The sequence below is a fragment of the Pongo abelii genome, chromosome 6 (genome assembly GCF_028885655.2).
Source record: "Pongo abelii isolate AG06213 chromosome 6, NHGRI_mPonAbe1-v2.0_pri, whole genome shotgun sequence".
Classification (NCBI taxonomy): domain Eukaryota; kingdom Metazoa; phylum Chordata; class Mammalia; order Primates; family Hominidae; genus Pongo; species Pongo abelii.
This window is the reverse complement of record NC_071991.2, coordinates 6,304,239-6,548,031: the sequence shown is the minus strand read 5'-3', so window position 1 is coordinate 6,548,031 and position 243,793 is coordinate 6,304,239. Positions and strand designations below refer to the sequence as shown.

Here is a 243,793-nt window from a genome sequence, read left to right as displayed (position 1 = left end):
GTTGGTCAGGCTGGTCTGGAACTCATGACCTCAGGTGATCCACCCGCCTTGGCCTCCCAAAGTGCTGGGATTACAGGCATAAGCCACCACGCCTGGCCATAACATTTCATATCTATGTAACAAGGAGTTAAAAGATACTACGTTAATTGGATGAATCAACAAACAGGTTTTTTTTGGTTGTTGTTTTTTGTTTTGTTTTGTTTTTTTGAGACGGAGTTTTGCTCTTGTTGCCCCGGTTAGAGTACAATGGCGCTATCTCAGCTCACTGCAACCTCCGCCTCCCAGTTTTAAGCGATTCTTCTGTCTCAGCCTCCTGAGTAGCTGGGATTACAGGCCTGCGCCACCATGCTTGGCTAATTTTTTGTATTTTTAGTAGAGAAGGGGTTTCTCCACGTTGGTCAGCTGGTCTGGAACTCCCGACTTCAGGTGATCCGCCTGCCTCAGCCTCCCAAAGTGGTGGAATTACAGGCGTGAGCCACCGCGCCCAGCCACAAAAAGGTATTTATGGAAATTATAGGCCATAGGGAAGGAGTTTGTACTTTGCTGTAAGTGCGTTTGAAAGACTGACTCACTGCAAGGCTGATCTTCCTGCTTCTACTCCTGCCTTCTTTTTTTTTTTCAGGATGAAGTCTTGCTCTATTTCTCAGGCTGGAGTGCAGTGGCGTAATCTCAGCTCACTGCAAGCTCTGCCTCCTGTGTTCCTGCCATTCTCCTGCCTCAGCCTCCTGAATAGCAGGGACTACAGGCATCCACCACCACGCCAGGCTAATTTTTTGTATTTTTTTTTTAGTAGAGACGGGGTTTCACTGTGTTAGCCAGGATGGTCTCGATCTCCTGACCTGGTGATCCGCCTGCCTCGGCCTCCCAAAGTGCTGGGATTACAGGTGTGAGCCACTGTGCCCCGCCTACTCCTGCCTTCTTTATTCACTCTTGTCCTCTTTCTTTGAAACACGCTAAGCTCATTTCTACCCCAGGGCCCTTGCACTTTCTTTCTGCATGGGTCCAGGAATCAAGTGTTAGAAATGAGAATGGCACTGCTTAGTATTACCCCTAGTGACCCACTGGCCAAATCTTTTTTTTTTTTTTTTTTTTTTTGAGACGGAGTCTCACTCTGTTGCCCAGGCTGGAGTATAGTGGCGAGGTCTCAGCTCACTGCAACCTCCGCCTTCCGGGTTCAAGCTATTCTCCTGCCTCAGCCTCTCTAGCAGCTGGGACTATAGGCGTGTGCCACCACACCCGGTTACTTTTTGTATTTTTAGTAGAGATGGGGTTTCACCATGCTGGCCAGGCTGGTCTCAAACTCCTGACCTCAAGTGATCTGTCCACCTTAGCCTCTCAAAGTGCTGGGATTACAGGCGTGAACAACTGCGCGCAGCTCACTAGTTAAATCTTTCCTTCCTGTTCCCATAACCTTATGCTCTGCTAGCCTAGAGGTCTTAGTTCCAAAGAGAGCAATGCCTCCACCAGGAGACATGCTATGGTTTGACTATTTGTCCCCTCCAAAACACATGTTGAAATTTAATCCCCAATGTGGCAATATTGAGAGGTGGGGCCTTTAAGAGTCGAAAGAGTCATGGCCGGGTGTGGTGGCTCACGCCTGTAGTCCCAGCACTTTGGGAGGCTGAGGCAGGTGGATCACGAGGTCAGGAGATCGAGACCATCCTGGCTAACACGGTGAAACCCCATCTCTACTAAAAATACAAAAAATTAGCTGGGCGTAGTGATAGGCGCCTGTAGTCCCAGCTACTTGGGAGGCTGAGGCAGGAGAATGGCGTGAACCCTGGAGGCGGAGCTTGCAGTGAGCTGAGATCACGCCACTGCACTCCAGCCTGGGCGACAGAGCAAGACTCTGTCTCAAAAAAAAAAAAAAAAAAAAAAAAGAAGGTGATTCAGTCATGAGGGCTCTGCCCTTATGAATGAATTAATCCATCCTTGGATTAATAAATTAATGGGTTAGGGCCGGGCGCAGTGACTTATGTCTGTAATCCCAGCACTTTGGGAGGCCAAGGTGGGCGGATCTCCTGAGGTTGGGAGTTCAGGAGGAGCCTGACCAACATGGAGAAACCCCGTCTCTACTAAAAATACAAAATTAGCCGGGCTTGGTGGCACATGCCTGTAATCCCAGCTACTTGGGAGGCTGAGGCAGGAGAATCACTTGAACTGGGGAGGCAGAGATTGCCGTGAGCCGAGATCGTGCCATTGCACTCTGGTCTGGCAACAAGAGTGAAACTCCGTCTCAAAATAATAATAATAATAATTAATTAATGGGTTAATGGATTAATGAGTTATCATGGGAATGGGATTGGTGGCTATCAAGCTGTATAAGTAAAAGGAGGAGAGATGTGAGCTAGCATGCTGAGCCCCCTGGCCATGCGATGTCCTACACCACCTCGGGACTTTGCAGAGTCCTATCAGCAAGAAGGGCCTCACCAGATGCAGCCCCTTGACCTTGGACTTTTCAGCCCCCATAACTGCAAGAAATAATTTCTTTCTTTATAAATTACCCAGTTTCGGGTGTTCTGTCATAAGCAACAGAAAATGGACTGACAACAGTGATTTCATTTAACTGACTTTTTGGTGCCACCTGGCCACTTTCAGTTCATCTTGCCTCTGAATCAACAGGCAAAGAAAGGCGTTACTGGGCTGACTTGGGTGATGAATCCTGACTACCAAAGAGAAATTGGACCGCTACTCCACAATGGAGCTAGGAAAGGGTATGTCTGAAATACAGGAGAGCGCTTAGGGTATCTCTTAGTATCGGAATGCCCTATGATTAGAGTCAATGGAAAACCACAACAACGCAATCTTGGCAGGACTATGAATGGCCCAGGAAAGAAGGTTTGGGTCGCCACAGCAGGTGACCCATGGCCAGCTGAGGTGTTTGTTGAGGAGAACGGGAATACGGAATGTGTGGTGGCAGAAGATGGTTATAAACACCAGCTACGACCCCATCACCAGTTGCAGAACCGAGGGCTGCAATTGCCATTGATGTTTCTTTTTGTTTTGTGATGGATGTGTGTGTGTGTGTGTGTGTGTGTGTGTATCACAAATGTCTTTGTTTTCATTCCCCACTTATCCTCTTATGTAACAAAAGATATATTGACTTTATATCATAGTATTTCAATATTGTTAACCTTACAGCATACTATTTAAGTTATGAGATATCAAGGAGAAGCATAAACATCACCCAAGAAACTTACATCCTCTTCTGGGAAAGAGATTAGTGCGGTTTTCATTGTATACGAGATAGTTGTATCACATCAAGTGGATAGTTGTATCATGGTTGAAAAAGATGCGTATAGTCTGGGCACAGTGGCTCACACCTATAATCCCAGCACTTTGGGAGGCCGAGACAGGCGGATCACCTGAGGTCAGGAGTTCCAGACCAGCCTGGCCAAAATGGTGAAACCCCATTTCTACTAAAAATACAAAAATTATCTGGGCTTGGTGGTGCACAACTGTAGTCCCAGCTACTTGGGAGGCTGAAGCAGGAGAATCGGTTGAGCTGGGAGGTAGGTGCAGGTTACAGTGAGCCGAGATTTCACCACTGCACTCCAGCCTGGCCAACAGAGCAAGACTCTGTCTCAAAAAACAAACAAACAAAATAAATAAATAAAAATTAAAAGATGCACATGGATACTGTTGACAAGGGGTGAACTTACCAAGGTTATTTTTTTTTTTCTTTTGAGACGGAGTTTCACTCTTGTTGCCTAGGCTGGAGTGCAAAGGCATGATCTCGGCTCACCGCAACCTCCGCCTCCTGGGTTCAAGTGATTCTCCTGCCTCAGCCTCCCAAGTAGCTGGGATTACAGGCATGTGCCACCATGCTCAGCTAATTTTGTATTTTCAGTAGAGACAGGGTTTCTCCATGTTGGTCAGGCTGATCTCAAACTCCCGACCTCAGGTGATCCGCCTGCCTTGGCCTCCCAAAGTGCTGGGATTACAGGTGTGAGCCACCACACCCGGCCTGTGATGGTTAGTTTTATGTGTGAACTTGGGTGGGCCACAATGCCCACATATTTGGTCAAAGATTATTCTGGGAGGGCCATGGTGGCTCATGCTTGTAATCCCAACACTTTGGGAGGCCAAGGTGGACGGATGGCTTAAGCCCAGGAGTTCAAGACGGGCCTGGGCCACATAATGACACCCTGTCTCTATGAAAACTAAAAAAATTAACCAGATGTGGGCCAGGCGCAGTGGCCACATTAACATTAAATTGGTGGACTTGATTTCTTTTTTCTTTTTCTTTCTTTTTGTTTTTTTTTTTTTTAGACGGAGTCTCGCTCTGTTGCCAGGCTAGAGTGCTGTGGAGTGATCTCGGCTCATTGCAACCTCTGACTCCCTGGTTCAAATGATTCTCCTGCCTCAGCCTCCTAAGTAGCTGGGATTACAGGCAAGCGCCACCATGCCTGGCTAATTTTTTTTTTTTTTTTTTGAGACAGAGTCTTGCTCTGTCGCCCAGGCTGGAGTTCAGTGGCGTGATCTCAGCTCACTGCAAGCTCCGCCTCCTGGGTTCACGCCATTCTCCTGCCTCAGCCTCCCGAGTAGCTGGGACTACAGGCACCTGCCCCCGGCTAATTTTTTTGTGTTTTTAGTAGAGACGGGGTTTCACTGTGTTAGCCAGGATGGTCTCGATCTCCTGACCTCGTGATCCACCCGCCTCGGCCTCCCAAAGTGCTGGGATTAGAGGCGTGAGCCACCCTGCCCGGCCTAGCCCGGCTAATTTTTGTATTTTCAGTAGAGACGGAGTTTCACTATGTTGGCCAGGATGGTCTCAGTCTGCTGACCTCGTGATCCACCCGCCTTGGACTCCCGAAGTGCTGGGATTACAGGCATGAGCCACTGCACCCAGCCTGTTTTTTTTGTTTGTTGTTTGTTTTTTGAGACGGAGTCTCCCTCTTGTTGCCCGAGCTGGAGTGCAGTGGCGTGATCTTGGCTCACTGCAAGGGTCCAAGTGATTCTCCGGCCTCAGCCTCCCAAGTAGCTGGGATTACACCATACCTGGCTAATTTTTGTATTTTCAGTAGTGACAAGGTTTCACCATGTTGGCCAGCCTGTTCTAGAACCCCCGACCTCAGGTAATCTGCCCACCTTGGCCTCCCAAAGTGCTGGGATTACAGGCATGAGACACCATGCCTGACCTAAGACTTTGAGTAAAGCAGATTGTCTTTATAATGTGGAGTATTGGAGGCTTCATTCAATCAGTTGAAAACTCAGATATGGCAAAAGGACTGACCTGCCCTGAGCAAGAAAGAATGTTGCCGGCAGACAAGTTTCTGACTTAAACTGTAACATTGACTCTTCCTTCTCTGGGTCTCTAGTCTGCCAGTCCACCCTGTAGATTTTGGATTTAGCCTCCATGATCCTATGAGCCAATTTCTTTTCTTTTTCTTTTTTTTTTTTTTTGAGATGGAGTTTTGCTCATGTTGCCCAGGCTGGAGTGCAATGGTGCCATCTCGGCTCACCACAACCTCCTTCTCCCGGGTTCCAGTGATTCTCCTGCCTCAGTCTCCCAGGTAGCTGGGATTACAGGCATGCGCCACCATGCCCAGCTAATTTTGTGTTTTTAGTAGAGACGGGGTTTCTCCGTGTTGGTCAGGCTGGTCTTGAACTCCTAGCCTCGGGTGATCTGCCTGCCTTGGCCTCCCAAAGTGCTGGGATTACAGGCATGAGCCACCATGCCCGGCCGAGCTAATTTCTTAAAATAAATTTCTGTCTCCCTCTCTGGTTTTTTTTTTTTTTTTGAGACAGGGTCTTGCTCTGTCACCCACGCTGGAGTGCAGTGGCACAATCTCGGCTTACTGCAACCTTCAGCTTCTGGATTCAAGCAATTCTCGTGCCTTAGCCTCCCAAGTAGCCTGAGTAGCTGGGATTACAGGCGTGCACCACCATGCCCAGCTAATTTTTTGTATTTTTAGTAGAGATGGGGTTTCACCGTGTTAGCCAGGATGGTCTCGATCTCCTGACCTCGTGATCCACCCGCCTCGGCCTCCCAAAGTGCTGGGATCACAGGCGTGAGCCACCACGCCCGGCCGAGTTAACACTTTTAGAAATACTTAAAGGCTGGGCGCGGTGGCTTATGCCTGTAATCCCAGCACTTTGGGAGGCCGAGGTGGGTGGATCACGAGGTCAGGAGGTCAAGACCATCCTGGCTAACACGGTGAAACCCCATCTCTACCAAAAATACAAAAATTAGCAGAGCATGGTGCTGCGCACCTGTAGTCCTAGCTACTCGAGAGGCTGAGGCAGGAGAATCGCTTGAACCCAAGAGGTGGAGGTTGCAGTGAGCTGAGATTGCGCCATTACACTCCATCCTGGCGACACAGCGAGATTCTGTCTAAAAAAAAAAAAAAAAAAAAAAAGAAACACTTAGAACAGGGTGGGGGAATGAGGATGACACAGTGCTCAGTAAACATTAGCAATTATGGGCCGGGCCAGGTGCAGTGGCTCACGCCTGTAATCCCAGCACTTTGGGAGGGCGAGGTGGGTGGATCACGAGGTCAGGAGATCGAGACCAGACTGGCTGACATGGCGAAACCCCGTCTCTACTAAACAAAATACAAAAATTATCCAGGTGTGGTGGCGGGTGCGTGTAGCAGCTATTTGGGAGGCTGAGGCAGGAGAATGGCTTGAGCCCGGGAGGCGGAGCTTGCAGTGACCTAAGATCGCGCCACTGCACTCCAGCCTGGGCGACAGAGCAAGACTCCATCTCAAACAAACTAACAAACAAACAAAAAAGTTAGCAGTTATGACTATTATTATTGCCTTCTGTTATTTAGGGGTTTTGTTGTGTTGATTTCAATGTTCTCGATTATATATGTGTGCTAGTTGATTCTGTCCATAATTTTTATACCTTTTTTTTTTTTCTTGAGACAGGGTCTTGCTCTCTCAAGGAGGCTGGAGTGCAGTGGCATGATCTCGGCTCACTGCAACTTCTTCCTTTCAGGTTCAGGCGATTCTTGTGCCCAGCCTCCCGAGTAGCTCGAGTACCTGGGATTATAGGCTCCTGCCACCATGGCAAGCTTATTTTTGTATTTTTATTTGTAGAGATTGTGTCTCACTGTGTTGCCCAGGCTGGTCTTGAAATCTTGGCCTCAAGCAATCTTCCCAACCTCAGTCTCCTAAAGTGCTGGGATTACAGGTGTGAGCCACCTTGCTGACTTAATATTTGTTTTCATATGTAATACATATCTCTATTTCCCTATTAATGAGTATTAGGTTTTTTTTTAATCTTTTATTTATTTATTTATTTTTTTGAGGCAGAGTCTCACTCTGTCGCCCAGGCTGGAGTGCAGTGGCGTGATCTCCACTCACTGCAACCTCCGCCTCCCTGCAACCTCTGCCTCCCAGGTTCACGCCATTCTCCTGCCTCAGCCTCTCGAGTAGCTGGGACTACAGGCGCCCGCCACCACGCCCAGCTAATTTTTTGTATTTTTAGTAGAGACGGGGTTTCACCGTGTTAGCCAGGATGGTCTCGATCTCCTGACCTTGTCATCCACCCGCCTCGGCCTCCCAAAGTGCTGGGATTATAGGCGTGAGCCACCGCGCCTGGCGGGTTTTTTTCCAATTTGCTGTTAAAAACAACGTTGCAATAAACAGGCTTATATAATATCCATGGACATACATAAGAGTGTCCAAAGGGGACCTAGAGGGGACTTACTGGATCACGGGTATGCAACATGTTAATATAAAAAATTATTAATTGGGCAGGTGCAGTGGCTCATGCCTTAATCCAAGCACTTTGGGAGGCCAAGGAGGGCAGATCCCTTGAGCTCTGGAGTTTGAGACCAGCCTGGGCAAGATGGCAAAACCTGTCTCTACCAAAAATACAAAAAACTGGCTGGGCATAGTGGCACATGCTAGTGGTCCTAGCTACCTGGAAGGCTGAAGTGGGAGGATCACCTGAGCTTGGGAAGTTGAGGCTGCAGTGAGCCAAGATGTCGCTACTGCACTCCACCTGGGTGACAAAATGAGACCCCCATCTCAAAAAAAAAAAAAAAAAATTCCGCCAGATGTGGTGGCTCACACCTGTAACCCCAGCAGTTTGGGAGGCTGAGATGGGTGGATCACCTGAGGTCAGGAGTTTGAGACTGGCCTGGCCAACATGGTGAAACCCCATCTCTACTAAAATTACAGAAATTAGCCGGGCATGGTGGCAGGCGCCTGTGATCTCAGCTACTGGGGAGGTGGAGGCAGGAGAATTGCTTGAACCCAGGAGGTGGAGGTTTCAGTGAGCTGAGATCATGTCATTGCACTCCAGCCTGGGCGACAACAGTGAGACTCTGTTTAAAAAAAAAATTATTCATAACACTTGTAACACTTGTTAAACATGGTAGGACTGACCTTATTTAAGGCAGGATGTGTTAGTCTGTTCATGTGGCTATAAAGATACCTGAGGCGGCCGGGCATGGTGGCTCACGCCTGTAATCCCAGCACTTTGGCAGGCCAAGGTGGGTGGATCACCTGAGGTCAGGAGTTCAAGACCAGACTGGCCAACATGGTGAAACCCTGTCTCTACTAAAACTACAAAACCTAGCCGGGCATGGTGTTGTGTGCCTGTAGTCCCAGCTACTTGGGAGGCTGAGGCAGGAGAATCGCTTGAACCCGGTAGGCAGAGGTTGCAGTGAGCTGATATTGTGCCATTGCACTCCAGCCTGGGTGACAGAGTGAGACTCCATCTTAAACAAACAAACAAACAAAAAACCAAAAACCTGAGACTGGGTATCTTATAAAGAGAAGAGATTTATTTGGCTCGTAGTTCTGCAGGCTGTACAAAAACATGGTGCCAGCATCTGCTTCTGGTGAGACCTCAGGAAGCTCCCACTCATGGCTGAAGGCAAAGTTGGAGCAGGTGTGTCACACGGCCAGAGAAGAAGCAAGGGAGAGAGAAGGGAGGCACCCTTTTTATTTTATTTATTTTTAAATTTTATTTATTTATTTATTTATTTTGAGACAGATCTCCCTCTGTAGCCCAGGCTGGAGTGCAGTGGTGTGATCTCGGCTTACTGCAACCTCTGCCTCCCAGTTTCAAGCGATTCTCCTGCCTCAGCCTCCCAAGTAGCTGGGATTACAGGCAGGTGCCATCACACCCAGCTCATTTTTGTATTTTTAGTTGAGACGGGGTTTCACCATGTTGGCCAGGCTGGTCTTGAACTCCTGACCTCAGGTGATTCACCCGCCTTGGCCTCCCAAAGTGCTGGGATTATAGTCGTGAGCCATGGTGCCCAGACTATTTTATTTTTTTTGAGATGGGGTCTCCCTCTGTCACCCAGGCTGAAGTGCAGTGGCACGATCTCTGCTCTCTGGAACCTCCACCTCCTGTGTTCAAGCATTATCCTGACTCCGCCTCCAGATTAGCTGGGTCTACAGGTGCACACCCAGCTAACTTTTGTATTTTTAGTAGAGACTGGGTTTCTCCATGTTGGCCAGGCTGGTCTCAAACTCCTTACCTCAAATGATCTGCCTGCCTCGGCCTCCCAAAGTGCTGGGATTACAGGCATGAGCCGCCATGTCTGGCCTCAGACTTCTTTTTAAACAACTGACATGAACTCACAGAGTGAGAACTCACTCATCACCAAGAGGATGCTGCTAAGTCATTCATGAGGGATCCGCCCCCATGTCCAACATCTCCCACTAGGCCCCACCTCCAATATTGGGGTTCACAGTTCTTTTTTTTTTTTTTGAGATGGAGTTTCGCCCATGTTGCCCAGGCTGGAGTGCAGTGGTGCGATCTCGGCTCACTGCAACCTCCGCCACCCGGGTTCAAGCGATTGTCCTGCCTCAGCCTCCCGAGTAGCTGGGATTACAGGCGCCCACTACCATGCCCAGCTAATTTTTGTATTTTTGGTAGAAATGGGGTTTCACCGTGTTAGCCAGGATGGTCTCGATCTCCTGACCTTGTGATCCTCCCGCCTCAGCCTCCCAAAATGCTGGGATTACAGGTGTGAGCCACCACGCCCGGCCTCTGTTTTTTTCATTGTAGCATACAGGTGTTAGATATTCACTTGTTTACAATGCCCACCTCCCAATGGTCTGCTCAACTGGAAACAAAGGTATCTATGGGTTCACATTTCAACATGAGACTTGAAGGAGACACACAGGCAAACTATATCAGAGGGGTACTACAATGACATTTTGTAGTTGGGGAGATGTCAGATTCAACTCCAAATACAACAAGGAAATGTGAGAATCTATAGCCAAAGATGAGTGTGTGCGTTGGCGGGGGTGGTCACTGCATGGAAAATTACCACGAGGAAATATCAGGGGCTAAGGGGGGATTTCTGGCTAAATCCATCTAATAGGATTCTTGCTGAAAGCAGGCCAGGGTGATGAGACATCACCTGGGGGATGTTAGGCGAGGAGGAACCCAACCAGTTATAGAGGATGATCAGATATTGAGAATGAGGGATTCAGGCTAAAGCGACTTACTAGGTAGGATTCTTGTGAGAACTGGACAATATAGAGATGCACATGTGAGCTCTAAAATCAGGGCCTAGTTGAGAAATCAGAGGGGCCTGACTAGAGTTAAGTCAAGGAGAGAATCTTAATTAACCATTTGACTTTATTCAACATTGCTAAATTGCTCGTTAGCAAGGTACGATAGTTTCTCTTTCTTCGTATCCTCACCAACACTTGGTATGAGAAAGTTTAAATTTGCAAACATATTTTGAAATGATATTTCATCATTTAACTTGCATTTACTTGTAGCTAATGAAACTTGTGCAGCTTTTCTATCTTACTGGTCGTTTGGGGTTCTTTTTGGTTAACTGTATGTTTAATATTGCAAGCTGATATGTGATATTGTATTTCTTAAAAAAAATTAATTTCAGCCAGGTGCGGTGGCTCATGCCTGTAATCCCAGCACTCTGGGAGGCTGAGGTGGGCGGATCATGAGGTCAGGGGTTCGAGAGCAGCTGTATAGAGTGTGTTGCTTTTTTTCTCTATGCCTTCAGTAACAATGGGCATTTCCAGTGATGGTGGAAAATGGTGAGAACCAGATTAGCATATCAATGTTATTATTATTTGTTTTAAATTATAGAGAGGAGGGCTCACTAAATTGCCCAGGCTGGTCTCAAACTCCTGGCCTCAAGCAATCCTCCTGCATCAGCCTCTCAAAGTGCTGGAATTATAGGTGTGAGCCACCGTGCCTGGCCCATGCTAACATTTTTAATGCAAGTAAGTGTGCCATTGTATGAATGTTCGTCGTTAATTTAGCCAATTATCTTCTCTTCCAGTTTTGGCATTATAAGCATTGTTTCAATCATTAGATTTTTTTTTTTTTTTTTTTTTTTTTTTTTTTTTTTTTTTTGAGCCAGAGTCTCACTCTGTCGCCCAGGCTGGAGTGCAGTGGCGCGATCTCGGCTCACTGCAGGCTCCGCCCCCTGGGGTTCACGCCATTCTCCTGCCTCAGCCTCCGGAGTAGCTGGGACTACAGGCACCTGCCACCACGCCCGGCTCATTTTTTGTATTTTTAGTAGAGATGGAGGTTTCACCGCGTCAGCCAGGATGGTCTCGATCTCCTGACCTCGTGATCCGCTCGCCTCGGCCTCCCAAAGTGCTGGGATTACAGGCATGAGCCACCGCGCCCGGCTGGTATTTGTATTTGTATTTTTTTTTTTTTTTTTTTACAGTATTTGTGTTTTTAAAGCTGCGAATACATATAGACAAAACACTCCTCAGAAGGGGCGTGCTCTTCTAGAACATCAGCAAGGCACAGGAAGGAACATCTCTAATCTCTTTTTTTTTTGAGACGGAGTCTTGCTTTGTTGCCCAGGCTGGAGTGCAGTGGCTCAATCTCAGCTCACTGCAAGCTCCGCCTCCTGGGTTCAAGCGATTCTCCTGCTAATTTTTTGTGTTTTTAGTAGAGACGGGGGTTTCACCATGTTGGCCAGGCTGGTTTTGAACTCCTGACCTCAGATGATCCACCTGCCGCGGCCTCCAAAGGTGCTAGGATTACAGAGGTGAGCCATCGCGCCTGGCCCATCTCTAATGTTTGGAATCTAATCTATCTGGAGAACTATACCTTTATTTTTTATTTTTCTTTATTTTCTTTATCTATCTTTACAGTACTTTGAGTTGCTGTTTAAGAGAACTACACCTTTAATTGCCTCTACCAAGCTGAATGCATCCAAGTATGACTGTCTATGGAAAACAAGTTCAAATAGAATTCTTAAACAATATCACTTTTACACATCGTGCTGTGGGTGAGGTCCAAAATCTGAAAGATTTTTATTCCAGCTGTAGCTGATCCATGAAAATTAAGGATAATTTTTTCTTTTTCTTTTTTTGAGATGGAGTCTTGCTCTGTCACTCAGGCTGGAGTGCAGTGTGCAGAGACCCGATCTCTGCTCACTGCAGCCTCCGTCTCCCGGGTTCTCACTGCAACCTCCGTCTCCCGGGTTCAAGCGATTCTCCTGCTTCAGCCTCCCGAGTAGCTGGGATTACAGGAGCGCGCCACCACATCCAGCTAATTTTTGTATTTTTAATAGAGACAGGGATTTCACCATATTGGCCAGGCTGATCTCAAACTCCTGACCTCAGGTGATCCGCCCACCTTGGTCTCCGGAAGTGTTGGGATTACAGGTGTGAGCCACAACGCCCGGCTTAGGGTGGATTTTTGAATCTGAGGGTTTCAAACCATAGTGGATGGAGTGTGGCCAGGGCGGGGCGTTTTAGTTTGGAAAACGAACCTACACCTGTATCCCTGAAGCTAAAAGTTTTTTGTTTTTTTTTTTTAAGGAAAACATTTCCGTTGTAAATTCTAAGAGGAATTTCTGTTAGGCTGGATTCACTTCACATTTTGGAATGTAGTTGGCATCTCCCGTTTTTTTTTTTTTTGAGACGGAGTCTTGCTCTGTCGCCCAGGCTGGAGTGCAGTGGCGCGATCTCGGCTTACTGCAAGCTCCACCTCCCGGGTTCACTACATTCTCCTGCCTCAGCCTCCCGAGTAGCTAGAACTACAGGCGCCCGCCACCACGCCCAGCTAATTTTTTGTATTTTTAGTAGAGACGGGGTTTCACCGTGTTAGCCAGGATGGTCTCGATCTCCTGACCTCGTGATCCGCCCACCTCGGCCTCCCAAAGTGCTGGGATTACAGGCGTGAGCCACCGCGCCCGGCGGCATCTCCCGCTTTTTTGTGGCATAACAGTTGACCAAAATATGTTCAGGTCTCCTTGAGACAGGTTTTGAAAATGCTTTTTTAAATTTTTTTCCTGGAAAACAAATGACCAAAGTCATTGCTGTACCCACAAAAGGTAAATATTTTTCGATTAGTCTCTGCAGACACCTGATTCTTACACTGACACTCGAGTCTGGGCGTGAGACGTGAGCGCTAAAACCCTTCTGGGGTAGCTGGGAAGTAGGCCAGGGTTCACCTGGGCGCCTCTGAAACCCAGCCGCCGGTAGACGAGCCCACCAGAGCGCATGCGCCGGGGGTGCTTCGGCGCCGGACACGCCCAGGTCTTCTTGTCTGATAAAGGGCGGAGTCTGCTACAGCCCCGCCCCCCAGTTAAGGTGCGCGCGTGGCGGAGGCTGGTTTTCCGTCTGGTGAGGGGTTACTTCCGGGTCGGAAGGCGCTAGCTGCGGCATCGGAGTGTGGCAGTGCTGGGCGGGCCGGCGGGCTGGGCTGCGGCCCGCGCGCGGCCGGCAATGCAGGGGGGCAACTCCGTGGTCCGCAAGCGCGAAGAGGAGGGCGACGGGGCTGGGGTTGGGGCTGCGCCGCCGGCCATCGACTTTCCCGCCGAGGGCCCGGACCCCAAATATGACGGTGAGGGATCGGATCGCGGCGTCGCCGCTCTGCGCTGTCTGTCCACCTGCGTTTCTGGGCGGCATAGGCAGCCCTGAGGTTTGCCTGAAGACCGGGGCAAATTTGGCTGCCTGCAGGGTTGAACCGGGGGCCCAGCCGCGCAGTGCGAGGGGGCGGCGGGCGGGCCGTCGGGGTAAGGTAAATATTTATTGAAAAGAACGTCTGCTTCTCGCTCCTTTGTTTACATTTCTGTTCCTTGGTTTCCTCTCTGGGGACTGAGGCCTTCGGATGGCTGGGAACATCCCCGAGGCCACTGTCTTGCCCCCACGCCCTGGGTTTTGTCAATGGTTGAGAACGATCTTCTTTCATTACTGCAACGAGACTTTGCAAACTATACGCTGAATAGTTTGGGTTAAGAGTTGAAATTTGTAGCTTTTCTTGTCTTTTGCTTCATTGGAGCTTTTCTTGTCTTTTGCTTCATTGGAAGGAGAACTAAAGATTTCTCATAGTGAGGCAGCGCGGAAATAAATAAACGTCTTTGGTTTAATAAAAAGGCCCAAGTTTTTTTTTTGGAGACCGTCTTGCTCTGTCACCCAGGCTGGAGTGCAGTGGCACAATCATAGCTCATTGCAGCCTCCAACTCCTGGGCTCAAGTGATCCTCCAGCCTTAGCCTCCCAAGTAGCTGGGACCACAGGTGCACATCACTATGCCCGGCTAATTTTTTAATTTTTTTTGCAGAGATGGGGTCTTGCTATGTTCCCCAGGCTGGTCTCGAACACCTGGCCTCAAGCGATTCTCCCGCCTCGGCCTTCCAAAGTGCTGGGATTATAGATGTGAGCCACCACTCTCAGCCCCCAAGTTTTCTTGAGGCTTTTGGTTACTAGGAGATACGGGGTAGCTAAGTTACTTAGCATAGAGTAAGAGATGCTTAAAACATTGACTCTAATTAGGTGAAAGAGTCCACAATTTTGATGAAAGTGAAATAGAGTCTTTAGTTGCTGCCAGGTGTTTTAGCAATATTAAAAATTAAATTGTGCTATTAAGAATGAATACATTGGCCGAGTGGGGTCACGCCTGTAATCCAGCACTTTGGAAGGCTGAGGTGGGCGGATCACCTGAGGTCAGGAGTTCAACACCAGCCTGGTCAACATGGTGAAACCCCCTCTCTACTAAAAATACAAAAATTAGCTGGCCGTGGTGGCGGGCGCCTGTAATCCCAGCTACTTTCGAGGCTGAGGCAGGAGAATCGCTTGCTTGAACCCAGGAGGCGGAGGTTGTAGTAAGCTGAGATCGCACCACTGCACTCCAGCCTGGGAGACAGAGGAAACTCCCTCTCAAAAACAAACAAACAAACAACAACATTGATTCAGGTTTTTTTTTCTTTTTTTTTTTTTATGGAATGCTTCAGGAATTTGTGTTTCATTCTTGTGCCGGAGCTGTGCTAATCGCTGTGTCGTTCCAGTTTTTAGTATATGTGCTGCTGAAGTGAGCACGATTCAGGGAGGTTTTAACTATATGGTAATTCCAATAGAATGACTGCAGAGAATACACTTTGATTTGAAGCATGAAACAAACAAAAAAATGTGTTGCAATTGATTTAAAGGTACAAATTATTCCTGTAAGAGAAAGCATATGGGAAAAAATAAAGGTGCAAACCGAGTTGAAATGGTTTTGATTGATTCAAATGGAATTAATACATGGAAATGTTGTTGCATTTTTATCCCTAATACTACCTATAATTTTTTTTTTTGTTTTCTTAAAGAGATGGGGTCGTCCAGGAGGCAGAGGTTGCAGTGAGCCGAGATCGTGCCACTGCACTCCAGCCTGGGAGGCAGAGTGAGACTCTGTCTCAAAAAAAAAAAAAAAAGAGATGGGGTCTCCTTTTGTTGCCCAGTCTGGTCTCAAACTCCTGGGCTCAACGGATCCTCCTGCCTCAGCCTCCCAAAGTGCTACGATTGTAGGCATGAGCCACTGTGCCCAGCCAAGCCTATGATTTTTGACCAGAAAGAGAAACAAAAGCAGACTGTGGTAGTAATTCCAGTAGGCTGTTAACAGAAGAAAATTTTAAAAAACTATTTTTTAATGGACAAATAACTTTTTCCCCACATATAAGGTAGTATATTATAGCTCAGTAATATAGAAAGTGTTATGTCATAGGAAAAGTCCCAGCTATAAACATGCAAGTGTGTCTTTTCTGTAACATTGTGATAAGGGTTTCTGCAAACTAAAGATTATTCTTGAAGGGAGTGATCTTAGATAAGCTTTTAAAATTTTTCTTTTCCTGGGTTACCGATAATACTGTTGTGCTGACATATGGCCTTTTCTTCCAAAGAGGCCCAGAATGTCCAGACAGAGTTTATGTATTTTTTTTTTTTCTTGAGACGGAGTCTCCCTCTGTTGCCCAGGCTGGAGTGCAGTTGCGCTATCTTGGCTCACTGCAACCTTTGCCCCTTCAGGTTTAAGCAGTTCTCTGCCTCAGCCTCCGGAGTAGCTGGGATTACAGGCGTCTGCCATCACACCCAGCTAATTTCTTGTATTTTTGGTAGAGACAGGGTTTCACCATCTTGGCCAGGCCGGTCTTGAACTCCTGACCTTGTGATCCACCTGCCTTGGCCTCCCAAAGTGCTGGGATTACAGGCGTGAGCCACCGCACCCGGCCTTTTTTTTTTTTTGAGACTGAGTCTCACACCGTTGCCCGGGCTGGAGTGCAATGGCTCGATCTTGGCTCACTGCAACCTCCACCTCCTGGGTTCAACCCACTCTCCTGTCTCAGCCTCCTGAGTAGCTGGGATTACAGGTGCCCGCCACCACACCCGGCTAATTTTTTGTATTTTTTAGTAGAGATGGGGTTTCACTATGTTGGCCAGGCTGGTGTTGGACCACTATGTTGGTTGAACTCCTGACCTCGTGATCCGCCTGCCTCGGCCTCCCAAATTGCTGGGATTACAGGTGTGAGCCACTGCGTCCAGCCCACAGTTTATGTTTTTAAACTTTTTTTAGAGACAGAATCTTGCTCTGTCACCCAGTGCAGTGGTATAATCACAGCTCAATGCACCCCTGTTTTCTCAGGCTCAAGCTATCTTCCTGCCTCAGCCTCCTGAGTAACTGGGTCTACAGGTGCGCGCTACCATGCCCAGTGAATTTTTCACAGTTTTTCTTTGTAGGGACAGGGTCTTAGTATGTTATCCACGCTGGTTTTGAACTCCTAGGCTCAAGCAGTCCTCATGCCTTGCCCTCTCAAAGTGCTGGGATTACAGGAGTGAGCCACCACGCCCGGCCCATTTCATTTTTTTCCTTTTTATTTTTGCATTTATTTATTTATTTTTAATTTTAGAACACTATAATTCACCTGATCATTTTCACTAGATGTAAAGATGAATAGCTAAATAATTTCTGGCAGGTGGTCTGTATGATTTGAAGAAGTCACTCTGCTGGCTAATGGCAGAGTCAGAAAATTCAAAACCTAAATGTAACTTCAACGTTTTTGGCAATTTTTAAATTTATTTATTGAATGAAATGGAGTTTGGCTCTGCCATCCAGGTTGGAGTGCAGTGGCGCGATCGATCCCAGCTCACTGCAACCTCTGCCTCCTGGGTTCAAGCGATTCTCCTGCCTCAGCCTCCTGAGTAGCTGGGATCACAGGTGCATACCACCACGCTCACCTAATTTTTGTATTTTTAGTAGAAACGAGGTTTCACCATGTTGGCCGGGCTGGTCCCGAGCTCCTGACCTTAGGTGATCCGCTTGCCTCGGCCTCTCTAAGTGCTGGAATTACAGATGTGAGCCACCACACCCGGCTAGTTTTTTTTTTTTTTTTGAGACAGAGTTTCACTTTGTTGCCCAGGCTGGAGTGCAATGGCAAGATCTCAGCTCACCGCAACCTCTGCCTCCTGGGTTTAAGGGATTCTCCTGCCTCAGCCTCCTGAGTGGCTAGGATTGATTACAGGCATGCACCACTACGCCTGGCTAATTTTGTTTTTTCGTAGAGACGGGGTTTCTCCATGTTGGCCAGGCTGGTCTCGAACTCCTGACCTTAGGTGATCTGCCTGCCTCGGCCTCTCAAAGTGCTGGGATTACAGGCATGAGCCACTGTGCCCAGCTAGTTTTTTTTTTTTTTTTTTTTTTTTTTTTTTTACCTGTTTAGTAATGTCTTAAATAAACAGTGAGAACTTACAACCTTTAGCCTTAGTGCCAACTCGTCTGTCTGCATGGTCTCATACAGTGCAAAGAGGATGGGGTTTGGGAGTCAGTCTGATCTGCCTTGTTCACTGTTTCCTCAGCCTCTCTGAGATCAGTGTTTTCATCTGTAAAATGGGGATGAACACTTACCTTATATTATTTTTTGAGCATTGAAGGAGATTGTACATGTAGATAAGTAGCACACGCTCATCAAGAAAAGTTTCCATTTTTCCAGCTTTCCCTCTGTCATCAGCCCAACTTCTTTTTTTTTTTTTTTTTTTTTTTGAGACAGAGTTTCGCTCTTGTTGCCCAGGCTGGAATGCAATGGCTTGATCTCGGCTCACCGCAACCTCTGCCTCCCAGGTTCAAGCAATTTTCCTGCCTCAGCCTCCCGAGTAGCTGGGATTACAGGCACCTGCCACCACGCCTGGCTAATTTTGTATTTTTAGTAGAGATGGGGTTGCTCCATGTTGGTCAGGCAGGTCTCAAACTCCTGACCTCAGATGATCCGCCGGCCTCAGCCTCCCAAAGTGCTGGGATTACAGGCATGAACCACCGCGCCCGGCCATCCTCTGCCTAACTTCTTTCTTTATGCCTGGGTCTTGGCTGTCTTCTCAAAGGAAGGAAGCCATCCTAGTCCCACTTCCTTGCGTATTGATTTATTTGTACTGTTGGACACATCAGAAAACTGTTTCTCCTCTGTCTCATGGCATCTTTCTGCTGATCCTCCAGCTTCCAGGATTCAGCTCCAAACTCACTTCCAGAAAGCCTTTCTTGATTAACCCAACTCAGTATAACTATTCTTTTGGTTTTTATCTGCTTACATTTAAATATTTCGTGTTTCATTAATTAGAATATACTGTTTTGTCATTATGAGACAGGTTTACCATTAATTTAAAAATATTTTCCTTTTTAATTTTTAGAATCTGATGTTCCAGCAGAACTCCAGGTGTTAAAAGAACCCCTACAACAGCCAACCTTCCCTTTTGCAGTTGCAAACCAACTCTTGCTGGTTTCTTTGCTGGAGCACTTGAGCCATGTGCATGAACCAAACCCACTTCGTTCAAGACAGGTGTTTAAGTGTAAGTAAGAATAAATGAATCTTGCTAAATAAAGCTTGTAAAGGCTGGGCTCCGTGGTTCACGCCTGTATCTCAGCACTTTGGGAGGCTGAGGTGGGCGGATCACCCGAGGTCAGGAGATCGAGATCGGCCTGGCTAACATGGCGAAACCCCCTCTCTACTCAAAATATGGAAATTAGCCAGGTGTTGTGGCAGGTGCTTGTAACCCCAGCTATTCGGGAGGCTGAGGCAGAGAATCAGTTGAACTGGGGAGGTGGAGGTTGCAGTGAGCCGAGATAGCGCCAGTGCACTCCAGCCTGGGTGAAAGAGTGAGACTGTCTCAAAAATAAATAAATAAATAAATAAATAAATAAATAAATAAATAAAGCTTGTAAAAATACTGTGTTGCTGGTCTCACTTATTCATGGGAGGTAAAAATTAAAACAATTGAACTAATGGAGATAGAATAGAATGATGGTTCCCAGAGGCTGGGAGGATAGTGGAGGATGGTTAATGGGTACAAAAATATAGTTAGAATAAATTGGCTCTAGTATTTGATAGCACAGCAGGGTGACTACAGTCAACAATAATTTATTGTACATTTAAAAAATAACAAAAAGACGGCCAGGCGCAGTGGCTCATGCCTGTAATCCCAGCACTTTGGGAGGCCAAGGTGGGTGGATCACTTGAGGTCAGGAGTTTGAGACCAGCCTGACCAACATGGTGAAACCCCATCTCTATTAAAAAAAAAAATGCAAAACTACCCAGGCGTGATGGCACATGGCTGTAATCTCAGCTACTTGGGAGGCTAAGGTAGGAGAATTGCTTGAACTTGGGTGGTGGAGGTTGCAGTGAGCCGAGATCACGCCACTGCACTCCAGCCTGGGCAACAAGAGCAAAACTCCATCTCAAAAAAAAAAAAAAAAAAAAAGAATGGGCTGGGTGCAGTGGCTCACGCCTGTCATCCCAGCACTTTGGGAGACTGAGGCGGGTGGATCATGAGGTCAAGAGATTGAGACCATCCTGGCCAACATAGTGAAACCCTGTCTTTACTAAAAATACAAAAATTAGCTGGGCATGGTGGCGGGCACCTGTAATCCCAGCTATTTGGGAGGCTGAGGCTGGAAAATCACTTGAACCTGGGAGGCAGAGGTTGCAGTGAGCCGAGATGGTGCCATTGTACGCCAGCCTGGCGACAGAGCAAGACTCGGTCTCAAAAAAATAAAAATAATGAAAAGAGTATAATTGGATTGTTTGTAAAACAAAGAAGGGATAAATGCTTTAGATGATGGATACCCCGTTTATCCTGATGTGATTATTACACATCACATGTCTGTATCAAAATATCTCATGTACCCCCATAAATATATACATCTACCATGTACTCACAAAAATTAAAAATACAAAATAAAAATATGTTGTTTAATGCTGTGAGTCTGGAAAGCAGCTGGTATACAAAAATTGGAGTGAAATAAATATTAATGATTCCCCTACTTCAATTCAGCTTACATTTTTCTTTGAGTAATTCCTTATGAATATAACTGTGGATCCCGTAATTGCATAAAATTGAATAAATGAAATATAGTTCTTTTGCATCTATCTATGATAATGCTCACAATTTTTTTTTTTTCCTCGAGATGGAGTCTCACTCTGTTTCCCAGGCTGGAGTGCATTGGCGCGATTTCCGCTCACTGCAATCTCCGCCCCCTGCAATCTCCGCCCCCCGGGTTCAAGTGATTCTCCTGCCTCACCCTCCTGAGTAGCTAGGGTAGGCACGTGCCACCATACCCGGGTAATTTTTGTATTTTTAATAGAGACGGGGTTTCACCATGTTGTTCAGGCTGGTCTTGAATTCCTGACCTGGTGATCCACCCGCCTCGGCCTTCAGTGTGCTTTGATCACTCCTGTGAGTAACCAGTGTGCTCTAGTCTGGGTGACATAGTAAGACTCCACCTCTAGAGAAAAAAATAAAAAGAATAGTTCCAGCCAGAGATTCTGAGGTTCTCTTTTTTTTTTTTTTTTTTTTTTACCAAAACAGTCTCAAACTTACAGATACTTTTATGTGGTCTTAAAACTGAATGCGTTTTTAGTTAAAGATACATTATCATTTTGATAAATTTGACGGGACATGAAAAATGGTACCAATATCTGTACATTGTACACCTACTGCTTCTTGAATAAAGCAAATAATACACTCTGCATTCCAAGCAGTGGCATATGTGGTGGGAGGTGGGGTGAACAGAAGGAAGTGTATTCCTTAGGTTCCGAAGCGTTGGTGCCTGGGAATTATTGTATTAGTCTCATCAAATAGAGAAGCAGATTAGAAAAATACAGTAATCTTGTACATAATTAAAGCAATCCTGTGAATTTTACTGATTTTAAGATAATTTTGAATTCCTTATATACAGCCTCTTTAGATGATTTTCTTTTTTTTTTTTGATAAGGAGTCTTGCTGTGTCGCCCAGGCTGGAGTGCAGTAGTGCGATCTCAGCTCACTGCAACCTCCACCTTCCGGGTTCAAGTGATTCTCTTGCCTCAGCCTCCCAAGTAGCTGGGACTACAGGCACGCACCACCATGCCCGGCTAATTTTTTGTATTTTTAGTAGAGATGGAGTTTCACTGCGTTAGCCAGGATGTTCTTGATCTCGTGACCTCGTGATCTGCCGGCCTTGGCCTCCCAAAGTGTTGGGATTACAGGTGTGAGCCACCGCGCCCAGTCTAGATGACTGAATTTTAAAACAAGGTTATTTAAATAAATGTTTTTGATGTGATCAGTGAGTTGATAATCTAAATGGAGAGTTTTCTTTTTCTTTTTTCTTTTTTTTCGCAAGAAATTTGGCTTTCATAACTGTAGAGTTTTTGATGCAGAAAGAATATCCTTGGTGGGGCATGGTGGCTCATGCCTGTAATCCTAGCACTTTGGGAGGCCGAGGTGGGTGGGTCATGAGGTCAGATGTTCGAGACCAGCCTGGCCAACATGGTGAAACCCCATCTCTACTAAAAATACAAAAATTAGCCAGGTTTGGTGGCGCATGCCTGTAATCAATCCTAGCCACTCAGGAGGCTGAGGCAGGAGAATCCCTAGAATCCAGGAGGCGGAGGTTGCAGTGATCTGAGATCGCTCCACTGCACTCCAATTTGGGCAATAGGGTGAGACTCTGTCTCAAAAAAAAAAAAAAAAAATTAGCCAGGCGTGGTGGTGTGCACCTGTAATCCCAGCTACTCAGGCGACTGAGGAAGGAAAATCGCATGAACCCTGGAGGCGGAGGTTGCAGTGAGCTGAGATCGTGCCATTGCACTCCAGCCTGGGCGACAGAGCGAGACTCTGTCTCAAAAAAAAAAATGTCTTCGTTGGTATCTGTATTTGTTGAATGAGTAGGAGCCAAGGCACCTTTGTGGAAACTTACTTTTTCTAAGGAGCTTGGTATTTGGTTTACACACGTGTACCATAGGCTCTTTGTATGTTGGTTAAAGGTATTTCATGACGATGAATAGTCACTTTTGTTGTAAGTTCTCATCATATGTTTGCCCTCCTGCTCTTATTCTTCTCTTACTGCCTAACAGCAAAGGGTAATGTGTGGAATGTCAAAAGAGTTTGTTTACTCTTTTTTTGTTTGCCCTTTTTTTTAGAAACAGCTTAGTACTTTACTGACTAGTCTTGGTAAACAAGTGACTGTACAGGGTAAGAGAAGTAATTATAGGCCGGGCGCGGTGGCTCACGCCTGTAATCCCAGCACTTTGGGAGGCCGAGGCGGGTGGATCACGAGGTCAGGAGGTAGAGACCATCCTGGCTAACACAGTGAAACCCCGTCTCTACTAAAAATACAAAAAAATTAGCCAGGCGTGGTGGCGGGCACCTGTAGTACCAGCTACTCAGGAGGCTGAGGCAAGAGAATGGCATGAACCCGGGAGGCAGAGCTTGCAGTGAGCCGAGATCGCGCCACTGCACTCTAGCCTGGGTGACAAAGTGAGACTCCATCTAAAAAAAAAAAAAAATAGAGAAGTAATTATAGTTGTGCTTTTCATGAATGAGTGTACTAGTTGGTCCTTCTCTTTTAGAGAATCATTCCCCAAGTTTCTTCGGTTTTTAAAAAAATTTATCTAAGGGCTGGGCCTGGTGGCTCATGCCTGTAATCCCAGCACTTTGGGAGGTGGAGTTGGGCAGATCACTTGAGGCCAGGAGTTCGAGACCAGCCTGGCCAATGTGGCAAAACCTCGTCTTTACTAAAAATAGAAAAATTAGCTGGGCATGGTGGCACATGCCTGTAATCCCAGCTACTTGGGAGGTTGAGGCAGAAGGATCACTTGAACCCAGGAGGTGGAGGTTACAGTGAGCCAAGATAGTTGTCACTGCACTCTCGGTCTCAAAAAAAAATTTAAGTTATTCTAGAGAATATTCTCCGAGTTTAACGTGTTTATAAATACAGTATTTTTCCTATTGAGGTTTTTATATATATTGCTATTATTACACATTATTCTCTGTGTACACTTTAAAATTGCCATTTTATTAAAGACGTTTCTAATAATAGTTTTTCATATTCTTTTTATAGTACTTTGCCAGACCTTTATCAAAATGAGGCTGCTGTCTTCTTTCACTTGTAGTGACGAGTTTAGCTCATTGAGACTACATCACAACAGAGCTATTACTCACTTAATGAGGTCCGCTAAAGAGAGAGTTCGTCAGGTAAGCCCTAAAAACTGTACTTTGGGTGTGACAAAAATATACTTTAAGATAATTATATTTTAAAGCACTGTGAAATTCTGATTATAAAACAAGTTTTTAAAAGTATAAGCTCTAGGCCAGGCATGGTGGGGTGGCTCATGCCTTAATCCCAGCACTTTGGGAAACTGAGATGGATCATTTGAGGCCAGGAGTTCAAGGCTGCAGTGAGCCATGGTTGTGCCACTGCACTCCAGCCTGAGCAACAGAGTGAGAACCTGCCTGAAAAAAAAAAAAAAAAAAAAAAGAGAGGAGAGGCAAAGGAGAGGCCACAGATGGACTGGGATCTTGAGACAATTTCAATTTATTTTTGTTTTGTTTTGTTTCGTTTCGTTTTGAGACAGAGTCTCGCACTGTCATCTGGGCTGGAGTGCAGTGGCACAATCTTGGCTCATTGCAACCTCTGCCTCCCAGGTTTAAGGGATTCTCCTGCCTTAGCCTCCCAAGTAGCTGGGACTACAGGCACCTGCCACCACGCCCAACTAATTTTTTGTATTTTTAGTAGAGACAAGGTTTCTTCATGTTGGCCAGGCTGTTCTCGAACTCCTGACCTCGTGATGTGCCTGCCTTGGCCTCCCAAGTGCTGGGATTGCAGGCGTGAGCCACCGTGCCCTACCTAATTTATGGTTTTTACTTAGTAAGATGGGAGGTGGTACAGGATTTTGATTAGAGGAGTGACACAATCTGACTTACATTTTAGCGGGGTCACACTGGCTGCTGTGTTGCAAATGGACTGAGGGGGCATGGGCAGAAGCAGGGTGCCAGGTGCCACCATACACGCGAGAGAGGTGGGCAGACAGGATGGGTGGGGAGCTCCTGCATGGATTTTGAAGGTGACGTCAGTCTTGTCTGCTTGCTGGTCAATTCTCAGCTTTGAAATATTTTCAGTTGTAAACTCTTAAGGAATACTGAAAAAGCCAATGGTTTTTAAAATATTGTTTATGTATTTGGGGTTGTTAATGTGATATTGAATTTTGATAGATTCTTTATTCCATGCAAGTTTTCAAAATGCTTTTTAAAAACAATTTTTTAATTTTAGGATCCTTGTGAAGATATTTCTCATATCCAGAAAATCAGGTATGTGTGAAAAACTTTCTTGATTATGCAGACTATTGAAAAGAAATCAAAATTAAGAAAATACTGATTTGAGGTTAAAACATAATATCGTTAGTATTGTTTCTGAACATTAAAAACTTTGTTCTCAGCAATTAAGTACTGCTCTGGGACTTGCTTTGCTTCTTATTCCCTCCTGTTTGATCCTCTGCCTCCCACCACTGAGTGTGGATTCCATGGTCACACTGTTAATTCAGATTCCTGATACCCAGGCTCTGTTAGGGGGACCATTGAATTTTGGCTAGTTAAATACTAGTTTAAAATCTAACTGGTCTGACCTAAATATTCATCAGCTCATGAATAGATAAGCATGTGGTCTATCCCTGCAATAAAGTGTTATTCAGCTATTAAAAGGAATGAAGTACTGATTCATGCTACAATATGGATGAATCTTGAAAACATCCTAAGTAAAAACAGCCAGTCATAAAAGGCCACATATTGTGTGATTTCATTTCTATGAAATATCCAGAGTAGGTGAATCCATAGAGACGTAAATAGTGGTTTTCAGGGAGTGGGGTAAGGGAAGGATGGGGAGTGAAAGCTAATGGATATAGGGTTTATTTTGGGGGTGATGAAAATATTCTGAAATTAGGTAGCGGTGATGGTTGCACAACTTTATGTACTAGAAACCACTGAATTGTACATTTGAGAGAGGTGAATTTGACAGTATGTGAATTATATCTTGATAAAGCACTCTACATTAAAAAAAAAAAAATCTAATTGGTCTACATCATTAAGAAATTTAAGTAGCTGCATATGGTGGCACATACCCAGTCCCAGCTACTTGGGAGGCTGAGGCAAGAGGATTGCTTGAGCCAGGAGTCCTGGGCTGTAGTGCACTATGCCAGTCTGGTGTCCACATTAAGTCTGGCATCAGTATGGTGACCTTGATCTCCCAGGAGCAAGGGACCACCAGGTTGCCTAAGGAGGAGTGAACTAGCCCAGGTTGGAAACAGAGCAGGTCAGTACTCTGGTGCTGCTCAGTAGCAGGATCATACCTGTGAATAGCCACTGCAGTCTAGCCTGGGCAACATAGTAAGACCCTGTCTTAGAAGAAAAATAAAAAAGAAATTTCAGTAATTTTTTTTTTTGTTTTTGAGATGGAGTCTTGCTCTGTCACCCAGGCTGGAGTGCAGTGGCACAATCTTGGCTCACTGCAACCTCCGCCTCCTGGGTTCAAGCAATTCTTCTGCGTCAGCCTCCCAAGTAGCTGGGATTACAGGCACCTGCCACCACACCTGGCTAATTTTTGAATTATTGCTAGAGACGAGGTTTTACCATGTTGGCCAGGCTGGTCTTGAACTCCTGACCTCATGATCTGCCGTCCTCGGCCTCCCAAAGTGCTGGGATTATAGGCGTGAGCCACCACACCCAGCTGAAATTTCAGTAAATTTATTTCTGAGCTTAGCTAACCAACTGCTGGCTGTTAGCGATTCTTAGGATTTCTGCTGTACAACATTGGTAATAATTTCTACTTGGAATACCAGTTACTGGTAAAACACTTGATTTTGTTTTCTTCATAGGGATGAAAAATTTCATTTTAGCCCATCCTTTCCAAATCAGCACAGCTTAGTGATACATGAGGTTTGTGAGGTTAGTAATCCTGTGAGCATGAAGTATCCTAGAACGTTTTGATTCTCTCATGTTTTAATATTGATTGTTTATATTTAACTTTCAGATCAAGGGAAGTAGCCTTGGAAGCACAAACTTCACGTTACTTAAATGAATTTGAAGAACTTGCCATCTTAGGAAAAGGTGGATATGGAAGAGTATACAAGGTTGTCTTCCACATACTTGCTTTGACCTACTACCCTAAATAATTGTATTTTCAGATATTGTTTTCATTATTCTTTTATTTATTTATTTTTTTGAGATGGAGTCTCGCTCTGTCGCCAGGCTGGAGTGTGCGGCGCAATCTCAGCTCACTGCCACCTCTGACTCCCTGGTTCGAGTGATTCTTCTGCCTCAGCCTCCCAAGTAGCTGGGATTACAGGCATGTGCCACTACACCCAGCTAATTTTTGTATTTTTAGTAGAGACGGGGTTTCACCGTCTCTACTGGCCGGGATGGTCTTGATCTCCTGACCTTGTGATCCACCCACCTCGGCCTTCCAAAGTGCTGGCATTACAGGCCTAAGCCACCGTGCTCGGCCTGTTTTCGTTATTATTATATAAAGTACTCAAAGGAAAATTCCAAGAAATCATGTATATTTACTTTTCTTTAACATTTGTCATTTACAGGGAAGTGGTCAGGTTGTAATGTTTTTCTAACCGTGTTGATTGTTTACATGGATTTTGGAAACTTTGAATTTTTGACCTATAGTTAATTTTAATAAAAAATGTGTTACTAAAAAAAGTTGTGCTACTGTGTTTTGAGCTAACATACACCTTTTGCTAACATTCCCGTTCTTCAGCCTAGAGCTTCTTAGGAGCTAAACTCCCAACACTATCTGAAAAGCTCTTAGTCTGGCTGACTTCCCTGAACATAGTAAGGAGACATGTCTTTAGCTATATTTTACCTCTTTGGCTAGTTTGGATTGTCTAAGCTCAGATTGAAAGAACTTCTTTATTCAGTTAATGACACAATATACTTTGTCTTTTCTTCTACTTTTCAGGTCAGGAATAAATTAGATGGTCAGTATTATGCAATAAAAAAAATCCTGATTAAGGGTGCAACTAAAACAGTTTGCATGAAGGTATGATTTTTAAAAATTACTTATTTTGAATAATTGTGTATTTAGTTCTTTTTGAAAGAGTTATACATGTATATGTGTATATTTGGCAAAAGTAGGCGGTGTGGATTTCCAGTTTACTAGGAATGGGGTTACAGTAAAGTACCAAAATTAAATTATTATTATTATTATTATTTTTTTGAGATGGAGTTTCACTCTTTTGCCCAGGTTGGAGTAAAGTGGCATGATCTCGGCTCGCTGCAACCTCCGCCCCCCCGGGTTCAAGGATTCTCCTTCCTCCCAAGTAGCTGGGATTATAGGCGCCTGCCAACACGCCTGGCTAATTTATATATATATATAATGTTTAAAATATATTAATTTCTTAAAATAAATGATCGATATATAATATAGCTAGTTATGAAAAAACAGGAGCCCAGTTCCAGGTCAGTCTTCTCCCTGACATGCTGTGTGGTTCTGGACGAGTTGCCCAGTCCTCTGAGCCACTTCTGTCACCTGCCCTGAAATAGTAGTGACAGTAGTGATTTTACTTACCTTGGAGGACTGGGGTAGGAATCAAAAGAGAGAATGGTGATAAGTGTGCTATAAAAAGTATAAAGTGCCCTATAAATATGTTATTTAGTTGCTATAACAATTGCCATTTGTCTCTCAAAAATATTTCCATTATATTGACCGGGTGCAGTGGCTCACGCCTGTAATCCCAGCACTTGTGGAAGGCCGAGGCAGGCAGATCACTTGAGGCCAGGAGTGTGAGACCAGCCTGGCCAACATGGCACAACCCTGTCTCTGCTAAAAACACAAAAATTAGCTGGGTGTGGTAGTGCATGCTTGTAATCCCAGCTACTCGGGAGGCTGAGGCACGGGAATGACTTGAACCCAGCAGGCAGAGGTTGCAGTGAGCCAAGATGGCGCCACTTCACTCCAGCCTGGGCAACAGAGTAAGACTGTGTCTCAAAAAAAAAAAAAAAAAAATTTCCATTATTTTAACATAGTGTAGATGCCTTGTACAGAGGAGTTTTCATTACAGATGCTCCTCCATCTTATGCTGGGATTATGTCCTGATAAACCCATCATAAATTGAAAATATTGTAAATTGGAGATGCATTTTAATATGCATAACCTACTGAACATTATAGCTTACCCTGCCTGCCTTAAATGTGCTCTGAACACTTACATTACTCAATAGTTGGACAGGATCATCTAGCACAAAGCATATTTTATAATAAAATACCATATATCTCATGCACCGCATACTGCAAGCTGGGGAAAAGATCAAAATTCAAAGTATGTCAAAAATTGTGATGTCTTCATACCATTGTAAGTCAGGGGCCATCTGTATTTTGCTCTGGAACAAGAAGTATTGCATAAACATTTAACAAGTTATCAGCAAAAGGCAGATCTAATTCCATTTCTTTTCTAGGTCCTACGGGAAGTGAAGGTGCTGGCGGGTCTTCAGCACCCTAATATTGTTGGCTATCACACTGCGTGGATAGAACATGTTCACGTGATTCAGCCACGAGGTAAGCCGTTTTTGATGATATGGTATTTGAAGCGTTGGCAAACTTTAACCCGTGGACCAAATCTGGCCTGCTCTTGTTTTTGTACATACGACAAGCTGAGAATGGTTTTTACTTTTTTTTTTTTTTTTTTTTGAGATGGACTCTCACTCTGTCGCCCAGGCTGCTCCGCCTCCTGGGTTCACGCCATTCTCCTGCCTCAGCCTCCCGAGTAGCTAGGGCTACAGGTACCCGCCACCACGGCCGGCTAACTTTTTTTTTGGTATTTTTTAGTAGAGACAGGGTTTCACCGTGTTAGCCAGGATGGTCTCGCTCTCCTGACCTCGTGATCCGCCCACCTCGGCCTCCCAAAGTGCTGAGATTACAGGCGTGAGCCACCGCGCCCGGTTGGTTTTTACGTTTTTAAATAGTTAAACAAAATCAAAAAATTTTGTGAAAATTATGTGAAATTATTTTTTTCTTTTCTTTTTTTTGAGACAGAGTCTCGCTCTGTCACCCAGGCTGGAGTGTAGTGCCACGATCTTTGCTCACTGCAACCTCCGCCTCCTGGTCTTAAGTGATTCTTCTGCCTCAGCCTCTCGAGTAGCTGGGATTACAGGTGTGCGCAACCACGCCTGGCTAATTTTTGTATTTTTAGTACAGACGGGGTTTCACCATGTTGCCCAAGCTCATCTTGAACTCCTGACCTCAAGTGATCCACCTGCCTCAGCCTCCCAGAGTGCTGGGACTATAGGCATGAGCCTCTGTGCCTGGCCCAAAATTTAAATATCAATAAATGAAATTTATTAGAACACAGGCTCTTCATTTATATATTGTCTATGGCTGCTTTTTAAATTTAAATTTAGCTGGGGGTGGTGGCTCATGGCTGTAATCCCAACACTTTGGGAGGCCGAGGCAGGAGGATCAGAAGGTCAGGAGTTCCAGACCAGCCTGGACAATATGGTGAAACCCTATCTCTAATAAAAATACAAAAATGAGCTGGGCATGGTGGTGAGCATCTGTAGTCCCTGCTACTCAGGAGGCTGAGGCAGGAGAATAACTTGAACCCAGGAGGTGGAGGTTGCAGTGAGCCGAGATCGTGCCACTGCATTCCACCCTGGGCAACAGAGCGAGACTGTCTCAAAAAAAAAAAAATTAAATTAAATTTTGTTTTAAAAATAGAGATGAGGAATCTCACTGTATTGTGCATGCTGTTCTTAAACACCTGAGCTCAAGTGATCCTCGAGCCTCGGCCTCCCAAAGAGTTGGGATTACAGGCATGAGCCACTGGGCCTATGGCTGCTTTTATACCATAACAGAATTGTTCAGTTACAGCAGGGTCCCAGAGGGCCCTAAAACCTAAAATATTTACTGTCAAGTCCTCTGTGCTATTTGCCAACCCCTAGTATGGTTGCATGGCTTTGTTTTTATGGTTCCTAACACGTGCCATTTGAATAAACTTTTTGTATTTTGCCAGAAGGTCATGACATTTTTAGACTTGTAGTCTCATTTGATACTATTTGTATATTTTAACTCTGTCTTTGACTATAATTTGAAAAACTGGGCTGTTTGAAGATGATTGTTGTTTGTTTTTGTTCAGCAGACAGAGCTGCCATTGAGTTGCCATCTCTGGAAGTGCTCTCCGACCAGGAAGATGACAGGTATGTTCTTTTACATATTAGGACATTACCTCTTGTCACCTGCATTGGGCTTTTGTTCTTTTTTTTGGCGACAGAGTCTCGCTCTGTCACCCAGACTAGAGTGCAGTGGCACAATCTTGGGTCACTGCAACCTCCGCCTCCTGTGTTCCAGCGATTCTCCTGCCTCAGCCTCCCGAGTAGCAGGGACTATAGGCGCCTGCCACCACACCCAGCTAGTTTTTTGTATTTTTAGTAGAGACGGGGTTTCACCGTGTTAGCCAGGGTGATCTCCATCTCCTGACCTCGTGATGTGCCCACCTTGGCCTCCCAAAGTGCTGGGATTACAGGCGTGAGCCACCGCACCTGGCCTGCATTGGGCTATCTTTGTCTTTTGCTACAAGGAGCTCCGGAGGAGTGTTTTAGACTTTGCTTATTTTCATTACAAAATGTTAAATTATTTCTTCCTTTCAGATATTTCCTGTCGGTATTTTTTTTTTTTTTTTTTTGAGATGGAGTCTCACTCTGTCGCCCAGGTTGGAGTGCAGTGATGTGATCTCAGCTCTCTGCAACCTCTGCCTCCCAGGTTCAAGCGATCCTCCTGACTTAGCCTCCCTAGTAGCTGGGATTATAGGCCTGCACCACCATGCCTGGCTAATTTTTGTATTTTTAGTATTTTTTTATTTTGTATTTTTGTATTTTAGAGACGGGGTTTTGCCGTGTTGGCCAGGCTGGTCTCAAACTCCTGAGCTCAGGTGATCTGCCTGCCTTGGCCTCCCAAAGTGCTGGGATTACAGGTGTGAGCCACTGCACCTGGCCTATTTTTTATTATTTTTGTTGAGACAGGGTCTCACTCTTTTGTCCAGGCTGGAGTGCAGTGGTATGATCACAGCTCATTGCAGCCTCCAACTCCTGGACTCAGGCAATCCTCCCACCTTAGCTGCCTGAGTAGCTGGGACTACAAGCTTGTGCCACCATGTCTGGCTAATTTTTGTATTTTCTGTAGAGATGGGGTTTTGCCATGTTGCTCAGGCTAGTGTCGAACTCCTGGGCTCAAGCAATCCTCCCGCCTTGGTTTACCAAAGTGTTGGGATTATAGGCATGAGCCACTGTGCCAGACCTGTACATTGGCTTTTTTTATTTTTATTTTTTAGATGGAGTCTCTGTTGGCCAGGCTGGAGTGCAGTGGCGCAATCTTGGCTCACTGTAACCTCTGCCTCCCGGGTTCAAGCGATTCTCCTGCCTCAGCCTGCTAAGTAGCTAGGACTGTAGGCGCATGCCACCACGCCAAGCCAATTTTTGTATTTTTTAGTAGAGATGGCGTTTCACCATATTGGCCAGGCTGGTCTGGAACTTCTGACCTCGTGATCTGCCTGCCTTGGCCTCCCAAAGTGCTGGGATTACAGGCATGAGCCACTGCACACGGCCGACTTTTTTTTTTTCTTGGAGACGGAGTCTCACTCACTTTGTCGCCCAGGCTGGAGTACAGTGGCACGATCTCAGCTCACTATAACCTCCACCTCCTGGGTTCAAGTCATTTTCCTGCCTTATCCTCCCCAGTAGCTGCGATTACAGGTGTATGCCACCATACCCATCTAATTTTTGTATTTTTAGTTGAGATGGGGTTTTACCATGTTGGGTGGGCTGGTCTCCAACTCCTGACCTTAAGTGATCTGCCCACCACAGCCTCCCAAAGTGCTGGGATTACAGGCATGAGCCACTGCGCTTGGCCCATTGACTTTTATGTTTACTATTTTTTTTTTTCAGAGACCAATATGGTGTTAAAAATGATGAAAGTAGCAGCTCATCCATTATCTTTGCTGAGCCCACCCCAGAAAAAGAAAAATGCTTTGGAGAATCTGACACCGAAAATCAGAATAACAAATCGGTGAAGTACACCACCAATTTAGTCATAAGAGACTCTGGTGAACTTGAGTCGACCCTGGAGCTCCAGGAAAATGGCTTGGCTGGTTTGTCTACCAGTTCAATTGTGGAACAGCAGCTGCCACTCAGGCGTAATTCTCACCTAGAGGAGAGTTTCACATCCACCGAAGAATCTCCCGAAGAAAATGCCAACTTTTTGGGTCAGACAGAGGTAGATTACTTTCCCACACCCTCCTAATTTGGCCAGTAGTGATTGTATTGAGGTCTGTGCAGGTGTGTGGCCTTCTCTCACCCTCTCTCAGCTCCGGCTCTTCTGCCTTGCGTTCAGTCTCTTGTATTGGCCATGTTCCCCTTGCCATGTGGCCTTTGTGTTCGGTTCTCCCTTCTTCACTTAGTTAACTCCTCCACGTCCTTTTCTTGCCTCCCCCACCTGGCCATTTACAGCTCCAGATCATCTGGAGTGTGTACCCTAGAGTTGGCGGCCTCACTCACACTCTGTTTCTGTTGTACGTTAGCATCATGCTATAAAGATATATTTATGCAAAAAGATTTTGCAGCATGACTTTAGGTGAGTCCCAGTAGGATTACCAGCTCAGTATTCAGGATACTCTTTTTAATTTTAAAATTGATGTTATGTTAGTTGTAGTTTTCAGGAGGCTCTTGTTGAGGGTCATACTGATACAACCCTCCTTCCGTGGTCATGCTGCCACCATGCTTTCACCAGTATTTTAAGTAGTAATATTAAAAACATGAACATGAGGCCGGGTGTGGTGGCTTACGCCCGTAATCCCAGCAGTTTGGGAGGCTGAGGAGGGCAGATCACTTGAGATGAGGAGTTCGAGACCAGCCTGGCCAACATGGTGAAAGCTCGTCTCTACTAAAAATACAAAAATTAGCCAGGCGTGATGCTGTGCGCCTGTAATCCCAGCTACTCAGGAGGCTGAGGCAGGAGAATCGCTTGAACCCGGGAGGCAGAGGTTGCAGTGAGCCAAGATTGCGCCACTGTACTCTAGCCTGGGCAACTAGAGCGAGACTCTGTTTCAAAAAAAATAAAAAAATAAAACTAAAAACATGAAAATTAACAGGGTCTACACATAATCTGTCTTCTTAAGATTATAAAACTGTGTATACCATATACATAGACAGTGCAGAATTAATTCTTGTCACGAAATATGTGTTTCTGAGCCTGTGTTTTTTTTCTTGAGACAAAGTTTTGCTCTTGTCACCCAGGCTGGAGTACAGTGGCATGATCTTGGCTCACTGAAACCTCTGCCTCCTGGGTTCAAGTGATTCTCCTGCCTCAGCCTCCCAAGTAGCTGGGATTACAGGCGCCCACCACCACGCCCAGCTAATTTTTTTGTATTTTTAGTAGAGACAGGGCTTCACCATGTTGGCCAGGCTGGTATCGAAGTCCTGACCTCAGGTGATCCGCCTGCCTCGGCCTCCCAAAGTGCTGGGATTACAGGCATGAGCCACGGTATCCGACCAAGCCTGTGCTTTTTTTTTTTTTTTTCTTTTGGAGACGGAATCTCACTCTGTCACCCAGGCTGGAGTGCAATGGTGCAATCTCAGCTCACTGCAACCTCCGCCTGCCAGGTTCAAGCGATTCTCCTGCCTCAGCCTCCTGAGTAGTGGGATTACAGGCACGCACCACCATGCCTGGCTGATTTTTTTTGTATTTTTAGTAGAGACGTGGTTTCACCATGTTGTTCAGGCTGGTCTTGAACTCCTGACCTTGTGATCCACCTGCCTTGGCCTTCCAAGATGCTGGGATTACAAGTGTGAGCCATCACACCTGGCTGAGCCTGTGCTTTTTTATGAAACTTAGAACTTTGAACACTTTCGCCTGAATCTGGATGACTTGAGTTTGGGGGACTTTTAATCAGAATTGTTTCATTTCTCTGTATTTTATTTGGAAAATTTTCTTAGATGCCTAAATCAGATGGTATATACAGTGGGCTACAGTAAGCTTGGTGTTTGCTTACCTTTTTATTGAATAAGTTATTAGTTATGTACAACGTGAAGCCAGACAAAGTATATATACTTTGTAGAAATATATAGAGTAGTAGAATATCATACAGCCATTCTTTGATGCTTTCTCTTAGCTTTAAAAACTGTTTAGGTAGCGAGCAGACGAGTTTCAGGACCAGTTTCTCCGGGTCACAGTTGAGAGCTTCTGCCATTGGACCCCTGCCTGACTTCAGCCTGGCCCCCTTTCTGCTGGTATTACAACACCCTGTTTTAATTATCGCTCTCCTTATCTGTTGCTTTCATTAGACTTTGGGCTTCTTGGGTGGGCCTGTGTCCTCAGCACTTCTGTCTTGCAAAGGGAAGTCCACACAGGTTAAATGACTTCCCTAGAGGCTTACTCTTTTGGCCCAGAATAGGCAGATGAATATTTGTTGGCTAAATGAATAATGCGAGTGAATCGTGCAAAGATGGGAGCCATCACTGTGTCCTCTCCTAGGCACAGTACCACCTGATGCTGCACATCCAGATGCAGCTGTGTGAGCTCTCGCTGTGGGATTGGATAGCCGATAGAAACAAGCGGGGCCGGGAGTATGTGGATGAGTCTGCCTGTGAGTACCATCTGGGTCCGCTGGGCCGGGAAATAGACACAGTCACACCTTCCCCATCTCAAGTAGGAGTTTCCTCCAGATGCTTTGTTTTCATTTTTATTTGTTATTTATTTTATTTTATTTTTTTGAGACAGAGCTTTGCTCTGTTTGTTGCTCAGGCAGGAGTGCAGTCGTGCACCCACTGCTCACTATAGCCTTGGCCTCCCTGGCTCAAGCGATCCTCCCACCTCAGCCTCCTGAGTAGCTGGGACTACAGGTGCATGCCACTATGTCTGGCTGATTTTGAAAAACAAAATTTTGTAGAGACAAGGTCTCATTATCCTGCCCAGGCTGGTCTCCAACTCCTGATCTCAAGCAATCCTCCTGTCCCCTCCTCCCAAAGTGCTGAGATTATAGGCGTGAGCGTCTGCGCCTGGCCAGAATTTTTTATCAATTTTTGTGTTAGTCCTGTAAAACCTCTCCATCCTCTAAATGTATGTCATCATATTAATAGATGAATTAATTTACTTACTTTTTTTGGGCCATATGCTGTGTCATTTTTGGAAAGTGAGGTATTCCAGATGATTGAATCATACTCCTGGAGCTAACACATTTTATCTTTTTTCTTATTCCATTATTTGTAATAATATCTTTAATCCACTATGGGCTAGGATACCAGATTTATTAGCATTAAATCCCAGAATGTCAGGGGTTCAAGGGAACTTCAACTTTATCAAATCCAGTTGCCTGATACCCGAGAATTATTTAAAAAGTCATTAATACAGGGGAGGGCTCTGATTGAAGTTAGAGGTACTTTCTTTCCGGTTGACAAAGTCCATCAACTGTTGGGTGCTGGTTTGTGATGGTTTCTGTGAACGCTTCCTGCTTATTTCTAGGTTTTAGACCATTCTGCAGCATTGACTTTGTTGAAAATCTGATTGTTCTTAAGTGTCAGATGTTAATGTATTTAGAACGACATTAATATTTAGATGCCAATGTAATGAGTAAAAAAATTAGAGAAATAAAACTATTTTTTTTACTTCAAGGTCCTTATCTTATGGCCAATGTTGCAACAAAAATTTTTCAAGAATTAGTAGAAGGTGTGTTTTACATACATAACATGGGAATTGTGCACCGAGATCTGAAGGTAAGTGGGGGCGATGAAATCATTGAAAGCAGTGGGAGCTTTGTATCAGGGACGACTTGATGTTGGTTCATTAAACTAAATAAGATTACGTGTCCTAGTTCATTTGCTTAGGAGGTTATAATTACTGTCAGATAAGTCATTGTTAGATAGATCCAGAGTATGGAAACATTAGGTTGAATTTTTTTTTTTTTTTTGAGACAGCGTCTCACTCTGTCACCCATGCTGGAGCGCAGTAGCATGATTACAGCTTACTGCAGCCTCCAACTCCCAGGCTCAAGCGATCCTCCCACCTCAGCCTCCCTAGTAGCTGAGACTACAGGCATGTGCTACTATGCCCAGCTAATTTTTAAATTTTTTTTGTAGAGATGGAGTTTTGCTATGTTGCCCAGGTTGATCTTGAACTCCTGGGCTCAAGTGATCCTCCCATCTTGACCTCCCAAAGCGCTGGGGTTACAGGTGTGAGCCACTGCACTTGGTTGTAAGTTGAATTTTAAAGTAGTAATTTTGGGGCATTTGAAAATCCTCTGTGGAGTATGAGTACTTTTTTTCAGGTGCTCTGAGTATTGATATAATCAGGGGTGCTTAAATGTATTTAGTGCTGACAGAAATGCGCATATATATTATTGCAGACTTAGAGATAAACTATATTTCTATAATTATTCATCTTAAAGTTTAACAAAATCGGAAGTTTTTTTGTTTTTTTGCTGTTTTAAAAAAGTCTATAATGACTATTTGATTTTTATCCACAAAAGGCTATCAAGAAAGAGAGAAAATATATTTGTGTCTTTGGCTGAAGAGATTTAAATTAATTTGCTTACTTTTCAGCCCAAAGTTAAATCATGGAAAGGGCATGAAAAAAAAAACCTAGGAACAAAAATGTTAATAGGCAAATCACTTTATATTTTGGAACATGTTCAAGAACCAGTAGTTTGTACATTTGGGATGTCATAGGTGACAGGTGAAGCATTTTCTGGGACATGTCTAGCCAGAAAATGCAGTTTGAGTGGCTGAAAGTCCCTCTGCTGTGAAACTGGGAGGTCTTATTTCAAGAGGTATATGCCAAGTCATAACAGCAGTAGACAGAATTCCATATCGTCACTGGGAGGAATTGTTTCAAGTGCCGTTTGTATTTCTCACCATAAATATTCCTGATGTTTCTTTTGCAGATACCCTGTAGGGATAAAGGTTTTCGCGATTGCTTTATTAGGGTGTCCCTTAAGAAGTGGAATTCTGGTAGCATGATTCCTGCAGGTAGAATTCCTTGGTTATTGGTCATTCTCAGAGGATAAGTGTGATAAAGTAGCCTGGCCAGAAGTGCCGTATCTCTTACATTGAAACTGCGCTGAAGGTACATATAAATTGGAGATTCCCCGTTTCTTGTTAAAATGTTAACGTTTGCTTCAAATTCAAGCAGGAGATTGATGATTGCCTCTCTGCCTCCAAAGCATGCCTCGTGGATGGCTGTTTGGCCCTTGTAGTCCTGGGCGTTGACTTTGGCTCCGTGAGTGAGCAGCAGACGGATGCAGCTGACCCCCGCCCCGAGGAGTCGGCCTGCTTTGCTTGACGCAGTGCACACTGCAAGCTTCAGGGGCGTGTTCCCCGTGGAAGAGACAGCACAGTTGACGTTTGCTCCATAGGCAATGAGTGTTTCCATCATCTCCTTATTCAGCATGTTTGCGGCCATGTGAAGGGGTGTCATGCTGGCTTCATTAATAGCATTGACATCGGCACCATTTTGGGCCAAAATGGAGAGAACTGGATAGCAACCATATGCTATGGCCAGGTGGAGTGGTGAACGTTTGTTGCTGATTTCCCCTTGAGCGTTAACTTGAGCTCCGTGCGCACACAAGATGCGGAGACATGTGATGGTGCTATTCTGAATGTCTGTCAGGAGCCTGTGCGTTCTGTTGCCTGGTTTTGCCAACGTGGTGGAAGTGACCGGCCAGTGCAGTAGCATTAAGTTGAGTGTGGTGAGGCCTGTCGTGTCCCTAGAATGGGTATTGATTACACGTTACACTGAATTCACAGTGGGAATGGCTCTACGTGAACAGTTAATGTTTAAGAAGCCAGTATTTATTTAAAGTAAGACCCTTTAATTAACTTAAGGATGTGTTTGAAAATCGGTATTGCTGGGTAGTTTCTCAGGCTACCCCAGGGTTTTTCGGGGGATGTGGCGGGATGCGTCACTACATGATGGGGCCTAGCTTCATTTTTTATATATATATATATATATATATATATAAAAAATTCTTTTTTTGAAAAATTCTTTTCACTTTTATACAATGTTGTGAAGGAGGCCCAGCTTCTTGGAGCAGCCTATTTTACCTGTGCCACCCCCGCTAGGGCCGTGTCCCTTCAAGGCCTACCTTAGTGATTTCTGCAGCCTGGCACCTCACACAGTGCTGGACTGGGTTACTGGCTTTCTGTGGAATTGTGTGGACTTGAGTGTGATCTGTTATTGCCACAGAAGTGAGCCGTGAAGGCCCGAACTCCCGTTGACTCCTTTCTTAGAGGCTCTGTCTCTGCTCTCCTACCCAACATTTTTCTGCGTGAGTGTGTAGGGAGCAGAAGAAGTGACAGGGGTTGAATCTGAAGACCTGTGGTCATTCCGAAGTTCATTCCCTGCTCCAGGCCAGGTGGAATGAGCATTTTACAACTTGGCCCTTACCTCAGAAGCACTTCCAAAAATTCCTTTGTTTTGGCAGAGCAAAAGGAAGGTTTATTATGTAAATCTAACTGCTCTGCTGAAATTAGAAAATGATTTTAGTTCACATAGATTTGTTCAGCGTGAGGCCCTAGGCTATGGATATGGTGAAACAGCAGGTGGCCCCTACCTTTGTAGGGCTTACAGTCTAGCAGGGAAGATAGACGTGAAACAGTGAAACAGCTCAGTAAATAGTGCAAGCTGGCAGAGTTCTAGAGAGGTGCAGAAGCCTCACATAGTGCATGCAGTACACAGGGTAGGAAAGGGTCCCCTGAGGAGAATGGGGCGAGTCTGTGATGGTTGAGATGTGGAAGGGACTTCGAGAGGACTTGCAGAGCTGGGGTGGGGTGCTCAGGGAGAGGCTGGGAGCAAGACAGGTCAGGTGGGTTCTTCTGGAGCATGGTAAGGATTTGGGGCAAGAAGTTCTATTATTATTATTATTTTGAGATGGAGTCTCGCTCTGTCGCCCAGGCTGGAGTGTGGTGGCGTGATTTCGGCTCACTGCAACTGCCGCCTCACGGGTTCAAGCGATTCTCCTGCCTCAGCCTCCCGAGTAGCTGGGACTACAGGTGCCCGCCACCACGCCTGGCTAGTTTTTGTATTTTTAGTAGAGATGAGGTTTCACCAGGCTGGTCTCAAACTCCTGACCTCATGATCCACTCACCTCAGCCTCCCATGGTGCTGGGATTACAGGCGTGAGCCACCGCGCCCGGCCTATACTACTTAATTCTTTCATTCACTCAGTATTACTGGGCACTTGCTAAGTGTCAGGCATTGATTTGGTTGAGGTGCTGGAGATACAGTGGTGCACAAGGTCAACTTCTCTTTCATGCGGCTTACCTTCTAGGGGAGAGTAATAAACAAGAAAATCCATTGTCGGCTGGGCGCGGCGGCTCACGCCTGTAATCCCAGCACTTTGGGAGGCCGAGGCAGACAGATCACGAGGTCAGATCGAGACTATCCTGGCTAACACGGTGAAACCCCATCTCTACTAAAAACACAAAAAATTAGCCGGGCGTGGTGGCAGGCGCCTGTAGTCCCAGCTACTCGGGAGGCTGAGGCAGGAGAATGGCGTGAACCCAGGAGGTGCAGCTTGCAGTGAGCCAAGATCGCGCCACTGCACTCCAGCCTGGGCGACAGAGCGAGACTGTCTCAAAAAACAAAAACAAAAACAAAAGAAAATCCATTGTCTACCTATATTTTATTTTTCACACCTGACTTTGGTGGTTAAACTTATTGAAGGCCATGGCAAGGACTTTACTGCATTCCTCACAACACCACCATTGAGCACTTAATCCTCAGAATGTGCATTAATTTGGCAAAATCTTTATGATGTTGCATTTTTCTCAGTTTTTCAGAGTATCTCATCTACTCAGTAAAGACATTGGTTCATTCATAAGAACGAACAAGTCCAAACATAAGTGGAAAAAATGTATGAACTGAAAAAAATCTGTATCAGGTATATCCTCACTTAGAAATGATTGTCAGTGAAGCTGGGTGCTGTGGCTGAGGGCTGTAATTCCAGCACTTTGGAAGGCCGAGGCAGGTGGATCACTTGAGGCCAGGAGTTCAAGACCAGCCTGGCCAACATGGTGAAACCCTGTCTCTACTAAAAATACAAATGTTAGCTGGGCATGGTGACGCACACCTGTAATCCCAGCTACTCGGGAGGCTGAGGTGGGAGAAGCTCTTGAACCCAGGAAGTAGAGGTTGCAGTGAGGCAAGATTGTGCCATTGCACTCCAGCCTGGGCAACAGAGCGAGACCCCTGCCTCAAAACAAAAAAGAAAAAAAAAAACGATTTTCGTTGGAGTTAACTTACCTGACTTCTGGGTCAGCACCATGCCGTAACAGGCAGAGCAGACTCTGGGCCTTGTGGTACTTGGCAGCCAGATGGATGGGGATGATAGACTCTGTCGGCTTTGGAGGGAAAACAAAACACATTACAAGTGGCCCTGTGTAGTTAAAAATACTGTTTGTGTTAGCTTGCCATTTCAAAGGCAATATGTTTATTGAGTGTCTCATTGGCTCACTCTTTTTCTGGTATGTGCATTGAAAGTTTCCTTTTCTACTACCTGTTTCAAATGATCAAAATTCAGTGAATTCCATACTATAAAATCTGTGTTTTACAGAAATGCACATTTACTGAGGCAACAGAAATAACACTCAAAAGCTTTGGAAATTTTTGAAAGTTGATTCTTCAGAAGAGCCTGTGGTGTGATATTAATGGTACTTGCTATGAAGTCACTTAGTCCTTAAATTAACCCACAGGGTGATGGACAAGTAGGTGGTGTGTCGTTGCCAAAGTCGTATTATCAGCAGTAAAACCTGAATCTTCAGGGTTTTCAAATATAACGCAGCATATGTTCTGTCTGATTAGCAGAGCTGTTTGTGCCAGCTCTTAAAATACACACATGTAAGTAGTGGTTTTACACCGTGGTTGCAAGATAAGACAGTAGGGTACAAGAGAGGGTGATTTCCTTTTTGAATTTAATTGTAAAGGTAATAATCATTGTATAAAAATTTAGAAAATGAAAATGTATATATTAAAAAGGGAAAAACTATTTTTTGTTTGTTTGTTTGAGATGGAGTCTTGCTCTGTTGTCCAGGCTGGAGTGCAGTAGTACCATCTCGGCTCACTGCAACCTCTGCCTCCTGGGTTCAAGCAATTCTCCTGCCTCAGCCGTCCGAGTAGCTGAGATTACAGGCTCCTGCCACCATGGCCAGCTAATTTTTGTATTTTTAGTAGAGACGGGGTTTTGCCATGCTGGCCAGGCTGGTCTCGAACTCCTGACCTCAGGTGATCCACCCACCTCGGCCTTCCAAAGTGCTGGGATTACAGGCATGAGCTACTGCGTCTGGCCAAAAAAGGGAAAAACTAATTTGACCACATGGAGATCATCACCGTGGGTATGTTTGAGAGATGACATGAATGGTCTTCCGGCCACACAGGATCTGGTGTTTTCTCATGTTGGTTTGTGTGTGACATGTGTAGGGGAGGCTTTGCGGGCTTTAGGGAGCACTGCAGTGTGTGTGGAGTGAGCTGGAGTCATGTCTTGTAAGGGCTGTGAGCTTAGCGAGTTCACCAGCTTTAGATCATGCTCCTTTCTAAGCAGCCTGACTTTTTTCCAGAAGTGACTAAGCAGAAAAGAGGGTACCTGGGTCAGAAGTAATCTGTTGCTGGTGGAGTTGGGCAGAATGGTGATGGGCTGGTTGACAGGGTGATTTCTCAGGAGTACCTCGATCGTAGTGCAGTCTTCTCTCATGATCGCTTCATAGAGTTTCGAGTGAAGTGCTGCGGATGGGCCATCTTCCAGGGACTTGGCACTGTCAACCACCAGGTCTCTGCTTCCTTTCCTGGGTATGTTCCCCATGAGAAAAACTTAAGACTTCAGGGGAAAATGTTGTTATGGAATTGGTCAGTTTCAGTCTCTTTATGATGATTCTTTCAGTTCAGTTCTAGAACCGTTCTAGAATTTGTCGAGAATTGGATCTGTGAAGGCAATCCATCAAAGTTTGGAACCAAGCGTCCAGACTTTGTTCCTTGATCATAGAATGTCAAATGTCAGCAGTTTTTAGGGTTTTCTACTCTATCATAAAAACATATTCAAGCTATCATCTTACACCTTTATTTTTGATTTCTCTCCAGTTCAAGTGTAGCTGAAACAATGATCAAAGCTAAAACAGAGGAATTTATGCATTAAAATACAAAGTTAAAATTATTACTTTTAAAGTAAGAAAACTTTTAACCTAAGTTATTTTTTAGTTTTTATTATAATAGAATCTTCCCTCTCCCCATTATGGGTTCAGTTTTTCTCCGGCATAGGAATAGTTTGGGAGATGTTTTGGGTCTGTACTCTTTGCTTAAATAAAGCCATTTAGTGTGATCTGTTAGTTCCCAACCCTGGCTAATCATATGAGTTATCTGGGAGCTTTTAAAAAATATCCAAGTTGGCTTGGTGCGGTGGCTCGTGCCTGTAATCCCAGCACTTCGAGAGGCAGAACATGAGGTCAAGAGATCAAGACCATACTGGCGTTCACCATACTGGTGAAACCCCGTCTCTATTAAAAATACAAAAATTAGCTGGCTGTGGTGGTGTGCGCCTGTAGTCCCAGCTACTCGGGAGGTTGAGGCAGGAGAATTGCTTGAACCTCAGAGGTGGCAGTTACAGTGAGCCGAGATGGCGCCACTGCACTCCAGCCTGGCGACACAGCGAGACTCTGTCTTAAAAAAAAAAAAAATCAAAGTTTTTTCATAGTGTGAGAAACATGCTCACCCGTCCAAACCCAAAAAATGAACTTAGAGGCACAAAGAACAGTGAAAGTGAGACTTTTAATAGCAGTCTTGCAAGGTTGCGTGTCTGGTAGGCAGGTACACCCAGGGCAATTACAACAGGTAATTTATCTCCTAGCATGCAAGACCTACCTCGGTTCCTCACTGGTCAAGGACTACAGGGTTACGATCTTCCCGGACGTCGCCTAAGTTGCATTATCCCCTTAGAGGGTTACACCCTGGTCCCTTCCCTGCTTAAGTTTGGATTTCCCAATAACGAAACTTTCTTCCCTTTCATGGGCTGACTCCTCTACATCCTATTCGCTTATTGTGATCTTCCAGGTGGATGAGCCATGCGGTTTGTTACATTCGCAGGCCGGCTGCCGGTGCTTAGATTTATCATGCCTTGAAAAAGCCATTGAAAATGTTTTCTCACACATGGAAAATCACGTCTCTGGACTCGACAGGACAGTCGTTTCTTTTCTTTTCTTTTTTTTGAGACAGAGTCTCACTCTGTTTCCCAGGCTGGAGTGCAGTGGTGCGATCTCGTCTCACTGCAACCTCTGCCTCCCAGGCTCAAGCAATTCTGCCTCAGCCTCCCAAGTAGCTGGGATTACAGGCATGCACCACCACACCTGACTAATTTTGTATTTTTTAGAGATGGGTTTTCACCATGTTGGCCATGCTTGTCTCGAACTCCTGACCTCAGGTGATCTGCCTGCCTCAGCCTCCCAAAGTGATGGGATTACAGGTGTGAGCCACCGCGCCCGGCCAGATGTTGAGATTTTTAAAACTCCTGGATGATTCTGACCTGCAGGCAGATTTGGGAACTATTCCTCAAATATTTAACTTTTGAGGGGCTGCTTGCTCCTGAGTTCCAAACACTTAGAAACATTTACAAGTTTTTACTATTTGTTTTAAGAAAGCCAAGGAGTTGACTTGTTTTGTTTGTTGATAGCCAAGAAATATTTTTCTTCATGGGCCTGATCAGCAAGTAAAAATAGGAGACTTTGGTCTGGCCTGCACAGACATCCTACAGAAGAACACAGACTGGAACAACAGAAACGGGAAGAGTAAGTTTTTGGTTTTGTTTTGTTTTCTTTGCATAAGCAAAAGACATGGTTGCACATGTTAGTATTTAAAGAGAATCATAAAGATTTAATAGCAAAGATAAGATAAAGATAAAAAGCAACTGTTGTTCTCTTAGGAGCTACACTGCTTGCTCATAGTAAATGTTCTTTAATGTTGACAGTGCTAACTGCAATGTTTAATATGTGGCTTTTGAAATGATAGGAACACCAACACATACGTCCAGAGTGGGTACTTGTCTGTACGCTTCACCCGAACAGTTGGAAGGATCTGAGTATGATGCCAAGGTAGTATTTGTTGCTTTCTGCCCTTTCATTCAACTTATTCTGAAGTCTTAAATAACAGTACAGGGCCGGGTGCAGTGGCTCACGCCTGTAATCCCAGCACTTTGGGAGGCCGAGGTGGATGGATCACTGGAGGTCAGGAGTTCAAGACCAGCCTGGTCAACATGGTGAAACCTGGTCTCTACTCAAAATACAAAAATTATCTGGGTGTGATGGTGCATGCCTGTAATCCCAGCTACTCTGGAGGCTGAGGCATGAGAATCATTTGAATCCGGGAGGCAGAGGTTGCAGTGAGCTGAGGTTGTACCATTGCACTCCAGCCTGGATGACAAGAGCAAAACTCCGTCTCAAAAAAAGAAAAAAAAAAACAAAAACAAATAGTACAATGAAATGCAGAAGCTCTGTCATAGAGATGTTTTTGGAGATAACTGAGTACTGTAGATAATTAACTGGATCAAACTGTCCTAAGAAGAAACCTCACTCTTAGTAGAATCTATGTTGCCTACTTTACCATTTCAAAATCCTCAGATGTCACAGTTTTTGTGTTTGTTCATTTGTTGTTTTTGAGACAGGGTCTTGCTCTGTTGCCCAGGTTGGATTGCAGTGGTGTCATCATAACTCATGGCAGCCTCCACCTCCTGGGCTCAAGTGATCCTGCCACCTCAGCCTCCCATGTAACTGTAACTTCGGGAGTTGTGCTGCCACACCCAGCTAATTAAAAACAAATCATTTCTAGAGATGGGGTCTTGCTTTGTCTAGGTTGGTCTCAAACTCCTGGCCTCCAATGACTCTCCTCCCTTGGCCTCCCAAAGTGCTGGGAGTAAGGCATGAACCACTGCGCCTGGCCTAAATCGATTTTGAAATGAGCTTTCTCTTTAAAACATCACTGTTCACCTCAGGAAGCTAGAATTCATGGAAGCCTGTTTTCAGCCTTTCTTCTAATTGGTTTTTTTCAAGCTTCGGTAAATAAACACCAAGGGGAAGCCTGCCCCTGTCGACTCCCCTTGAAATAGAATGAACATGCTGTAAAGTTTGAATCTCCATTGTTCCTGGAAGAAATGCTAAAATCCATTTTTCAAAACAACAGGCTAGTAAAATTTTCTTCCTTTTGATGGCGCATTGAGCTTTTTAGTGATTAGGAAAGAGCTGTCAGAAAAAATGATGGCTGCCCCTAAAATCTTGTCTAGTGAAGACCTTCCTAAAAAATCTGTTTTTGGGAGTAGTATCGCAGATTTTACGCAGTTTGTTAAATGTCACCAAGGACACTTGGTAAGTATGAGTGGAGGCAGAGGTGAGACTGGAGGAGAACCCACGACCCTCTGTGTCTTCCCCGCAGCTGACACTAGCAGGCGTGAGCTCACGTCACTGCCTGGGTCAGGCCTGGATTGTTAAGGGGTGCTGAAGACAGTTGTATGATCGTGACTGCTGTGGGTGGGGATTATCCCTGCCCTCCACCTAACCATCCATTCTCCGTGCCCACGGATGCCCCTTTTTGAGGTTGTGAAAGTCCCTGTCACTGATGAGCCATCCTGCTCTGTTCCCTTCCTTGTGGGTGACCGTATATCCTCATTCTTAGAAACCCTCTCCTGTTTGGAGGGTGGAACACGGAAATGGAAACGTTCTTCTAACTCTGTGTTTCACTACTGAGTTCCCCCTTTTTTTCTTTTTCCAGTCAGATATGTACAGCTTGGGTGTGATCCTGCTAGAGCTCTTTCAGCCGTTTGGAACAGAAATGGAGCGAGCAGAAGTTCTAACAGGTTTAAGAACTGGTCAGTTGCCGGAATCCCTCCGTAAAAGGTGTCCAGTGCAAGCCAAGTATATCCAGCACTTAACGAGAAGGAACTCATCACAGAGACCATCTGCCATTCAGCTGCTGCAGAGTGAACTTTTCCAAAATTCTGGAAATGTATGTGCTTTTCTTTCTCTTGGTCCTGGAGTGAAGGTGGTTTTTATTGCCTCTCTTGGGGAAGGAAGCGATTGGGTGGTGCCCCCGGAGGCTGGGGCTGGAAGAGCCAGATGGTTCTGGAGGCGGGGCCTGTTTGTTCTCATCCACTTCCTGGTACTCAGCTGCAGGGTGTGCTGGCAGGACTCACTCCCCTTGGGGTAGCAGCTGTGGCCTCAGCAGGCACAGGAGGTATCTGCTGGTGTTTACAAAGAGGAGCGGAGGGCTGGGGGCCAACCCCACAGCGAAGGCCGGGTAGGAAAGCTTCCTGGGGCCTGGTGGGTGTGACTCCTCCCTGGAAAGGCCGGAGGGGCCCGCAGGGTTTGCTCCTTCTCGTGGCTGGGCCTTTCAATGTCCATGTCAAACTCTGACCGTTCACCACCTGCCTGCTGTTCTGGGCTATCAGGGTGTCTGTCGGGGGCTCATCACTGGCAGGGCTGGTGACCCCACAAGTGGTGGGTGGGTCCCTCGAAGGTGTTTTGGTCACTGGTGAGTTCAGCACTCTATCGGGAATTTCGAGTTGTACATGATCCTGGCACCTCCCCGGATAGTGCTGAAGAGTGTGCCCAATGGGGGCTGCTGCATTCCCTGCGCAGTACAAAGCCACTGTGGACCACTGGGGAGAGGCAGGGGTGGCCTGGTGTGGGGGTCTGGCTACAGCTGCTGCCCTGGACATGGTCTCTGTACATGTTTTTTTTTTTTTAAATGCTGAGGAAAATATGAAACTTAAAATAGAATTTGTTTAAATTGTGAATCCTGGCCAGGCGGGGTGGCTCATGCCTGTAATCCCAGGCATGGGATTTTGGGAGGCAGAGGTGGGAGGATTGCCTGATGTCAGGAGTTTAAGACCAGCCTGGCCAACATGGTGAAACCCCATCTACTAAAAGTACAAAAATTAGCCAGGCGTGGTGCTGCACACCTGTAATCCCACCTCCTTGGGAGGCTGAGGCAGGACAGTCACTTGAACCCGGGAGGCGGAAGTTGCAGTGAGCTGAGATCACACCACTGTACTCCAGCCTGGGCGAAAGAGCAAGACTCTGTCTCAGTATAAATAGTGAACCCTGTTTCAGTGAATACTCAAGCTTAGACTCATATTTGTGCAAACAAAATATTTAAACCCATTCTCAGAGTTCCCTGACTGTATCAAGCACTAGGTTGAATACCAGTAGCATGCTTGTACTCATTGTCCACGTAAGCAGGTTGACTTCCTACCACCTGTCTAAGAGTTATAAGCACTGGGCGCGGTGGCTCACGCCTGTAATCCCAGCACTTTGGGAGGCTGAGGCAGGCGGATCATGAGGTCAGGAGTTCAAGACCAGCCTGACCAACATGGTGAAACCCGATCTCTACTAAAAATACAAAAATTAGCCGGTGTGAGCCACCATGCCAAGCCACAGATGTGGTTCTTGAAACCAAGTATAAACATTTATCTTCACATATGAAGGAGATTTTCTAATGCTCAGTTAAGATAGCTATTAGAGACCATAGTTATTTAGTATTTATGATAAGGATTTCTACTATCTTGCAAAAGTTTTTTGTATAAAATGAAACCTTGGCTGGGTGTGGTGGCTCACGCCTGTAATCCCAGCACTTTGGGAGGTCGAGGCGGGTGGGTCACTTGAGGTAAGGAGTTTGAGACCGGCCTGGCCAACATGGCGAAACCTCATCTCTACTAAAAATACAGAAACTAGCTGGGCTTGTACGAGAGAGCCTGTAATCCCAGCTACTTGGGTGGCTGAGGCACGAGAATAGCCTGAACTGGGGAGGCACAGGTTGCAGTGAGCCAATATCATGCCACTGCACTCCAGCCTGGGCGACAGAGCGAGACTCTGTCTCAAAAAAAAAAAAAAAAGTTATTTTAATGGAGTCTAAAATATTTTCTCCTTACAGGTTAACCTCACCCTACAGATGAAGATAATAGAGCAAGAAAAAGAAATTGCAGAACTAAAGAAGCAGCTAAACCTCCTTTCTCAAGACAAAGGGGTGAGGGATGACGGAAAGGATGGGGGCGTAGGATGAAAGTGGACTTAACTTTTAAGGTAGTTAACTGGAATGTAAATTTTTAATCTTTATTAGGGTATAGTTGGTATAATTCTTAGTTGTATTTAGTAAGCCTTTACAAGACTTCTTAAAGATGTCAGAGTGCCCCAAGCTGCCGTTCCTTCCTTTCCTGCCCCACAAGCTCCTTTTCCTGAATTTCCTAAATATTACCATATGCCCAGTCTCTGAAGCTAAAAACTTGGACCTCATCCTCAATTATTTTCTCCTTTCAACTCTGTTGACCCTCTGTCTGGTCTTCCTCTAGAAGGTTCTACCGCAGAAACTGATGTGTGCTCCCTGCCCTCATCACTGCCCAAGGCCAGGCCTGCACATACTCACTGGACTGTTCCAGTTTTGACAGCTGCCAGTCTTCCTCCCCCTTTCACACTGCAGCTGAAGTTCATTACCTGGACGCCTGATTGTTTCATTCCTTGGCTCCAAACCTTCTGCTGCCTCTAAGACAAAAGCTCAACTTCTTAACAGTGTACAGTGTACAACTTCCAACCTTTTTATCTGTTCTCTCCACCTTCAATTTAGCGTCATTCCAAAACCACACCCTTGCAAAGCTTTGTACTCTGCACCCCAGATGATCTCCAGGCAGCTCAGATCTCTTTCCCGCCTTTGCCCTGCACTGTTCCCCGGTACTTCCTCCTTTATTGTAGCACTCAGCTCCCCAGCCAATCTGTACATCCCTCAGAGGCAGCGATCTGATGAATTGGTTTTTGAATCCCAGAAAGGGTCTGCCACGGAGTTGGCAGTCATCACGGTAGATGGTGTATGATTTTGCTGAATTTTAAATAAAATGAAAACCACAAATTACATGATGCTTTTATTGACACTTGACAACTGGCCTAAATAAAAAGACTCTGACGCTAATACAAGTCCCCTTACTGATAATAGGCATGAAAGAGCACCATTCTTAAAATCTAAACCCTTTAAAATCAGTTACCGAAATTCACTTAAGGAGCTTGAGGGCCGTGTTAAAAGGAGCCAGGTTTTCACAAGACCTCATCCACCTCTGCACATTGGCTGGCACTGTCACACTGCAGCCTCCGGTCTGCTGGAGTACAGACCACAGCACCACGTCTGCTACGGTGAGTTCATTCCCAGCGAGCCAAGGGCTCTTCCCAAGAGCAGAGTTCATGGAGCGGAAAACAGCGGCTTTTTCTTTACTGCTTCCCTCTTTTAACTGAAAAATCGCAATATCTACCCAGCTATCTATAAGGGTTGCGTTGACAGCATTATGCTTCTGGCCAAACAGAGAGAACAAGAAACGTGCAATATTCCCTTCTCCTTCGATGGGGCACATCGTCTGGACGCTGAATTTCATCTGCGTCTTCGGCACTGAAAAGAAAAAACACACGCCAGGTAGCATCACCAGAGCAGCCCTGAGGGAAGTACTCGCACAGTGGGGAAGGGGACAGTCACCAAACACCACAGACTGATGACACGGGAAAGGGTGTTTTCAAGAAGAACATCACATTTTCAGTCTGTCTCTAAGATGCTTACTACTGAAAAGGGTTTAAGTGCAAACTATGTTAAAAAAGTAACCAAAGAGCCATTCCTGGTATTTGATTATGACAGTTCTGAAGCTAAAATGGACCTCAGACCACTTGCTCCAATCCCTGCTGCCTAAGGTTTTGGGGGCTGAGGGCTGGAAACCCAGAAGCTGCATCTCCCAGGCTCTTGGCCTCATAATCGCTTTCTGTGAGACTGAGGGCAATTAAGGTATGAATGACATGCACTTGCTTCTCTCCATATCAACATAAACCGGAAGAGGCATACATCCGTGGGATAGTCAATACATGACATCCTATCTTTATATGGCCATATGAGAAGATAACTTCAGTGTCCCTATGATGGTAAGTTCTCGAATATGAGGGCAAGATGGCTGTGATAGCCATGACTCCCCTGCTTTTTGGCTGGTTGGACAGAACCCCCTTCCCCCAATGCTCACAGTCCCCCCTTGAGCTATGTCTCACTCAAAGACCCTAAATTTTGCAGAGGAACAAGGGCATCTTTGCATTGCTTCATCTCTGCTCCTCCTCTAGAACTACCCCCACAGGCTTTCTAGACTTACAATATCTGACCTGATGCAAATCGCTGTATGGCCGGTATGCCACAGAGTGTCCTAACCCCTTGCTGCCTCTTATCAAAACCATGTTGCACATCTCATCATATAGTACAGCTAACCCTTGGACAGTGGTGGGGTTAGGGACACTGACCCCCGACTGCTGTGCAGTAGAAAATCCACATAAAACTTTTGACTCCTTCAAAACTTAAGCACTAATAGCCTACTATTCATAGGAAGCCTTACCCATGACAGTTGATTAACACGTTTTGTATGGTCTATATATTATATGCTATATTCTTAAAATAAACTTGAGAAAATGTTAAGAAAATGATGCTGGGCATGGTGGCTCACACCTGTAGTCCCTGCTGCTTGGGAGGCTGAGGTGGGAGGATCACTTGAGCCCAGAAGGTTGAGGCTGTGGTGAGCTATGATTGCACCACTGCACTCCAGCCTGGGTGACACAGCAAGACCCTGCCTCTTTAAAAGAAAATGATAATGAATTTACTATTAATCATTAAGTTGAAGTGGATCATCATAAAGGTCTTCATCCCATTGTCCTCATGTCGCTGAGGAAGAGGGGTTTGGTCTTGCTGTTGTGGGTGGAAGAGGTGGAGGAGGTAGAAAGGGAGGCAGGAAAGGAGGAGAGGCAAGCACGGTGTAACGTTAGGGAAATACATCATAATTTGTCTGACTTTTCGCCTTTTGATTTCTCTAAAAATAGTTCTATGCAGCATCAACCCTTCCACTGCTTGCTTTAGTTTTCAGTGCTTGTATCATAGAAGACTCCAGGTCATAAAAGAAGTCAAAAGCAGCCTTGAATAATCAGAAGCCTTCTCCCAGACTGTCTAATGGAAATCTGTTTTCCAGCCCGGCTTCTCCTAGGTCTTCTTCCTCAACGTCTGGCACTGGTTTGGAAGCACTTCTCTCCATTAAGCTGTCTTATGTTAATTCTTCTGTGCGGTCTCTGTCAGCCCTTGAATTTCTCCAAGATCTATATATATCCTGAAACTCTTCACCACCTACTTTTGCCCCATCTATGATCTATTTCATGGTTTCCTTGTCATAAATCCTATGAAGTCACGCACATCTGGACACAGGTTTCTCCAGGAGGAATGTACTGTTTCACCATGATGGCTTTCACAGCTTTTTATACAACGATGGCCTCTTCAATGATGTAATCCTTCCAGACTCTTCAATATGTTCTATCAGGGTTCTCTCTCTTTTGCTTTTTTTTTTTTTTCTGAGATGGGAGTCTCGCTCTGTCACCCAGGCTGGAGTGCAGTGGCGCGATCTCACTACAGCCTCCACCTCCTGGGTTCAAGCAATTGTCCTGCCTCAGCCTCCCAAGTAGCTGGAATTATAGGCATGTGCCACCATGCCCAGCCAGGGTTCTCTTTCACAGCACTGACAATTCTTTCATAGAGTACTGTGTGTGATGAGCCTGGGGGCAAGTAGACGACTTTGACACCCTTGGTGTTAACTCATGGGGCTCTGAGTGTCTGGAGCATTGAAGAACTTTAAAAAGGTGTCCCTTACTGGCAAGGCACATCCTGACTTCAGGGACAAGGCATCAATGGAATTAATCCAGAAAAAGGGTTCTTGTCCAGACGTACAACCAAAAGATCAGCAGCTGTGTTTATCTTTCCCGTTAAGTCTCAGGTGTTAGCAGTTTTATAGGTAAGAGCTCGCCTGATCATAAACACAGCTGCACCTGCACAAAACAGGATGGTTAGCCTAGCCCTGCCTGCCTTCAATCCTGGGGCTCACTTCTTTACTAATAAATGTCCTTTGTGGTTCCCCCACACCGCCCCAGATTAGGGCAGTTTTGTCTGCATTAAAAACCTGTTGACACAGGTATCCCATCTCCTCCATGATTTTCTTAATGGCATCTGGGAACTTGTCTGCTGCCTCTTGGTTGGCGGAAGCTGCTTCTCCTGTTATCTTGACATTTTTAAAAGCCAAACCTCTTCCTAAAATTATCAAACCATCATTTGCTGGCATTAAACTCTCCAGCTTTAGATCTTTCACCGTCCTTTGGCTTCAAGTTGTCATATAATGACTTTGTTTTTTCTCACATCTTATGAGAGTCTATAGGTATGCCTAACAGTAATCCTGCACCCCACATAAAAGCTGCATTTTCTTTTCTTTTTTTTTTGAGATGGAGTCTCGCTCTGTAGCTCAGGCTGGAGTGTAGTGGCGCGATCTCGGCTCACTGCAACCTCCACCTCCTGGGTTCAAGTGATTCTCCTGTCTCAGCCTCCCGAGTAGCTGGGACTACAGGTGAAGGTCACCATGCCGAGCTCATTTTTGTGCCTTTAGTAGAGATGGGGTTTCGCCATATTGGTCAGGCTGGTCTCGAACTCCTGATCTCAGGTGATCCACCCACCTCAGCCTCCCAAAGTGCTGGGATTACAGGCATGAACCACCACACTCGGCCAAAATCTGTATTTTCAATGTGAGATGAATAGGTATTCTGCAAAAAGTGCAAGGTTATTATACTTCCTGGTGCAGCTATAGTGATGCCTTCATGAATTTCCCTTTTTTTTTTTTTGAGATGGAGTCTTGCTGTCGCCAGGCTGGAGTGCAGTGGTGCGACTTCGGCTCACTGCAACCTCCACCTCCAAGCTTGAAGCGATTTTCCTGCCTCAGCCTTCTGAGTAGCTGGGACTACAGGCACGCACCACCACACCCAGCTAATTTTTGTATTTTTAGTAGAGATGGGGTTTCACCATGTTGGCCAGGTTAATCTCTTGACCTCGTGATCTGCCGGCCTTGGCCTCCCAAAGTGCTGGGATTACAGGCGTGAGCCACTGTGCCCGACCAAATTTCCCCTTTTTTAAACAATGGTTCTTACACTGAATTCATTTATCTTGAAATGGCAGCTGCAGACCTCTGGTACATATCAAGCAATTCACCTTTCTCATGTAATCTCATGACTTTTCTCTGCTTCTTGGGAGCATTTTCAGTATCACAAGAGACACTTTGTAAGTGCCCCACAGTGTTAGTCAAGGTTTATGGCAATGCACGATGGAAAAATAGCCAAGAACCTCAAGAGATCACTTTTTTTTTTTTGAGACGGAGTCTTCCTCTGTCGCCCAGGCTGGAGTGCACTGGCGTGATCTGGGATCACTGCATCCTCTGCCTCCTGGGTTCACGCCATTCTCCGGCCTCAGTCTCCCAAGTAGCTGGGACTACAGGCGCCCGCCACCACGCCTGGCTAATTTTTTTTTTTGTATTTTTTAGTAGAGATGGGGTTTCACTGTGTTAGCCAGGGTGGTCTCGATCTCCTGACCTCGTGATCTGCCCGCCTCGGCCTCCCAAGAGGTCACTTTTGACTGCAACATGCAATTTCCTGGAGAGATGAATTAGCTGCTCACACCGAGATGATTAGCGTCACAGGGTGTCTGAAGCAGATTGAAGCAGACACTCCCCACGCTGGAGGTGTGTGTAAGTTTTGATACATTTTAACTTTTAAAAATAGATTTGTGTATATTTTATGTATGTAAATAATAGACTAGTATGTAAATATTTTATGCCTCATAGCTTTTTCTTACTTGTTTTGATATTTTTCTTTTTTCTTTCTTTTTTGAGATGGAGTCTCGTTCTGTTGCCCAGGCTGGAATACAATGGCATGATCTTGGCTCACTGCAACCTCCACCTCCTGGGTTCAAGTGATTCTCCTGCCTCCGCCTCCTGAGTAGCTGGGATTACAGGCGCCTGCTACCACACCCGGCTAAGTTTTGTATTTTTAGTAGAGATGGGGTTTCACCATGTTGGTCAGGCTGGTCTTGAACTCCTGACCTCGTGATCTGCCTGCCTTGGCCTCACAAAGTGCTGGGATTACAGGTGTGAGCCTCCGCGCGTGGCCTTGTTTTGATATTTCTAGGCTATGTGGTTTGCCTGCCAGTTTTTTCAAATTGCTGCAAATCTCCAAAAAATTTTCCAAGATAGTTATTGAAAAAAATCCACATGAGGCCCAGGCCCGGTGGCTGACGCCTGTAATCCCAGCACTTTGGGAGGCCGAGGAGGGTGGATCATGAGGTCAGAAGTTCGAGACCAGCCTGACCAACATGGTGAAACCCCATCTCTACTAAAAATATAAAAAAAATTAGCTGGGCCTGGTGGTGGCGCATGCCTGTAATCCCAGCTACTCAGGAGGCTGAGGCAGGAGAATCTCTTGAACCCAGGAGGTGGAGGTTGCAGTGAGCCAAGACTGTGCCACTGCACTCCAGCCTGGGTGACAAAGTGAGACTCTGTCTCAAAAAAAAAAAAAAAAAAAAAAGAAAAGAAAAAAATCCACATGTAAATGGACTCATGCAGGTGAAACTCGTGGTGTTCAAGGGGCAGCTGTGTGTAAGTTGAACTCAGTCCTGTCTACTTACCATTCTTCCAAATTAAAGTGAATCCCAGCTGATAGTCTTGGCGGGGCTGTTTTTTATTCTGTTCTCCAAAGCACTTGAGAAGGTTTTCAGGCACGCTCTTGACCGAGGAGTGCGTGTGCGCCGTGGACAGGACCCTGAAGTGCTCACAGAGCAGCCTGTGCAGCACGAGCAGGGAGAGGGGAGGGGAGGCCGGGTTCACGTGGATCACGATGTCTTTCAGCGCCCCGTAATCCTGGGGAAAGACCAAGACAATGTACGAATAACAGTCATCGGAGAGTGCCACTGTGCCAGGCGCGAGTCTAAGAACCTAACCAGGGTTATCTAATTGACCCCGCCACTTCCATGAAGAAGGCACTAGCATCATCTCCACGTTGCAGCCAGTAACTTATCCAAGGTCACTTGCTCAGGAAGGAGTGGAGCTGGGATATGAGCTGACTCCACCCCCTTACCCCCAACAAATAAAAAGTTGACTGTACTGTCAAATAAAACAACATATGGCTCTCCCTCTCCCCTCTCCCCTCTCCCCTCTCCCCTCTCCCCTCTCCCCTCTTTTTTCGGTCTCCCTCTCCTTCTTTTTTCGGTCTCCCTCTGTTGCCGAAGCTGGACTGTACTGCCGGGATCTCGGCTTGCTGCAACCTCCCTGCCTCGGGCTCCTGTGACTCTCCTACCTTGGCCTGCCGAGTGCCTGGGATTGCAGGCGCGCGCCGCCACGCCTGAATGGTTTTTGTATTTTTGGTGGAGACGGGGTTTCGCCGTGTTGACCCGGCTGGTCTCCAGCTCCTGGCCTCGAGTGATCTGCCTGCCTCGGCCTCCCGAGGTGCTGGGATTGCAGACGGAGTCTCGCTAACTCAATGCTCAATGGTGCTCAGGCTGGAGTGCAGTGGTGTGATCTCGGCTCTCTGCAACCTCCACCTACCAGCCTCCTGCCTTGGCCTCTTAAAGTGCTAAGATTACAGCCTCTGCCCCACCGCCACCCCGTCTAGGAAGTGAGGAGCGTCTCTGCCTGGCCGCCCATCGTCTGGGATGTGAGGAGCCCCTCTGCCCGGCCGCCCTATCTGGGAAGTGAGGAGCGCCTCTGCCCGGCCGCCCATCATCTGGGATGTGAGGAGCGCCTCTGCCCGGCTGCCACCCCGTCTGGGAGGAAGTGAGGAGCGCCTCTGCCCGGCTGCCCCGTCTGGGAGATGAGGAGCACCTCTGCCCGGCCGCCCCGTCTGGGAGGAAGTGAGGAGCGCCTCTGCCCTGTTGCCCTATCTGGGAAGTGAGGAGCGCCTCTGCCTGGCCGCCACCCCGTCTGGGAAGTGAGGAGCGCCTCTGCCCGGCTGCCACCCCATATGGGAAGTGAGGAGCGCCTCTGCCCATCCGCCCCTTCTGGGAGGTGAGGAGCGCCTCTGCCCAGCCGCCCCGTCTGGGAGGTGAGGAGTGCCTCTGCCCGGCCGCCCCGTCTGGGAGGTGAGGAGCGCCTCTGCCTGGCCGCCACCCCGTCTGGGAGGAAGTGAGGAGCACCTCTGCCCAGCTGCCCCATCTGGGAAGTGAGGAGCGCCTCTGCCCGGCTGCCACCCCCTATGGGAAGTGAGGAGCGCCTCTGCCCGGCCGCCCACTCTGGGAAGTGAGGAGCGCCTCTGCCCGGCCGCCCACTCTGGGAAGTGAGGAGCGCCTCTGCCCGGCCGCCCACTCTGGGAGGTGAGGAGTGCCTCTGCCCGGCCGCCCCGTCTGGGAGGTGAGGAGCGCCTCTGCCTGGCCGCCACCCCGTCTGGGAGGAAGTGAGGAGCACCTCTGCCCGGCCGCCCACTCTGGGAGGTGAGGAGCGCCTCTGCCTGGCCACTCCGTCTGGGAAGGGAGGAGCGCCTCTGCCCGGCCACCCCGTCTGGGAGGTGAGGAGCGCCTCTGCCCGGCTGCCACCCCGTCTGGGAGGAAGTGAGGAGCACCTCTGCCCGGCTGCCCCATCTGGGAAGTGAGGAGCGCCTCTGCCCGGCCGCCACCCCATATGGGAAGTGAGGAGCGCCTCTGCCTGACCACTCCGTCTGGGAGGTGAGGAGCGCCTCTGCCCGGCCGCCCCGTCTGGGAGGTGAGGAGTGCCTCTGCCCGGCCGTCACCCCGTCTGGGAGGAAGTGAGGAGCACCTCTGCCCGGCTGCCCCGTCTGGGAGATGAGGAGCACCTCTGCCCGGCCGCCCCGTCTGGGAGATGAGGAGCACCTCTGCCCGGCCGCCCCGTCTGGGAGGTGAGGAGTGCCTCTGCCCGGCTGCCACCCCGTCTGGGAGGAAGTGAGGAGCACCTCTGCCCGGCCGCCCCCTCTGGGAAGTGAGGAGCGCCTCTGCCTGGCCGCCACCCCGTCTGGGAGGAAGTGAGGAGCGCCTCTGCCTGGCTGCCCCATCTGGGAAGGGAGGAGCACCTCTGCCCGGCCGCCACACCGTCTGGGAAGTGAGGAGCGCCTCTGCCTGGCTGCCCCATCTGGGAAGGGAGGAGCACCTCTGCCCGGCCGCCACACCGTCTGGGAAGTGAGGAGCGCCTCTGCCTGGCTGCCCCATCTGGGAAGGGAGGAGCACCTCTGCCCGGCCGCCACACCGTCTGGGAAGTGAGGAGCGCCTCTGCCTGGTCGCCCCGTCTAGGAGGTGAGGAGCGCCTCTGCCCGGCCGCCCAGTCTGGGAAGTGAGGAGCGCCTCTGCCCGGCCGCCCTGTCTGGGAGGTGAGGAGCGCCTCTGCCTGGCCGCCACCCCATCTGGGAGGAAGTGAGGAGCGTCTCTGCCCGGCCGCCCCGTCTGGGAAGTGAGGAGCGCCTCTGCCCGGCCGCCCCCTCTGGGAAGTGAGGAGCGCCTCTGCTCGGCCGCCCCCTCTGGGAAGTGAGGAGCGCCTCTGCTCGGCCGCCCCGTCGGGGAAGTGAGGAGTGCCTCTGCCCGGCCGCCCCGTCTGGGAGGTGAGGAGCGCCTCTGCCCGGCTGCCACCCGGTCTGGGAGGAACTGAGGAGCGCCTCTGCCCGGGCGGCCCCGTCTGGGAAGCGAGGAGTGCCTCTGCCCGGGCGGCCCCGTCGGGGAAGTGAGGAGCGCCTCTGCCCGGCCGCCCCGTCTGGGAGGAGAGGAGCGCCTCTGCCCGGGCGGCCCCGTCTGGGAAGCGAGGGGCGCCTCTGCCCAGCCGCCCTGTCTGGGAGGTGAGGAGCGCCTCTGCCCGGCTGCCCTGTCTGGGAGGTGTACCCAACAGCTCCGAAGAGACAGCGACCATCGGGAGCGGGCCATGAGGACGATGGCGGTTTTGTTGAAGAGAAGGGGAGGAAGTGTGGGGAAAGGAAGGAAAGATCAGATTGTTGCTGTGTCTGTGTAGAAAGGGGTGGGCATAGGAGACTCCATTTTGTTCTGACTAGGAGAAATTCTTCTGCCTTGGGATGCTGTTGATCTATGGCCTTTCCCCCAGCCCCCTGCTCTCTGAAACATGTGCTGTGTCAACTCAGGGTTAAATGGATTAAGGGTGGTGCAAGATGTGCTTTGTTAAACAGATGCTTGAAGGCAGCATGCTCTTTAAGAGTCATCACCACTCCCTAATCTCAAGTACTCAGGGGCACAAACACTGCAGAAGGCCGCAGGGTCCTCTGCCTAGGAAAACCAGAGACCTTTGTTCATGTGTTTATCTCCTGACCTTCTCTCCACTATTATCCTATGACCCTGCCATATCCCCCTCTCCGAGAAACACCCAAGAATGATCAATAAATACTTCAGAAATTAAAACAAAAAAAAAAAAAAAAAAAAAAAGAAAAACAAAACAAAACAAAACAAAAAAAAAAAAAAAAAAAACAACATATGAGGAATGACACTTTTTTTTTTTTTTTTGAGACAGAGTCTCACTCTGTCACACAGGCTGGAGTACAGTGGATGATCTCTGCTCACTGCAACCTCTGCCTCCACAAGTTCAAGCGATTCTCCTGCCTCAGCTTCCTGAGTGGCTGGGACTACAGGTGCCTGCCACCATGCACAGCTAATTTTTTTTTTTTTAAATTTTTAGTAGAGATGGGGTTTTGCCATGTTGCCCAGGCTGTTCTCCAACTCCTGACCTCAAATGACCTGTCCGTCTTGGCCTCCCAAAGTGCTGGGATTACATATGGGAGCCATGGTGCCTGGCCTAGGAATGACACTTCTATTTGTCCCTTTTAACCTGCAGTTATTCCAGCTACCGATTCTGTCCAACAGCTGACCATGGCCAATTTGTGTTCATTAAGATGTTTCCATGAAGAACGCCTTAAGAAGGGGTGTTGGCTCAAGATATCATTGGTGATGAGGGCTGGGGAGATTCTAAAATACTAGGCATTAACTGAAGTGCTCAGACTGACAGCCTTGTTTTTTCCCACTGTGTAACCCTCTTCAGTGCCAGTGGCCCACGGGAACAGAAGCCAGGCAATGGTTCGGGGCCAGTTTGCTCTGGCATGGGGCACTATGAGAGGTCCGGGGGATGGGCCTGTCATAAATCCAAACCCATGCATGACAGCCTTTTTAGATGAAGACTTTCTTATTTCTTCCACGCTTTCACTCCTAATAATGAATGCACTGATGTGAACACTCACGGCCAAACTCCTTGGCTTTCTGTGCCCTGCCTGCCACTCCTGACCAATGTCCCATACGTCAGCCTACGCGGAATGCCTTGCAGTTCCCTGAACATATTGTATGACTTGACGCTGGGTCTTCTGAGGTATCAAAATTCATCTTCAGTACCACATGCTCTGAGATACCTCCCCAGCACCCTGAGAAATGACTCAGGGTCTTTTCTCAGTCATTTCGGCCGCGCATGCTCGAAAACTCATCTGCTAGGTTCTGGCTCCCTGAGGGCCTGGTTGCGCCTCATCTGAGTCCTCAGTGCATGCCACAAGTACTGGATGAATGAGGGAGCAGGGGAAGGAATACATGAATGCAGAGGTACTGAGGTTACCATATATCCCAGCCCTGGGTGAGACACCACAATGCTTGCATTTTTTAGGGCTTTAAGTAGTGCTATTCTATCACCCATTCTAGAGGAGGCTATTGGTAGGGATTCTTGGGACAAACCCTTTTGCATCCTCAAATAAATATCACATTGTTGTAACAAACGAGGTGGTCTTTCTTTGCATATCAGATTCTCCCCTAAATCAGCTGAAGCCTGTAAACTTCAATCACGAGAGCTGGCTGATGCAACTTACTTGTAATACAGCAAACTGAATTCAAGCAAAACGCATTTGAAATATGAGACTGTGCTGGCCTGAGCAGTACATTTCAAAAGGATGGGTAGGATTTTTGTGCTTGGGCAGTCACAGTTCTGAAAGTTGGCCTATGATCAAAGAGAGTCTGGGCTGCCTCTGCTGAACCTCTGGGGAACACTGAGCAAGCAAGCTGAGATCTGTTCTTCCAGGGCTTGGAGGCTGCTGGACCTATGCCCAGACTGGCAGAGGCTGTAACTCTCTTCCACTCCTTCTCTGCCTACAGATCCTCCCTGTCCTCTACTTGCTCTGAGAAGTCAAGAGGAGGCTTTAGAACTTGTTTTGACTTCACTCCTGCCCTGGGAATCTGTTCTGTGCAAAGGCAAAGGCACACTCATTTAGAGGAGAAAAAAATATGAACATGCTCTTGGCTCTGCCTTTGAAAACTAGAAAGCTAGTTTGTTTTTGTTTTTTTTTTTTTGACACAGAGTCTCGCTCTGTCGCCCAGGCTAGAGTAGAGTGGTGCGATCTCCACTCACTGCAAGCTCCGCCACCCGGGTTCATGCCATTCTCTTGCCTCAGCCTCCTGAGTAGCTGGGACTACAGGCACCCATCACCACGCCTGGCTAATTTTTTGTATTTTTAGTAGAAACGGGGTGTCACTGTGTTAGCCAGGATGGTCTCGATCTCCTGACCTCGTGATCCGCCTGCCTTGGCTTCCCAAAGTGCTGAGATTATAGGCGTGAGCCACCGTGCCCGGCCTGAAAGCTAAGGCTTTAATCACAGCAGCACAATTTCCCTGCACTAACCACTCAGCACCTACTAACGTTTCAGCTTTCAAAATGAACTTACCTTCCCAAGCACTGAATTCAAGTCCAGTGCATTGGTGGTTAAAGTCGTGGGCTCATCCGCTTGGATTATGTTGGTTACATCCAAGTCTGCATCTGGTGTTTGAATCATCTTGGAGAGGCCATCAACTGCAGCTTTCAACTCATACAGACGTTTTAAAATATCATCTTGGCGGGACTCAAGAGCTTGCAGAGACGGGTTAGACTCTTCCTAAACAAACCAACAGCCAAATGTTCATTTCCTCTCCCATCAGACCAGTGTTATTTAAATTTGATCACTTGTCTTACTTTGCCATGCACTCACCAAACCTCCCACCCTTTGAAAGAAGACATTATGGGCTGGGTGTGGTGGCTCACGCCTGTAATCCCAGCACTTCGGGAGGTCCAGGTAGGCAGATCATCTGACGTCAGGAGTTCAAGACCAGCCTGGCCAACACAGTGAAACCCCGTCTCTACTAGAAATACAAAAATTAGCCCGGCATGGTGGCACACACCTGTAATCCCAGCTACTAGGGAGGGTGAGGCAGGAGAACCACTTGAACCCGGGAGGCGGAGGTTGCAGTGAGCCGAGATGGCGCCACCGTATCCAGCCTGGGTGACAGAGTGAGACTCTGTCTCAAAAAATAAAAATAAAAAAAAATAAAAGAAGACATTACGGGATGCAAGTCTGCAAAGCCTTAATTACAAAGTAAAGAAACAAAAAGGAAAAAGACATTAAAATACAGGAGCAGAACCATCTCATTTTCCCCATAGTCCAACAGGTCCCTGCAAATTGATCCCCAAATGCTTAAAACAAGGCCAGGCGCGGTGGCTCACACCTGTAATCCCAGCACTTTGGGAGGCCGAGGCAGGTGGATCACCTGATGTCAAGAGTTTGAGACCAGCCTGGCCAACATGGTGAAACCCCGTTTCTACTAAAAATACAAAAATTAGCCGGGCATCGTAGTGCATGCCTGTAGTCCCAGCTACTCAGGAGGCTGAGGCAGGAGAATCGCTTGAACCCGGGAGGCGGGGGTTGCAGTGAGCCGAGATCGCACCACTGCACTCCAGCCTGGGCGACAGAGCAAGACTCCGTCTCAAAAAAAAAAAAAAAAAAAAAAAGCTTAAACAAATAAAAGTTGTGGCTAAAAGCCACTCTGAAATTGTATGGTTCCTATTTCAGGTAATTTAGTCTAACATCAGGGAAGGATAAAAAATGAACACAATTTGTAGTTCTTTGTTCTTAACAAACTAAGAATACTTTGCTTAAATAAATAGCAATGAGAATGTAACTGAGTAATTTATACAAATAGGGAAAAGGGAACACAGGTTAAAACAGTTTATTTTAGCTTGGAAGCATGTCCATGGGGCCAAGTAATCAATTCCCCAAATCATTTTCTTGTCTTTTTTTTTTGTCCTGGAGACAGGGTCTCACTCTGTTGCCCAGGCTGGAGTGCAGTGGTGTGATCATGGCCCACTGCAGCCTTGACTTCCTGGCCTCAAGTGATCCTCCTGCCTTAGTCCTGAGTGCCTGGGATGACAGGTGTGCGTCACCAAGCCTGGCTAATTTTAAAAATTTTTTGTAGAGACAAAGAACTGCGCTATGTTGCTCAAGCTGGTCTCAAACTCCTGTCCTCAAGCCATCCTCCCACCTCAGGTCCCAAAGTGCTGGGAAGACAGACGTGAGCCACCACGTCTGGTGGCCAGGCCACCATTTTTCACTTAGCCTATTCCACCTTGCACCCATTCTAGTCCAGCCCTGCAAACCATCCTTTAAGATGGCAGCTGGAAAGATTTAAAAAGAAACTCAGGGCTGGGCGCAGTGACTCATGCCTGTAATTCTAGCACTTTGGGAGGCCGAGGCGGGCAGCTCACCTGAGGTCAGGAGTTCGAGACCAGCCTGGCCAACATGGTGAAACCCCGTCTCTACTAAAAGTACAAAAATTAGCCAGGTGTGGTGTGGGTGCCTGTAATCCCAGCTATTCAGGAGGCTGAGGCAGGAGAATCACTTGAACCCGGGAGGCGGAGGTTGCAGTGAGCAGAGATCGCACCACTGCACTCCAGCCTGGTGACAGAGTGAGACTCTGTTTCAAAAAAAATAAAAAATAAAATCAGATATTGTCAACGTCTCCCCCTTGCTAACCTCCTAGGTGCTTAGGATAAAATGTCAAACATTTAACATGGCTTCACAGACATCTTGTATCATTTGGCCTCTGGCTACCTTACCTCACCCAATTTCCTCCTTTGCTCTGTGCTCTAGCTACACTGTCCTAGGAGTTCCTAAACCACCATCCTGGCTCCGACCACAGATCTTCACATTTGCTGTTCCCTCCATCTGCATCACTCTTCCTTCTTCTCTTGTTTGCTTAACTCCTATTTACCCTCGGACTTAATCAGCACTTTCTCACCTCTCCTAGTCTGCTGCTCTTATTTAAGATCAAACATCAGAGAAATGTGAAGTCCACTGACTTCCGGGTGGAACAGAGTTCAGTATGCCAATTAAATTATTGAGTGCTGGCTAGGCACGGTGGCTGATACCTATAATCTCAGCACTTTGGAAGGGTGAGGCGGGTGGATCACTTCAGGTCAGGAGTTTGAGAGGACAACATGATGAAACTCCATTTCTACTGAAACACAAAAATTAGCTGGGCTTGGTGGGGGGCACCTGTAATCCCAGCTACTGGGGAGGCTAAGGCAGGAGAAAATTGCTTGAACCCGGGAGACAGTGGCTGCAGTGAGCCGAGATTGCGACACTGCACTCCAGACTGGGTGACAGAGTGAGACTCTGTCTCAAAAACAAAAAAAAACTCAGTCAGGAATGAAGAATGTCTGAAGTACTGTATGTGTAACGTGGCTTGTGATTTTTAAGCCCTGAGTGCAGCGTGATTTAGTCCTTCGTGATCTGAGTAATACCAAAATGTTCACGATCTGTTTTATGTCATCGGTGTCTTCTAATGTTGGCCTGTTGTTTTCCTTGCTGAGATTAGATTGTGATGTGGTATACTGTTTTTCTCAATTTGTTTTAATTTATATGTATTTATAAACAGCTTATTCTTCATGTTGCTTTTATTTACCCTGGAGATACTTGATTGCTTTTTTTCTTTTTTTTTTTGAGACAGGGTTTCACTCTGTTGCCCATGCTGGAGTCCAGTGGCACAATCACAGCTCAATGCAGCCCTGACCTCCTGGGCTCAAGTGATCCTCCCACCTCAGCCTGCTGAGTAGCTGGAACTACAGGCACATGCTACCACACCTGGCTAAGTTTTGTACGTTTTGTAAAAATGGGGTTTCACCATGTTGCCCAGATTGGTTTTGAACTCCTAGGTTCAAGTGATCCTCCTGCCTTGGTCTCCCAAAGTGCTGGGATTACAGACGTGGGCCACCGCGCCTGGCCAAGATGTTTTATTGCTAATTATTTGTCCACATTGTTATCATCTCCTAGATAAATTGCTAGAAGAGTGAGATTATGTGTCCTCTAAGTTATAAGTTCACAAATAAAAGCCCAAAGGAAGTCAGGCAGCAGACTTAAAAACAAATAAAACAGACTCTGCAAAACTTGGCCTTAAATGAAAGGTGACATTCTCCAACCTGGATTGTCTTTTTGGCTTCATGGGACTGTGCAGTTGGAGGGTGACTGGGCCCTGTTTCCACGGCACTCTCTAGGTGTAGGGACCATTGAACCATGTCTGCTATTTCTGTCTTAGCTCTGTACTGAAATAACAGTTGTGTTACTGGGTTTCAAAAGAAAGTCTGTCCCTCCTGATCTAGGCAGAAAGCCATTAAAGAAAACAGAAGCATAACAAGCAGTGGGAAAACAGAGCAGAAAAGTTACCAATTCACCCATCTTGTGTCAGAAATGGACAGGCCTGTTTCTCCTGCTGGAAACCTAGGATGTACGTTTGCAATGAGAAAAGAGTGAAAGACTTGAGCAGGTACATTACAAAAGCGCAATCACAGCGGCCAGTGAATATGAAAAAGTCCTCAAGTTAGAGGAGTCTACAGAAATCCAAACTAAAACTACCTTAGCATACCACGCTACACCCACCAGCTTTGGGCAGGGTGCAAACATCAGGAATTCTTCTGCCCTGCCAGTGAGCGGTGAGTGAGCGCATAAACCAGTAGAACTTTGGAAAACAATTTAATAGAGTGGAAAGCCAGGCGGGCCACTGAGCCAGCAGTCCCATTCATTAGTACATACCTCATGCCTGCTCCTCTGTATAAGAATATTCACTGCAGAATTGTTCATAGCAAGTTAAAGTGGAAAACAATCCAGTGTCCCTGAGCAAGCAGGATGGGTAAGTATATGGTGGAGAGTCATGCAATAGAATGGTATACTACAGAGAAGATGAATACTTCTGATATTACAATAAAATGACTCCTAAAATAATATCTACGAAAAAGAAGCCAGGGCTGGGCACCAGTGGCTCATGTTCGTAATCCCAGCACTTTGGGAGGCTGGGGTTAGAGGATCGCTTGTGGCCAGGAGATTGAGACCACCTTCGGTCTCGATAACCACCTTTTACGTAGAGATGTGGTGAGTACCTCATCTCTACATTAAAAAAACAAAAAACCCAGACACATCAGACTATATGTTGTATGCTTACCTGTATCAAGACTATTGTTTAGGGGCCGGGCACGGTGGCTCACGCCTGTAATCCCAACACTTTGGGAGGTCGAGGTGGGTGGATTGCTTGAGGTCAGGAGTTCGAGACCAGCCTGGCCACCATGGTGAAACCCTGTCTCTACTAAAAATACAAAAATTAGCCGGGTCCAGTGGACCGGTCCAGTGGACAGCGCCTGTAATCTCAGCTACTCAGGAGGCTGAGGCAGAGAACTGCTTGAACCTGGGAGGCAGAGGTTGCAGTGAGCTAAGATCACACCACTGCACTCCAGCCTGGGTGACAGAGTGAGACTCCATCTGAAAAAAACAAAAAAACAAAAAACCAGACTATATTGTTTAGGGATAAATACTTAGTTGACAAAATAATAGAGAGAAGCAGGACATAATTACCATAAAAATCAGGACCTGGGGTTGGGGGTGGAGAGGGAAGGTTTAAGTGGAAAGAATGGAGCGGTGACAATGTGTGTCAACCTGGTCCATGGTGACCCTGGGGTTCGCTTTGTAATTCCTCAAAATGAGCATTTATGTGATATTCACTTTTCAGAGAGTAGAATCTCTCAACTAAAATGTTTAAGCAACCACATATTAAAAAAAGAAAAAATATGGACAGATTTGTATTTTAATTAAAACATTTAAAAAATAGAGACAAGGGTCTCGCTATGTTGCCCAGGCTGGTCTCAAACTCTTGGGGTTCAAGCGATCCTCCCGCCTCGGTCTCCCAAAGCGCTGAGATTCCAGGCGTGAACCACCGCGCCCGACCTGGAAAGATATATATATATATATATATATATATATATATTTTTTTTTTTTTTTTTGAGATACAGTTTCGCTCTTGTTGCCCAGGCTCCAGTGCAATGGTTCGATCTCAGCTCACTGCAAACTCCGCCTCCAGGGTTCAAACAATTCTCCTGCCTCAGCCTCCCAAGTAGCTGGGATTACAGGCGCCTCACCACGCCCAGCTAATTTTTGTATTTTTAGTAGAGACGAGGTTTCACCATGTTGGCTAGGCTAGTCTGGAACTCCTGACCTCAGATGATCCGCCCGCCTCGGCCTCCCAAAGTGCTGGGCTTACAGGCGTGAGCCACGGTGCCCGGCCTGGATAAATCTTTTAAAAGATAAAAGTTTGAGTGAGTCCCTGGCCGGCCGGCACAGATGCCGGGGTGGGGCCGTGAACCGGTTGGAACGTACCCGCTCCGGCCTGGGGGAACCCGGGCCAGCAGCCGGCCGCCGCGCGTCCGCACTGAGCGGGGGGCCCCGCGCTCCTACCTGCACGTGGCCAGCGCCGGGCGCTGGGCCGCAGCTCCTGCCGTGCACGTTGGGGAGCCGGTACATGCAGGTGGGAAGCTCCACACGGAGAGGCGCGCCGCCCCCGTGATAGGGCTTTACCTGGTACATCGGCATGGCGGAACCAAAGCAAAAGAGGGTAGCGCGTGCCAGACGCCAACGCTCAGAAACCGTCAGAGGCCACGACGGAGAGCAGCCACCTCCCTTCTGACCCTGCTACGGGCATTCGGGAAAACGCAGTCCGGTCTGCTCTGATTGGCCCAGGATCTTTGACGTCACGAACTCGACCTTTGACAGAGCCAATAGGCGAAAAGGAGAGACGGGAAGTATTTTTGCCGCCCCGCCCGGAAAGGGTGGAGCACAACGTCGAAAGCAGCCAATGGGAGTTCAGGAGGCGGAGCGCCTGTGGGAGCCTTGGAGGGAACTTTCCCAGTCCCCGAGGCGGATCGGGTGTTGCATCCATGGAGCGAGCTGAGAGCTCGAGGTGAGCGGGGCTCGCGGTCTCCCCTCTCGCGCGCCCTCTTTGAGACCCACGGCATTCCAGCCTCCCTGGAAATGGGGGGAACATGGCCGAGGCGCGTGGCGAGGCAGCCGCCTGGAGGCCCCGGAGCGGCGACCTCAGTGCGCCAGCGATCTCGTGCCCCTTGGGTGCTCCTTGAGGCCGAGGCAAGCTCCTTCGGGGTCCTGGGCTGCGGGCAAAGGATTCGGCCCTGTGAGGCGTTGGGTTCGGCCTGTCCCAGACAGGCCTTGCCCACATCCCATCACAGGGCCGTAGACTTGAAGCCGCAGCGTGAAATCCCCGTAGACTGAATGCATTTCCTTTCTACCTGTTCTCTCTCCCCTTTTATTTTTATTTTTATATTATTTTATTTTTAATTTTTTTTTGTAGAGACGGGGATTTCGCTACGTTGCCCAGGCTGGTCTCGAACGCCTGAGCTCAAGCAATCCGCCCGCCTCGGCCCCTCAAAGTGCTGGAATTACAGGCATGATGCACCGTGCCTGGCCTTTTTAAAAAATTAAGGTTATTTTGGGGACGGTAGAGCGTCCAGACACATCCTTATTTGCATAGCTGCGCAGTTTTAAAAAATGCAATACATTTCTACCTGTTAGGGTATGTGATTTCTGGCTGGTAAGCTACACCGAATCTTGGCTAGCACAGTTGCATTCCATGTCAGATTTGTAAAGGCAAATTTGCTCTCTGCATTTAAATATATTAGATATATTTAGGTAACTACATTTAAATGTATTGAGACATTTAAATAAATTTGGGGTCTGTGTCTAAATGTGCTCCCTCCTCAAAATAAGTATCTGAAGTGGGCCGAGAGCGGTGGCTCACGCCTATAATCCCAGCACTTTGGGAAGCCAAGGCTGGTGGATCATGAAGTCAGGAGTTCATGACCAGCCTGGCCAATATGGCGAAATCCCGTTTCTACTAAAAATACAAAAATTAACTGGGCATGATGGCGGGAGCCTGTAATCCTAGCTACTTTGGAGTCTGAGGCAGGAGAATCGCTGGAACCCAGGAGGCGGAGGTTGCAGTGAGCTGAGATCGCGCCACTGCTGTCCGGCCTGGGCAACACAGCAAGACTTGGTCTCAAAAAAAAAAAAAAAAAAAAAAAAAAAATCAGAAGTGGACCTGTAGCCTGTAGTGTGCTGCCAAATAAACTTATTTTTAGAGATACTTCTTTCCGTTTTCTGTGAGGTCATCTGAGTTTCACATGGTAGACAGACTTCGGTGAGATTCTTAGCAAGGTAGAATGAAGAGTAAAGAGGTTTGTTTATTTCACAAGGGTTTATTAAAGGCCTACGATGTGCTAAATGCTGTAGGAAATACCCAATGATTTCTCTTTCATGGAGGTTTCCTGCCTTCTCTTAACAAGTTATCAATTAAACTGTTTACTGGAAATTGCTAAGTTAATGAACACACGGGATACATTCTTTGAATGAGCAGACATTCGGGCAGAGGAGGAAGAGGAGAGCAGTTTAGACAGAGACCTGTTTATACACTGTAGTATCTAAAAGAGCTTGTGATATTCAGGAAATAATTGTTCACTGTGCTACAATATAGGGGACGGCTGGTTGCAGTGGCTCACGCCTGTAATCCTAGCAGTTTGGGAGGCCGAGGCAGGCGGATCACCTGAGGTCAGGAGTTCAAGACCAGCCTGGCCAACATGGTGAAACCCTGTCTCTTCTAAAAACACAAAAATTAGCTGGGTGTGATGGTGGGCGCCTGTAATCCTAGCTACTTGGGAGGCTGAGACAGGAGAATCGCTTGAACCTGGGAGGCGGAGGTTGCAGTGAGCCGAGATCATGCCATTGCACTCTAGCCTGGGCGACAGAGTGAGACTCTGTCTCTAATAATAATAATAATAATAATAATAATAAATAATAATAATGATGATGATGATGTAGGGGACTTGATGAAGGGAAAGGATTAGAGAGATTCTGAAAAGAAGGTAGTTTTGGGCCCAATGATGACTAAATTTTAAATTTCATATAGTAGGAAATGGGGCACTAGTAAATTTTTAAGCAGAAAAATTATTTGACCAGATTTGTGATTTGAAAAATAGCTCTGGTGATAGAGTGGAGGATGGATTAGAGCAGGGAATAAGGGGAGATAAAACCGTTATAAAACTCTTAAAGCTAATACAGCAAGAACTTTGAGGGTCTTTGCTAAGACAGCAGCTGGCAGCTTCAATTTGGAGTGGGGTATGAAAGGCAACTGTGTATAACGAATAGTTATATAACTGGTACCCAATTTCTCAGATGATTTTGACTTAAACATTGTGTATTTCCCAGCATACTGTTGGTTTTTCTAATTATGTTGGGAAATTATGTTGCTTTCACTTTTCTTTTTGCTCGTTGCCCAGGCTGGAGTGCAGTGCTGCAATCTCAGCTCACTGCAACCTCTGCCTCCTGGGTTTAAGCGATTCTCCTGCCTCAGCCTCCTGAGTAGCTGGGATTACAGGCGCCCACCACCATGCCTGGCTAATTTTTTGTATTTTTAGTAGAGATGGGGTTTCACCATGTTGGCCAGGCTGGTCTCGAACTCCTGACCTCAAGTTATCCACCCACCTCTGCCTCCCAAAGTGCTGGGATTACAGGCATGAGCCACTGCAGCCAGCCATGCTTTCACTTTTCAAGAAAGAAGACACCATTGTTGCCAAAGATTTTGGTAATTTGAGAGATACAATGTATGTTTTCTCCATGTGGATCTTAGTATAATTAGTAAGGATCTGTTGAATTTGAAGTATCTATCCAGAAGTATTTTGGGTACATGTTTAAGGACTGTAAAACAATGTTTCTATTTCTGGATATAATAAATGTATTTGCTAATATAATAAATGAATAGATTAGACCCATAAATTATTTACAGTGTTGAGTCATTTCCCACAGTTAAAATCAGGATGAAAATATATAGCTGAATACTTGATTTGTTTCTTGTAACTGATTTCTCTAGTACAGAACCTGCTAAGGCCATCAAACCTATTGATCGGAAGTCAGTCCATCAGATTTGCTCTGGGCAGGTGGTACTGAGTCTAAGCACTGCGGTAAAGGAGTTAGTAGAAAACAGTCTGGATGCTGGTGCCACTAATATTGGTAAGTTTGGGAGAGTTTTAAGCCACAACAAATGATCAGTGAATGTTGTTGTAGTTAAGAAACATTTCTTATTGAAATAAGATTATCAAGTGTTGATGTAGTAATAAATTATTATTTTTAAGTTAAAGTTAGCACCTATTATGTGCCTAGTACTTAGCTAGGTAGTAATAATAATAACAGCTTTTATTGTGTTCTTATGGTGTGCCAGGCAGGTGTTATGCTAAGAATTACACAGAAATATTTAATTTGCAGAACAGCTGGGCGTGGTGTCTCACGCCTATAATCCTAGCCCTTTGAGAGGCCGAGGTGGGGGGAATTGCTTGAGGCCAAGAGTTCAAGACCAACCTGGCCAACATGGTGAGACCTCGTCTCTATTAAAGAATAAAGTAGGCCGGGCATAGTGGCTCACGCCTGTAATCCCAGCACTTTGGGAGGCCAAGGCGGGTGGATACCTGAGGTCAGGAGTTCGAGACCAGCCTGTCCAAAGTGGTGAAACTGTCTCTACTAAAAATACAAAAATTCGCTGGACCTGGTGGCAGAAGCCTGTAATCCCAGCTACTTGGGACACTGAGGCACAAGAATTGCTTGAAGCCGAGAGACGGAGGTTGCAGGAAGCCGAGATCGTGCCACTGCATGCCAGCCTGGGGACAGAGCAAGACTCCATCTCAAAACATAAAACAAAATAGGCCTGGAGTAGTGGCTCACATCTGTAATCCCAGCACTTTGGGAGGCTGAGGGGGGCTGATCATTTGAGGTCAGGAGTTCTAGACCAGCCTAACCAACATGATGAAACCCTGTCTCTACTAAAAATACAAAAATCAGCCAGATGTGGTGGTGCATGGCTGTAATCTCAGCTCCTCAGGATGCTGAGGGAGGAGAATTGCTTGAACTTGGGAGGTGGAGGCTGCAGTGAGCCAAGATCGCACCACTGCACTCCAGCCTGGGTGACGAGCAAAACTCCATCTCAAAAGAAAAGAAAAGAAAAGAATAAGAAAATTAAAAAAAAAACAAAAAATTATTAATCTGCAGAATAACTTTATGAGATAGAACTTATTATCTCTGTTTTACAAATGAGGAAATTAGGGGACAGGAAATTTCCTTTTTTTGAGATTATAAAGCTAATAAAATAGGATCCAGGAAGTCTGATTCCAGAACCCATTCTCTTTTTTTTTTTTTTTTTTTTTGAGATGGAGTTTTGCTCTTGTTGCCCAGGCTATATAGTGCAATGGCATGATCTCGGCTCACCGCAACCTCCGCCTCCTGGGTTCAAGTGATTCTCCTGCCTCAGCTTCCTGAGTAGCTGGGATTACAGGCATGCGCCACCAAGCCTGGCTAATTTTGTATTTTTAGTAGAGACAGGGTTTCTCCATGTTGGTCAGGCTGGTCTCGAACTCCTGACCTCAGGTGATCTGCTCACTTTGGCCTCCCAAAGTGCTGGAATTACAGGCATGAACCACCACGCCTAGTCCCCGTTCTCTTTACTGGGTATGTTAAAATTATTTCTTTCAAAAGAAAAGGCTGGTCAAAGTGCAACGCAGTTTACAGCTAATTGATCACCACCAGTTACAGATTTTTTTTGTTCCTTCTCCACTCCAACTGCTTCACTTCACTAGCCTAGGGAAAAAAAAAAGAGGAAAGAAAGAAAAAGCTAAACTATTTAGTCTGGGCTAGTAAATAGCCAGAAAGGACTTTATAACAACGAAATATACAAAATGACACTAGTATGTTTAACTAAAGGTATAGTTATGACTCTTAAATTTGCATATGTTATAAATAATGTCAATATAAAAAACTTATAGCATGGGTCCATTTTTAATAAATATGTAAATATTTTAAACTTTCTAGATCTAAAGCTTAAGGACTATGGAGTGGATCTTATTGAAGTTTCAGACAATGGATGTGGGGTAGAAGAAGAAAACTTCGAAGGCTTAAGTAAGTTGACTTTTTCTAATCTTATTATAAAATAATTGGGCCACATGTCTCAGAATTTTGAGTAACACTGTCTTGGGAAATGCAAAAACAGTTTTTTAAAGCCAGTTACTAGATATCATGTATATTTTGTTGTTATAGCACTTGAGATATCTTAGTCCTTACTTTACACTCTCTTTCAGCTCTGAAACATCACACATCTAAGATTCAAGAGTTTGCCGACCTAACTCAGGTTGAAACTTTTGGCTTTCGGGGGGAAGCTCTGAGCTCACTTTGTGCACTGAGGTGATACAATATTTTTATCCATTCACTTGACCCCTTAGAAAAACCTCTCTGAAAATTAATTGGAATCGTTATTATTTACAGTTTTCTATCTCAACATCTCAACTTCTAGGTTCTGAATTCTGTTTTGTCTCACTGCCAATCTAAGTCCTAGTACTTCTGAAATGTGAGCAATAAATGAATGAAATGAAGCAAATAGTATTGTTAAAAAAAATGGTTACCCTTATTAAAACAAGAATTCTCAATTTTAACATAACATATAGATAATAAATGATAGTTACCATTGGTTTTCATTATCAATTTTTAGGGAAATATTTCACCAAAGCACTATTTAATTATAGCACAGATACGAAATTTTAATAAATAATTATATACATATATATATATATTTTTTTTTAGACAGAGTCTCTCTTTGTCACCCAGGCTGGAGTGCAGTGGCACAGTCTCGACTCACTGCAATCTCTGCCTCCCAAGTTCAAGTGATTCTTGTGCCTGAGCCTCCTGAGGAGCTGGTACTATAGGCATGCACCACCACTCCTGGCTAATTTTTGTATTTTTAGTAGAGATGGGGTTTTGCCATGTTGCCCAGGCTGGTCTCAAACTCCTGGCCCCAAGTGATCTGCCTGCCTCGGCCTCCCAAAGTGCTGGAATAACAGGCATGAGCCACCGCGCTCTGCCCTACGTATACGTTTTAATTATAATATTTGTTAGATTCTTTAAAAAAAATTGTTCGAAGAGTAATAACAAAACAAATCTGTATTTGCGAATAAATAAATCTTAAGATCATTTGTGGTTTTGCAGTTCAACCTGAAAAATGAAATCAAAGCTTTTATCAAAACAAAGCATGTTTAGTGCTCTCTATCTCACTGTCTTTTATATGCCAAACCTTAGATTTTATGATGACTCCTCAACCGTTTAGATCTTGATTATCTCAGAGGGATCGTCAGCTTTTTAAGAAAGTTTTGAGGGAAAAGCAAGCGAAGAAAAGAGTAGTCAGTGCCCAACATCATGGGTCTCTCACTGAACACACCATGCCTGGTGTTCTCTCACAGTGATGTCACCATTTCTACCTGCCATGCATCGGCGAAGGTTGGGACTCGACTGATGTTTGATCACAATGGGAAAATTATCCAGAAAACCCCCTACCCCCGCCCCAGAGGGACCACAGTCAGTGTGCAGCAGTTATTTTCTACACTACCTGTGCGCCATAAGGAATTTCAAAGAAATATTAAGAAGGTACAGTAAATTAATCCTGGTTTTCAAGAGTATTGGTTAATGCACATGAGCAAAAGATTTACTAAAGATGTTTATTCTTCAGTTGATTCTCTTCCCGTAAATTATTGAGAAATGCTTTATTTGCATTTCTCATTAAAGATTTAACATTAAAGACTTAACTTTAGGATGATTTACTTTTTTCTTTTCATCACGTAGTGTTTATTAGGACTGGGCAACATAGTGAGACCCTGTCTCTATGAAAAATTAAAAAAAAAAATTTACTGGGCATGGTGGCATGCACCTGTAGTTCCAGCTACTTGGGAGGCTGAAGTGGGAGGATCACTTGAGCCCAGGAACTTGAGGCTGCAGTGAGCTATGATTGCGCCACTGCACTTAAGACTGGGAGACAGAGTAAGATCCTGTCTGGAAAAATATATATACATATATATATTTTTTATTTTTTATTTTTATCTTTTTTTGAGATGGAGTTTCACTTTGGTGCCCTGGCTGGAGTGTGGTGGCGCGATCTCGGTTCACTGCAACCTCCACCTCCCGAGTTCAAGCGATTCTCCTGCCTCAGCCTTCTGAGTAGCTGGGATTACAGGCATACACCACCACGGCTGGCTAATTTTTGTATTTTTAGTAGAGACGGGGTTTCACCATGTTGTCCAGGCTGGCCAAGCTGGTCTCGAATTCCTGCCTCAGGTGACCTGCCCACCTTGGCCTCTCAAGGTGCTGGGATTACAGGCGTGAGCCACCGTGCCTGGCCTTATGTACTTATATTTTAATAACAGTATTTCTTGGCCAGGCACAGTGGCTCACACCTGTAATCCCAGCACTTTGGGAGGCTGAGGCAGGCGGATCATGAGGTCAAGAGATCGAAGCCATCCTGGCCAAAATGGTGAAACCCCATCTCTACTAAAAATACAAAAATTAGCTTGGCATGGTGGCGCGCAGCTGTAGTCCCAGCTCCTCAGGAGGCTGAGGCAGGAGAATCGCTGGAACCCGGGAGGCTGAGGTTGCAGTGAGCCGAGATCGAGCTATTGCACTCCGGCCTGGGCACAGAGCCAGACTCAATCTCAAAAAAAAAAAAAAAAGAATATTTCTCTTGGTTTTCTGAGAAATGAGTTATTAGAACCCTTATGAATTTGAATGCAAATGAAAACAGCTAAATGTTATATAATTGTTGTGTTTAAAAAGCAGATTATAGAACTGTCTGTACTATATGATTACGGTTTTATGAAAACAAAACAACAGGCCTAAATGTGTATAGTATAAAGGCTGGAAGACTCAGCACTTTCATGTTCTCAGCGGTTATCCTTGGATGTGAGATCTCATGCAGTTTTTGCTGTCTTCTTTGTGCCTTTCCATTTGTATGTGTGTTTTTCATAATCTAAAAAGTTACTTAAACATATGCAGCTAAAAACTTTTTTTACTTGTAAAGCATTTCGTGCTAATTTTAACTTTTTTTTTTTTTTTAGACTGAGTATTCTCACTCTGTCGCCGAGGCTGGAGTGCAGTGGTGCGATCTCGGCTCGCTGCAACCTCCGCCTCCTGGGTTCAAGTGATTCTCCTGCCTCAGCCTCTCGAGTAGCTGGGATTATAGGTGTGCGCCACCACGCCCAGCTAATTTTTGTATTTTTAGTAGAGATGAAGTTTCACCGTGTTGGCCAGGCTGGTCTTGCACCCCTGACCTCAAGTGATCCACCTGCCTCAGCCTCCCAAAGTGCTGGGATTACAGGCGTGAGCCACTGCACTCGGCTGCTAATTTTAACTTTGTTACATTTTTTCAAAAATTTAAATTTTTTAAAGTAGAGAAAACTTACTCTTTTTTTGTATCTTATGGTAAAAAAATTAGTGCCTTAGCAAAATACAGGAATGTAGAACTTCTATTTGTCAGAGATAACTGTTATTTACAGTTTGTATATTTTTTCAGACTCCTTTTAATTTCATGTGTTTATAACTGTTGGAATAATTTTCAAGATAAATTCATAAATTAATATAATGAAAGCAAGTAATATAGAATGTACAACATGCGAGTAATACAGAATTGTATGTGGTTGAAAGTTGTTTTTTTTTTTCTTTAATTGAGACAGGGTCTTGCTCTCTCACCCAGGCTGGGGTGTAGTGGCACAATCTCAGCTTACCACAGCCTTGATCTCCCAGGCTCAATGGATCTTCCCACTTCAGCCTTCCAAGTAGCTGGAACTCCAGGCCTGTGCTACCATGCCTGGCTAATTTTTGTATTTTTTGTAAGAGATGGGTCCTTCTGTGTTGCCCAGGCAGGTCTCGAACTCATGGGCTCAAGCGATCCTCACGCCTCAGCCTCCCAAAGTGCTGGGATTACAGTCGTGAACCATCTTGCCTGGCCCTATAACTGACTTTTCACTTAGCATATTGTGATTGTCTTTTTTAGTCAGTGCACACTGCCTTATTCGTTGTCCTTCTGCTGCGATATGGCTATACCATAATTAATTAACTCCTTGATGATGCTTGCTTAGGTTGTTTCTGTTTTTTCATAGAGATTGTTTCAGTGAACATTTTTGTATATCTCTTTGCATACCAAAATGCTTGTGCCGGCCTTTCTATTATACAAAGATACATTTCAAAAGGAGAGATTATAAAGTCAAACACAATGTACATTTCAGTTTTTTAATTTTCATTTTTAGAGATAGGGCCTCACTCTGTCACCCAGGCTGGAGTGCAGTGGTGCAATCATGGCTCACTGCAGCCTCGAACTCCTGGGCTCAAGTGATCCTCCCACCTCAGCCTCCTGAGTAGCTGTGACTACAGGCACATGCCATGATGCCCGGCTAATTTTTTTTTTTTTAATTTTTTGTAGAGACAGAGTCTTGCTGTTTTGCCCAGGCTGGTCTTGAACTCCTGGTCTCAAGTGATCCTCCTGCCCTCAGCCTCCTGAGTAGCTGGGATTACAGGCTGTACTTTTTAGTTGTTTTACCAGGATGCTTGGCACATTGGGAACAGAGGACTGTGACCAGGAGCCAAAAGCTCTGTGTTCCTTTCTGTAGAATACAGGAAGATAAGTCTTTACAGATCATTCTGTCAACAGTGCTTCCCTTGATTTGTGTGATGATGTGAGAACCTTGCGTTGGATGTTATAACTTGAGCTGTGTAATTCCTATAATATTAAAGTAATGTAGAATATTGTGTTTGTGTTTTTTAAACAGGAGTATGCCAAAATGGTCCAGGTCTTACATGCATACTGTATCATTTCAGCAGGCATCCGTGTAAGTTGCACCAATCAGCTTGGACAAGGAAAACGACAGCCTGTGGTATGCACAGGTGGAAGCCCCAGCATAAAGGAAAATATCGGCTCTGTGTTTGGGCAGAAGCAGGTAGTGATGGCCGGTTACTTCAGCGCCTCTTATTGCTCTAGTGATTATAGCGGGTTTCCATTGTCCCTTCCAGTAGAATGGAGAATAAAATCTAAGAATTGATTTTTTTTTTTTTTTTTTTTTTGAGACGGAGTCCCGCCGTGTCGCCCAGGCTGGAATGCAGTGGTGCTGTCTTGGCTTACTGCAACCTCCACCTCCCAGGTTCAAGCAATTCTCCTGCCTCAGCCTCCCGAGTAGCTGGGGTTACAGGTGCATGCCACCATGCCAGGCTAATTCTTTGTATCTTTAGTATGGGGTTTCACCGTGTTGGCCAGGCTGGTCTCTATTTCCTGACCTCTAGTGATCCGCCTGCCTCGGCTTCCCAAAGTGCTGGGATTACAGACGTGAGCCACTGCGCCCAGACTAAGAATCGATTTTTAAAGTGCCTATCACAAGGCCCGGCGCAGTGGCTCACGTCTATAATCCCAGCACTTTAGGAGGCTGAGGTGGGCAGATCACGAGGTCAGGAGTTTGAGACCAGCCTGACCAATATGGTGAAACCCTGTCTCTACTAAAAATACAAAAATTATCTGGTCGTGGTGGCAGGCACCTGTAGTCCCAGCTACTCGGGAGGCTGAGGCAGGAGAATCGCTGGAACCCAGGAGATGGAGGTTGCAGTGAGCTGCGATTGTACCACTGCACTGCAGCCTGGGCAAGAGAGCAACACACCATCCCAGAAAAAAAAAAAAAAAAAAGTACCTATCACAAAAATTGATGTTCAAGAGCTGAATGTGTTTCATTTTATTCTTCCAGAGACACTCATATACTGCATCTTTTCACTCTTTCTCTGAAAAAAATATAAATTACTGTGGGCAATGTGTGGGTTCTGAATAAGTAGGCACTTGTTTCATCTTTCTCGTATCATAAAATCAAAATTGTTGTCCCCATGGCTCACACATGTAATCCCAGCACTCTGGGAGAAGAAACTGTTGGGATTATGTGTTTGAACCACCCGGCCAACAATTTTGAGGTGGGACAATCGCTTGAGCCCAGGAATTTAAGACCAGCCTGGATAACACGGTAAGATCCCATCTCTACAAAAAAATAAAAAAATAGCCAGGTGTGGTGGTGTGCACCTGTAGTCCCAGCTGCTTACTCGGCAGGCTGAGGCAGGAGGATTGCTTGAACCCACGATTTTGACGCTGCAGTGAGGTATGATTGAGCCATTGTACTCCAGCCTGGGCAATAGAGGGAGACCCTGTCTCAAAAAACAAAACAAAACAAAAGATTCTTTTAATTTTTTTGTGCTTGTAATGTTTATAGCTTGACTAAGAAAGAAGATAGATAAGTCCACTCTATCTTTATTAGGAAGTAACTGTAGTAACTGTGAATTTTTTTTTTTTTTTCAGTTGCAAAGCCTCATTCCTTTTGTTCAGCTGCCCCCTAGTGACTCCGTGTGTGAAGAGTATGGTTTGAGCTGTTCGGATGCTCTGCATAATCTTTTTTAGTAAGTAGATTGCTGGCAAGAGAACTACAATGGAACATTTTATCCTGAGAGTTTTTTTTTTTTTTTTTCTAAAGATAGTGATTTTAGGGCTAATAGTTTCATGGGTTTTTTTTTTTGTTTTTTTTTTTTTGAGGCGGAGTCTTGCTTTGTTGCCCAAGCTGGAGTGCAATGGTGCTCTCTTGGCTCACTGCAACCTCTGCCTCCTGAGCAAGCAATTCTCCTGCCTCAGGCTCCTGAGTAGCTGGGATTACAGGCACGTGCCACCACGCCTGGCTAATTTTGTGTTTTTAGTAGAGACGGGGTTCCAGTGTGTTGGCCAGGCTGGTCTTGAACTCCTGACCTCAGATGATCCGCCCACCTTGGCGTCCCAAAGTGCTGGGATTACAGGCGTGAGCCACCATGCCTGGCTAGGGATAATAGTTTTTTATGTCCTTTATAAAACTGTGAGCAATGCTATTGCTAAGAAAGATGATTTACCCAAAGGACTCAGTTACTTAATTCAAACCATGTTCTGAGTAACTGGTATATGTCAGGTGGTTTTCTATTGAGTTAGTCTTCTTTAAGCCTCTGTTTGGTTAGACTAACTTTTAAATTATTTTATCATTTTAAATGGGTTTGACTTTTCTGGCATCTGATGAAGGCAGTTCAGTGTCATTACTTTTAGTATGAGAAAATAGACACTTCCATAAATAGGATCGGTCCTGTAAATCTCTCTATATCTATCTGTCTATCTATCTATATGTGTGTGTGTGTATATATATATATATATATTTTTTTTTTTTTTTTTTTTTTTTGAGATGGAGTCTTGCTTTGTTGCCTAGGCTGGAGTGCAGTGCCGTGATCTTGGCTAACCGTAACCTCCACCTCCTGGGTTCAAGTGATACTCCTGCCTCAGCCTCCCGAAAAGCTGGGACTACAGGTGTGCACCACCATGCCTGGCTGATTTTTTTGTATTTTTAGTGGAGGCGGGGTTTTACCATGTTGCCCAGGCTAGTCTTGAACTCCTGACCTCAGGTGATCCACCCACCTTGGCCTCCCAAGGATCTGGGATTATAGGCATGAGCCACCGCACCCAGCCTAAGATCTATATTTCTTTTTGTTTGTTTGTTTGTTGCTTTTAGATCTATATTTCTTACTCTTCCTCCACTTGCTTTTGGCTTATGCCTAAAATTGCAAACATGGAGCTTTATGTCTTTGTATGAAGGTGATGTTCTTCTGGAAATGCCGGTATCCCTGGGGTGCTTTTGGCTTATGCCTGAAATGGTAAACATGGAGCTTTATGTCTTTATGTGAAGGTGGTGTTCTTCTGGAAATGCCGGTATCCCTGGGGTGCTTTTGGCTTATGCCTGAAATTGTAAACATGGAGCTTTATGTCTTTATGTGAAGGTGGTGTTCTTCTGGAAATGCCAGTATCCCTGGGGTGCTTTTGGCTTATGCCTGAAATTGTAAACGTGGAGCTTTATGTCTTTATGTGAAGGTGGTGTTCTTCTGGAAATGCCGGTATCCCTGGGGTGGGTCTCATGTGAAGCAAGCGCTTTATCAAGACATGAGATATAAACTTCCTACCTGGGAGATTTTGAAAGGGGAGGGAATGTGGGCAAAATCCTGAGCACAAGTGGTTAGACTTCATTGACAAACCAGGGGCGGCAGCACGGAGGTTCTGAGAATGCATTTGAAGTGAGACCCACTGCTCTTACGGAGGCCGAGGATTTATCAGGAAGGATAAGGAGAGCTGCAGTACATCAGTTTTGGACCCACTGCATCACCTGTGGTGCATTGGTTGACTGTAGGAGCTTTAGAGCATTCCAGAAGGTCTGGTTCTTTGATGACTCATCAAGATTTGGAGCACAGATACCCGTGAACTGCAATAGTGATCCTTATCAGCATGTCACCTGGTGTTTTGTTTTCATTTCACTTTAAGAATGTGCCATGTGATCGTATTTCTAATCCCTTTCACTCTGGAATCCTGCCCTTACCATATTAATGTTGAATAGCATCTCAGGTTTCATTTCACAATGCACGCATGGAGTTGGAAGGAGTTCAACAGACAGACAGTTTTTCTTTATCAACCGGCGGCCTTGTGACCCAGCAAAGGTATTTAACATTTTTTTGTATTAGTTTGTTCTTTATGCCTTTGACTTTTAATCGATAACTTTTTTTCTGCTAATAGGCAGTTTACATGGAACTCGGGACTTTGAGAAACATGGCTTTAACATTATCTTATTTTGGGCATTTACAGAAGTCTATTGCAGATGGCCCCCAGCTTAACATGTTTCGACTGAAGACTCCTCTGGCTGGGTGCAGTGGCTCATGCCTGTAATCCCAGCACTTTGGGAGGCCGAGGCGGGTGGATTGCCTGAGGCCAGGAGTTTGAGACCAGCCTGGCCAACATGACAAAACCCCGTCTCTACTAAAATACAAAAAATAGCCAGGCGTGGTGGCCTATGCCTGTAATCCCAGCTACATGAGAGCTGAGGCAGGAGGATCGCTTGAACCTGGGAGACGGAGCTTGCAGTAAGCCGAGATTATGCCACTGCACTCCAGCCTGGGTGACAGAGCGAGACTGTGTCTCAAAAAAAAAAAAAATATATATATTTTTCTACTACTTAACCTTGTTGCGGAAGTTATTTTTTGCAGTAGATACCATACTTCAAGTACCTATTGAACCATTGTTTTTCGGTATAGTATTCAATAAATTACAGAAGATATTCAACATTTTATTATAAAATAAGTTATTTTGCCTATAGACTATGTAGGTATTCTGAGGCAAGGCTGAGATAGGACATTCAGTAGGTTAGGTTATCACAAAGGCATTTTTGACATACAATGTTTTCTTTTTTTTCTTTTTCTTTTTTTTTTGAGACGGAGTCTTGTTCATCGCCCAGGCTGGAGTGCAGTGGCGCGGTCTCAGCTCACTGCAAGCTCTGCCTCCCAGGTTCACACCATTCTCCTGCCTCAGCCTCCCGAGTAGCTGGAACTACAGGTGCCCGCCACCACGCCCGGCTAATTTTTTTTGTATTTTTAGTAGAGACGGGGTTTCACCGTGTTAGTCAGGATGGTTTTGATCTCCTGACCTCGTGATCCGCCCACCTCGGCCTCCCAAAGTGCTGGAATTACAGGTGTGAGCCACCGCGCCTGGCAGATACAATATTTTTAACTTACGGTTTTATCAGGACATAACCCTATCATAAGTTAAGGAGCGCATCTATCTGTGTACAGTTTTTTTGTTGTTGTTGTTTTTTGGGTTTTTTTTTTGAGACAGAGTCTCACCCTGTTGCCCAGGCTGGAGTGCAATGGTGCGATCTTGGCTCACTGCAACCTCCACCTCCCGGGTTCAAGCGATTCTCCTGCCTCAGCCTCCCAAGTAGCTGCGATTACAGGTGCGCGCCACCACGCCCGGCTAATTTTTTGTATCTTTAGTAGAGACGGAATTTCACCACGTGGCCAGGATGGTCTTGAAATCCTGACCTCGTGATCTGCCTGCCTTGGCCTCCTGAAGTGCTGGGATTACAGGCGTGAACCACTGTGCCTGGCCTCTGTGTATAGTTTTTTAAATTGCATATATGTGAGTGTGTTTGTATCTGTATATATACATTATATGTGTTGTGTGTATAGATACATTAATATATAAACACATATTACCAGTATATTTATATTTATTATTGTAAAAACTAAAACTATTTGAAGAAACTAAACATTTTATAACATTCTGTGTCACCTTTCAGTATAGACTGATTACATGGTTTCTATATTTCCTTTTTTTTTTTGAGACAGAGTCTCGCTCTGTCACCCCCAGGCTGGAGTGCAATGGCGTGATCTCCGCTCGCTGCAAGCACCGCCTCCCAGGTTCACGCCATTCTCCTGCCCCAGCCTCTCTAGTAGCTAGGACTACAGGCACGCGTCACCACACCCGGCTAATTTTTGTATTTTTAGTAGATATGGGGTTTCACCACATTGGCCAGGCTGCTCTCAAACTCCTGACCTCGTGATCCACCTGCCTCTGTCTCCCAAAGTGCTGGGATTACAGGCGTGAGCCACCACGCCCAGCCCATGGTTTCTATATTTTCTATAGATTTCTATATTTTCTGTTCCTGCTTTCTATTTTCCTAGGAAAATAAGGGCTCAGATTACTTCTGCCTCAGATTTAAACCGATCATCTTGATATGATTACATGGGTTTTTTGAGTTTGTATCTTAGCAACACAACATTGTACCTCAGTAATATTTTCTGGTTTTCTTTCTTTCTTTTTTTTTTTTTTTTTTTTTTTGAGACAGAGTCTCGCTCTGTCGCCCAAGTTAGAGTGCAGTGATGTGATCTTGGCTCACTGCAAGCTCCGCCTCCCAGGTTCAAGCAATTCTCCTGCCTCAGCCTCCCGAGTAGCTGGGATTACAGGTGCATGCTGCCATGCCTGGCTAATTTTTTGTATTTGAGTAGGGATGGGGTTTCACTGTGTTGCCCGGGCTGGTCGAGAACTCCTGAGCTCAGGCAATCCACCTGCCTCGGCCTCCCAAAGTGCTGGGATTTCAGGCGTGAGCCACTGCTCCCAGCCCCTGTTTTTCAATGATGCTTTAGAGTTTGCTTGTAATCTGCCAGATGTGGTTGAACTTCTAAATTTTTTAACCTATAGTGTGATGGATTCATAATTATTAATTATAACTATTAATAATGTGATATTTTGGTTTATTTCTAATGACATTTTAATGTCATAAATATGTTTTTATGTACATTGAATGTGTTTTATGAACATTTAAGCTGCACCTGCATTTCACTAGAATTTCTCATAGAGCAACTTTAGGTTGGAAAAAGATTCAGTTTTAGGAACCTATGATTAGAGAAATATTACTTTGAGAGTTGTGAGGAAATGTTTGGTGATGGATGTATTCATTATCTTGATTGTGGGGATAGTTTCACAGGTGTTTGTGTATATGTCAAAACTTATGAAATTGCACACTTTAAATATGTGTAGTTTATTCCATGTTAGTCATATCTCAGTAAAGCTGTTAAAAAATGTATCCTTAGGCCAGGTGTAGTGGCTCACGCCTGTAATCCCAGCACTTTGGGAGGTCGAGGCGGGCGGATCAACTGAGGTCAGGAGTTCGAGACCAGCCTGGCCAACATGGTGAAACCCCATCTCTACTAAAAATACAAAAATTATCTGGTCATGGTGGCGTGTGCCTGTAATCCCAGCTACTCTGGAGGCTGAGTCAGGATAATCACTTGAGCCCCGGAGGCAGAGGTTGCAGTGAGCCAAGATCGCGCCATTATACTCCAGTCTTGGTAACAAGAGCGAGACTCCGTCTCAAAAAAAAAAAAAAGAAAAGAAAAAAAATATCCTGCCTGTAGTCCAAGCTACATGGCAGGCTGAGGCAGGAGGATCACTTGAGCCTGGGAGGTTGAGGCTGCAGTGAGCCATGATTGCTCCACTACACTCCAGCCTGTGACAAGGCGAGACCTTGTCTCAAACAAAACAAGTATCCCCTTCTAAGAACATGCTGGTTGGTTAGAACAGTATGTTGTTAGAATGTGGGGGGCCGGGAACATTTGTCATTTATTGTTTTCTACTCCTTGTATTTTGTGCAGGTCTCCAGACTTGTGAATGAGGTCTACCACGTATATAATCGACAGCAGTATCCATTTGTTGCTCTTAACATTTCTGTTGATTCAGGTAAGTTCCATTGGCATTTCAGTACAACTAGTGACCAGTGCCTGAAAGAATAAAATAAATTATACAGCTCTGCTATGACTGGAATGAGACAACAATTTATGGTCATGTAAGTTTTTTTTTTTTTTTTTTTTTTTTTTGAGACGGGGTCTTGCTCTGTCGCCCAGGCTGGAGTGCAGTGGTGCGATCTTGGCTCACTGCAACCTCTGCCTCCTAGGTTCAAGCGATTCTCCTGACTCAGCCCCCCAAGTAGCTGGGACTACAGGTGCGTGCCACCACACCTGGCTAATTTTTTGTATTTTTAGTAGAGACAGGGTTTCACCGTGTTAGCCAGGATGGTCTCGATCTCCTGACCTCGTGATCTGCCCGTCTTGGCCTCCCAAAGTGCTGGGATTACAGGCATGAGCCACCGTGCCTGGCCCCATAATTTTGTTTTTTTTAAACAGAGTTCCCACTTTCTACTTGAGACTATGTTAATTGTATTGTTAGGAAAATGTAGTTTTTTTTATGTCAACCTAGGGAGAAAGTAGACTAAATGTTCTTCCTAATTTGATAAATAATTCATTTCATATAGTTTTTTTCTGATTGTTAGCATTTTGGCTTATTGTCATTGAGTATTTTTTCTAGATACTTAGAAATACATATGTACATACCTTAAAAAATATCTTCTCTCCTCTCTGTCTTTCTCTATCTCTCCCCTACTCTCATATTCTTTGGGATGAGAAAATAATTTTGTATACTGCTCTTTATCCTTAGATGTGAATGTTTTCTTTTCCATGTTATTACAAATTGATCAGAAATGTGATTTTAATAGGTGAATTATATTCCAATGCATGGTTATAGTTTGGTATAAACTATTAAATTATTTGGTATAAACTATTAAATTATAAAAAAAAATTAATTTTTAAATTTTTCAAAATTTAAGTTGTTTTTAGTTTTTGGAAATTATAAATACTTTCCTTATAATTAAATGATTATCTGCATCTTTATTATTATATATTTTTTGAGACAGAGTCTTGCTGTCTCCCAGGCTGGAGTGCAGTGGTGTAATCTCAGCTCACTGCAACCTCCGCTTCCTGAGTTCAAGTGATTCTGCCACCTCAGCCTCCTGAGTAGCAGGGATTACACGCACCTGCCACCATGCCTGACTAATTTTTTGTATTTTTAGTAGAGACGGGGTTTCGCCATGTTGGCCAGGCTGGTCTTGAACTCCTGACCTTAACTTATCTGTTCGTCTCAGCCTCCCAAAGTGCTGGGATTACAGGGTGTGAGCCACCGCGCTCAGCCTACATCTTTAATAATTCTTAATATAAATTGCCAGGAGTAGAATTACTGGGTCCGTGAATATGATCATTTTAAGGCTTTTTCTATATTGCGTTCTAGATGTACCAATTTACACACCTACCTATAATGTACTAGGTATTATAATTGTTAAGCTAAATTCAGTAGGGGATTAAAATATCTTATTTTAGTTTGCATATTTAAAATTATTCTTATGTGTTTATTTGCTTTTCCTTTAACAATTTACCTAATCAAGCCCTTCCATATTTTGTCTATTCAAAAATTGTCTTTTGCTCGTTTATTTGAAAAAGCTGATTTCATAACTTATGAATATTAACCTGGACACTGTAATGTTTTTAATAGCACTTGCGATAAATACAAGTGAATGAAATAATAGATGGGGAAATTTCTATTGTTAAAAGTGAATTTGGCTGGGCGTGGTGGCTCATGCCTGTAATCCCAGAACTTTGGGAGGCCAAGGCGGGTGGATCACTTGAGGTCGGGAGTTCGAGACCAGCCTGGTCAACATGGTGAAACCCCGTCTCTACTAAAAATACAAAAATTAGCCGGTGTGGTGGCACTCGCCTGTAATCCTAGCTACTTCGGAGTCTGAGGCAGGGAGAATCACTTGAACCCAGAAGGCGGAGGTTGCAGTGAGCTGAGATCGCGCCACTGCACTCCAGCCTAGGCGACAGAGTGAGACCCTGTCTGAAAATAATAATAATTAATAAAATAAAAGTGAATTTAAACATAATAAATATGTTTTCTTTTTTTCCTTAGAATGTGTTGATATCAATGTTACTCCAGATAAAAGGCAAATTTTGCTACAAGAGGAAAAGCTTTTGTTGGCAGTTTTAAAGACCTCTTTGATAGGAATGTTTGATAGTGATGTCAACAAGCTAAATGTCAGTCAGCAGCCACTGCTGGATATTGAAGGTAAGAAAAATACTGTGTACAAACAGCTTCTAAAGCTTTTAGCTAATGTGATTCCTTATTTTTTCCAAGTAAACTTTTTTTTGACATGAAACTAAGTCTCTTATATTATTTTATCATTTTTAATTTTTTTTTGAGATAGGGACTTGTTCTGTCACCCAGGTTGGACTGCAGTGGTGGCATTGTAGCTCACTACAGCATCAAACCCCTGGGCTCAAGCCATCTTCCTGCCTCAGCCTCCCAAGTAGCTGCCTCCAAGTAACTCTAGTTTTTTGTAAATTGTAAATGGATGACGTCATATAAGATATATGATTAGAAGAAGTCTGCAGTGACTGCATTTTTAACTCCCTTGTCATGTCTGTGTTTTTGAGATGGAGTTTCGCTCTTGTCACCCAGGCTGGAGTGCAGTGGCGCGATCTCGGCTCACTGCAACCTTGAAGCCTCCCGCATTCAAGAGATTCTCCTGCCTCAGCCTCCTGAGTAGCTGGGAATACAGGCGCCTGCCACCACACCTGGCTAATGTTAGTATTGTCATTAGAGATGGGGTTTCTCCATGTTGCCCAGGCTGGTCTCGAACTCTTGAGCTCAAGCAATCCTCTAGCCTTGGCCTCTGAAAATGCTGGTATTTCCCGACTTCTAACAGTAGAATTTAGGCCGGGCGCATTGGCTCACGCCCTGTAATCCCAGTACTTTGGGAGGCCAAGGCGGGCAGATCACGAGGTCAGGAGATCGAGACTGTTTAACACAGTGAAACTCCGTCTCTACTAAAAATACAAAAAATTAGCTGGGTGTGGTGGCTGGCGCCTGTAGTCCCAGCTACTCAGGAGGCTGACTCAGGAGAATGGCCTGAACCCGGGAGGCGGGGCTTGCAGTGAGCCAAGACTGCACCACTGTACTCCAGCCTGGGCAACAGAGCGAGACTCCGTCTCGAAAAAACAGACAAACAAACAAACAAAAAAAACCCAAAACAGTATAGTTTAATTTGAAGTTATTCAGTCTGTCCTTTTCTGTGATTTGTTTCTTTCTGTCATTATTTTGTTTGTGAGATTCACCCAAGTCATGTGGCAAAATTCATTTATTTGTTCGCTATACAGTGTTCCATTGTAGTCAGATATCATAATTTGTGAATATTTGAATTGTTTCGAGTTTGGGGCTATAATGAAGAATGCTGTCATGAACATCCTCATCCATGTCTTTTTGATGAGCATAGATAGGCACTTCTTCTTTTTTCTTTTTTTTTTGAGAGGGAGTCTCACTCTGTCGCCCAGGCTGGAGTGCAGTGGAGTGATCTTGGCTCGCTGCAACCCCACCTTCCAGGTTCAAGTGATTCTCCTGCCTCATTCTCGTTCTCCCCAGTAGCTGGGATTATAAGTGCATTTCACTATGCCCTGCTGATTTTTTTTTGTATTTTTAGTAGAGATGAGGTTTCACCATGTTGGTCAGGCTGGTCTTGAACTCGTGACCTGAAAGGGCTAGGATTACAGGCATGAGCCACTGTGCTGGCCGATAGGCACTTCTGATAGGAGTAGCTATGCTGGGTTGCAGGTGTGCATACATTCAGATTTAGGAGGTATTCCCAGATAACTTTTCAAACCGGCTGTACCAGGTTCATTCCTACAAGAAAAATTCAAGCATTCCACTTGATCCTGACCTTTGTGAGCATTTATTGTTTTTTTAATTTTGCCCATTCTGGTGAGTATATGGCCATATCGCATTGTGTTGTGTGTGTGTGTGTGTGTTTTTTTTTTTTTGAGACAGAGTCTCGCTCTGTAACCCAGGCTGGAGAACAGTGGTGGCATCTTGGCTCACTGCAACCTCTGCCTCCCGGGCTAAAGGGATTCTTGTGCCTCAGCTTCCCAAGTAGCTGGGATTACAGATGTGCCCCACCACACCCGGCTAATTTTTGTATTTTTGGTAGAAACAGGGTTTTGCCATGTTGTCCAGACTGGTCCTGAACTCCTAGCCTCATGTGATCCACCTGCCTTGGCCTCCTAAAGTGCTGGGATAACAGGTGTGAGCCACCACACCTGGCCCATACTATAGTTTTATTTTGAACATTGAACCGTGTTCATCTGTGTAATTAGCATGTGGATCTCCTCTTTTGTGAAGTATCTGTTCACATAAGCACGTCCTCTCACCATTTCAGGATAGTCCCTGACCCTCTTCTCCGTCCACGTTTGCTTAGGTAACTTAATAAAAATGCATGCAGCGGATTTGGAAAAGCCTGTGGTAGAAAAGCAGGATCATTCCCCTTCATTAAGCACTCAAGAAGAAAAAAGGGACGTGTCCATTTCCAGACTGCGAGAGGCCTTTTCTCTTCGTCACGCAACAGAGAACAAGCCTCACAGCCCAAAGACTCCAGAACCAAGAAGGAGCCCTCTAGGACAGAAAAGGGGTATGCCATCTTCTTGCACTTCAGATGCCATCTCTGACAGAGGTGTCCTGAGACCTCAGAAAGAGGCAGCGAGTTCCAGTCAGGGACCCAGTGATCCTACGGACAGATCGGAGGTGGAGAAGGACTCGGGGCACGGCAGCACTTCCGTGGATTCTGAGGGGTTCAGCATCCCAGACACGGGCAGTCACTGCAGCAGCGAGTGTGCGGCCAGCTCCCCAGGGGACAGGGGCTCGCAGGAACATGGGGACTCTCAGGAGAAAGCGCCTGAAACTGACGACTCTTTTTCAGATGTGGACTGCCATTCAAACCCGGAAGATACCAGATGTAAATTTCGAGTTTTGCCTCAGCCAACTAATCTTGCATCCCCAAACACAAAGCGTTTTAAAAAAGAAGAAATTCTTTCCAATTCTGACATTCGTCAAAAGTTAGTAAATACTCAGAACGTGTCAGCCTCTCAGGTTGACGTAGCTGTTAAAATTAATAAGAAAGTTGTTTCCCTGGACTTTTCTATGAGTTCTTTAGCTAAACGAATAAAGCAGTTACATCATGAAGCACAGCAAAGTGAAAGTGACCAGAATTACAGGAAGTTTAGGGCAAAGATTTGTCCTGGAGAAAATCAAGCAGCCGAAGATGAACTAAGAAAAGAGATAAGGTAAAGTTTTAATTTTTTACTTTTTATTTTAAATTTTTATTTTTATTTTTTATTTTTTTGAGACAGAATCTCACTCTGTTGTGTGGGCTGGAATGCAGTGGCACGATCTTGGCTCACTGCAGCCTCCACCTCCCGGGTTCAAGAGTTTCTCCTGCCTCAGCCTCCTGAGTAGCTGGGATTACAGGTGCACGCCACCATGCCTGGCTAATTTTTGTATTTTTGGTGGAAACAGGGTTTCACCATGTTGGCCAGACTAGTCTCGAACTCCTGACTTCAGGTGATCCAGCCACCTTGGCCTCCCAAAGTGCTGGTATTACAGGTGTGAGCCACCGCACCCGGCCAGGTAAAGTTTTTACTTAAGAGTATTTTGAGGCTGGGTGTGGTGGCTCATCACGCCTGTAATCCCAGCACTTTGGGAGGCCAAGCCAAGGAGGGAGGATCACTTGAGCCCAGGAGTTCAAGACCAGCCTGCACAACATAGGGAGACCTCGTCTCTACAGTAAAATTGGCCTGGCACGGTAGTGCACAGTTGTAATTCCAGCATCTGCGCCTGGCCAGATCCTGTTCTCTGTGGCAGGACATAGACTCCAAACACATGGAAGACTTGGGTCTCTTAGGCCAGTACCAGCTTTTGAGCAGATTATCTATGTACTGGGAACCTGGTCATATTCAGACAATTCCCGGGAGAACCTGGGATCGGCACCAGGGGAGGTGGTATTTGTGCTGGTGTCTGGGATGCTTCTGGGATGTTCTCTTCCTTCCCTCCTGCGGTGCAGGAGTTCCTGCGTCATCACTCACTCCGGCAGCTTCTCTCCATCCAGCAGGCTGCGGCCACTCCTGCTCCAAGGAGGTCTGAAACTCAGCCTGAGTGGGTAGGGGCCTCTTACAAGAGTTCCTTTTCTGCTGGGCATGGTGGCTTATGCCTGTAATCCCAGCACTTTGGGAGGCCGAGGTGGGTGGATCACCTGAGGTCGGGAGTTCGAGACCAGCCTGACCACATGGAGAAATCTTTTCTCTACTAAAAATGCAAAATTAGTGGGATATGGTGGTGCATCCCTGTAATCCCAGCTACTTGGGAGGCTGAGGCAGGAGAATCGCTTGAACCTGGGAGGCAGAGGTTGTGGTGAGCCGAGATTGCACCATTGCACTCCAGCCTGGGCAACAAGAGCGAACTCCATCTCAAAAAAAAAAGAAAAAGAAAAAAAAAAAAGAGTTCCTTTTCTGAGGACTCTCCCCCTTTCCTAGAGGTAGTAGCATTTTCCATTGCTGTATTTCTTAGCATAGTAGTTAACCACCTTTTACTAGTTTGTGTAATGCTTTATTATACATTTTTCCTCCTCAGGCGTAGCATGGTGGTGCACACCTTGTAATTCCAGCACTTTGGGAGGCTGAGGCAGGAGAATCACTTGAAGCTAGGAGTTTGAGACCAGCCTGGGCAATATAATGAGACCCCATCTCTAAAAAAGAAAAAAAAAAAAATTAGCTAAGTACACTGCTGCACGCCTGTAGTCCCAGGTACTCAGGAGGCTGAGGCAGAAGGCTCACTTGAGCCCAGGAGTTTGAGGCTGCAGTGAGCTATGATCATGCCATTGCACTCCAGCCTGGGTGACAGAGCAAGACCCTGTCTTAAAAAAAAAAAAATCCCTGTTAAAATCACTGGTGTGGTTTTTGTCTCTTGATTGATTGCACTCTGCCTGATATGGAATCGGTACCAGGAAACAGACCCTCAAAGATAGGATTTGGGGATTGGTTTGGTTATGACTTGGATTTGAGCTCTGTGTGGAGCCCCTCACCATAGGAAATGTGGGCTTAGTAATCCATGTCATGTGGAGGTCTCACAGTTCACCAAACTGTCCCCTGTGGTTGATTGTGATGGTGACAAGCATGGTGGCATGGGACTGGGTCTTCCTGGAGCACTTATAGAAAGAAACAACAATATCAGCTCCTTTCTTTTTTTTTTGAGACAGAGTCTTACTCTTTCACCCAGGCTGGAGTGCACTGGCACGATCTCAGCTCACTGCAACCTCTGCCTCCTGGGTTCAAACGATTCTTCTGCCTTCGTTTCCCAAGTAGCTGGGAGTACAGGTGTCCACCGCCACGCCTGGCTGATTTTTTTATTTTTAGTAGAGATGGGGTTTCACCATGTTGGCCAGGCTGGTCTTCAACTCCCAACCTCAAATGATCCGCCCACCTTGTCCTCCCAAAGTGCTGGGATTACATTACAGCTCCTTTCATCCTCAGCTCAGGCCACCAGCTGAGAACCAGAAAACATCCATGGCTGCTTTAACAGAGCCATTTCTTGTAGTCACCGCGCTGATACTGCGGAAAATCCATTTTCACTGGGTTTAATTGTGTGGGACTGAGAATGAGTGTCAGTTTCTCGTGTGAAGGTTGGGGTGGTGTCTGTCTTTTGTCCAGATTGACTAAGTTAGTATTTAATGACATTAGATGTTGAAGCCACCCAGCAAAGGACCCAGTGGTGGGCCTGGCAAAGATGAGAAGGATTGATATCCAGCATTGGCAAAAAGGTGCTCTTAGACACCATTGGTGGGAGTGTGACTTTTCACAGATTTCCCATCAAAAAGTACATATGTAGTTCTACCTCTAGCGTCTATTTCACAGAAATACACCCACAGATGAGTAGGTTTATGCACAGAAGTATTTGTTGCAGCTTTGAGTGCACTATTGAAATTGGAAACAACTGAAATGTCCTTTAATAGGGGATTTGTCAGACAAATTATGGTACATCCATGCAATGAATTCCTATGTGGCCATTAAAAAGAATGAAGTAGGCTGGGCACGGTGGCTCACGCCTGTAATCCCAGCACTTTGGGAGGCCGAGGCAGGTGGATCACTTGAGGTCGGGAGTTTGAGACCAGCCTAGCTAACATGGTGAAACCTCGTCTCTACTAAAAATAAAAAAATTAGCTGGGCTTGGCGATGCATGCCTGTAGTCCCAGCTACTCAGGAGGCTGAGGCAGGAGAATCGCTCGAACCTGGGAGGTGCAGGTTGCAGTGAGCCAAGGTCACGCCACTGCAGTCCAGCCTGGGCAACAGAGAGTGAGACTCCGTCTTAAAAGAAAAAAAAAGAAAAAATAATGAAGTAGATCTATGTGTACAGGTCTGAAAACGTCTTTCAGATGCATTAAGTGATGACAGAATGGAGAATTAAGATTCCATTTTTGTTTTTTAAAATTAAAATTATATGTACAGACAAGGGTCTAGAAGGATATATTCCATTTAAGTCGTTAATAGTAGCAACTGATGTCTTCTGTGGAGAGTTGGATGAATGAATAATTAATGTTATCTTTAGAAAGTGGGATGGTTAAACCGAGCGCAGTGGCTCACGCCTGTAATCCCAGCACTTTGGGAGGCCAAGGTGGGCAGATCATGAGGTCAGGAGTTCGAGACCATCCTGACCAACATGGTGAAACTCTGTCTCTACTAAAAATACAAAAATTAGCTGGGCATGGTGGCGCACCTGTAATCTCAGCTACTCAGAAGGCTGAGGCAGAAGAATCACTTGAACCCGGGAGGTGGAGGTTGCAGTGAGCCAAGATTGTGCCATTGCACTGTAGCCTGGGTGACAGAACGAGACTCTGTTTCAAAAAAAAAAAAGAAAGCGGGATGGCTAGGGACTTTATTTTGTTTTTGTATTGTTTGACTTTTTTTTTTATTACAGTGTTCTATAACATAATCAGAAAAATAATCTTGTAAAATGTCTCATAATTAACATTTTCTACCTGCAGTAAAACGATGTTTGCAGAAATGGAAATCATTGGTCAGTTTAACCTGGGATTTATAATAACCAAACTGAATGAGGATATCTTCATAGTGGACCAGCATGCCACGGATGAGAAGTATAACTTCGAGATGCTGCAGCAGCACACCGTGCTCCAGGGGCAGAGGCTCATAGCGTGAGTGTGTTTAGTGTTCATTCCCAGATTCCCCCTCAAATTTAAGATCTAATAGAGGCCGAGGCAGGAGGATTGCAAGAGGCCAGGAGTTTGAGACCAGCCTGGGCAACACAGCAAGACCTTGTATCTACTTTAAAAAAGAAGATGTCTAGGAAGGAGGGGTGTAAAAAATAAAAAAGATCTAATTGGCCAGGCGCGGTGCCTCACACCTGTAATCCTAGTACTTTGGGAGGCCGAGGCGGGCAGATCACTTCAGGTCGGGAGTTCGAGACCAGCCTGAACAACAGGGTGAGACCTGTCTCTACTAAAAATACAAAATTAGCCAGGCATGGTGGTGGGCGCCTGTAGTCCCAGCTACTTGGGAGGCTGAGGCAGGAGAATCGCTTGAACCCGGGAGGCGGAGGTTGCAGTGAGCCAAGATCGTGCCATTGCACTCCATCCTGGGCAATAAGAGTGAAACTCCAACTCAAAAAATAATAATAATGATAAAAAATAAAAATACAAAAAATTAGCTGGGCATGGCAGTGCACGCCTGTAATTCCAGCTACTCAGGAAACTGAGGTAGGATAATCGCTTGAACCTGGGAGACAGAGGTTGCAGTGAGCCGAGATTGCACCACTGCACTCCAGCCTGGGCAACACAGCGAGATTCTATCTCAAAACAAAAAGAGACCTAATAGTTTATATGCGTGTCTATATGTATATATATTTTTTTCCATAAGTATTCATATAGCAGATTTTTATACTTTTTACATAATAATAGTGATAGTTACCATTTAGTGAATGCCTAGAATCTGCCAGGCACTGTTGAAATAATGTATGTGTATTAGTTCCTTTAATCCTCAAAAACCTATGAGGTTGTTATTGTTACCATCACCATTCCACAAGTGATAAAACTGAGGCACACACAGAGAGGTTGAGTAACCTGCCCAAGTTCACATGGTTAACATGTTCTCTAAGTATCAGACCTTTTCAGCTATTAAAAATGTTGATCACTGGCTAGCCAGAAGATCCTTCTGATGAGGGCAATTGATAGTATGGAGTATTAGTATGGGTAGTGTATGGAATGTGTGTGTTCAGAAAGACGGACAGCCTGTGCACCAGCGTTGATTGACAGTAGAGTAATCAGAAGTCAGATAGTCACTGCAGGTTGGATGCAGGCACATGCCTGTAATCCCAGAGCTTTGGGAGGCTGAGGCAGGCAGATCCCTCGAGCTTAGGAGTTTGAGACCAGCCTGGGCATCATGGTGAAACCTTGTCTCTACAACAAATGTAAAAAATTAGCCAGACTTGACGGTGTATGCCTGTGGTCCCAGCTATTCAGGAGGCTGAGGCGGGAGGATCGTTTGAGCCCAGGAGATTGAGGCTGCCATGATCGTGCCACTGCACAGCACTCCAGCCTGGGTGACAGAGTGAGACAGTGAGACTCTGTCTCACAAATAAATAAATAAATAAAATATAAAAATTATTTTAAGATAGTCACTGCAGAATTTGGTATTTCTCTCCCCTTGGCGAAACTGGAATGTTTCACCCTGACTACTTCACAAAGGTCAGGTGTGATAGTATCAGGTAAAACCAAAGTCTTATCTTCAGCAAAGTTATAAGAAGAGGTCATGGATTTTCATGTGGGAAATTAAACCACATAGAGAAGTAAACTCAGATCCCAACAAGTAGATCCCACATGGAGAAATGTACCACTGAACCTGTGTAGTTTACTGAGTACTCTCCTGTGTAGTTTGCTGAGTACTCTCCTGTGTAGTTTGCTGAGTACTCTCCTGTGTAGTTTACTGAGTACTCTCCTGTGTAGTTTGCTGAGTACTCTCCTGTGTAGTTTACTGAGGACCCTCCTGTGTAGTTTACTGAGTACTCTCCTGTGTAGTTTACTGAGTACTCTCCTGTGGAATACATGAATTGTTTTTATTCTCAGTAGGAGGCAATGGTCATAGTAAACATTTAGTAACCTACTTTATATCCCTTCCCTGTTCTTCTTAATAGAGGTTTTTTGTTTTTGTGTTTTTGAGACAGAGTTTCACTCTTTCGCCCAGGCTGGAGTGCAGTGGCATGATCTTGGCTCACTGCAACCTCTGCCTCTCGGGTTCAAGCGATTCTCCTGCCTCAGCTTCCCGAGTAGCTGGGATTACAGGCGCCCGCCACCACACCTGGCTAATTTTTGTATTTTTGATAGAGAGGGAGTTTTGCCATGTTGGTCAGGCTGGTCTCAAATACCTGACCTCAGGTGATCCACCAACCTCAGCCTCCCAAAGTTCTGGGATTACAGGCATGAGCCACCATGCCCAGCTGAGGTCTTGTATTTTTTAGCCATTCAGCAAAGATAACCTCTCGTCTGTGACATTTCAAGTTGGCCCAGGTAATCACAGATCACTTAGGGTCCCAGATGGACCACAATTCAAGATTAAAGGATAAAGACCCAGTTCCACCCTGCCCTGCCAGCCCCTGCGTAGGGTGGCCCTGTTGACCTCTGTAGCTTTTCCTGTTCCCCTTGTTCCCTGTACTCAAGCCTCTCTGGCCGTCTTTCTTTTTCCCTTGGCAGGCCTGCTGAATCCCTATGTGGCCGCTAAGCAGAATGAAGGATATCTTTATGTGTGGCTCTGCAAACATCAGCGGTCCATCCTGGGGCTTGGCACAGATTGTTGTTTCTGTCTAGAATACTCGTCCTGCCCCCTGCACCAACTTCTCCCCCATTACCTGATTAACTCTCTTGTCTCCAGACTCAGCTCAAAGGTCACTTCCTGACCCCAGGGTGAAGTCTGTCTTATGACATTGGGTGCTTTTTCCTGACCTTCCTGTCATTTGTCATCATAATTGACTTGCCTGAGTATTTGCTCAACGTCTTTCTTCCCCAGTAATCTGTTGGCTCCAGGACCAAGCCTGTATTTGCTCACCAGCTGTCTCCTGCCTTTAGCAGTGTTTGTCTTATCCAGCACTCAGGACTGGATGCAGTGGCTCACACTTGTAATCCCAGCACTTTGGGAGGCCGAGGTGGGAGGATCGCTTGAGCCCAGGAGTTTGAGACCAGCCTGGGCAACATAGTGAGACCCTGTCTCTATCTTTGAAAAAATAACAAAAAGTAAAAAAAAAAAAGCACTCAGTAAATCCAGGAGGAGAGAGAAGGATGGAGATATAATGCAGGCAGAGGAAGGAACAGGATAGCAAAATAAATGCTGTCTGTTCATTCTGTTTATAAATGCCGGCAATGACCTAACCCAGTGTTTGAAATTCTCTATTAGAAGGAGGAAAAATAGCATTTTTGTGATATTGTTATCCTTAAGGAAAGGATTCAGAAAAAGTGGGAGTCATTGGGGTGGCAGGCTGAGGAAAAAGCAAACTACTTTTGTAGCTACTTAAACTTTTTTTTTTTTTTTTTTTTGAGACAGAGTCTTACCCTGTTGCTCAGGCTGGAGTGCAGTGGTATGATCACGGCTCACTACAACCTCTGCCTCCTGGGTTCAAGCAATTCTAGTGCCTCAGCCTCCCGAGTAGCTGGGATTACAGGCATGAGCCACCACTTCCAGCTAATTTTTGTTTTTGTGGGTTTTTTTTTTTTTTTTTTTTGAGACAGAGTCTTGTTGTGTCGCCCAGGCTGTAGTATAGTGGCGTGATCTTGGCTCACCGCAACCTCTGCCTCCCTCCTGGGTTCAAACGAATCTCTTGCCTAAGCCTCCCAAGTAGCTGGGACTACAGGCGTGCGCCACCATGCCTGGCCTAATTTTTATATTTTTAGTAGAGAGAGGGTTTCGCCGTGTTGACCAGGCTGGTCTCAAACTCCTGGCCTCAAGAGATCTGCCTGCCTCGGCCTCCTAAAGTACTGAGATTACAGGCGTGAGCCACCGCACCTGGCCTGTAGCTACTTTAACTTCTAAAAAGAACTTTAAGAAAGAGAAACTTAAAAGGAACTTCTCAGGAAGTTTTGTGACACTTAGCTGAGTAGTGTTGTTATTCATGTTGTTATTTTGACATGAATTCAAAATACAGTATTGTTTTAATTTCATTTCTGTTGTAAAGCTACATGTTTGACTTCAGGATATGGTTTGAATCATATTTGTGTTTTTCAGGCCTCAGACTCTCAACTTAACTGCTGTTAATGAAGCTGTTCTGATAGAAAATCTGGAAATATTTAGAAAGAATGGCTTTGATTTTGTTATCGATGAAAATGGTAAGTTATTAATTAGAACTATAGCGGCTGGGTGTGGTGGTTCACGTCTGTAATCCCAGCACCCTGGGAGGCCAAGGCGGGCAGATCGCCTGAGGTCAGGAGTTTGAGACCAGCCTGGCTAACATGGTGAAATCCCATCTCTACTGAAAATACAAAAAGTAGCCGGGCATGGTGGTGGGTGCCTGTAATCCCAGCTACTCAGGAGGCTGAGGTGGGAGAGTCGCTTGAACCAGGGAGGCAGAGATTGCAGTGAGCCGAGATCATGTCACTGCACTCCAGCCTGGGCAACAAGAGTGAAACTCTGTCTCAAAAAAAAAAAAAAATTAGAACTATAGATTCCTGTCTTTTTGGAGCTCGGAATAATCTTTCAGGTCATATAGACCAGTTTTTTTTTATTTTATAAAAGATTAAAAAGTTTCCCCCAAAAAGCATTTTGTGACTTTCCTCTCTTTCAGATGTTCACTGCTTTTTTTTTTTTTTTTTTGAGATGGAGTCTCACTCTGTTGCCCAGGCTGGAGTGCAGTGGCGCGAATCTCGGCTCACTGCAAGCTCCGCCTCCCAGGTTCACACCATTCTCCTGCCTCAGCCTCCCGAGTAGCTGGGACTACTGGAGCCCACCACCACGCCCAGCTAATTTTTTCTATTTTTTAGTAGAGACGGGGTTTCACCATGTTAGCCAGGATGGTCTCTATCTCCTGACCTCGTGATCTGCCCGCCTTGGCCTCCCAAAGTGCTGGGATTACAGGCGTGAGCCATCACGCCCAGCCTCAGATGTTCATCCTAAGTAGCTTTCAAGTGAAACATGTTTGTCAAGTCATGGATTTTTCTCAAAATTGTATTCTTTTAGCTCCAGTCACTGAAAGGGCTAAACTGATTTCCTTGCCAACTAGTAAAAACTGGACCTTTGGACCCCAGGACATTGATGAACTGATCTTTATGCTGAGCGACAGCCCTGGGGTCATGTGCCGGCCTTCCCGAGTCAAGCAGATGTTTGCCTCCAGAGCCTGTCGGAAGTCGGTAAGTAAAGAAAGCCCAGCTGTCAGCTCAGCTGCTCAAGCTTGCAGTGTGAGGAGGGTCTCAGCTCAGCTCCTGATTTGCTCAAGGTAGTTAAACGCCTTTGTGATTGCCAGGGGTCATTTTACACAGAGAGCTACGTGCAACATTGTAGCTGAGCATCTATGTCGTCTGCATTCTCTGTGACCTTCAACTCATAATTATTGCTCTTTTGTTACCTCTGTTAAGCGTATTCTTGGCCGGGCGCGGTGGCTCAAGCCTCTAATCCCAGCACTTTGGGAAGCTGAGGCGGGCAGATCACGAGTTCAGGAGATCGAGACCATCCTGGCTAACACGGTGAAACCCCGTCTCTGCTAAAAATACAAAAAAATTAGCTGGGCGTGGTGGGGGGCGCCTATAGTCCCAGCTACTCGGGAGGCTGAGGCAGGAGGATGGTGTGAACCCAGAAGGCGGAGCTTGCAGTGAGCCAAGTTTACACCACTGCACTCCAGCCTGGGCGACAGAGCGAGACTCCATCTCAAAAAAAAACCAAAACAGAATACTTTTTTTTTGTTTTTAAGACAGGGTCTCCCTCTGTCCCCCAGGCTGGAGTGCAGTGGCGCAATCACAGCTCACTGCAGCCTTGACCTCCCAGGCTGAAGCGATCCTCCTGCCTCTGTCTCCCAAGTAGTTGTGACCACAGGCATGCACCACCATGCCCAGCTAATTTTACATTTTTTGTAGAAATGTGGTCTCCTTTTGCCCCTTGCCTCAGCCTCACAAAGTGCTGGAATTACAGGCATGAGCCGCTGTGCCCGGCCAGTATTCTATCTCAGAGCTTTGTCTGACTCCAACGCAGTCAGCGTTTGAGGCACCTTGTTCGTCTATGGACCTGATGGGTCATAACAACATTGGTAGATAAAGATTTGCTGCTGCCAGGACTCGGCGACATTGGACAAGATTCTGCAGAGTCATCGAGGCAGCAGGTGCTTCACAGGGTGCTGTGGTTGTCATTGCACGTGGCGTCACTGCCGCTGCTCTGGTTGGTGTGGGAAGGTGGTAGCAGTGGTTACGCCTGCAGTGGGGATTAGCCTGATGTCCAAGAAACGTGACTCTGTATCAGCTGGCCACTGGGAAAGGCCAGGACGCCATTCCTTTATTTATTCAGCAGACGCTCTTTGAGCCCCTGCTGTGGGGCCCGCCCTGCTCCAGGTGCTGGGGACACAGAGGTAACAAGGCAGCTGCAGCCCCTGCCCCTGTGGAGCTGACAGTGGGGAGAAATAGGCATCACCACAAATAAACGACACCTATTAGATGCCAGTAAGCACAGTCAAGAGATTCAAACAGCGTTTTTCTTTGTCTGTTTTTGAGACGGAGTCTCACTCTGTTACTAGGCTGGAGTGCGGTGGCGTGATCTCAGCTCACTGCAATCTCCGCCTCCCGGGTTCAAGCGATTCTCCTGCCTCAGCCTCCCAAGTAGCTGGGTCTACAGGCACATGCCACCACACCTGGCTAATTTTTATATTTTTAATAGAGACGGGGTTTCACCATGTTGGTCAGGCTGGTATCCCTCTCCTGACCTCGTGATCCACCTGCCTTGGCCTCCCAAAGTGCTGGGATTACAGGCATGAGCCACCGCGCCTGGCCTAAAACAGCGTTTTGGGACAGGAAATGACAAGAGAAAAACATGGTGACCAGGTGAGATGGTGGTCAGGGAATGGCATCTGGGCAGGTGGCATCTCAGCTGCCATCTAAAAGGTGGGATGGAAGCCAGGCATGGTGGCTCACACCTGTAATCCCAGCATTTTGGGAGGCCAAGGCGGGAGGATTGCTTGAGGCCAGGAGTTAAGAGACCAGCCTGGGCAACACAGGCAGACCCCATGTCTACAAAAAATTAAAAGATTAGCCAGGTGTGGTGGCATGTGCCTGTAGTCACAGCTACTCAGGAGGCTGAGGTGGGAGGATCACTTGAGCCAGGGAGGTCGAGGTTGCAGTGAGCCAAGATCACGCAACTGCACTCCAGCCTGGGTGACAGAGTAAGACCTTGTCTCAAAAAAAAAAAAAAAAAAAAAAAGGTAGAATGGAGCCCTCTTGGGTAAGAACTTTCCAAACGGAGGAAGTAGCAAGACTGAAGCCAGAGGCTGATTGTGTCCCTGGAGAGGGGAAGGGAGTGAGCAGAGCGGCGTCCAGAGGACAGCCACCTAGAGTGTTGCCGGTCATGCCTAGACCCTGGGGGTCTGTGCTGTGTGTGGCTCGAGCCACTGGAGAGAACAGACTGGAAGGAGCCCCATGATTGCAGTTGCTGGAGAGAGAACAGACTGGAAGGGGTGCCATGACTGCGGCAGCCGGGGAGAGCAGCAGCTGGGGACCACGTGGGGAGTGGGTGGGATGGAGCCTGCTGTGTGAGCTTCAGGTGTAATTTACAGCCATGAGATTAGATGAAATGACTCAAGGGCAGAGTTTAATTAGAAGAGGGCCCACAGTCTGACTTCTAGCCACAGTGTTTCTTGGATAAAGACCTAATATGGGCTGGGCGTGGTGGCTCACACCTGTAATCCCAGCACTTTGGAAGGCGGAGGTGGGTTGATCACCTGAGGTCAGTAATTTGAGACCAGCCTGACCAACATGGTGAAACCCCATCCCTACTAAAAGTACGAAAATTAGCTGGGCATGGTGGTGGGCGCCCGTAATCCCAGCTACTCAGGAGGCTGAAGCGGGAGAATTGCTTGAATCTGGGAGGCGGAGTTGCAGTGAGCCGAGATCGCACCATTGCATTCCAGCCTGGGAGACAGAGTCTCCCCACCACCCCCGACCTCGCCAAAATAAAAGGCATAATATGGACCTTCCAGTCTTGGAGTCTGTGAGTGAGAGTGTGGAGCTGAGCTCATAGCCGGGCAGTTTTGATGTCCTGAGTTTAGTGTGACTCAGTGGCCCGGGGAACCACAGGCTGCTCCTTCCCTCCCCGCCCTGGCCTACCCGTCCACCTCCGGTGTTGTCACTGCCTGCCCAGGAGGCCCCTGCTCTGAGCCCTGCTCACCCTTCCAGCCCCACCTCCCCACCACGCTTCCAGCCATGGAGCTGCCTTCCAGTTCCACGCTCGCCTCAGTCTCCTCCCCGCCTTACACCCTTTCTCCCTACTCTCCTCTACCTGGGTTTGCCACCGTCACCCTTCACCCCCTCCCCACACCTGAGCAGGCCGCCTCGCCTGGGCGCCACCTATCTTGGTTCTCTGTTGACTTGTTGATTGTCTGTCCTCCTCCAACCTGCTGTCACCCCGGCCTTCTGACTGTGTTTGGCACATGGCGAGCCCTCAGGGTGCTGCAGGAAGAAGGGAGGTGACAGAGGGCTTTAGTCTTGTCTCCTCTCCTGTCAGAGGACCCATGGCAGGGAGGCAGCAGGGCCAGGGCTGGAGTGCTATGGGCAGCAGGCCGGAGCTCGACAGAGGGGGAGTGACGCCTGCACCCATTGGGGGAGAGGGTCCCGGGAGTGCTGCAGTCCCGAGGCAGGTGTTTACGTGATGGGCCTGTGCAAGAGGAAGGGAGTAGCAGTGCAGCTGGGGTGAGGAAGGGAGGCATTCGTGCTTGGAGGTGGGGGTGCAGGCACAGCCCAGCGAGGGCCAAGTCAGGGGACAGATGGGGGCTTTTATTCAGGTGAGGGGGAGAGCTGTGAAGTGGAATGGATAACCTGACAGCCCTTTAAAAGTAATCACTGGCTGCTGAGTGGAGAGCGGCTCGGAGAGGTCGCAGTGGGGTAGGGAGGCCTGCCGGGAGGCTGCTGCACCTGCCAGGGTGAGAGGGCAGGGTGGCTGCTGAGACAGGTGTGGTCGTGTCTCTGGAGTGGAGGTGGTGCCACCTTGAAGGAGCCACAAGGGGCCTGATTTCACAGAAGGGTGGAGGGCTGAGATCTAGAACCTAGGCTTCTCTGGGGGAAGGTTTTTCAGGGATTTTTCAGGGAAGGTGGTTTTTGAGCTGTAATCTTGTCCAGCCTTATTTTAGAGAAGAATGCTTCTGAAGAGCTGCCATTCTGACCTCAAAAAACTACTAAAACATTGAACCATTGTGTCTCACACTCAGGTGATGATTGGGACTGCTCTTAACACAAGCGAGATGAAGAAACTGATCACCCACATGGGGGAGATGGACCACCCCTGGAACTGTCCCCATGGAAGGCCAACCATGAGACACATTGCCAACCTGGGTGTCATTTCTCAGAACTGACCGTAGTCACTGTATGGAATGATCGGTTGTATTGCAGACTTCTATGTTTTGAAAGACAGGGTCTTCACTAACCTTTTTTGTTTTAAAATGAACCTGCTACTTAAAAAAAATACACATCAGACCCATTTAAAAGTGATCTTGAGAACCTTTTCAAACCAGATGGAGCATTGCTTGCAAATTTTTTTTTCTCTGTGTTTGCATGCGCTCGTGTGTGTGTGTCCAGGCAAGAACACGTTTTATAAAAATAAGAACACCTGGCTGGGCATGGTGGCTCATGCCTGTGATCGCAGCACTTTGGGAGGCTGAGACAGGTGGATCACCTGAGATCAGAAGTTCGAGACCAGCCTGACCAACATGGAGAAACCCTGCCTCTACTAAAAATACAAAATTAGCTAGGTGTGCTGGTGCATGCCTGTAATCCCAGCTACTCGGGCAGCTGAGGCAGGAGAATCGCTTGAACCCAGGAGACGGAGGTTGCAGTGAACCGAGATTGCACCACTGCACTCCAGCCTGGGTGATAGAGCAAGACTCTGTCTCAAAAAAAAAAAAAAAAAAACCACTTTGGAAGTTACTCAGGCCTCTGCTCTGGCTGGACATAGTTTAGTCTATAACTTTCAACCCTTAACAATAATCAAATTCATCTTTGTTTAATTTCATAAATTTAAAATTAGGGTCCTTTTCAGTTAGTGATTCTCAGCCCTGATTCACATTAAATTTTTAAACAAGGGGGATTCTCTGCCCGGCTGGAAGAAAATGACTGGATGGGACAGGGGTCACTATTTGAAACATTCCTCTGTGCGGCCAAGGTCGCAAAGTGCTGTCCTCGCAGGGGAACAAAAAGAGTTTGATTTCTCATAATTTGTTGCTGTGATTTGGTTTCCTCAGGGTGTGAACTGTAGAACATTCCAGTTACTGGCCTTGAATGGTTCTGGGAATATAAGAATCCCTGTCTGTCTTTTCAAATAGTTTTCATGGAACCTTGTCCTGTTTGAACTGGGCTGAAAATGGAAGTAAAGATGCCCTCTTGGGGGCCCAGAGATGACAGATGTGGCTCCCCCTGCTGCCCCCACCCCTTCCCCAGACTGTGGGCGGCTCCCCCTCCTGCTTTAGAATCCCTTAGATGGAGGAGGCAGTACAGTAGTAACTGTGCCATCGTGTCTGGCACTGTGCTGGCGTGGTCTGCAGGATCCCACTTATGAACTCTGCAGATTGGGAGATGTGGCAGGATAACAGCCCCCAAGACAGCTGTGTCCTAATCCCCAGAACCTGTGACCACACTGCCTCACGTGGCAGAAGGGACTCGGCAGGTGTGATTGAGTGAAGGATTTTTTTTTTTTTCTTTGAGATGAAGTTTCGCTCTTGTTGCCCAGTCTGGAGTTCAATAGCATGATCTCAGCTCACTACAGCCTCTGCCTCCCGAGTAGCTGGGATTACAGGTGCCCAGAACCATACCGGCTAATTTTTGTATTTTTAGTAGAGACAGGGTTTCACCATGTTGACCAGGCTGGTCTCGAACTCCTGACCTCAGGTGATCCAACCGCCTCAGCCTCCCAAAGTGCTGGGATTACGGATGTGAGCCATCATGCCTGGCTGAGTTAAGGATCTTGCAACAGAGAGATTATCCTGGATTGTCTGGGTGGGTCCAGTCCATTGGATGAGTCCTTCAAAGGTGGAGACCTTTCCCTGCTGACCAGAGAGAGGCTGCCTTGCTGGTTTTGGAGATGGAAGGAGGTAGTCAAGGATTGGAAGCAGCGTCTAGAACAGGGATTCCAACACTCCGGCCACAGACCAGTAGTGGTCCATGGCCTATTAGGAAGCAGGGTGCGCAGCAGGTTAGGGGCCGGCAAGCCAGCGAAGCTTCATTTGTATTTATAGCCACTCCCCGTCGCTGGCGTTACCACCTGAGCTCCGCCTCCTGTCAGATCAGCGGTGGGCATTAGATTCTCATAGGAGCAGGAACCCTATTGTGAACTGCACACACGAGGGATGTAGGTTGCACGCTCCTTGTGAGAATCTGATGCCTGATGATGTCACTATCTCCCGTCACCCCCAGATGGGACTGTCCAGTTGCAGGAAACAAGCTCAGGGCTCCCACTGAGTCTCTATGATGGTGAGTTGTAGAATTCTTTAATTATATGTTACAATGTAATAATAGAAATAAAGTGCACAATAAATGCAATGCGCTTGAATCATCCTGAAACCATCCCTCCCCGACCCCCGTCCATGGATAAATTGTGTTCCGCGAAACCGGTCTCTGGTGCCAAAAAGGTTGGGGACCGCTTCTGGAAAAGCTGGAAAAGGCAAGAAAACACATTCTCCCCCGGAGCCTCTGGAAGGAACCAGCACTGTGGGACTAATTTACATACTGTAGGGTAATAAATTTGTGTTGCTTCAAGCCACTAAGTTTATGGTAATTTGCGGCAGCAATGGAAAACTAATGCCTGCGTTATTCCTATTTTATGATGAAGCAGTTAGCAGAGCTGGGAAAACCCTGGCCTGCGGCCTCCAGCGCCCAGCCTTTCCCCCGGCCTTCAGGACCAGCAAGGGCGGGACACCTGCTTGGCGCTGGCGCGCGGCCCCTTTAAGAGAACAGGGTGGGCCTGGTGGCGTCCGCGGTTGCCTGGAGACCGGAGCCGGGTCTGGGACGCGGAGAGCCCGGCAACACCTCAGCCCGAGCGCGGCGAGATCTCTGGGCTCCTGGAGCGAGGTGAGCGCCCCAGGCCGCGGTCCTGCGTACGCCGGGACAGCCGTGGCGACCGGGTCCTGCTCCTTCCCGGCCGGACTGACGCGGCCTCCCAGGACCCGAGCACGTGCGTGATGGGCGAGGAGGGCCTAGGCCGGGCAGACCAGTGCAGGGAGCCGATTCTTCCCGGCTCACCGTAGACACAGGAGAGAGACGGCCTCTCCTTAAGCCCAGGAGAACAGAAGAAACATTAGGAAACACACTGAGAAACGAAATTGGCTTGATTTGTAGTTCACTTATTTGTAGGTCACTGAGAGAGGACCGAAAAGCTCGTAGTAAAGGCCCCTCTAAATTTAGAGGTGAGAGCACCTTGGGTGGGCTAGGGCACCCAGGGGCGGCTTCACTGAGACAGTAGTCGGGGAGGGGCGGGAAGGAGCAAGGCGGTGTTGGAAGGAAGAGAGAAGGCTTGGCCGGGCGCGGTGGCTCACGCCTGTAATCCCAGCACTTTTGGGAGGCCGAGGCGGGCGGATCACCTGAGGTTAGGAGTTTGAGACCAGCCTGGGCAACATGGTGAAACCCTGGCTCTACTAAAAATACAAAAATTAGCCGGGAGTGGTGGCGGGCACCTGTAACCCCAAACACTTGGGAGGCTAGGGCAGAAGAATCACTTAAACCCGGAAGGTTGCAGTGAGCCAAGACTGTGCCACTGAACTCCAGCCTGGGTGACAGAGCGAGACCCTGTCTCAATAAATAAATAATGGAGGAAGAGAGAAGGCTGGAGATGGGTTCAGCTGGAGGGTGGGGTGTCCAGAGGATGGCATCCAGGAAGAAGAGGGCAAGAAGTGCCCACTGCACCCGTCGGGGCCTACGAAAAGGGACCAGACCTGGCCTTCACCACAGGGCTCACCTATGCATCCTGCCTGATGGACCAGGGTGCTTTCAGCGGGGCCAGATTAAGAAAGCCATGAAAACTATGGCTGTGAAACCCTGCACCGCAGCTCGTATGCCAGACAAGCAAAGATATGCGCTGGAAACGGAGCTCGAGCAACGATGCGCTGGAAATACAGCTCAAGCAACAATGCGCTGGAAACGCAACTCCACCACACCGGTCCTTGCTTGTCTGGAATATGAGAGGCACTCAATCGATGGCAGTGCTAGAGGGAGCAGGAAACCAACGATTTCAAGTTTGAAAACAGGAAAGGGACGAGATAATCACTCAATTTATTGACTTTGCTCTGTATCCTGTACTTAGGGATTTTTCTGTGTGTCATCGATTTAATTTTTATGAGACAAGTTACTGTTATTTCTGTTTGTGAGGCAGAGGAGATCAAGCAACTTGCTTCAGAACACAGCACTTGGCCGAGCTCAGTGGCTCATGCCTGCAAAGCTAGCACTTTGGGAGGAGAAGGTGGGAAGATTGCTTGAGGCCAGGAGTTTGAAACCAGCCTGGGCAAAATGTACAACACCCCTGTCTCAAAAAAAAAAAAAAAAAAAAAAAAAAGGGAAACCAGCCAGGCGCAGTGCTCACATTTGTAATCCCAGCACTTTGGGAGGCCAAGGCAGGCAGATCACAAGGTCAGGAGTTCAACACCAGGCTGGCCAACACAGTGAAACCCCATCTCTACTAAAAATACAAAAATTAGCTGAGTGTGGAGGCAGGTGCCTGTAATCCCAGCTACTCGAGAGGCTGAGGCAGGAGAATCACTTGAACCTGCAGTGAGGTTGCAGTTAGCCAGTGAGCCAAGATCCTGCCACTGCACTCCAGCCTGCACGACAGGGCTAGACTCTGTCTAAAAAAAAAAACAAACCCCAAAAAACACAGAACTGGGCTGGGCACCCACACCTGGTGGCTCACGCCTGTAATCCCAGCACTTTGGAGGCCGAGGCAGGCAGATCATGAGGTCAGGAGATCGAGACCATCCTGGCTAACACGGTGAAACCCTGTCTCTACTAAAAATACAAAAAAAATTAGCCAGGTGTGATGGCGGGTGCCTGTAGTCCCAGCTACTCAGGAGGCTGAGGCAGGAGAATGGCATGAACCCGGGAGGTGGAGCTTGCAGTGAGCCAAGATCGCACCACCGCACTCCAGCCTGGGCAAGAGAGTGAGACCCCGTCTCAAAAATAAATAAATACATAAGTAAATAAATAAATAAATAAACCCATAGAACTGGTAATGGGCAATGCAGGACCCCAAATCCAGCTCTTGCACACTTTACAGTGCTGACCTATAAGGAGAGGGGCTTTTTTTTTTTTTTTTGGAGACAGAATCTCGCTCTGTTGCCCAGGCTAGAGTGCAGTGGTGTGATCTCGGCTCACTGCAACCTCCACCTCCTGGGTTCAAGTGATTCTCCTGCCTCAGCCTCCTGAGTAGCTGGGATTACAGGCATGTGCCACCATGCCTGGCTAATTTTTTGTATTTTTAGTAGAGACGGGGTTTCACAGTGTTAGCCAGGGTGGTCTCAATCTCCTGACCTCGTGATCCACCCGCCTTGGCCTCCCAAAGTGTTGGAATTACAGGCATGAGCCACCACACCTGGCTGGAGAGGGGCTTTTAAAGTGTGAATTGGCTGCATGCAAGACCTGAGAGGTGAAGTAGCTTTTTTCATGTGTAGGGTTACCTTTCAAAAAACAATGCTAGACAATGGTTCCAACTTAATTTAATTTTTAGGGCCAGGTGCAGTGGCTCATACCTATAATCCCAGCACTTTGGGAGGCTGAGACAGGCAGATTGCTTGAGCTCAGGAGTTCCAGACCAGCCAGGGCAACATAGCAAGACCCTGTCTCTACAAAAAATTAGCCAGGTGTGGTGATGCATGCCTGTGGTCTCAGCTACTTGGGAGGCTGAGGTGGAAGGATCGCCTGAGCCTGGGAGGTTGAGGCTGCAGTGAGCCGTGATTGTGCCACTGCACTCCAGCATGGGTGACGAGTGAGACTCTGTCTCAAAAATTAAAAATAAAAAAATTTTAGGAACAACCAATGCGATGTTGAGGTTGTATTTTTCTAAACTGATGGTACTTGAAACTTGTAATTATTATTGTTTTTGAGACAGAGTCTTGCTGTGTTACCCGGACTGGAGTGCAGTGGTGTGATCACCACTCACTGCAGCCTCGACCTCCCAGGCTCAAGCAGTCCTCCCACCTGAGCCTCCCTAGTAGCTGGGACTACAGGCATGTGCCACCACGCCTGGCTAATTTATTTTTATTTTTTGTAAAGAGGGGGCGTCTCACTACATTGCCTAGGCTCATCTCAACCTCCTGGACTCACATGATCCTCCCACCTCGGCCACCCAAAGTGCTGAGATCGCAGGTGTGAGCCACCACACGCGGCCCTGGTAACTAATTTTTCAGACTTTGGCAGGAGAATGATAATGACATTGTGTTGCAAAACTAAAATTTTAACTACAAATGAAAACCCCAAGTGTTTGGAGATGTAATTTTTATTTTTCAGATAAAACTCATCAGTGCTTTGAAACAAGCAGCTGTGAACCAAAGGAATCATTTGATTCAAGTAACCATTGGATCTTCCCAAGGCAATGGTGAAAGAAAAGAAAAAAGCAGACAAAAAAGGGGAGAAGTCTGCCCGCTCTCCCTCATCTCTCTCTGATAACCTAGACTTTTCCAAACAAGATGGCAACACCACTAGGCAAGAGATGTCCCCAGCTGGTGTCCCATTGCTGGGAATGCAGCTCAATGAAATGAAACCCAAAAAAGACCCCCGAAACGTTCAGCAGAACGAAGATGCCACCCAATACGAAGAGTCCATTCTGACCAAACTCATAGTGGAAAGGTGATTTTAATGGGGGTGCCATCGGGTATAACACTGCCAGTCAGGCAGTTTATCTTATTTTATTTTGAGAAGGAGTTTCACTCTGTCATTCAGGCTGGAGTGCAGTGGCGTGATCTTGGCTAACTGCACCCTCCGCCTCCCGCGTTCAAGCAATTCTCCTGCCTCAGCCTCCTGAGTAGCTGGGATTACAGGTGCCCGCCACCATGCCTGGCTAATTTTTGTACTTTTAGTAGAGACGGGGTTTCACCATGTTGGCCAGGCTGGTCTCGAACTCCTGACCTCTGGTGAGACACCTGCCTCAGCCTCCCAAAGTGCTGGGATTACAGGCGTAAGCCACTGTGCCTGGCCTGAAGGTAATTTTATGTATTTTAAAATTTTATTTTATTTTAGATTTAGGGGGTTACATGTGCAGGTTTGTTACATGGGCATGTTGTGTGATGCTGAGGTTTGGGCTTCTAGTAAGCCCATCACCCAAATAGCAAACATAGAGTCCCATGGCGCGTGTATATATAGTTTATTGTGGTGAAACATATAACAAAATGTACTATCTTAAGTGTACAATTCAATGGCATTAAGTACGTTCATAGTGTTGTACGACCATCTATTAAATAGTAACTCTTGGCCAGGTGCGGTGGTTCAAGCCTGTAATCCCAGCACTTTGGGAGTCTGAGGCGGGCAGATCACTCGAGGCCAGGAGTTTGAGACCAGCCTGGCCAATATGGTGAAACTCCGTCTTTACTAAAAACACAATAATTAGCTGGGCGTGGTGACATGTGCCTGTAATCCCAGCTACTCAGGAGGCTGAGGCGGGAGAATCACTTGAACCCGGGAGGCGGAGGTTGCAGTGAGCTGAGATCACGCCATTGCACTCCATCGAGCCTGGGCGACAGAGTGAGACTCCATCGCAAAAAAAATCCCCAAAAAACAAACAAAAAACCCCGAAATGCCTTCATTCCTCACCCCACCTTCAAACCCCTGGTAACCTCTTCTACTTTCTAGCTCTGTGTGTATATATATATATATATATTTTTTTTTTCTGACTTCATTCTTCCCATTACATAGTTATATAGTTTAACCCACTGTCACTTGGGTTTATTCACATTGTTCATTACCTTGAATTACCTTTATTTCTTTGTAGCTATGAAGGGGAAAAAGTTCGTGGGCTGTATGAGGGAGAAGGCTTCGCAGCCTTTCAAGGCGGTTGTACCTATCATGTAAGTTGCCCATTTGAGCACCTGCAGGAAGGGAAGGTGTGGGGTGATGGTCGTAGATTGGTAAATCTTCAGTAAAATCCACTGATGCTTCAAAAGAAATCGGAAGCTCTTCATGCTGATTTTCTTCTGAAACCTGATTACCTATTTAAGGTAAAAATAATGCTCAGTATAACAAAAGTTATTTTAGATTTGTTTCTTTTCCTGATTATTTTATATTTTTTAAGACAGGGTCTCACTGTGTCACCCAAGCTGGAGTGCAGTGGCAGAATCATAACTCATTGTGGCCTCGACCTCCCAGAATCAAACGATCCTCCCTCCTCAGCCTCTTGAATAGCTGGGACTACAGGCGTGTGCTCCCACGCCTGGCTAATTAAATTTTTTTTTTTTTTTTGGTAGAGACAAGGAGTTGCTATGTTGCCAGGGCTGGTCTTGAACTGCCGGGCACAAATGATCCTCCTGCCTCAGACTCCTAAAGTGCTGGGATTGCAGGTGTGAGCCCCCGCACCCGGTTGAGAACACATTTCTGTAGCTGAGGTCATCCTTAGGTCATGAAGATGAGGACCTCTTAGATCCTTTTTAGAGAAGGATGGATCCCAGCATGGAGCCAGCTCAGAGTAGGACTCAGTAGGACTCAGCTGCTGCTGAGTGCTCAGACAAGTATCTTCACGCACGTGAAATCGAGATAAGGCAGCTGTGGGAGAGAATCATCAGCTGCAGGCCAGGCGCAGTGGCTCATGCCTATAATCCCAGCACTTCGGGAGGCCAAGGCGGGGGCATTGCTTGAGCTCAGGATTTCAAGACCAGCCTGGCCAATATGGTGAAATCCCATCTCTACAAAAATTAGCTGGGCATGGTGGTGGGTGCCTGTAGTCCCAGCTACTCGGGAGGCTGGAGTGGGAGGATTGCTTGAGCCTGGGAGGTCGAGGCTGCAGTGAGCTATGACCACACCACTGCACTCCAGCCTGGGTGATAGAACCAGACCCTATCTCAAATATGTATGTATGTCAGCTGCATTCTAAGCGTTTGTCGTTGCTTTGTTTTGTTTTGAAGGGTATGTTTTCAGAAGGACTCATGCATGGACAAGGGACTTATATTTGGGCCGATGGATTAAAATATGAGGTGAGGCATATAACCAGTTATAGTTCTAAGCTGTGATTATTGGATGGAACAATCAGTTTCCCGCAATTGAACAGACTGTTTTCGTAGATGTCATTCAGCGTATGGGTGAAGAAAAATTCACAGAACCAGAAGATCTAGTAACTCATGACTGCATGGGACCCGCCAGTAATTATTATTGGTTTCATCTGTGTGTTCTAGAGGTATTCTATGCGTTCTAAGCACAGACAGCACACGTACATGTATGTAGCTTGTCCTTTTTTCTTTGAGACAGGGTCTTGCTCTGTTGCCCAGGCTGGAGTACAGTGGTGCCATCATGACTCACTGCAGCCTGGAACTTCTGTAGCCTGTCTTGCTTTTTACAAACACACATAGTTTATTATACACTCTCTTTGGCACATTTACTTAGTGAGTCTGAGATGGGGTCTTGCTCTGTCACCCAGGCTGAAGTGCAGTGGTAAGATCATGCCTCACTGCAGCCTCGAACTCCTAGGCTCAAGCGATCCTCTCGGCTCTGCCTGCTGAGTAGCTGTGACTACAGGTGTGCTCCACAGCACCCAGCTAATTTATTTTTACTTTTTTTTTTTTTTGGTAGAGACAGGGTCTTGCTGTGTTTCCCAGCTGGTCTCCAACTCCTAGGCTTAAGGGATCCTCCCACCTTGGCCTCCCAAAGTGTTGGGGATTACAGGCGTGAGCCACCGCACCTGGCCCGTACCTTTAATTTTTGAGATCAAACCATATCCATTAATGCAGATCTATTTTTACTGGCTGCATGTATTCCATTAGGTGGCTTTTATTTAACCTGTCTTGTGGGGTTGAGGGGAATGTGTATTTTTAAACTGATTGCAAGGACCAAATTGTTCGCCAAGAGATTGTACCAGGCTCAATTCCCACCCACGACGTGAGTGAGCGCTGAAATGCTATTCTAAAAATCCCAAATGCAGAGTTGCTAACAGATGGTGTTTATAAATGGTAATGATGACATTTAAAACACATGCGCATAATGCACTTATTCAAATAACACGCAGGCAATGATGGAAATGGAGTCAAGTTTGGGCCGGGAAGCCACCTGCAGCTGGGCGGTGAGAGGCGTGCTGCAGAGGAGCAGGGAGAGGGAGGGAGGGGCTGACTGTCACTGGCGGGGCAAGGAGGATCTCCAAGTTCCAGGGGAGCGTGAGGATTGGGCCCCCACCTTGGATTCATGCCAGCTCCCTTCCCACGCAACATCCCGCCTTCTAGCCAGCGACTGACATGTAAGGTTTCTGGTCTTTATTTATTTTTGTGAGACAGAGTCTCGCTTTGTCGCCCAGGCTGGAGTGCAGTGGCGGGATCTGGGCTCACTGCAACCTCTGCCTCCTGGGTTCAAGCAATTCTCCTGCCTCAGCCTCCAGAGTAGCTGGGATTACAGATGCGCGCCACCACGCCGGGCTACTTTTTGTATTTTTAGTAGAGACGGGGTTTCACCATGTTGGCCAGGCTGGTCTCAAATCCCTGGCTTCAGATGATCTGCCCACCTCAGCCTCCCAAAGTGCAGGGATTACAGGCGTGAGCCACCGCACCGGGCCAGTTTCTGGTCCTTAAGTGGCAACTTAACCAAGAACTGCCCTGTGCCTCGTTGTCTCGGGAAACTCCCCGCAGGTGGGGAGGTCATTTTTGCAGGCGCACACCCCCACTCCAGCCCAGTCAGAGGGGCTTCTGGGCAGGACTCGGGGGACTCCTAGAAGCATCCTCAGAGGCCGACTGGCCTCATGGGTCCTGGCTAGTGATCAGGCCAGGGTGTGCTGTCCTCTTTTCTCTGCTGCTGTGGCTGCCTCCAGGGAGTTCAGGTTCCTGGAAGAGAATCCGATGCTGCTGGGTGCCGTGCAGTGTGCTGCCTGCTGCCCACTCAGACGTCCTGGGCAGAGCGGGTTCCCTAGCAGGTGCCCCTGGGGCAGGCTGTTGACTGACTTGTTTACAGAATATTTTGATGATCCGTGGCAGAAAGAGGGATTTCCTGACTGGGCATGGTGGCTCACGCCTGTAATCCCAATACTTTGGGAGGCCAAGGTGGGCAGATCATCTGAGGTCAGGAGTTCGAGACCAGCCTGGCCAATATGGTGAAACCCCGTCTCTACTAAAACTACAAAAATTTGCGGGGCATGGTGGTGCACACCTGTGATCCCAGCTACTCGGAAGGCTGAGGCAGGAGAATTGCTTAAACCTGGGAGGCGGAGGTTGCAGTGAGCTGAGACTATACCATTGCACTCCAGCCTGGGCAACAAGAACAAAACTCCATCTTGGAAAAAAAAAAAGGAAAAAGAAAGAGGGATGTCCCCAGTCATCACTAAGCCTGGAGGGAACAGTGAATTCACCTCCTTCGAGCGGGTTATTTTTTTTTTTCATTAGAGACAGGATCTTGCTCTGTCGCCCAGGCTGGAATGCAGTGCTCATAGTTCACTGCAGCCTCAACCTCCTGGGCTCCACAGATCCTCTCACCTCAGCACCCCCAAAGTGCTGGGATTATAGGTGTGTACCACTGCACCTTGGTGGCCAGCACCTGTAGTCCCAGCTACTTGTGGGGCTGTGGTGGGAGGATCTCTTGAGCCTGGGAGGTCGAGTCTGCAGTGAACTATGATTGTGCCGCTGCACTCCAACCTAGGTGACAGGGTGAGACCCTGTCTCAAAAAACAAAACAAAAACTAGGCATGATGGCTCATACCTGTTAAATGCCTGTTAATCTCAGCACTTTGGGAAGCCGAGGCAGGTGGATCACCTGAGGTCAGGAGTTCGAGACCCGCCTGGCCAACATGGCAAAACCTCGTCTCTACTAAAAATACAAAAAAATTAGCAGAGTGTGGTGGTGGGTGCCTGTAATCCCAGCTACTTGGGAGGCTGAGGCAGGAGAATTGCTTGAACCCGGGAGGCAGAGGTTGCAGTGAGCCGAGATGGTGCCATTGCACTCCAGCCTGGGCAACAGAGTGAGACTGTCTCAAAAATAAAAACAAAAACAAATTAAATAAAATCTTTTTCTAGAGACAGGGTCTCCTTAGGTTGCCCAGACTGGCCTCAAATTCCCGGCCTCAAGCAGTCGTCCCGCCTCAGTCTCCCAAAGTGCTGTGATTACAGGTGTGAGCCACTGCGCCCTGCCAAGGTGGGTTCTAAGAATCTGAAGTTCCCCAGGTCAGGATTGGAAGCCAGCACTTTCCAACGTCACCTGTTTGCTTCTTCGAACTTGGTCGACCTGAAACCTCCCAGATATTTCCTCCTGCCCGAGCTTCCGCCCACTGGTGGGGTCAGATGAGAGAGGATGAGATGAGATGAAAGCAGACAAGGAAGGGAGAGAGAATGCGAGGGGGACGTTCAGTGTGTGTCCGCAGGAGAAGCAGAAACAGAATCAGAGGTCAAGCAGCTCCTGGAGCCGCCCAGAGGACTAGGGATTCCCGCCCCCACCCCCAACGCTTCCTTCTGTCACCCCATGGCCGTTCTGCTTCAGGGCGACTTTGTGAAGAATGTCCCGATGAACCACGGCGTGTACACGTGGCCGGACGGCAGCATGTACGAAGGCGAAGTGGTCAACGGCATGAGGAACGGATTCGGGATGTTCACGTGCAGCACCCAGCCTGTGTCCTACATCGGCCACTGGTGCGATGGCAAGCGGCACGGGAAGGTGAGCGAGGGTGGCCACGTGCAGGGCAGGTGGGGCAGGAGCGAAGGGGGTGGCAGACATGGGGGGGCAGCCACGAGGGGGCAAGGCCGGGAGGGGGACGGGGGCAGGGCAGAAAGGGGGTGGGGTGGCTGTGTGGAGGGCAGGGGTGGGGCTGGGTGGCCACGTGGGGGGAGAGAAGGGGGTAGGGGCTAGCGGCGCTGTCCAGGGCATATTCACTTTTTGTTTATTGAGGTGAAACTCACATCACATAAATTAACCATTTTATTAATTTTTTTTTTTTTTGAGATGGAGTCTTGCTCTGTTGCCCAGGCTGGAGTGCAATGGCACCATCTCGGCTCACTGCAACCTCCGCCTCCTGGGTTTGAGCAATTCTCCTGCCTCAGCCTCCCAAGTAGCTGGGACTACAGGTGTGCACCACCACACCCAGCTAACTGTTGTATTTTTAGTAGGGATGGGGTTTCACCATGTTGGCCAGGCTGGTCTCAAACTCCTGACCTCAAGTGATTGACCCACCTCGGCCTCCTAAAGTGCTGGGATTACAGGCGTGAGCCACTGCCTGGCCATATGCAGGCTTTAATAGTCTATTTATTGAGTTGTGTTGTTGTTGTTGTTTTGTATGTGTGTGTGTTTTACAGCAGATTGCTTGAGGCATATTGGAGGGATTGGGCACGGTGACTTCTAGACAGCAGCATCTGCATGGCTGCAAGAAGGAATGAGTTTGCCTGATCATGAGAAAGAAGATAGAAAAATTCTCTCTCTCTCACACACACACAGATAAACCTGTGAAAAAGCCTTTTGAGGCTTTTCAGTGTAGATCAAACAAAGGGTACTCTATGTTCACTTATACTCGGAGGCAGTAAAATGAGTAGGATGTCCAAATGGGTAAAACAACAATGGGTCTGGTGCCTAAGAGACAGTGACCTTCCATTACATGGAAGGCTCAACTGTTCACTCCAGGTGGCAACAGGCAGGATTTCTCTAGGTACTTAATTGACTAATAGTTACTGGATATAATGAATATACTCGAATATGATGAATACAGTCATTCTGTGCCTTAATATGGCACTTTTTATTTTATGTTAGTTTGAGACAGAGTATTACTCATTGCCCAGGCTGGAGTGCAGTGGCACCATCTGGGCTCACTGCAACCTTTGCCTCCCAGGTTCAAGCGATTCTCCTGCCTCAGCCTCCCAAGTAGCTGGGATTACAGGTACATGCCACCACTCCTGGCTAATTTTTGTATTTTTAATAGAGATGGGGTTTCACCATGTTGGCCAGGCTGGTCTCGAACTCCTGACCTTGTGATCTGCCCACCTCGGCCTCCCAGAGTGCTGGGATTACAGACGTGAGCCACCGTGCCTGGCCAATATGGCACTTTATTAAGGAGCAGTTGATTTGTGACATTATCTCATTTCCCCTTGTGCAGCAGTTTTACCATTTTCTTGGTAGCAAAACAGAAAAATAGCGGGTTTTATGTCTTGCCTACTTATGACACTGACCTCTGTGTAGGTTCTACTTTTTAAGTTGATACGCTTACATTTGACAAAGCATTTGTGTCGTGAGGCTTGATAGTTTTAAAGATGATATTATTTGTTTTAGGGCTCCATTTATTACAATCAAGAGGGTACGTGCTGGTACGAGGGAGACTGGGTGCAAAACATCAAAAAGGGCTGGGGAATAAGATGGTAGGTATGACCACGGCCGCGCTTGGGGTGTAGATGAAGAAGTGTTTATGGGCCCAATAGTGTTCACTTTGGATATTTAAAAGTAAGGTGCAAAAGTTGCACAGAACAGTTTCTCTCTAAGCAGAGTGGATTTTTTTTTTTTTTTTTTTTTAAGACGGAGTCTTGCTCTGTCACCCAGGCTGGAGTGCAGTGGCGCCATCTCAGCTCACTGCAACCTCTGCCTTCTGGGTTCAAGCAATTCTCCTGCCGTGATTGTACCACCGCACTCCAGCCTGGGTGACACAGTGAGATCCCATCTCAAAAACTGGCCAAATATTAACTAATCATGATACAATAGGGAATTATTAAAAGATTTTAAAAACCCAGCTCTTACCCACTTTGTCACCTTATTAAATAGTCAGAAGGTTTAATAAACTGACTCATTCTGCTCCCTTAGGACCATGAGCCTATCCATTGATTTTTAAATTTTATTTATTTTTATTTATTTATTTTTTAGACAGTCTCTGTTGCCCGGGCTAGAGTGCAGTGGCGCAATCTCGGCTCGTTGCAGCCTCCACCTTCTGAGTTCAAGTGATTCTCCTGCCTCAGCCTCCTGAATAGCTGGGATTACAGGTGCCTGCCACCATGTCCGGCTAATTTTTGTATTTTTTTTTTTTTTTTTTTGAGACAGAGTTTTGCCTCCCAAGTAGCTGGGCTAATTTTGTATTTTTAGTAGAGATGGAGTTTCTCCATGTTGGTCAGGCTTGTCTCGAACTCCCGACCTCAGGTGATCCACCAGCCTCGGCCTCCCAAGGTGCTGGGATTACAGGCATGAGCCACCGCGCCCAGCCTGAATTTAAATACAGAGAAGATTGTATAAGTACAAGGGGTGGATTTCTTCAAAGGAGCTCAAGGGGAGTGTTTAAAAGAATGTCTTAAAGGTAAATGTTGTGTAGGAGGTAACTGATTGTTTTTCTTTGCTTTCTTTCATCCTAGTTATAAATCTGGAAATATATACGAAGGCCAGTGGGAAGACAACACACGCCACGGGGAGGGGAGGATGAGGTGGCTGACCACCAACGAAGAGTACACCGGGCGGTGGGAGAGGGGCATCCAGGTACGCCCGGGTGGGGTAGCAGCTTGTACCCAGAGGCGGACGCTCTGCCGATTCTCAACACATGGATATTTCTTTTTTTTTTTTGAGGCGGAGTTTCTCTCTCTCTGTCATCCAGGCTGGAGTGCAGTGGCGCAATCTCGGCTCACTGCAGCCTCCACCTCCCGGGTTCAAGCAATTCTCCCGCCTCAGCCTCTGGAGTAGCTGAGATTATAGGTACCCACCACCACCACGGCTGGGCTAATTGTGTTTTTTTTGTATTTTTAGTAGAGATGGGGTTTCACCATGTTGGCCAGGTTGGTTTCGAACTCCGGACCTCAAGTGATCCGCACGCCTCAGCCTCCTAAAGTGCTAGGATTACAGGCATGAGCCACCACACCCAGCCTGTTTGTTTGTTTTTAGAGACAGAGTCTTGCTCTGTTGCCCAGGCTGGAGTGCGGTGGCATGATCTCAGCTCACTGCAGCCTCCACCTCCTGGGTTCAAGCAATTCTCCTGCCTCAGCCTCTGGAGTAGCTGAGATTACAGGCACCCACCACCATGGCCCGGCTATTTTTTTTTTTTTTTTTGTATTTTCAGTAGAGATGGGGTTTCACCGTGTTGGCCAGGCTGGTTTCGAACTCCTGACCTCAAGTGATCCACCTGCTTCGGCTTCCCAGAGTGCTAGGATTACAGGCGTAAGCCACAGCGCCCAGCATGTTCGTTTGTTTTTAGAGACAGAGTTTTGTTCTGTTGCCCGGGCTGGACTGCAGTGGTGCAATCATGGCTCTGTACCTCCCTGGCTGAAGCGATCCTCCCACCTCAGCCTCCCCTGTAGCTGAGACTACAGAGGTGCCCACTGCCACCGTGCCTGGCTAATAAAAAAAAAATATATATATATATATGTGTGTGTGTATATATATATATATGTGTGTGTGTATATATATATGTGTGTGTGTATATATATGTGTGTGTGTGTATATGTGTGTGTGTATATATATATATATACACACATATTTTTTTTTAGAAATGAGGTCTCACTTTATTACACAGGCTGGTCTTGAACTCTAGGACTCAAGTGATCCTTCCACCTCTGCCTCTCAAAGCGTTGGGATTACAGGCATGAGCCACAGCACCCAGCCCAATTGGTATCTTTAAAAAATAAAAATTTAGGCTGGGCGCAGTGGCTCACATGTATAATCCCAGCACTTTGGGAGGCCACTTGAGGATTGAGGCCAGGAGTTTGAGACCAGCCTGGGTGATATGGTGAAACCCCATCTCTACTAAAAATACAAAAATTAGCCGGGAGTGGTGGCTGGTGCCTGTAGTCCTGGCTACTTGGGAGGCTGAGGTGGGAGGATCACCTGAGTCTTGGAGGTCAAGGCTGCAGTGAGCCAAGATTGTGCCATTGTACTCCAGCCTGGGTGATAGAGTGAGACCCTTTCTCAAAAAATAAAAATATATAAAAGCAAATAAACCCCAACATTTAAAATAACAATGAAAACCTTCGTGATCAAGCCAGGCACTTTATATACACTTATCTTCACTTTTTAGTAGAGACGTGGTTTCAACATGTTGGCCAGGCTGGTTTCAAACTCCTTTATATCTAACCTGAGGGGTAGGTGTTATTTCTGTCTTACAGATGAGGAACTTAGAGGGCTTAAGTGATCTGCCTTATTTCAAAAGACTCGTTAGTAAGTAGCTGAGCTGAAATCGAACCCAAGTCTGTGTGACTCCAGAGTCCAAGTTCTTTGCCCTTTCCAGTTTTCATTGTATTTATCCTAATTTTAAGGGGATCCGGGTAAAGAGAGAAACTGCTTCGTGCATTTCTGATGGCAGTCTGCTTTCTTTTCAGAATGGCTTTGGAACACACACGTGGTTTCTAAAGAGAATCCGCAGTTCCCAGTATCCTTTGAGAAATGAATACATAGGGGAGTTTGTAAATGGATATCGTCACGGACATGGCAAGTTTTATTATGCCAGTGGAGCCGTGTATGATGGAGAATGGGTTTCCAATAAGAAACATGGCATGGTGAGTATAGACCTGGGAGGATCACATTTCAAACAATTATGTAAAGCCATTGAAATTATGTAGAGCAATTGAAATGTCCAAGGATAATTGCAGATTTGTCTGTTCTGCTTTCAGATTTATCAGTTTTGTTTCATGTATTTGAAGCTTTGTTAGGTGCATATACATTGAGGATTATTATATATTGGTGCATTGGCTCTTTTGATCATCACGTAATGTTCCTCACTAACCCTGCTAATTTTCTCTCTTTTTTTTTTTTTGAGACGCAGTCTTGCTCTGTTGTCCAGGCTGGAGTACAGTGGCGTGATCTCAGCTCACTACAACCTCTGCTTCCCGGGTTCAAGTGATTCTCCTGCCTCAGCCTCATGAGTAGCTGGGATTACAGGCGTTGGCTACCATGCCTGGCTAATTTTTGTATTTTTAGTAGAGACAGGGTTTCGTCATGTTGGCCAGGCTGGTCTCGAACTCCTGGCCTCAAGCGATCTGCCCACCTCAGCCTCCCAGAGTGCTGGGATTACAGGCGTGAGCCACCACGCCTGGCCAACCCTGGTAATTTTCATTTCTCTGAAGTCTATTTTGTCTGATTTAAATCTAGGCACTCTAGATTTCTTTTTAATTGTGGTAAAGTACACATAAGATTTACCATCTCAATCATTTCTGAGTGCACAGTCCAGTGGCATTAAGTACATTCGCATTGTTGTGCAACCATCACCATCCATCTACAGAACTCTTTTTGACAAAAGGCGTGTCATTCTCTATTAAATTACATTATCTGTTTTGTATAGGATAACTTACTGTTTTGCTAAGGTGATTACATGACTTTTTTTCTTTTTTTTTGAGACAGAGTTTCGCTCTGTTGCCCAGGCTGGAGTGCAGTGGCATGATCTCGGCTTGCTGCAACCTCTGCCTCCCGGTTCAAGTGATTCTTGTGCCTCAGCCACTAGAGTAGCTGGGATTACAGGTGTGCGCCACCACGCCCGGCTCATCTTTTCTTTTCTTTTTTTTTTTTTTAAGTAGTTTACGGGGGTTTTGCCACGTTTGCCAAGCTGGTCTCCTGGTCTCAAGTGATCCTCCCACCCAAAGTGCTGGGATTGCAGGCATAAGCCACTGTGCTTGGCAAAATATTTTCAATGGTCATTGATTTGCTATATATTTAGTGGTTATTCAATCAGTTTTTGGTGTGTGTGTGCGTGTGTGTGTGTGTGTATGAGGGTGGTTTTGGTTTGCAAGTAACAGACAACCTAGTGTCGTCTGCCATGTGAAATACAGAATAATGTAGGCTTCAAGGTTGGTTTGATTCAGCAACTCAGAGCTGTCAGGATTTCTCTTCCATCTATCCACGGTATCTCCCACCATGTCACTTTCACTCTTGTGTTTTTCCTCCCTCGTGATTGCAAGACGGCTGCTGTGGTTCCAGCTTTCACATCCACATACCATGCTAACTAGAAGAAAAGGAGGAACTTTTTACAGATGCTCTCTAAAAAGGTCTTTGATTTCACAGAGCCAAACTGGGTCATTTGCCCACTTCTGAATCAGTAACTGACTATTGGCCTGGGTTGGACAAATCTCAGGGAGTCTTGGCCAGGTGTGGTGGCTCAGGCCTGTAATTCCAGCACTTTGGGAGGCCAAGGTGAGCGGAACACTTGAGGTCAGGAGTTCGAGACCAGCTTGGCCAACATGATGAAACCCCGTCTCTACTAAAAATACAAAAATTAGCTGGGTGTGGTGGTGCACGCATGTAATCCCAGCCACTCTGGAGGCTGAGGAAGGAGAATTGCTTGAACCCAGGAGGCGGAGGTTGCGGTGAGTCAAGACTGTGCTACTTCACTCCAGCCTGAGTGACAGTGAGGCTCCATCTCCAAAAAAAAAAAAAAAAAAATTGCCGGGCACAGTGGCTCACGCCTGGAATCCCAACACTTTGGGAGGCTGAGGCGGACGGATCACGAGGTCAGGAGATTGAGACCATCCTGGCTAACACGGTGAAACCCCGTCTCTACTAAAAATACAAAAAATTAGCTGGGTGTGGTGGCGGGCGCCTGTAGTCCCAGCTACTCAGGAGGCTGAGGCAGGAGAATGGCATGAACCCAGGAGGCGGAACTTGCAGTGAGCCGAGATCGCGCCACTGCACTCCAGCCTGGGCGACAGAGACTCCGTCTCAAAAAAAAATCAGGGAGTCTGTATTGTGTGCTGGGTGTTCTGCTGGTCACTAGCATAGTTTAATAAGACATATTCTGTGGCCTAGAGGTGCTTAAAGTTGGAGAAAGATTGTGGGGGGGGGGGGGTGGGGGGGAACAAGAAAAGGAGGGAGAGAGAGGACTTATACAGTGCATGACACCCAGGAGCCTAGCCTGATTATATGCGGAGTAAGTGCATATTTTCAAAACAAAAAGCTCCACAACCTTGAAAAAACTATTGATGTACATTTACCCATGTTTTTCTTTCTTTTTTTTTTTCTTTGAGACAGAGTCTTGCTCTGTCACCTAGGCTGGAGTGCAGTGGCACGATCTTGGCTCACTGCAACCTCTGCCTCCCGGGTTCAAGCGATTCTCCTGCCTCAGCCTCCCGAGTAGCTGGGATTACAGGTGCCTGCCACCAGGCCTGGCTAATTTTTGTATTTTTAGTAGCGATGGGGTTTCACCATGTTGGCCAATCTGATCTCGAACTCCTGACCTTGTGATTTGCCTGCCTCAGCCTTCCAAAGTGCTGGGATTACAGGCGTGAGCCACCGCACTCAGCCTTACCAGTGTTTTTCTAAAAAAACTTTTCCTAAACTGTAAAAAGTTTTTCTGTCTGCAGGGCCGATTAACTTTCAAGAACGGGCGTGTGTACGAAGGCGCATTCTCCAATGACCACATAGCCGGGTTTCCAGATCTTGAAGTTGAATTCATCAGCTGCCTGGACCTATCTTCAGGAGTTGCCCAAAGATTGTCCAGGAGTGCCGGTAGGAAGCATTCACCTGTTGAAATAAAATTCATCAGCCGGGCGTGGTGGCTCATGCCTGTAATCCCAGCACTTTGGGAGGCCGAGGCTGGTGGATCACGAGGTCAGCAGTGCGAGACCAGCCTGGCCAACATGGTGAAACCCCATCTCAATTAAAAATTAAAAAAAAATTAGCCAGGCGTGGTAGCAGGCGTCTGTAATCCCAGCTACTCGGGAGGCTGAGGCAGGAGAATCGCTTGAACCTGGAATGTGGAGGTTGCAGTGAGCCCAGACTGTGCCATTGCACTCCAGCCTGGGCAACAGAGACAGACTCCGTCTCATAAATAAATAAAATGGAAAGAAAAAAAAAGAAATAAAATTCATCTGTTTTTATCCATGGTGTTCACTCATGAAAATACACCGAACACTTCAGAAAACAGAAGTCCTCTGTGAGCAACTCCTTTTTAAAAAAAAAAAATTTGAGACAAAATCTCGTTCTATCACCCAGGATGGAGCAAGATATGATCACTGTTCACTGTGGCCTCAAACTCCTGGGCTCCAGTGATCCTCCCACCTCAGCCTTCCCCGTAGCTGGGAATACAGGCACACACCACCATGCTTAGCTAATTTTTGTATTTTTTGCAGAGACGGGGTTTTACCATGTTGCTCAGGTTGGTCTCTAACTCCTGACCTCGTGATCTGCCCACCTTGGCCTCCCAAAGTGCTGGGATTACAGGTGTGAGCCACCACACCTGGCCAGGCCTAGCTGATTTTTAAACTTTTTGTAGAGGCAGGGTCTCCCTATGTTGCCCAGGCTGATTCAAACTCCTGTCCTTAAACAATCCTCCTGCCTCGGCCTCCCAAATTGTTGAGATTACAAGCCATTGTGCCTGGCTTGCAACTGCTTTTAAAAAATATGTTTTTAGAGACAGGATCTCACTCTGTTGCCCAGGTTGGAGTGCAGTGGCATGATCATAGCTCACTGCAGCCTTAACCTCCCATTTTGGCTTCCCAAAGTGCTGGGATTACAGGCATGAGCCACTGTGCCCCGCCTGCATTCCTAGTAGGTTTTTGGAATATTCTTGCATCACATTTTGGTGGAAAATCATTGTGACATAATATTGAGAAATTTGAACATTGCTTTTCATAATTATCTCCAAGGATGGGTGTGGTGGCCCATGCCTGTAATCCCAGCACTTTGTGGGAGGCCAAGGCAGGCAGATCAGTTGAGCTCAGGAGTTTGAGACCAGCCTGGGCAACATGGTGAAACCCTGTGTCTACAAAAAATACAAAAATTAGCTGGCCGTGATGGTGCATGTCTGTAGTCGCAGCTACTCGGGAGGGTGAGGTGAGAGGATGGCTTGAGCCTGGGAGGCAGAGGTTGCAGTGAACTGAGATCCTGCCACTGCACTCCAGCCTGGGCGACAGAGTGAGGCCCTGTCTCAAAAAAACAAAAACAAACAAAAAAAAACCCACCAAACAAACCGTGCTCATTCCCTGTGTTTGCCTTCATTCATTAGAATTGATCAGAAAGCTTGATGGCAGTGAAAGTCACTCTGTGTTGGGATCGAGCATTGAGCTGGATCTAAATTTGCTCCTGGACATGTACCCTGAGACAGTCCAACCTGAAGAAAAGAAGCAGGTAAAATCTTTTTGATTGGTATCAGTTGCATCCTGGGGAAATATAGCTGGTGACTGCTGTCACATGTTGAATGTCTTTTTTGTTTTGTTTTGTTTTTTGAGACCGAGTTTTGCTCTGTCGCCCAGGCTGGAGTGCTGTGGTGCAATCTCGGCTCACTGCAACCTCTGCCTCCCGGGTTCAAGCCTCCCCCACCTCAGCCTCCCGAGTAGCTGGGATTACAGGCGTGGGCCACTATGCCCGGCTATTTTTTTGTATTTTAGTAGAGACGGGGTTTCACCATATTGGCCAGGCTGGTCTGGAACTCCTGACCTCAGGTGATCTGCCCACCTCGGCCTCCCAAAGTGCTGGGATTATGGGTGTGAGCCACCACGCCCCGCCTAGAACAATGCTTTAGATTCGGCAGACTATACATGTTTATTCAATTGAATTGCGTTTTCAAAAGCAGGAATGAATGCTCAGCGTAACAAATGCCTGAAGCCACCCAGGTAGGGCTCTGTCTCCCTTAGGACCCTGAATCCTGTTCTTCACATTCTCTGAATGTCTCATTATGAGGGTAGGGCATGGGGTGAGTGGTTCTGGAGAACAGGACGCTGTGTAGAGGGCAGGGCTGCATGTGTGGGGAACCTGGGGCAGCTGAAGGGCATCAAGGGTCTGGGGAAAATCCTGAAAGGTGAAATGTGACAGAGAGGGAGGTGAGTAAAGCAACCACCATGAATATTGCTTTTTTTTTTTTTTTGAGACGGAGTCCCTCTTGTTGCCCAGGGTGGAGTGCAATGGCATAATCTCAGCTCACTGCAACCTCCGCCTCCTGCGTTCAAGGGATTCTCCTGCCTCAGCCTCCTGAGTAGCTGGGATTACAGGCATGCACCACCACACCCAGATATTTTTCGTATTTTTAGTAGAGATGGAGTTTCACCGTGTTGCCCGGGCTGGTCTCGAACTCCTGACCTCAGGTGATCCTTCGTCCTCAGCCTCCCAAAGTGCTGGGATTACAGGCGTGAGCCACCGCACCTGGCGGAATATTGCTTCTTTCAGACTTGCAGCCCTACGTGTGATGTGAGTTGCATGTGTTTTGTACATGCTGTTTATCAGGTTGAGGGATGCCTTTCTATTCCTAATTTGCTGAGGTTGCTTATCATGAATGGATGTTAAATTCTGTGAAATGCTTCAGTTGATAGAATCATTTGGTTCTTCTTCAGTCTGTCAATACTGTGAATCACATTGATTGATTTTTCAAATGTTAACCCAGCTTTGCAATTCTAGGATAAACCCTACTTGGTGTTGTTGTATTATCATTTTTTTTTTTCTTTTTGAGATAGGGTCTTGCTCTGTCACCCTGGCTGGTGTGATCTCAGCTCACTGCAGTCTGGGCTTAAGCAATCCTCCCCCCTCAGCTTCCTGAGTAACTGGGACTATACGGGCACTTGCCACTGTGCCTGGTTAATTTCCTTAATTTTTAATTTTCAGTTGAGACACAGTCTTACTATGTAGCACAGGCTGGTCTCGAGTTCCCAGGCTCAAGCAATCCTCCCGCCTTGGCCTCACAAAGTGCTGGGATGACAGGCATGAGCCACCACGCATGGCTACTATTCTTGTTATATATTGCTGGATTCAACTTATTTTGTTGAAGATTTTTGCACATATGTTGATGAGGGATAAGGATCTGCAGACAATAGAATTTTGTTGCCGCCACTGAGAGAGGAAGCCAGCACATTGCCATGTGAAAGGAAGTCTATTTTCCAGATAACTTGTTTTGTTTTGTTTTGTTTTTACTGTTGGTCGGAGATGGCATTTTATTGACCAGGGGCGGGGGGGTGTGGAAAGAATAAAATGCTTCTTGCCCAGGTGCCGTGGCTGGCGCCTGTAATCGTAACACTTTGGGAGGCTGAGGCAGGCGGATCACCTGAGGTCAGGAGTTCAAGGCCAGACTGGCCAATATGGTGAAACCCCATCTCTACCAAAAATACAAAAATTAGCCGGGCGTGGTGGTGGGCACCTGTTGTCACAGCTACTCTGGAGGCTGAGGCATGAGAATCACCTGAACCCAGGAGGCAGAGGTTGCAGTGAGCCAAGACGGTGCCACTGCACTCCAGCCTGGGTGACAGAGCGAGACTCCATCTCAAAACAAAACAAAAAAACACTTCTTAAGTTCTTACAGTGGAAAGAGCTAAATGCCATTACTTTACTTGTATTATCGCATTTAATGTAGGACACAGGTGTTGTGTCTTTTGTTCTTTTTAAAATTTTTAAATTTTATTTCTTTATTTTGAGGCAGGGTCTCACTCTTGACGCCCAGGCTGGAGTGCAGTGACACGATCTCAGCTCACTGCAACCTCCTCCTCCCAGGTTCAAGCAATTCTCCTGCCTCAGCCTCCCGAGTAGCTGGGATTACAGGCGTGTGCCACCACGCCCGACTAATTTTGTATTTTTAGTAGAGATGGGGTTTCACCATGTAGGCCAGGCTGTTCTGGAACTCCTGACCTCAGGTGATCTGCTCACCTCGGCCTCCCAAAGTGTTGGGATTACAGGCGTGAGCCACCGCGCCCGGCCCTTTTTTGTTCTTAATCCACGTATGACTTTCTTCCTTTCAGGTGGAATATGCTGTCTTAAGAAATATTACAGAATTAAGAAGAATCTACAGCTTTTATAGCAGCCTGGGATGTGACCACTCTCTGGATAATACCTTTCTGATGACAAAGCTTCACTTCTGGAGATTTCTGAAAGACTGCAAATTTCATCACCACAAACTAACTCTTGCTGATATGGACAGGATATTAAGTGGTGAGTATTCCAGATCCTTCACATCTTTTGGTTTAAAGCAGGGGTCCAGACCGGGTGCAGTGGCTCATGCCTGTAATCCCAGCACTTTGGGAGGCCGAGGCAGGCGGATCATGAGGTCAGGAGTTCGAGACCAGCCTGACCAACATGGTGAAACTGCGTCTCTACTAAAAGATACAAAAAATTAGCCGGGCATGGTGGTGCATGCCTATAATCCCAGCCATTTGGGAGGCTGAGGCAGGAGAATCGCTTGGACCCGGGATGCGGAGGTTGCAGTGAGCCAAGATCATGCCATTGCACTCCAGCCTGGGTGACAGGGGCAAGACTCTATCACACACACACACAAAAGGCAGGGGTCCCCAACTCCCAGGCCATGGATTAGTACTGGTCCATGGCCCGTTAGGAAACAGGCTACACAGTGGAAGGTGAGCAGTGGGCAAGCCAGTGAACTTTCATCTGTTTTTTGTTTTGTTTTGTTTTGTTTCGAGACAGAGTTTCACTCTTGTTGCCCAGGCTGGAGTGCAGTGGCACGATCTCGGCTCACTGCAACCTCCGCCTCCTGGGTTCAAGTGTCTCTCCTGCCTCAGCCTCCCAAGTAGCCGGGATTACAGGCATGCGCCACCATGCCAGCTAATTTTTGTATTTTTTAGTAGAGATGGGGTTTTTCCATGTTGGTTAGGCTGGTCTCGAACTCCCGACCTCAGATGATCTGCCCGCCTTGGCCTCCCAAAGTGTTGGGATTACAGGCGTGAGCCACTGCACCCAGCCTACCTTCATCTGTTTTTACAGCCATTCCCCATCGCTGGCATTACCGCCTGAGCTCCGCCTCCTGCAGATCAGCAGGGCATTAAATTCTCATAGGAGCGCAAATCCTACTGTGAACTGTGCATGCGAAGGATGTAGGTTGCACGCTCCTTAGGAGAATCGAATGCCCGATGATCTGTCACTGTCTCCCATCACCCCCAGATGGGACTGTCTAGTTGCAGGAAAACAAACTCAGGGCTCCCACTGATTCTACCTGATGGCGAGTTGTAGAATTGTTTCATTATGTATTACAACGTCATAATAATCGAAATAAGGTGTGCAGTAATTTGAACGCGCTTGAATCGTCCTGAAACCAACAGCCCCCCACCCCTTCCCACCATTCATGGAAAAACTGTCTTCCACAAAAATCAGTCCCTGGTGCCAAAAAAGTGGGGGACCGCTGGTTTCAAGGACAGTATCACAGTGTCACCTGTAAAGCAGTTAGGAAATGTGGAGGGAGCTGGGAAGGCCCAGGTTGGGAGATGAGTGTTCCAGAAATCAGCACGTGGTCTTGTTCCTCCTGTGATTACGAGGTACTTGAAGAGACAGTCTCGTGACGTAACAGCAACAGTACGAGGTCACCTACAAAAGCAGGGCCAGCAATGCACGGTCTCAGGGTGAAATCCAGTCCTCACCCCATTCCCCTAAATCATGCTTTACTGGAACACAGACATGCCCGTTTGCTTACATATTTGTGACTGCTTTACCCCGAAGCACCACAGCTGAGGGGTTGTGATGTAGATGGTGAGGGGTTGTGATGTAGATGATCTGGTCCACCAAGCCTAAAATAATTTACTCTCTGGCCCTTTACAGAAAGTTTGCCTCCCTCTCTCCCCCGACCACCGATCTATAGTAAAAAAACCACTAAATTGTCAGGTCAGAAATGGGGAGACAGCCAGGCCTTGTGGCTTACGCCTGTAATCCCAGTACTTTGGAAGGCTGAGGCGGGTGGATCACTTGAGTCCAGGAGTTTGAGACCAGCCTGGCCAATATGGTGAAACTCCGTCTCTACTAAAAATACAAAAGTTAGTCAGGTATGGTGGTACATGCCTGTATTCCCAGCTACTTACTGGGAGGCTGAGGCACGGGTAGAATCGCTTGAGCCTAGGAGGTGGAGGTTGCAGTGAGCCGAGATTTCCAGCCTGGGTGACAGAGTGAGACTCTGTCTCTAAAAAAAAAAAAAAAAAAGGCCTGGTGTGGTGGCTCACACCTGTAATCAGCACTTTGGGAGGCCGAAGTGGGCAGATCATGAGGTCAGGAGTTCAAGACCATCCTGGATAACACGGTGAAACCCCGTCTCTACTAAAAATACAAAAAATTAGCTGGGTGTGGTGGTACGTGCCTGTAGTCCCAGCTACTTGGGAGGCTGAGGCAGAAGAATCACTTGAACTCGCGAGGCAGAGGTTGCAGTGACCCAAGATCACGCCACTGCACTCCAGCCTGGGCAACAGATTGAGACTCTGTCTCAAAACAAAAAAAAAAAAAAAAAAAAGGGGAGAATCAGCAATGGCTTGGAAGAGTCTAGAAAAGGCCCTAAGTAGTCTTAGGACTGGTCTTGATTTCAAATTAGGAAATTGATGTGATAAATTTAACAACTTTGGAAGTTTAACTTCTTTCAGCCAAATTCTGGGAGGCAGAGCTGCAAGCTTCTAATTATCCACTTGAAAAATAAAGTATTAGAACAAATGCCTATTTACGTCAAAGTTTAGTGTTTGAAACATACTTAAAATCCATTTAGAATTAGCAGCATTCATCAGTTTATGTCTCAGACTATTCTGGAAAACACTGGGACGAGATTGACGTCTTTTTTTTTTTTTTTTTTTTTGTGATGAAGTCTCGCTGTGTTGCCCAGGCTGGAGTGCAGTGGCTCAATCTTGGCTCACTGCAGCCTCCACCTCCTGGGTTCCAGCGATTCTCCTGCCTCAGTCTCCCAAGTAGCTGAGATTACAGGCGCCTGCCACCACACCTGGCTAATTTTTTGTATTTTTGGTAGAGACAGGGTTTCGCCATGTTGCCCAGGCTGGTCTCAAACTCCTGACCTCAGGCAATTTGCTGCTTCAGCCTCCCAAAGTGCTGGGATTACAGGTGTGAGCCACTGTGCCTGGCTTTCATGGAGTTTTAAATTTGTAGTTGGATGCTTATACACATGTTCAGAGCATTTTGAAATAAGCACTCTCTCATATTCAGTTCTTCGAATTGTATACGAGGAGCAAATAAAATGGAGGGTTCTAGCAAGTATCAGGCATCCTCTCCAATTTTCTTATTTTAGCCAATAATGACATACCAGTTGAAGAAATCCATTCTCCATTTACAACAATACTTCTGAGAACATTTTTGAATTACCTCCTGCATTTGGCGTATCACATTTATCATGAAGAATTCCAGTAAGTACTATTTCTGGACCCTCGTTGGGGGATGGGGCACAGCTAAGCTGTATTATTGTCATAATGCCTTGTTTTCTTCAGCAGTCATTTTTATTTTTTTGGAGATGGAGTCTTGCTCTGTTGCCCAGGCTGGAGTGCAGTGGCACAATCTTGGCTCACTGCAACCTCTGCCTCCCAGGTTCAAGCAATTCTTCTGCCTCAGGCTCCTGGGTAGGTGAGATGACAGGCGTGTGCCACCATGCCTGGCTAATTTTTTTTTTTTTTTTTTTTGTATTTTTAGTAGAGATGGGGTTTCACCATGTTGGCCAGGCTGGTCTTAAACTCCTGATCTCGAGTGATCCGCCTGCCTTGGCCTCCCAAAATGCTGGGATTATAGGTGTGAGCCACTGACTCCAGCCTTCCCTTTCTATACTCTATACATTAGAAGCAAATTATTAAGTCTAGCCCGTGCTCAAGGAGAAGGGAATTAAGTTCCCTCTTTTGGAGGAGAAGTAATGATGGTATCTTTTGATCATTATCACAGAAAGAGAAGCCCATCCCTCTTCTTGTGTTTTACAAAACTGATGACCGAGAACATTCGTCCAAATGCCTGCCAGATAAAAGGTAAATACAAAACCAGTAGGATTCTATTTACCGCCCCATTTTTTTTTCCTCAAAATATAAATCTGGGCTGGGCACAGTGGCTCACTCCTGCAATCCCAGCACTTTGGGAGGCCAAGGCAGGCGGATCACCTGACGTCAAGGAGTTCAAGACCAGCCTGGCCAACATGGCAAAACCCCATCTCTACTAAAAATACAAAAAAAAATTAGCCAGGTGTGGTGGTGCATGCCTGTAATCCTAGCTACTCGGGAGGCTGAGGCAGGAGAATCGCTTGAGCCTGGGGGGCGGAGGTTGCAGTGAGCCAAGATCGTGCCACTGCACTGCAGCCTGAGCGACAGCAAGACTCTGTCTCGGAAAAAAACAAAAGCAATAGGATTATATTTACTGTTATTTTTTTTCTCAAAATATAAATCTGTAATCATTTTTCGAACGTTGTATTTTTAGGCAATGTATTCCGTGAGCAACAGCGGACGCTGTACTCTATGAATTACATGAATAAGTGCTGGGAGATTTATCTCGCTTACTGCAGACCCAGCGCAGCGCCTCCCCACGAGCCTACGATGAAGATGAGACACTTCCTCTGGATGCTGAAAGTAACCACCTAAGTTCAATATTGGCTTTCTATTTACAGGCTCTTTGATTTTAATTAAAGAAAGGCAAGATATTCCAGCTGTGATATGCAAATAATTAGGTGAAGATCTGGGCTGGATTTTCAGGACCATTAAATGTTTACTGAGTCTCTTGGCAGAACAGTGGTCTGTGGTCGTGGAAGGAACAGAAACAGCTGTCACCTGCCCAGTGTGCTCACAGATTAGGGCAAGACAATGGTCCATGGCCTATAACGATGGCCCATGGCATGCATATATATATATATTGCAATCCCAGCACTTTGAGAGGCCGAGGCGGGCGGATCACCTGAGGTCAAGGAGTTCAAGACCAGCCTGGCCACATATATTTATATATGCCATGGGCCATTGTCTTAAAAAATATATATATACAAATAAACATATATATAATAAATATATATATTAAAAAAAATTTTTTTTTGAGACAGAGTTTTGCTCTTGTCACTCAGGCTGGAGTGCAATGAAGTGATCTTGGCTCACTGCAACCTCCACCTCCTGGGTTCAAGCAATTCTCCTGCCTCAGCCTCCTAAGTAGCTGGGATTACAGGTGCCTACCACCACACCTGGCTAATTTTTGTATTTTTAGTAGAGACGGGTTTTCACCATGTTTCCCAGGCTGGTCTTGACCTCCCGACCCCAGCCTCCCTAAGTGCCAGGATTACAGGCGTGAGACACTGTGCCTGACTGGTCTACAGTATCTTTATTCATGCAGATCCAGCCATTTAAAGGAAGCTGGGGCCGAGTACAGCCATGCACGCCTGTAATTCCAGCACTTTGGGAGGCCGAGGCAGGAGGATCACTTGAGCTTAGGAATTCAAGACCAGCCTGGGCAACATAGTGAAATCCCCCTCTCTACAAAAAATAAAAAAACATAGCCGGGCATGGTAGTGCACACCTGTAGTCCCAGCTACTCGGGAGGCTGTAGTAAGCTGTGATCGTGCCATTGCATTCCAGCCTGGTTGACAGAGTGAGGCCCTGTCCCAAAAAAATCCCCCAAAAAACAAAAAAGGAAAATGGAGGAACACCTTAGTCTTTTTGATGGATTGAAGTGTTGCCTGATCCTAGAATAGCAGTAAAGGCAACTGAAATCTTTTTAAAAAGGAAGGACTTTGGCAGGCGGAGTAGGGTGGATCACCTGAGGTCAGGAGTTTGAGACCAGCCTGGCCAACGCTGTGAAACCCCCTTTCTACTAAAAATACAAAAAACTTAGCCAGGCATGGTGGCGGAAGCCTGTAATCCCAGCTACTTGGGAGGCTGAGGCAGGAGAATTGCTTGAACCTGGGAGGCAGAGGTTGCAATGAGCTGAAATTGTGCCACTGCACTCCAGTCTAGGCAACAAGAGCAAAACTCTGTCTCAAAAAAAAAAAGAAGGAAGTGGGGAGGCTGAATGTCATTTAAAACAATTATAGTTTATCAAAAGAGGAATTTTTAAAAGTTACTACTTGGGAAAATAGTGACAACATCTTATTTATACAATGTTCTCATACTAACTATTGGTTGTTTTTGTTCCATGATACTTTTTTTTTTTTTTAGACAAAGTCTCGCTCTTTTGCCAGGCTGCAGTGCAGTGGCACGGTCTCGGCTCATTGCAACCTCCACCTCCTGGGTTCAAGCAATTCTCCTGCCTCAGCCTCCCGAGTAGCTGGGACTACAGGCATGCACGACCATGCCAAGTTAATTTTTGTATTTTTTAGTAGAGACAGGGTTTCACTATGTTAGCAAGGATGATCTCAATCTCTTGACCTTGTGATCCGCCCGCCTCGGACTCCCAAAGTGCTGGGATTACAGGCATGAGTCACTGTGCCTGGCCTGTTCCATGATACTTTTAATTTGTACCTGTGGGAATACAAATGATTAAACAGAATCAAATACTAATGATAAAGTGTTTTTACAAATTTCATAATGTTGCATACATATGAAAAATGGATAATAACCTAGTGTCTAACTGTAGGAAAATACTTTTTTTTGAGTAAGGGTCTCACTCTGTCACCCAGGCTGGAGTGCAGTGGTGCAATCTTGGCTTCCTGCAGCCTCAACCTCCTGGGTTCAAGCAGTCCTCCCACCTCAGCCTCCTGAATAGCTGGGACTACATGTGTGCGCCAACATACCCAGCTAATTTTTCTATTTTTTGTAGAGACGGTTTATTGCCATGTTGCCCAGGCTGATCTTGAACTCCTGGGCTCAAGCAATCCTTGTGCCTCGGCCTCCTGAAGCACTGGGATTGCAGGCGTGAGCCGCTGCACCTGGCCCTTTTCATTGTTTCATTTGTCTCAAGCGTGTTTGCAATTGCCCACTGAAGAATTATTATTATTATTATTACTATTTTTTTTGACAGTCTTGCTCTGTCGCCCAGGCTGGAGTGCAGCGACATGATTTTGGCTCACTGCAACCTCCGCCTCCCGGGTTCAAGTGATTCTTCTGCCTCAGCCTCCCGAGTAGCTGGGATTACAGGTGTATGTCACCACGCCCGGCTAGTAGAGACAGGGTTTCACCATGTTGCCCAGGCTGGTCTCAAACTCCTGAGCTCAGGTGATCCAACCATCTCGGCCTCCCACAGTGCTAGGATTAGAGGCATGAGCCACCACACCCAGCCTCATTGAAGCATTTTTGTGATGACTGTCTCACAGTCTCTGTCAGTCAATTGTAACATCTCTGTCATCTTGGTGATGGCATCTGTGGATTCTTTTTTTTTCATTCAGTTTGAGATCTTCCTGGTTCTTGGTATGAGTTTCTTTTTTGTTTGTTTTTTTGAGACAGAGTCTTGCTCTGTCTCCCAGACTAGACTGCAGTGGCGTGATCTCAGCTCACTGCATCCTCTGCCTCCTGGTTCAAGCAATTCTCCTGCCTCAGTCTCCCAAGTAGCTGGGATTATAGGTGCGTGCCACCATGCCAGGCTAATTTTTGTATTTTTAGTAGAGACGGGGTTTCACCACGTTGGTCAGGGTTTCACCACGTTGCCCAGGCTGGTCGGTATGAGTGATTTTTAAAAAAATATTGAAACCTGAACATTTGAGTACAGTAAGTCCTCATTTAACATTATTATTATTATCATCATTATTTTGAGACGGAGTCTTGCTCTGTCACCCAGGCTGGAGTGCGGTGGCGCGATCTCAGCTCACTGCAACCTCTGCCTCCTGGGCTCAAGTGATTCCCTTGCTTCACCCTCCCGAGTAGCTGGGACTACAGGCATGCACCACCGTGCTTGGCCTACATTTTTAATTTTTTGTAAAGACAGGGTCTTGCTATGTTGCCCAGGCTGATTCCCAACGCCTGGGCTCAAGTGATCCTCCCACCTCGGCCTCACAAGGTTCTGGGATTACAGGTGTGAACCACCATGTCTGGCTGTAAATACCAATGTTAATCCAGAATGCTTTTCAAAATTATCAGTCTTTAAGATATTAATTTATGGCTGGGTGCAATGTCTCACGACTGTAATCTCAGCACTTTGGGAGGCTGAGGCAGGCGGATCACTTGAGGTCAGGAGTTTGAGACCACCCTGGCCAGCATATAGTGAAAACCCCATCTCTACTAAAAAATACAAAAATTAGCTGGAGATAGTGGCATGCGCCTGTAGTCCCAACTACTTGGGAGGCTGAGGCAGGAGAATCACTTGAACCCAGGAGGTGGAGGTTGCAGTGAGCTAAGATTGTGCCACTGCATAGCAGCCTGGGTGACAGAGCGAGACTCCATCTCTCTCAAAAAAGAAAAAAGATATTAATTTCTGGTACACTTTCTTAGTTATTGTATTGATATAAATTGACATTTTAAAACATACAGCTGTTTACAATTATAGGCAGTTATGGTTTGATTTTCTTTTTTACAGGACTTTAAAATGATAAATAAAGAATTAACAGCAGCTACATTTATGGAGGTCATAGCAGAGGATAATCCTTTCATATATGATGGAACTGACAGCAACTTTGAACCTGAGGTTTGTAAAGAGCCGTCACAAATGGTACAGATCCAATTCAGGCTGTTGGTTTTGCCATGGATACCAAGGACAAAGAACCAAGATTTTTTTTTTTCTTTTTTTCATTAGCCTTTTCGTTGATGCTTTTTTTTTTTTTTTTTTTTTTTTGGGAGACGGAGTCTCAGTCTGTTGCCCAGGCTGGAGTGCAGTGTCACGATCTCTGCTCACTGCAAGCTCCGCCTCCCGGGTTCATGGCATTCTCCTGCCTCAGCCTCCCGAGTAGCTGGGACTACAGGTGCCCGCCACCATGCCCGGCTAATTTTTTTTTTTTTGTATTTTTTTTAGTAGAGACGGAGTTTCACCGTGTTAGCCAGGATGGTCTCGGTCTCCTGACCTCGTGATCCGCCCACCTCGGCCTCCCAAAGTGCTGGGATTACAGGCATAAGCCACCGCGCCCGGCCTTCAGCTGATTTTTTAAAAACAATTTTTTGTACAGAACGGGTCTCACTGTGTTGCCCAGGCTGGTCTCAAACTCCTGGGCTCAAACGATCCTCCTGCCTCAGCCTCCTAAAGTGCTGAGATTGCAGATGTGAGCCACTGTGACCAGCCTAAGAACCAAGATTTGATCGAAAGCAGTCTGAGCACAAGTACCTAATATATGTGTGTGCGTGTCTGTGCATGTGTGTGCATGTGTGTGTGTCTTTGTGCACGTGTCTGCATGTCTGTGTGTGTGTGTGCAAACATGCATATTCAGATGTCAGGAAATAATGAACACCAATCAATCAATGCTCTGTCTCCAGGTGTGTCAGAATGATGGAAACTCTCTGTGTTTTATTTTATTTCAGCTGGTTTTCCTGGAATTCTTTGAAGCTCTCTTAAGCTTTGCATTCATCTGCGTTACTGACCAAATGACTAAATCCTATACAAATGTTCCAACTGATGATGTGTCTGGAAATAAACATGAAACTATTTATACAATACTAAATCAGGTAACACATAATATCTTAGAATTACAGAGCAAGGAGGGCCGGGCGCGGTGGCTCACGCCTGTAATCCCAGCACTTTAGGAAGCCGAGGCGGGCGTATCACGAGGTCAGAAGATCGAGACCATCCTGGCTAACATGGTGAAACCCCGTCTCTACTAAAACTACAAAAAAATTAGCCGGGTGTGGTGGCAGGTGCCTGTAGTCCCAGCTACTGGGGAGGCTGAGGCAGGAGAATGGCATGAACCCAGGAGGCGGAGGTTGCAGTGAGCTGAGATCGTGCCACTGCACTCCAGCCTGGGTGACAGAGCAAGACTTCTCGCAAAACAAAACAAAAAAACGAAATAAACAAACAAAAAAGGATTACAAAGCAAGGAATGGCTTTATTCTGGAATGGTGAAACCATCATCAAAACTATCTTGGCTTTACTAACACTTCCAGAAAGTAATTTAAGAAGTCTTTCCTTTTTCCTTTTAAAATTTTATTTTATGTGTTTTGAGACAGGGATTCACTCTGTCGTCCAGGCTTGAGTGCAGTGGTGCAATCACGGCTCACTGCAGCCTTGACCTCCTGAGCTCACACGCTCCTCCCACCTTAGTCTCCTGAGTAGCTAGGACTACAGGCATGTGCCACCACACCCAGCTAATTTTTTTTTTTTTTTTTTTTTTTTTGAGACAGAGCTTTACTCTGTTGCCCAGGCTGGAGTGCAGTGGCATGATCTCGGCTCACTGCAACCTCCGCCTCCTGGATTCAAGTGATTCATGCCTCAGCCTCCTGAGTAGCTGGGATTACAGGCGTGTGCCACCACACCTGGCTAATTTTTTATATTCTTAGTAGAGACGGGGTTTCGCCATGTTGACCAGGCTGGTCTCAAACTCCTGACCTCAGTTGATCCACCCACCTCGGCCTCCCAAAATGCTAGGATTACAGGCCTGAGCCACTGTGCCTGGCCTTTTTGTATTTTTTTGTAGAGATAGGGTTTTGCCGTGTTGCCCAGGCTGGTCTCAAACTCCTGAGCTCAAGTGATCCTCCTGCCTCGGCCTCCCAAAGTGCTGGGATTACAGGTGTGAGCCACCATGCCCGGCCAAGATGTCTTCTTCACATTTTGGAAGTGTATATAGATTTTTTTAAGTTAGGGAAAATGTGTTTCCTGGCCATGATCCAGGAAGTGGACTCCTAGCCACAGCAGAGAGTTGCTAATGAAGGTAAGAGTGCATACCGACGTGCTGGGTGAGCCCCTAGACCACACTTGAGAAAATCAGAGGTGTCTTACTAGGAGATCCAGTGTTTCTAAGAGTGGAAAGCCTGCTCAAGAGCAGACCTGTCGAACAGTTCCTGAGCGTGCATGGGATGCTAACCAGGTCCACGGGGCTTGCTCGCAAGGATGGACACCCAGGCCAGGCACGGTGGCTCACGCCTGTAATCTCAGCACTTTGGGAGGCCAGGGTGGGCGGATCACTTGAGGTCAGGAATTCGAGACCAGCCTGGCCAACATGGTGAAACCCCGTCTCTACTAAAAAGACACTGGAAACTGAACGTTCATGTCATCCTCCAAGGGAATCACTACTCCTTTTTGACCAACAATTTGGGAGTGTGATTTAGAGATCAGAGAGAGGCTCAGCTTCAAACTTACCAAAGCCGATCCTTCTTGCTCAGCTCACGGTAGTTTCACACGCTCTAGTAATCTGGGGAGGCAAAGGTAGAATTTTGTTCCACAGAGGTAAGTGTGCTATGAAGAGGGACAGCAAGCTCCAGAGATGTGCAGAAGGCTCCCCTTGAGCCGTCAGCTGAGTGTGCGCGCATGTGAGGGAACAGCTGGAACCTAAGGGAAGAACCGCCAGGAAGAAGGGGAGGAACCTCAAGGACTCACGCAGGGCTGGGAGTAGTTTGCACTCCCAGTCGCCAGCGTGGAGAAGCCTTCGCATCCATGAGGGGCATCGGGCTGGGTACTTAAAAGTTCACTCTGTGTGTGTGTGTGTGTGTGTGTGTGTGTGTGTGTGTTTTCCGACAAAATCTTGCTCTGTTGCCCAGGCTCGAGTACAGTGGCACAATCTTGGCTCACTGCAGCCTCTGCCTCCTGGGTTCAAGGTGACTCTCCTGCCTCGGCCTCCCGAGCAGCTGGGATTACAGGTGCGCACCACCACACCCGGCCAATTTTTGTATTTTTAGTAGAGACAGGGTTTCACCATGTTGGCCAGCCTGGTCTTCTACTCCTGGCCTCAAGTGATCCGCCCGCCTCGTTCTCTGAAACTTCTGGGATTACAGGCATAAGCCAACGCGCCTGGCCTGTTACTTATTTTTTTGAGAGATAGGGTCTTGCTATGTTGCCCAGGCTGGTCTCAAACTCCTGGGCTCAGGTGATCTGCCCACCTTGGCCTCCCAAAGTGCTGAGATTACAGGCGGGAGCCACTGTGCCTGATTCTGTTCACTGTCTTGACTGAGGCGATGGTTTCACAGGTATAGATGTGTGAAAACACATCAAAGGGTACGCTTTATGTGTAGTTCATTGTAAATCAGTTACAGCCCATTAAAATATTGCGTGTGTGTGTGTGCGTCCGCGCGCGTGTGTGTATGCCTGTATGGATCTCTAAGGAAACCAGAAGCCCTCTGATGCGTGTGTTTGTTCTTGCTTAGGACGCCCAGAACAAGAGTCCCAGCGTGGTCATGAGCCATGAATCAGATGCTGCTCACTCTGACAGTGCCAGGTCATCTTCCAGCAAGTTAGAACTCTCGCCTGATATTAACAAAATAAGGAAATCAGAGGTTTGTCTTGGCAAGTAACTGTGTAGAGACACCCGCTCCCGAGTGCCTGCTCTGTGAAGAGCTCTTTTCCATGCGCTGGGGACCTAGCAGTGAACAGAAACCCGCGCCCTTATGGACTTGACTTTCCAGTGAGGAGGGGACATGGCAGCAAGTGAACAGCAGTAATAGCATTCATGGGTGTTTACCAGGCGCTGAGCCGTCCCCAGGGAACAGCTCAGCGTCCCGATGACCTTTAGGTACTGTGATTCTCTCTAGGAGGGAACCCAGGCCCAGAAAGGTTAAATAGCTTGGCCACAGCTGCATAACCAGTAAGGCGTGGAGCTGGGGGTTTGTGCCCAGGCACTTTAACTCCAGAATTAGCACCGGTTACCGCAAGCTATGCTTCTTCCCACTTACGAGGTCTAAGTGACAGGAAGGGCATCTGGCCGGGGTGGGGCCCTGGCGTTTATTCTGGGTGAGTGGGATGGGATGGGACACCGTCTGAGCAGAGGCGTCAGGAGGCTCTGTGGCTTCACTGTTGACAAACCAGTGAGGAAGCTCTTGGAACCATGCCGGTGGGAAGTGATGGTGACTGGGACTAGGGTGGGCTGAGGTCTGAGGTGTTTTGAAGGGTGCAGGGGTTGACAGGGAAAGAGAAGGCAAAGATGAGTTCAAGATTTTTTGGCTGAGCATTGGCAGAAGAGAGTTGCCATTTATTATGATGTGGAAGACGGAAGCAGGGGGCTGAGTTTTGGGAGCAAATTAAGTGGTTGATTTTGGACAAGTTAAGCTTAAGGTGCCTGAACTGATGCCCAAGTAGCATGGCTGGAGGCAAGACTGGAGTTCAAGGGCAAACTCCAGCTGGAGGTAGAAATGTGGGGGTTAGGGCATACACATGGTGATTAAAGCCGTTAGGTCGGGCGCGGTGGCTCACGCCTGTAATCCCAGCACCTTGGGAGACCGAGGTGGGTGGGTCACTTGAGGTCAGGAGTTCGAGACCAGCCTGGCCAACATGGTGAAACCCCGTCTCTACTAAAAAATACAAAAATTAGCCAGGCCTGGTGGCAGGTGCCTGTAATCCCAGCTATTCAGGAGGCTGAGGCAGGAGAATTGCTTGAACCCAGGAGGTAGAGGTGGCAGTGAGCCGGGATCCAAGATCACACCACTGCACTCCAGCCTGGGCAACAGAGTGAGATTCCATCTCAAAAAAATGTAATAATAATTAAAGCCATTAATATATGAGTCTAAGTATGGTTAAATTTTTTTTTTTTTTTTTGAGACGGAGTCTTGCTTTGTCACCCAGGCTGGAGTGCAGTGGCACCATCTTGGATCTCGGCTCACTGCAAGCTCTGCCTCCCGGGTTCACGCCATTCTCCTGCCTCAGCCTCCTGAGTAACTAGGACTACAGGCACCTACCACCACGCCTGGCTAAATTTTTGTGTTGTTAGTAGAGATGGGGTTTCACCCATGTTAGCCAGGACGGTCTCGATCTCCTGACCTTGTGATCCACCTGTCTCAGCCTCCCAAAGTGCTGGGATTACAGGCGTGAGCCACCACGCCTAGCCAGTATGGTTAATTTTATACAATAAATACTGTCCCAACAGACCCAGGTGACATTTTCAAGTCTTTGGGTTTTTTTGGAGGGCCTTTCAGTAAATGCCATAATTCTGTTATTCATTAATAGTGTAAATATTAATATTTTATTCAGGTTAAAAATAGTCAAATTGGCTGGGTGTGGTGGCTCACACCTGTAATCCCAGCACTTTGGGAGGCCGAGGCAGGCAGGCCACCTGAGGTCAGGAGTTCGAGACCAGCCTGGCCAATATGGTGAAACCCCATCTCCACTAAAAATCCAAAAATTAGCCTGGTGTAGTGGCGCATGCCTGTAGTCCAGCTACCCGGGGAAGCTGAGGCAGGAGAATCGCTGGAACCCGAGAAGCGGAGGCTGCGGTGAGCTGAGATGGCGCCACTGCACTCCAGCCTGGGCAACAGAGTGAGACTCCGTCTCAAAAAAAAAAAAAAAAAAAAAGTCAAAGTCAAATTAGCTCAAGAAGAACAGCCTCATTAATAATTTTCTAATTAATTATAGTGTAAAAAAGTATTTTAAGCCCATAATGATGTAAAAGTAATATTTTGCTTTATGATTTTTTTTAAATGTAAAAGCCCAAGATCAAGAAGTCTGTAAGTGATGAAAGAGTCTCCAAAATGAATTTTAAATCGACTGGAAAAGGGATCACCTTTTTCTCATCTGAGAGCAGTGAGTATTTTAATTATAGAACCTTCATATTTATAAACTGTTGCTTATGAATTATATAATGTCTATACTGTTTTACAATCATCTTTTTTTAATCTTTATTTTCTTAGAAGCAGAGTCTCGCTATGTTGTCCAGGCTGGTCTTGAACTCCTGGGCTCAAGCTATCCTCCCACCTCGGCCTCCCGAGTAGCTGGGATTACAAGTAGGGATCACCACACCCAGCACAACCATCTTTTTAAATAATGAGGCTGGTAGAGCTGCTTCCATTTCTCCTCCCTGATTTGGAGTTCAAGTTCAAGGCGTGACCTTGCTGTGCTGAGTCAGTCTGTTAGGGCAGAGGCCAGTACGGGACAGCTGGGCCTCTCCTGGGCCCTGCACACCCATCTCAGTCTGATGCTGTTGACTATATTGTTTTGTTACAGGCAACTTTTCTGTCTCAAGGGTCTCATTCTCTTTGATTTTTAAAGGTGCTCAAATGAAAAACAACAAACAGCCCTTATTCACTTCCTCATCCTCCTCTTTTATTATGTTTTCCTTTATCCTGGGAAGGTCGCTCTTGAGGCCTGTCTGTCTGCTGATTGCCCTTCCTCCCTCTGGTCTGATTCCTCAGCCCTGTCTGTGCGAACTTCCAGCCTCACGCTTCTCCCTTCCTCAGGGTCATCCAATGATGATCAATGTCATGGGAATTTTCCGCTGTCACTTTGCTGGCCTGGCCAGTTGCACGTGGCCTTGTGTTCATGATTAAACAAGCCCTGGTGTTTCCCCTTTTCTTTTTTTTTTTTTTTTTTTTGAGACAAGGTCTTACTTTCTTGCCCAGGCTGGAGTGCAGTGGTGCCATCATAGCTCACTGCAACCTCTGCCTCCCGGGTTCAAGCGATTCTCCTGCCTCAGCCTCCCTCGTAGCTGAGATTACAGGCACCCGTCACCACGCCTTGTATTTTTAGTAGAGACGGGGTTTCATGATGTTGGCCAGGGTGATCTCAAACTCCTGACCTCAGGTGATCTGCCTGCCTCGGCCTCCTAAAGTTCTGAGATTACAGGTGTGAGCCCACCCGCCCCGGGCTTTTTTTTTTTTTTTTTTAAAGAGGTGGGGTCTTGCTCTGTTGCCCAGGCTGGTCTTGAACTCCTGGATCTGAACGCCTTGGCCTCCCAAACTGCTGAGGTTACAGGTATGAGCCCAACCGCGCCTGGCCTTTTTTTTTTTTTTTTTTTTTTTTTTTAAGAGATGGGGTCTTGCTATGTTGCCCAGGCTGGTCTTGAACTCCTGGGCCCAAGCGATCTTCCTGCCTTGGCGTCCCAAAGCACTGGGATTACAGGTGTTAGCCACCACGCCTGGCCCTCCCCCTTTTCTGACGGCGTCTCTCTATGGCCGGCCACCCACTCAATGGTTAACTTTTAAAGGCTCTGTCCCGGGCCCTTGTCCTCTCAAAGGCCTCACCTATGTATCCCTCTACAGTGCCTGTCATTTCCCATTACTCCTCCTCCAATGGATCGTTCCCATCCGCACACATGTGCTCCATATGCCCAGTTAGGAAAATCTCTTCTCTCACTTTCCCCTCTAGATCCCCTTCTTTCCCTGCTCCTTTGCTGCTAGGCATCTTAGGGGGCTGTGTACATGCTCACCTTTGCTGCTAGGCATCTTAGGGGGCTGTGTACATGCTCACCTTCTCCAGGACCTCTCCTGTGTCTCCCTTAGCTGGCTCCACGTGGCACTGCCCTCCCCAGGCCACTGAAGGCCCCTTTTCATCAGCAGTGACTCCGTGTTGCTACCGCCAGGAATCCTGCTGTCACTTGAACCGATCTCTCCATAGTCAGGAAAACCGTCAGCTTCTTGAAATACTCTTCGCATTCGGCCTCTGCGAGCCCTCATCATCCTAAGTTTCTTCTCCCTCTGGTGCGAATCTGTGGGTTGTGTCATTTTCTCCCGCAGAGCTCGGCATCCCAGCAGAGACAGGGCGTTCCTGCAGTGCCGTAATCAAGACACACCGTTCCTGTAACAGAAATAAAACTGAAAATTGAACCCCAGCTAATGTGTTTTCCTGCTGATCTGATTAGCGGGGAAGTGATCTCTAGTCCCAGCTCCAACTGGATTTTGCCCTGGATTTCTCTGGTTGTTCCTTTAAGTCCCGTGTGCCAGTCACCAGTCCTGTGGCTCCTGCCCTGTGTCCTGTCAAGGACCCCCTTGACCCACGTGGCGTCTCTTCCAGTACCATTTCATCTGATTATTGCATGCGGCAGCCGTGACTTACTGTCCTCCAGCTTGTGGGTGTCTAGTTGAGAGTTCATGAATGAACACAAAACAATCTTGCAGCCAGGTGCAGCAACCCTAGAACTGTGCAGCCGTTAACCCCAGAACTGTGGGAGGCCAAGGCAGGAGGATCACTTGTGCCCAGGAGTCTGAGACCAGCCTGGGCAACATAGCGAGCCCCTGTCTCTACAAAAAAAATATCAAAATTCACCAGGTATGGTGGCACACTCCTGTAGTCCCACCAACTTGGGAGGCTGAGGCAGGATGATGACTGCTTAAGCCCAGGAGCTCGAGGCTGCAGTGAGCTGTGATTGCACCACTGCACTCCAGCCTGGGTGCCAGAGCGAGACCCTGTCTCCAATCAAAAAAAAGGAATCTTCCTTCACATTGTCTTGTTCCGAACTTAGAGTCCTGGATTGCGTATAATTTGATTATCTGAATTTTAAAATCTTCCAAGTGAATAGATAACCAGAACTGCTTAAAAAGATGGAAAAAATTACGGTAGTTTAAGATTCGGAGATTCTTTAGCCTAGACAAGAAAGATAGAGAGGGATAACTATAACTACTAGGTAATTACTTTTGTGAGAGTAACCAGTTGTCTAGTTCTCTAGGAGAGAGGATTCACTCGGGTTCATAGCTGTCCTTGTCTTAAAGGGGTTTCCGACTCTGAATAAATAAAAGATGTTGAATATTTTGTCCCCAAGACCTAGGCCGGGTGCAGTGGCTCACGCCTATAATCCCAGCACTTTGGGAGGCAGAGATGGGAGGATTACTAGAGCTCGGGAGTTTGAGACCATGGGCAACATAGCGAAACCTTGTCTCTAAAACAAAAATAATTAGCTGGGCTTGGTGGCACCCGCCTGTGGTCCCAGCTACTTGGGAGGCCCAGGTGGGAGGATCATTTGAGCCCAGGAGTTGGAGGCTGCAGTGAGCCATGATGGTGCCACTGCACTCCAGCCTGGATGACAGAGCAAGATCTTGTCTCACGATACAACTTAAAAAAATTAGCCTTGTGTGGTGGTGCATGCCTATATTCTCAGCTATTAGGGAGGCTGAGATGGGAGGATCACTTGAGCCCAGGAGTTCCTCCAGGCTTCAGTGAGCCATGGTCATGCCACTGCACTCCAGCCTGGTCCATAGAGTGAAAGCTTGTCTTTAAAAAAAAAAAAAAAAAAAAGTAAAAAAAGCAAGAGAAACAAATTTTTTTATTCTTGAAACATGGAAAATTAAAATATCAGAAAACCCAAATTCTTAAGATAGGAAAAAAAAAAAAAAAAAAGAGGTGGCCGGGCGCAGTGGTTCATGCCTGTAATCCCAGCACTTTGGGAGGCCGAGGTGGGTGGATCACCTGAGGTTAAGAGTTGGAGACCAGCCTGGCCAACATGGTGAAACCCCATCTCTACTAAAAATACAAAAATTAGCTGAGTGTGGTGGCGCACGCCTGTAGCTACTCGGGAGGCTGAGGCATGAGAATCGCTTGAACCCAGGAGGTGGAGGTTGCAGTGAGCAGAGATCACGCCATTGCACTCCAGCCTGGGTGACAGAGTGACACTCTGTCTCCAAAAAAAACAAAACAAAAAACGAGGTAGCAGGAAAACTCAAAGGGAAGGCTGACAATCCCAGCCAGGGTCTGCTGAGCCCCTGCCTTGTTCCAGGTGGTCATGGAAGCCGCGTCCTTACTCCTCTCCTCTCTCCTGGCCGAGGAGAAGGGGGCCCACCCCAGGGAGGCCAGAACGAGAAAAAGCATGCAGACTCCCAGTTTACAGCAGGATTGTATTCATGTTCAGCTTCATGAAACTCTATTCCAGAGAAATATGAGAGACCCAAGGATGATCGAAAGGACGAGTTCAACACGTGGGTCAATCATATGTACGTCTTCTTTGTGAACACGCTCTTTCACGCGTATAAACGTGAAGAAGCTATCAAGGAGAAAATAAGGGAAGACAGGTCACGCAGCACAGCACAGGCCCAGCAGCGGAAGATGGAAGATGACGAACTAGAAGCAAGGTAACTTATGAGGTCCCTGTCCTTCCCGAGCTGCTCTCTTTCTTCCTGTCTTCCGTAGCTGCCAGAATGCATCAGGACCAAGTGCTTTCCGGACAAGCTATAATTTCCTACGGGCATCTTTGACATAAAAAGGAATGAATATTTGGTCTCTGTTCCTGGCAGAGCACCTGAAGCCTTTGTAACTTCCTGAGTAATGGGATAATGGGAGCATCTTTTGTTCTAATATTTGGTCTTAGTTTCTAGTTTTATTTATTTTTTTAGACAGGGTCTCACTGTCACCCAGGCTAGAGTGGAGTGGTGTGATCTCAGCTCACTGCAATCTCCACCTCCTGGGTTCAAGCGATTCTCTTGCCTCAGCCTCCCGAGTAGCTGGGATTACAAGCATGCACCACCAGGCCTGGCTAATTTTTGTATTTTTAGTAGAGACGGGGTTTCACCAGGTTGTCCAGGCTGGTCTCGAACTCCTGACCTCAAGTGATCTGCCAGCCTCGGCCTCCCAAAGTGCTGGGGTCACAGGGGTGAGTCACTGCATGCAGCTATTTTCTAGTTCTTGACCCAAGAGTTCAAAGCCTGTGGACTCTTTGGGGTAATGACTGTCTTTCTGTATGTCGAGATGACTGGTAGCCAGGGGAGGGGCCCTCGATAGCTTCTTGCTGGAGCTGGTTGCCGGGAAACCAACCACGAGATTAGAGGGTTGGGACTTTCAGCTCCAGGCCAACCTTCATCAGGTCTACATATTGGACCCTCCATAAAATCCCCAAACGGGCTGGGCATCATGGCACATGCCTGTAACCCCAGCACTCTGGGGGGCCAAGGCAGGAGAATCACTTGAGTTTGAGACCAGCCTAGGTAATATAGCAAGACCTCATCTCTACAAAAAATACAAAAATTAGCCAGATGTGGTGGCAGGTGCCTGTAGTCCCAGCTACTTTGGAGACTGAGGCAGGAGGACTGCTTGAGCCTGGGAGGTTGAGGCTGCAGTGATCTGTTTGTGCCACTGCACTCCAGCCTGGGCAACACAGCAAGACCCTATCTCAAAAAAAAATATATACACACACACACATATATATATACACGTAACTTTGGGAGGCCGAGGTGGGTGGATCACCTGAGGTCAGGAGTTTGAGACCAGCCTGGCCAACCTGGTGAAACCCATCTGTACTAAAAATACAAAATATTAGCTGGGCGTGGTGGCAGAAGCCTATAATCCCAGCTACTCAGGAGGCTGAGGCAGGAGAATCACTTGAACTCGGGAGGCGGAAGTTACAGTGAGCCGAGATTGCACCATTGCAGTCCAGCCTGGGCAACAAGAGCGAAACTCCGTCTCGAGAAAAAGATGAAAAGTTTATTTTGGACTGTGTCGACATGGCATCAGTTAGGCAAAGTGTAGCAACTTACAGTTTTGTTTACACATGCTGTTGAAATGCAGGTATGAAGGGCTGTATACTATAAATAGCATAAAACTGGTTTTGCAGTTTTGAGGGGGATAAAAAAAAGCTACCACCTTCTCATGTTTGCTTTTAGGCTGAATATCTTCATCTTGAGAGAGGAAGAGGCCAAGAGACACGACTATGAGGTGGACATCACGGTGCTCAAGGAGCCGGCGGACGTGTCATCCTCTCACCTCATACTGGACCCTCCCAAGGAGGATGTGACCGTGTCCCCGTCCAGCAAGACCATCACCAGCAAGAAGAAGAAAAAGTAGCCACGAGGACACACACACAGGCTTAGGACGGCACGTGCTGTAAGATTTCCTGAGCATTACAGTTCTTAGCACTGTACTCATCACAGTGTTTTAAAATACCCCCTGGCCCACTGCATCTCAGGTTTCCTACATGGCTGGATTACGGGAGTTCGAGACCAGCCTGGGCAACGTAGTGAGACCCCATCTCTGCAAAATTAAAACAGCCAACCGTGGTGGTGTGTACCTGTGGTTCTAGCTTCTTGGGAGGCTGAGGTGGGAGGATTGCTTGAGCTCATGAGGTTGAGGCTGCAGCGAGCCATTGCATTCCAGCCTGGGTCATGGACCTGGTGGCCGGTGTAATCTACAAATAGGCAGCAGGAGAGAGACTCAACACAAAACCAGAATTTTAAAACCTTTTAACAATTTATTAGTCTTATTTTCCAGTAAAATATTCACATAATATCAAAAGAATGGAATGATAGCGATATAGCCATCTACCTTTAATTAATTCCACATAAATATTGAAAATCTAAAAACCTCAGGAGATCAGCAGACCGAGTAGAAATGTGATTCTTCAAAGCAAGTAGTGCTTTACCCTTGTCCTGAATGCAGTCCGTCATATGACCACTAACTTGCATAGGACCAAATGTTTGCCGAGTGTTTTTAAATACGCTCTCGGTGAGCCATCATCAGTCAATCCAAGAAGAAGATGTTGTTGAACTGCGTTGCACAAAGTTTCTTGACCTCTTCTGCAAAAAGGACAGACAACAGTGAGGAAGGAAGAGGTACTCACTTAAAAGGTTACATGATATATAATTAAATTCTTCTTGGGTAAAATTAGGAAGAGATATTTGCATTGATTTTGACCTTAAATCCCAGAAGACAAGGCAATTTTTTTTTTTTTTTTTTTTTTTTTGAGACACAGTCTTGCTCTGTCACCCAGGCTGGAGTGTAGTGGTGTGATCTTGGCTCCCTGCAGCCTCCGCCTCCCAAGTAGCTGGGACTACAGGTGCGCACCACCACGCCCGGCTAATGTTTGTATTTTTTGGTAGAGACAGGGTTTCGCCATGTTGGCCAGGCTGGTCTCAAACTCCTAACCTCAGGTGATCTGCCCACCTTGGTCTCCCAAAGTGCTGGGATTACAGGCATGAACCACTGTGCCCAGCCAAGCAATGGTAACAAGTAGAAGAGGGGGAAAAAACCACCTACAAAACCTACCAGGCCTCAGTAGTTTTCAGCATATCAACACTGCAGTTTCTCAGGCCCCAGGCAGCAAAGTGCCCGGGACACCCAGGGGAGGGAGTTAGAAGCACAAGGCTGGTGACACACACCAAGCACAAGGTTGTCATCCTGGGACAACTAATGGAACAACAAAGAAACTGACAGCATCCTTGAGCTGCAGACCAAGTGCTCCACAGAGCTGTCAGGATTTTGATCTTACCACATTCACAATTTAGATCAGGCTTGCATTAACTGATGTTTCTAATACATACAATTACTAATATAAGTATTAATAATAAAGAGAAAAACTTAGTATGCCCGAGAAGATACAAGGGAAAAAAAAAGATGCTTACACTGAATTTCCACACAGTATACACGTGGGGCATCTCCCAAGGGGGCAGCTCTGCCGAGGTGGGTCCCCTCTCTCCAGCGCAGCCGAGCTGTCAGCAGAGCAGCTGCCGGGTCACCCCGTGCAGTGGGCAAGGCTGGCCACTCTGGCGGGAAGGCAGGAGAAAATGTCTGCCTTATTCTGCTGGCGCACAGAGGGATAGCTGTAACGGCTACGTGAACCTGGCAGCTTCTCCCTACAAAAGATATGTTTTTATCACAGGATATTAAAAAAGGACATTTTGGGCTGGGCGAGGTGGCTCACGCCTGTAATCCCAGCTCTTTGGGAGGCCAGAGGATCACTTGAGGCCTGGAGTTTGAGCCCAGCCTGTGCAACAAAGCGAGACTCTGTCTCAAAAAAAAAAAGAAATTAGCTGGGTATGGCAACACATGCCTTGGTGACACATGCCTGTGGCCTCAGCTACTTGAGAGGCTGAGGTGGGAGGACTGCTTGTGCCTAGGAGTTGGGGGCTGTGGTGAGCTATGATTATACCACTGCACTCCAGCCTGTGTGACAAACTGAGACCCTGTCTCCAAAAAAAAAGGGGACATTTCTTAAGTCAACTTTTTTTTTTTTTTTTTTTAAGCGTTGTAGAAAATAATTTTCTTTTGGCAATTGCCAAAGTTTCCTGTGCGACAGGAAGGTCTTGTCATAGTTTTCCAAGGAACAGAAAATGGATCAAACGTTGAGCAGAGGCACCTGCTTAGAATCTCAGTCATGATTTGTTCTATTTATCTATTTTTTAACCATGTTTCTTAATGCGGTGAAAAGACAACTTTTCAAATTCTCCTGAAATACCAAATCCTACTTACCATTTACTTCAATGAGGTTTGCGTTTTTTTGATTCAAGATAACATAGAGCTCCCGCCGATCAGACTTCTTTCCAACAACCCAGTAGTCACTCATGGCCTTCACGATAATCTCCTCATCTTCATCCACTCTGCAAGACGAGTGTCAAAATGCAATCGCTCATTACTCATGGCTGGACTGTGAAAAGCAGCATTCCAAACCAAGAACAGGAGATGGAACAGGCACAGGTGGCATTTAAAAGGCTAAAATGCAATCGCTCATTACTCATGGCTAGACTGTGAAAAGAAGCATTCCAAACCAAGAACAGGAGATGGAACAGGCGCAGGTGGCATTTGAAAGGCTCAGGGAGTCCCGCGCGAGGGAAGCAGTGACTTCAGGGCTCCCGGGTCTGTTTGGAAGTGGCGCCCATGAAGGTGGTTCACACTTGAACCCCGTGGAAAGGGCTCTGGGTCATTTGGCTTTGAAGGGACTTTGTGTCTTTTCTCTTCTTAGAAAGGGGACGCCTGATTGGAGAAGTGGCTGGTATCACCTGGTAAAGTCACTGTTGATGTCACCGAGAATCTTCATTAAATCTGGGTGCACGGAAGTGAGCGACACACTGGGCGTTTTCCTCATGTGAACTGTGCTCTTCTCGGCGAGATTCATGTGGTTGAAGTAGATAAACTTAAACTGGGGTTCTTTCTCAGACCTGTGAAAACATGTCACAAAGACGGTAACACTCTGGCTGGATACAACTAGATTCTTTTTTTAACATTTGAGATGGAGTCTTACTGTCACCCAGACTGGAGTGCAGTGACACGATCTCGGCTCACTGCAATCTCTGCCTCCCTGGTTCAAGCGATTCTCCTGCCTCAGCCTCCTGAGTAGCTGGGATTACAGGCACCTGCCACCACGCCCAGCTAATTTTTGTATTTTTAGTAGAGACGGGGTTTCACCATGTTGGCCAGGATGGTCACGATCTCCTAACCTTGTGATCCGCCTGCCTTGGCCTCCCAAAGTGCCGGGATTATAGGCGTGAGCCCCCGTGCCTGGCCCTGGCCCTCTTTTTCTAAACAAAGTTTCACGGGAACATCGCCATTACCACATGTTCATGTGTTGTCTGTCTGCTTTCCCACCAAAATGATAGTTGAGTAGTTGTAACACGTATCTACATACAGCCCGTGACATCTGAAATACTTATTATTTGGTCCTTTACCGTAAAAGTCTGCTGACCCCTGCTTGAGGAGAGTAACATCTCGTTCCTTCCGCAGTGCAAGGAGTGAGTGTCCCGAGGAAATTAACGTGCCTCATGACCGAAGCCTACGACAATATGTAACGAAGCTTTTCCTCACATCATCCCCAGTGGAAATCACTGTAAAACATAGTTGCTTTTTCCACTGCAGTCTAATGAACATTTTAAATGGGATATACCTTTTTATGTCTTAAACTGACTAGGCAATGCTACGACACTGCCTCCCAGGTCAGAGTCTGTGACCTCCTCGGGGACCTAGTGGGAAAAGCTGGGCCTCACCGCTCCCGGGGCCCCTCCCCTCCCCTCCCCTCACTGCACCCTCAGTGTCCACCCTGGGGCCTGGGATGGAGCCTGAGCACAGCCCCGCCCCTGGGCGCAGAAGCCGCCTCTGCTTACTTCGGGGTTAGCAGCCATGTTCTGGAGGGCTGGGGGTACCAGAAATCCGACCTCCGGACAAATGGGGTACTACTGAAATACTCTACATCCAGGCAAAGAAAGAACATGGAGGATTTAGTTTCCAGGAACATGTAAAGAAACTTCTTATAAAACCAGAATTTGTTTTCATAGGTCCCTAAGGCTAAGGAAGGTATAATGACAAGAAAACTGTTTGGAAAGAGTTGTAAATTTCGTTGTCTGGGTAGACAAAAAACTTAAATCGGGTGTAAGCTTCTATCCTCAAAACACTCTGTGGGGCCAGGAGCAGTGGCTCATGCCTATAATCCCAGCACTTTGGGAGGCCGAGGCAGGCAGATCACTTGAGCTCAGGAGTTCGAGATCAGCCTAGGCAAATGGCAAAACCCCACCTCTACCAAAAATACAAAAATTAGCCAGGCGTGGTGGCACGCACCTGTGGTCCTAGCTCCCACTCCTGGGGAGGCTGAGGTAGGAGGATCACTTACAGCCTGGGAGGTCAAGGCTGCAGTAAGCCATGATTGCACCACTGCACTCCAGCCTGGGCGACAGCAGGAGACCCTGTCTCCAAAAACAAACCCATAAAACAGGTGACATGTTCTCTGTGGTCCCTATACTTTGTCACTTTCCATCTGTTAGTTGATAACCTGCGTGATTCCAAACCGATTTAACTCACTTTTGCCTCCTTCACAAAGGAAAACCTGGTATTTTCACGGCCAAAGGATTCAATGATTCAGCAGCACTGTCAAGAAGTAAGCTGTTGGCTGGGCATGGTGGCTCATGCCTGTAATCCCAGCACTTTGGAAGGCCGAGGTGGGTGGATCACCTGAGGTCAGGAGTTCAAGACCAGCCTGGCCAACATGGCACAAACCCCGTCTCTACTAAAAATACAAAAATTAGCCGGGTGTGGTGGCACGCGCCTGTAGTCCCAGCTACTCGGGAGGCTGAGGCAGGAGAATTGCTCGAACTCAGGGGCTGGAGGTTGCAGTGAGCTGAGATCATGCCACTGCACTCCAGCCTGGGTCAAAGAGCGAAACTCTGTCTCAAAAAATAAAAACGAAAAACCAACAAAGATGTAAGCTGTTGACAGCAGTAATCCACACACTGTTGTACAAAACCTAGAGGTGCTTTCACCTTTGCTCGCTTCTGCACTCTTAGAGGCCCACAATTATACAAGACCATGCAGAAATAACATATGGGCCGGGCGTGGTGGCTCATGCCTGTAATCCCAGCACTTTGGGAGGCCGAGGCGGGCGGATCACGAGGTCAGGAGTTCGAGACCAGCCTGACCAACATGGTAAAACCCAGTCTCTACAAAAATACAAAAGTTAGCCAGGCATGATGGCACCCAGCTACTCAGGAGGCTGAGGCAGGAGAATCACTTGAACCTGGGAGGCAGAGGTTGCAGTGAGCTGAGATCAGACCATTGCACACTCCAGCCTGGGCGACTGAGTGAGACTCCGTCTTAAAAACAAAACAAAACAAAAAACAACGTATGAACATTAAGACCATGAGCGCATGTAGAAATTCACAGCATTTTAGTAACTTCTCAAATGTGTAGAGAGCCCATTTAAAAGCAGGACTTCAACTTTGCAAAGTGCTTTCCATCTCCTCACTTTCACTTTATAACAACTATTTTATATTGAGAAAAGATAGGCATGGCCGGGTGTGGTGGCTCACACCTGTAATTGCAGCACTTTGGGAGGCTGAGGCAGGTGGATCACTTGAGGTCAGGAGTTCAAGACCAACCTGGCCAACATGGTGAAACCCCGTCTCTACTAAAAATACAAAAAGTAGCCGGGCATGGTGGTGCACGCCTGTAATCCCAGCTACTCAAGAGGATGAGGCATGAGAATAGCTTGAGCCTGGGAGGCGGAGGCTGCAGTGAGCCAAGATCAGGCCACTGCACACTCCAGCCTGGGCAACAGAGTGAGACTTTGTCTCAAAAAAAAAGCCAGGGAGAAAGAACTCAAGGACATTTCAGTGTCTAGAGAGCCAGAGGAGTGAATCCCGCCTCTCCCACTCAGTGTAGACGCTTCAGGCCGCCAGACTGAGTACCCAGGCCCAGTGCCCCACATCCCAGCCAGTTTCCCCTACACATTTTCACACAACGAGAGGCAAAATGCTTTCAGTCTGTGCACACCAAGACCACGCCGATGACTACTGTCCATGTGAACGTAACAATCTGGGCTAGTGAAATGGGACGTTCCATTCAGGGGGGAGCTGAGGGAAGGTATTTAACAGAAGACCCAGCCCCAGCTGCCATCGTGGGGCAGAAACACTCAGGTTGACTTCCCCAGGACCCTTTCAGACCGAGGCCTGAATAGCATGTAGCACCATCCTCTACAGTCCACGAGAACACAGGAGTGTTAATACCACCCATATTTGTAAGTAAAAACTATGTATTTCAAAAGCCGTTCAATGCCTGAAAGTGAACAGAAAGCAAAGTACAAACCCAGACATCCTCTTGTTGATGTTAAACTGCTCACAGATGTCAGAGGCCAGCACTGTGAGCTGGGGCCCAACGATGCTGTCCAGTCTTCGGCAAAAATCCAGCGTTGGGTGGATAGAGGCTGGCAAGTCATGACAAAAAATACCAGTAAGATTCATTTTACTGTGCGACGCTGAACAACAGTATTCAAACGAAAACTTCACTGGTCTGGGAAAGCAAACAATGAATGCTCAGGCCCCCTTCTGCTCCTCAAATAGAAGAGAAACAGAAGATACAAAACCGGTTACATTTCAGATGAAAAAAAGGCAAAGACCTATCTCACTGTGAAAAGTTGACTGAGGCACACCCCGTGGGGTGGTAAACGGTTGCCTACCCCAGAAAGACCTCAGAAGGTCGTATGTTTATTTAACAAACATTACGTAGCACTCATGGGCCAGGTGCTTCACGGACATGACCTCATTCAATCCTCAGAACCCCCCGAGAGAGGTACCACTGCTGTCTCCAGCTCACAGTCGGCGGGGCACAGAAAGATGCCCACACTCTACTGCTGATGAGCGGGAAAACTAGGACTTAAAAAATATGAGCAATGGCTACTTAAGGAGACGGGGGGTCCCAGATGGGGAACAGGGCCTCTATATTGCTTATGACAACACATTTATCACTTAATGGGCTGGGTGTGGGGGCTCACGCCCGAAATCCCAGCACTTTGGGAGGCTCAGATGGGGGGATCGCTTGAGCCCAGGAGTTTGACACTAGCCCGGGCAACATAGTGAGACCCTGTCTAGACAAACAACAACAACAAAAACATTAGCTGGGTCTGGCAGTGTGTGCTGGCAGTCCCAGCGACTTAGGAGGCCAAGGTGGGAAGATCACTTGAACCCAGGAGGTCGAGGCTACAGTGAGCTATGATCGTGCCACTGCACTCCAAGAGTGAAACCCTGTCTCCAACAAAAAAATCCCAACCAACCGAAACCCCCAAAACATATTTATCCTTAAGAATAGGACGCAGCAAAGTACAAAAAGCTTAGTCAGGCTGAAATCAGACAAAGGCGTGTACCCACCGTCGATCATAAAGCACACAGCCGCACTCATGGCCTGGGAAGACAGAACAAACCAGAGGTTATGAAATGGTAGAAAAAAGGAGACTTGCATATAATAACAATCTGTTCAAAGTCGATGGGGACAAGTCAACTGTAAAAAGATGCTTTTTGGTCAGCTAGAGCCATCTGAACACAGACTGCCCATTCCATGAGAGGGGAGTGCTGTTCCCCTTGTCAGGTGTGACAGCACTAGTGGGGAGGTTATCACGGATGTCCTCATCAGAGAGGCACAGGGACTGATGTGATGACTTAAAATGCTCTTGCAAACCCAACAACACAACATGGAGAAGCAACAAAGACCGAATCTTATTCACTTGTGTGATGGGGACTTAGGGGTTCACTGTTCTAGTCTCTCTGTATATAGTCCAGAGAGAATAGAGAATTGGCAGAAACTGTCCATTATTCTGTGATGATTTCCACTGACACAAGTTTACAAAGAGCAAATGGATATCATCCTGTCTCACTTTATTATAGCAAATAATTACAGTGATGACATTAGACACAGCAACCTACAACAACCAGGACCACAGATAACCAAAAATGTTTAAAATTTATCAAAGCAATGTACGGTTAAAAAAGGCTGAGCAGAACACCAAGCCTGATGATGAAAGCCACAGACTTCCTTCTCTGCCTCTCCTCCCTGGCAACCACTTTACCCTGTCATTAGACAACAGCGTTATCCTAACTCTTTAACGTATCCTCTCTGGGCATCGTACTGGCTTCCTGCTCACGTCATGACAGGTGTGACCCCTCGTCTGCATTCCCCTCTCCTCTATGGTTTATAGCCATTCTATTTCCTCCGCTGGCCGCCTTCCACCAGCCACAGGCCTCTGCTCCTTAATTCACGTTTCCACCTGCCCCAGTACCTCTTCCCACTTCCGAGAGCAAGATCCCGTCTCAAGAGAAGAAAGATCTCAAATCAGTGACCTGACCTTTTGTCTTAAGATCCTGGACAACAGAAGTCAACTAAACCTAAAGCAAGTGGGGCCGGGTGTGGTGGCTCACACCTGTAAGCCCAGCACTTTGGGAGGCCGAGGTGGGCAGATCACCTGAGGTCAGGAGTTTGAGACAAGCCTGGCTAACATGGCAAAACCCCATCTCTACTAAAAGTACAAAAAAATTAGCCTGGCGTGGTGGTGTGCGCCTCTAATCCCAGCTACTCAGGAGGCTGAGGCAAGAGAATCGTGTGAACCTGGGAGGCAGAGGTTGCAGTGAGCCGAGACTGTGCCACTGCACTCCAGCCTGGGTGACAGAGCAGGACTCTGTCTCAACAAGAAAAAAAAAACCAAACAAACCTAAAGCAGATGGAAGGAAATAATAAAACACGAGAGCAGAAACAAACTCAACAGAGAAAAATCATAGAGAAAATAAATGAAACCAAAGTTGGTTCTCTGAAAAGACCAACATTGAAAAACTTTTCCTTTTTCTTGTGAAGATTCCAGAAGTATGAAGAACCTTTAGCTAGACTGTAGAACAAGAAACAGAGAGAGAAGACTCAAATTACTAAAACCAGGAATGAAAGAGGAGACATCACTACTGACTTTACAGGAAAAACGAAGGAGTATCTGGCTTTACCTACAATATCATGAAAAACCGCGTGCCGACAAATCAAATAAATTGAAGCTGACAAATTCCTAGAAAGACACAAACTACCAAAGCTGACTCAAGAGGAAACAAAATCAAAATAAACCTGTAACAAGTATAGAGATTAACCCATTTATGCTGGAGGTTGTAAATCTTTTTTGTGAAAAATGAGACCTTGGCGATGACCTTCAGCAGGATATAAATAACTCCCACAAGCTTAGTGTTCCAATAATGGAACACTAGGCATAAACGCTTAACTGTAAGACTTCCCACAAAGAAAAGCCCAGGTGCAGAGAGCTTGACTGTGAATTCTATGAAACATGTAAAGAGGAATTAACACTGATTCTTCACTGTCTTCCAAAAAAATAGGAGGGAACATTTCCCAACACATTCCATCAAGCCAGCATTGCCCAAAGATATCATAAGAAAACAAAACTACAGGCCAATATCCCTTACAGCCCAAGCCCTTACAGTACCCGCTCCACCTCTGGAGGGCTGGAGACTAAGGCCGGCCACGTGGGGCCAGCTGTGTCTCTGTGGCCGATCCCCACCAAATCTCTGGATCTCGAGGCTCAGGTGAGCTTCCCTGGATGGCAACACTCCATAGAGACGGCCACGCATCCTCGATGGGGAAACACGCATGACCCCAACGGGAGAGGACAGCCAGAAGTTCACACAGAGTGGGACTCCATCTCAAAAAACAAATAACAAAAAACAAAACAAAACAAAAACAAAAACCCAAAAAACCAAACCAACCCAAACCAACCTAAAGCAAATAGAAGGACTCCTGGTCCTTCCATTGGTGGCTCCTGGCCCTGCCCCACATGCCTCTTCCCCGGGCTGATTTTAACCTGTATTCTTCCACTGTAGTAAACCGCAGCTATGAGTGCAGCCATTCTTCCTTATCCCTGGTTTTGCTTCCCATGGTTTGTTATGTGAGGGACAGTATAATAAAATATTGAGGTAAGAGGGAAGCAAACCGCATTCACATTACTTTTATTGCAGTAGATTGTTATCATCCACTTATGATTACTATTACTTTTTTTGAGATGGGGTCTCACTCTTGTCCAGGCTGGAGTGCAGTGGCACCATCTTGGCTCACTGCAACCTCCGCCTCCCAGGTTCAAGAGATTCTCCTGACTCAGCCTCCTGAGTAACTTGGATTACACGTGCATGCCACCATGCCTGGCTCATTTTTGTATTTGTAGTAGAGGCAGGGCTTCACCACACTGGCCAGGCTGGTCTCAAGTTCCTGGCCTCAAGTGATCTGCCTGCCTCGGCCTCCCAAAGTGCTGGGATTACAGGTGTGAGTCACTGCACCCAGACTTATTAATCTCTTACTGTACTGAATTTATAAACATTATCACAGGCATGTATGTACAGGAAAAAACACAGTAAGTGAAGGGTTTGGTACTGTCCCCGGTTTCAGGCACCTCCCGGGGGTTTTTGAACACATGGCCTTTGGCTCGGGGGTACTGCTGTAGAAAGCCTTTTCTGAGTCCTGTAGTGCTTCTAGCGAACTCTTACCCTAAAGGTGGTCACGGGTACTCCCAAACTCGCAGTGGGTGTCAGAAGTGAGGATGGTCTTGGAGACTCATGAACTTTGCAACTAGAAATCACTGAACTTTACATTTTAAGTGTACGAGGGTGAGTTGTATGGTACGTGCATTGTATCTCAAAGTCATTAAGAAAAAGGTAAGGACCCTTTAACATAGCCACAATCCCATTATCACACCCCAAAATATGTCTGTAGACTGAGTCTAAAAATACAAATGCACCGACAGCACATTACACTCCAGGGTTATGGAGATTTCAGTCATTACCTGGGTCATTCAAAGGAAAATGATTTTTTTCTTGAGATGGGGTCTCAAACTTTCACTCAATACACAAATGGACATTCTTCCTACTCCAATTCCTGCTCTGAATTACACCTCCAACATTTTGGTTTGCTTTTTCAGACCATATCTTTCTGTATGCTCTTCCTGCAATCTCCCCTTCCCTGCCAGCCTGTCACAGCCCAACTTTAACTGACTCTCAAGCACACCATGTGATGAATGAAATATCTTTTTATCTTGGTGGCTTGAACCCTAGAGCCCTCCCTCCTCCTGCTGTCACGGAGGTGCTGGAGGTGGAGGGTCGCCAGCAGACCTGAAGAGCCTGATCACCCCAAGATTTCCTTGTACCGTCTCATGCGTGAGAACTACTGTTCTGGATTCCCAAGTGTTCCTTCTTGGTGTGCTCACTTATTCTGCTGACAGATGACCCTGTGTAACACCCTCAGGAAGGGTACATGAGGGTAAACTTTTTGAGGCTTTTCATGTTTAATGTGGTTTTTTTTTTTTTTTTGAGACAGAGTCTTGCTCTGTTGCCCAGACTGGAGCACAGTGGCGTAAGCTCGGCTCACTGCAACCTACGCCTCACGGGTACAAGTGATCTCCTGACTCAGCCTCTGGAGTAGCTGGGATTACAGGCGTGAGCCACCTCGCCTGGCTGATTTTTTGTATTTTTAGTAGAGACAGGGTTTCCCCATGTCGGCCAGGCTGGTCTCGAACTCCAGACCTCAGGTGATCCGCCCACCTTGGCCTCCCAAAGTGTTGAGATTATAGGCGTGAGCCACCATGCCCCGGCTAATGTCTTTGTCTTATCTGTGGTTGACAGCTTGGCGTGGCAAAGAACTCTATGCTCAAATTCACTTTCTCTCAGAACTTTGAAAGTCTCTCTTCCACTGTCACATCATGTCTGGTCCTGGATATGAACCTGTTGATATGAGTTTCATTATTTTTGAGAGGGTTTCACTCTGTCACCCAAGATAGAATGCAGTGGTGTGATCATAGCTCACTGCAGCCTCCAACTCCTGGGCTCAAGTGGTTCTCCTGCCTCAGTCTCCTGAGTAGCCGGGACTACACACGAGCACTACCATGCCTGGGTAATTTTTAAACATTTTCCTGCCGACACAGGGTCTTACTATGTTGCCCAGGCTGGCCTCCAACTCCTGGCCTCAAGTGATCCTCCCACCTTGGCCTCCCAAAGTGCTGGGACTGCACCTGGCCCATTTCAATTTTATATTAATAGATACAACTCTTCTAATGAGTGGATACTAATTTTTTAAAGTTCTTGTCTGTCCTCAGAATCATGTTTCTTTTGAGACCTCTAGTTTTGTTTTTGCAGCCATATTTAACAATGAGGGAAGCAGAAGGCTGACCAGAGATGGAAGCTTCACTCTGAGTGTAGGATGAAGGTCTCAGTTCTGTCTGGGAGACAGAAATGCCAGAATGAGCAGGGCCTCATTCTCAGGGGCAGACATCCACGTTAGCCACTCTGGGTCTCTTCAGACTGTTTCCTTTCTTTAAACAGACCATTAATTGTCACCCAGGGATGGATGCTCAGCCGTGGGCCTGTCTGTGCAAGGATGGGGGAAGGGGAGGCTGACTGGCCTCTCTGCCACACTTCACTTCCCTTCCCCACCTTTCCAGGCCCAGGCCCCACTCTGACTCCTCAGGTGACCTCCTCCAAGTCAGGAGCTTCTCTGGGCTTCTACAGGGCTGTGGGTCCCTGCCTTAGCACAGGGTTGCCACTCGTATTCCAGGCCTGCTCCGGCACCGCCTTCTATCAGGCATGGCTTACAAGTCCCGTCTACCTTCCAGAGTGGGACAGGACTCCCTCATCCTGACACATCCCGCTCCTTCCTGTTCCCCCACAGCATCATTTCTGAGCCTTTATAAATGAAAACTTCTCCACAGCCTCAGGCAGGAAAGAAGAGAAACACGTGCGCATGCTCCATCTTCTTTCTTGAATCAAAAACTGCCTTTAATTAGAAACACAACCTGAGTACATATCCTTACAAGACGATGTCCTGACAGAAACAAAATATGATCCTTATGGAATTAGCAAGCCCACAGCTTTAAAATCAGAGCAAAAGCAGCATATGCACAGACACATGGCTACGGCCCCCATCCAGAGCCATTTCGAGAACAGGCAGCACCAACCTCTGACAGCCTTTGGTTTGAGAGCACGTGAGACTTCACACGTTTATAAATCACAATCTTAAACAGTTCCTCTTTCACTAATAACAAAACTGTTTAAAAGGAGCTGAAAATAAACTTATTATGCTGGAAGAACACCCATTTTGAGTTTTACCATAATCAGAACTTCCAACATCTTTTCCAAGAAACATTTAAGAGGTTTGCACATGCACTCGTGTACACATGCAAGAAAGATCCACTTCAGTATTAATCATTAACGCTGGAAAGAAAAAAGTTGTTACCTTATAAACAATTAAATGGAGCTCTTCATAAGTATCATCGGTATTTACAAAAATTTTGGGGAATCTGCATTTTGCATCTGGATCATTAAGGTTCAAGGGTCCGGTAAGAAATCTTAAAAGCAAGAACAGACACGACTTGATTCAACGAGGTGAATTAGAATCAGGAATCTAGAAAAAGAACACACTCCTACTTAATACACACCAGCTGCTTTTGATGCCAGCTGCTATTTGGCAAACACCATATCAGAATATGCCGGCTGGGCATGGTGGCTCACGCCTGTAATCCCAGCACTTTGGGAGGCTGAGCTGGGTGGATCACCTGAAGTCAGGAGTTCAAGAGCAGCCTGGTCAACATGGCAAAACCTTGTCTCTACTAAAACTATAAAAATTAGCTGGTCGTGGTGGTGGGCACCTGCAATCCCAGCTACTCGAGAGGCTGAGGCAGGGGAATTGCTTGAATCCAGGAGATGGAGGCTGCAGTGAGCTGAGATCGTGCCACTGTAGTCCACACTCCAGCCTCAGCGACAGAGAGACACTCCATCTCAAAAAAAAAAAAAAAAAAAAAAAGGTATGCTAAAGTAAGTTTTCACTCATTGGAAACAATAAACTTTCCTTTGTTGATTCCTGTCAATCAGATGGTACCAGATATTTCAATGTCCATATTTTCTTTACCGAAAAGATAATAGGCCAGGCATGGTGGATCACACCTGTAATCCCAGCACTTTGGGAGGCCAAGGCAGGTGGATCACTTGAAGTCAGGAGTTCAAGACCAGCCTGGCCAACATGATGAAACCCTGTTTCTACTAAAAATACAAAATGAATTAGCCAGGCATAGTGGCTCGTGCCTGTAGTTCCAGCTACTCGGTAGGCTGAGGCATGACAATCACTTGAGCCCGGGAGGCAGAGGTTGCAGTGAGCGGAGATCTTGCCACTGCTCTCCAGCCTGGGTAACAGAGCCAGACTCTGAGTCAAAAAAGAAAGAAAACCCAGTATCATAAATCAAAGAACAGAAGTCCTACCTTCCATAGTGTTGAAGATTTCCTGGCATTTCTGCTCTTATTGGAGAATCCCTTCCTGCTAACTGCAAATACATTTAATGTTGACAATGACTTATCAGACTTTTTATTTATTTTCCAAGCTTTGAAAAACAGCATTCATTATCTATTAATTGGTTCCAGGCCATTTGTCTTTTTCTTTTAGAGACAGGATCTTGTTCTGTTGCCCAGGCTGGAATGCGTGCAGCATGATCATGGCTCACTATAGCCTTGAACTCCTAGGCTCAAGCAATCCTCCCACCTCAGCCTCCCGATAGAGGCATGTGTGACCACACCTGGCTAGTTTTTAAATTTTTGGCCAGGTGAGGTGGCTCACGCCTATAATCCCAGCACTTTGGGAGGCCAAGGCAGGCAGATTACTTGAGCCCAGGAGTTTGAGACCAGCCTGGGCAATATGGCAAGATCCCATCTCTACAAAAAATTAGCCAGGTGTGGTGGCACACACCTGTAGTCTCAGCTACTTGGGAGGCTGAGGTGGCAGGACCGCTTCAGCCCAGGAGTTTGAGACCGTCCGAGTCAACACAGTGAGACCTCGTCTCTTAAAAAAAAATTGGAGGGAAGACAAGAGGGAATTGGAGAGAGGGAAGACAAGAGGGAATTGGAGAGAGGGAAGACAAGAGGGAATTGGAGAGAGGGAAGACAAGAGGGAGGGAACGAACAAGTGAAGAGAGTGAGTTCAACTGAGCCAAAATGATTTTTGTGTGTTAAGCTCTGAAAACACTTTGGGGAGAACACAGTGATATCATTTAAAAGTTCTCTGCAGGAAACCGGGAAATTAAGGACTAGAGTGGAAAGCCAGGTAGGCACTACAGCATCTACTGAAAATTAGGCCTCCTGTTGACAGAGGAAAAGACTACACAGGTCGATTGTTTTAAAGATCACTGGCATTTTAAAGGTTCCTAGAACCCGATCTAAAATCCAATTTTTTGGCCAGGAGCGGTAGCTCACGCCTGTAATCCCAGCACTTTGGGAGGCTGATGCGGGTCAATCACCTGAGGTCAGGAGTTCGAGACCAGCCTGGCCAACATGGTGAAACTCCGTCTCTACTAAAAATACAACAATTAGCCGGGCATGGTGGCAGGTGCCTATAATCTCAGCTACTCGGGAGCCTGAGGCCGGAGAATTGTTTGAATCCAGGAAGCGGAAGTTGCAGTGAGCCGAGATTGCACCATTGCACTCCAGCCTGGGCAAAAAGAACAAAACTCTGTCCCAATAAATAAATAAATAAATAAATAAATAAAATAAATATATAAATTAAAAGTAAAATAAAATCCAATTTTCCTCTACTCAATGACTCATTCCTCTTAAAAACGTGCTTTCTGGACTGGGGGTGGTGGCTCACGCCTGCAATCCCAGCACTTTGGGAGGCCAAGGTGGGCAGATCACAAGGTCAGGAGTTCGAGACCAGCCTGGCCAACATAGTGAAACCTGTCTCTACTAAAAATACAAAAAAATTAGCTGGGCATGGTGGCGGGCGCCTGTAATCACAGGTATTTGGGAGGCCGAGACAAGGAGAATCGCTTGAACCTCTCCATCCCAGGTGAAAGTTCGAGACTCTGTCTCAAAAACCAAACAAACAAAAACACGCACAAAAAAACCAACACACAGACACACAAAATGATGCTTTTTGTATCACATCTGAATGTCACATACTGGAGGAGAGCTGCATGTGGTTTTCTGTGCTAATTGATATACAGTGACATAAATATCACACTAAGACAAAACATACATCAGAAACGATCAGAAACGCCCCCACGCACCACCATCTCACTCCACCTGCCCTGTCTGTGCCCCTGGATGTAATTGTGCGCAGCTATGGCACCCATCATACCTCAGGTTCGATGTGCCTTGGAAAAAGGGAGGTGGTAAGGTATTTGTATAAAATTCTCATGTCATCTTGTTCTAATCCACTCCTGCAACAACAGAAAAGCACTGGGTTAAATGCTTGGAATTGTCTTCTGTCTTTCCACTACTGTGATAAAGCTCATTAAACAAAAATTTTTTTTCAAGTCATTTTTAGTAACACAGAATAAATTCTAACTTTTTAAAGTCTAAAGCTACTTAAAACTCAAAGCAATCTATTTTTCTACCTGAGATCAAAATGAGTTTCCTTTTTCCTAAACATAATTCTTAGCATTGAGGTAAATCTGAATTTACATGGTATACTTTGTCAAACTTTTCCAAAGAATTTGAAGCCCTGGATAAAGCTCATTTTTTATTTAAAAAAAAAATTTTTTTTTTTTTTCTTTTTTGAGACAAGGTCTTGCTCTGTCACCCGGGCCGGGTGCAGTGGTGCGATCATGGCTCACTGCAGCCTTGGCCTCCAGGGCTCAAGCGGTCCTCCCATCTCAGCCTCCAGACTAGCTGCGACTATAGGCGTGTGCCACCATCAGCTAATTTTTGTCTATTTTATGTAGAGATGGGGGTCTTGCTACATTGCCAGGCTGGTTTTGAACTCCTGGACTCAAGCAGTGCTCCTGCCTCAGCCTCCTAAAGTGCTGGGATTACCTATGTGAGCCACTGTGCCTGGCCTCATCTTTTTTCATTTTTCAAGAGATGAGTCTCGTCTGTCGCCCAGGCTGGATTACAGTGGTGTGACCACAGCTTGCTGCAGCCACCGATTCCCAGGCTCAAGCGAACCTCCCACCTCAGCCTCCTGAGTAGCTGGGACTACTGGTGCTTTTTTCTTTAACATTATATCAAGAGGCTCACCACCTGACCGCGAAGTTAAGGAAGGTAAAGAGTTAAACTTGAGTCCAGGCACTGGAACTTTATCCTGACCTGCAAAAGGCTACTCCTACATAGTCCTGTATTTTACATGCCATTTGAGATTAAAAAAAGTCACAAGGGACTGGACTGTCTGGTTGAATTCCATGTAGGATTATGCAGGAAACCTCCAAAGCCACACTGTTTCATTTTAGGAGCAGACGTCTCTTAGCTTCCTGGGTTATATGGTAATGCTGCATTCTCTCCCCTAGTCCCCTGGGAAAATATGGGTGTGCTGTAGACAGGGAAGGTGATCCTAGGTCTCAGAAATGTACACGGATTTTAATTCTCCGGATCTTTAGTGTAGAAAGAGGAGGAGGAGAAAAACAAGCTTTCAGGCAAACCATCTGATCTGAAATGAGGCAGGAAGGAGCAGCACGTGGAAAAAGCACAGAGAAACTAGCAGGCATCAGACTCTGGAATCGGTTTTGTAAAAGGAGACAGACAATGAGGCTGGATCTGGGGGTTTTCTATTCAAGATCACTGAAATGCCGTGAAGGTGGTCGGGCACGGCAGCTCACACCTGTAATCCCAGCACTTTGGGAAGCCAAGGTGAGCAGATCACCTGAGGTCAGGGGTTCAACACCAGCCTGGCCAACATGGCAAAACACCGTCTCTACTAAAAAATATAAAAATTTGCTAGGCCTGATAGCACGCACCTCTAATCCCAGCTACTTGGGAGACTGAGGCATGAGAATCGCTTGAACCTGGGAGGCGGAGGTTGAAGTGAGGCTGAGATCACGCCACTGCACTCTAGCCTGGGCGACCGAGCAAATGAGACTCTGTCTCAAAAAAAAAAAAAATCAAAGCAATATACTAAGTAAATACATACGGGTAATATATACTCTGCTTGTGACAAATTTTTTTTCCCCCTTTTTGGTAGACACAGAGCCTCATTATATTGTCCAGGTTGGTCTCCAAGTAACTCCTGGCTCGAGCGATCCTTCTGCCTCCTCCTCCCCAGTAGCTGGGACTATAGGTATGTGCACTATGCCTGGCTTAAAAGTCTTTCTTGGTATTTAACAGCTTTGGAATAAGCAATTCCGTCAAAACGTGCTGTTTTTCTTTTTCTTAGGGTCTTGCTCTGTCACCCAGGCTGGAATACAGTGGTGCTATCATAGCTCACTGCAACCTCAAACTTCCAGGCTCAAGTGATTCTCCGGCCTCAACCTCTGTAGTCTCTGTAGTTGGGACTGTTAAGTGCACACCACGATGCCCAGCTAATTTTTTTTTTTTTGCATTTTTTGTAGTGATACAGTCTCACTATGCTTGCCCGGGCTGGTCTTGAACTCCTGGTCTCAAGTGATCCTCCTGCCTCAGCCTCCCAAAGTGCTGGGATGACAGGTGTAAGCGTTGGCGCCTGGAGTTAAGACGCTGTTTTTCTTGAAGGTTCTTTTTGTTGCTACTTCCTGGGACTGACCTTTCCTTTCCCCACGAGCACACTGGAGGTGACAACAGAACAGTTTTGTGCAGCCACCAGAGCTGTGCCCTGCTCCACCCGTCTGATGCTATTCCAAGAGGATGATGCCAACAGGATCCCCAGAGCTGGCTGCCAGATTGTCCTGTGACTCCAGGCTTCAAAGGGCCAACCCTGCTGGTCACTCTGGCTCCAGGGTCTCCCAGAATGAGCTCCTGGAAGACCCTCTGCTCTAAGCCTTCACTCTTCCTCACTCTCAGCAGTTTACACCCATGGCAGGGCTTGTGTTCCGTCCCAGAGATCAGAATCTCAGCCACCCTTCTCTTTCTGGTGGAAACAGGGCCATGGGCCACTGCTGCTGGATTCTGGCTTGTCACACTACATCTCCCTATCACCGTGGATGCGTGTAACTTGCAAGCACTTCCTGTCATTTTCATCTGTGGAGGAGCCACTCCCTCTGTAGACCTGATGCTACAGAAGCACAACTATCCTCCCATCTCCTACATTTCGCGGCAGTATTTCACTTTAGTAACATTGTGTGCGTATCACAGAAAGCAACTACAGCTGAGTCAGTACAGTGTAAGCTTGCCTGATAAACTATTTGTCAAATTAGAAAGTAGGTGGAGGCCGGGCACAGTGGCTCACACCTGTAACCCAGCACTGGGAGGCCGAGGTGGGCAGATCCTTTGAGGTCAGGAGTTCGAGACCAGCCTGGCCAACACGGTAAAACCCCATCTCTACAAAAAAATTAGCTGGGTGTTGTGGTACGCACTTGTAATCCCAGCTACTCAGGAGGCTGAGGCAGGAGAATTGCTTGAACCCAGGAGGCAGGGGTTGCAGCAAGCCAAGATCATGCCACTGCACTCCAGCCTGGGCAACAGAAAGCGACTCCATCTCAAAAACAAAAAGAAAAGTAGATGGGTTTCACCTGAAATTTGTGTTGTCTTCCTAGAAGATAAAATTCATGTGGAAAGCCACCGAGTTGTTTATTAACTGGATTCAAATTTCTTTATAGTAACTTGTTTCTCTTCTTAAAATGGAGCTACAAGATTTTGGCAGGGAAGGTAAATTTTAGGGGAACTAGTTTTGCCTTTTCTATTAGCTGAACTTACCTTATAGTAGTACCATATGGCCACACCCCTAATTCAGAAACTGGGCTAGGCCAGGTACGGTGGCTCACACCTGTAATCTTAGCAGTTTGGGAGGCCAACCCAGGCGAATCACCTGAGGTCAGGAGTTTAAGACCAGCCTGGCCAACATGGTAAAACCCTGTCTGTACTGAAAATACAAAAATTAGCCAGGCATGGTGGCATATGCCTGTAATCCCAGCTACTTGGGAGGCTGAGGCAGGAGAATCGCTTGAACCCAGGAGGGGGAAGTTGCAGTGAGCCAAGATCGCGCCATTGTACTCCAGCCTGGCAACAGAGTGAGACTCTGTCTCAAAAAAAAAAAAAAAAAAAAAAAAAAAAAGTGGGCTCTAGTCAATGGGAACATAAAACTTGAGGGTCCCGGAACAGCTCCAAGAGGGCTGGCCACTCCCTGCTATGCCTGGACGGCTTCTGTCCACCTACTCTAGGCCAAAAGTGCACAACCTCGGTTGCCACCCAGCTCTCAGGGATCATGTATGCTGGGCAGTCTTGTGCCCGCGTTGTTCCTACTGCAGGACACAAACCTAGTTTCACGATAGCAGGTAATTTCCTGGTTTATATAACACTTTGGATTTCTTGGATTAAAAAAAAAAAAAGAAATCTAGTTTCTTTAAAAGAAAGTAGGTGCAGTGGCTCATGCCTGTGATCCCAGCACTTTGGGAGGCCGAGGCGGGTGGATTGCTTGAGGCCAGGAGTTTGAGACCAGCCTGGGCAACACAGTAAACCCCATCTCTATAAGAAAAAAAAAAAAAAAAGTATAAAAATTCTGCTTTTCACATTTATCATTTCAGAAAAAACTCCAAAATAAAAACAGGATTCCTAAACCTTACTTGATAGGAAGATTTTCTCTTTTTTTTTTTTTTTGGAGACAAGTCTCTCTCTGTTGCCAGGCTGGGATGCAGTGGTGCCATCTCGGCTCACTGCAACTTCCGCCTCCTGGGTTCAAGTGATTCTCCTGCCTCAGCCTTCTGAGTAGCTGGGATTACAGGCATGCGCCACCACGCCCAGCTAATTTTTGTATTTTTAGTGAAGACAGGGTTTCACTATGTTGGCCAGGCTGGTCTCAAACTCCTGACCTCGTGATTTGCCCACCTCGACCTCCCAAAGTGCTAAGATTACAGGTGTGAGCCACCGCGCCCAGCCTTTCATCTTTCATGCAACCAGTTTTAAACTCCTCTGCTTGGAAATTTTAACCCAAATCACCCTAGTTCTGCTTTAAATAATCACTGCTTTATTTTGACAATATCTATGACGATGCTTCCTACACCCATCCTCCCCACTGCAAGTTCCTGTTTGAGAACCTGTCATCAATCCAGTCACTGCTGTTTTTATTATCTTAATTTCTTCTTTTAATACCATGCCTCGGGGTGTACCTACCAGATGAGCTGATCGTTATAGAGAAAAGCAGTGTATTTGACTATATTCAGGCTTTCCTCCATTCTATTAATAAAGGACTGGATTTTCAAATAAGTCATTTTATCCAATGGGAAGAAGCTGATTCCACCAAAAATGTCAAGTAGGTCACATGACTGCAAATGTAGCGTTTGCAAATACTGCGGAAAAAAAAAAGGCATAAAATTTACTAATAGTACACTGAATATAATGCTCCTTGATAACTGAAAATAATCTTATGTCAGACTCACATTTATGGTACAATTACATACTAGCAAACAGCGCAACAAGGCCGTGGTGAAGACATCGGTAACTGAGTGTCAACTCAGTACCAATTCCAAGATACAAAGTTCAAACATATCTACTTAATGTTTATTCAGTATTGTGTTTTACTGCTTTAAATTTTTTTTTTTTGTGACAGAGTCTTGCTCTGTCATCCAGGCTGGAGTGCAGTGGTGCGATCTTGGCTCACTGCAAGCTCCGCCTTCCAGGTTCACACCATTCTCCTGCCTCAGCCTCCTGAGTAGCTGGGACTACAGGTGCGTGCCACCATGCCCAGCTATTTTTTTTGTATTTTTAGTAGAGATGGGGTTTCACCATGTTAGCCAGGATGGTCTCAATCTCCTGACTCGTGATCTGCCTGCCTCGGCCTCCCAAAGTGCTGGGATTACAGATGTGAGCCACTGCGCCTGGCCAAAAAAAAATTTTTTTTTTTTTTTGGTATAGACAGGGTCTTGCTATGTTGCCTAGGCTGGTCTTGAACTTCTGGCCTCCGTGATTCTCATGTCTAGGTGTCCCAAAGCGCTGGGAATACAGGCATGAGCCACTGTGCCCAGCTAGCACTTTCAAGTATTTAATTCCTGGCCAGGCGTGGCAGCTCGCGCCTGTAATCCCAGCCCTTTGGGAGGCCAAGGTGGGCACACCACTTGAGGTCAGGAGTTTGAGACCAGCCTGGGCAACATGGCAAAACCCCGTCTCTAATAAAATTACAACATTAGCCGGGCGTGGTAGCCTGTAATCCCAACTACTCAGGAGGCTGAGACAGAAGAATCACTTGAACTTGGGAGACAAAGGTTGCAGTGAGCCACGATCACACCACTGCACTCTAGCCTGGGTGACAAGAGTAAGACTCTGTCTCAAAAAAAAAAAAAAAAAAAAGTATTTAATTTCCTGCTTTAGTGCTCTTCAAATTAGATTAACATAATGAGGGATCTATCCATTAATAAATACTACAGAGACTGCCATCTTCCTCCCCCGCCCCGAGATGGAGTCTTGGTCTGTCACCCAGGCTGGAGTATAGCAGTGCGATCTTGGCTCACTGCAACCTCTGCCTCCTGGGTTCAAGCGATTCTCCTGCCTCAGCCTCCAGAATAGCTGGGATTACAGGCATGCGCCACCACGCCCAGCTAGTTTTTTGGTGTTTTTAGTAGAGACGAGGTTTCACCATGTTGGCCAGGCTGGTCTCGAACTCATGACCTCATCATCTGCCTGCCTCGGCCTCCCAAAGTGCTGGGATTACAGGCATAAGCCACTGCACCCAGCCGAGAGTGCCATCTTATACTAAAATAATGTCTAAATGTCATGTACTCAGGACAACAGTTCTATCCATATGTTGATGGGTAAGAGAGAAATGAGGACAAGAACAGAAACCAGGAGATAATATGTGAGTAGATAATTGTGGTCATTAAAATGACAAAACAACAAAGAAAAGTAATTCAGAGAAACAAAAAAATTCAAAAATAGCTATGAAAGCTGTTTTAGACAGTCGAATTCAAAAATAGATACAGAAGGTATTTTCAGAAGAAAATGAATTGAGAATTGTTGCTTCAAGATAAATTGGGCTGGGCGAGTTGGCTCATGCCCTTAACCCCAGCACTTTGGGAGGCCGAGGAGGGAAGATTGCTTGAGACCAACCTGGGCAAAACAGCCAAGACAAGACCCTGTCTCTTTTTTTGTTTCCTTTTAAAAAAAAGATAAACTGAAAACTGAGCTTGACAAGGTAGGGTGAAACATGCAAAATTCAATTACAATGAAAGAGGACAGCACTTGGAACAAATCTCCCTAATTGCTAATCTGTCAAAGTCTGTCAAGGCCAATAACTCTTACCTACATCAAGACAGTTTACGCCCGTTTAGTGAACAGAACCAATCCCTGAGAATGTGCAACTCCAATAATTAAGTTTTCCTTATCAACTAATCTATCACACAAAAGACGGCTGCTGAGTAAGCCCAGAAGGACAGATGCAGGTAAAACACAGGGAGGCCAAACGATGTCTCCAGGACTCTTTAAGAGCCCCAGGTGAACGCAGGAAGCTCTGCCTTACACCACAGTTGGAGGGAGGGTTCCAGAGCGCACGCCTCATGCGTTTCCTCGCTGCTCCAGTTTTGCGACGGTCTGTCTCAGGCTCTTTGCCACTTTCAAGTTCTGGGTTTTTTGTATATGAGAAACAAACTTGTCTGTCTATATTTCTCTAAAAACCTGCTGAATGCTTACTAAAGTTATCAATGAAATTCAAAATACTTACCCGATGGAAGAATTTCTCTAATCTTTCTTTCAGAAGCTTGACGCCTCCGTCCTCCATGGCTTTCAGAAATGTACCATTAAAAAGCTAGTGAGGTAAAAGATTGCAGAAAAAAAAATCAGTTTCCTATGCTCACTTTTTCAGTATAACAAGTTCTTCTTTTCTTTAGATTATTAATTCAGCTCATTAAATCTCCCAGTTCTTTCCAATAGAGAATATTTACATGAGAAAACTTGAGTTAAAAATGTAAGTTACAAAAAATACTGTTAAGTGATGCTGTCTCATTTATGAAACCACCTAATTGCTCTAGGCATCTTTCAAAAATTTCAACTTACCCTGAAGTTTCCATTTACATACATAATATCACCCACATTTCGGTTTTTTTTATTTTTCAGTGTTCTGTTAATAAATGGAATCACCAACATTTTTATCCTTTTTTTTGAGATGGAATCTCGCTCTGCCACCCAGGCTGGAGTGCAGTGGTGCAATGACAGTTCACTGCAGCCTTGACCTCCCGGGCTCAAGCGATCCTCCCACCTCAGCCTCCCAGGTAGCAGGACTGCAGGCATGCACCATGATACCTGGCTAACTTTTATAAAAATTTTTTGTAGAGATGCGGTCTTGCTATATTGCCCAGACTGGTCCTGAACTCCTAGGCTCAAGCAATCCTCCCGCCTTAGCCTCCCAGAATGCTGAAATTACAGGTGTGATCCACTGTGCCCTGCCTCACTATAATTTTTAAATCATAAAATTATCTGCATTCTGTACATTCCTTGAGGACAGAGACACACTTTTTCATCAATGGGGACACATTCCTACTATAAGGCTGAGAAAAGAGAAGGGAGTTCAATACTTACTGAATAAATGTAGGCATAAACCTCACTACCTGTTTCAAAAGCCTCACTATTTTCTTTTCTAAGACAAATACAGAGTCACTTTGTAGTCATTTACAGATTTCTCTTTAAACAACCGTGGAGCCTATAAATAGGGGTAACTGGTTAGACTCTCAGTTCTAAAAGAATGCCGTGCTTACCTTGTACATGCTGTAGCACTGCTGCAGCACTGAACTATAAACCTTGTCCTGCAAACACGAAAACACAGCACACATCTCAATTCAAGGGAAAAACAATGTCTATTGGATAGATGGCAAAGGTACACTGACTCTTGGCCAAACAGTATAATGTTTATAAACTTGGTCCCACAATAGTTGTGTGCTGAAAAAAAGTGTTTACATTCTTTTTTTTTTTTGAGATGGAGTCTCGCTCTGTTGTCCAGGCTGGAGCACAGTGGTACAATCTTGGCTCACTGCAACTTTTGCGTCCCCGGTTCAAGCGATTCTCCTGCCTCAGCCTCCTGAGAAGCCAGGATGACAGGTGTGCACCACCATCCCTGGCCAGTTTTTGTAGTTTTAGTAGAGACAGGGTTCTGCCACATTGGCCAGGCGGTCTCAAACCCCTGACCTCAAGTAATCTGCCTGCCTCGACCTCCCAAAGTACTAGGATTACAGGTGTGAGCCACTGTTCCCAGCCAGAAGTGTTTAAATTCTAATTTGTGAATCAGTAAGCCTTACTTTAGGAGGGCTTTCAATACAGATGAAGAGTAGAAGGTATTAGTGAGATAGGGTGCATATACATTTTTAAAAGATTGTGCTAGTGTAAATGATAAACATAAACCTTTGCTATATACCCCGAGAAACTTCCGCAAAAGCCACCTAGTTTAAATCCGACCAAGTAAGGCATTCAACATACTCAGCAATACATTAAAAAAAAAACAACAAACGAACAAACAATGACACATTACCGACAACTCCTCCTCTTGATATTCAATAACTGGTTTTCCATCTTTACTCTGTTTTTCAATTATAGGATTCCGAACAACCTACAAAGTTTGATAAACTCAAATTATACAATGAATTCATTAGACCATGTTTATTTTGCCTTAATTTAAAAACTTTGAACACGCTACAGCACCAGAAACACAACTTCTTAAAACAGCCCCAAGAATGAATAAAGCAAATAGGAAGAACTTGATTTTAAAATTGCAACCAATTTTATTTTAATTTTACTTGGATGCAACAGCCAGAGAACTTTCCTAAATTCTGAATAGTAAAGATCACCCATAACTTCACCATACAATTTCAGAAAGATACACTATGTAAATACCATGACCATCCAGAAATTTCCTTCTGGTTCATTGAAGAACTGTCTGTTCTTCTGTGTATGTAAAGATTTTGCAGGTTTTGATGGGCTAAAGGTCCTACAAAGGTTAAAAAAATATGTTTGAGACAATTCTCCAGCAGAAGTTTTAAGAATTCACTGAACGCTAAAAGGCACACTTAGAGGTATTACCTTGTAAACTGTACAATAGCTTCACACAATCCGACATTTCTAATCTTTTCATTCTTTTCTACCTCATTTGGATGATAAAATAAAATCTTATTTTCCTCCTGAAACATGAGGAAACAGAAGCACAACATGAATACAAACATTTCACCTTAGCTATTGAAAATGCTAAGTTCAATGTCGACCTCTTGTGTCACACATGCTAATAACAAAACAAAACAAAAACCGGTTTTAGAAAAACAGGAATTGTAATCCTAGCATTTTCAGAGGCTGAGGCGGGAGGATCACTTGAGCTCAGGAGTTCAAGACCAGCATGGGCAACACAGTGAGTCGTCTCTATTATTTAAAATAATGAAAAGAACAGGAATTATTTCATCACTGTGCAAATACTGTCCACCAGCCAGAAAGGCAATTTCGATAGTCAAGAAGTCACATCTGAAGTAGCACCAGGTAATTGTTATGAAAACTCAAGTCTCCAGGTTTCTTTCCTAGTGGTAATTTGTAATACACCAATGCTTGTAAGAAATAAAGGTGTGCACATCTGCAGACACATAGCTCCCTGAAAATTAAATCCAGCCAGTTCCCAGGCATTTGAACTGACAAGTTTTTTGTTTTTTTTTTTTCTTTTTCTGGAGAGGGGGTCTCTGTCGCCCAGGCTGTAGTGCAGTGGCGCAATTACAGCTCACCTGCAGCCTCAATCACTGGGGCTCAAGCGATCCTCTGGCCTCAGCCTCCTGAGTAGCTGGAACTACAGGTGCGTGCCACCACGCCTGGCTCATTTTTCGATTTTTTTTTTTTCTTGTAGAGTTGGGGGTCTTGCTATCTTGCCCGGGCTGGTCTGGAACCCCTGGCCTCAAGTAATCCTCTCAACTCGGCCTCCTAAGGCGCTGGGATTACAGGCGTGAGTCACGGCGCCCGGCCTGGACAGTCTTTAAAAGAACTCTGACTTGCTGGTAACAAAACACAGCTCCGGACATCCTTTGAGAAAGTCGCCGTCCCCACCTCAGAAAACACACACACATACCTCCCTCCCGGAATTTATTTATTTCCTCATTTGGGCGAAAACTTGTACAGGGTCCTGCAGGCTTGTATCATTTGAAGGCTAGCGTCTGCCACTCTGCTTCCACGCTTCTAGTTGGGGACTACCCACTTAACAAAGGCAAGTTCAATTTTAATTTCCCAGAACTGACGCAAAGCAAAGCGCAAAGAGCCTGAACCTGGGATGTGGAGTGATATAGACCCGACGGGGCTTTATTCCATCGACCCAGGACCTGAAGCGGTCCCTGCCTGCTGTCAGGTCCCCGCCGCGGCCCCGGCCCAGAATCGCACCTAGCACAATGCAGCCTAGGTCAGTGCCCCTCGAGGTGGGCAGAACCACAGGGCCACCTTCCCGGGGAACACCGGCGCCGCCCGCCCGCGCGCCGCCCCCTCCGCATACCTCTCCTTCGCGAGGCCCGAAGCCCGGGTTGTAAATGAAGAAACTCAGCAGCGCCGGCGGGAACTGCTTCTCCTGGGCCGCCCAGGGCCCGCTCCCGGCCCCGGCCGCCGCTGCAGCCATCCCGGCCCGGCCCCCACCTCGGGAGCCTCCCACGGCCCTCCCAGAGACAGCAGCCACCGGCTAGAACACCGCACTTCCCTCCGTCGCCACCGCCCCGGAAGCGCTTGCCACCGGCCCGGAAGAAGAATCCGCCTCGCAGCGTCCTCTTCTGGCACCCCCGGTTGACCTTGTTGACTGTTTCCTGGCCGAGTCTGTGTTTTGCTGGCTCGCGGAGTTCTCTCCTGGCTACAGGCGAGGGCTGCGCGTTTCAGGAAAAACTGAGCGGGCACTGTTTTTTTTTTTTTTTTCCTGATAGGGTCTCAGTTTGTCATCCAGGCTGGAGTGTAGTGGCGCAATCTCAGCTCACTGCAGCCTCAACATCCGAGACTCAAGCAATCCCCCTGCCTCAGCCTCCCAAGTAGCTAGGATTACAGGCGCGCGCCACCAAAGCCAGTTTTATTTTTCTGTAGAGGCGGGGTTTGTGTTGCCCAGGCTGCTCTCGAACTCCTGGCCTCAAATGGTCTCCCACTTCGACCTCCCAAAGAGCTCCGATTACAGGCGTGAGACACCACCACCCAGCCTGTTGTTGTTTTGGTGGTACTGTTTTAAATTTAATTTAGAGACAAGATCTCGCTTTGTCACCCAGGTTGGAGTGCAGTGGTGCCATCATAGCTCACTGCAGCCTCCAACTCCTGGGCTCAAGGGATCTTCCCACCTCAGCCTGAGGAGTAGCTGAGACCACAGGCATGCACATCCATGCCCAGATAATTAAAAAAGAGATAGGTAGATAGATAGTAGAGACAGGGTCTCACTTTGTTGCCCCGGCTGGTCTCTAACTCTTGGCATCAAGGGATCCTCCTGCCTCTGTTACTGGATGGAAGGTCTTGACCGTGGATTGCCCAGGTTCTTGGCGTGTTGAACAAAGAATTGAACAAGATGCAATGCACAAAGTAACAAAAGAACAAAGCAACGAAAAGAAACAAAAGAAAAAACCGGAGTAAGGAAGAGACAGATTTATTGAAGCGAAAGTAAAATTCACACAACATGAGCGGGATAGAGCAAACAGCTCAATAGCCCCCATTAGGATTTTTATTAAGCTGGAAAAATTAGGTAACGCCCCTAGATGCACGTTAGAGGCCTCCGATTGGTTACACCCCCTGAAGGATTGGCCTGTGACCAATCACAGGCTGAAGTGGAGACGCCCACCCGCCCCCCCGTCAATCAGAGGCTGTCACCCTCGCCCCCCTCCCCCATTGTCCGTCAATCAGAGGCTGATTGACGGAATGAACACGTGGCCTCTATGCTGCCTAATCTTGCCTAGAACTGGCTGCACCTGCTGTTCTTTTGTTTATGCCTTAAACCTTGGTTCCCCTCATTCCCTGTTCTGCCTCACCTGGCCTCCCAAAGTGCTGGGATTACAGATAGAGCCACCCACACCTGGCCCATTGTTTTGTTTTTAGTTTATTTAAAAAGTATTTTATTCTAAGACAGCACTTTGCTCTGTTGCCCAGGCCGGAGTGCAGTGGCCAGATCATACCTCACTGCAGCCTGGAACTCCTGGGCTCAAGTGATCCTCCCACCTCAGCCTCGCGAATAGCTGGGACCACAGGTGCATGCCACCATGGCTGGCTAATTTTTAAATTTTTCGTAGAGCTGGGGTCTCACTAAGTTAACCCAGGCTGGTCTCGAACTCCTGGGCTCAAGTGATCCACTGGCCTTGGGCTCTCCAAGTGCTGAGATTATAGGCATAAGCCCCTGTGCCCACCATGGCAGTTTTTTTGTAGAAGGAAATGTAAAGACACAAAGGAAGCCTCATTTAGAAAGAAACAAGGCTGGGCACGGTGGCTCATGCCTGTAATCCCAGCACTTTGGGAGGCCAAGGTGGGTGAATCACTTGAGGCCTGGAGTTCGAGACCAGCCCTGTCTCTACTAAAATACAAAAAACTAGCCAGGCATGGTGGCACATGCCTGTGGTTCCAGCTGCTTGGGAGGCTTGAGGCAGAAGAATTACTTGAACCCAGTAGGTGGAGGTTGCAGTGAGCCAAGATTGCACCACTACACTCCAGCCTAGGCAACAGAGCAAGACTGTCTCAAAGAAAAAAAAAAAAGAAAGAAGAAAAGAAAGAAAAGAAACACATTTCGGGGCAGATGTGGATTCCGTTTGGCCCATGAACATCATCTACAGAGTCCTTGTTTGAGAGACCTCAAGTGACCATTGGATCACCCACACCTACAAAGCTTGCCCCTTCCCCCCATTCCTTCAGCGCAGGTCTGGAGGCAGATGGGGCACTGTGTGTGCCACGGGAGCAATATCAGAGGTGGCAGACTCCCCAGAGTGGCTGTTCCTGGACCTTGTCGCCTGGGATTCCCTTGCCTTTCAGTTGTGGCATAGTTGGGATGGCTCATTACAGTTATTTGTTATTTGGATTCAGGCCTTGGCAGCATATGGTTCGATCAAACTCAGGAAGACTTTGGTTTAGATTGCCTCATCTGTCACATATTAAGTTTGGAAGCAGAACCACTTCCCTTATCCAGCCTGGAAGAATAGACCACATTTAGGGAAGTGATGAGTTGGAATTTGGACTTGAGACAGATCTGGGTACATATCCACTTTTGCCATTCACCGACTGCACCAATCTCCTTGCACCAAAGAAGAGATAGAGACTCACTCGTCTCTATCTCTTATTTGGAAAATGGCTAATAGTAAATTCCTGAAGTGAGAATTTCACTTGAAGAATTAAATGGGACGATGAATGTGCATCAAGTGCCAGCACCTAATCATTATTTCATAAACGATTGCTACTGTTCCTTGCTATTGACTCTCCCAATTAGCTTGCTCTAGTGCATGAAATTATTCCATGAGAAATACATGTTTTGGCTGGGTGTGGTGGCTCATGCCTGTAATCCCAGCATTTTGGGAGGCCGAGGCTGGCAGATCACTTGAGGTCAGGAGTTTGAGGCCCAACATGGTGAAACACTGTCTCTACTAAAAAATAAAAATAAAAAAAATAGCAGTGCGTGGTGGCAGGGGCCTGTAGTCCCAGCTACTCGGGAGGCCGAGGCAGAAGAATTGCTTGAACCCAGGAGGCGGAGGTTGCAGTGAGCTGAGATTGCACCACTGCACTCCAGCCTTGGTGACAGAGACTCTGCCTCAAAAAAAAAAAAAAAAATCAATCAATCAATCAATCAATCAATCAATCAGTAAAAATAAATAAAGTACAAGGTGCTATATAAGTGAGTGAGATTAATATTTTATAGTAGAGTCACAGTTTGTCCCAGGATACCTCTGTGTCCTTGTACATATTTGCCTCTCCCTTCCTCCCACATACAATTCATTGCAGGAGGCATTGAAAGAGGGAGATGACAAAAAACAAAATGAAACATCCAGAGATCAAATAAAAGAATAGGCTTTTATGGTTTCAAAGTTAAGGATGCAAGAACGCTTAGACATCAATGCATCTGCCTCTCCAAACACAATCCTTGGGTGTGCATGGGTACGAGGCAGGAGTGGCAGTGATGACAGACACCCACATAGGTTTGGTGGTCTCAGAGGAGAGGGTGTGTGTGTCTTTCTTTCTGGGGAAGCTGGGCGAGGTGGTGAGCTTTGCAGAATTCCCCTCTAGGTCCAGCATGGTTCAGTAACAGTAGAGTAACCACGGAACAGGAGTATCTGGATGAGAAATCCTTATTGGTTCAGGAAGAAGCTGAATGATTTACTTGTGCACAGAAGGAATTCAGAGAAAGCCAGTGCTGAGAAGCCTCAAGGTCAGGACCAGGAGGAGGTAGCAGTGGCCCCTCAAGACCACCAGAGTAGAAAGGATTCAGGATGACTCTGTGTTCACTATTCAGACTGAGAATACTCTAGTCCCATCTGGGGCCTTGACTCTCTCCCTCAGCCTATGGTAAGAAGGGAGAAGAGGTTGCTTAATTGCCTGACATAATCAAGCTTCTGACACCCAGCACAATGGGAATTCAAATCAAGTTCAGTTATAGAAATAGAAGTTAGATGTTATGCACAAAGAATTTGCGAAGTCAAATTCCAAAGGAATGAGCTGTGGGAAAGACACATTTTGGTGTTGGAAAGGGAGCTCCATTCCAAGTAGAAAGTCACAGTTCCAGCCGGGCACAGTGGCTCATGTCTGTAATCCCGGCAATTTAGGAGGCCAAGGTGGGCAGATCACTTGAGGTCAAGAGATTGAGACTAGCCTGGCCAACTTGGTGAAACCCTGTCTCTACTAAAAAAAAAAAACAAAAATTAGCCGAGTGTGGTGGCAAGCACCTGTAATCCCAGCTTCTGGGGAGGCAGAGGCACTAGAATCACTTGAACCTGGGAGTTGGAATTTGCAGTGAGCCGAGATTGTGCCACTGCACTCCAGCCTGGGCTGCAAAGTGAGGCTCTGTCTACAAAAAAAGAAAAAATGTCACAGTTGCAGGCTAGGTGATTCTGGACATAGGTTGTCACATATGTCTGTCTCCTCCCTATCAAGGGGGTGTGTGTGTGTGTGTATATATATACACACACACATATATGTGTATATACATTATATGTATATATATGTGTGTATATATACACACACATATTATATATAGGTTTGAGACACAGTCTTGCTCTGTTGCCCAGTTTATAGTGCAGTGGTATGGTCATAGCTCACTGCAGCCTCTAACTCCTAGGCTCAAGCGATCCTCCTGCCTCTGCCTCCTATATATCTGGGCCAACAGGCACGGGCCACCGCGCACTCCTTCCTATCAAGGAAAGTGACCTTCTTGAGGCCAGGACTCTGTTGGCATCATCTTCTGGTTCCTGTTGTCTAACACAGTGCCTGCATCACAGGACACAGTCAATGTGTGTTGAATGAATGAATGAATGGAGGAGGCAGGGGATGGGGAGGAGGGGGCAACAGATATCAGAGATGGGCTTTCATCCTTCAGAGCTCAGCTACTGCTTATCCTATGAATGGAGCTCAGTCCACAGGTGAGTTCTCTACTCCACTCAGCACTGAGCTCTAAGAAGCAGCTGCGGGGTAAAGGTTTGGGTGCAATGAACACCTCTAAGACAAAGGGCCTCTTCATCCTATTCTGTTGGCAGAAATATCAGACCAGTGAATGGAGTAACCAATCTTTTCTCTGTTGATTTAGAGCCCAGAGACACTGTGTCAGTCAGAGGTCACCTTTACTGTGAGGGTACATCTTTCTCCAGCAGTTAAAATTGTCCTTGACTTCCATCTCCTGCTGAGATCACTTGTGAAGGAGCTTCAAAAAATCTGGTGTTTTGGTTTGTTTGTTTGAGACAGGTTCTCACTCTATTGCCGAGGCTGGAGTGCAGTGGTGCGATCTTGGCTCACTGCAACCTCTGCCTCCCGAGCTCAAGTGATCCTCCTGCCTCAGCCTCCTGAGTAGCTAAGATCACAGGTGTGCATCACCATGCCCAGTTCGTTCTTTGCATCTTTGGTAGAGATAGGGTTTCTCCATGTTGGCCAGGCTGGTCCCAAACTCGTATGAAAAAGCCATCATGCAAGTAATACCACGATTTGATAAAGTGAGGTGGCAGGTGCACAGGTATCATGTTGCTCAGTATTCTCCTTATGTTTGAAATACTTTATGATTTAAAATAATTTAAGGGCCAGGCGCAGTGACTCACACCCATAATCTTAGCACTTTGGCAGGCTGAGGCAGGCAAATCACTTGAGCCCGGGAGTTGGAAATCAGCCTGGGTGACATAGTGAGACCCCGCCTCCACAAAGAAAAGAAAAAAGAAGAAAGAAATGAGAAAAACTTAGATGGGCATGGTGGCACGCAGCTGTAGTCCAAGCTACTCAGGAGGCTGAGGTGGGAGGATCACCTGAGCCTGGGGAGGTCGAGGCTGCAGTGAGCTGTGATTGCTCCCCTGTATGCCAGCCTGGGCAACACAGCAAGACCCTGTCTCAAAAACAAAATAATTTAAGGTGAATAGATTTACATTCATTGCAGAGCCCCTAGGAAAACAATGTCAAAATGTATACCCCCCGCCAAAAATAAGTTGACTTTTTGAAACCCGTGAAAATGTACATAAATGAAGAATCTTTCCAGTGAATAAATTAACAGGCCAGGTGGAAACCATCCTGGTGATTCCAATTTCATCGGTCTTCTTGAGTGTTTGCAAAGGAACCGCATACCTTCACATGAGCAGAAGAGACAGAAGATAGGTTTTTGCTTGCAGTAGGATTCCTGAGTGCCCATTACATAAACTTAAACTGTAGTCGTGACAGAGAATTAACTATGTACCTTGTAAACCTGTACAAATGGACAAGTATTTCCTATCTTCACTGTTTTGCTATCCTTTGCTTATGAGCTAGAAACAACTAGTTTGTAAATACTGCTACTAAGTCTTTACTAAGTACTACTACTTAGTAAATATCTACTTACAAAATACTAAAGCATTTACTGAGTATCAGTACTTAGCAAATGACCACATACAGAATACTAAAACATTTACTTAATAGCCATACTTAGCAAAGACTACTTCGATAATATGAAAGTATTTACTGTGTAGCAGTACTTAGCAAATGACTACATACAAAATGCTAACATATTTCCTGAGTAGCAGTACTTAGCAAACAACTATTACAAAATACTAATTAATTACAGATTTTGTGCAATTATGTAGTAGTGGTAAATATTAAAATACTTACTATTTTAAAAATACTCAAGTATTTACTAATTAGTAGTATTTACAAAAAAGTATTTTCAGATTGGAGTGTAGTGGCATGATCATGGCTCACTGTGGCCTCAACTTCCAGGATCAAGGGATCCTCCCACCTCAGCCTCCCGAGTAGCTGGGACCACAGGTGCATCCTACCACACCCAGCTAATTTTTAAGTTTTTTTGTAGAGACACGGTCTCCCTATGTTGTCCAGACTGGTCTTTTTAAAATTTTAATTTTAATTTTCTTCCTTCATTTTCTCTAGTTACCATGCTGCATTTTATTTTATTGATCACAGTTGATGTACACACTGTGATATGATTCCTAATATTCCAGCGGGATGTTACTCCTCAGGTCACAGGGGGTTAATACCCTGGGACAGTATTCCTCATATTCCAGGGCGGTGATACTCCTAAAGTCACAGTGTGTGTACCCCCTGTGATATTATTCGTCCTATTCTAGGGGGACGTTACTCCTAATGTCACAGGGATGTACACCCTGTGATATTATTCACAGTATACCAGAGGGATATTAGTACTAATGTCACAATGCATGTACACCTTGGGATATTATTCGTAATATCCTAATGTCACAGGGTGTGTGTTCCCTGTGATATTGTTCCTAATATCCTAGATGGATATTGCTCCTAATGTCACAGAGTGTGTACACCTTGTCATATCATTCATAATATCCTAAAAGTATGTTACTCCTCATGTCACAGGGGGTGTTCACCCTGTGATATTACTCGTAATAGTGTTGTGGGATGTTACTCCTAATGTCACACGGGGTGTACACAGACTCACACAGTGATACAACCTGTAATATTCTATAGAAATGTTACTCAGAAATCACAGGGGCTGTACCTCCTGTGATATTATTCATCATATTCTAGGGGAATGTTACTACTATTGTCACATGGGGTGTACAGCCTGAGATATTACTCGTCACATCGTAGCGGGACGTTACTACCAATGTCACAATGCGTGTACACCGTGTGATGATTTGTAATATCCTAAAGAGTGTTGCTACTAAGGTCACAATGCATCTACACCCTCTGATAGTATTCAATATATCCTCGGGGGATGTCACTCCTAATGTCACACGAGGTGTACTCCCTGTGATATTATTTGTCATATCCTAGGAGGATGTTACTTTTAATGTCACCGGGGGTGTGTATCATGTGGATTCAACGCCAGTGATACTATTCCTAATATCCTAGGGGCATGTTCCTCCTAATGTCACATGGGGTGTACACCACGTGTGAACACCTGCTGTGATATTATTCGTAATATCCTAGGGGAATGTTACTCCTGATGGCACAGGCGGTGTACACCATGTGTGTACACCGCGTGTCTCATTATTCATAAAATCCTAGGGGAATGTTTCTCTCAATGTCACAAAGAGTGTACAAAATGTCACAGAAGGTGTTAACCTTGTGACGTTATCTGTAATACCCTAGAAGGATGTTATCACTAATAAAATAAAATATTTTATTTTATTCTACTAGATGGATACAAATTCCCTTGATTTAGAACATTTATAAACAGTGTATAACAGCTGGGACCATGTCATCTGGAAATGAAATGAAAGTTGATAGTTCATAAGCAGAAAATATTTCCACATGCCGGTTAGGTCCTAGTGATTTCATCATTATGGTTTTTTTTTATGATGAAGTATTTATTGATGATTCTTGGGTGTTTCTCGGAGAGGGGGATATGGCAGGGTCATAGGATGATAGTGCAGAGAAGGTCAGGAGATAAACACATGAACAAAGGTCTCTGGTTTTCCTAGGCTGAGGTCCCTGCGGCATTCTGCAGTGTTTGTGGCCCTGGGTACTTGAGATTAGGGAGTGGTGATGACTCTTAAAGAGCATGCTGCCTTCAAGCATCTGTTTAACAGAGCACATCTTGCACCGCCCTTAATCCATTTAACCCTGAGTTGACACAGCACATGTTTCAGAGAGCAGGGGCCTGGGGGAAAGGCCATAGATCAACAGCATCCCAAGGCAGAAGAATTTCTCCTAGTCAGAACAAAATGGAGTCTCGTATGCCCACCTCTTTCTACACAGACACAGCAACAATCTGATCTGTCCTTCCTTTCCCCACACTTCCCCCCCTTCTTTTCAACAAAACCGCCATCGTCCTCATGGCCCACTCCCGATGGTCGCTGTCTCTTCGGAGCTGTTGGATACACCTCCCAGACAGGGCGGCCGGGCAGAGGCGCTCCTCACCTCCCAGACAGGGCGGCCGGGCAGAGGCGCTCCTCACTTCGCAGACGGGGCGGCCGGGCAGAGGCGCTCCTCACATCCCAGAAGATGGGCAGCCAGGCACAGACGCCCCTCACTTCCTAGAAGGGGTGGCGGCGGGGCAGAGGCTGTAATCTTAGCACTTTAGGAGGCCAAGGCAGGCTGTTGGGAGGTGGAGGTTGTAGCGAGCCGAGATCACGCCACTGCACTCCAGCCTGAGCAACATTAAGCACTCAGTGAGCGAGGCTCCATCTGCAATCCCAGCACCTCGGGAGGCTGAGGTGGGCAGATCACTCGAGGCCAGGAGCTGGAGACCAGCCCGGTCAACAGGGCGAAACCCCATCTCCACCAAAAACACAAAAACCAGTCAGTCGTGGCGGCACATGCCTGCAATCCCAGGCACTAGGCAGGCCGAGGCAGGCGAATCAGAGGAGCCCGAGGTAGGGAGGTTGCATCGAGCCGAGATCACGGCATTACAATCCAGCTTCGGCAACAGAGGGAGACTGAAAAAAGAAGGAAAGGGAGACCGAAGAAGGGAGGGGGAGAGGGAGAAAGAGGGACAGGGAGAGGGAGAGGGAGAGGGAGAGGGAGAGGGAGAGGGAGAGGGAGAGGGAGAGGGAGAGGGCCATCATTACGTTTTCTGACTTTTCTCCTTCGAGAGAGTAATTGCTTCCTCAAATCGATGGGTCTTCTTTGAAAATTCACGTAAGCTATAACTCCTGTCCTAAGCTTACTTGTACTTAGAGTTTTCATCAGAATGTTCGGCCGGACGCGGTGGCTCATTCCTGTAATCCCAGCACTTTGGGAGGCCGAGGAGGGTGGATCACGGGGTCAGGAGATCAAGACCAGCTTGGCCAACATGGTGAAACCCCGCCTCTACTAAAAATACAAAAACTTCGCCCGGTATGGCGGCGCGCGCCTGTAGTCCCAGCTATTTGGGAGACTGAGGCAGGAGAATGGCTTGAACCTGGGAGGCAGAGGCTACGGTGAGCCGAGATCACACCACTGCATTCCAGCCTGGGCAACAGGAGCAAAACTCCGTCTCAAAAAACAAAAAACAAAAAGAATCAAGTAAGGCGAAGTCACACTGATGACAGCCAATATTTGCGAACCAAGGAAGTATCAATTCAAGAGTTAACATAGATTGTTACTTTTGCCATCTCTTCTGTGCCAAGCAAGATATAGGCTCTGGGGCAACAGAAAGAAAAGAGACTCACTTGTTCCTCTCACAATTCTCAGTAATTTCTGAGATAGGGACAAAAGAAAATGTCCTGTCTGGAATTCAGGGAAAGCAGAACTGCAGGTCAGGGGATATTTCCGTTGAATTGTATGGAGTTGAAGCTGAAAATAGTCAAGAATGTACGTAAAATTCACTTTGCCTTGACTTTATGCATCCATCACAGAGAGATCACGCAGCGGGCACCCACGATCGGTTTCATCATCGCTCGCTTCCACTGGATCAACTCGAAATCAGCTCAGATGAGAGTGCTGAGTCTCAGAGGATGGACCTCTCACCCCTTGCCATACAGAGAAGTAGAAAGGATGGTATTCCAAATTCATGGCCAGACTCTGAGTCCCGGGTACTAGACTTCATGGTCTTCCAAAACTCAAAGGGTTGTGGTTTTGGTTTTCGTTTTGGTTTTGCTTTTTTGAGACGGAGTCTCGTTCCATTGCCCAGACTGGAGTGCAGTGGAGTGATCTCGGCTCACTGCAACCTCCGCATCCCAAGTTCAAGCTATTCTCCTGCCTCAACCTGCTGAGTAGCTGAGATGACAGGCGCACGCCACTATGCCCGGCTCATTTTTTTCTATTTTTAGTAGAGACGGGGTTTCACCATGTTGTCCAGGCTGGTCTCCAACACCTGACCTTGTGATTCGCCTGCCTCAGCCTCCCAAAGTGCTGGGATTACAGGCGTGAGCCACTACACCTAGCTTCCAAAAGTTGTAAGCAGAGCTCAGAGGTCTTACCCACAGGCACATCTGAGGAGCATTTTTTGAAATGGTTTCCAGCTTCCACAATAGGAATGGAAGCCAAACTCCGAATTGATGACTCCTTTGAGGAAGTCGAGAGTGGTAAGGAAAGCCAGGAACAGGTCCAGGAGAGAGATGTGTCCCGAATGATCCTGTGCCCATGTTTTCTGGAACCTCTGATGTCATCTCAGTTGCCCTTTCTCTACTTGACACAGTGATTGTGGCACCCACTGGCCTAGCTGTGGTCTACAAGGAACCCCCAAAGGGAAGGGCACAGTGAGCAGGGGCATCGGCCTGAGGGACAAGGATTTGGGAGGGCAGGTTTGATGCAGGGAGAGGACTGGCCACATGCCATGTGTCTGGACTTAGACTGCCTGGTTCAAATTGGACTTCACCCTCTTTGACTTCATGATCTGGTACAAGTTCTATGAAAATGCGTTGCTCCTTTTCTAGTGTGTAAAATCATCATGAACTGTGCACTAATAACCGGGAGACTACAGAGATGAAACGACACAAGCTGCATAGACCACAGAGCTCAGAGCCTGGCCTTTATGAAGCCCTCAGTAAGGGTTCATGATGCCCTGGTGTCTGTCTTCATCCTCTTTATCCTCATCATCACCTTCATCATCCTTTTGTTGTTCTTAGGGAATAGTTAAGAGGGATTCATTCCCTGCTATCATGGGTGAGGTGTCTATGAAAAGGACAAGCAGTAGGGCAGGAAGGCGAAATTTTGAGGAAGATTTCTGAGACCCCCCACCACAAGCAAGAACAGAAACTCCACAGTCTGCTGAGCAGAGAGTTTGCACCTTGGTCTCCTCCCATCTGCCCCCCGCACTGTCCTGTTTGTCCTGAGGATGAGGAAACAAAGCAAGGCTCCCGACCGTCCATCCCTAAGCACTCACTGAACTGCCCTTCACCTCTGCTGGGCCATGACCACAGAGAACAGGTCCAGTGTCCTCCCTGCGTGGTGCACGATGGAGGCTCAGACTCCGTCCTCAAGGCTGGCAAGAAGACAGGGTGAGACATGAGCCTCCTGATACAGGTGACGGGTGTGGAGCCCACAGGACTGGAACCTCACACTACAGGGCTGGAGGCGCAGACTGAGTATTGACTATTCTATGACCTGGGGTCTCAAGGCACAGAGCTCCTCATTAGACACAGTCGCCCAAGTTCCCCAATCTCTACAGATTTCCTCATAAGAATGCAAGAAGAAGAGAAAAGTGAGTGTCCATAGAAGCTTTGGGGCTCTTCCTGTCATCAGGAGGAAGCTTATGTGTATTATTCGCCTCTTTCTTTTCTTTTTAAAGATCCAACTGCTTTCATTTTCATCTTTTATTATGGGAAAATATACCACGTATCAATACTAAAAGTTATAAATATATATGATTTCATCTAGAATGGCCACTATAAACACGACAATTTCCACTACTTTTCAGTTGGCAGTTGAATGACATTAAGTACATTCACATTGTTTAGCAACCATCACCGCCATCATCTCCAGAAGAGTTTTATCTTTCAAAATGGAAATTGCACCATTCACCAAACTCTCCACTCCTCTCTCTCACTCACCCAGGGGGCCACCATTCTAATTTGCAACTCTGTGAGTTTAACTACTCTAGAAACTTGATAGAAGTGGAATCATACCGTGGTGAATTTTTTTTTTCTTTTGGAGACAGAGTACTTCTCTGTCACCCAGGCTGGAGTGCAGCGGCGTGATCTCGGCTCACTGCAACCTCCATATCATGGGTCTGAGCGATTCTTGTGTCCCATTCTCCGGAGCAGCTGGGATTAAAGGTGTGCGCCGCCACACCCAGCTAATTTTTGTATTTTTAATAGAGAGGAGCTTTCACCATATTGGCCAGGCTGCTCTCGGACTCCTGACCTTAAGGGATCCGCCTGCCTCAGCCTCCCAAAGTGCTGAGGTTACAGGTGCGAGCCACTGAGCCTGGTCGTGTTTATCCTTTTGGGATTTATTTATTTCACTGACGATAATGTCTTCAAGGTTCATCCATGTTGCCGCCTGTGTCACAAGTGCCTGTCTGGTTTTGTTTTTGTTTTTGTTTTTTGGTTTTGTTTCATTTTGTTTTGTTTTGTGTTTACATGGAGTCTCACTCTGTCGCACAGGCTGGAGTGCAGTGGCACAATCTGGGCTCACTGCAGCCTCCACCTCCCGGGTTCAAGCGATTCTTGTGCCTCAGGGTCCCGAGTAGCTGGGACTATAGGCACACGCCACCACACTCGGCTAATTTTTTGCATTTTCAGTAGAGACACGGTTTCACCAAGTTGGCCAGGCTGGCCTTGAACTCCTGACCTCAGGTGATCCGCCCACCTCGGTCTTCCAAGATGCTGGGATTACAGGCTTGAGCCACCGCACCGGCCAGAAGTGCCTGCCTTTTGAAGGCTGAATAGTCTTCCACTGTATGACGGCACTGCAGTGTGCTTTCTCATTCATTTGTCCATGAACCCTTGGGTTGCTTCCACATTTTCGCTGTTGTGAAGAATGCTGCTATGAATATGGGTTCACAAATCTCTCTTCCACTAATGCCTTCTCATTCTTTTGGGTAGGTACCCACAAATGCAACTGCGGGAACATCTGATCATTCTATTTCTAGTTTTTCCGGTACACGCCATAGTATTTTCCCTTTTCCTTCACGGTTTTACATTCCCTTCAATCATATTCGAGCATTCCTACTTCCCTCTAGTCTCACCAGTGCTTGTTTGTTTATCATATCCATCCTAACGTGTGGTATCACATTATTGGTTTGATTTGCGTTTCCCTATGATGAGTGATTTTGACCATCATTTTAGATGCTTATTGGCCATTGCTACATCTTCTTTAGGGACGCGTCTACTCGAGTCTTCTGAGCATTGTGAATGGGATTCTTTGGGTTTCTTGTTGTTTAGTTCTAGCTGTTCTTGATATATGATGGATATCAGCCTCTTTTCAGATAGATGATTTGCAAATATGTTTCCTCATCCATGGGTTATCTTTTCACTCAGTTCACAGTGGTTTTTGCTGCACAAAAGTGTCTGTCATTTAGATGTAATCCAAGGAATCTAATTATCTTTTGTTGCCTATGCTTTTGGTGTCATATCCCAGAAAGGATTGCCCAATCTGTCATGAAAGTGTGGCCAATGTTTTCTTTTAGGCCTATGATACTTTTAGCACTTGGGGTTAGCTCTTCGGTCCAGTTGGTGTTAATTTTTGCACCTGGTGTGACATAGGGTCCACCTTCATTCTTCTGCATGTGGAAATCAATGTCCTCCGACACCATTTCTTGAGAAGGCTGCTTTTCCACCAATGAGCTTTCTTAGCACTCATATGAAAAATCATTTGAACATAGAGGTGAGAAGTTATTTCTGGGCTCAAAAACAAACAAACAACAAGGGACAACAGATAAGGATACAGAATGGGCCGGGCGCGGTCGCTCAGGCCTATAACTCCAGCACTTTGGGAGACTGAGGTGGGCGGATCATCTGAGGTCAGGAGTTCAAGACCAGCCTGACCGACAGGGAGAAACCCCCGTCTCTACTACAAATACAACATTAGCTGGGCGTGCTTGCGCATGCCTGAAATCCCAGCTACTCGGGAGGTGGAGACAGGAGAGTCGCTTGAACCCAGGAGGCAGAGGTTGCAGTGAGCCATGATTGCACCATTCCACTCCAGCCTGGGCAACAAGAGGGAAACTCCATCTCAAAACAAAAAACAAAAAACCACCATGAATTCAAGAGGAGAAAGAGAAGATCTTCAAAACCAGCATAATGAGAAAGTTGGGAAGCTTCTTACCAAAGCGTCTGGAAATAGACAAGAAATTCTTGTGAACTCCAATTTTCATACTGTACTGTCAAACACTAGAACTCACTGATTCCATCTTGCTATATTTTGGGACCGAATTATCCACTTAGCTTCATTCCCCATCCCACCCCTTCTGTTCCCAGCGTCTGTTACTCTCCACCTTCCTGAGATTCCCTTTGTGTGTAGGTGTGTGATGGAGTCTCTTTCTGTTGCCTAGGTTGGGGTACACAGGCAGAATCCGGGCTCAATGCCACCTCCGCCTCCGGAGTTCAAGCGCTTCTTGGGCCTCAGCCTTCCGAGTAGCTGAGACTGCAGGCACGCGTCACCATGCCCGGCTAATTGTTTGTGTTATTAGTAGAGACGGGGTTTCACCAAGTTGTCCAGGCTGGTCTCGAACTCCTGGCCTCAAGTGATCCGTGCGACTCGGCCTCCAAAAGTGATGGGATTACAGGCCTTAGCCACCACATCTGGCCAAGATTTTCTTTTTTATTCCTACATAGAAGTGAGGACATGTAATATTTGTCATTCTGTGCCTGCCTTACTTCACTTAACCTACAGACCCTGCAGTCTCATCCATTTTTTCTGCAGTGGAGAGGATTTTATTCCTCTTGAGGCTGAAGAATACTTCATTGTGTGTGCATACCACAGTTTCTTCATTGAAACAAATTTCTAAAAAGCAAATATTTTTAAGATGTCTCGGAATGTGAAACTTTAGGGATACTGTGCCCATTTTATTCTTTTCGATTTCTCATTTTATGTCTATGTAAGTGTATAACAAAGCAACAATCAATGTGTGTAGAAATCTATAAGTTCAAGAAATGCACAATGAAAATGCTAAGTGGTGGCTGGGCGCCATTGCTCACGCCTGTAATCCCGGCACATTGGGAGGCCAAGGCGGGCGGATCACCTGAGGTCGGGAGTTGAAGACCAGCCTGACCAATATGGAGAAACAATGTCTCTACTAAAAATACAAAAAAAAAAAAAAAAAAATTAACGGGGCATGGTAGCACATGCCTGTAATCCTAGCTACTCGGAAGGCTGAGACAGGAGAATTGCTTGAATACGGGAGGCAGAGGTTGCAGTGAGCCGAGATTGTGCCATTGCACTCCAGCCTGGGCAACTAGAGTGAAACTCCGTCTCAAAAAAAAAAAAGAAAGAAAGAAAGAAAGAAAAAGAAAAGAAGAAAAAAAGAGAAAATATTACTTCCATAATCGCAGGGGGTGTTCACCCCTGATGATACTGTTTTCTAATATCCAGGGAAGGAGAGTATGATATTACTCCCAATGTCGCAGGGGTTGTACACCTTTTTGTGATATTGTGTCTAATATCCAAGCAAACAGAGGATGACATTAGTTCCAATATCGCACAGGGTGGACTCCCCCCGGGATACTGTTCTGAATATCCCAACGGGGAGAGGATGATATTACCCCCCATATCGGAGGAAATGCACACCACCCCTGGGATTTAACGCCTGATATCCAGAGAGGAAAAGAATGATATGACTCCCAACACGGTAGGAAATGTATACCCGCGCTGTGATAGTTTTGCCAATATCCGGGGGGCAGAGGACGATATTACTTCCAACATCGAAGAGTGTGTACACCCCCTCTGTGATCTTGTTGCTAACATCCAGGTTTGGGGAGGACGATATTACTCCCAATATCACAGGCGGAGTACACCCCCCGTGACCTTGTTCGTAATTTCCTGAGTGGAGAGGATGATATTACTCCCAATATCGCAGGGGTGTACACCCCACTGTGATAGATTTCTAAATACTCAGGGCGGGATAGGATAATATTACTCCCAATATCGCAGAAGGTGTACATCTCTGCTGTGATATTTTTCATAGTATCCAGGGAAAAAGAGGATGATACTTTCCAAATAGCCAGGGTTTTCCACGACGCCCGCGCCGTGATGTTGTTCCTAATATGCAGGTGGGCAAAGAATCATATGACTGCGAATATCGCAGGTGGTGTACAGCCCCCTTGTAATGTTGTTCCCAATATCCAGGGAAGGAGGGAACGATATAACTACCAATATCACATCAGCTGTACCACTGTGATTTCTTTTCTAAAACCCACTGTGATTTCTTTTCTAAAACCCGTGGCACAGAGGATGATATTACTTTCAATATCGCACAGGTTTACACACTTCACCCCGTGATATTGTTCCTAATAGCCAGAGGTCGAGTGTAGGGAAAAGAAAGAGAGATCAGACTGTCACTGTGTCTATGTAGAAAGGGAAGACATAAGAGACTCCATTTTGAAAAAGACCTGTACTTGAAACAATTGCTTTGCTGAGATGTTGTTAAATTGTAGCTTTGCCCCAGCCGCTTTGACCCAGCCACTTCGACCCAAGTTGGAGCTCACAAAAACATGTGTTGTATAAAATCAAGGTTTAAGGGATCTAGGGCTGTGCAGGACATGCCTTGTTAACAAAATGTTTACAGGCAGTATACTTGGTAAAAGTCATCGCCATTCTCTAGTCTCAATAAACCAGGGGCACAATGCACTGTGGAAAGCCGCAGTGATCTCTGCCCTTGAAAGCGGGGTATTGTCCAAGGTTTCTCCCCATATGATAGTCTGAAATATTTCCTCAAGGGATGAGAAAGACCTGACTGTCCCCCAGCCTGACACCCGTAAAGGGTCTGTGCTGAGGTGGATTAGTGAAAGAGGAAAGTCTCTTGCAGCTGAGATGGAGGAAGGCCACTGTCTCCTGCTTGCCCCTGGGAACTGAATGTCTCGGTGTAAAACCCGACTGTACATTTGTTCAACTCTGACATAGGAGAAAAGCTGCCCTGTGGTGAGAGGTGAGACATGTTGCCAGTAATGCTGCCTTGTTATTCTTTACTCCGCTGAGATGTTCAGGTGGAGAGAAACATAAATCTGGCCTACGTGCACGTCCAGGTATAGTACCTTCCCTTGAACTTAATCATGATATAGATTCTATTGCTCCCATGTCTTTTGCTGACCTTCTCTTTATCATCACCCTGCTCTCCTACTACATTCCTTCTTGCAGAAATAATGAAAATAATAATCAATAAAAACTGAGGGAACTCAGAGGCTGGTGCCGGTGCAGGTCCTTGGTGTGCTGAGTGCCAGTCCCCTAGACACACTGTTGTTTCTTTCTACTTTGTCTCTGTGTCTTATTTCTTTTCTCCGTCTCTCATGCCACCCGACTAGAAATACCCACAGGTGTGAAGGGGCAGGCCACCCCTTCATCTGCCACCCAACGCAGGTGCCTTTCTCTAGGGTGAAGGTATGCTAACAACGTGAGCATTGAGGACAGCCGACGAGAGATTCCTGAGTACGTCCACAGTCAGCCTTGCGGTAAGCTTGTGCCCTTGGAGGAATCCAGGGTAACAATGGGGCAAATTGAAAGTAAATATGCCTCTTATCTCAGCTTCATTAAAATTCTCTTAAGAAGAGGGGGAGTTAAAGCTTCTACAGAAAATCGAGTCAGGCTATTTCAAACAATAGAACAATTCTGCCCATGGTTTCCAGAATAGGGAACTTTAGATTTAAAAGATTGGGAAGAAATTGGGAAAAACTAAAACAAGCAACTAGGGAAGGTCAAATCATCCCACTTACAGTATGGAATGATTGGGCCATTACTAAAGCAACTTTAGAACCATTTCAAATAGAAGAAGACAGCATTTCAGTCTTTGATGCCCCTGAAAGCTGAGTAATAGATTGTGAAGAAGAGGCAGGAACAGAGTTAAAAAAGGAATGGAAAGTTCACGTTGTAAAAATGCAGTAGAGCCTGTAATGGCTTGGTCAACACAAAATGTTGACTATAATCAGTTACAGGAGGTAATATATCCTGAATCATCAAAATTGGGGGAAGGAGTTCCAGAATTATTTGGGCCATCAGAGTTTAAACCAAGATGGCCACCAACTCCTTCTCCCGAGGTTCAGATGCCTGTGACATCACAATCTCAAAAGCCAATCCAGGCACAGTATCCGCAATAGCAGCCAGTAGAAAATAAAACCCAACCATCGGTAGTTTGTCAACACCACCCACCAGCCGAATGTCAGTATCCGCCATCTCCAGAGGTTCAGTATGGATCTCAGGCTGTGTGTCCTGTGCCAAATAGCAAGGCACTATAGCAACAACCCAGGGCGATGGCGTTTGATCCTACATTACCCCCTAGTGGACAAGATAGTGCGCTGCATGAGACCATTGCTACAGCCAGAAAACGGGGAGATCTTGAGGCATGACAGTATCCGGTAATGTTACAACCGATGCCGGTCGGGAAAGGGAGTCAAGCAGGAGCGTCTGTCTGAACTGAGGCTAGATATGAATCTTTCACCATGAAAATGTTAAAAGATATGAAAGAAGCAGTTAAACAATATGGACCCACCTCTCCTTATATGAGAACATTATTAGACTCCATTGCTTCTGGAAATGGACTTATTCCTTATGATTGGGAAATTTTGGCTAAATCTTCCCTTTCACCCTCTCAGTATCTACAGTTTAAAACCTGGTGGATTGATGGGGTACAAGAACAGGTACGGAAAAATCAGGCTATTAACCCTGTTGTTTATATAGATGCAGACCAATTGCTAGGAAGAGGTCCAAATTGGGGCACTATTAACCAACAATCAGTAATGGAAAATGAAGCTATTGAACAACTAAGGGCTATTTGCCTCAGGGCCTGGGAAAAGATTCAGGACCCAGGAATCTCCTGCCCTTCTTTTAGTTCAATCAGACAAAGCTCTAAAGAGCCATATCCAGACTTTGTGGCAAGGTTGCAAGATGCAGCTGCAAAATCCATTGCAGATAATAACGTCCGAAAAGTTATTGAAGAAATAATGGCTTCTCAAAATGCAAATCCAGAATGTCAATCGGCCATAAAGCCATTAAGAGGAAAGGTTTCAGCAGGAGTTGATGTAATTACAGAATAGGTGAAGGACTGTGATGGGATTGGAGGAGCTATGCATAAAGCAATGCTATTGGCTCAAGCAATTACAGGGGCTGCTTTAGGAGGACAAGTTAAAACTTTTGGGGGAAAATGTTATAATTGTGGTCAAATCGGTCATCTAAAAAAGAATTGCCCAGGCTTAAATAAACAGAGCAATAAAAAGGAGCCACCTGGCCTGTGTCCAAGATGTGGAAAAGGAAAACATTGGGATAAGGAATGTCGTTCTACATTTGATAAAAATGGACAACCATTGTCAGGAAAAGGGAAGAGGGACCAGTCCCAGGCCCTGCAAAAAAGTGGGGCATTCCTGATTCAGCCATTTTTTCTTCAGGGTTTTCAGGGACAACAACGCCCACAGTAAATACCACCATTTCAGGAAATCGGCCAATTACAACACTACAACAGTTCTCTCCCGCCACAGCAGGCAGCGCTGCAGTAGATTTATGTTCTACACAAATGATTTCTTTACTCCCTGGAGAGCCCCCCCAAAAGATTCCTACAGGGGTATATGGCCCGCTGCCAGAAGGGACGGTAGGCCTTATTTTAGGACGATCAAGTCTAAATCTGAAGGGAGTTCAAATTCATACTGGGGTAATTGATTCAGATTATAAAGGGGAAATTCAGTTAGTGATCAGCTCTACTGTTCCCTGGAGTGCCAATCCAGGTGATAGAATTGCTCAATTACTGCTCTTGCCTTATATTAAAATTGGGGATAGCAAAACAGAAAGAAGAGGAGGGTTTGGAAGTACCAACCCTGCTGCGAAAGTTGTTTATTGGGCTAGTCAGGTCTCAGAGAACAGACTTGTGTGTAGAGTTACTGTTCGGGGAAAGCAGTTTGAAGGATTAGTAGGTACTAGGTTTGAAGTTTCTATCGTTGCCTTAAATCAATGGCCAAAAAAAATTGGTCTAAACAAAAGCCTGTTGCAGGATTTTTTGGTGTGGGCACTGCCCCAGAAGCGTATCAAAGTGCCAAAATTTTACATTGTCTAGGACCTGATAATCAAGAAAGTACAGTTCAGCCTATGATTACTTCTATTCCAATTAATTTATGGGGCCGAGACTTATTAGAACAGTGGTATGCAGAGATTACTATTCCAGTCTCCGTATACAGCCCCCCGAGTCAAAAAATCATGACACAAATGGGATATCTCCCTGGCAAAGGACTAGGGAAAAATGGAGAAGACATTAAAGTTCCAGTTGAGGCTAAGGGAAATCCAGAAAGAAAAGGACTAGGGTATCCTTTTTCGGGGTGGCCACTGTAGAGCCTCCAAAACTCATTCCATGAGCTTGGAAAACGGAAAAGCCTGTATAGGTAAATCAGTGGCCACTACCAAAACAAAAGCTGCAGGCCTTACACTTATTGGCAAAGGAACAATTAGAAAAGGGACATATTGAGCCTTTATTTCCGCCTTGGAATTCTCCTGTGTTTGCAAGTCAGAAAAAATCAGGCAGAGGGCGCATGCTAACCGATTTAAGAGCCGTTAATGCAGTAATTCAACCCATGGGGCTTCTCCAACCTGGGCGGCCCTCTCCAGCCATGATCCCCAAAGATTGGCCTTTAATTATAATTGATCTGAAGGATTGCTTTTTTACCATTCCTCTGGCAAAACAGGGTTTTGAAAAATTTGCTTTTACGATACCAGCCATAAATAATGAAGAACCAGCCACCAGATTTCAGTGGAAAGTGTTGCCTCAGGGAATGCTTAGTAGTCTAACTATGTGTCAGACTTTTGTAGCTCAAGTTCTTCAACCAGTTAGAGACAAGTTTTCAGACTCTTATATCATTCATTATCTTGATGATATTTTGTGTGCTGCAGAAACAAGAGACAAATTAATTGACTGTTACACATTTCTGCAGACACAGGTTGCAAACGCAGGCCTGACAACGGCATCTGATAAGATTCAGATCTCCACTCCTTTTCATTATTTGGGAATGCAGATAGAGGAGAGAAAAATTAAACCACACAAGGTAGAAATAAGAAAAGACACATTAGGAACATTAAATGACTTTCAAAAATTGCTGGGAGATATTAATTGGATTCGGCCAACTCTAGGCATCCCTACTTATGCCACGTCAAATTTGTTCTCTCTCTTCAGAGGGGATCCAGACTTGAATAGTAAAAGAACATTAACTCCAGAGGCAACTAAAGAAATTGAATTAGTTGAAGAAAAATTTCAGTCAGCACAAGTAAATAGAATAGATCACTTAGCCCCAGTTCAACTTTTAATTTTTGCTACTGCATATTCTCCAACAGGCATTATTGTTCAAAATACAGATCTTGTGGGGTGGTCATTCCTTCCTCACAGTACACTTCAGACTTTTACATTGTACTTAGATCAAATGGCTACATTAATTGGTCAGGCAAGACTACGAATAGTAAAATTGTGTGGAAATGACCCAGATAAAATCACTGTTCCTTTAAACAAGGAACAGGTTGGACAAGCTTTATCAATTCTGGTGCATGGCAGATTGGTCTTGCTGATTTTGTGGGAATTATTGATAATCATTACCCACAAGCAAAAATCTTCCAGTTTTTGAAATTGACTACTTGGATTTTACCTAAAATTACCAGACATAAACCTGTAGAAAATGCTCTGACCGTGTTTACTGAGGGATCCAGCAATGGAAAAGTGGCTTACACTGGGCCAAAAGAATGAGTCATTGAAACTCAATATCACTCACCTCAAAGAGCAGAATTGATTGCTGTCATTTCAGTGTTACAAGATTTTAATCAGTCTATTAACGTTGTTTCAGATTCTGCATATGTAGTACAGGCTACAAGGGATGTTGAGACAACCGTAATCAAATATAGGATGGATGATCAGTTAAATCAGCTGTTTAAATTGTTACAACAAACTGTGAGAAAAGAGAAATTTCCCATTTTATATTACTCATATTTGAGCACACACTAATTTCCCAGGGCCTTTAACTAAGGCCAATGAACAAGCTGATTTGCTAGTATCATCTGCCTTCATGGAAGCACAAGAACTTCATGCCCTGATTCATGTCAATGCAACAGGTTTAAAAACAAATTTGATATCACATGGAAACAAGCAAAAATATGGTACAACATTGTGCTCAGTGTCAAGTCTTACACCTGCCCACTCAAGAGGCAGGAGTTAATCCCAGAGGTTTATGTCCTGATGAATTATGACAAATGGATGTTACACACGTACCTTCATTTTGAAAATTGTCATTTGTCCATGTGACAGTTGATACTTATTCACATTTCATATGGGCAACCTGCCAGACAGGAGAAAGTACTTCCCATGTTAAAAGACATTTATTATCTTCTTTTGCAGTCATGGGAGTTCCAGAAAAAATTAAAACAGATAATGGGCCAGGATACTCTAGTAAAGGATTTCAAATATTCTTAAATCAGTGGAATATTACAAACACATCAGGAATCCCTTCTAATTCCCAAGGACAGGCCATAATTGAAAGAACTAATAGAACACTCAAAGCTCAATTGGTTAAACAAAAAAAAAAAAAAAAAAGGGAAAAAGACAGTAATGAGTATAACACTCCCCAGATGCTAGTTAATCTAGCACTCTATACTTTAAATTTTTAAAATATATATAGAAATCTGACCACTACTTCTGCAGAACAACATTTGACTGGTAAAAAGAACAGCCCACATGAGGGAAAACTGACTTGGTGGAAACACAACAAACATAAAACTTGGAAAATAGGTAAGGTGATAACATGGGGGAGAGGTTTTGCTTGTGTTTCAGCAGGAGAAAATCAGCTTCCTGTTTGGGTACCCACTAGACATTTGAAGTTCTACAATGAACCCATCAGAGATGCAAAGGAAGGCGCCTCCGCAGAGACAGAGAACCCGCAATCGAACATCATCAACTCGCAGGGTGAACAAAATGGTGATATCAGAAGAACAGATGAAGCTGCCATCCACCAAGAAGGTGGAGCCTCCGACCTGGGCCCAGCTAAAGAAGCTGACACAGTTAGCTGAAAAAAGCCTGGAAAACACCAGGGTAACACAAACTCCAGAGAATATGCTGCTTGCAGCTTTCGTGATTGTATCAACGGTGGTAAGTCTCCCTATGTCTGCAGGAGCCGCTGCAGCTAACTATACCTATTGGGCCTATGTGCCTTTCCCAGCCTGAATTCGGGCAGTCACTTGGATAGATAATCCTATTGAAGTAGATGTTAATAACAGTGCATGGGTACAAGGCCCCACAGATGACCGTGGCCCTGCCCAACCTGAAGAAGAAGGAATGATGATAAACATTTCCACTGGGTACCATTATCCTCCTATTTGCCTGGGAAAAGCACCACGATGCTCAATGCCTACAATCCAAAATTGATTGGTAGAAGTACCTACTGTCAGTGCCACCAGTAAATTTACTTATCATAGGATAGGTGGAATGTCACTTGAGTCACAAATGAATAATTTACAGAATTCCTCCTATCAAAGATCATTACAATTTAGCCCTAAATGGAAACCATGTCCCAAGGAAATTCCAAAAGAATCAAAAGACCCAGAAGTCTTAGTTTGGGAAGAATGTGTGGCTGATACTGCAGTGGTACTACAAAACAATACATTTGGAACTATTATAGACTGGGCCCCTCGAGGCCAATTATATTATGATTGTATGGGCCAGACTCACTCATGTTCACAGGCTCCATCTGTCTGGCCCACTAATCCAGCCTATGATAGTGATTTAACTAAAAAGCTAGACCAGGTTTATAGAAGGCTAGAATCACCCTATCATTGGAAAGAGGGTGAAAAGGGGATTTCATCACCCTGACCAAAGTTACTTAGTCCTGTTGTTGGTCCTGAACACCCAGAATTATGGAAGCTCACTGTGGCCTCATACCACGTTAGAATTTGGTCTGGAAATCAACTTATGGGAAGAAGAAATCATAAGCCATATTATATTATTAACCTAAGTTCCAATCTGACAATTCCTTTGCAAAGTTGTGTAAAACCCCCTTCTATGCTGGTTGTAGGAAACATAGTTCTTAAACCAGATTCCCAAACTATAACCTGTGAAAATTGCAGGTTGTTTACTTGCATTGATTCAACTTTGGATTGGCAGCATCGTGTTCTGTTAGTAATGGCAAGAGAAGGCGTGTGGATCCCCGTGTCCACGGACCAACCGTGGGAGGCTTCTCCATCCGTACATATCATCACAGAAGTATTAAAAGGAGTCCTAACCAGATCTAAAAAATTCATTTTTACTTTAATTGCAGTGATTATGGGTCTTATTGCAGTCACAGCTACTGCTGCAGCTGCTGGAATTGCTTTACACTCCTCTGTTCAAACTGCAGAATATGTGAATAATTGGCAAAAGAATTCCTCAAAATTGTGGAATTCTTAGACTCAAATAGATCAAAAATTGGGAAATCCAATTAATGATCTTAGACAAACTGTTATCTGGATGGGAGATAGGCTCATGAGCTTGGAATATCTTTCTCAGTTACAGTGTGACTGGAATACATCAGATTTTTGTATTACACCTGGAGCCAAGAACGAATCTGAACATCACTGGGACATGGTTAGATGCCATCTTCAAGGAAGAGAAGATAATCTAACCTTAGATGTTTCTAAATTGAAAGAACAAATTTTTGAAACATCAAAAGCCCAGTGAAATCTGGTGCCAGAATGGGAGGCAATGGTAAAATCTGTTAATAGCCTCACAAATCTTAACCCTGTCACTTGGGTTAAAACCACTGGAAATTCCACTATTGCAAATTTTGTATTAATCCTTGTATGTCTGTGTTCTCTATTGTTATTCTACAGGTGTATCCGGCAGCTCTGGAGAAACAGTGACCAGCGAGAATGGGCCATGATGACAATGGCGGTTTTGTCAAAATGAAAAGGGGGAAATGTAGGGAAACGAAAGAGAGATCAGACTGTCACTGTGTCTATGTAGAAACGGAGGACATAAGAGACTCCATTTTGAAAAAGACCTGTACTTTAAACAATGGCTTTGCTGAGATGTTGTTAATTTGTAGCTTTGCCCCAGCCACTTTGACCCAGCCACTTGGACCCAACTTGGAGCTCACAAAAACATGTGTTGTATAAAATCAAGGTTTACGGGATCTAGAGCTGTGCAGGATGTGCCTTGTTAACAATATGTTTATAGGGAGTATACTTGGAAAAAGTCATTGCCATTCTCTAGTCTCAATAAACCAAGGTCACAATGCACTGTGGAAAGCCGCAGGGACCTCTGCCCTTGACAGCGGTGTGTTGTCCAAAGTTTCTCCCCATGTCATAGTCTGAAATATGGCCTCGTGGGATGAGAAAGGCCTGACTGTCCCCCAGCCTGACACCCGTAAAGGGTCTGTACTGAGGTGGATTAGTAAAAGAGGAAAGTCTCTTGCAGCTGAGATGGAGGAAGGCCACTGTCTCCTGCTTGCCCCTGGGAACTGAATGTCTCGGTGTAAAACCCGACTGTACACTTGTTCAACTCTGACATAGGAGAAAAGCTGCCCTGTGGCGGGAGGGGAGACATGCTTGCAGTAATGCTGCCTTGTTATTCTTTACTCCGCTGAGATGTTCAGGTGGAGAGAAACATAAATCAGGCCAACGTGCACGTCCAGGTGTAGTACCTTCCCTTGAACTTAATCATGATATAGATTCTTTTGCTCCCATGTCTTTTGTTGACCTTCTCCTTATTATCACCCTGCTCTCCTACTACATTCCTTTTTGCAGAAATAATGAGAATAATAATCAATGAAAACTGAGGGAACTCAGAGGCCGGTGCCGGTGCAGGTCCTTGGTGTGCTGAGTGCCAGTCCCCTAGACCCACTGTTGTTTCTTTCTACTTTGTCTGTGTGCCTTATTTCTTTTCTCCGTCTCTCATCCCACGAGACTAGAAATACCCACAGGTGTGGAGGGGCAGACCACCCCTTCAGCGAGAGCATGATATGACTCCTAATATCACAGGGGGTTTGACACCAATATCCCAGGGGGTGGACACCCCCCTGGGATGTTGTTCCTAATATCCAGGGGGAGAGAGGGTGATATTACTCCCAATATCGCAGGGGATATAAACCACCCCTGTGGTATTACTCCTAATATCCAGGCGGAGAGAGGAAGATATTACTCCCAATATCACAACAGGTGTACCAACCGCATGATTTGGTTTTGAACATCCGGGGGGCAGAGGATGATATTACTCCCCGTGTTGCAGGGAGTGTACCCACCCATGTGATACTCTTCCTGATATCCAGAGGGCGACAGGATATTATTCCCAATATTGCAGGGGTTGCACACATCCCTGGGAAACTCTCCCTCATATCCAGAGGGAGAGAGGATGATATCACTCCCACTACCGCAGGGGGCGTACACGGCCCTGTGATACTCTTCCTCATATCCAGAGGGAGAGAGGATGATATTACTCCCAATATCGCAGGGGGTGTACACAACCCTGTGATATTGTTCCTCATATGCAGAGCGAAAGAGGATGATATGACTCTCAATATCGGAGAGGGTGTATGACCCTCCTGTCATATTGTTCTTAGTACCTTGGGAGGGAGAGGATAAGATTCCATTGAGTATCGCAGGGAATGTACACCCTTCCACTCTGATACCCTTCCTAATATCCAGGGGAAGAGAGGATAATTTTACTCCCAATATCGCAGAGGCAGTACACCCCCCACCCCGTGCTATTGTTCCTAATATGCAAGGGGGGAGAGGATGATACTTCTCCCAATATCGCAGGGCTGTTCACATCCCCAGTTACATTTTTCCTAATATCTAGGGGAGAGACAATTAGATGACAGCAAATATCGCAGGGTGTGTCCATCCCTTCCTGATATTGTTCCTAATATCCGGGGGGAAGAGGATGATATCAAATATCAAAGGGGGTGTACAGGTCCCCCCACGATATTGTTCTTAATATTCATGAGGGGAGATGACGATACTACTCGAAATATTGCAGGGGATATTCACAGCCCCTGTGATATTGTTGCTAATATCCACGGGGGGAGAAAATAATACTACTTCTAATATCGCAGGTGGTGTACACCCCACCTGAAATATTGCGCCGAATATCCAAAGAGGGAGAGGATGGTATTCATACCAATATCAAAGTGTGTGTACACGCCCCTTGTGATATGGTTTGTAATATCCAGGGGGCGGGAGGACGATATTAGACCCAACATCACAGAGGGTGTACACTACCCCTGTGATATAGTCCCTAACTTCCAGAGGGGAGAGGATGATATCACTCCCCATATCTCAGAAGTTGTACAACCCCCGTGATATTGTTCGTCATATCCAGGGAGGCACAGGATGACATTACATCCAATTTCGCGACAGGCGTACACGCACACTGTGATATTTTGCCTCATATCCAAGAAGGGAGAGGATGATATTACTCCCAAGAAAGCAGTGGGTGTACATTACCCCTGAGTTGTTGTCTCTAATATCCGGGGGCGGGGTGGAGAGGATAACATCCCCTCAACTTTGGCAGGTGGTTGGACGCCCCTTGTGGTATTGTTTTTAATATCCAGCGGGGAAGACAAGAATACTATTTTGGATAGTCCGATTCATCCACTCCACCTTTCCGGAACTCTGAGGCCGGTAGGCGGCATGTAGTTTCCATGTGATCCCCGATACCTGTGCCGTCTTCTGTTCCCCAAGTCAGCCACAAACGCAGGCCCGTTATCTGAGCCGATCCGTAAGGGCAGTCCAAATCTAGGAATGAGATCTCAAAGAAGCACACGGGCTAGTTCACGAGCTTTCTCAGTTTGTGTTGGAGAAGCCTCCACCCACCCAAAATAGGTACACCCAAGAACAAGTAAATACTTGTTACCTCCACACTTTGGCATCTCTGTGAAGTCTACCTGGAGATCTTGAAAGGGGGCTGCTCCATCAGCTTGTATGCCGGACTCAATGGCTGGACCTTGCCTCGCCTTATGCTGTCGGCAGGTTACACACCACACGGCTGCGTCACCGTGTTGGCAAGGGCTGACAAATGCGCGATGTCGAAATACTGGCCTAACAACTTTTGCGGTGATTCCTGACCTAGATGGGTGGTTTCATGGAAAGCCAGTACAACTGTGGCTCCTAGCAGCTGTGGCACAGCTGCTCTCCCATCTGGTAACCCAGTCGATCCTTTCTCCATCACTTGTCCTTCCCTCTACCTGGAGAAAGTCTCTTTCTTCTTTAGAAGAAGTAGGTAGAAGATCAGGTGCCTGAGGGAGCAGAGGGGCTGTGACTGGTGCCCGGAAGGGGGCAGATGCTGCTTTTCCAGCCTCTGAGTCAGCGCGGGAATTCCCCAAACCCACCAAGGTGGAAGCTCGCAGGTGTCCTCTGCGATGCGTAACTGCCACCTTGTGGGGTTTCCATACTGCTTCTAATCATTGCAAGATTCCTTGTTGATATTTTCTGTCTTTTCCCCCAGAGTTCAATAGGCTCTTTTCTTTCTAGAATGCTCCATGCGCTTGAAGCGTTCAAAAGGCATACCGAGAATCAGTGTAAATGTTGACAGTCTTACCTTCAGGGAGTTCTGAGGCCCGAATTAAAGCAATGAGTTCAGCTTTCTGGGCTGAAGTGCCCTGGGGCAACGATCTGGCTTCAACCACAGTGTCCAGGGTTACCACTGCATACCCTGCACATCTCTCTCCTTGTGGCTTGATGAAGCTGCTCCCGTCCACTTACAGTTCCCGGTCTACTGATGCCCAAGGCTGGTCCTGGAGGTCAGGTCTGCTAGAGTCAACTGCGTCCAACACTTGTACACGATCATGCTCGACAGGGCTCTCTCTGATACAGGGAGCAAGGTGGCAGGGTTTAGGGTGTTCCAAACTTCAGTGGTTATATGGGGATTTTCACAGAGCAAACTTTGGTACTTGGTGAGTCTAGCATTCATTAGCCAACAGTGTCCTTTAGTATTCATTAGAGTCAGCACAGCATGGGGGGCCTTTATGTGCAGGTTTTGCCCAGGAGTCAGCTTATTTGCTTCTTGTACTAGCAGGGCAGTTGCTGCCAAGGCCCTCAAACACGGGGGCCATCCTTTAGGAACCCCGTCTAGTTGTTGAGAGAGGTAGGCCACCAGCCTCGGCCAGGGCCCCACAGTTTGGGTGAAAACTCCAACTGCCATCTTTTCTCTCTCTGACGCATACAATGGAAAAGGCTTTGTCAGATCAGGTAGCCCCAGGGCTGGGGCTGCCGTCAGTTTTTTCCTTTAACTCATGCAAGGCTTGCTGCTGTTGGGATCCCCATACGAGAGGTTCCTGGTCCCCCCCTTTGTGACCTCATACAAATGCTTGGCTCATACTGCAAAGCTTGGGATCCACAGTCTACAAAACCCCACAGCTCCTAAGAATTCTCTCACATGCCTTCCGCTCTTAGGCTCCGGTCGATTGCAAATCACCTGCTTTCTTTCTGCTCCCAGGCTGCGTTCCCCATGTCAGATAGTAAATCCCAAGGAACGTACCCGCTGTCGGCCGATCTGAGCCTTTTTCTTGGACACCTTATACCCACAGTCCTCCAGGTGCCGGAGCAGGGCATCTATTCCCTTGGCACACCCGACTGCCATAGGGTGTCCCAGCAAAAGGTCATCAACCTACTGGAGCAACAGGCAGCCTATGTTTCTGGTGGGAAACTTCTGGAGGTCTGGGGCCAACGCCTCCCCGAAGATGGTGGGGAAGTTCTTGAACCCTTGGGGAAGCCGGGTCCAAGTGTACTGAGTAGTGACACCTGACTCCGGATCTTCCCACTGAAAGGCAAACAGCTTCTGGCTCTCTGGGGCTAATCTGATATGAAAGAAAGCTTCTTTCAGGTCCAAGCAGGTGAACCAGCTGTCCTCAGCTGGCAGCAACCCCAACAATGTGTACGGGTTAGGTAGTGTTGGATGGAAAGTCATTGTAGCTTGATGAAGCAAGCGCAAATCCTGTACCGGCCTGTAGTCCTTGGTCCCTGGCTTGGGAACAGGCAGGAGGGGAGTGTTCCATGGGACTGAGAAGGAACTCGAATTCCAGAAGTTCTTAGGTGCTTGAGATGGACCTGGATACCTTGAAGAGCTTCTCCGGGGACCGGGTCCTGTTTTTGCCTAACCGGCTGGGCCCCAGGCTTCACTTCTATGAGTCTGGGGGCTTGGTTGATTGCCAACGCTGGAGGGTTGTCTTCCGCCCCTACTCTTGGCCACCGCTTAGCCAGAGCTGGTCTTCTCTCTTGGCCCAGCTCAGTTAAGAAAAGTCTCTATTCCTCCTCTCGGGGGACCGTAAGGGTCATAATGCTTCCCGTTCCGGGTCACTTCAGCAGCAAAGAGCCGTGCTCTGTCAAAGAGACAGTGGCTGTCAGCTGGCTAAGCAAGTCCCTTCCCAACAAGGGCAAGGGACAGTCAGGCGCGGACAAAAACTGATGAATCACTCTATGTCCTCCTACAGTGCAAGTCCGAGGCAAGCAGACAGCTTGCTTTGCTGAAACCCCCGTGGCTCCGATGATGTCAATAGTCTCTTTGGAGAAGGGGGCGACCGGGGCGGTTACTACCGAATGTTCAGCACCGGTATCTACAAGAAAATCAACGTCTCTACCCCCGACTGTCATTCTGTCCACAGGCTCTTTGGGGACCCTTGAGCCCGGTCTCCCTCAGTCCAAGAACACTTACTTCTGCCAGGTCGAGCTGGGCCCCTTCCTCCTTGTCCGGGGCCTCTTGCTCTGAGTCACCTTGTTTTCTTTTGAGCTGAGGGCATCTGTTCTTCCAATGTCCGATTTCTGTTCAATAAGCACACTGCTCACGCTGCCAACTCTGACAGCCAAGCTGAGTTTCTTTCCCAGGGCCCCCCTTCCCTTGCCTCTCTGGGGGTCCCCTCTGATTGCTGCAGCTAACAGGTCGGTGTTTCACCGGGCCTGACGTTCACTCTCTTTGTGGTTTTCCTTACAGCTTACTGCATCCCTGTTTACAAACACCTGTTTAGCTATTTCTAAGAATTGTGATGTATTCATCCCTGCAAAGCCAGCCTGTTTCTGCAGTTTTCTTCACATGTCTTCTGCGCTCTGACTGGCTCAAACTACGTGAATCGTGCGCTGATTTTCAGGGCTATGGGGATGAAAGCCAGTACACATACGGTAGGCCTCACACAGTCTCTGGTAGAATTGTGCTGGACTTTCTTCTTTTCCCTGAATAACCTCAGAGACCTTGATAACGTTTGTGGCCTTCTGAGCTCCCCTCTTGAATGCTTCCAAGAGAGCTTCCCTGTCTCGGTTTAGCCTTTGCATATCCTCTCTTTCATTTGGGTCCCACTGGGGGTCGGTTCCTGGTAACTGGGTCCTTCCGTACTCTTGGGGGTTTTGAGAATCAGCTGGTGCCTGTTCCTCTAGCCACTCAGTTGCTGCTTGGAGCACCCTCCGCCTTTCATCTCTATGAAAGAGGAACATGAGCCACTGGTGGCGATCAGCCCAGGTGGGGTTGTGGGTCTGGAGAATAGTTTGGAGCAAATCAATTCCAGCCTGTGGCTTTTCGGGATAGGACGGGTTATTGTTTTTCCAGTGGAGAAGGTCGGCAGAGGTGAAGGGCTGGTAGAGAAAAACACGCCTGTCCACCACGTGACCATCCTCATCTCTCCCAGCATACCGCTGCTCTCTCAGGGGCATTTGGATCCCGGTTTTGGGTCATCAACCAGCTGCCAAGGGAGGGGTTTCTCCCGAGTCTTCACTTCCTCTCTTGTCTACTCTGGATGGCCTAGGGATAGGCTTGTCTTGCGGAGGCGCAAGCACTGTGGGCTCAAGAGTGGGGAGCCTCTTTCCCTGGGAAGGGGAGGGCACCACTGGGATCACTGGTGCTATCTCCTGCAGTGGACCTTCTGATGTTGGGTCGAACAGAACTTGAGGAGTTGATTTCCGTGGGCGGGTGGAGCAGGATCCTTCCTTAGCTATCTGTCCCTTTGCTACTAGTATTGCTGCTGCCTGCTCTCTTAAGCCACTGTGGGGGTTCTAGCACCAGCCGTCACCAGGTGTCTATGTATGGGAACTGGTCTAGGTATCCTTTCCCAGTTCCCTTGTGCCACACCTGAGAAACAAGGGACCTGTCCAGGCTTCCTTCTGACGGCCGAGCCACTTCTAATGTCAGGCAATCTATTTCCCACAAAGTTCTAAGTTCCCCGGTGGTCTGGTGGTTAGGAATCAGCACGCTCACTGCCACGGCTCAGGTTCAATTCCCGGTCATGTTGAACCAAGTAAGCGGAGCAGGACGAGCCTCGGACAAACCCCTCAGACACCGGATTCCAGGAGGACCATGTTCCTTTTAATCCTCTCCAGGAGACAGGAGACGCGTCTTAAGAGCGGAGCTCCCCCCGAAGGAAGACAGAGTTCCTGGCCCTTTTCTCAGGGCTTACAACTCTAAGAGGTTCCACCTGAAAGGGTCTTTCGTGGTGGATTCAGAGCACATGTGCTTCGAGTGGAGGTGGGGGAGGTTCATCTTTTCACCTCAGGCCGGCTCATCAGTGGCACCGGCTGGTCTTGCCACTGGCTTCATTCCTCTTGTTTTTCAACTTTTACTTCGTCCTCCTCTTCAGAGACAGGAGACGGAAAGACAAATGCCTTCTCTCCTCAGGGCGACAGGATGATATGACTCCCAATATCGCAGGGGGTGTACACCCCTCCTGTCATATTGTTCTTAATACCCTGGGAGGGAGAGGATAAGATTACATTGAATATCGCAGGGAATGTACACCCTCCCCCTCTCATACCCTCCCTAATATCCAGGGGAAGAGACGATAATTTTCCTCCCTTTGGATATTAGGGACAATATCACCGGGGAGGTCTACACCTTCTGGATTCGTGGGATTCATACCGTCCACTCCCCGCCTGGAGATCAGCAACAGGATCACAGGAGGGATGTCCACCCAGTGCGATATTTTCCATCATGTCATCCTCTACCCCCTGACTATTAGGAGTCACATCCTAGAGGGGTGTACACTTTCTGCGATAATGGGAGTCATATCCTCTCCCCCACGGATATCGGGAACAGTTTTATTAATTATTAATATTAATAAATAATAAATATAATAGCAATTAATAGTAATCATCGATATTAATAACTACAGTGGAGACAGTAAAACTTCATGCGGATTAAAAATATTAATGATTACTATTAATAATTAATAGCAATATCAATATTAATAATAAAATAATGATATCCGTAATTAATGTTACTTAAATCCATCGTAAGTGATGTTGGTAATAAGACAATGATTAATAACATTAATAACTAAGATTATTAAAAATGACATTAATAGTAAGAATTAATTTTAATCATGCAGAATCCTATCTTTAAAATAATCATTAATGATTAATAAAGTTCTACTATTAATTAATATTACCATTGATAATTATTAATGGGGCTGATGTTTAATAATTCATAATATGATGACTCCTAAACCGCAGGGGGTGTACACCTACCTGTGATATTGTTCCTAATATCCAGGCATGGAGAGCATGACATTAGTTTTAATATCACAGTAGGTGTACAATCACCCTGGGACACTGATCCTAATATCCAGCGGGTGGAGTATGACGTGACTGCCAACACAGCAATGAATGTACAGCCACCCGGTGATATTGCTCCTAATATTCACGGGAGAAGCGTATGATATTACTCCCAATATCGCAGGGACTGTACACCTCTTCTGTGATATTGTTCCTAGTAACCCGAGGGGCAGAGGATGATAATAATTCCAGCACCGCAGGCTGTGTTCACCCACCCTGTGATATGGTTATTAATATCCTGAAAGGGAGGGGATGATATTTCTCCCGATAATAGATAGATATTACTCCCCATAATAGAGCAGGAGGTGTACACCCACCCTGTGATATTTTTCCTAATATTCAGAGACAGGGAAGTGGATATTATTCCCAATATCACAGGAAGTGTACACCCCCGAGCGAGATGGTCCTTCATGATAATCCAAGGCGGAGGGGGTGATATGACTACATATATCACAGAAAGTGTACACCCCCCAGGGATATTGTACCCATGATACTGGAGGGAAGAGGATGATATTACTTTAAATATCACAGAAGGTGGACAAGCCCCACTAATATTGTTTCTAACTGCAACGCGGGAGAGGAGGATATGACACCCAATACCGCAGGGAGTAGAAACACCCCTATGATACCGTTCCTAATATTCAGAGAGCAAGAGGATGATATTCCTCCCAATAAAGACGGGTGTACACCCATCTGTGAAATAGTTCATAATTTCCAGAGGGGAGATAATATGACGCACAATATGCTAAAGAGGCAGTGAGTCCACCGCGGCTCCTGGGAGCCAGGGGGGGACTAGGGGGCTGGCTCCCACTCCCCGCCTCGCGGGGGGTGCCTCACCCCCCTGCGAGGGGGCTCCTGGGAGCCAGGGGGGGACTAGGGGGCTGGCTCCCACTCCCCGCCTCGCGGGGGGTGCCTCACCCCCCTGCGAGGGGGCTCCTGGGAGCCAGGGGGGGACTAGGGGGCTGGCTCCCACTCCCCGCCTCGCGGGGGGTGCCTCACCCCCCTGCGAGGGGGCTCCTGGGAGCCAGGGGGGGACTAGGGGGCTGGCTCCCACTCCCCGCCTCGCGGGGGGTGCCTCACCCCCCTGCGAGGGGGCTCCTGGGAGCCAGGGGGGGACTAGGGGGCTGGCTCCCACTCCCCGCCTCGCGGGGGGTGCCTCACCCCCCTGCGAGGGGGCTCCTGGGAGCCAGGGGGGGACTAGGGGGCTGGCTCCCACTCCCCGCCTCGCGGGGGGTGCCTCACCCCCCTGCGAGGGGGCTCCTGGGAGCCAGGGGGGGACTAGGGGGCTGGCTCCCACTCCCCGCCTCGCGGGGGGTGCCTCACCCCCCTGCGAGGGGGCTCCTGGGAGCCAGGGGGGGACTAGGGGGCTGGCTCCCACTCCCCGCCTCGCGGGGGGTGCCTCACCCCCCTGCGAGGGGGCTCCTGGGAGCCAGGGGGGGAGTAGGGGGCTGGCTCCCTCTCCCCGCCTCGCGGGGGGTGCCTCACCCCCCTGCGAGGGGGCTCCTGGGAGCCAGGGGGGGACTAGGGGGCTGGCTCCCACTCCCCGCCTCGCGGGGGGTGCCTCACCCCCCTGCGACGGGGCTCCTGGGAGCCAGGGGGGGACTAGGGGGCTGGCTCCCTCTCCCCGCCTCGCGGGGGGTGCCTCACCCCCCTGCGAGGGGGCTCCTGGGAGCCAGGGGGGGACTAGGGGGCTGGCTCCCTCTCCCCGCCTCGCGGGGGGTGCCTCACCCCCCTGCGAGGGGGCTCCTGGGAGCCAGGGGGGGACTAGGGGGCTGGCTCCCACTCCCCAATCGGGGTGTTATTGCTCCACGGTTCGCAGGGTGTTCCCTCGCCCCCCTACCATGTGAATCGTAGTATCCGGGGGGGGAGATCGTTGATATTACTCCTCTCATCGCCGGCGTGTATTAATCCATTACTCTTAAACGGTGTTCTCTTCTGCCACTCTTGTTTGACCCCCTGGCACATTATTTTCCGTATTGTGGAAGATGCCACTATTAAAGTCACTGTTGGTATACACCTTGCGATGTTCCTAATATTGTAGAGGAATGTTAATCCTGATGTCACAGGACTCTATACACTCTTGTTTTATTCCCAATATCCTAGCGGGCCTAAAGAAGAATGTCAAAATGTGTGTACACCTTGGGTTGTTTTTGTTCGTCTCCTAATGAGAAGTTACTTCTATTGTCACATGAGGTATGTTCCCTTTGATATGATTCGTAATATGCTAGTGGGATCTCACTCCTTGTGTCACACGGTTTCTCCACCTTGTCAATTTCCTCGTATTATCCTTAGAAGATGTCACTCCTCATATCACAGGGAATGTACACTCTGTGATAATATCGTCATATTCCAGGGAAGTGTTGATTTTCATGTCACAGAGGGTGTACACCTTGTCAAATTTTTCGTTATAGTTTTGTGGGATGTTATTGCTAATGTCACACAGGGTGTACCCACAGTGGTGTTACGTTTAATATTCTCTAGAAATATTACTCGTAAGTCACAGGTCCTGTGCACCCTTTTATATTCTTCGTAATATTCTAGGAAAACGTGACTACTAATGTCACAGGGCATGTAGACCCTGTCATAAAATTCGTAATATCCTTGCGGGAAGTCACTACTAATTTCACAATGAGTGTACACCCTTTGATATTACTCGTATTGTCCTTAGGAGATGTTACTCCTCATGTCCCCGTGCAGTTAGACTCTCTGATATTCTTCATTATATCCTCGGGGGATGTTACTTCTAATGTCACATGGGGTGTACACCGTGTGCGTCAACTGCCTTTGATATTATTCCTAATATACTAGGGGGCTGTGACTTTGAATGTCATAAAGAGTGTACAAAATGTCACAGGTTGTGTATGCCTTATTATTCCCGATATCCAGAAGGATGTTACTCCTAAGGTCACAGGGGGTGCACAAACTTCGATAATATTTGTAGTCCTATAGGGAGATATCACTGTAAATCTCAGTGGGTGTACACTATGTGTAGACTCGCTGTGATATTATTTGTAGTATCTCAGAGATATTACAGTTATAGCTTTTTGTGTTATAGTAGAGTTATATCTAAGACAGTTCAAATAATACCACAGTGGGTGTACCTCACGGGGGTACACTCTGTGATATTATTTGTAATATCCATGGTAAACATTACATCTAATATCACAGAGAGTGTTCTCCCTTTGATATTTCTCATACTCTCATAGGGAGATACTGCTTTTCATGTCGCAGTGGGTGTACACCCTGCGTGTACGTTCTGTGATGTACCTTACATCACAGGGAGATCTCTCTCCGAATATCACAGTGTGTGTACACCTTGTGATATTCTTCATAATATCCTAGAAGGATGTTACTCCTAACAAGACAGAGGGTGTACACCCAGTGATATTCTTCCTACTATCCTAGGGAGATGTTACTCCTAATGTCACACGGGGTGTACGCCCTTGATATTAGTCCTAATATTCTAGGGGGATGTTACTTTTAAAGTCACAGGGGGCGTTTGTAATATCCTAAGGTTGTTCGTAATATCCTAAGAAGATGTTAATGTCACATGGGTTGTACACCCTGTGATATTAGTCGGAATATCTTATGGGGATGCTACTCCTAACGTCACAGGCTGTGTACACCCTGTGATATTATTCGGAATATCCACAGAGATGTTACTTTTCATGTCACAGATAGGGTTCACCCTTTGATATTTTTGATCATATCTTAGGGAGATATGACTTCAAATATCACACTGGGTGTACACCCACTGTGATGTTATTCGCAGTACCCTAGGGAGATATCTCTTAATATCACCGTACACGTACATACTATTTGTGTATGCCTACTGGGATATTATTCCCAATATCCTAAAAATAAATAGGACTCCTAATATCACAGTTGGTGTACACACTCTGATATGATTCCTAATCTTCCAGTGGGATGTTACTCTTCAGGTCCCAGGGGGTTAATACCTTGGGACAGTATTCCTCATATTCCAGAGCAGTGATACTCCTAAAGTCACAGGGTGTGTACCCTCTGTGATATTATTCCTCCTATTCAAGGGGACGTTACTCCTAATGTCACAGGGGTGTGTATCCTCTTTGATATTATTCCTCCTATTCAAGGGGACATTACTCCTAATGTCACAGGGATGTACACCCTGTGATATTATTCATAGTATACCACAGGGATATTAGTACTGTCACAATGCGTGCACACCTCGGGATATTATTCGTAATATCCTAATGTCACAGGAGGTGTGTCCCCTGTGATATCATTCCTAATATCCTAGACGGATATTGCTCCTAACATCACAGGGTGTATACACCTTGTCATATCATTCATAATGTCCTAAAACTACATTATTCCTCTTCTCACAGGGGGTGTTCACCCTGTGATATTATTCGTAATAGTTTTGTGGGCTGTTACTCCTGATGTCACACGGGGTGTACAGAGTCACACAGTGATACGACCTGTAATATTCTATAGAAATGTTACTCGTAAATCACAGGGGCTGCACCTCCTGTGATATTATTCGTCATATTCTAGGGGAATGTCACTACTGTTGTCACAGGGGGTGTACACCTTGTGATATTACTCATCATATCCTAGCGGGATGTTACTACCTATGTCACAATGCGTGTACACCCTGTGATATGATTTACAATATCCTAAAGAGATGTTACTACTAAGGTCACAATGCATCTACACCCTCTGATATTATTCGTTCTATCCTCGGGGGATGTTACTCCTGTCACACGGGGTGTACTCCCTGTGATATTCTTCATAATATCCTAGGGGGATGTTACTTTTAATGTCACCGGGGGTGTAGATCATGCATGTTCAACGACTTTGATACTATTCCTAATATCCTAGGGGCATGTCCCGCCTAATGTCACATGGGATGTTCACCATGTGTGTACACCTGCTGTGATATTATTCGTAATATCCTAGGGGAATGTTACTCCTGATGGCACAGGCAGTGTACACCATGTGTGTACACTGTGCCATTACTTGTAATATCCTAGGAGGATGTTTCTTTTAATGTCACAGAAGGTGTACAAAATGTCACACAAGGTGTTCACCTTGTGACATTATCTGTAATAGCCTGGAAGGATGTTACTCCTAATAGGTCACAGGGGTGCATACACTTTGATATTATTTGTAATCTCATAGAGAGATATGACTTCAAATATCACAGTGGATGTACACACGTAGTATATACCCTGTGATATGATTCATAACACCCTAGGGAGATACAACTCCTGATATCACAGTGCGCGTACCCCATGTGTGTACACCCTTGATACTAGTCGTAATATCCAGGGTAAAGATTACTCGTAAGATTACACAGTGTACACACCCTGTGATATTTTTCATATTATAGGGAGATATTCCTTCTAAGATCACAGTGGGTGTACCCCATGTGTGTATATCCCGTGACAGTATTTTTTGTATCCTAGGGAGGTATTACTCCTAATATCACAGTGGGTGTTCACCCTGTGATATCATTCTTATTTGAACTTGCTGCCTTTTTTAACCCACACTACAAAAGAATAGAACAGATAAGATATTGAGATTAGACTGTCCTGCCGTACGGCCGCCGCAGGACACCTTTAATATCCGTTTCTCAGGCTGTAGATGAAAGGGTTCAGCATGGCGGTGACCACCGTGCACATCACTGAGGCCACTGCACCCTTTCTGGGGGAAGATGACACATCTGAACTGAGGTACCCCCCCCAACGCCTGTTCCATAAACTCAGCAAACAGCTGACAGGTGAGACCCACAGGTGGAGAGGGCTTTATACTTTCCCACCTGACGACGAAACCCTCAGAATTGAGGAAACAATTTTAGAGTAAGAGAAAATGGTCCCCGAGATGGGAAGAAAAGCAAACATGGCGGCAGGGAAATACATGATGATGTTATTGGTGAAGGCATCACAACATGCAAGATGGGGGAGTTGAGAAGGATCACAGAAGAAATTCGGAATTTCCACATCCTTGAAGTAGGTCATTAGCAAGGCAATCAAGTGGTGCAGCTGGGAGTCTAAAAGACTGAGAAGAAAAAAAAAGACAACAAAACTAGGAAGCCACAGAAACACGGGCTCATGATGACTGAACGATATAGAGGGTGACAGATGGCTACAAACCGGTCATAGGCCATCACACTCAGGAGCATGTCTCTCTTCCGTGCCTCCAAAAATGGCAAAGAGACATCTGAGTCAGGCAAGCCTGCAGAGGAGATGACTCTGCTGTGAGATTGGATGTCCACAATCATCTTTGGGACCGTGGTGGAGGTGAAACCGATTTCAGGCAAGGACAGGTTGGAGAGAAAGAAGTACATGGGGGTGTGGAGGTGGGAGTCAGCGCTGATGGCCAGGATGATGAGCAGGTTCCCCAGCACTGTGACCAGCCACATGGGCAGGAACAGCCCAGCGAGGACCGGCTGCAGTTCTGGATCCCCTGAGAGTTCTAGGAGGAGGAATAGAGAGACATCTGTTAGATTCTGTGGGTCTGCATAGTTTGGACACCTTTTGCATAGAAAAGAGTGTTGAAAAATCGGAAACAAATAAACAAACCCCGGCATTGTGTCTGCATTTTGAATAGAAGCAATTCACAAGTCATGTTCTCAGATTTCTGAGCAATCCACACTCAGCAATATTTTGCAGTTCTGACAGACTCAATTGTCTTCTAATGCTTTCATCTTTGATTTCTGTGTTATTCATTTCTTCCTGTACACACCTTAGAGACACTAGATTCAAGAATGTTCCAAGAACGAGATCATCATACATAACAAATTTGTAACTGCTAGAAAATACAGCCTATCTTTTCTGAAAAAAACTACGTAAAAATACGATTCTCTTCACTTGAAGAAAAAGGTTATCCTAATTAAAGCAAATTAAGAACTCAAATATTTTAGTCTAGAAGGTTGATACAAATTCCCTTGATTTAGAACATTTATAAACACTGTATAACAGCTGAGACCATGCCATCTGGAAATGAAATTAAAGTGGATAGTTCATAAGCAGAAAATCATTCCACATGCCAGTTAGGTCCTAGTGATTTCATCGTTATGTTTTCTGACTTTTCTCCTTCAAGAGAGTAATTGCTTCCTCAAATCGGTGGGTCTGGCTTTAAAATTCATGTAAGCTATAACTCCTGTCCTTAGCTTAGGAGGACTTAAGAGTTTTCATCAGAAAGTTTGGCCGGACGCGGTGGCTCACACCTGTAATCCCAGCACTTTGGGAGGCCGAGGAGGGCGGATCATGGAGGTCAGGAGATCAAGACCATCCTGGCCAACATGGTGAGACCCTGCCTCTACTAAAAATTTGAAAACTTCACCTGGTACGGTGGCACGCACCTGTAGTCCCAGCTACTCAGGAGGCTGAGACGGAAGAATGGCTTGAACCTGGGAGGCAGAGGCTACGGTGAGCCGAGATCACACCACTGCACTGCAGCCTGGGCAACAAGAGCAAAACTCCGTCTCAAAAAACAAAAAACAAGAGGGATCAAGTAAGTCAAAGTCACACTTATGACAGCCAATTTTTGTGAACCAAGGAAGCGTCAATTCAATAATTAACATAGATTTTTACTTTTGCTCTCTCCTCTATGCCAGGCAAGATATAGGCTCTGGGGAATTATTAATTCAGCTTATTAAATCTCCCAGTTCTTTTCAATACAGAGAATATTTACATGACAAAACTTAAGTTAAAAATATGTTACAAAAAATACTGTTATGTGATGCTGTTTTATTTATGAAACCACCTAATTGCTCTAGGCATCTTTCAAAAATTTCAACTTACCCTGAATTTCAATTTACATTCAGAATATCATCCACATTTTTGTCATTTTTCAGTTTTCACTGAATGAATGGAATCACCATCTTTTTTTTTTTTTTTTTTAAGATGGAATCTCACTCTGTTGCCCAGGGTAGAGGGCAGTGGCACAATCAAAGTTCACTGCAACCTCCACCTCTGAGGCTAAAGTGATCCTCCCACCTCAGCTTCCCAGGTAGCTGGCAGTAGAGGCATGCATCATGATACCTGGCTAACTTTTATAAAATTTTTTTGTAGAGATGACATCTTGCTATATTGCCCAGACTGGTCCTGAACTCCTGGGCTCAAGCAATCCTGCGGCCTTAGCCTCCCAGAATGCTGAAATTACAGGTGTGATCCACTGTGCCCTGCCTCACTGAACTTTTTACATCATAAAATTATCTGCATTCTGTACGTTCCTTGAGCGCATAGACACACTTTTTCATCATTGGGGACACATTCCTACTATAAGGCTGAGAAAAGAGAAGGGAGTTCAATACTTACTGAAGAAATGTAGGCATAAACCTCACTACCTGCTTCAAAGGCCTCATTATTTTCTTCTCTAAGATAGAGTCACTTTGCAGTCATTTACAGATTTCTCTTTAAACACCCGTGGAGCCTAGAAATAGGGGTAAATGGCTGGACTCTCAGTTCAAAAAGAATGCCATGCTTACCTTGTACATGCTGTAGCACTGCTGCGGCAGCGAACTATAAACCTTGTCCTGCAAACACGAAAACACAGCACACATCTGAATTCAAGGGAAAAACAATGTCCACTGGATAGATGGCAAAGGTACACTGACTCTTGGCCAAACAGTATAATGTTTATAAACTTGGTCCCACCATAGTCGTGTGCTGAAAAAAAGTGTTTCTGTTCTTTTTTTTTCTTTGAGATGGGAGTCTTGCTCTGTTGTCCAGGTTGGAGTGCAGTGGTGGAATCTTGGCTCACTGCAACGTTTGCTTCCCTGGTTCAAGAGATTCCCCTGCCTCAGCCTCCCGAGTAGCCGGGATGACAGGTGTGTGCCACCATCCCTGGCCAGTTGTTGTAGTTTTAGTACAGACAGGGTTCCGCCATATTGGCCAGGCTGGTCTTGAACCCCTGACCTCAAGTGATCGGCCCACCTCACCTCGGCCTCCCAAAGTACTAGGATTACAGGTGTGAATCCCTGTTCCCAGCCAGAAGTGTTTACATTCTAATTTGTGAATCAGTAAGCCTTAGTAGAGGAGGGCTTTCAATATAGATGAAGAATAGAAGCTATTAGTGAGATAGGGTGCATATATATTTTTAAAAGATTGTGCTAGTGTAAATGATAAACATAAACCTTTGCTATATACCCCGAGAAACTTCCGCAAAAGCCACCTAGTTTAAATCCGACCAAGTAAGGCATTCAACATACTAATCAATACATTTAAAAAAATAAATAAACAAACAATGACACATTACCAACAACTCCTCCTCTTGATATTCAATAACTTGTTTCCATCTTTACTGTTTTTCAATTATAGGATTCCGAACAACCCACAAAGTTTGATATACTCAATTTATACAATGAATTCATTAGACCATGTTTTTTATTTTGCCTTAGTTTAAAAATTTTGAACATGCGACAGCACCAGACACACAGCTTCTTAAAGCAGCCCCAAGAACGAATAAAGCAAATAGGAAGAACTTGATTTTAAAATTGCAACCAATTTTATTGTAATTTTATTTGGATGCAACAGCCAGAGAACTTTCCTAAATTCTGAATAGCAAAGATCACCCGTAACTTCACCATACAATTTCAGAAAGATACACTGTATATGTAAATATCATGACCATCCAGAAATTTCCTTCTGGGTCATTAAAGAACTGTCTGTTCTTCTGTGTATGTAAAGATTTTGCAGGTTTTGATGGGCTAAAGGTCTTACAAAGGTGAAAAAATTATCTTTGGGACAATTCTCCAGCAGCAGTTTTAAGAATTCACTGAACTCTAAAAGGCACGCTTAGAGGTATTACCTTGTAAACTGTACAATGGCTTCACACAATCCGAGATTTCTAATCTTCTCTCTTCTCATTCTTTTTCTGTTTTTTTTTTTTTCTTTTTTTGGAGACGGAGTCTCACTCTGTCGCCCAGGCTGGAGTGCAGTGGTGCAATCTCCGCTCACTGCAACCTCCGCCTCCCGGGTTCACACCATTCTCCTGCCTCAGCCTCCCGAGTAGCTGGGACTAAAGACGCCCGCCACCACGCCTGGCTAATTTCTTTGTATTTTTAGTAGAGACATAGTTTCATTTTGTTAGCCAGGGTGGTCTACATCTCCTGATCTCGTGATCCGTCCGCCTCAGCCTCCCAAAGTGCTGGGATTACAGGCTTGAGCCCCCGCGCCCGGCCTCTTCTCTTCTACCTCATTTGGATGATAAAATCAAATCTTATTTTCCTCCTGAAACTGAGGAAAGAGAAGCACATCATGAAGAGAAACATTTCATCTTAGCTACTGAAAACGCTAAGTTCAGTGTCGACCTCTTGTGGCGCACATGCTAATGACAAAACAAAAGAAAAACCGGTTTTAGAAAAACAGGAATTGTAATTCTGGCACTTTGAGAGGCCGAGAAGAGAGGATCACCTGAGCTCAGGAGTTCAAGACCAGCCTGGGCAACACCGTGAGACCTTGTCTCTATTTAAAAGAAGAAGAACAGGAATTATCTCATCATTGTGCAAATACTGCCCACCAGTCAGAAAGGCAATTTCGATAGTCAATAAGTCACATCTGAAGTAGCACCAGGTAATTTTTATGAAAACTCAAGTCTCCAGATTTCTTTCCTAGTGCTAATTTGTAATACACCAATGCTTGTAAGAAATAAAGGTGTGCACATCTGCAGACACATAGCTCCCTGAAAATTAAATCCAGCCAGTTCCCAGGCATTTGAACTGACGAGTTTTCTTTTTTTTTTCTTTTTCATTTTCTGGAGATGGGGTCTCTGTCACTCAGGCTGTAGTGCAGTGGCCCAATTACAGCTCACTTGCAGTCTCCATCACTTGGGCTCAAGCGATCCTCTGTCCTCAGCCTCCTGAGTAGATGGAAATACAGGTGCGTGCCACACGCCTGGCTCATTTTCCGATTATTATTATTTTTTTTTGGTAGAGCTGGGGGTCTTGCTATGTTGCCCAGGCTGGTCTGGAACACCTGGCCCCAAGTACTCCTCCCATCTCCGCCTCCTAAAGTGCTGGGATTACAGGCGCGAGTCAGGGCGCCCAGCCTGGACAGTCTTTAAAAGAACTCTGACTTGCTGGTAATGAAACACAGCTCCGGACATCCTTTGAGAAAGTCGCCGTCCCCACCTCAGAAAAACCACACACACACACACACACACACACACACGCCCCGGAATTAATTTCCTCATTTCGGTGAAAACTTTTACAGGGTCCTCCAGGCTTGTATCATTTGAAGGCTAGCGTCTGCCACTCTGCTTCCACGCTTCTAGTTGGGGACTACCCACTTAACAAAGCCAAGTTCAATTTTAGTTTCCCAGAACTGACGCAAAGCAAAGCGCAAACAGCCTCAACCTGGGGTGTGGAGTGATACCAGACCTGACGGGGCTTTATTCCACAGACAAGCGTGGACCCAGGACCTCAAGCGGTCCCCGCCTGCTGTCAAGACCCCGCCGCAGCCCCCCGCCCGGGCTCGCAACTGGCACAACGCAGGCTAGGTCAGTGCCGCTCGAGGTGGGCAGAACCACAGGGCCACCTCCCCGGGGAGCACCGACGCCGCCCCCTCCGCATACCTCTCCTTCCCGCGGCCAGAAGCGCGGGTTGTAGATGAAGAAACTCAGCAGCGCCGGCGGGAACTGCTTCTTCTGGGCCGCCCAGGGCCCGCTCCCTGCCCTGGCTGCCGCTGCAGCCATCCTGGCCCAGCCCCCCACCTCGGGAGCCTCCCACAGCCGCCCACAGACAGCAGCCACCTGCTACAACATCACACTTCCGCCTCCCTCGCCACCACCCCGGAAGCGATCACCGCTGACCAGGGAGAAGAACCCGCCTCGCAGCGTCGTCTTCTGGCACGCCAGGGTGGCCTTGTTATCTGTTTCCTGGCCGAGTTTGTTTTTTGCTGGCTCGCGGACTTTTCTCCTGGCTACAGGCGAGGGTTTCTCGTTTCAGGAAAAACTCAGCGGGGCACTGGCTTTTTTTGGATGGGATCTCAGTTTGTCATCCAGGCTGGAGTGTAACGGCGGGATCTCAGCTCACTGCAACCTCAACCTCTGGGACTCAAGCAATCCCCCTGCCTCAGCCTCCCAAGTAGCTAGGATTACAGGCGCCCGCCACCAAGGCCAGTTATATTTTTTGTAGAGATGAGGTTTCTGTTGCCCAGGCTGCTCTCGAACTCCTGGCTTCACACGGTCTTCCATTTCGACCTCCCAAAGTGCTCTGATTATAGGCGTGAGACACCACCGCCCAACCTGCTGTTGTTTTGGTGGTATTGTTTTTAATTTAATTTAGAGACAGGATCTCGCTTTGTCACCGAGGTTGGAGTGCAGTTGTGCCATCATAGCTCAGTGCAGCCTCAACTCCCAGGCTCAGACGGTCTTCCCACCTCAGCCTGAGGAGTAGCTGAGACCACAGGCATGCACCACCATGCCCAGATAATTAAAAAAAAAAAAAAAAAAATAGACAGACAGATAGATAGACAGACAGATGGTAGACACAGGGTCTCACTTTGTTGCCCCAGCTGGTCTCGAACTCCTGGCATCAAGGGATCGTGCTGCCTCTGTTACTGGATGGAAGGTCTTGACCGTGGATCGCCCAGGTTCTTGGCGTGTTGAACAAAGAATTGAACAAAATGCACAAAGTAACAAAAGATCAAAGCAACGAAAAGAAACAAAAGAAAAAACCGGAGTAAGGAAGAGACAGATTTATTGAAGCGAAAGTACAATTCACACAGCATGAGCGGGATAGAGCAAACGGCTCAATAGCCCACATTAGGATTTTTATTAAGCTGGAAGAATTAGATAACGCCCCTAGGTGCCCGTTAGAGGCCTCCGATTGGTTACACCCTCTGAAGGATTGGCCTGTGACCAATCAGAGGCTGAAATGGAGACTTGCGCACCACCACCCCCGCCCCCGCCGTCAATCAGAGGCTGTCACCCTCCCCCCTCGCCCTCCTGCCCCCGCCGTCAATCAGCCTCTGATTGACGGGATGCACACGTGGCCTCTATGCTGCCTAATCTTGCCTAGAACTGGCTGCATCTGCTGTTCTTTTGTTTATGCCTTAAGCCTTGGTTCCCCTCATTCCCTGTTCTGCCTCACCTGGCCTCCCAAAGTGCTGGGATTACAGATAGAGCCACCCACACCTGGCCCATTGTTTTGCTTTTAGTTTATTTAAAAAGTATTTTATTCTAAGACAGCACTTTGCTCCGTTGCCCAGGCCGGAGTGCAGTGGCCAGATCATACTTCACTGCAGCCTGGAACTCCTGGGCTCAAGTGATCCTCCCACCTCAGCCTCGCGAATAGCTGGGACCACAGGTGCATGCCACCATGGCTGGCTAATTTTTAAATTTTTCGTAGAGCTGGGGTCTCACTAAGTTAACCCAGGCTGGTCTCGAACTCCTGGGCTCAAGTGATCCACTGGCCTTGGGCTCTCCAAATGCTGGGATTATAGGCATAAGCCCCTGTGCCATGGCAGTGTTTTTTGTAGAAGGAACTGTAAAGACAAAAAGGAAGCGTCATTTAGAAAGAAACAAGGCTGGGCACGGTGGCTCATTCCTGTAATCCCAGCACTTTGGGAGGCTGAGGTGGGTGAATCACTTGAGGCCCGGAGCTCGAGACCAGCCCCGTCTCTACTAAAATACCAAAAACAAGCCAGGCGTGGTGACACATGCCTGTGATTCCAGCTACTTGGGAGGCTTGAGGCAGAAGAATTACTTGAACCCAGTAGGTGGAGGTTGCAGTGAGCCAAGACTGCACCACTACACTCCAGTCTGGGCAACAGAGCAAGACCCTGTCTCAACAAAAAAAAAAAAAAAAAGAAAAAAGAAAAGAAACACATTTCGGGGCAGATGTGCATTCCGTTTGGCCCATGAACATCATCTACAGGGTCCTTGTTTGAGAGACCTCAAGTGGCCATTGGATCACCCACACCTACAAAGCTTGCCCCTGCCCCCCATTCCTTCAGCGCAGGTCTGGAGGCAGATGGGGCACTGTGTGTGCCACGGGAGCAATATCAGAGGTGGCAGACTCCCCAGAGTGGCTGTTCCTGGACCTTGTCGCCTGGGATTCCCTTGCCTTTGAGTTGTGTGAGTTGTGGCATAGTTGGGATGGCTCGTTACAGTTATTTGCTATTTGCATTCACGCCTTGGCAGCATATGGTTTGACCAAACTCAAGAAGACTTTGGTTTAGATTGCCTCATCTGTCACATATTAAGATTGGAAGCAGAACCACTTCCCTTATCCAGCCTGGCAGAATAGACCACATTTAAGGAAATGATGAGTTGGAATTTGGACTTGAGACACATCTGGGTACATATCCACTTTTGCCATTCACAGACTGCACCAATCTCCTTGCACCAGAGATAGAGACTCGCTCGTCTCTATCTCTTATTTGGAAAATGGCTAATAGTAAATTCCCGAAGTGAGAATCTCACTTGAAGAATTAAATGGGACTATGACTGTGCATCAAGTGTTAGCACCTAATCACTATTTCATAAACGATTGCTACTGTTCCTTGCTGTTGACTTTCCCAATTAGCTTGCTCTAGTGCATGAAATTATTCCATGAGAAATACATGTTTTGGCTGGGTGTGGTGGCTCATGCCTGTAATCCCAGCACTTTGGGAGGCCGAAGCTTGCAGATCACTTAAGGTCAGGAGTTTGAGGCCCAACATGGTGAAACACTGTCTCTACTAAAAAATAAAAATAAAAAAAATAGTCCTGCGTGGTGTCAGGCGCCTGTAGTCCCAGCTACTCAGGAGGCAGAGGCAGAAGAATTGCTTGAACCCGGGAGGTGGAGGTTGCAGTGAGCTGAGATAGCGCCACTGCACTCCAGCCTGGGTGACAGAGAGACTCTGCCTCAATAAATAAATAAATACATAAATAAATAAATATAAATGAAGTACAAGGTGCTATATAAGTGAGTGTGATTAATATTTTATAGTATGAGTCACAGTTTCTCCCAGGATACCTCTGTGTCCCTGTACATGTTTGCCTCTCCCTTCCTCCCACATACAATTCGTTGCAGGAGGCATCGAAAGAGGGAGATGACCAAAAACAAAATGAAACATCCAGAGATCAAAGAAAAGAATATGCTTTTATGGTTTCAAAGTTAAGGATGCAAGAACGCTTAGACATCAATGCATCTGCCTCACCAAACACAGTCCTTGGGTGTGCAAGGGTACGAGGCAGGAGTGGCAGTGATGACAGACACCCACATAGGTTTGGAGGTCTCAGAGGAGAGGGTGTGTGTGTCTTTCTCCCTGGGGAAGCTGGGGGAGGTGGTGAGCTTTGCAGAGTTCCCCTCTGGGTCCAGCATGGTTCAGTAACAGTAGAGTAACCACGGAACAGGATTATCTCGGTGAGAAATCCTTATTGGTTCAGGAAGAAGCTGAATGATTTACTTCTGCACAGAAGGAATTCAGAGAAAGCCAGTGCTGAGAAGCCTCAAGGTCAGGACCAGGAGGAGGTAGCAGTGGCCCCTCAAGACCACCAGAGTAGAGAGGATTGAGGATGACTCTACGTTCACTATTCGGACTGAGAATACTCCAGTCCTGTCTGGGGCCTCGACTCTCCCCCAGCCTATGGTAAGAAGGGAGAAGAGGTTGCTTAATTACCTGACATAATTAAGATTCTGATACCCAGCACAATGGGAATTCAAATCAAGTTCAGTTATAGAAATAGAAGTTAGATGTTTTGCACAAAGAATTTGCGAAGTCAAATTCCAAAGGAATGAGCTGTGGGAAAGACACATTTTGGTGCTGGAAAGGGAGCTCCATTCCAAGTAGAAAGTCACAGTTCCAGCCGGGCGCAGTGGCTCACGTCTGTAATCCCGGCAATTTAGGAGGCCAAGGTGGGCAGATCACTTGAGGTCAGGAGATTGAGACCAGGCTGGCCAACTTGGTGAAACCCCGTCTCCACTAAAAAAAAAAAAACAAAAATTAGCCGAGTGTGGTGGCAAGCACCTGCAATCCCAGCTTCTGGGGAGGCAGAGGCACTAGAATCACTTGAACCTGGGAGTTGGAATTTGCAGTGAGTAGAGATTGTGCCACTGCACTCCAGCCTGGGCTGCAAACTGAGGCTCTGTCTACAAAAAAAGAAAAAAAGTCACAGTTGCAGCCTAGCTGGTTCTGGACATAGGTTGTCACATATGTCTGTCTCCTCCCTATCAAGGGTATATACATATATATATGAATATATACATATATGTGTATATATATATGTGTGTGTATACATGTATATACACACACATATTATATATAGGTTTGAGACAGAGTCTTGCTCTGTTGCCCAGTTTATAGTGCAGTGGTATGATCATAGCTCACTGCAGCCTCTAACTCCTGGGCTCCAGTGATCCTCCTGCCTCTGCCTCCTATATAGCTGGGCCTACAGGTGCGGGCCTCTGTGCCCTCCTTCCTATCAAGGAAAGTGACCTTCTTGAGGCCAGGACTCTGTTGGCGTCATCTTCTGGTTCCTGTTGTCTAACACAGTGCCTGCATCACAGGACACAGTCCATGTGTGTTGAATGAATGAATGGAGGAGGCGGGGGATGGGGAGGAGGGGGCAACAGACATCAGACATGGGCTTTCATCCTTCAGAGCTCAGCTACTGCTTATCCTGTGAATGGAGCTCCGTCCACAGGCTGATCTGAAGTTCAGGTGAGTTCTCTACTCCGCTCAGCACTGAGCTCTAAGAAGCAGCTGCGGGGTAAAGGTTTGGGTGCAATGAACACCTCTAAGACAAAGGGCCTCTTCATCCTATTCTGTTGGCAGAAATATCAGACCAGTGAATGGAGTTACCAATCTTTTCTCTGTTGATTTAGAGCACAGAGACCCTGTGTCATTCAGAGGTCACCTTTACTGTGAGGGTACATCTTTCTCCAGCAGTTAAAATTGTCCTTGACTTCCATCTCCTGCTGAGATCACTTGTGAAGGAGCTTCAAAAAATCTGGTTTTTTGGTTTGTTTGACACAGGTTCTCTCTCTATCGCCCAGGCTGGAGTGCAGTGCTGCGATCTTGGCTCACTGCAACCTCTGCCTCCCAAGCTCAAGTGATCCTTCTGCCTCAGCCTCCTGAGTAGCTAAGATCACAGGTGTGCATCACCATGCCCAGTTCATTCTTTGCATCTTTGGTAGAGATAGGGTTTCTCCATGTTGGCCAGGCTGGTCCCAAACTCGTATGAAAAAGCCATCATGCAAGTAATACCACAATTTGATAAAGTGAGGTGGCAGGTGCACAGGTATTATGTTGCTCAGTATTCTCCTTATGTTGGAGATACTTTATGATTTAAAAATAATTTAAGGGCCAGGTGCGGTGACTCACACCCATAATCTTAGCACTTTGGGAGGCTGAGGCAGGCAAATCACTTGAGCCCGGGTGTTGGAAACCAGCCTGGGCGACACAGTGAGACCCCACCTCTACAAAAAAAAGAAAAGAGAAGAAAGAAATGAAAAAAACTTAGCTGGGCATGATGGCACGCAGCTGTAATCCAAGCTACTCAGGAGGCTGAGGTGGGAGGATCACCTGAGCCTGGGGAGGTCAAGGCTGCGGTGAGCCGTGATGACTCCCCTGTATGCCAGCCTGGGCAACACAGCAAGACCCTGTCTCAAAAATAAAATAATTTAAGGTGAATAGATTTACATTCATTGTAGAGCCCCTAGGAAAACAATGTCAAAATGTATACCCCCCACCAAAAAAAACTTGACTTTTTGAAACCCGTGAAAATGTACACAAATGTCTTTCCAGTGAATAAATTAACAGGCCAGGTGGAAACCATCCTGGTGATTCCAATTTCATCGGTCTTCTTAAGTGTTTGCAAAGGAACCGCATACCTTCACATGAGCAGAAGAGACAGAAGATAGGTTTTTGCTTGCAGTAGGATTCCTGAGTGCCCATTACATAAACTTAAACTGTAGTCGTGACAGAGAATTAACTATGTACCTTGTAAACCTCTACAAATGGACAAGTATTTCCTATCTTCACTGTTTTGCTATCCTTTGCTTATGAGCTAGAAACAACTAGTTTGTAAATACTGCTGCTAAGTCTTTACTAAGTACTACTACTTAGTAAATATCTACTTACAAAATACTAAAGCATTTACTGAGTATCAGTACTTAGCAAATGACCACATACAGAATACTAAAATATTTACTTAATAGCCATACTTAGCAAATGACTACTTTGATAATATGAAAGTATTTACTGTGTAGCAGTACTTAGCAAAAGACTGCGTACAAAATGCTAACATATTTCCTGAGTAGCAGTACTTAGCAAACAACTATTACAAAATACTAATTAATGACAGATTTTGTGCAATTATGTAGTAGCGGTAAATATTAAAAGACTTACTATTTAAAAAATACTAAAGTATTTACTAATTAGTAGTATTTACAAAAAAGTATTTTCAGATTGGAGTGTAGTGGCATGATCATGGCTCACTGTGGCCTCAACTTCCAGGATCAAGGGATCCTCCTACCTCAGCCTCCCGAGTAGCTGGGACCACAGGTGCATCCTACCACACCCAGCTAATTTTTAAGTTTTTTTTTGTAGAGACACGGTCTCCCTATGTTGTCCAGACTGGTCTTTTTAACATTTTAATTTTAATTTTCTTCCTTCATTTTCTCTAGTTACCATGCTGCATTTTATTTTATTGATCACAGTTGGTGTACACACTGTGATATGATTCCTAATATTCCAGCGGGATGTTACTCCTCAGGTCACAGGGGGTTAATACCCTGGGACAGTATTCCTCATATTCCAGGGCGGTGATACGCCTAAAGTCACAGGGTGTCTACCCCCTGTGATATTATTCGTCCTATTCTAGGGGGACGTTACTCCTAATGTCACAGGGATGTACACCCTGTGATATTATTCACAGTATACCAGAGGGATATTAGTACTAATGTCACAATGCATGTACACCTTGGAATATTATTCGTAATATCCTAATGTCACAGGGGGTGTGTTCCCTGTGATATTGTTCCTAATATCCTAGATGGATATTGCTCTTAATGTCACAGGGCATGTACACCTTGTCATATCATTCATAATATCCTAAAAGTATGTTACTCCTCATGTCACGGGGTGTGTTCACCCTGTGATACTACTCGTAATAGTGTTGTGGGACGTTACTCCTAATGTCACACGGGGTGTACACAGACTCACACAGTGATACAACCTGTAATATTCTATAGAAATGTTACTCAGAAATCACAGGGGCTGTACCTCCTGTGATATTATTCATCATATTCTAGGGGAATGTTACTACTATTGTCACATGGGGTGTACAGCCTGTGATATTACTCGTCATATCGTAGCGGGACGTTACTACCAATGTCACAATGCGTGTACACCGTGTGATGATTTGTAATATCCTAAAGAGTGTTGCTACTAAGGTCACAATGCATCTACACCCTCTGATAGTATTCAATATATCCTCGGGGGATGTCACTCCTAATGTCACATGAGGTGTACTCCCTGTGATATTATTTGTCATATCCTAGGAGGATGTTACTTTTCATGTCACTGGGGGTGTGTATCATGTGGATTCAACGCCAGTGATACTATTCCTAATATCCTAGGGACATGTTCCTCCTAATGTCACATGGGGTATACACCACGTGTGTACACCTGCTGTGATATTATTCGTCATATCCTAGGGGAATGTTACTCCTGATGGCACAGGTGGTGTACAGCCTGTGTGTACACCGCGTGTCTCATTATTCATAAAATCCTAGGGGAATGTTTCTCTCAATGTCACAAAGAGTATACAAAATGTCACAGAAGGTGTTAACCTTGTGACGTTATCTGTAATACCCTAGAAGGATGTTATTACTAATAAAATAAAATATTTTATTTTGTGCTACTAGATTGATACAAATTCCCTTGATTTAGAACATTTATAAACACTGTATAACAGCTGAGACCATGTCATCTGGAAATGAAATGAAAGTTGATAGTTCATAAGCAGAAAATATTTCCACATGCCGGTTAGGTCCTAGTGATTTCATCATTACGTTTTCTGACTTTTCTCCTTCAAGAGAGTAATTGCTTCCTCAAATCGGTGAGTCTTCTTTGAAAATTCACGTAAGCTATAACTCCTGTCCTTAGCTTAGGTGGACTTAGAGTTTTCATCAGAAAGTTCGGCCGGACGCGGTGGCTCACTCCTGTAATCCCAGCACTTTGGGAGGCCGAGGAGGGCGGATCACGGGGTCAGGAGATCAAGACCAGCCTGGCCAACATGGTGAAACCCCGCCTCTACTAAAAATACAAAAACTTCGCCCGGTATGGCGGCGCGTGCCTGTAGTCCCAGCTCCTCGGGAGGCTGAGGCGGGAGAATGGCTTGAACCTGGGAGGCAGAGGCTACGGTGAGCCGAGATCACACCACTGCACTCCAGCCTGGGCAACAGGAGAAAAACTCTGTCTGAAAAAACAAAAAACAAAAAGAATCAAGTAAGTCGAAGTCACACCGATGACAGCCAATATTTGCGAACCAAGGAAGTGTCAATTCAAGAGTTAACATAGATTGTTACTTTTGACATCTCTTCTGTGCCAAGCAAGATATAGGCTCTGGGGCATCAGAAAGAAAAGAGACTCACTTGTTCCTCTCACAATACTCAGTAATTTCTGAGATAAGGGCAAAAGAAAATGTCCCGTCTGGAATGCAGGGAAAGCAGAACTGCAGGTCAGGGGATATTTCCGTTGAATTGCATGGAGTTGAAGCTGAAAATAGTCACGAATGTACCTAAAATTCAATTTGCCTTGACTTTATGCATCCATCACAGAGAGATCACGCAGCGGGCACCCACGATCGGTTTCATCATCGCTCGCTTCCATTGGATCAACTCGAAATCAGCTCAGATGAGAGTGCTGAGTCTCAGAGGATGGACCTCTCACCCCTTGCCATACAGAGAAGTAGAAAGGATGGTATTCCAAATTCATGGCCAGACTCTGAGTCCCGGGTACTAGACTTCATGGTCTTCCAACTCTCCAAAAGTTGTGGTTTTGGTTTTGGTTTTGGTTTTGCTTTTTTGAGACGGAGTCTTTCCATTGCCCAGACTGGAGTGCAGTGGAGTGATCTCGGCTCACTGCAACCTCCGCATCCCAGGTTCAAGCTATTCTCCTGCCTCAACCTGCCGAGGAGCTGAGATGACAGGCGCCCGCCACTATGCCCGGCTCATTTTTTTCTATTTTTAGTAGAGACGGGGTTTCACCATGTTGTCCAGGCTGGTCTCCAACACCTGACCTTGTGATTCGCCCGCCTCAGCCTCCCAAAGTGCTGGGATTACAGGCGTGAGCCACCGCGCCCAGTTTCCAAAAGTTGTAAGCAGAGCTCAGAGTGCTTAACCACAGGCACACCTGAGGAGCATTTTTTGAAATGGTTTCCAGCTTCCTCAATAGGAATGGAAGCCAAACTCCGAATTGATGACTCCTTTGAGGAAGTCGAGAGCGGTAAGGAAAGCCAGGAACAGGGGCAAGAGAGAGATGTGTCCCGAATGATCCTGTGCCCATGTTTTCTGGAACCTCTGATGTCATCTCAGCTGCCCTTTCTCTACTTGACACAGTGATTGTGGCACCCACTGGGCTAGGTGTGGTCTACGAGGAACCCCCAAAGGGACGGGCACAGTGAGCAGGGGCATCGGCCTGAGGGACAAGGATTTGGGAGGGCAGGTTGGATGCAGGGAGAGGACTGGCCAAATGCCATGTGTCTGGACTTTGACTGCCTGGTTCAAATTGGACTTCACCCTTTTTGACTTCATGATCTGGTACAAGTTCTATGAAAATGCGTTGCTCCTTTTCTAGTCCGTAAAATCAGCATGAAGTGTGCACTAATAAGTGGGAGACTACGCAGCTGAAATGAAACAAGCTGCATAGACCACAGAGCTCAGAGCCTGGCCTTTACGAAGGCCTCAGTAAGGGTTCATGATGCCCCGGTGTCTGTCTTCAGCCTCTTTATCCTCTTCATCACCTTCATCATCTTTTTGTTGTTCTTATGGATTAGTTAAGAGGGAGTCATTCCCTGCTATCATGGGTGAGGCGTCTATGAAAAGAACAAGCAGTGGGGGAGGAAGGCAAAATTTTGAAGAAGATTTCTGAGACCCCCCACCACAAGCAAGAACAGAAACTCCACAGTCTGCTGAGCGGAGAGTTTGCACCTTGGTCTCCTCCCACCTGCCCACCGCACTGTCCTGTTTGTCCTGAGGATGAGGAAACAAAGCAAGGCTCCCGACCGTCCGTCCCTGAGCACTCACTGAGCTGCCCTTCCCCTCTGCTGGGCCATGACCACAGAGAACAGGTCCACTGTCCTCCCTGCGTGGTGCACGATGGAGGCTCAGACTCCGTCCTCAAGGCTGGCAAGAAGACAGGGTGAGACATGAGCCTCGTGATACAGGTGACGGGTGTGGAGCCCACAGGACTGGAACCTCACACTGCAGGGCTGGAGGCACAGACTGAGTATTGACTATTCTATGGCCTGGGGGGCTCAAGGCACAGAGCTCCTCATTAGCCACAGTCGCCCAAGTTCCCCAATCTCTACAGATTTCCTCATAAGAATGCAGGAAGAAGAGAAAAGTGAGTGTCCACAGAAGCTTTGGGGCTCTTCCTGTCATCAGGAGGGAGCTTGTGTGTATTATTTGTGGGGAAAAGCAAGAGAGATCAGATTGTTAATATGTCTGTATAGAAAGAAGTAGACATAAGAGACTCCATTTTGTTCTGTATGAAGAAAAATTCTTCCGCCTTGAGATGCTGTTAATCTGTGACCTTACCCCCAACCCCGTGCTCTCTAAAACATGTGCTGTGTCAAACTTAAGGTTAAATGGATTAAGGGTTGTGCAAGGTGTGCTTTGTTAAACAAATGCTTGAAGGCAGCATGCTCCTTAAGAGTCATCACCACTCCCTAATCTCAAGTACCCAGGGACACAAAAACTGCGGAAGGCCGCAGGGACCTCTGCCTAGGAAAGCCAGGTATTGTCCAAGGTTTCTCCTCATGTGATAGTCTGAAATATGGCCTCGTGGGAAGGGAAAGACCTGACCGTCCCCCAGCCCGACACCCGTAAAGGGTCTGTGCTGAGGAAGATTAGTATAAGAGGAAGGCATACCTCTTGCAGTTGAGACAAGACAAAGGCATCTGTCTCCTGCCTGTCCCTGGGCAATGGAAGGTCTTGGTATGAAACCCAATTGTACGTTCCATCTACTGAGATAGGGAAAAACTGCCTTAGGGCTGGAGGTGAGACATGTGGGCGGCAGTACTGCTTAACAAAGCATTGAAATGTTTATGTCTATGCATTTCTAAAGCACAGCACTTGATTCTTTACCTTGTCTATGATGCAAAGGCCTTTGTTCACGTGTTTGTCTGCTGACCCTCTCCCCACTATTGTCTTGTGACCATGACACATCCCCCTCTCTAAAAAACACCGATAAGTAATCAATAAATACTAAGGGAACTCAGAAGCCAGTGGGATCCTCCATCTGCTGAACGCTGGTCCCCTGGGTCCCCTTATTTCTTTCTCTTCACTTTGTGTCTTTTCCTTTTCCAAGTCTCTCGTTCCACCCAACGAGAAACACCCACAGCTGTGAAGGGGCGACCCACCCCCTTCATTATTCGCCTCTTTCTTTTCTTTTTAAAGATCCAACTGCTTTCATTTTCATCTTTTATTATGGGAAAATATACCACGTATCAATACTAAAAGTTATAAATATATATGATTTCATCTAGAATGGCCACTATAAACACGACAATTTCCACTACTTTTCAGTTGGCAGTTGAATGACATTAAGTACATTCACATTGTTTAGCAACCATCACCGCCATCATCTCCAGAACAGTTTTATCTTTCAAAATGGAAATTGCACCATTCACCAAACTCTCCACTCCTCTCTCTCACTCACCCCGGGGGCCACCATTCTAATTTGCAACTCTGTGAGTTTAACTACTCTAGACACTTGATAGAAGTGGAATCATGCCGTGGTGAATGTTTTTTTTTTCTTTTGGAGACAGAGTACTTCTCTGTCACCCAGACTGGAGTGCAGCGGCGTGATCTCGGCTCACTGCAACCTCCATATCATGGGTCTGAGCGATTCTTGTGTCCCAGTCTCCGGAGTACCTGGGATTAAAGGCGTGCGCCACCACGCCCAGCTAATTTTTGTATTTTTAATAGAGAGGAGCTTTCACCATATTGGCCAGGCTGCTCTCGAACTCCTGACCTTAAGGGATCCGCCTGCCTCAGCCTCCCAAAGTGCTGGGGTTACAGGTGCGAGCCACTGAGCCTGGTCGTGTTTATCCTTTTGGGATTTATTTATTTCACTGACGATAATGTCTTCAAGGTTCATCCATGTTGCCTCCTGTGTCAGAAGTGTCTGTCTGGTTTTTTTTTGTTTTTGTTTTTTGGTTTTGTTTCATTTTGTTTTGTGTTGTGTTTACATGGAGTCTCACTCTGTGACACAGACTGGAGTGCAGTGGCACAATCTGGGCTCACTGCAGCCTCCACCTCCCGGGTTCAAGCGATTCTTGTGCCTCAGCCTCCCGAGTAGCTGGGACTATAGGCGCACGCCACCACCCTCGGCTAATTTTTTGCATTTTCAGTAGAGACAGGGTTTCACCAAGTTGGCCAGGCTGGCCTTGAACTCCTGACCTCAGGTGATCCGCCCACCTCGGTCTTCCAAGATGCTGGGATTACAGGCTTGAGCCACCGCACCGGCCAGAAGTGCCTGCCTTTTGAAGGCTGAATAGTCTTCCACTCTATGAAGGCACTGCAGTGTGCTTTCTCATTCATCTGTCCATGAACCCTTGGGTTGCTTCCACATTTTCGCTGTTGTGAATAATGCTACTATGAATATGGGTTCACAAATCTCTCTTCCACTAATGCCTTCTCATTCTTTTTCGTAGGTACCCACAAATGCAACTGCGGGAACATCTGATCATTCTATTTCTAGTTTTTCCGGTACACGCCATAGTATTTTCCCTTTTCCTTCACGGTTTTACATTCCCTTCAATCATATTCGAGCATTCCTACTTCCCTCTAGTCTCACCAATGCTTGTTTGTTTATCATATGCATCCTAACGTGTGGTATCACATTATTGGTTTGATTTGCGTTTCCCTGTGATGAGTGATTTTGACCATCATTTTAGATGCTTATTGGCCATTGCTATATCTTCTTTAGGGGCGCGTCTACTCGAGTCTTCTGAGCATTGTGAATGGGATTCTTTGGGTTTCTTGTTGTTTTGTTCTAGCTGTTCTTGATATATGACGGATATCAGCCTCTTTTCAGATAGATGATTTGCAAATATGTTTCCTCATCCATGGGTTATCTTTTCACACAGTTCACAGTGTTTTTTGCTGCACAAAAGTGTCTGTCATTTAGATGTAATCCAAGGAATCTAATTTTCTTTTGTTGCCTATGCTTTTGGTGTCATATCCCAGAAAGCATTGCCCAATCTGTCATGAAAGTGTGGCCAATGTTTTCTTTTAGGCCTATGATACTTTTAGCACTTGGGGTTAGCTCTTCGGTCCAGTTGGTGTTAATTTTTGCACCCGGTGTGCCATAGGGTCCACCTTCATTCCTCTGCATGTGGAAATCAATGTCCTCCGACACCATTTCTTGAGAAGGCTGCTTTTCCACCAATGAGCTTTCTTAGCACTCATGTGAAAAATCGTTTGAACATAGAGGTGAGAAGTTATTTCTGGGCTCAAAAACAAACAAACAAACAACAAGAGACAACAGATAAGGATACAGCATGGGCCGGGCGCAGTCGCTCATGCCTGTAACCCCAGCACTTTGGGAGACTGAGGCGGGCGGATCATCTGAGGTCAGGAGTTCAAGACCAGCCTGAGCGACAGGGAGAAACCCCCGTCTCTACTACAAATACAACATTAGCTGGGCGTGCTTGCGCTTGCCTGTAATCCCAGCTACTCGGGAGGTGGAGGCAGGAGAGTCGCTTGAACCCAGGAGGCAGAGGTTGCAGTGAGCCACGATTGCACCATTCCACTCCAGCCTGGGCAACAAGAGCGAAACTCCATCTCAAAACAAAAAACAAAAAACCAGCATGAAATTCAAGAGCAGAAAGAGAAGAGCTTCAAAACCAGCATAATGAGAAAGTTGGGAAGCTTCTTACCAAAGCGTCTGGAAATAGACAAGAAATTCTTGTGAACTCCAATTTTCATACTGTACTGTCAAACACTAGAACTCACTGATTCCACCTTGCTGTATTTTGGGACCGAATTATCCACTTTGCTTCATTCCCCATCCCACCCCTTTTCTTCCCAGCGTCTGTTACTCTCCACCTTCCTGAGATTCCCTTTGTGTGTAGGTGTGAGATGGAGTCTCTTTCTGTTGCCCAGGTTGGGGTACACAGGCAGAATCCGGGCTCAATGCCACCTCTGCCTCCGGAGGTCAAGCGCTTCTTGGGCCTCAGCCTTCCGAGTAGCTGAGGCTACAGGCACGCGTCACCACGCCCGGCGAATTGTTTCTGTTATTAGTAGAGACAGGGTTTCACCAAGTTGGCCAGGCTGGCCTTGAACTCCTGACCTCAGGTGATCCGCCCACCTCGGTCTTCCAAGATGCTGGGATTACAGGCCTGAGCCACCACATCTGGCCAACATTTTCTTTTTTATTCCTACACAGAAGTGAGGACGTGTAATATTTGTCATTCTGTGCCTGCCTTATTTCACTTAACATACAGACCCTGCAGTCTCATCCATTTTTTCTGCAGTGGAGAGGATTTTATTCCTCTTGAGGCTGAAGAATACTTCATTGTGTGTGCATACCACAGTTTCTTCATTGAAACAAATTTCTAAAAAGCAAATATTTTTAAGATGTCTCGGAATGTGAAACTTTAGGGATACTGTGCCCATTTTATTCTTTTCGATTTCTCATTTTATGTCTAAATAAGTGTACAACAAAGCAACAATCAATGTGTGTAGAAATCTATAACTTCAAGAAATGTACAATGAAAATGCTAAGTGGTGGCTGGGTGCCGTCGCTCACGCCTGTAATCCCGGCACTTTGGGAGGCCGAAGCGGGCGGATCACCTGAGGTCGGGAGTTGAAGACCAGCGTGACCAATATGGAGAAACAATGTCTCTACTAAAAATACAAAAAAAAAAAAAAATTAACGGGGCATGGTAGCACATGCCTGTAATCCCAGCTACTCGGAAGGCTGAGACAGAAGAATTGCTTGAATACGGGAGGCAGAGGTTGCAGTGAGCCGAGATCGTGCCATTGCACTCCAGCCTGGGCAACTAGAGTGAAATTCTGTCTCAAAAAAAAAAAAAAAAAAGAAAGAAAGAAAAAGAAAAGAAGAAAAAAAAAGAAAATCTTACTTCCATAATCGCAGGGGGTGTTCACCCCGATGATACTGTTTTCTAATATCCAGGGAAGGAGGGTATGATATTACTTCCAATATCGCAGGGGTTGTACACATTTTTGTGATATTGTGTCTAATATCCAAGCAAACAGAGGATGACATTGGTTTCAATATCGCACAGGGTGGACACCCCCCCGGATACAGTTCTGAATATCCCAACGGGGAGAGGATGTTATTACCCCCCATATCGGAGGAAATGCACACCACCCTGGGATTTAACTCCTGATATCCAGAAAGGAAAAGTATGATATGACTCCCAACACGGGAGGAAATGTACACCCGCCCTGTGATAATTTTGCCAATATCTGGGGGGCAGAGGATCATGCTACTTCCAATATCGCAGGGTGCGTACACCCCCTCTGTGATCTTGTTGCTAACATCCAGGTTTGGGGAGGACGACATTACTCCCAATATCACAGGGGGAGTACACCCCCCATGACCTTGTTCGTAATTTCCTGAGTGGACAGGATGATACTACTCCCAATATGGCAGGGGTGTACACCCCACCGTGATGGATTTCTAAATACTCAGGGCGGGATAGGATAATATTACTCCCAATATCGCAGAAGGTGTACATCTCTGCTGTGATATTTTTCATAGTATCCAGGGAAAAAGAGGATGATACTTTCCAAATAGCCGGGGTTTTCCACGACACCCGCGCCGTGATGCTGTTCCTAATATGCAGGTGGGCAAAGAATCATATGACTGCGAATATCGCAGGTGGTGTACAGGCCCCTTGTAACGTTGTTCCCAATATCCAGGGAAGGAGGGACCGATATTACTACCAATATCACACCAGCTGTACAACCCACTGTGATTTCTTTTCTAAAACCCGTGGCACAGAGGATGATAGTACTTTCAATATCGCACAGGTGTACACACTTCACCCCGTGATATTGTTCCTAATAGCCAGAGGGCGAGTATAGGGAAAAGAAAGAGAGATCAGACTGTCACTGTGTCTATGTAGAAAGGGAAGACATAAGAGACTCCATTTTGAAAAAGACCTGTACTTGAAACAATTGCTTTGCTGAGATGTTGTTAATTTGTAGCTTTGCCCCAGCCACTTTCACCCAGCCACTTCGACCCAAGTTGGAGCTCCCAAAAACATGTGTTGTATAAAATCAAGGTTTAAGGGATCTAGGGCTGTGCAGGACGTGCCTTGCTAACAAAATGTTTACAGGCAGTATACTTGGTAAAAGTCATCGCCATTCTCTAGTCTCAATAAACCAGGGGAACAATGAACTGTGGAAAGCTGCAGGGGCCTCTGCCCTTGAAAGCGGGGTATTGTCCATGGTTTCTCCCCATATGATAGTCTGAAATATTTCCTCATGGGATGAGAAAGACCTGACTGTCCCCCAGCCTGACACCCGTAAAGGGTCTGTGCTGAGGTGGATTAGTGAAAGAGGAAAGTCTCTTGCAGCTGAGATGGAGGAAGGCCACTGTCTCCTGCTTGCCCCTGGGAACTGAATGTCTCGGTGTAAAACCCGACTGTACATTTGTTCAACTCTGACAAAGGAGAAAAGCTGCTCTGTGGCGGGAGGCGAGACATGTTGGCAGTAATGCTGCCTTGTTATTCTTTACTCCGCTGAGATGTTCAGGTGGAGAGAAACATAAATCTGGCCTACGTGCACGTCCAGGCATAGTACCTTCCCTTGAACTTAATCATGATATAGATTCTTTTGCTCCCATGTTTTTTGCTGATCTTCTCTTTATTATCACCCTGCTCTCCTACTACATTCCTTTTTGCAGAAATAATGAAAATAATAATCAATAAAAACTGAGGGAACTCAGAGGCCGGTGCCGGTGCAGGTCCTTGGTGTGCTGAGTGCCAGTCCCCTAGACCCACTGTTGTTTCTTTCTACTTTGTCTCTGTGTCTTAATTCTTTTCTCCATCTCTCATGCCACCCGACTAGAAATACCCACAGGTGTGGAGGGGCAGGCCACCCCTTCTTCTGCCACCCAACGCAGGTGCCTTTCTCTAGGGTGAAGGTACGCTAACAATGTGAACATTGAGGACAGCCGACGAGAGATTCCCGAGTACATCCAGTCAGCCTTGCGGTAAGCTTGTGCCCTTGGAGGAATCCAGGGTAACAATGGGGCAAATTGAAAGTAAATATGCCTCTTATCTCAGCTTCATTAAAATTCTCTTAAGAAGACGGGGAGTTAAAGCTTCTACAGAAAATCTAGTCACGCTATCTCAAACAATAGAACAAGTCTGCCCATGGTTTCCAGAATAGGGAACTTTAGATTTAAAAGATTGGGAAGAAATTGGCAAAGAACTAAAACAAGCAACTAGGGAAGGTCAAATCATCCCACTTACAGTATGGAATGATTGGGCCATTACTAAAGCAACTTTAGAACCATTTCAAAGAGAAGAAGACAGCATTTCAGTCTTTGATGCCCCTGAAAGCTGAGTAATAGATTGTGAAGAAGAGGCAGGAACAGAGTTAAAAAAGGAATGGAAAGTTCACGTTGTAAAAATGCAGTAGAGCCTGGAATGGCTCGGTCAACCCAAAATGTTGACTATAATCAATTACAGGAGGTAATATATCCTGAATCATCAAAACTGGGGGAAGGAGGTCCAGAATTATTTGGGCCATCAGAGTTTAAACCACGATGGCCACCAACTCCTTCTCCTGCGGTTCAGATGCCTGTGACATCACAATCTCAAAAGCCAATCCAGGCACAGTATCCGCAATAGCAGCCAGTAGAAAATAAAACCCAACCATCGGTAGTTTGTCAACACCAGCCGCCAGCCGAATGTCAGTATCCGCCATCTCCAGAGGTTCCGTATGGATCTCAGGCTGTGCGTCCTGTGCCAAATAGCAAGGCACTATAGCAACAACCCAGGGCGATGGCGTTTGATCCTACATTACCACCTAGTGGACAAGATAGTGCACTGCATGGGACCGTTGCTACAGCCAGAAAACGGGGAGATCTTGAGGCATGGCAGTATCCGGTAATGTTACAACCGATGCCGGTCGGGAAAGGGAGTCAAGCAGGAGCGTCTGTCCGAACTGAGGCTAGATATGAATCTTTCACCATGAAAATGTTAAAAGATATGAAAGAAGCAGAAAGAAAATGTTAAAAGCTACGAAAGAACCACGTCTCCTTATATGAGAACATTATTAGATTCCATTGCTCGTGGAAATAGACTTATTCCTTATGATTGGGAAATTTTGGCTAAATCTTCCCTTTCACCCTCTCAGTATCTACAGTTTAAAACCTGGTGGATTGATGGGGTACAAGAACAGGTACATAAAAATCATGCTATTAACCCTGTTGTTTATATAGATGCAGACCAATTGCTAGGAACAGGTCCAAATTGGGGCACTATTAACCAACAATCAGTAATGGAAAATGAAGCTATTGAACAACTAAGAGCTATTTGCCTCAGGGCCTGGGAAAAGATTCAGGACCCAGGAATCTCCTGCCCTTCTTTTAGTTCAATCAGACAAAGCTCTAAGGAGCCATATCCAGACTTTGTGGCAAGGTTGCAAGATGCAGCTCCAAAATCCATTGCAGTTAATAACGTCCGAAAAGTTATTGTAGAAATAATGGCTTCTCAAAATGCAAATCCAGAATGTCAATCAGCCATAAAGCCATTAAGAGGAAAGGTTTCAGCAGGAGTTGATGTAATTACAGAATAGGTGAAGGCCTGTGATGGGATTGGAGGAGCTATGCATAAAGCAATGCTATTGGCTCAAGCAATTACAGGGGCTGCTTTAGGAGGACAAGTTGAAACATTTGGGGGAAAATGTTATGATTGTGGTCAAATCGGTCATCTAAAAAAGAATTGCCCAGGCTTAAATAAACAGAGCAATAAAAAGGAGCCTCCTGGCCTGTGTCCAAGATGTGGAAAAGGAAATCATTGGGCTAAGGAATGTCGTTCTACATTTGATAAAAATGGACAACCATTGTCAGGAAAAAGGAACAGGGGCCAGTCCCAGGCCCTGCAAAAAAGTGGGGCATTCCTGATTCAGCCATTTTTTCTTCAGGGTTTTCAGGGACAACAACCCCCACAGTAAATACCACCATTTCAGGAAATCGGCCAATTACAACAATACAACAGTTCTCCCCCGCCACAGCAGGCAGCGCTGCAGTAGATTTATGTTCTACACAAATGATTTCTTTACTCCTTGGAGAGCCCCCGCAAAAGATTCCTACAGGGGTATATGGCCCGCTGCCAGAAGGGACGGTAGGCCTTATTTGAGGACGATCAAGTCTAAATCTGAAGGGAGTTCAAATTCATACTGGGGTAATTGATTCAGATTATAAAGGGGAAATTCAGTTAGTGATCAGCTCTACTGTTCCCTGGAGTGCCAATCCAGGTGATAGAATTGCTTAATTACTGCTCTTGCCTTATATTAAAATTGGGGATAGCAAAACAGAAAGAACAGGAGGGTTTGGAAGTACCAACCCTGCTGCGAAAGCTGTTTATTGGGCTAGTCAGGTCTCAGAGAATAGACTTGTGTGTACAGTTACTATTCAGGGAAAGCAGTTTGAAGGACTAGTAGGTACTGGGGCTGATGTTTCTATCATTGCCTTAAATCAATGGCCAAAAATAATTGGTCTAAACAAAAGCCTGTTGCAGGATTTGTTGGTGTGGGCACTGCCTCAGAAGTGTATCAAAGTGCCAAAATTTTACATTGTCTAGGACCTGATAATCAAGAAAGTACAGTTCAGCCTATGATTACTTCTATTCCAATTAATTTATGGGGCCGAGACTTATTAGAACAGTGGTATGCAGAGATTACTATTCCAGTCTCCATATACAGCCCCCTGAGTCAAAAAATCATGACACAAATGGGATATCTCCCTGGAAAAGGACTAGGGAAAAATGGAGAAGACATTAAAGTTCCGGTTGAGGCTAAGGGAAATCCAGAAAGAAAAGGACTAGGGTATCCTTTTTCGGGGTGGCCACTGTAGAGCCTCCAAAACTCATTCCATGAGCTTGGAAAACGGAAAAGCCTGTATATGTAAATCAGTGGCCACTACCAAAACAAAAGCTGCAGGTCTTACACTTCTTGGCAAAGGAACAATTAGAAAAGGGACATATTGAGCCTTTATTTCCACCTTGGCATTCTCCTGTGTTTGCAAGTCAGAAAAAATCAGGCAGAGGGCGCATGCTAACCGATTTAAGAGCCGTTAATGCAAGAATTCAACCCATGGGGCCTCTCCAACCTGGGCTGCCCTCTCCAGCCGTGATCCCCAAAGATTGGCCTTTAATTATAATTGATCTGAAGGATTGCTTTTTTACCATTCCTCTGGCAAAACAGGATTTTGAAAAATTTGCTTTTATGATACCAGCCATAAATAATGAAGAACCAGCCACCAGATTTCAGTGGAAAGTGTTGCCTCAGGGAATGCTTAGTAGTCTAACTATGTGTCAGACTTTTGTAGCTCAAGTTCTTCAACCAGTTAGAGACAAGTTTTCAGACTCTTATATCATTCATTATCTTGATGATATTTTGTGTGCTGCAGAAACAAGAGACAAATTAATTGACTGTTACACATTTCTGCAGACACAGGTTGCAAACGCAGGCCTGACAATGGCATCTGATAAGATTCAGACCTCCACTCCTTTTCATTATTTGGGAATGCAGGTAGAGGAGAGAAAAATTAAACCACACAAAGTAGAAATAAGAAAAGACACATTAAGAACATTAAATGACTTTCAAAAATTGCTAGGAGATATTAATTGGATTCGGCCAACTCTAGGCATCCCTACTTATGCCAGATCAAATTTGTTCTCTATCTTCAGAGGGGATCCAGACTTGAATAGTAAAAGAACATTAACTCCAGAGGCAACTAAAGAAATTGAATTAGTTGAAGAAAAATTTCAGTCAGCACAAGTAAATAGAATACATCACTTAGCCCCAGTTCAACTTTTAATTTTTGCTACTGCACATTCTCCAACAGGCATTATTATTCAAAATACAGATCTTGTGGAGTGGTCATTCCTTCCCCACAGTAAACTTCAGACTTTTACGTTGTACTTAGATCAAATGGCTACATTAATTGGTCAGGCAAGACTACGAATAGTAAAATTGTGTGGAAATGACCCAGATAAAATCACTGTTCCTTTAAACAAGGAACAGGTTGGACAAGCTTTATCAATTCTGGTGCATGGCAGATTGGTCTTGCTGATTTTGTGGGAATTATTGATAATCATTACCCAAAAGCAAAAATCTTCCAGTTTTTGAAATTGACTACTTGGATTTTACCTAAAATTACCAGACATAAACCTTTAGAAAATGCTCTCACAGTGTTTACTGAGGGTTCCAGCAATGGAAAAGTGGCTTACACTGGGCCAAAAGAATGAGTCATTGAAACTCAATATCACTCATCTCAAAGAGCAGAATTGATTGCTGTCATTTCAGTTTTACAAGATTTTAATCAGCCTATTAACATAGTTTCAGATTCTGCATATGTAGTACAGGCTACAAAGGATGTTGAGACAACCCTAATCAAATATAGGATGGATGATCAGTTAAATCAGCTCTTTAAATTGTTACAACAAACTGTGAGAAAAGAGAAATTTCCCATTTTATATTACGCATATTCGAGCACATACTAATTTCCCAGGGCCTTTAACTAAGGCCAATGAACAAGCTGATTTGCTAGTATCATCTGGCTTCATGGAAGCACAAGAACTTCATGCGCTGACTCATGTAAATGCAACAGGATTAAAAAACAAATTTGATATCACACGGAAACAAGCAAAAAATATTGTACAACATTGTGCTCAGTGTCAAGTCTTACACCTGCCCACTCAAGAGGCAGGAGTTAATGCCAGAAGCTTATCTCCTGATGCATTATGACAAATGGATGTTACACACGCACCGTCATTTTGAAAATTGTCATTTGTCCATGTGACAGTTGATACTTATTCACATTTCATATGGGCAACCTGCCAGACAGGAGAAAGTACTTCCCA

At 46.3% G+C, this 243,793-nt stretch overlaps 6 protein-coding genes, 1 long non-coding RNA gene, 2 other non-coding genes and 1 pseudogene across 37 annotated transcripts; 3 read left to right on the top strand and 7 right to left on the bottom strand.

Annotated features, from left to right (window-relative positions):
• The first annotated feature begins 13,480 nt into the window (after window positions 1-13,480).
• EIF2AK1 (eukaryotic translation initiation factor 2 alpha kinase 1) lies at window positions 13,481-49,375 on the top strand. Of its 5 annotated transcripts, none has more exons than XM_024250028.3 (15): window positions 13,481-13,765; window positions 18,848-19,006; window positions 23,535-23,668; window positions 24,744-24,781; window positions 26,496-26,595; window positions 27,432-27,512; window positions 28,927-29,026; window positions 30,606-30,663; window positions 32,407-32,734; window positions 34,991-35,102; window positions 36,128-36,228; window positions 44,163-44,277; window positions 44,498-44,580; window positions 46,250-46,483; window positions 48,410-49,375. In XM_024250028.3, exons 1-15 carry the CDS (start codon window positions 13,648-13,650, stop codon window positions 48,536-48,538), a joined length of 1,890 nt encoding a protein of 629 aa, XP_024105796.2. In that variant the 5' UTR covers window positions 13,481-13,647; the 3' UTR covers window positions 48,539-49,375. The 5 variants fall into 5 exon arrangements, with proteins under 5 accessions (XP_024105796.2, XP_024105795.2, XP_063581702.1 ...); XM_024250027.3 differs by having other exon boundaries at window positions 30,603-30,663; XM_063725633.1 differs by lacking the exon at window positions 13,481-13,765 and adding an exon at window positions 13,925-13,942 and having other exon boundaries at window positions 30,603-30,663.
• LOC112134458 (U6 spliceosomal RNA) lies at window positions 15,134-15,238 on the bottom strand. Its single transcript, XR_002915884.2, has one exon. It is a non-coding gene; the product is annotated as a U6 spliceosomal RNA (small nuclear RNA).
• On the bottom strand, window positions 34,988-42,444 carry ANKRD61 (ankyrin repeat domain 61). Of its 2 annotated transcripts, none has more exons than XM_054560156.2 (3): window positions 42,171-42,444; window positions 40,754-40,851; window positions 34,988-38,216 (listed from the first exon to the last, which is right to left on the bottom strand). In XM_054560156.2, exons 1-3 carry the CDS (start codon window positions 42,303-42,305, stop codon window positions 37,274-37,276), a joined length of 1,176 nt encoding a protein of 391 aa, XP_054416131.1. In that variant the 5' UTR covers window positions 42,306-42,444; the 3' UTR covers window positions 34,988-37,273. The 2 variants fall into 2 exon arrangements, with proteins under 2 accessions (XP_054416131.1, XP_009240796.1); XM_009242521.4 differs by having other exon boundaries at window positions 42,090-42,442.
• Window positions 49,376-67,174, bottom strand: AIMP2 (aminoacyl tRNA synthetase complex interacting multifunctional protein 2). Of its 6 annotated transcripts, none has more exons than XM_009242522.4 (4): window positions 66,880-67,174; window positions 61,018-61,224; window positions 55,016-55,247; window positions 49,376-49,903 (listed from the first exon to the last, which is right to left on the bottom strand). In XM_009242522.4, the coding sequence occupies exons 1-4, from the start codon at window positions 67,012-67,014 to the stop codon at window positions 49,515-49,517; spliced, it is 963 nt and encodes a 320-aa protein (XP_009240797.1). In that variant the 5' UTR covers window positions 67,015-67,174; the 3' UTR covers window positions 49,376-49,514. The 6 variants fall into 6 exon arrangements, with proteins under 6 accessions (XP_009240797.1, XP_009240798.1, XP_054416133.1 ...); XM_009242523.4 differs by having other exon boundaries at window positions 67,000-67,140; XM_054560158.2 differs by having other exon boundaries at window positions 66,802-67,123.
• LOC112134491 (small nucleolar RNA SNORA42/SNORA80 family) lies at window positions 59,344-59,476 on the bottom strand. Its single transcript, XR_002915913.1, has one exon. It is a non-coding gene; the product is annotated as a small nucleolar RNA SNORA42/SNORA80 family (small nucleolar RNA).
• PMS2 (PMS1 homolog 2, mismatch repair system component) lies at window positions 67,118-103,148 on the top strand. 8 transcript variants are annotated; one of them, XM_024250014.3, is made up of 15 exons: window positions 67,118-67,381; window positions 70,358-70,497; window positions 72,343-72,429; window positions 72,609-72,711; window positions 73,761-73,944; window positions 77,112-77,279; window positions 78,668-78,765; window positions 80,760-80,859; window positions 84,346-84,430; window positions 86,489-86,644; window positions 88,827-89,688; window positions 93,438-93,605; window positions 97,678-97,778; window positions 98,626-98,795; window positions 102,845-103,148. In XM_024250014.3, exons 1-15 carry the CDS (start codon window positions 67,359-67,361, stop codon window positions 102,986-102,988), a joined length of 2,589 nt encoding a protein of 862 aa, XP_024105782.1. In that variant the 5' UTR covers window positions 67,118-67,358; the 3' UTR covers window positions 102,989-103,148. The 8 variants fall into 8 exon arrangements, with proteins under 8 accessions (XP_024105782.1, XP_024105784.1, XP_063581700.1 ...); XM_024250018.3 differs by having other exon boundaries at window positions 67,279-67,381; window positions 70,363-70,497; XM_024250016.3 differs by lacking the exon at window positions 86,489-86,644 and having other exon boundaries at window positions 67,275-67,381.
• A 145-nt stretch (window positions 103,149-103,293) lies between these two features.
• On the top strand, window positions 103,294-148,043 carry LOC129060572 (radial spoke head 10 homolog B). 7 transcript variants are annotated; one of them, XM_054560141.1, is made up of 20 exons: window positions 105,624-106,030; window positions 109,119-109,457; window positions 110,596-110,671; window positions 111,722-111,790; window positions 115,260-115,433; window positions 117,033-117,118; window positions 118,094-118,214; window positions 120,044-120,220; window positions 123,014-123,158; window positions 124,657-124,778; window positions 127,370-127,559; window positions 130,630-130,744; window positions 131,268-131,347; window positions 131,790-131,938; window positions 135,795-135,902; window positions 136,727-136,870; window positions 139,499-139,627; window positions 141,770-141,863; window positions 145,918-146,116; window positions 147,641-148,043. In XM_054560141.1, exons 2-20 carry the CDS (start codon window positions 109,204-109,206, stop codon window positions 147,819-147,821), a joined length of 2,613 nt encoding a protein of 870 aa, XP_054416116.1. In that variant the 5' UTR covers window positions 105,624-106,030; window positions 109,119-109,203; the 3' UTR covers window positions 147,822-148,043. The 7 variants fall into 7 exon arrangements, with proteins under 7 accessions (XP_054416115.1, XP_054416116.1, XP_054416114.1 ...); XM_054560139.1 differs by having other exon boundaries at window positions 105,626-105,695; XM_054560142.1 differs by lacking the exon at window positions 105,624-106,030 and adding an exon at window positions 108,722-109,002.
• LOC129060578 (uncharacterized) lies at window positions 128,438-143,820 on the bottom strand. The gene is made up of 3 exons (XR_008527371.1): window positions 143,526-143,820; window positions 138,498-138,549; window positions 128,438-128,942 (listed from the first exon to the last, which is right to left on the bottom strand). It is a non-coding gene; the product is annotated as an uncharacterized LOC129060578 (long non-coding RNA).
• A 161-nt stretch (window positions 148,044-148,204) lies between the features above and the next one.
• On the bottom strand, window positions 148,205-175,564 carry LOC129060573 (vacuolar fusion protein CCZ1 homolog B). 6 transcript variants are annotated; one of them, XM_054560151.2, is made up of 16 exons: window positions 175,341-175,564; window positions 173,909-174,006; window positions 173,723-173,816; window positions 173,361-173,438; window positions 172,594-172,641; window positions 171,564-171,647; window positions 169,025-169,200; window positions 164,148-164,229; window positions 162,281-162,342; window positions 161,262-161,373; window positions 155,375-155,408; window positions 154,317-154,434; window positions 150,749-150,907; window positions 150,222-150,349; window positions 149,375-149,605; window positions 148,205-148,549 (listed from the first exon to the last, which is right to left on the bottom strand). In XM_054560151.2, coding segments are annotated over exons 1-16 (1,626 nt in total). In that variant the 5' UTR covers window positions 175,461-175,564; the 3' UTR covers window positions 148,205-148,547. The 6 variants fall into 6 exon arrangements, 4 of the variants coding, with proteins under 4 accessions (XP_054416126.1, XP_054416129.1, XP_054416128.1 ...); XM_054560154.2 differs by lacking the exon at window positions 149,375-149,605; XR_008527366.2 differs by lacking the exon at window positions 149,375-149,605 and having other exon boundaries at window positions 148,412-148,549; window positions 150,222-150,396.
• A 39,511-nt stretch (window positions 175,565-215,075) lies between these two features.
• On the bottom strand, window positions 215,076-221,306 carry LOC134761669 (olfactory receptor 7E24-like; annotated as a pseudogene).
• Window positions 221,307-243,793: the final 22,487 nt, after the last annotated feature.

What these genes read in the sequence shown, in the direction of transcription:
- EIF2AK1 (XM_063725632.1), top strand. Translation starts at nt 13,648, where the DNA reads ATGCAGGGGGGCAACTCCGTGGTCCGCAAGCGCGAAGAGGAGGGCGAC. An exon ending in ACTTTTTGGGTCAGACAGAG is followed by an intron (nt 32,735 to 34,990) that starts GTAGATTACTTT and finishes GTCCTCTCCTAG; the next exon opens with GCACAGTACCACCTGATGCT. An exon ending in GAACAACAGAAACGGGAAGA is followed by an intron (nt 44,278 to 44,497) that starts GTAAGTTTTTGG and finishes TTGAAATGATAG; the next exon opens with GAACACCAACACATACGTCC.
- ANKRD61 (XM_009242521.4), bottom strand. Translation starts at nt 42,305, where the DNA reads ATGGGGAACATACCCAGGAAAGGAAGCAGAGACCTGGTGGTTGACAGT. An exon ending in ACAGATTACTTCTGACCCAG is followed by an intron (nt 40,852 to 42,089) that starts GTACCCTCTTTT and finishes TTCCCTCCAAAG; the next exon opens with CCGACAGAGTCTATCATCCC. An exon ending in GGTGCTGACCCAGAAGTCAG is followed by an intron (nt 38,217 to 40,753) that starts GTAAGTTAACTC and finishes TACCCATTCTAG; the next exon opens with GGACACGACAGGCCTCACCA.
- LOC129060572 (XM_054560141.1), top strand. Translation starts at nt 109,204, where the DNA reads ATGGTGAAAGAAAAGAAAAAAGCAGACAAAAAAGGGGAGAAGTCTGCC. An exon ending in ACCAAACTCATAGTGGAAAG is followed by an intron (nt 109,458 to 110,595) that starts GTGATTTTAATG and finishes ATTTCTTTGTAG; the next exon opens with CTATGAAGGGGAAAAAGTTC. An exon ending in GGTGGGAGAGGGGCATCCAG is followed by an intron (nt 118,215 to 120,043) that starts GTACGCCCGGGT and finishes CTTTCTTTTCAG; the next exon opens with AATGGCTTTGGAACACACAC.
- LOC129060573 (XM_054560151.2), bottom strand. Translation starts at nt 175,460, where the DNA reads ATGGCTGCAGCGGCGGCCGGGGCCGGGAGCGGGCCCTGGGCGGCCCAG. An exon ending in AGTGCTACAGCATGTACAAG is followed by an intron (nt 171,648 to 172,593) that starts GTAAGCACGGCA and finishes TTACCTCACTAG; the next exon opens with CTTTTTAATGGTACATTTCT. An exon ending in AATCTTCAACACTATGGAAG is followed by an intron (nt 161,374 to 162,280) that starts GTAGGACTTCTG and finishes CTTGCTTTTAAG; the next exon opens with ATTTCTTACCGGACCCTTGA.
- AIMP2 (XM_054560158.2), bottom strand. Translation starts at nt 67,014, where the DNA reads ATGCCGATGTACCAGGTAAAGCCCTATCACGGGGGCGGCGCGCCTCTC. An exon ending in GTTCCCCCAGGCCGGAGCGG is followed by an intron (nt 61,225 to 66,801) that starts GTACGTTCCAAC and finishes TGGTTTGTTTAG; the next exon opens with GAAGAGTCTAACCCGTCTCT. An exon ending in CACTTTAATTTGGAAGAATG is followed by an intron (nt 49,904 to 55,015) that starts GTAAGTAGACAG and finishes TTTTCTTTTCAG; the next exon opens with TGCCGAAGACGCAGATGAAA.
- PMS2 (XM_024250014.3), top strand. Translation starts at nt 67,359, where the DNA reads ATGGAGCGAGCTGAGAGCTCGAG. An exon ending in GAACTAAGAAAAGAGATAAG is followed by an intron (nt 89,689 to 93,437) that starts GTAAAGTTTTAA and finishes TTCTACCTGCAG; the next exon opens with TAAAACGATGTTTGCAGAAA. An exon ending in CCAGAGCCTGTCGGAAGTCG is followed by an intron (nt 98,796 to 102,844) that starts GTAAGTAAAGAA and finishes TCTCACACTCAG; the next exon opens with GTGATGATTGGGACTGCTCT.